The following is a 288,358-nucleotide window of genomic DNA, read 5'->3' on the forward strand; positions in this document are numbered from 1 at the left end:
TAATAATGATCATTTATCTGGCTGTCTGCTTGTCTGTATGCCTGTCTATCTTATCTGTGCATGCCGTAAAAATACACGTATAAAAGTGGTCCAACAAAACGTGGCATTGTGAATATTGTGCTATTTCGAGCAAGAAATGGAAAATGCACATACTCACACATGTACTACTACAGTTCGCAGGCCAAATTCAACGTCACTATTATAGAACAGCCTAATTTATGAAGAAAAAAGTAGCCTAAATTCATATTGCTACGACTTTATAGAGGAAAATAGAATGCACTCAGTTTGCTATTAAATGTGATTGTCCTCAAATGCCTTTGACAGGCCCATCTTAAATTCTGGAACTGCTCATGTGTGCCTTCCCACCGACCTCTACTTTCTTTCTTTCACGGCCTTGATTTCTACCAAATCCGCCCTCGCATTGCGTGTTTGTGGAGGAAAGCTGAGGAAGAGAACAGTCGTCATGCATTTTGAATGAGTATCCTGTGGGCGGCAAAAAAAGGATGCATAATGTAGGATTGGCTTCAATTATGCATGTCGAACAAGCTCTGGATTCCCCCTTCCTGCAGGTGGATGTTGAAGTGAGGAACAACCTATTTTGAAATTGGAATAGGTTGCTGTGAGCATTAAAGGGAAAGGAAATCGAAATGGGCTTTGAAGATACAGGCACTGGTGTCCACTCTACTTCTCTCCTTTCTTAAACACGCACCGCAGGCGGCATAAGAAGTCTCCGTATAATGATTTTTGGGGGAGCTACCAGAGGCTGAAAATTAATTGCATTGTAGCTGGTTGGTAAGCGCGCTGTGATAAACAGCATGGAGCCACCCCAAAACCTTTTTGAAGAAGTAAATTCTGCTTTCCTCTCCCCTTCAGCAGTGACACCCGAGGCCAATTTCATCTATGCATTTGCTTTGACAAGAATCCCACTGTTATTCGCTCTCACTTGGGCCTGGTGTGTGCTACTCAGAATGAATGCATGATTAAATGAATGAATTAACTTGCAGGCTGATTGAACGGGGACCAAGCAAGTCAATACTTTATTCCTGATGCCTTGTTTAAAAACACTTTTTAACCTACCCATCACCCTTCTGGCCTTTCACATTGCAATGAATGTGCAGAAACAGGGCACAATTGGTGCTTAATTGAGGGGGTGGTTTTAGGTGCTCAGCACCAGCACTTAATCATCGACACATGTGCTTTACATGAGCACCAGTTAAGGACAGATTCATTAAGAGGGGAGAAAGGGATTTGCCCAGAATCACAGGATGTTAAGCCTGACGCCGAAACTCGAACCTGGTTGCAAAGCTCCAAAGTCCCCTCCCCACTTTCATCGTTAGTAGTTGGTTCTGTTTTAGACGGCGCAAACAGGAGAAATGGGCTGGTGCAAGCTGCCTCCTGACGAGAGCCCCGGCACTGATCTCCTGACCATTTTTGGAAAATGGACTCTGTTCTCCTTTGTCCGAGGCTGAGAGGTGTTGTTAGAAATGGGGGTCTCTAGTTGGCAAGGGCTTGCACCTTTCTCCTAGTAGGGGCCCGTCTTCCTAGTCAGGATAAGGGAGTTACACTCCTAAAATAACCCCTGCTCACGCCCTTGGTAGCTTGGCATGAGCAGTCATGCTTATCTCAGAGGCAGCGTGTAAAGAATTTGCACATAACCAACAGTAATACAGTGTAAACACTACAAAAGGACACCACACCAGTTAAAAAAATATCCAATATTTTTATATACTTAAAACAAGAACAAATACGATAAAAATCCACCATACAGTACTTTAAAAATAGTTATTCACAAGATGTCTTTAAATTGCAAAAATACGCTGAAAACCCAGTTCGTACGAGTCAGTAGCACGGTTTGAGACTGCTGCGATGTTGAAAACAACAGAGTCTCGCAGTTCTAGCTGACCATGTTGGTACGGGCCAGCAACAGCGTGAACAGACTCGTTAACAGTACATTTCTTAGTGAGGCTCACACGGAGGCGCGAGTCTGTCTTGGCATCCGTCGCGGTTGCGATGGAAAGTGAAAGCGGTGCACTGTGAGGTGTCCCCTCAATGCAGTGCAAGCAGCAGCTCTGTGACGATTGTCCAGACGGCGTCGGTGAGACCAAGGCTCGGGGTGCAGGGCGAGACGGTGCTCAATGAGGTTCTGGCAGGTTGTGGTGCAGGTGACCGAGCCGGTTGTGACGTCCGTCGTGGTTACGGTGCAAAGTGGAAGCAGTGCAGGGTGCAGTGTCCTCTTGACGCAGTGCAGGCAGCGGCTCAGTGACGATCGTGCAGATGTCGGTGAGACCAAGGCGTGCAATGCAGGGCGAGACGTGCTCCATGAGGTGCTGGCAGGTTGCGATGCTAGCGACAGAGCCGGTTGGTGGGAATTGGAGCTGGAGGAGCCGGACAGTTGTGCCTGACAAGGCAGTCATGGGTGTCGAGAAATCAGCGATTGTGTTGGTGAGAGCAGGCCAGCGAAGTAAAGCAAGGCGGTGTGGGCTGCGGTGCCTCTTGATGCTGTGTAGGCAGTGGCTCGGTGACGATCATGCAGACAGCATCGGTGAGACTAAGGCGTGCGGTGCAGGGTGAGACAGTGCAGCCTGCGGTGCCTTCAGAACACAAGGCCAGTGACAGAGTCAGTGACAGAGTCGGTTGCGGCTCCCTCTTCTCTGTGGCAACTGAAACAGCGGTTCCAAGAGCAGTACCCAGAGGTTGAAGTCTTTACAGTGCCTGATACTTCTTAACAGGAGGCCAGCTAGGTTGCAGGCCATTGGAGGCACTCAGCACAAGTAAAGACAGTTCAGTTCAGTCCTTTCACAGCCCAAGGCAGAAGTAGCAGCTGCAGGCCATCCCAACAAAGCAACAATGCAGTACTCCTCCTGGCAGCTCGTCCAGTTCTCCTTCTTGGCAGATTCCTTGATTCCAGCGAGTTCTAAAGTATTGGGGTCTGGGCCCCAATAGTTATACCAGCAATTCCTTTGTCCTCTGGAGGCAGAGGGTCCTGTACCTAGTCCAAACTAGTTCTGGTCAGTCTTGGAGCACTTTGTTTAGAAGACTCCTGCTTTTCCTTTGACAGTTTAGGCCAGGGACATCAGACGCACCACAGGAGGTGCTGCCAGCATTGTGGGAGGCAGGCATAGCCCTATTCAGACCCAATTGCTACTCCTCCCACCCATCTATGTGCAGATAGGTCTATTCAGCCCTGTGCTGACTCACCCTGTCTCCTGGAGTCTCCCCCAGCCCCTGTCACTCACAAACCAGACAGACAATACACACCCTCGCAGAGGCCGGCTGGATGGTTAGGCAAGAAAATACCTACTTTCTAAACACAGAATGTTAAAACCAACTTCACTAAAAGATGCATTATATCATTCTGAGTTCAGGCATACTAAACTCGAATTTCTACCATGTTCCCTGAGTCAGTTAGGATTATATGATGTTATACTCAAACTGCCCACTCTAGTCAATGGGGAACAGGTAGCCTTGCAATAGTGAAAAATAAAGTAGGCTGCGATTCACTATCAGGACATGCCACACACACCAGGGCATGTCCTACCTTTCACATACATTGCACCCTGCCAATGGAGGGTAACTTGGGCCGACCTTAGGAGTGACTCACATGTAGAAAAGGGAAGGTTTCGCGACTTGCAAGTGTGTGCACTTGCCAAGTCGACATGGCAACCCTAGGTAGCACACAGGCTCTGCAATGGCAGGCCACCGTTACACTTTACGGGCTGTTTGCGTGGGTGGCACAATCCAGTGCTGCAGCCCACCAACAGCATCTGATTTATAGGCCCTGGCACTTGCAGTGCACTTTACTAGGGACTGACACATAAACCAAATAAGCCAATCATGGAAATGCCAATCCATAACACATTTTACAACAGGAGCACTTGCACTGTACCACTGATTAGCAGTGAGGAAAGTGCGCAGAATCATTACACCAGCAAAAACAGAGTCAAAACCGGGAGGTCAGAAAGCAAAAACTCAGGGGAAACACACCAAAAGATGCCAAATCTAACAGGTGTCATCTTTTGAACCGGTTCCAACCTGGTATGTAGAAAATATGCACATATCTGTATAAAGAGTAAAACCAAAAATGCTCTTTTCACATTCATTTATGATTATAATTTGTTGTTTTTGTAAACAGGTCCTTGATTTTTTAAGTGAGAATCATTATAAATGGCATCACTTCTTTTGCTGCCACATTCTGCAACGTCAATGTGATTTGCATATGATAATTAGCTGCCCCACTATTTTCCTTAGGCGTTGTATCCTGCGCAGAACATGTTATAATAGAAACGCAAATGCCACTTTCAGCATGCTGGGAAAAAATAGGCAATTATCTTTATCAATCAAAGCCATGTCCCTTTGATGGCCCTGCAAAATGGAGTGGTCCTTCATTCAACTCTTGTTTGTTATGTATATAAATAAGATGGTTCCAGATACTGTAGGGTCTGAAGCTGGGCATGAATATTCAACACCTTTCATGCTGAAAGAGGCACATTAAGACTTTGTTAGTGTCCTGCTACTGATTAACGTTATTGGGATACTCCCAGTAAAGTCTTTGCAAAATGCAGGCTACTCCCACCTCAGATTGCACTCTGACACCCCAGCTTAAACTCCACTCTTTCTGCTGTGGAGAGGAGAAGCTCATTATAATGAGAACAACCCTTGTCCAATAATGTAGCTACTCCAAACCATGTTTTCCTTTTTCTTGAGGTTCCCCTTATTTCCCCTTTTTTACATAGATTGACCCCAAGGACGGGATGTATGACGTTACAATGCATGCTTTTACCACGCATGCTGTTACAACGCCAGTTTTACAACGCAAACCTTTACAACGCATAGCGCTTTGGGGTGATGGATAGTGAATAGTTTAATTTACTATTCCAACTCCAGTCCCCGTGGACACTAGGGAAGGTGTTGGATAGTAAATTAAATCTATTCCCTATCCTAGAGCGCCCCCCAGCGCAATGCGTTGTAATGGTTTTCGTTGTAAAACCTGCGTTGTAATAGCCCTGCGTTGTAAAAGTTTCGTTGTAAAGGATGTTTCCCCAAGGACGCCAACCCCCCAACTGCAAGTCTAATGTTCCTTAAGGATCCCCTTGGTGTGCCCTAGCATGGGAAAGACTCACCATTTGAATCCTCACAATCTGGTTTAGAGGTGGTAATTTCTGGGCACTTTTATTGTGGTCCACAGTAATGACACATGTTATCGTTTTTGGGATGCGGTAGCCATTTTTCTTTATACACCTTAAGCAGGGTGGGAACGGACTTTGACACCAGCCTTTTTGCAAAGTCCACAGTGGCACCAGCTGCTCTTGCCAAGATGTTCTTTTTATGTCATCTTTACACAGCCCATGTCCCTTGGTCATCGAACAACACCCCCAGATAAGGGAAGGTTCACACTTTTGTTAATTCTGCCCCCCCCCTGCAAAAGAACTTGCACCTAGCAGTCTTCTGGGTACCTATCATCATGGTGTGAGATTCCAAAAAGTTAGTGGCTAGATCAAGTAAGTTCATACTATCTCTAAAAAGCATTTAAAGGTTTGTGGAGAACTACAGCAGTTCTGGCAAACAACACTGCATTGTCAGCGTACAGGAGTGCAGAATTCATTTTAGAACCGGAACTCAGAATGTCTTTACAACTAGATGAGAGGTGGTCCCCTAGCTTATTGATGTAAAGCGTGAACAGCAGGGGGGAAAAATGCTCCCCTGCTGGACCCCTCTCCTGACCTCCCAGGAGTCCATCATGCGCCATCCTTGTTAAATCTTTTTGCCGCAGAAGTGTTATTATGGGTGGCGTGTAGGAAGGTTACCAGGTCTGTGTCCAGACCCAGATCCCGGAGTCAATCAAAGTTTGAATCTATTTACACAGTCGAACGCCGACTTTAGGTCCATGAAATCCATGTGCAAGGTACCCTTCTTAGCAATTGTGTATTTCCCAACCACCAGGTGCAGGTTCATACATTGATCGAGCGTCCCTTTAGCTTGCCTAAAACCACACTGTAGGTCAGAAATGACATTAAAATTATCTAATCACAATGATAATCGATCCAAAATCACTTTCCCCATGATTTTGGCAGCCGAGTCTAAAAGTGAAATAGGTCGATAACATGCAGGATCATCCCTTGAGCCCTTTTTAAAAATAGGAATAATAATAGCCTTGGCCCAGGAAGAAGGAATACTACAGGTACAGGCTGCATTAAAAACCTGTGCCAATATCCTTGCCCAGACCAAAGAGTCGGCCTTATTCAGGTCTAAAGGGTCCCCATCCCGGCCCAGCGCTTACCCCCAGATGTGACCTGGATAGCTTTGTGAACCTCAGTTGTACAGAAGTGAAGTGGTGCGCTAGCAGAGCCGGGATCCCATTGTACATCGGCCGCTTCTAAGTCATCACCACTGTAGATTAGTTTAAAATGCTGAACCCAATGTTCTGCAGCTATGGTGCAAGCTGTACTAAAACTAGCTGTATCAGAACGAAGGGGGCTCCAAACTTTGTGCTATCTGACAGTATGGTTGCTTATCCAAGAGCCTCCCAGGCCTGTTCCCTAATAGGCTTTTTAAGCTTTTGGAAGGGTGCTTGGAGATTTAGCATATTTGTACATTGGTAACAGTGAAGCTACAAGTACCAGAATGCAAAGGGCCTGATTATGAATGTCATATTAAGTTATATTTCCTGTGTAAACACCTGCTTGTTTGTGCAGCGAATACAGTGATACTTGATACAATGTTTATCACACTCTGTAACTACCAGATAATACCGTCCCTACTGCTTTTAAAATTTGGCAGGGCAAATCTGACAGAATTTAACAGCTGGAAAATGCATGATAAATCCCACGACGTGTTGATTTTTGTAGAGCAGACACATACATCTGCATGTTATGCTTCATTTCTATGGCAGAACTCAGCTTAGGTGATAATTGTAATTCCAGATAAATTGTGAACACTTCGGCGTCTGATCCTATTGGGTGCGATAATTATCACATCCTACAGCAGGACATTCATGTACAGGCCCAAACTGTTTTAACCAGCAAGATAGAATGCCTAGACAGTAGTAGTTTCAAATATAGCAAATAAGGTGAACAAATGCTGAAACAATCAATGAAAATATGCTCTTATTGTGAAAAGCTTAAGAGATAATCAGAACAGCATCTGGATTATTGTTGAGGCACCGCCTATAAGAAAGCGGATCATTAGTTGAGAGTGGAGGAAGCCCCACTCAAATCCTTGTCCGGGTGAACCACAAAAGTCACGAAATTAACCTGTGCTTAACCCTCTGGCAGCTTGGCACAAAAGCAGTCAAGCACTGGCAGCTGACCCAAACAAAAAGTGGTTGAGCTGGTGGATGGGGTGCGGAAGGGGAGCGCGGGGGTTAATAATAATAAAGAAATAAGACTTACCTTAAGCTTCCGGCCACCTCATACCTCAGTGTTCCTCTGCCTCCAGGCCACAGCAGACACTGGGTTAGCCCCAGAGACTCCCTGTGCAATCTCCACTTTGCTCTAATGGAGAGCAGCACGGGGATTGGCCTGAGTGGGTTAATTTAACGCTCGGTGCTGTTTCTCCAACCCCGTTGTGCAATACATCTGTCTGTTTGGCCGGCCTAAGACGGCCAGGCAAACAGACATATGCACTTAGGAGTGCACATACCACTTTATTTCTCCTCCCTACCCTGGTTCAGCCCTACCCCTCCCCACACATGCGGCTCAGACAACAGTTGAAAAATAAACAGATGATAAAATATAGGTTTTTTTTTCAGATGCTGGGGAGACACTCCTCCATTATTATGGAGGAACCGCCTCTGCAGTCAAGCATAACTTAGAGCCAATGTGCAAAGAGTTTATGCAGCACTCAAAAAGTAAGGAGAAAAACACAACCCAAGAATACTCCCAAAACCAATTTATACACATAGAGTACATTTTAATAAATTCAATGAAACCATAATGAACAAATTCCAATCAGTAGTATTGCAGATATTAATTTATAAAGCTTTAGGTGAAAGTAGCTCAGAGAAGCACAAAACACCACTCGCGGTTATCTGGTCAAGGTAGATCAGGGGAGATTCACAAGTGTAGGCTGACCGCGTTGCAGTGCGGGTCAGACACAGGGACCCAGTTTGTTCTGCTGAAGAGTTACCCTTCTCAAGTCCAGTGCAAAGAGTTCCGTTCATGTTGGAGGTGGCCAGGTGGAGTTATTTGTCCACTATTCAAGCATGATGGTGCCCATCATGGAACCTCTCATTATTATCCAAATAAATGCCATTGTCATCGTATTGGGAGCATTTCTCTCATCCTTGTCTTTTTGTGCCTATTCTTGTCATACCCATCACCAGCACAGGCATCCTCCACTTGAAAATCCATTGTATCCGATGGACCTATCTAGGAAATTAAACAACTTTTAATGTAGGAGTACATAATTTAGATTTTGAAAAATTAGAAATTGCGTTCACAGATTTTGAAATGCCTTTAATACTAATAGCCTTTTAGCCAATTTTAGGGCAATTGGTGCTGAAAAAGAATCCATTTGATGACATGTTTTAAATGTTTTCTCGGTGGAAAGCAATTCCACAAAATCCACTGGGATCCCCCTTCACAATTAATAACGCTGAGATCAATTAGGATCAAACATCTTTTTCTTGTAACTTTTTAAACTGATCTTCCCGAATAAACTTTGCGACGGACAGAAGGAGCGACTCGGTCCCTAGCTGCACTGAGATGCCACTCAGCCAGCACTGGTCCCAACATCGCATCCCCGCCGTAGCACTCCTTACTCACTGCCTGTCACTGCACTGCTAGGAATGGTCAATGGCCGAGTCACACCAGGTTGTTTTTGGGTAATGTTATAGTATAACCCGAGGCGTACATAATAGCTTAAGCCTTAAGTGTCGGAAGAGCTTTGTTCATTGGCTTTAAGCTGTGAATCCAATTTGGAATGACATGAAGCATTATTGTTTTCTCAATTCACACAGGCGTGGAGAAGCTCTCTAGGCATTTAGTTAATGAAATGGTTCTTCCGGTTTGGGGCACTGCTCATGAGTGACCCAGTGAAGGGGCCCTAAACCGCTACCAATGTTACCCACACCGGTGATACCGTCCCAGTGCTAGTCGGGATCACGAGCTGAGATCCTGTAGACCGCATTGCATTGGGAAGAACATACGGAATCGATGTTGCTGCATTGATTTCTGTATGTAAACTCATAAGCCAGAGCATCTACCAGGGACAAAGTCCTCTGCTTATGAGAGGGGCAATTTGTCGCACATATGCAAAATGAAGACACCTGGTATTCTTGATTATAGATAGAGCTGTTACCGAGAGACAGGCCGGGAGGTTCACCACTAATAAGTCCCAGATTCTGCACTGCGGACCCCCTGGGGTGCAGGAAGGTTTTACTCCTCGAATAAGTAGAGTCGGGGTAAAATAACTTAACCCCCTACTCAAGATAGGTTATTATCCTCACAGATGTTTCAGATTGTATTTTGGAACCAGAGGTTTCTACTGCAAATCCAGGGACATCTTTGTAGTCCGAAGCCACTGAAAGAAGATAGGGCCCGGAGCAGGGCCAGTGGCCTACCAAGCTTACCCAAAACTTTCTCCCCCGATATCAGAACACACCTTATTTATTTATAATTTCACTGTGTACTGTGTAACCGTGAAACAAAGTAAGATGTAAGGCTAGTTAAGGACTTGCCGAGGAGTTCTAAAAACGAAATAACTAATATAACAACAATTAGTTGGCCGACCATTAATTTGTCATTTATTTATTTCAGAACACCAATCACATTTCAGCACTTCTCCTGATGATCCAAGCCTTTTTTTTGGAATTTTATTTTCCGAGTTACAAATGTGAATGCCTCAAAGCCTTTCACCATATGACATTAGTGATTTTTGAAAAGCTTGTGAATTAAAACCATTCTCATTTTCTTTAAAGTAGGATCAAATTGAAGCCATTCTTTGCATTATGTAGCCCTACACTTTAATTACCTTTCATTGCCACTGAGATGTGCATGGTCTAGTATATGCTGTTTTTTTTCTGAATGAGTTCAACAAATATTGGACCTATTGGAAAAACGACTCGAATTTTGTAATCACTAGGCTGTCAGATACATTTCAATCCCTGAAAGTTTTTTTTATTCTGTGATGTCATCTTCATGTATGTGCCTTACATTCTTTATGCAGATTACAGATAATTGGGTTTATAATATTGGGAAAATGTTTCACTTTGTTTTTGCAATCTGTTGGGGACGCTACAGGGGAACCTTCCTGACATTCTTGCTACTGGTGTGTTCTCTTGCTGGTAATTGGGCTGCTTTTCACGACATCGCGGCTCCCAACTTTGTGAACAGCACACCCCGGTGGGACTTGCTGTCCTAGGGTGCACCGGCCCCCTAATCAGCGCATTGGTCACAGCTGCCGCAGGGGGCAGCGTGGTGATCGCGCTATAAAACGCTGCCTCAACCCCCGCGGCGCGGGACACGCGCCGGCGAGCCGGGTGAATCCCGGGCCAAGGGCGGGCCCATCTGAGCCCGTCCGAGACTGTTCGAGGCTGGGCTGGGCCACTCCTCAGGGGGAGGTATTGTGGGCTTGTTTGAGGTATTGTGGGCTTCTTTGAGCAAACCACAGGGACCAAAACTATTGAACTCCTTTGGGAAGCACGAAGGCTTCTTTATTGACGAATTTTAAACATCACCTGTAACCTGGGAAAGGAGGCCCCAAAACCAATAGTATGGGGAAAGATACTCCCCCGTCCACAAGGCCAAACACTAGACATAGAGCACTTGTGCATACCTCAATTGTCAAACCCACAGCTATTGACAAAATGTTAAGGCAAGCAATAGGAGCCGTCTCCAGTGAAATTGAACGCATTGAGATACGTCTCTCCTTAACAAAAACACTACCAAGAACTCCTCCTCCTATGGAGTCAGTAGCTCCTTATTCTTCCCAAATAACTGACTCCCCATCCATTTTAGGTCTATCACTTGCACAAGTAAGTGCAGCGCAGGAGCCACCTAGTAAAACATTTAAGGGTGGGGGCAGGAAAAAGAAAGGTGTCTATAGGAAACATGCATTGGAAATGCAATAGGTCTCGCATTAGGAAAGTTTGAGCTATTGGTATTGTAAATGACACTTTTTTTATTTATGTGTTGGTTTTGAAAGTAGCAAAATTAATAGCTTTGTCAGTTACAATGTCAATAGTTTTAACTTTTGCAAATGTGACACCTATAGCATTTGTAATGCAATGTGTGTTGTATTTACGTGACTTAGATGTCTTGATATTACAAATAACAATGGCTTTTAATTTTGTAAATAATTAATACTTAAATAAAAGTAATTGTAATTTATAATGGCCATAGCTTAAACGTTTGTAAATAACTTTTGTGAAGATTATGTTCAGTGTATTTTATTGTGACAAAAATCCAAGAACATTGCATTTGCACCTACACACACACAGAGCCACACACATATAGATGTGGTGGTGGTGGTGGATGTGGTGGTGGTGGTGGTGATGGTGGATGTGGTGGTGATGGTGGTGGATGTGGGGGTGGATGTGGGGGTGGATGTGGGGGTGGATGTGGTGGTGGATGTGGTGGTGGATGTGGTGGTGGATGTGGTGGTGGATGTGGTGGTGGATGTGGTGGTGGTGGTGGATGTGGTGGTGGTGGATGTGGTGAAAGTGGTGGTGGATGCGGTGGTGGATGTGGTGGTGGAAGTGATGGTGGTGGATGCGGTGGTGGATGAGGTGGCGGATGAGGTGGTGGATGTGCTGGTGGATGTGGTGGTGGTGGATGCGGTGTTGGATGTGGTGGTGGTGGTGCTGGTGGATGTGGTGGTGGATGTGGTGGTGGTGGATGCGGTGGATGTGGTGGTGGAAGTGATGGTGGATGTGGTGGTGGATGTGGTGGTGGATGTGGTGGTGGATGTGGTGGTGGTGGATGTAGTGGTGGTGGTGGATGTGGTGGTGGATGTGGCGGATGTGGTGGTGGATGTGGTGGTGGTGAATGTGATGGTGGATGTGGTTGTGATGGTGGATGCGGTGGTGGTGGTGGATGCGGTGGTGGTGGTGGAAGTGATGGTGGTGGGTGTGGTGGATGTAGTGGTGGTGGATGCGGGGGTGGATGCGGTGGTGGATGCGGTGGTGGATGCGGTGGTGGATGCGGTGGTGGATGAGGTGGTGGTGGATGTGGTGGTGGATGTGGTGGTCGTAGATGCGGTGGTGGATGTGGTGGTGGTGGTGGATGTGGTGGTGGTGGATGCGGTGGAAGTGGTGGATGTGGTAGTGGATGTGGTGGTGGATGCGGTGGATGTGGTGGTGGATGTGGATGTGATGGTGGATGTGGTTGTGATGGTGGATGCGGTGGTGGTGGTGGAAGTGATGGTGGTGGGTGTGGTGGATGTAGTGGTGGATGTAGTGGTGGTGGATGCGGTGGTGGATGCGGTGGTGGATGAGGTGGTGGATGAGGTGGTGGTGGATGTGGTGGTGGATGTGGCGGTGGTGGATGTGGTGGTGGATGTGGTGGTGGTGGATGCGGTGGAAGTGGTGGATGTGGTGGTGGATGTGGTGGTGGATGCGGTGGATGTGGTGGTGGTGGTGGATGTGATGGTGGATGTGGTGGTGGATGTGGTGGTGGTGGTGGTGGATGTGGCGGTGGATGTGGCGGTGGATTTCATGGTGGATATGGAGGTGATGGTGGATGTGGTGGTGGATGTGGTGGTGGTGGTGGATGTGATGGTGGATGTGATGGTGGATGTGGTTGTGATGGTGGATGCGGTGGTGGTGGTGGAAGTGATGGTGGTGGGTGTGGTGGATGTAGTGGTGGTGGATGCGGTGGTGGTGGATGAGGTGGTGGTGGATGTGGTGGTGGATGTGGTGGTGGTGGTGGTGGATGCGGTGGTGGATGTGGTGGTGGTGGTGGATGTGATGGTGGTGGATGCGGTGGAAGTGGTGGATGTGGTGGTGGATGTGGTGGTGGATGCGGTGGATGTGGTGGTGGATGCGGTGGATGTGGTGGTGGTGGTGGATGTGATGGTGAATGTGATGGTGGATGTGGTGGTGATGGTGGATGTGGTGGTGGATGTGGTGGATGCAGTGGTGGTGGTTGTGGTGGATGTGGTGGTGGATGCAATGGTGGTGGGTGTGGTGGTGGTGCATGCAGTGGTGGTCGATGCGGTGGTGGTGGATGTGGTGGATGTGGTGGTGGATGTGGCGGTGGATGTCATGGTGGATGTGGAGGTGATGGTGGATGTGATGGTGGATGTGGTGGTGGTGGTGGATGTGATGGTGGATGTGGTGGTGATGGTGGATGTGGTGGTGATGTGGTGAAAGTGGTGGTGGATGTGGTGGTGGTGGATGTGGTGGTGGTGGATGCGGTGGTGGATGCGGTGGTGGATGAGGTGGTGGATGTGGTGGTGGATGTGGTGGTGGTGGATGTGGTGGTGGTGGATGCGGTGGTGGTGGATGTGGTGGTGGTGGATGTGGTGGTGGTGGATGTGGAGGTGGTGGATGTGGAGGAAGTGGTGGATGCGGTGGTGGTGGATGTGGTGGTGGTGGATGTGGAGGTGGTGGATGTGGAGGAAGTGGTGGGTGTGGATGTAGTGGTGGTGGTGGTGGATGCGGTGGATGTGGTGGTGGATGTGGCGGTGGTGGATGTGGTGGTGGTGGATGTGGTGGTGGATGCGGTGGTGGATGTGGCGGTGGATGTTATGGTGGATGTGGATGTGATGGTGGATGTGGTGGTGGTGGATACGGTGGTGAAGTGGTGGTGGATGTGGTGGTGGATGTGGTGGTGGATGTGGTGGTGGATGTGGTGGTGGATGTGGTGGTGATGGTGGATGTGTTGGTGATTGTCGTGGTGATGGTTGATGTGGTGGTGGATGTGATGGTTGATGTGGTGGTGGATGTGGTGGTGGATGCGGTGGATGTGGTGGTGGTGGATGCGGTGGATGTGGTGGATGCGGTGGTGGTGGTGGATGCGGTGGTGGTTGTAGTGGATGTGGTGGTGGGTGTGGTGGTGGATGCGGTGGTGGTGGATGTGGCGGTGGTGGATGTGGTGGTGGATGCAGTGGTGGATGTGGCGGTGGATGTGATGGTGGATGTGGTGGTGGTGGATGCGGTGGTGAAGTGGTGGTGGATGTGGTGGTGGTGGATGTGGTGGTGGATGTGGTGGTGATGGTTGATGTGGTGGTGGATATGGTGGTGGATGCGGTGGATGTGGTGGTGGTGGATGCGGTGGTGGTGGTGGATGCGGTGGTGGTGGTGGATGCGGTGGTGGTTGTAGTGGATGTGATGGTGGGTGTGGTGGTGGATGCGGTGGTGGTGGATGCGGTGGTGGTGGTGGATGTGGTGGATGTGGTGGTGGTGGATGTGGTGGTGGATGCAGTGGTGGATGTGGCGGTGGATGTGATGGTGGATGTGGTGGTGGTGGATGCGGTGGTGAATTGGTGGTGGATGTGGTGGTGGTGGATGTGGTGGTGGATGTGGTGGTGATGGTGGATGTGGTGGTGATTGTGGTGGTGATGGTTGATGTGGTGGTGGATATGGTGGTGGATGCAGTGGATCTGATGGTGGTGGATGCGGTGGTGGTGGTGGATGCAGTGGTGGTGGTGGATGCGGTGGTGGATGTGGTGGTGGATGTGGTGGTGGGTGTGGTGGTGGATGTGGTGGTGGTGGATGTGGTGGTGGTGGATGCGGTGGTGGATGAGGTGGTGGATGTGGTGGTGGTGGATGTGGTGGTGGTGGATGTGGTGGTGGTGGATGTGGTGGTGGTGGATGTGGTGGTGGTGGTGGATGTGTTGGTGGTGGATGCGGTGGATGTGGTGGTGGATGTGGTGGTGGTGGATGTGGCGGTGGTGGTGGATGTGGCGGTGGTGGTGGATGTGGCGGTAGTGGATGTGGTGGTGGTGGATGTGGTGGTGGATATCACTGCACTGGGCTGATATGATCTTTGACAAAAAGTATTTTTCATTTCTTCTCTCCTAAGCCTGGACTTTAAGTTGACCCTATGGTGGCATATAATGCTAAGCATATAATCAATTTAGCATACATTCCATAGCACAACATAGTAAAACATACCACAACACTTTAAATATGTATTTGTATGTGGTCGCTGCACATCCTGTTTTTTTTGTTTTATTATTTTAGAGTTTACTAATGTTATTGTATTTAATTATCAAACACAAATTATCTAGAAAAGAGGGCCTGATTTTCCTTTGTTTTAACTTTAAGATAGCTCAACGGGTTAAACACATTAGCTGAGACTGACGTTTTGCTATTAATTAACAGGTTCCCCGACATTATTAATGCAGCCTAAGCCATTCATCCTTCTGAGGTACGTAACTTTCATTGGCAGTGTTCTCTACATGAATACGCAGTTTGACAGAATGGGTCTATCATGTGAACTGTGGAACATTATGGAGAGGTGATTATTACTTGAAGCAAAAATACAGCCAATCACAGCAAAATGACTGCTACTGGCTAAACTGCTGTGACGTTTCTTTAGTTCCAAACAAGGAATCACGAGAGAGATTTGTTAACAAAACAAAATTTGAAAAGAAATATAACAGTGGAAGCAAACAAGGCATCCAATTTTTGAAATCCTGAACAGAGACAGTAACGTATTCATTGTGTAAGAGAAAAGACAGAGTCAGAAAACAAAACGAACTACAAACCTACAGACAGCACAGATAAGACAAGACGGAGGGCATTGCTGTGAGGAGGGGGGAGGAGAAATGCGACACGGCCGCAGCAGGGGGCGGAGCGGCGATGGGGGAGAGACACGGCCGTAGTGTGAAGCAGCAGGGGCACTGAGGTAGGTAACTTTCATTGGCAGTGTTCTCTACATGAATATGCAGTTTTACAGAATGGGTCTATCATGTGAACTGTGGAACATTATGGAGAGGTGATTATTACTTGAAGCAAAAATACAGCCAATCACAGCAAAATGACTGCTACTGGCTAAACTGCTGTGACGTTTCTTTAGTTCCAAACAAGGAATCACGAGAGAGATTTGTTAACAAAAAAAATGTTGAAAAGAAATAGAACAGTTGAAGCTAACAAGGCATCCAATTTTTTAAATCCTGAACAGAGACAGTAACGTATTCATTGTGTAATAACGTATTCATTGTGTAAGAGAAAAGACAGTCAGAAAACAAAACGAAATACAAACCTACAGACAGCACAGATAAGACAAGACGGAGGGCATTGCTGTGGGGAGGGGTGAGGAGAAATGCGACACGCGGCATGAGGGTGTGAAGCAGCAGGGGCCTGAGACGCGGCCGCCTTTGATGTGGTAATGCGAGGCAAGCGGCTGGTGGCATTGTGCACGCGCTTTCACATGCACTGGAAGAAATCGCCTGGGAATCGCCTGATCTCGGTAAGCTCTGGTTAAGTGCCTATATATCCAGCTCCCGCTCTCAATGCGCATGCGCATTGAGATAGGTCGCTCGACCTAACAAAAATGGCATGCGGGAGGGAAACCTGGGAACCACATTCCAGTGGCGGGCCCAACCATTTGCAGCTGGGCAATACGGTTGGTGACAGCAGTAATGAAGTAATGGAGCTACCTACTTGGGTTTCCCATTTGATAAAGGAATTAAAATCCCATTTTAAACATCTTATAAAATCTGAGCTCACAGCTGTATTCAGCTGTAGTGATAAATTATCTTCATTGATAGATTCCTGGGGAAGCAAGTTGGATACCACTCTGAATAACATTCATAGTAATAAACTTCTGGCTCATACCTCTGCACCCCAACAAATCCCTGTGACTCTACCCATCCTAACTGTCTCATCTTTCCCAGATGAACAAGATCTACCAGCCCGAACGTTTGCACTTAAGGGGGCGATTCATGTACTCCAAGAACACCAGGGTCCTTTCCCTGCCCATCAAAGAGCGATTCATGCTACACCTTATGCCCCAGGTTCAAGAGCTATGGTAGCAACCTCGGACTGCCCTCCAGAACATTGCCACTCTAGAAAGGGCAATGGAGATAATAGGATTCTACACTGACCCAACCCTATGGAAACTAATGCCACCTTGCCACATATTGACCTGCCTCCATCCTCCACTCCGTATGTGGTCATACTTGCTGGAGTACTGGTGTTGGAAACAGGTCGTTTGGAAACCTACCCAGATTTCAAAAATAAAACCATCCATTGCTTAAATAAAAACAGACCATTACCACACCAGATGCACAGCTGAATTGTATTCACGCGTAGGGTGAGTGGCTGGGGCCGAGGCAGAAAGAAATTATGGAAGATTGTGTCTTTGTAAATTTCAGGGACAGTCAGGCAGTCCAACACATTCTTGAGTGGGAACATCACAGGGTAATTAGTGGCATTCAGACACTTCCCTTAGGCTACTTTTATCCCCCCAGCCCTTTACCACCGAGAATGGGAAGTGTGTTTAAAAAGTCGGAGATGAGAGCTCGGCCAGGCAATCCATCTAACATGGGTAGGGGTTCTGAAATTAACCCACCTTTCAACATTCCTGTCAGCAACCGATATAGTTCTCTAGAAAAGGTGGACTGACTAAAACACTGTGTTGAATGCAATATATCAATAGATAACCAGCTAGTTGAGCCCAACAACTATGAATCAATTGAACCTCCCGATCAGTACACTAGGGGAAACAAAGACGCTCTATCGGTGGCTAATATCCTAGTAGCCAATGATGGACCATCTGAGGTCTCTCCTAGTTCTACACATGGATTGGTGGGGACTACACATGCAGTACCATATCAACAGGAGGAACTGTTTCGTTCAAAACGTTTGCCCTTGGAACTTGCTAAGATCTCAAATATACAGTATACCAAGCTCTTATCCTGGAACATAGCAGGTCTAATTTCAAAAATGGATCTCCCGGACTGGGGAGATTTCATAGATACCCATGAGCTAAGTCTCTTCCAGGAGACTTGGGCAATAACACCGTTGTATATAGTAGGTTATGTTGCCTATTGCATACCTGCGTCCCAGGGGCCCGGGGGAGGCCCTCAGGGGGTCTATGTATTTGGATTGGTATTCATCTGGGATGCACCATTAAGATGGTAGACACCTCCTCCCCAGACATTCTGTGTATTCTTCTTTCTTCAAATACCATCCCTAAGCTAGCCATTATTAATGTCTACTCGCGACCAGTGAGATATGGCCAAACCTCGCAGACCTTAGATTGTCTCGCTTCCTTTCTCTCTACACTACCTGAGCCAATACACATATTAATTGGAGGAGACTTCAATTGTCATTTGGAACCCCTCAATGGAATATCCTCCTTTATAACAAATGAGGAAGATTCGGTTCGGGGAATCCCAGAATGTAACCTCTATCCGACCAGGGGGTGGACCCCCGTTGTCCTTCAAATGAATATGCTCATACTCACCCACTCGCTCAGGGCGTGTAATGGTCGCTTCCCATCTGAAAGTTTGGGCAATCCCACCTTTGAAAAAATGGGGTCGGCATCTACAATCGATTATATTCTGGTAGATGTTGAGCTGCGGCATAGACCTAAGAATTTTTCAGTTTTTCCACGATATGAAAGCGACCACAATCCACTGCTTCTAGCTTTAGAGTGGTTTCAGCTCAAAGAAGCACAGGGAACTTCAGATCCATGTCCACGCAACCTTATAGCAATTGAAGGTGGCAGAAGAGTACGCTGGGGAACATTTGCATAATCAGGTGAAAAAATGTCCTCCATGTATGAATAAATCATCCCCCACTTAGAAACCACATTTGTGGTCGTCCAAAATAGTGGTGGCTATGCAACTTATTCAACGATAGCCAAGAATTACCAAGATATGGTTTTAAAGTTGTTAGAGTTCTTTTACACCAATAAAACTTTTTAAAAAACTTCCCCCAAATCCGAAAATCCCTGGTTTAACAAAGTGTGCAAGGAAGCTAAATCTGCTTTGACTTTAGAGTTAAGGCAAGGGGATAGCACACGTATCAGAGAGGCCAGGATGTACTACAAAAACACTCTTGTTGAAGCCAAAACCACATGGGACCTCAACAGATGGGAAGCAATTAAAAAAGCATTAGACGATAGAGACATGAGAGGCTTTTGGAACTTAGTTAAAACAGGAAAATCCAAAGGCAACTCAGCTATCAAACTCAATCTAGGAGAAGAAGCTTGGAGATCCCATTTTAAAGTCTTATATTCTGAACCCCATTACAGAGAAATTGATGATATGGCTATTAGTTTTAATCAGATTTTCGTTAATAATATTACTACACCACTCTGTACATTGGCAGAGATAACCTTGGCGGTGGCTAACCCTGGGCTAGATAGGATCCCTGGAGAATTGTTCAGAAACAACCAGGTTGTATGGGTACCCTACTTATGGACCCTATTCAACGCCAATCTCCAAGGTATGGAGCTACCTCCCACTTGGGCTGGCACAGAGATCATTCCAATTTATAAAAAAGGCTCTCCACACGACCCGGCAAACTACCGCCTATCAGCCTTATTGATGTGACGCAAAGGATTTTTGCTCGTATTCTCCTTGGTCGACTACAATCATGGATGGATGAGACAAATGTACTTACTCCTTTACAAGCTGGCTTTAGGTCCAAAGTCTGAACCATCGACCAATTATTTAGATTGCAAATGATCTTTTGGAAAACTGTAGTCTTGGAGGATGGTAGTATTTATTTAACCCTTGTGGACCTTAAATCTGCCTTTGACATGGTGCTGCGCGATCAGCTTTTGGGCTTACTCCATGACATGGGAGTACCATTATACCTATGCTATCAGCTAAAGCGCCTGCACGAAGGCACATATGCAAGGATTAGACATTTTAAGAATGGTGAATTAACAGCTCCGTTCCCTGTGGAAAAGGGGGTGAGGCAGGGATGTGTGCTAGCTCCGACCCTCTTCTCCCTCTTTTTAAACGGTTTAATTAACATCCTCCTTGCTGTTAAGGACATAGATTTCCCCCCGGTTGGCAAATCGTAAAATGCCAGCTTTGATGTTTGCTGACGATACCCTCATTTTATCTAAGTCACCCCTAGGCACATGCAGTGGGTATTGAATGAATTTAGTTAATTTTGTAAGAAAAGGAATCTGGAGATAAATCTCCAGAAAACTAAATACATGGTTATCCATGCCAATACCAGTGATTGTCCACATCCTCTATTGGAAGAAAGGCCCTTAGAGCGGGTGTCTACCTTTGATTACCTGGGTGTTACTCTAACTGATAAAATGGGCTGGGGGCCTCAAGTTAAGAAAGCTAATTTAAGATTAGTTCAGTCCACAGGGGGAATTATAAAAGTTTACAAGAGCTGCACCCAAAAAACGGTAGGCCCACCAGCAGAAATGTTTAAGGTACAAGCCAGGGGAGCTTCACTATACGGCGCTGAACTTTGGGACCACTCGCCGTCCACCGATCTTACATCGACTGAGAATAGTTTTATCAGGCAGTTGTTGGGACACCCAAAAAGTGCTCCTCTAACCCCACTTAAAATGGACTTGGGAATTGGCCCTATTGCTGACCTAATTGCTGCACGTCCCCTCCTCTACTGGCATCGCCTCTGGAGCACGCCGGAGTTAGCCCTCAATAGAGAGGAATTGAAGGATGTTATGTCCATTCAGTGTGCAGGGAAACTCCCTTGGTTGGCCTATATAAGGAACTTAAGTCGGGCATTGGGGAGGGAAAATCTGTGGCTAACACCAGAAGACACTTGCCCTTTGATCTCCAAAAAGGCCCTACCTACTGCTTTTAAGGAACATATACTGGCCCACAGTCTACAGAGCACTGACTCATCCTCCTTGATCTCCAGGTTTCTTGAGTTTAAAGATAAATATAAGCTAGAGTCGGCTTTAGATAGCATCCAACCTTTAATAGCCAAGAAAATATTCTTACAATTCAGACACAGGACGCTCCGTTGTGTGTATTTACGAATATCAGGAAAGGAGCCATTAAACAAGACTGTCCTGGGTGCTCTCTATCAGAAGAAACCAAACTCTACGTCATACTCTTTTGTCCTGTTAAAAGAATAAAAGGTCTAAGTGGGTTCTTCAGTTCTGTAGGATTATGGGGATTCGCAACTACATCGAGGTTTTCAGACTACTTAAGTATGACACTCACCCATTAATTGTAGCTGTAACATCCAAGTTTTTATTTGCAATGTGGTGCATTCACACCCCATACCTCCCACTTTTGATGCATTCACAGAGGCACCATAAGGGCAAATCAGCTGGCTAGTAATGCAACTCCGGCCTCAGATTAGATATACAATGGCCCAAGTCCACCACTTTCTCTAACATGGGGAATTTATATGAAATCTATGTATAGTTATTTGTTCTTAAATGTTTTTATTTTTACATTATTCTTTTATCTGTACAGATTTTAAATTCTACTATTGTCTTAAACGATTGTTTTGGCTCTAGATGACCTTTATAGAATTGTAGTATAATATCCTATTGGCATCAATTATATTGTGTACAAATCGCTTTAACACCTTAGCTGCGGCGCAAATATCCCTCCCCAGTGCTGCGCTGTCCATTGGAACTAGTGCTGAATGGACGTCCAATGGTCGTGCGCAGCACTGGGGAGGTAGCGCTCGTGACGACCGTTGGCCGGCGGCAGTGCTTAAGAGGTTAAGTTTATAACAGTTGTTAATTGTAAACTCTTGCAACATTGTGTATTGTTTTAACTATTTGTGCTTTTATGGCTGTAAAGCCGAAAGAACGTTTCCTGACTGACTGACAATCTGTCGGGACCTTCAGAAAGTATTTGCTATAATTTCAAATGACATTGTAGTGCTCTCATCTTCCACCGGATTTCTATGAGGACATTGTCAAGGGCCAGAGGCAAACATCTGTGGCAAGGCGTTTTCTTTTGCATCACTGGGTTACAGCTTGTATCTCTTTTTTTTGAGAAGTCTGATTCCAAATTTCAGACTTCCCATCATCCCTCCTCATAGCAGCCAAAACAAAAAATAACAAATTGATGGCTGAGCGAATGATTGTGTTGCAGTGTCTATTATAGGTCTTTGAATGCTGTTGATTAAGTTCTCTTTCTCTGTTTGTGCTGAATCCAGCGCCTATGGGGCAAGGGCCTCTGGTGCTAATGATTGTTGTAGGCATCTTTATTATCATACTCGGGGCAGAGGCAAAGAGGAAATATCGAGAAGTAAGAAAGAAATTGCTTCTTGCTTCTCTGTGATGAAATTGGCCAAATATATGTCTGGTGGGGAACGGGTTTGAAAGGGCCTGCGGCTCAAGGTGCTGAGCGAGGTCTTCTTTGAATGGAGGCACAAGCTTGGTCGGTGACATCATTTTAGAAGGTGTGAGTGGGTTCCAATGACATCCATAGGGCTTCATTTGGGCACTTATTGCTGTCGCCTAGGTCTGAATTAGCAGTGATTGCTTTATTGAAATGGCTAGGGCGGGATAGGCATGGGGACAATGTAGGTGTGGGTGGCAATAATTTGTTGCCCATCATGCGGTGGGGTAGGCAGGAGCAACAGTCCTGCTGCTCTCTTATGAATAAAGTCAGCACTAGGTCTGGTAGTAATTTAAATGTATGACCCGGGGAGGAGGTGGTCCGCGAGGCTGCAGGTGGGTGTATGGACCCCCTTTTTAATTGAAACGTTTGCCCTGGGGATGTGGTATTCGCCAGGGCTGCAGTGGTGCCGCACACCCCTTGCATTTTATAAAATTAAAGTTACAGGGATGTGGCGGCCCCGCAGATTTGGGGTGGGTCCATGCGGCCCACGCATCAAATTACAGAAAAGCCCCGGGGAGGTGGTGGTCCCTGGGACTATGAGAGGGTCAGACAGGCCTCTACCTACTAAAATGAAATAAGCCATCGGGGTAGCAGTCCCCAGGGAAGCAAGGAGGCCACGAGCCCCAGGAGGTGGGGCCCATGTGGCCCCTCCCTTATTAAAACAATGCCCCAGGACCTGGCTCACCCGGGGGTCAATAATAAAACATTTTATTTTCAATTTTCAGTCAGATCCATAGAAAAAAAATGCTTTTTTTACCCTCAGGGTTCCCACTGGGAAGCCCCCACCTCAAGAAGCCTAGGGGGTCAGGCTTTTTCTACCCTATTCCTTTTTCTTTTTTTCACATTTTTTGTGGGACTCAGTTCAACTGAGTCCCAAGATGGCCGCCAACACTTCCTGGTTGAAGTGTTGACAGCCAATAAAATTTCAGTAGGATTTAAGTAGTCTGTGGGGCTCCCAGTTCTCTATATATTTTTTAAGTTAAATATCTCTAAAACTACTGAACAGGTTTATACCAAATAACAAAATGCACACATTATGTACCAACATTTAGCTTTCTGCCAAAGTTGGTGCAATTACGTTCAGCGGTTCAGGCTGTAGTTGTGTTAAAAAAATGAAGACTCCCCATAGACATAACATGGGATCCTGCTTTTTTCTCACACCCCTGCTTAATGGATCACCCCGAAACTTTCAACACAGCAGCTAAACTAAAAAGGGAAAGCATTTTGAAAATGTTGTGAAGTTTCCTCAAGCAGCGCAAAAGTTATTGGCAAAACAAAAACAGCTTTGCCTACGGGAGTTTGGTCCTAACTATAACTACCTACATATATATATATATGTATATATATATATATATATATATATATATATATATATATATATATATATATATACAAACTCATACAAACTCATTGCTTTCTGGTGGTTGAGGTCAATCCGCCATGAAATTTGGGGGTTTCCAAACAAGTGTGAGTTATAGATCATAAACCATTAGTTAACTGGTAAAATTTGATGAAGTTTAATTGCCCACTTGGGCTGAATCTTGCATATAAATTGTGGCATTACTTCATTTATGTAAAAAATTGGGCCATATGAATGGGCGTGAATGCTTTGCGTTTTCTGGCTTTAATATGCATTTAAAAATGTTAACTGTTTTAGGGTTTATGTAAATGTGACCATGTATTTGTGTTTGGAAATTTACCCCGTAATGAATGTATTTTCTTTTACGGAAATGTGCACCACAAAAGCCCGTGCTAAATCTGTTTTTCAGTTCTATTCTTTCTCATGTCACGTGATGATTCACGTGACATCTATGCACTTTAAATGTTTGTATGTTTTTTTGTAAACTTTAATCGTGACCAAGCCTGCTGGGTCAGGCGAAACGCGCTGAGAAGCGACAAGGACTGAAATAAAAAAGAAGTTTTCCACCACGTTGTTGTCGTCTCCTCTACAGATTGATTGTCGAGGTTGAGTTTGTAATGTGATTCCTGCCCTGCTCGTGAGGCCGGAAGACGACTCGCCCTCTGTTCTGGTGACGGCAGAAGTTTGTGAGCAATCGGAGAAGTTTGTTTGCTGCCGTCCCCCTCACGCAGACCGAGTCGGAGAAATCGGATGAGAACTCCGCAGTGTTCCGATTCACACGCCGTGTAGAACCCGCGCTAAGATCTGGGTGAGTAAAAACAATTCACCGGACAATTGTGTGGCGGGAAACGGAGGCGTTTGTGATTACTCGAGTAGGAGGGTCTGCGACATTGAGGAAGAGGGAAAGCTTTGTGTGGGAGGGTCTGCGATTGAATCGGCCCCACACTAGCGGTTGGTGTAAAACGCAAGGATTTGAACTGATTGAAATGTCGCTTGAGGAAATGAATGAACGCGAGCAGGAAGCACTGCAAATATTTGATGAAGCAACTATAGGTGCTGCGGCAAAACAACAGCCTTCAAGGGTTCGAAATGAGAAAATGTCGGATGTAATGGTGCGATTGAAGCGCCTAGAAAAATTATCCAGGGGCGAACTTTCAAAATGGTGGGAATCAAGATCACTTCAGCGTTAACTTGAAGTAGGGAGAATTCCCAGGGGGCTGAGAATACTCGTGGCCCCAACCTATGAAGACCCCGACCCCTTAATGTTACAGGAGTGGGCGGATAATAATCAAGATTCATCTTGCCGCATGCTGAGAATTTTAATTAAGTATGCGGAAAAGGATCGAGCAAAGATGATGGAGGAAATTAATCAAATTAATGACATGCTGGCAAAAGAGGAAAATCAGGAACCAATAGTTCTCTACAAAAACGAGATGGGAGAACGGTTGAAAAAATTGGGAACATCTATCAAGGAACGAAAAGCACAGAAGTTCATAAGGGATAAAAAGGATTACGATCGTGGGCAGATTTATACATTTGCCAAAAAATTTGAGAATGTCAGAAGAATTAAAATGAGTGGCGCAGCACAGGGACAACAAACAGCCCAATCCGGCATAAGTAGCATACCAAGTTCTGATGTGGCGACCTCAGCAGAGGAAGGGCCTAGTGGGGGAGCAGAAGAACGAATCCCTACAGTTTTTGACGAATTTGTTTTTTTTCAAGAGGACCGACGGTTCAATCTTCGCCCAAGAACAAGGGTGAATTACGCCAAACCGCCAAGAGGAAAAGGCAAAGGAACAAAAGGCGCCAAGGTGCAAAACAAAGAGTAGCGATCAATGCACAAATATCTCCTGACACTATCCCTGATATAATCCAACCAGAAACATCGATGATTAACTTGACCAACATGGAATTGTCTATTGAGGAAGAAAGGATCCTCAATTTAGGATTATCATTTTGCCCGACTGCAGAATTTAATTACGTCCAAATCAGGATAGACATTTTCAAATTTGCGAGACTTTTGAAAGTAAAAAAACATTTCTCTTTGAACCAGGGTTCAGTGAGCGAGACTTCTAATCATGAAAATAGTGAGGCTTCACTGGATCAATTAAATGTACAGGACATGGACCTTATGCTCGATATCCACCCATCGGGTAGAATATACGAAGAGAATGGAAATGGTGTGAATTTTGAGAGACATATAGCTGATGAACCAATAGAATTGATGATTCAAGCAGATGAGGTAGCAAGATCTGAAGGATTGGTCATTAATGCAAGTGACCCAACTAACTTTAGACCCAGATCTCGATATATTCCTTACACTGCACGGGATACCATTGATATTTTCAATGATTTGGTGGTGAATGACCTAAAAAATTTGGAAAAATGTACTAGTGTGTGCAATAAAAAATTCAGCAAGCAAGAAAAAGACCAGACTGCCCTTATTAATAAAATCAAACAAGAAGACAAATGCATAGTACGTGATGCATATAAGGGCGGAAATGTAGTCCTCTGGGATTGACAGCAATACTTACATGAAGCTTACAAACAACTGAATAATAGAGCTTGCTATGTAAGGGTCAAACCAGAGGTTATGTTCTTTAGTCACGCACAGTACAATTCAGAACTGGATAACTGGTATGGCCAACAACTGATTACCCATGATGAGTATAAATATCTAAAAATAGCCAATCCAGTGACTCCAGTCTTTTATTTGCTCCCGAAGGTGCATAGGGACCCCTGTAATCCCCCCGGCAGGCCGATTATTTCGGCCATAGGTAGTGGGTTAGAAAATACCTCGAAATTCATTGACTCTTTTTTAAATCCATTAGCTGCTCAACTCCCTTCGTATATTTTGGACACAGGGGATTTTCTAAAATCCATCTATAATATTCCCTGGGAGGACGATTTGATTTTGGTGACTATTGATGTCACCACTCTATACACGAGCATTAAGCCCAGTGATGGGCTTAATGCTATTAGACATTTCCTTGGAACAAGACCAATCAAATTATGGGCTCATACCCAAATGCTTTTGTCAATGGTATCAACTTGTCTAAAAAACAATGACTTCATCTTTAATGATGAATTATTCCATCAAACCTGTGGCACTGCGATGGGCACCTGCTTCGCCCCCAGCTATGCTAATTTGCATATGGGCTGGTGGGAGGAGCAGGTGATCCGGAAGCAGTGCCAAGAAGAATGGGAAAACAACATCCTCCATTGGAGTCGTTTTATTGACGACCTATTTGTTGTTTGGAGGGCCCACTATCTGACCTAAACCTGTTCCTGGCTAAAATACAGAAAAATTGTTTAAACTTGAAATTTACCAGTACTGTCAGTACAGAGTCAGTGAATTTCTTAGACCTTACAGTCTATATTAAAAACAACAAATTACAGACTAAACTGTATAGGAAAGAGAATTCTGGAAATACTGTGCTACATGCCAGTAGTTTCTATCCTACTAACCTGGTTAATAGCATCCCCTATGGGGAAGGTCTGAGGGTTTTAAGAAACTGCAGCGACCCTAATGATAGAGATCGTGCATTAACTGACCTTCAAATGCGGTTTAAACATAGAGGGTACAGTGATAACTGTCTAAATACATCTTTCAGTAAAGTCAGGCAGAAAACCAGAGAAGAGGCCCTCTTCAAGAATAGAAATAAGATGAAGAATCAAGCTGAGAATGAGTGTAGGTTGGTCACTAACTACAACAAATTGCATGAATCGGTGAGGAAAATTTTGTCACGTCATTGGCACATCATCAAAAATGACCCAATTTTAGGCCCCTCACTTACCAACAGACCCCTTATAACTTTTCGTAAGGCAAAATCATTCAAGCAAATGTTAGTGAAAACCACATTGACAAAAACGAAGGATAAGAAAAAGTGTAAAAAGAGCAATTGGTTGTCCAGAAAGGATGGGTTTTTTAAAGTGTAATAAGTGTAAAGCTTGTGAGCACGGCAAGAATGTCAGTACATATCAACCAGGCCTCTCTAATAGAACAAAGAAGATCAGAGGACAATATGACTGCAAGACAGACTTTGCGATTTATGTCTTGAGATGTGAATGCAACCTACAGTATGTAGGGAGTACGATTAAGCCCGTTCATCAACGGGTGTTACAACATCTGAGGGCGATAAAAAATGCAGATAGATCTTATCCGGTCGCCCGACATTTAGAAAAGTTTCATGATAAAAATCCAAGCAGTCTGTCCTACTTTGTTATTGATTCCATACCCTTGAATGAGAGAGGGGGGATAGGATCAAGAGGCTTCGCAAGCTTGAATCATGGAACATAGTAGAACTAAATTCCAAAAGCCCATACGGATTGAATATCGAAGAGGATCTGTATACGCACCTATGAATTTTCACTAAATTGTGATAGAAATGAATCTTGTCAATTTTAGCTTCCGAGTTAGTGTTATTCATGTCTTTTAGTTTAGAGTTTTTTTGTAAGATTGTTTGAATAGATTTTGTTTTGACACTTCATGAATGAACTGATCTGATTTGCCCACTGGGGCTGGATTTGCAAACTCATTTGTTTCTGGTGGTTGAGGTCAATCCGCCATGAAATTTGGGGTTTCCAAACAAGTGTGAGTTATTGATCATAAACCATTAGTTAACTGTTAAAATTTGATGAAGTTTAATTGCCCACTTTGGCTGAATCTTGCATATAAATTGTGGCATTACTTCATTTATTTAAAAAATTGGCCATATGAATGGGCGCGAGTGCTTTGCGTTTTCTGGCTTTAATATGCATTTAAAAATGTTAACTGTTTTAGGGTTTATGTAAATGTGACCATGTATTTGTGTTTGGAAATTTACCCCGTAATGAATGTATTTTCTTTGACGGAAATGTGCACCACAGAAGCCCGTGCTAAATCTGTTTTTCAGTTCTATTCTTTCTCATGTCACGTGATGATTCACGTGACATCTATGCACTTTAAATGTTTGTATGTTTTTTTGTAAACTTTAATCGTGACCAAGCCTGCTGGGTCAGGCGAAACGCGTTGAGAAGCGACAAGGACTGAAATAAAAAAGAAGTTTTCCACCATGTTGTTGTCGTCTCCTCTACAGATTGATTGTTGAGGTTGAGTTTGTAATATATATATATATATATTCACAGAAAAAACCATAGGTTATAGTGGATATATAGTTAGGAATTTGCATTTACAAAACCTTGAAAATTCAATGAAAAAACCATTGGTTTTAGGCCATATATAGTTAGGGATTTGCATTTACAAAACCTTATTTTACTCGCATAAAACCATTGAAATTCCATATATAGTTATAAGCGCTAACTATATATCGCGCACCCGCAATCCACTGCTGATGATGTCACAAATAACATCATTCATGACATGGTTAGTGACATCACTGATGACATCACTGATGACATCTCAAATGACATCACTGATGACATCACTGATGACATCATCCAGTGACTGTATGTTTCTGTAAAGTTAAAATATCTCTTACATATTGAAGAATGAGTGGATATATAAGTGTCTGGATGAAGGATTTAGTAGGTGCATGACTGACTGTATGAGTGAGTGATTAAATGTGTCTCACTGAGTGCATGGGTTAATGACTAAACTGTCTTAATTTGTGCATCATTATGTCTGTTGTTCTGTAAACTGTTCCATGTGTTGATAAGTAGCTATATGAGTAACTATATGGGTTATTGATTGGTTGCCCAAGTATTTGTATGGGATACTGAGTGTGTGTGTGGGTAGCTGGGAGGTGTGTGACTCTGTGCATAGATGTGTGAGCAGTTGATTCACTAGATGTATGGTTTCAAAAGTGCATGTGGAAACAGCTGTATGGGCGGTTGACTGTGTGCATGAGTGTATTGGTGAGTGAATGGATATCTCAGTGCTACATGTCAAAGTAAGTACATATGTAAAACACAGTACATGTGAGAGTTGACATATATAAATAACTGTGCATAAGAGCCAGTGAATGTGTGAGTGGCTGTATGGATCATTGTGAACTTGTATCAGGGATTGTATAAGAGAGTAAATATGTGTTAGTATATGTTTGAATAAGTAAAGTTTGTATAACTGTATATTTGAGGAAATGGAGGTGTGATTGATTCTTTGCATGACTGACTAGGTGTGTTAGTAACTCCATGGATGAGTGACAGTCTGTGAGTGTCTGTTTACACTGATTGTATCTAAGGTTATATTAGAGTCTGAAGAGGTTCATCGTATTATCACATGAATGATATCATCAGTGATGTTATCAGTCATGTCAAATGAGATGTTTTCAGTGATGTCATCAGTGATGTCATTTGAGATGTCATCAGTGATGTCATCAGTGATGTCACTAACCATGTCATGAATGATGTAATATGTGACATCATCAGCAGTGGATTGCGGGTGCGCGATATATAGTTAGCGCTTATAACTATATATGGAATTTCAATGGTTTTATGCGAGTAAAATAAGGTTTTGTAAATGCAAATCCCTAACTATATATGGCCTAAAACCAATGGTTTTTTCATTGAATTTTCAAGGTTTTGTAAATGCAAATTCCTAACTATACATCCACTATAACCTATGGTTTTTTCTGTGAATTTCATTGGTTTTTTAATAGCAAATATGAAAAGCTTAAAAATGTCAAGTACGTGATAAATAAAAACATTTTCGTATTTATGCTCGCTGATGTGCTTTGAACGCTGCACCCCCCCCCCCCTCCCCTCTTTTGTCTTAGTAGTACTCTCTCTTTGCAGATACTGAAGGGTAGTTAACGCAGGCCTTTACCCCCGTTGTAATCCGTCGTGGCTGCTTGTCTCTCCATTTGATTGATTGTTGTCCAAGCATTTACTGTTTTAGAATTGGTTCTCTTTGGATCATTCTCTATTTACAAACAAGCACAAAGTCGCAATACTCTGTTTAGTCTTTGCAGATAGTGAAAAATCGTGTAAAAAAAATAAAAGTAATCGAGCAAAATCAGTAGGCCACTAATTGGATCTCTTTTTGATCTCGCTAAAATAGAAATATTAGGAACAACCCTTCATGAAAAATACGAAAATAGTGAGATGAACTGAGCTCCACACCATGAGGGCTGCAAGACAGCTCGGCTCCATCACCCATCCCGCACAAAATAACGACAAACCCTATGCAAATATTAAAAATATAGACAACACACCAGCAAAGAAACAGGGTAAAACATTTTATTAAAAAACTATTTACATAACGTTGGTTTATAAGATGATGTCAGTAGTGGACCGATGTGTGAATAGATCGAAAGCAGCACAAGGCTCCAAGATCCGGATGGCAAGCTCCTGGATGTTGGGTGCCATAGTTTAGAGTTCTGAATTTGAGCCTTTTTCAATGTCTGTGCTTTGTTGAATCAAATTTGCGGCTTGACACAAAGCTGACTCAAGCGTTGCTACTGATGCTATGCAGACCAAAACTGGTTTTCAGTTTGTACATTTTTCTAGATTTTTAATCCAAGTTTGGTTGACTTTGTAGAACGATGGCTTCAAATTTTCAACATACGGTGTGGTGGCGCTGACTGGGAGGGGGCGCTTCGCTCCTGCCCCCTCCCCAAGTAAGATTTTCATACGTGAAAGTACGTTAATGGTTTTGGTCCCTGAGATGCTTCGATGTCACTGCCATTCTCAAATAGCATAAGTTCTGGATGTTGGGTGCCATAGTTAAGAGTTCTGAGCAGCGCTTGTAACACTGTCTGAAGCTTATTTCCACCTACTGCAGCTTCACTATTCTCAAAGTAAGTGAGTGTCGTTTGTGGACCTGACTGCATTAGAAAACAATGTGATATGTTACCTTCCTAAACAGCTTGACGGAGGCCCCTGAGGGGCGGTGTGATGGCCATGGACTCGGAGAAGACGCTTGGCTCCGACACCCTCCCCAAGTCTTATAGCACTGGTGTAGCCTGAGATCGCCCCCGACATAGGCGGCCGGCTCCCGGGATCCGGCGGAACTTTTTGCCTTTTGATGACTCTTCAATTCTGAACCTTGTCCCATCTAGCTGAGTTGCGCCCACTCTTGCGGCTACAGCGTCTTGCCCACCATCCAGCTGAATTGCGCCCACTCTTGCGGTGCAGCGATAGGCGGCTGCCACAGGACTCTCAAAATGGCGGCCGGCTCTTCGGTTTTGGGCCTGGTCCACTAAAATGGCCCTGGGACACCTTTGAACTCGGACGCTTCCCTGATAGGGCTTGGGTCCCATTCTCGAAAAGCGTCCCCTCAGCCGTGAAGATTCTACAAAAGTCTTGGGGGCCTCCGACTCCCGTAGGCTTCTGGTGGGGAGCGGCTGCCATGATTGCTCGTGGAATGGCCACGACGGAGCTACGAGATGGTAGTGGTCTCATGCTGACGCCAGCTTTAGTCTGAAACATCCAGAAACACTGTAGACTACCAATTCGATCAGTTCCGGTAGCGCCCCAACATGACCCGTAAGAGAAGAACTTGCCCTCCCCTCTTTGACTGATGGTTCTTGTTGCCTGTCCCCTCTGTTGTCATTTAACAGAACTTTTTGGACTGCTGAAAGGAGTTGTGTTCCGAACGCTGGTTGGTGGAGACATTTTGACTATATTCTTGACCTACGTTGTCGCGTAATGCGTTATATGACACGCCGCGTTACCGCACCCGGAAGTGATCCGAGGCGCGGCGCGCAGCGCGTAACGTAAGCATAACAGGACATGTGGCTTGTTAATAAAACTTTTCATTGATTCATTTTACTTTTGTTAATTTAATGATGAAAAGCTTGGTCATATGACCTAAAAATTACTCTTTTTATTGTTTTCGAACAATATTTTTTTTTCAAACATATGTTATAATATTCCAGGCTAATGTACTTTCCCGGAAAATTTACAACTGTCTTGTAAGTAAAATATATTCCTTTTTCGAGAAAAAGGGCGTTTCTTCCTTCCATGACGGAGCCGTTGAGTAAAAGAGATTCGGCCTGCTATCTTAGTCGCGGATACGCCTGATTATCAGATTCTTATCGATCACTTTATATTGCAGACATGAAAAACACAACTGCTATTAAGCATTTATCTTTACTGCGTTCCTACATATTATACCTTTTATCCGTCATGTAATTGGACTGCTTTATTTCACTTGCCTTTACTGATTCGAAAACAGTGACTAAAAGTAAAAACTTTACCAATGTAAATACTACTACCGTGTTTTGTTTTAAAAACCTTTATTGTGAAAATGTCAGTATACAAATACGGGCCTATAACCACGTGGGCCGGCCACGGAGCAAACTGAAATCGTATATGATGAGGAGACATTTACACTGTAGAAGAACGTAACGAGCGGGCCATTAGGTTGCAAGAACAAAGGTGTCTAACAGTTGCGGAATCGGTGGACGTACATTTTGTAATTAAAATACGACACGGCCACTTACAATAACATTTTCTAGATATACATTTGCGGGCAAGGAGTTACGAGTCCCATTTATACCGGCGCCATTTTGGGCGAGGCCGGGCAGGTCCAAGATATAGTCAAAATGTCTCCACCAACCATCGGCCAGACCAGAACCCCTTTCGTCCCTTTATGCTACAAGATGGTGTCTTCCATTCAGAAAATATTGTTGGCAGCATTTTGAAAGGAAACAGAAACAGCCATTCTCCTAGAGAGTTTCACATTATTACATTTAGGAAGAATGTTGAAGAGTAGTATGTGGAAAATCTGAAGCCATTTTTCTACAAACTCTCAATCAGACTTGGATGGAAAAAAAAAACCTGAAGAATGTACAAACTGAAAACCAATTTTTGTCTGTATAGCATCAACAGTAACGCTTGAGTCAGCTTTGTGTCAAGCCGCCATTTTCATTCAATCAATAGCGTCCCGCTGCACACATTCAGGGACCTGGTCGTGTCTTCAGATGAAACGGATTGTAGGAAAAGAAGCAGAAAGGAAAAGGAAAAAAGTTCCGCCGGACCTCGGGAGCCGGCCGCCTATGTCATGTGCCACCTTTGGCCACACCAGGGCAATAGTGAAGCTGCAGCAGGTGCAAATAAGCTTCAGACAGTCTTACAAGCACTGCTCAGAACTCTCAACTGAGGCACTCAACATCCAGGACTTGCCATTCGGATCTTGGCGCCTTGTGCTGGTTCCGACCTATTCACACATCAGTCCACTACTGACATCACCTCATAAGCCAACGGGGCACCCCACGCCGACTTTCGGCGCAGCATTGTAGGATGGCCACACCAGTGCGGCAACTTGCTGGACACAACATCGGGGCCATCCAGATCTCGGCGCGTTCGACTCACTGTACCGCAAGAGTGACCGCAACTCAGCTGGACACGCCATCTTTCGGCGCAGCATTGTAGGATGGCCACACCAGTGCGGCAATTTGCTGGACACCACCTCGGTGCCATCCGGATCTCGGCGCGTTCGAGTCACTGTACCGCAACAGTGACCGCAACTCAGCTGGACACGCCGTCTTTCGGCGCAGCATTGTAGGATGGCCACACCAGTGCGGCAATTTGCTGGACACCACCTCGGTGCCATCCGAATCTCGGCGCGTTCGAGTCACTGTACCGCAACAGTGACCGCAACTCAGCTGGACACGCCGTCTTTCGGCGCAGCATTGTAGGATGGCCACACCAGTGCGGCAATTTGCTGGACACCACCTCGGTGCCATCCGAATCTCGGCGCGTTGTGCTGCCTTCGGCCTATTCGCACATCGGTCCGCTACTGACGCCGCCTCACGTGCCAACGGATTTTCTACGCTTTTTGTAGCCCTATGCCGCATAACAGGTCATGTGACTTGTTTATAAAACTTTTCATTGGTTCATTTTACTTTTGGTTTCCTAAAGATGGAAGGCTTGGTCATATGACCTAAAAATAACACTTTTCATTGGTTTAGAACATTTTTTTTCCCAAACGATGAAAGCCCCACCTTGTTTCTGGATCATTCAGACTGAAGCTGGCGTCAGCATGAGAGCACCACCATCTCGTGGCTCCGTCGTGGTCATTCCGCGAGCAATCATGGCAGCCGCTCCCCACCGGAAGCCTGCAGGAGTCGGGGGCCCCCAAGACTTTTGTAGAATCTTCACGGCTGAGGGGACGCTTTTCGAGAATGGAGCCCAAGCCCTAGCAGGCAAGCGTCCAAGTTCCAAGGTGTCCCAGGGCCATTTCAGTGGACCAGGCCCAAAACCGAGGAGCCGTCCGCCATTTTAAGAGCCATGTGGCAGCCGCCTATCGCTGCACTGCAAGAGTGGGAGCAACTCAACAACATGGTGAGCGAGACGCTGTAGCCGCAAGAGCGGGCGCAACTCAGCTAGATGGCCGCCACCTGGGGAGGCCCGTTCACGCCGCCTCCCCCACCCCCGGGCCGCCGCACGCCAATTTTCGGAGCAGCATTGTAGGATACCAAAACCAGTGCGGCAGTTTACTGGACATCACCTGGGTGCCTGTCGTACATGTTGTGTCAGCCATGTGACACTGGACACAGTCCCATCAACATCTCAACGCGTTCTGCTGCCTTGGGACTATTCGCACAACAGACCGCTACTGACGAGGCCTCCCCCCGCACCACCCGGGACGCCCCACGCTGTTTTTCTGTGCTGCATTGTAGGATCCCAAAACCAGTGCGGCACCCAGGCGACATCACCTGGGTGCCGTCCAGAACTCTGCACGTTGTGCTGCCTTGGGACTATTCGCACAAAAGACAGCTTCTAACCATTGTTGCTTTTTGTGTTGAAAAATGTTTAAATGTTTTTAGTTTTTGTTCCGTTCGTTATAGTTAATAGTTAATAAAGTTTTATAATCTTACTTTGTTGGAGTGTTATCTATTTTTTTAAAAACGGGTGAATGGGGCCTTGAATCGGGTTATTGTCATGTGTGGGCTTTGGAAGTGTGCTGCTGCAGGATCGGACATTTCAAACTCAAATGCACGTTCTTTTTCTTACCTTTCCGAAGCATGGAGCGCAATAGCAGGCAGAGAAAGGGTGATGCACGTGTTGAACACTACCTGACCTGGCAAGTTGCTGGCAGTGCCCCCCCGCCCGCTCCTAAAAGAGGGCACACACACACCGCCGCCCCGAGTACTTCACAAATCTTTAAAAGACCATGCGCTTGTTCATGAGGCTTAAATGGTTTATCACCTCTTCTAGAACCCCTGCATCGACCCTTTGACGTTTCCTGGAAAAATTACCATGTAACACAATACCAAGCCCTGTCAGCTGAAACCCCCAAGGAATCGTGGGGCATATTATCAAGGGGGTTTATCTCCGCTTTTTTGGCTTTAAAAGCCATGAAAGCGGAGATAAAATTATCTCCCTATTACCAAGCTGTCGCTAACACCAGTTAGTGACAGCTAAAAGGAGATAGCGACCATCTTGGGCCCCGCTTTGCATGTCAGTGATACTTATCACTAATGACATGCAAAGTGGCGTACCAAGATGTTAGCGACTGGAAACAGTCCCTAACATCGCTATCTTCTATTACCAACTTTTGGAGATATTCGCGCTAAGCGCGAATATCTCCAAAATCTAACACCTGCCCTGAGCAGTTCTTAGCCATGTTATCCAATGGGAGGTGGATAACATGGCTAAGAGCATTTGCTCGATAATACATGAATATCGCTGACTTTTCTGCGATAATAGCAAGGTTTATCTGCGATAAAAATCGCCGATGTGCGGCGATAATTTTTGTCTCTAAACAAGTTAGAGACAAAAATTATCGCTAGTTGTTCGTAATATGCCCCCGGGTTTTTGCTTGCAGAAATCGGGAGGCGGGAGACTAGCACTGAAATCAGTAGTCACACGCCTGAATCAGGAGGGTTTGCATGTCTGAATTCTCTACAGCTGGGGCCATAAACTACATCCGCAGGGGTAGGTGATAGCCTGGGACCAGCCTGGCATCTAAAATGGCTGCCGTGCACGACAAAATTGTGGCATTGGAAAAAAGGCAAGATGGCGCAGCCGCTGGAAGAGATGTATCAACATATATGAGCCTCCTCAGCCACCCTCAGGAAACATAGGGGATTAGGATACGTCTCCCGCACCCCCTTATACCTAGTAATTTAATTAACGAAGCACAAAATGGCGAATTCCCGTTTCGCTACCAGTTTGCGGCCCAGTTCGCGGCCCGTGAAGCGCTTCTACCGTGAAAAATCATTTTTTTTTTCTTTTCCCCACGGGACCCTTTAATAACCCCAACAACATTCCTAGGGGGTCAAGAGGGGGATACCTTGCCCCCTTTCATTAAATTCCCCCTTAGTTTTTCACCTCTTCTTCTCTCTCGATCCTACCGAGAGACAAGATGGCGGCCGCTCCGGACTGTCACGCAGCAAAATAAAAAAAAGCTCACGCACAGCCGCTGGAAGAGATGTATCAACATATATCAGCCTCCTCAGCCACCCTCAGGAAACATAGGGGATTAGGATACGTCTCCCGCACCCCCTTATACCTAGTAATTTAATTAACGAAGCACAAAATGGCGAATTCCCGTTTCGCTACCAGTTTGCGGCCCAGTTCGCGGCCCGTGAAGCGCTTCTACCGTGAAAAATCATTTTTTTTTCCTTTTCCCCACGGGACCCTTTAATAACCCCAACAACATTCCTAGGGGGTCAAGAGGGGGATACCTTGCCCCCTTTCATTAAATTCCCCTTTCGTTTTTCACCTCTTCTTCTCTCTCGATCCTACCGAGAGACAAGATGGCGGCCGCTCCGGACTGTTTAGAATGTTGACAGACACCGGAGAGCCAATCAGCTTTCTGCGCGCAAAGTTCCGAAACGCGAAAAGTAAGCGGACCGGATCGCTGCCCGGAGCGCTGTTATAGATATATATCTTGATTTAAACGTTAATTTCTCAAAATCCACTGAAGCACATATATTGAGACCTAGCAAAGGCACATCGGGCTACCAGTCCCTACAATTTTGCCAAGTTTCGTGCAAATCCATTCAGCCGTTCGAGCTAAAAGTGAGGCCAACCGCCCTATGGAAAACTCAATGTAAAAAACGCGTTTTGGGACCCCCCTTTTTTCTCAGCCCCCCCTTGACGAAACCCCACCAAATTTTCAGGGGCTGCTCAGAAACAAAATGTGCCATTTTCCTGAAAATTTCAGCCGATTCCGTCCACAAACGCCACAGTTATTAGACATAGAATTTTCAGAAATCCCATAGGGAATTAATCCTAACTATATATACCTACTGGCGATAGCCAGTAGGTAATATATATATATATATATTCACTGAAAAAGCCATAGGTTTCACACCAGTTATAGTTAGCTGGAAATTTTACTGATATAAAACCATTGAAATTCCCACGTTATAGTTAGTTGGACTCACTATAACTTGCGCGTGCAATGCACTGCTGATGACATCACATATTACATCACTCATGACATGGTCAGTGACATCACTCATGACATCACTGATGACACCATCCTTGTAACACAGTGACAGACCTCCTTTCACTGTAAAGTAACCTTTGAAACACATATTCAAAAATAGAAACTAACATTAACAAAAAAGTGGATATACCCATACCAGTTACAACAACCAATTCAGTAATTTCACCATCTATATACAAATTCGCACATTCACCAACAGTTTTATGTATGCACTCATACATATACTCACTCATCATATGTAGTGATACCCCTATTCATTCTGTTACACACTGACAGTCATCAAAAACTTACTCATACATATACTCACACATGCAAATAAACTAATAAACATCCATTTATTTGCATATACAACTATACACACATTAGCACATTACTTCTAAGGAAACTTACACATACTTACTCTCTTAAACAATCACTTATAGAAACACATACTTATTTAAACAGGAACTCTTTCAATCTCTCACTCTCACATATACTTACTTATATACATCAATTCTCATATATACAAGATTTAAACATATGTAGTTACTCATAAAGACACTAGTGAGAGAGGCATTCACTCTCTAACACACACATATACACACTCATCCACCCATACAATCCTACACAAATGCTGTCTTCAAAACACATACAAACAGTGAGTCAGTCATTGATGCATCTATGTGCTAAGTAACAGCCCCACCAAACCATACAGACACTCATACTGATACTAAAAAAACATGTCATGAGTGATGTAATATGTGATGTCATCAGCAGTGCATTGCACGCGCAAGTTATAGTGAGTCCAACTAACTATAACGTGGGAATTTCAATGGTTTTATATCAGTAAAATTTCCAGCTAACTATAACTGGTGTGAAACCTATGGTTTTTTCAGTGAATTTAATAGGTTTTTTAAATGCTAATTCCTAACTATAACCGGTCTGAAACCTATGGTGTTTTTTCAGTGAATTTCATAGGTTTTTTAAATGCTAATTCCTAACTATAACTGGTGTGAAACCTATGGTTTTTTCAGTGAATTTCATAGGTTTTTTTAATGCTAATTCCTAACTATAAGTCTCACTTTATAAATAAGACTGTTAGCACTCTAGTTGTTCTTTAGAACACTCTGGTACATTCTGTCATTGGGCTACAGTTGGGCTACATCTAGTTGAAATTTGGGCTACATTTACATTTTTTGTTCTCTGGTGGCCATCTTTGGGCTACATTGGGCTACATTGGACTACATTTGGGTTACATTTTGGCATTTTGGCATATATATATAGCCCAATGTAGCACAATATATATTTTATCAAAGTTAATTTTCGTAAAAACCACTTAAGAATAGGGCTACCAGTCCCTACAATTTTTCCCATTTTTATTTTTTTTTATTTTTTGCTTTGGAGCGCTCCCGGTGCGCTTCCCGGGGAGCGCCCCGAAAAGCGTACTTTTATAAAGCGCCCCCGGGCGCGCTCCGAGGAGCGTCCCGTAAGCGCCAATATCGCGAACGAAAACATGATCATGACGTATCGCGTAGCCGCGTCCGCGTGATACGCACGGCGTAAGCGCACCCGGAAGTACTCGAGCGAATACGATCGCGCAACGTAAACATCCGACGCGCTTACGCTACACGACCCGAAGCGCCCCCGGGCGCTCCCGGGGGCGCGTAGCGTAAGCGCGTCGGGTCATGTGACCTGAAAATAACACTTTTCATTGGTTCATAACAGTTTTAGTTTCATAATGATGAAGCCCCTGGTCTTGTGACCTGAAAATAACACTTCTCATTGGTTCAGGACAGTTTTTTTTCTAAATGATGAAAGACCCCACCTTTTTTCCTTATTCTGACTTTGTCCTTTGACTGAGGAAGACCTGTTTGTACATCTCTGTACCTTTTTGATATTAATAATGGCTTCAGTAGCAGCAGCAGCTGGTGCATCTGCCCCACCACCACCACCACAACCACCAAGAGGACCACCTCAAGATTATATTGGTGGTCAAGAACAGGAGGAGGAGGAAGAGGAAGAGGAGGAGGGGAGGAGAAGATGGCTGCCTGAAGAAAATACCCCATACAAACCCAAGCCACACATTGTATGGGAGTTTTTTTCAATCCCAGAGGGCAAGAAAAAAGTGAATGCGCCCAAGGTAACTTGCCTAATCTGCAATGAGGAACTTTCACGGGGCAACCCAAACAAAAAATATTCATTTGGTAACTATACCATGATTCGTCATATGACCAGAAAGCACCCAACTAACTACTCTCGTGCTGAGTTCAGGGAACTGGCCAGTAACCTCCCCCAGTCGTCAAGGACCACCTCCCAAACAAACCAACCCACTTCATCGGGACCAGAAACATCCGAGATGATGCCTTGCATTCAGCCAAGATTTGCTGATTTTAAAATCACTTGTTCTGCATGTGGCAAGCTTATCGCCTATGGTGAAAAAAGCGTTAAGCTCATCGTCCTTGCAGGTGATAATCACAAGTGCCCCAAAAAGAAGTAATTTTTGGGGTTTTTTATTTTTTTGCTCCAGTTGAGCCAGTTTCAATTCCCTTTTTTTGTTTCTCCCCCTAAAAAAATACAAAAAAAAAATAAAACTGTTTTGAAAAGCCAAAAAAAGTTCAAAAAACACAAAAAAAATATAAAACAACAAAAAGAAGAAAAAAAAAAGTTCTTTTTAGAACTACCTCCAATTTCTAAATAAAAACTTCATTTTTGAAAAACTCTGTCATCTTTTTCCCTCATTTTACGCTCCCCGGTGCGCTACTTGGTGCGCGTACCGGGCGCTTCCCCCGCGCAAAACGAAAAAAAATAAAATATTTTAAATGCCCCGCGGGGCCCTTTCATAGCCCCCTCATCAAACCTAGGGTGTCAAGGGGGGGTCTACCCTGCCCCCTTATGGTCATTTCCCTCTTTGTTTTGCCCACCTCTCGTGTCTCGATCCTACCGAGACACAAGATGGCGGCCGCTCCGGACTGTTTAGAATGTTTACAGACAACTGAGAGCCAATCAGCTTTCTGCGCGCAAGTCGCGTGGCGCGCCTGGAGCGCACTCCGGTGCACGCACCGGAGAGCGCCTATAGATATATATATTTTTTTGAACCTAAATTACTCAAAATCCACTGCAGCACATATCTTGAGACATAGCAAAGGCACATCGGGCTACCAGACCCTACAATTTTGCCAAGTTTAGTGGAAATCCATTCAGCCGTTCGGGCTAAAAGTGAAATCGACCGCCCTATGGAAATTACCATGGGGAAAACGCGTTTTGGGACCCCCCTTTTATCTCGGCCCCCGCTTGACGTATCCCCCCCAAACTTTCAAGGAAGAACCGGAGCTCGACGAGGCCATTTTCAGGAAATTTTCAGGCAGATTCGTCAACCGGTGCCAAAGTTATTCCAAATAGAATTTTGAGATTTAACATTGAAAAAAATCCTAACTATAACTACCTACTGGCGACCGCCAGTAGGTAATATATATATATATATATATATATATATATATATATATATATATATATATATATATATATATATATATATATATATATATATATATATATATATAAAGCCAAGATTGTGATGACAAGTGGCATGGCATTGCAAATGCTTGCAACAGTCCTCGGTTCCGTCAGAAATAGGTTCACACCAATCACTCTAATCAAAGTTAGTCACCCATTTAATCATGCTCCGTACCGACGACATGTTTCGGCCTCACAGAAACAATTCTCAAAATTATATGAATGAGCTCAATTATCTATAGAAACGCACAACTAAGTTCATAAAAAGTGACAACATACTTCAAATATCCAAACGGATTGAATCAACACAAAATCATCATAATGCAAACTGAAATAGTATTGCTCTGCAATTTCATAATAAACAATAGATAAATAATGAATGGATGGATCCTTCAATTTTTTAGTACATTATTGTTGCTGCTTTAAACATAGCATCCATATGTAAGACATCAACTATAGTTCAAGTGAGCAATGTCATGAAAAGAAACAACATGATGATAACTGAAATAGTATTTCACTGATTTTTTACAATGACCAATATATGAATGATTATAGATTAATTAGTATATGTTTAGTACATTATTGATGTTGCTTCAAAAATAAATAAAACATCCATATTAGAGACATCCAATACAGCTCAAATGAGCGGAAGAAATTCGAAGTCACACTTATTGAATCAAAAGAACATTACTAATGCCAAACTCATAAGTGCAGAGAGTAAAGGAAAACAGTGATGCATAATTAGTGAAAGAGTACCAAGTGCAATTATTTCCATTATGGTATAACCTGTTCCTCAGATTATTATCAATAATCCACAAGATAAAATTGTCCACTGTGGAACAAGGTCAAATATATGAGTGAATACTAGGACAAGTGTCCCTATTTCATCAAGTATATACTAATACAAAGACATATCTCTTTTTGATATCAGTTCATAACGATTGATCGTATGCCAAATAAATGCTTTGTCTATACATTAGTATACAGCTTCCAATACTGTGGATTCTCCTGTATTAGATGCACATTTAAGAATACAGGTAAACTTAAATTCTGCATTGTCACCTTCAACTGAACCTTATCCGTGTCAAGCACGGTCAAGCATTATTGATTCAAAGAATAAAAAAGTTATCAGTATGTCTAGGAACAAGAATTATAGCTGGCATAATAATGAACATTTTGAAAATGTGATTTTTTTTCCGTATCAGTGTATCCCAAAGCATTGTTGACACTAGAAATATAAAAATATTCAATGTGTCTGGGGAAAGACAATAAAGTTGCAAATTAGAAATAGCATAGTTTATATGTACATTTGTATGTGTGATCTTCTCGAAGAACAGTTGGAAGAGGGAGGGGGAGTGTTTTCCTCTATAAAGGGAATTGATCGAGTTAAGAAGATATGCAAGAAGATATGTTTCATATAAAGCAAAATAATAGATCTAACAATAATATCAAGGTACTGTGAAACCCAGACTGTACATAAAGGATATGCATCAAAGAAGTTAATATCCAATGTGAGTTGCCAACTCTTCATCACAGTTTAAGCCAGCCGGCCATTTGGTATTGAGTCCAATTATGTAGAGTGATTCCAGAACTCTTAGACGCCTTTCCTTGCCACCTCCACTGATGTGTTTGCTGAACCTGTCTATATTGAAGAATGTCAGTTATTCATTGTCATTGTGATGTTTCTTCGCAAAATGACGTGCCACTGGATAAGTTGAGTCATTATGTTTTATGGCCAGAAGATGTTCTAAAATACTCTTTTTGGCAGGTAACTTTGTACTGCCAATGTATATGAGATTGCATGGACATTCCAAGGTATTAATGTAAAGTATGATGTTCAGGTGACACATTTACTGATTGCTTTAGTGCTTTCCTGTGGGGAGTACAAATTGTTTTTAGTTTGTGCTGTATTTGCATGCCTTGCATGTGCCACATTTATAGAAGCCTTTTTCCTCATCTAACCAAGTGTTTGTTTGTTCTGGATTGCAGAAGTATGGACAAGCATATCTTTAATGGATCTGGGTTTTCTGTAAGTAATTTTGGGCCAAACCTCTACATTTGTGCCTATGATGCTGTTAGTTGTAATTAGATCCCAGTGTTTTTTTAAGGCAGTTTCTTATTTTGTAGGCGTCCCTATTGTAGGTAGTTATGAATCTGGGAGTGGAATTAGTGATGACCAATTTTCTTGGATTCTCCTTCCATAGAACTTTCTCATGCTTCTTTGCTTGAACTTTTTGTTTAGATTGGATGGCAACCTAGTGGGGATACTCACATTCTCTGAAGTGTTGTATCATATTCTGTTTTTCTTCCTTGTATGCTTTTTCAGGGATGCAATTCCAGCGTGCTCTCATGAGCTCGCCATAGGAGTTACTTCATTTGAGTGGGTTGGGATGACAGTTGGACGAAGTGAGAATGCTTTTGCCAGCAGTTTCTTTTCCGTGCAATGATGTTCTTAGTGTATTGTCTTCTGGCCAAACACATATGCGATTCTTACTGATCTTGTATGTAAAAAGATTGTTTGTAGTACATTGATGAACTCCTTTAGAAATGAGGAAGAGGTCATCGATATACCTCATCCACAAGAGGATGTGATTAGAATATTGTTCTTTTGGATTCGTCCAGACCACCAGCTCTCCCCACCAGCCAAGGAGCACGTTCTCTAAGCTGGGGGCAAAGCAGGTTTCCATTGCAGTCCTAGACATTGTGAGTATCAATAATTTTCAAACAAAAATATGTTCTGCTCCAGGCAGTAAAACATCATATGCTTCAGCATGTTAGAATGATCCAGCAAATAAATAGGTTTGTCGCTAAAGAATTACATACATGCATCTAGTCCCAGTCTCTGTGCAATGCATGTATATAGTCAACATATCTAAAGTGGTACTTGAATATGAATCCTCCCATTTGATGTCATGAATCCTGTGTCAGAAATCAGTACTGTCTTTACAGAATGATCTTAGACCCTGTACACAGGAATATAGAAAATGGTTGAAATAAATGCCATTATTCTCTAGTAGACTCCCATTTGATTATACTAATGTCCTCCCTGGTGGTTTAATGGCATATTTATGGAATTTGGGAAGCAAGTATAAGCATGGTGTAGCAGGGTTTTCAGTTTTAAGGAATCTGTATTTATCAATATCCAACAAATTGTTAGAATGCCATTTTCATAGGAGATCATGGTATGTGCGGATAGAATTTTTATATGTTGCCTAATCAATAATCTGATAGTAAATGGGATCTTTTAGTTATCTCTGGGGCTCTGCTCTATAATCAACTGCGTCCCAAAACCACCACGTTACAGCCCTTGTTGGATGATTTGATAACTATAGTCGAGTCTTTTTTAATATATTGTGGAACTACACTCTGTTGTTAGGTAAGGCTACAACATTTTGGAGTTTCAGTAGTGTGTCATAATTTGTCAAGTTCATGTACCATTACAGTATGGAATGCCTCTATGTTGTCATGTGCTATGTTTGGATTACGTTTGGATTCCCTACAACACCAGCAGTACTCTAAATCTGCTCACCTCAAACTCTGTTTTTCTAGCGCAGTTTTTTTTAAAGCATAGGATTAGTATATATGTATGTATAAGTGTGTGTGTGTGTGTGTGTGTATACCCACAACCCCTCTTATTTTTTAAACATTACTATGCATTTAAATATGTTCTTAAATGGGGGCAGAATCCTCAAACCTCCATTTGTTATTCATTGCTATTTTTTGTACCTTTGCCACATCATAGCCTAATCCCCATCCAAAACGTTAAAACCACCTTTACCCACCCCAAACCCTATAACGCCCTTACCACCCTTGACCCTTACCCACCCCTAAACACAGAATTACCACCCAATACCTTCACCTACCCCTAAACTCTAAAAACACACTTACCACCCAATATCCTCACCCACCCCTAAACCCTAAAAACACCCTTACCACCCTATGCCCCTTCCCACCCCTAAACTCTAGATTTACATTATATACACACACACTTAACTTAAATATAGTTAACATTTGTTGTAAAAGCATGTGTGGTAAAGAAACTACATTGAAAAAAGGTATTGCGTGGTAAAGAATGAGTGGTAAATGCATCCTTTTATAAAGATAGTGTTGTAAAGGCTTACTCTCGTGCATGCAGCTACATAAACTGGAGCAAAGAGGGCCAAGCCAATCTGACTAAGGTCTTTCCTTCCTGCCTTTGAACAGATAAGGACTCATTTTAGCTCAGATGATATCACCATCTGGAGCTACTGCTGCCTCCATACACTTTAGGGCTTATTACGATGCGGGCGGAAAGCTTCAGTGGACACCGTTTCGGACTTGGGACCAACCAACAAGCGGTCAGCGGTTTCGATCGCCAGATTACGATGAAACAGAACGATGTTCAGTCGGATTCCAATTGTTTCCTATGTGAGCTTGTGTTACCCCTGCGAACCGTCCGTAACATAGGCTCCTATCGGGAAATAGGGAGTGTGTGTAAAACCCTGCACCCCATGGTGCCTGCCACACAGTGCAGGGTTTTACAGGGGGTATCTTAGGTATCCCCTCGGCCACCAACTGTAGGCTGCGGGGGAAAGGGGGCCGTGCCAGGACCCCCCAAAGTAACTTTCTGACAGCTTTTCTGTGTCAGAAAGGTTGGCATGGAAAGGCTGTTGGAAACCAACATTGTAATCCCGACGGTGGAAACGCCGTCCAGGGGTTACGCTGTGGTTCCACCTGACAGAAATACTCTGCGAGTTGGTCTGAACTGAATCGGAGTGACCCCCCGGTTTACGTTCTCAATCAGGTGGTCGGACAGTAAACTGGCTGAGTTGGTCAAAGGGCTCTGAAGCCATTGGGAAGATTCCGACTGTCGGGTGGAGGCTTTCCGCCCAGCATTGTAATAAGCCCCTTAATGTAGCCTGTGCATGAGACTGATAAATCACCTACTCCCAGACCTGTATCCACCTGCCTGGACTCAGCACTGTGGCCTGTCCTCTCCACCTGTGCTCAGTACCATCCAGTCCATTTTCAAGTCCAGATTACACCATGTGTATAGCTAGGGGAGACTCCAGATAGATCCCTCATAGTTCCCAAGTGCCCACACTGTCCAGAGCTATATAAGATCTAGGAACCAGACTACCAAAGACACTGTACCTTAATCGTGTCTTTAAATGCTGAAGGGACACTGTGAGGCTTCATACATTTCCTAGAAAACCTTCTGGATTGATTCACCACAACAACTAATGTAAGTCCTAGAAGCACTCTACCTCCTCCCTAACTATGCGTGAATGCCAGACTTTGAAGCCTGAGGTAGACACAGTTGCCAAGCCACATCATGCTACAGCACATCGAGAACTGAGAAATTGGGTCCAGTCCTGGCAGACTGTGACAGCATCACCACCCTCTAGCACCAATAAGAACATCATTCATTAAGGATTGGTCTGAGTATGGCGAGGGAAGTTGCAATGTGCAGTACACAATTTGTCGTCAGTGTGTGTTTCTTTCCAAGAATATTTTGCTTGTTAAGCACATTTTTACTCCTTATTCATTATACAGAATAATGAACACTGTTGTGGAGAACAGACAAAACATTGCTCTTCAAGCACAATTTAAGATACCATTAACGATTTTTAAAAGGAACTGACACAAGAAGAAAACTGTTTAGGCTTCTCTGGGAATGTATTGTCCTAATATTTAAATAGCCCTTTCCATTTTCTTTGAGAGGCCTCAAGGACTTTGTAGTTGTTATAGTGATTCACATCACTCATGGGGGATTTTTATCTTCACATTCTACAAGCTTGGCACTTTATAGTGGGTCTCATAATCCATGTCAGTAAGACTGATGCTCTTGACTCTTTGGCACTGACGGCTTTTAGGTACATTTCAGTGTTTTTTTCTTCTTTTTCCGTGATGAAACGTTTGCCACTATTTTATCAGATAATCTATGATAAAGTACATAGGCAGGCTTGGAGATGATGTTAACCTCAAGAATACATAAGGCCATGTGTCCCAACTGATAACAGTTTAACAGCAAATGCATCAGCATAATCCATTAAATGAGCCTGGAGTCAGGAAGGCTAGAGACATGTAAAGTTTGGAATGTGTTATAATTCCTGTTCTTATCTGTGCATTACAATGGCTACTATATGCATATATTTAGAATTGTACCATGCTAGGCATCTTACTGGCGGTTATAGGGGTTTTTACATATACTTTTATGCAGCACTTGGTATCTTCCCTCACCCCTCCCTTTCCTTCCCTATTGGAACATTCCTTGTCCCTGGAGGCTGCTTTAGAATGTTAACAGTGAGGGCATTCTGAGTTGAAGAGAGCGATGTCATAAAGTGTCCTGATAAGCTGTTCTGGTGGCACTGTGGAGGTCGTGAATAAAGAAGAAGTTATCCAGCTACCTGTCTGGTATCTTTTTAACAGAAACCATGAAGGTTTATTTGGAAATAAGAAGCAATGAAGGAGGAAAAATAAGGTTATTCAAAATGCATGATAAATCATAATCAAGAATTAGCACAAAGCACAATCAGATGCAGCAAAGAGACCAGACTGGCTCATCTCCAAAAACTGCCCTTTTATAGAAAGATACACAGAGATACACAGGGGAAATGGGTTTGTCTGCAATAGATGATCATATATCATTACAGAAAAGGGCAAATCAGAACATAAAATGTAATACAGGATCATTTAGCTCTATAACAATTCCAAACGCATATAATATGAATATTAAAGCACTCCTCTTGACCTAATGATCATCAGATATGTCCAAACAAATCTTGTTCAGAGCGACAACAGTCTAATAAATGAAAAAACCCACCACAGTAACACAGCGAATAGGAGCCTTGAATGTTGCAAAGACTTCCTCTGGAGTTTTTTGAGAACAGCATCTCAACACAGAGCATTATATGGATGCACATTTTGTTAAGTGTAATGTGAAGAGAAGTGAAAATACACATTGTGCCTGAGTTAAAGCATTAGTGTTGGACCTGACCCTTTTTGCAGATGTTATCCCAAAACTTTCTGCCTTCCTCTGCCTGTTTTGTCTGAAATTCCTTTTATTGGCTTCCGGACTCAGGGCACTTTACCATTGCTAATCAGGACTAAAGTGCATGCGCTCTCTCTACCAAAACCTGATACGATTGGTTTACACCTGTTTGGTGTATTTAATTTACTTGTAAATCCCTTGTAAAGTGTGCTAGCGTGGATGGTTTACAGAAGGTTCTGTGGTGCTCTACAGAAGTACACGTGAAAGTTGTCGTGAACTTATTTATGTGCGTGCTTTGAGGTCGAAACATCACCCACTCCCGAATTGGACGTCCAAAATCACCCAATATATTAAAAAAATTTACCCATGGCTAGTGGCCGCAACTTCCTCAGGGCTGTTAACTTCAAAGCGTACTCTCTGGGATGACTGAAGGCTTCATGAGCAAACACTCGGAAGGCGGTAAAACTAATGACAACAAATATAAGGGATAATGCTGAAACGATTGGGAGGGAAAAACTAACGAAGACAAGGAACTATTTGGGGAAACTGTCAAGTTAAAAAATAACACTAACTATACTGACAAAACAGCCCTGAGGATGACGCGGCCGCTAGCCATGGGGCAAGAAACATGTGTTGGCTAAAAAGAGGCTAAAAAAAGAACTAACCAAGAACATATGAGAATAAACCTAACAAATACAAAAAAGACAAGAATTGTTGATATCAGTTATTTATGTAATACATGTTGACATTAGCGAGTGCTGGAGAAACCATTCCCTTGTAAAGTGGTATCCATACACCCAAGGCATGTAAATTAAATGCTACCTAGTGGGTTTGCAGCACTCCTTATGCCACCCACAGACATAGTCTCTCAAACCTGTCTCAGGTCTGCCACTGCAGAACCTGTGTGCGCATTTTACTGCCACTTTAGCTTGGCATGTAAAACTACTTGTCAAGCCTTAAACTCCCCTTTTATTACACATTGGTAACCCCTAAAGTAGGCCCTAGGTAGCCCTATGTGCAGGGTGCTGTGTAAGTAAAAGGTAGGACATGTGCCTCTATGTGTGGCATGTCCTGGTAGTGACAAACAGCCTATTTTGTTTCTCACTGCTGTAAGGACTACTCCTCTCAAAGGCTAGCATTATAACTCCCTTTATAAATACTTAAGTGATATTTGACATCTCACTTATCCTAATTGTTCTTGTTTTAAGTTTTACCAGTTTATTCCAATCAAGATGGCTTCAGGTTTGCCATAATTGTGTCCTAAGTAAGACTGTTAGCTCCCTAGTTGTTCTTTAGAACACTCTGGGAATCTGCAGTAGAAAACAAAGGCATCAACTGATAGTCTCTGCCCTTGTTGGATGTACATGTTTTACTGAGAATGTCAGACTTCATTCTCACTTGACTGAGAAAGATAATGTGAATTTACAGAAAATATGCTCTCATTTTAGCTTCTGAATTACCTTCCAACACTCTATGGGACAAGCATGTGAAAATTGTTTTCTCTCGAACATGAGTCATGATATCCAAGCAGAAAGTTTTTCACAGGGTAAAATCACCTTAGAACACACCACTTTTCCTGAAATTAGTATGGTACCATCAACAAATGAATCCTAATGTAACTAAAGTCTGTTATCACCCTTTATAGTGCTCCTTTTGGTAACCCTCAAAATCTTCGATTCAGTACAATGCATTTCAATGGGGTACTATCATGTATATTGGTCCCAAGATGGCTGCCAGCAATCCAGGATGAAGTGCTGACAGCCAATCAGATCTCACGATGACATGTGTGGTTAGGCTCCGCCCAGATATCGATATTTTTTCTTTTTCAAATTTCTCAGGAACCACTTAACAGATTTACACCATTTAACAAAAAGAGATCTTTCTAAACCAAGAGCTATCTTTTTTCCAAATGTGGTGTAATTTCGTTCAGCAGTTCCGGCTGTAGCCGCGGCTAAAGTTTCCTACGGGAAATTGCATGGGGAAAACACGTTTTGGGACCCCCCTTTTTTCTCGGCCCCCGCTTACTGAATCCCCGTGAAACTTACAAGATAGGAGCGGACCGGAGCGGGCGATAAGTTTTTAAAAATTTGCGAAGATTCGTCAATCGGTGCCAAAGTTATTGGGAATAGAATTTTGCGATATTCCTATGGCAACTAGGTCCTACCTACTGGCGACCGGCAGTAGGTGATATATATATTTATATATATCAAAATCCATTCCATTTCTTCTAAAAACAGAACGGCACTCCTTGTATTGCTGTAAATTGAATTTACTTGGAGTTCATAAGTCAGACATAATTTTATGTCTGTCTTATTAATCTAGCAGCCCTACACAGAGTACCATTGTGTTTTTACAAGAAACGGAAAGGATTTTGTTGTGTAAACGTCTGGGCGTTCTATGTGCCCATCCCCCCACTAGCACCCTCCCAGCGATTTCTCATCCTGCCGTATGGGGACACCAAAGGATATATATATATAAACCAAAGGATATATATATATATATATATATAGCAAAACACGGAGGTTCGGTGCACCGAACCTCCGTGTTTTGCTGTTTTACAAAGCGGTTCCACCTCCGCTTCTCGGTTGCACCCGCCGTGAGTTCGGCTGGCCCTAGGTGGAATGGTGTTTTTGAATATCTCTCTATATATATATATATATTTATATATGAGAGCACAAGTTTCCCTCTCTCCAGATCTGCGTACGCGGTCAAAGCCTCCACGCCAACCACAGGAAGGAAAAACGGACCACCAATTCAGCAAGCATATTCTGTTTTATTTCAGTTCACAAGCCAATTTTCAGCGACGCGTTTCGAGCACAAGTGCCCTTGTTCACGCTATATATTTATATATATATATATATATATATATATATATATATATATATATATATATCAAACACCAAAGAGTCGCCCTCTAGAGATCACCACACATGAAGGATCAGCGCTCACAGCACAGCAGTTAGTTTGCTCACAGCCGGTAGCAACCCTCTCAAAGCGCCATACGCGTTTCGAGCTTCACGCTCTTGATCACTGGCTGGTGGAAGAAAGGACGCGGATTTAGAAGAACTCATTTTATTCCAATTAACAGTCCCGCCTTAAATGTATATATATATATATATATATATATATATATATTATCCATCAATTTGTTCACTCGAAGGTGCTCGCTTTGCACAGCCGGTGCAGGACAGCAGGGATGAACGTTCCCCACTCGTAATTGTTCACCAAGAAGGAAATAATGTCCGCACTCGCTCAATACGATAAATTGGGTTTATTAACAAGAGACTTCAAAACAAACAATATATATATTCAAACTTCCACAGCGACGGCGAGGATAATCCAATCTCCCACCGCAGTAACGCAGACACGGACCAAGATAGTTCTGTGCTAAGTATTTTTATTTGTTGCAACCCGTCATAACGTTTCACCCCCGCAGAGGCTTGTTCACGTGACAATTTCCTTTATGCACGGATTGGGGGATTCATGAGAAGGTGTGACTTAGGATTTATATCACACCTTCTCATAAATCCCCCAATCCACGCACGCTTGAGGAACAGGCCACTAATTCTGCTACCAGCTCCAAAAATATGCTTAATATACTTATAAAATATGCCTGGGAAGACCGTGAAAAAATCATGATTGAAATAAAGAAAATTGAGGAGGAATTCAAGAAAAGTATTGAACAGGAAAACATTAATAAATTCAAAGAGGAGCTTAGAGGGCGGTTGAAAAAATATGAAGAGGACATAAAATTTCGCAAACAAAGAAAACTACATAGAGACTGTGGACTACGAGGGTGGTCGGATTTTAACGTACAGTCCAAAATATGACTATTTGTACAGACAAGGAAATATTCAGGCACAGAATGAAGAAGCCCAAAATGTCTCTGGAAACCACCAAGAAAACGTATGGACAAGCGACACAGATACTGATGCTTCAGTTCAAACCGCAAGCACATCCTCAAGTGTAGAAATATCAACCAAACCCGCAACTTTTTTAGACGAGTTTTGGGTCCTCAGAACACGGCGAACAAAGGAACAAATACAACAAGTACAAACAACACCCAGGAGGGCCCGAGGCCAACGCCGCGGGGAAAGAAGAACAAGAGGCAGGGTCGCTCAAAACGAAGACGAATCAGACTCAAATAAAGGAGAAGCAAACAAAAAGCCAATGGGAACCAGACATGGGGACTACAGACGAGCAAAGTAATCATGGATAGTGGAATGGTAAATAGAACTATTATCAACCTTTCATCACGCTCCCTGACTGAAACTGAGAAAACCACACTATGTCTGGGTTTGACTTTTTGCCCAACAGAACTATTCAACTATACGAATACAAGAATAGACATTTTTACATTCATACGAAAGTTGAAACTTAAAAAATGGCATTGTTTGTTCAACAACAGAAATCCTGATTTACTTGTTGTAGAGGGAGGGGATGATAATGTATCAATATTGACTGTGAGTAATGCAACAGCACTCAAACCCTTTAGGTGCTAGAAGATGAGAAACTAGCTAATGAGGGAGAAAGTCTACATAGAGATTTGGATGGGATGAGTACAGGCAGAGCAGCATGCACTCCCTTTAAACCTAAATCAATCTTTTGTCCAGTGCTTCCTCATGATTCAATAGACACCTTTCATGAGGTAGTTACAAATGAATTGATTAAACAGAAACGCAAAACATTGAGCAACAAGAAAATGAGGCTCAATTTAATAAAAAAGCAAAGAGACTTCATTGTTGATCTTGCTGATGACAAAAATGTAATTATAAGACCCTCAGATAAGGGGGATAACATTGTCCTGTGGGGAGAAGAAGGTACATTGAAGAAGCACAAAATCAGCTTAGCGATACTAGCTTCTATTGCAGGAGCAATACTACAGAATATAACTCAAGTACAACTGATACATGGGACAAACTGGCATTTTGGCAGAAAGAGGGCCGTATAACTTGGCCTGAATTCTGCCTCCTGAAAAAAGATTATCCCAAATTACCTATCCTTTACCCTACTACCCAAAATACATAAGAGCCCTACTAGACCACCAGGAAGACCGATGGTGTCGTCTTTGGGAAGCATGAATGAGAACATCTCAAAATATATAGATCATTTTGTGAGGGAATCTGTAGCACTCTTACCGTCTTATATCAAGGACACCAAAGACTTCCTTAATAAAATTGAGGAAGTGTGCTGGGAGGATGGGCTTATGTTGATTACTCTCGATGTAAGCTCATTGTATACTATCATTGATCACAACCAAGGTATAGAAGCGTGCTTTCATTTCCTTAAAGAAAGGGACATAGGCTACATGGAACACACGCACATGCTTATAGAGATGATAGAGATATGTTTAACAAACAATATCTTTATGTTCAACGGTGATCTCTATAAGCAGGTGCGTGGAACCGCGATGAGTTCGAGCTTCGCACCGAGTCTCGCGAACCTCTTTTGGGCAAATGGGAGGAGGAGATAAGACAGGACCAAACCCTCAAATCTGATTTTGATCTGGTCCGTGTCTGGATCAGATACATTGATGATTTGTTTATTGTGTGGGGCGGATCTGAAACTGTAGCAAGTAATTTCATTTCAAAACTTAACAAAAATCCCTATAACATAAAACTCAGATCGACCATGAGCCTTACCAACATTGAATTTCTTGATACCATGGTTATGGTCCAGGAGAAAGGTTTGACTACAAGTCTCCATAGAAAACAAACTGCAGGTAACAGCCTCCTCCATGCCCTCAGTGCTCATCCAGAGATGCTCAAATGGAGCATTCCTTATGGAGAGCTACTGAGGGCGAAGAGGAACTGTAGCACAGAGGCAGTGTACAACTTTGAGCTAAACAGGATGCTTATCAGGTTCAAGGATCGAGGCTATCCTGAATGGGTATTGGAAAAGGCCAAAAATAAGGTCAACAACACCACCAGAAGTACTACGTTAAAAGATAAGGAACAAGTACAGAAGGAAGATGTAGCATCCAGATTAATTACGACTTTCAATCAGGAATCAAATAGGGTACAAAAAGTACTATCGGATAATTGGAAGATTCTCAAGTCTGACAACATCATAGGCCCAACTCTGAGTGAAAGATCGCTCATAACACACCGCAGAGGAAGAAGCCTCAGGGATTTATTGGTGAAGAGGGACATCTCGGAAACCAATAACAGCCATGTACACAATCTCAGGGGATTCTACCCATGCGGTCACTGTAGAGCGTGCAAAACTAGCCAAATGGTCAAGGAGTTTGAACTACCTGGTTTTAAACAAAACAAAATCATAGGTCAGTTTCTAACATGCAGTGCCAGCAATGCCATATATATTCTTGAATGCCAGTGTAAATTACGATATGTGGGCAGCACAACGTGTATGGTAAAAAAACGCGTTCAAGAGCACTTACGTACAATCACTAATCATGACCCACATTACCCAATCGCCTGACATTTCCAAGAAAAACATCAATCCAACAACTCACCACTCAGATTTTTTGCAATTGAACAAGTTAATGCAAACAAAAGAGGAGGCAACAGAGAACTAGCTCGAAGGAAGAGAGAATCCAAATGGATCATTGAGCTTGAGACTAGATTCCCGGGTGGGCACAATTTGGATGAAGAGTTAGCCACTCACTTACATGAGGATTGAATGTTTGGAGTATGTGATTTCTATACAACTGTTATGACTGTAGTATTATAAAATTTTTTGACATTATTGTTTTTAGATAACCTGTTTTTAACCATGTGTCTTATCTTGATTCCTTTGCAGGAGGAAAGGAAGGGACCTTTCACTTTCACTTTTATGGACACTTCACAGGTTCCCTACCCTTTTCTTCAAGATGAGGAGACTGCACTTCTGTTAAGATAAGAGACTATTAGATAATAATTGAGCACTTTTGTAGTAATGTGTCTTTTTTAGTTGGTGACACTTTTTTCACAAGCATAGGAGGAGGTCTCCGCATATAGCCATTTGGCACGAATTTTCCTCCTCACGTTTAGTTTTTGCTCTTTAAAGCTTACATAAACAGGCACTAGTCCGAGTGTATAATAATTCAATTTAACTCTGCTTGCTATGTAGACAATGAGTTACCCAGCATGACGTAAGGCATAGAGACACACTCGCTAGCATAAATGTGTAAATATGCAGAGTGGGAACTGTGGCCATTTATGAAATTTGATTTGGAATGTGCACAGTCATATGGTACATATCTCGAATGAACTTACTAGGAGATTATAATTTACGCCATAACTATGTTTTGCTAAAGTTTTCCTTTGGATCTCGGGATCTCCCAGGCACTGCTGCCCCCCCCCCAGTCCTCAGGGTGACTTTTTCTGCCCTGCCTGACAGCATTCTCCCCCTTCTGAACACCTCCCTTAGCACGGGCATGGTCCCCAGTGCGTTCAAGGAAGCCATACTGGTTCCCCTTCTGAAAAAAGCAGAAGCTGACCCCGCCAACCCTGCCAACTACAGGCCCATTTATCTTTTGCCTTACACATCTAAACTCCCGAAGGCCTACGTTACCACCTGCCTTTCGGCATTCATCGAGAGCTCTGGGTTCTTGGAACCTAATCAAGCTGGCTTCAGACCAGCACACTCTACTGAAGCAGTTACCTTAAAAGTCCTCGACACCCTTCGGGAAAATGCCGACAAAGGGTCCCCACAGGCACTGGTCCTCCTGGATCTATCGGCCGCGTTCGACACGGTGGATCATGACATCCTTCTACACAGTGTCAGACAGGCTGGCATCCAGGGACCTGCCCGGGAATGGATCAAGTCCTTCCTCTCGGGCAGACTGCAAACAGTCCACCTAGGCCCCTTTTACTGCAACCCAGGTCCCTACTACCTGCGGAGTCCCTCAGGGATCCTCCCTCTCCCCATTATTGTTTAATGTATATCTTCGTCCACTTACCCATTCATTGAGTAACTGGAACTGCACTGTCCTCAACTATGCTGATGACATGCAGATTATTTTTCCTTTAGATACCCCTGACGCTGCATCAGACTTTCAGGCAGTGATGCTTCACATCCAACAATGGATGATTTCCAACCAGCTTAAATTAAACCCGGAGAAGACGGAACTCATCTTGCCCGGCACAAGCCCTTCATATTGGGGCCCCCATTTCTGGCCAAACGAGCTAGGCACACTCCCTAGTCCCTCAAACTCGGTAAAAAGCCTGGGCGGTACCATTGACACCGACCTCTCACTCAAAACCCATGTCGTTACCATCATCTCAGCCAGCATGTTCCAGTTACGAAAAATTTGTAAAATCTCCCATCTGCTCTCCTATGAATCCTTGGTGCAAATCTTTATTTCTCTTGTCCTCTCCCGCCTTGACTTTTCTAACTCTCTTTACTGGGGACTACCTAAGTCCCTCCTTCATCGTCTTCAGTTGGTGCAGAACCAGGCAGCTAGGCTTATTTGCAAAGCTCCCAAATGGCAATCCGCCAGACCCCTCTTGGCCAAGCTGCACTGGCTGCCCATCGAACAAAGGGCTGCTTTTAAAATAGGCTGCCTTGTATATAAGGCCCGGCAGACCAAGGGTCCGGCTTTCCTGAAATCTCTCATCGACTCTCATTGCCCGGCCCGTAACCTCCGTTCTGCCCATCTCCACCTCCTTACCACTCCGTTGGTTAAACTAAAGAAACTGGGTGGCCGTAGATTCAGCTATCTAGCACCCAAATTGTGGAACTCCCTCCCCCTTCAAATTAAAACCTCTGGCACCCTGCTAAGCTTCCGAAAGAGCCTAAAAACCTGGCTCTTCTCGAACCTCATTTAGGCTATGGTCCTCACCCTCAATCTCAATCACAGCGCCAGGAAACCTCCGGTGTCAGTGCGCTTTATAAATGCAGCATAAGATAAGATAAGATAAGATGTACTGTATTATATAAGTATAATATTTGGAAACATGAATTTTGGAGTATTAACGCTAATGAAATTGTATGCACCACTCTAAGATGGCGGCCAAAGCTGACGTCACTAAGAGGAGGACAGATTGAGTACCTCATCTATTTTGTTTATTTATTATGCACGTAAAAGTTTGCCTGTAAATATTTGTATGATCAAGACCCTTCGCGTGTCGAAACGCGTAGCGGCTTTACAGAAATAAATTTGTGTTAAAACAAACGGATTCCGAGTGTGCATCAAAAACTTGGATTGACTTTGGATATATATATATATATATATATATACATACACTCACATTTATTTATATTATATATAAACATTCATACACATATATACACATATATATGTGTATATATTACACACATATACACACACATATATATCATCTTTATTTTATATTTAATTAAATCCACTTAAATATAGGTAAATATGTACATTTCATAGGCAACAAAAAAAAACATCAATAACAAAGGGAGGGTTTTTTTAACCACATTTTGTGCTATGGCTAATGCCCTAATACTTTTTAAGAACTGCACCTATGTATATTTTAAATACCTCAATAGGAACAATGGAGTGTGGCTCAAATGCTCCTACTACACTTCTTTTGAAAATCATGTCAAACTGATTATAATTAGTGGTAGTAGGATGGTAGATCTAGAGCTAGCCAGGTATATATTATATATCTGGGTGGAAACTTTCCTCTCAGAATTATTTTTGGTGGGAGCAGTATCCTGTCTTCCAGGTAATGAAAAAAAAGTCTAACTGTATGTCCTAATACAGAAAAAGCTTTTGATGTGATGAATTGGAATTTCATCTAGACAGCTCTAAGTAGAAAGGGAATTCTGCCCCATTGCACCAATTCATTCACAATATTATATTTTAGGTCCTGGACTTGACCAATAATTGATAGATCTGGTTGGTTAAGATATTTGTTAGATAAGGTACCAGGTAGGAGGGGCCCCTTTCACCCTAGCATTTAATATCTAATAAAAGAGTCCTTTTCCATCAAGGTTTGAGAAGAAACCCAAGTACATAGCTGTTTAAGGGAGGGCAAAAAGATAAACCCTTCATGTGGATGGTATGACTTTATATCCAGAAGCTGAAGAGACAAACATAAAGAGAGCATTCTGCATAATTCAAAATTGTTCTATTGTTTCAGGGAATAAGATTAATGGTATCAAAACATAGGAACTTTTCTTTAAAGAGCGACTGGATGCCTTCCATCGTGAGATTCAGTCTTTAATAAGAATGGGCGAATTTTGCAAATTCGCGATCCACGAATTTGCGGATTTGCGAATTCGCAATCCGCAAAATTTGCGAATTCGTGCAAATTTGCGGATTTTTTATTTTTGCGTGTTCGCGGGTGTTCGCGGGAAACTTTGGTTCATCACTGCCCCCTTCTCGTTTTTTATGCCCTTCTGCCTTCTGTACCACTGGTTTTTGTGCCTTTCTGCCCTCTGCCCCACTCTTGTTTGTGCCCTTTTGCCTTCTGTCCCACTGGTTTCTGTGCCCTTCTGCCCTCTGCCTAACTCATGCCCTATGTCCCAATTTGTGCCCTTCTGCCCTCAGCCATAAGTCAGCTTCAACAGGAAGCACTAATAGATAAAGTAAAGCAGGTGCTTGAGTTGAAGGTCAAATTAAGTTACATAGTCATTAATCACCCCAAGTTTGGGGTGATTATTGATTGTGTAACTGAATTTGAGATGCACCTGCTTTACTTTATCTATTAGAGCTTCCTGTTGAAGCTGACTTTTGTAACTATTTTAGAGGCGCTGGCATCTTGCCGGCGCCATTCTAAAATAGTTACAAAAAGTCAGCTTGAACTTTTGACCCAATCCGTTTCGCTCGCGGATTTTGCGGGAAATTCGCGAATCTCGCGGATTGCGAATTTACCGAAAATCGCAAAATCCGCGAGCGGAACGGATTTTCCCCCCATGCTTAGTCTTTAACCTGCAATAGACCCTTTAGGCATTTACGAATGCAGGTCTATCTAAAAGTAAGTAAACTATATGAGCTGTACTATATCCAGCTAAATACACAAATTAGGAATCAGCTAGTATCCTGGAAAGGCTTACCTTTCACACATAAAAATGATTTACTAATTTGTATTCTACCATCTCTCACTTCATTTGGGCGAGGACTATTTTATGTTCCTCTCTATATTAAAAGATGATTCCCCTAAGCCAATCCTAATTACGAAAAAAAAATGCCAATATTCATAAAAATGTCCAAAGTTGAAAAGGTTTTGGCCCCAGATTAATTCTTGGATGAGTCACCATATTGCACAAAGGATTGTGCTAGCTACTAAGGCTACTCTGGATCCTTCCATGTATAAATCTTCTTGGTCCAGGACAGATTATGTAGTATTTCCCTGCACTTTAGCAGTCCTGAGAATTATCATCAAGAAATGTAAAGATGAAAAGATTCCCTATTGAGAAGTGGACAATGGAGATGGAAGTGACTTGGAAAATATGTTAAATATCAGGGCGGATACAAAAAAACATAATAAAAAAATATATTGCTTATGTCAATGAGATCACAGAATGGTTAAAGCTACATTGAAGGCACGCTTATGGGTATTTATATAATGTTGTTATAATGTAATATGTTTCTATCGATAATGAAATGCGTTTCTGCCTCCAGCCTAGAATGCAATTCATTCACCCATAACGTCGATATAACTAAATAGAATGATGGTGGGGGCTGGCTATTTGTACTAGTTTTTCCATGGGAGTTTAAGGGAGCTGTAAGGAAATTAATTAATATTTGAAATTTAAGGACTATGTGATCAACTGCTCAAGACGTGTAACCTGCCTCCTCTCTTATTGCTTTTTGGATCAGTAAAAAGTGTAGGAAAAAAAGGAAATTCGCCCTTATGAGATCACCTGCATAACTGAACTACCCCTTAGCTCACCTTTATCAAACTTGTCACTTGTATTCTGAGTGTGCCAAACACATTTTAGGAAGATATTGTGGAGACTGGTTAATAAGGACAAAGAAATGCGAATGTCAGTGTTTTTCTGTGACCAAGGGCTTGAAATTTGAACACAAATATTACATTTTGGTACCTAAATAAATGTACGTAAATGTTCCTACACGGTGTGAAATATAGTAAATGTGGAAGTGCATTGAGACATGATATTCCTTTCAGATAAATAGGATAAATAGTTCTAATGTTTGCTATGATACTTCTGTTTTGTAGGCAGAGTCAGAAAGCGCTTGTCGTAAATACTGCAAGCTTCTTTGCTGGTCTAATGGAAAAGTCAATATAGTCCATACAATTATGGCTGCTACAATTTAACCTTAAAGAAAGTTGCAGCGTCATTTTAAGTGTCGTGAAAAAGTCACTTGGTCACATGATTTGTGTTTTTCTATGTTACAATATTCTTCCCTAAAAATAAAATTATCACTATCATGTTCCACATATTATTTTTTGTTTGTTAAACAAATACCTGGAAAAGTAAAAAACAAATTCAGATTGCTAATGATAAAATGTCTTTTTACAATAGAAAGTCACCAATTGGAGAACAAATGAAATATAGACCTAAGTAATTCTCCTATCAATCATTTTGAATTCAATTGGAAGAGATCTTGGTATTTGAAACAAACAGTAATTGAATGAATAATGAAAGATCTTTATATTTAACGTGAGCCAAAAGTAATGTTATGCACTTATAAGAATACATAAGCTCTTTAGCGCCATACATTAGATATGTTCCTGTTATGTTCAGCGAAAGATAAACAGATCCAAAGAAAGACAGATTTAGAGGTTTCGAGAACAGTCGCCATGGACACCTTGCCCAAATACTGAATATGAACCTATTGAAAGGCAGTGGCATCTTGGCAATCAAACACGTCAACATTCTACCTAAAGAAGGAGCAGGAAGGGGAAAGGGGGGGGGGCAGGAGAATGGAATGTGCAGGGAGGAGGGTGGAAAAAGAACATGGACCATACCAAGTTAATAAATAGTAGACAAGGGTGCACCAGATCTAAATAGTCAAATGATATGAGTATAGCAGTCTGAATGGGCTGGGGCCCTTGGATCTTCAAGCATGTGCTATGACAGTGTTCTATTTCAGAGAGACACTACCCAATGGACATTTCATGTATTCACCTTGCGGAGTAATGGTATGGGAAATAACAACGCGGTCGTTGTAACAACCACATTGTGATTCCCTGCGTGTAAAAGTTTCGGGGTAATCGTTGTTTAGAATTCATAAAGCTACCAGGATTACATTAGAACACTTGCCAGAAAGGTTATCATTACAGGACCACACTATTGTGTAAATACTTCCTGATGCGCATCTATCGATCTTGGTAGGGTGACAACAGTGGCCCCTTCAAGTTACAAGAGTAAAAGGGGGTTTCATTAAGTTAGGAGGTTGTATTGTAATATTTGATTGTTAGTTAACTATGGTAGTGTTGGTTAACGGTGGCAGTTAAAGAAGTGTTAGTAAATGGTGATTTACTACGCTGTCTCCTCTGCCCTATGTATAATTTAAGTGTGTAGTGATTCTTGTATACGTCCCTTACTCGAACAAGTAACATTACAATGTCAGCCTAGTCAGAGAACGGGTATCTGGACAATATAGACGTACTGGAGTTTCTTTAAGTACTGCATGCACCTTATTTGTACAATGAACACTAATATATTGTTGTTGTTGAATTTATACATAAGCTAGGACATACCAATAAGATGTTTCTAACTGGACTGAATAATGGGGAACGAATAGCTGATCTAGATGTGTATACCACTGTTTGAATGTATATTTATAAAATAGCATGAAATATCACAAGGCAAACTTAAAAAATATATATTTCTCAATAGAATGATAAACCTTTAAATGTCACCTCCTCCCCCATTTTCAAATAACCACAGGCATACAAGTCATTTGTTTTCTACACCAACTAATGTGCATTAAGTCAATAAGGGGTAAACAGAGAGGCACAAATAGTCCAAGGGAGAAGTAAAAGTGACGGCTGGCAGCAGGTCTCTTGACAGCCACGTTTCATTGACAAAAGGCGCCTTGTTGACATTTGTAGCCCCCCACGCTCCTGAGGTGAGACTTGGTTCGTGGGAGCGCTGCGCAGTGATATTCCAGGAAGCGGTAAGCATTCACAGGAGAGGAGCCCAGGGCCCATCCCTAATCCCCTGCCTAGCCTTTTTTTATCTGATGGAATCAGCTGGGGCTGAGGCATCACTGTAGGCGGAAGGCAGCAAACAAGATGTGACCGTGTATCGTCGAGCACGCCGGAGGAGCCGGGACCACCAATCTGTCAGGGACACCCCCTCTTCTCATGGTCGGGCAACCATGTGGACTGCGGCGGGTCTGTTCTGCTGCCTGGCATTGGGGGGCCTGCCTTGGGCGACATGCTCCTGCCCGTCCCAGTGTGCCTGCACATTCCACAGCTTGGGCGACGGGACCAAATCCAGGTACGTCATTAATGCATAGACTCTAAGGAATAGGCATGTAATATGAATGTTAATATTCGTGTATTAGACAAAATTACGTTTAACGTTTTGTTTTCTCTACCAATGGTATTTGTTTTCGTTGACAATTATTTTCCAATCACTTTGCACTGCAGCCTTATTCTCCACAGGATTAACTTCTGAGCACCCGTAATCTGATTTCAGCAAAAGCAGCAGGCGGATGCTTGTGACAGGCAGGGGGCAGGCAATATAATTAACACTAGTGCAGCACTGCATTGACCAGTTTTATGTTTATATACAACAGCAGCTGAAGGAACTGCAGAAGTAGGACACATTCGAATCTGCCATATGGCTCTGGAGACATTATTGCACCGTGTCTCTGGGAATAATATTATGGCAGAGGTTCTGTACACTCCAAGGACCTGAAAGAGAATTCAGATCGGTGCATTGAAAGCTAGGCGAGAGCGAGGAGTAATTAAAAAAGTAATAAAAAGCAGACATCTTTGCTCTCAATGATTACTCTCATCGAGAGAAAGAAGATCATCAAATACTAGGCAATGTGGACTCTAGCACAGGGGTATCCAATATAGGTCACATCGATGCCAGATTTCCAGGATAAATGCTGATTGTGTACATTACTTATATTTTGATGAATATAGATATTCTAAAAATCTGGTTCCCTCCTGGGCATAGGTTGGCCCCTATCTCTAGCACAACGAGGAATAAATGGCTTTGATCCATGGCATACACACACCAGGCCTGGAGAAACTGACCAGGAGAGAGCCATTTCATAATTATTCAATGGTAAAATATCATCATGGTCGGTTCCACAAAGAAAAAACGATAGAAAGGCTCGTTTGGTGTATTTAGCTCATGAAAATAGTCATGCCCACAAACAGTATAGTGTTCTCTCGCTCTTCTTTATGAACTTTCTTTAACTCCTTTGGGGGTTTGTCCAAGAGCACACGAGCTATCCCAGTGTTGTGGCTGCTGGGATTCTTCAATTCGTATAATTTGAAGTCTACCCAAAATGGCTTCTGATTTTAAAGACCATATCATTTAAATTGCAGCAGTGCCCGGCAGTTTTGCACTTGTTCTGGACAATCATGCTCAACTATGTATGAAATGACATTTGCTCCTATGGAAAGGGTAACAAGCATTGGCAAGGCTGATATGTCTTGCTGTACCTCATATGTAAACAGAGGCATTCGCAATCCCTGCTTACATGCTCTGTATATGTAAATCATGTTTTATAACACGAAAGACTATCCTACTGCCTTTGCCAATACAGGTACAAAGTGACAAAAAAAAGATTGCCTTCTCTAGAAAAAGTACAAAGGAGATGAACAATTGAATGCCACAAACAGCGTGATGATTGAGTGTACTTTTCAGAAGTAAAATGATCCTCTAGCATTGCAATGGATGGTCTTCCGACCAAATAGCCTATAGCAATGGGTGAGAGAGTACTACTTCTCTGAGTATAGGTGAAGCCCACTTTCTGTATATTTTAAAGAATTGCTAACAATACATCTTACAGACAACCGTGCAGTCATGATAGACCTAAAAATCACATTTACACTGGCTGGCCAGTGTGAAACGATGTTTTGCAGCAGCCTGTGGATGCAAAAAGTGAGTTTAAGAATAGTGCATAGTTCATAGTTCCAGTTTAAAATTGCCCTGCATTATTGTAAAATGGCTGCCATTGATTCGATTCATATTATCAGGCACAAGCTCAAATGGGCCCTTTACAAGAGGACTGGTAATCCCTTCCTTCACGCATTATTGATATGGCATATATTAGTAATCCTGGGCGCTATAGGAACTACTCCTGGTTACTAGATAATTGGGAATGGCACAGAGGGAGTGTGGTTGTTTCATACCGAGTCCAGCGTGCTTTACCCCTTTTCAAATAGGATGTTCGCCATGACATTCTATCTGTTTTCAGAGTGTAGGAGGCGTCCAAGAGAAAATCTCCTGATCTGTTGCGCTTCCATGTGATTTGTAATCCAATGGGATCTGTGACGCCAGTCACTGTCCCCATCAGGATAAATGACCCACTCACGAGGAGATCCATAGAGAGACTAAGGATTAACACTTTTACAATATTACATCAATCCTCTCTGATACAGTAAAGTTTTATCCTGTGGATGTTGCATTCAGGACCACAAATTCTGGTCTGTGCACAGAATTCCAAGAATCAACATCACAGAACCAGCATCTGCAGACTTTTCCATGCACTGATTGCAGACACTCTTCCAGATGGGTGGACTATATGAGTAAACATAACCTCCAAACCCGGTCCCAGGATGCTTACTTCCGGTCATGGGAGGTCCTGTCCTGGAAGTTTGGGCTGGACTGTTCCCATGGGGAGCAGGGTCAAGATTGATTTGCATATGGCTGAGTTTAAACTGGAATGGCACGGGGAGCAGAAAAACGATTAATTGAGGCCCAGATCTCTCTAATGGGGTGCATTTTTGACATTGATCAGCAATGTGTCTATCAATTGTTCTTTTTCCATTGAACTATTAGGGTACCTTGATTCACAGGTGTGCTGAAATGGATGTGCCAATTTGAGTGTCTAGGTTACATGAGAATGGATGTTACTCAGGTTGGGAGGACAAAAAAAAGAAGTCTGAAGTATGCGGGTATTTTGAAATATGTGCCTTTTTGTGCCACCCTAAGTACACTTTTTAACCTCATACCAATAGGTAGATGCAAGTCATGCAGTTACATTTGGAGCATACCCATTAACTCTAACATAACATCCTGTTCCGTTTTGCTTGATGGCTAAGTGAGTTAAGCTTTGGACATTGAGAAGTGTTAGGTCATGATTTGAATACCAGGAAGGCTGACTCACTGCTTCCCTTAATAGGTTAGTCATTTAATTCCATTACATTGTGTAATAGCAATACTTGGTCATTAAAACTTTTAGAACTGGTACACGTGTGGTAGTATAATAAGCGCTACATTTTAGAGATATATGTTAGTGTGCAGAGAAAGTGTTTCTTCCCCCATGCAGAAATGGTTTCATTATGGATGAAAAAAGGGGGTAATGTACGGAGGTACATCTCCCCAAACCCAGTCCTCTGTAATCCCTGCCCTGCAATCCATTGCACCTTCCAGTGTCAGTAAATACAAAGCACTGCCATACCTTAATATTTTTGTAAACAATTTTTATTATGTCTTTCACAGTGCAAAACAAATAAAACATTATGGCAAAACTGTGTATCGCGCAGGATACTATATTAATCGTTACTGACATTTCGTGTATATACCCTCCCTCCCCCTCAAAGGAGCCCTCCCACACACTCCGTAATTCATAAACAACGCCATTATCACCAGCTTCACCTACTCCTGTCCTGGTCAGACATCTGGTAGGCCCCAATATGCCCATACTCATTACAAATATTTCCCCATGTACGTGGACAGCCCCTGCTTTCATAGACCTGGAGTTCTGCGGCCCTCCACCCATCCATGTCCGATCTCCACTCTTCCACACTCGATGGCTCAGCTGCACCCCATCGACAAACAATATTTCCTTTTGCCACTGCAAAGCCTATGATGGATAGTAATCTAGTGTACTTTCCAGGGCATTTTTAATATACTTCATTTTATGAAACATGCTCCCTTTTCACAATATTTGTACAAACATCTACAAAACAAAATCAAAAACCAAAAGACATATTCTGAATTTTTCAGAAAGATCCAGTTCTAGGTTCAGTTTGGTCCAGGTCTGGTTTTGTTAAATGTGTACACTTTTGCTATTACTTCTGACTAGCATTTTATTGAATCAGTGGATCTGAAAACCTGATCAGAAATAAAGGGTCTTTGAGCACGATTCACAAACGTTTCTAATTAAAGTTGGAAATTTGCTGCTGTGGGAATATTTCTATTTTTAAAGCAGTCAAAGCATATTTTTGATTTTTGAGGAATTCATAATGAATTCAATTAATAGTACTGGAGATTTGCCAATGTCATCGGAACATTTTTTACAAAGTTGTACCGTCCCGCATGTGGAAATCATCATTAAACTTTTTCTTTGTTTATTCAAGGCGAAAACATTGTTCCTGTTGAGAAGCCTTTTCCCTTCCCTCCATCAATTTAGGCGGTGATCATTTCCCATTTTTGTGTTTCTCAGGTTGGAAACTACCTGAAAATCATTGGCAAATATGCACATGCTTAAGGGTTAATGGGTTTTCACTTACTTTCAAAATGACCATACCCAGAAGCGCTCGCAATCCATCCTTGTCCTAATCCTGGATTTATGAAAATGGAAATTACACATACTGACCTAATCTCTGTATTTTGATATTCCATTTGTGGGAGTACAGTCTGCCATTGCTAATTCTAATACAGAGGAAAAGACTTTACCCATGTAATACTTTTTTCACAATTAGGTAGTACCTAGTGGTTAAAGCATTTAGGAGTCAGACCGAACATTGCTTGTTTCACATTTGCTGTGAGAACATACACATTTTCATGTCAACATAGCTCTTGGCGCACTATGCACGGACTTTATACCATGAACTTTGTTTTCAATAAGTATTTCAATACACACAAAGCTTTAGTTCAAATGTTGAGGGAGTTAGTGGAAATGAATAATTTGGAATTTCAAAATTGGGTAGTTTAGATACTTTTACAGTTCAAGAATGTCCTTAAGCCCCAAGCAGTCTATTTGCTTCACTGATAACTTTGTTTTAATTATATCTTACAAATCTTGTTTATGTGATTATGTAAGGAAAATCGTAAAAGAAATCGGCAGATTCTCTTCCCTAAAAGGAATATTTGTGTTACAAAATCTACAAAAGTTAAGAAGCTTTTTCCTTAAAAATTTGAATTCCAAACCTTTGGTCGATCACAGTAGTCAATTTAACAATGTGTTGTTCCGGTTTTAAGATATCACAACATTTTATTCAAATAATGTAGCAATATGAATGTATGACATTGCAGCTAATTTAAACAAAAATATATTTTACCATTCTCTGTTATCATAACCATTCAATTGGAAATATAGCAATTTCTTTCTACAACATCTAATGGAAGAATGCAGTGATCTTGGTCTATTATATCCCACACAGATGCTGGGCAATATAGCATCCCTACTCCATTACATCATACAAAATCAAAGGAAGATGGAAGGAATCTCCAACTTACAAACCACAAACAGTTTCTGGAACAATGTACCATGCTTAGCCCACGGTATCATATCAAATTAATGGAACATGGTAGCAATCTCCATCTAAGGAACAGCAAAATGTTTGTGGAATAGTGTACCATACCTCATCTATAATATTTAAAAAATCTATTGAAACAATGTAGAAATCACTGTCTATGAAAAACACTAATCGCTTGGGGAACAATGTAGCATATTTGCTCTATGATGTCACAAATAAAGATGTGACACAATCTAGCAATCTTGGTCTATGTACAAAAAGGTTGCAGAACAATGAAGCCATATTGGTCTGTGACTTCACAGTTTGTAGAACTATAGGGGATCAAAGTGTTAGGCACTGATAAAGAGAGACCACAATCTTGAAGTGAGATGTGACCAAGCTTCACTCTACAGGATTCATAGCTTTGCTGAGAGAACATACTTGTGGTGGGAGTGCAATAATTATCTAAACAAAGCTAAATTTAAGAAACACAGGCCTTTAAAACGAGTTATGGGGTTTCTTTGTTCCCTGACCTTTTTCTGTACAAATTCCTTTGAAAGATTGAAACCGAGTGGTCTAACTCTTTATTCATAGACTGATGCATCAACCGTTCTCTAATTAATATATGAGATGTCATAGTTTATAGGAATTCTGCGGGGATAGAATTTGCTCAGTTAGACTTAGCTAATTTTGAATTTGTCATTAACTTTCATACTTTAGAAGGCTTTCAGATGTGTTTCTGATGTCAAACTTCTTCAGGATTGGTGATGTTTCAATCTATTGAATAAACAGTTCAAACTTTAAAAAAAGATGGAATCAATTAAAAGGCCAAAACGAGGTATATTTAGAGAAACAAAAATTAATGTCAACAAAAATGGCTTATCAGATGCAGAAGTCAACATTTCTGAAGAAAAAAAAATCAACACACCCCGCCCCTCTTTTCCATTGGCCGGCATCACCGTTTATGCTAAACAGTGGGCAGCCATTGGAAAAGAGGTCTGTGTGACTTAGACTTTTCTCTTTTTCGGCGTCCCACTTGAACGGCCTCGCCTGCCTTCCTCCCGTCACAAAAGCTTTCTTACCTTTATGGGGCCATGTGTTTCAAACACATGGACTCATAAAGATAAGAGATGAGGCTTGTTACTCAAAGCTCCCAGATATATACATTAACAGAGGTTTTAAATACCATGCTGACCGCACAGTCGTCTACTGAGTTATACTGTCAGATCTTTTTGTATTTTTGCCCTATATTCTGAGCCCTCGGTTCTTTCAGCGAACAATTATATATCTCTGTGTCATTATCAAAGAATTCAGCTATCAATGTTCGGTAAATGTGTGGGGTGTAAAATATTGTACAAAGCCTCTAAACCACCGGCCCTACCGCCACGCGGTTTTAAGACTGGCTGAAAGTTTTCAGAAGCACCCAGTTGCTGAGTGGAAAGGCTTTGTATCGGGCACACATGGTCTGGGACTACCGACCACACCCTCCCTGTCTTGTGCACCGCCATCATCAACCCCTAAAGCAATTAGACATGCAAAGAGTTTTCTTAGAAGGCAGGGGGTCTCACGACCCCTCGGCTGTAATCATTAAAACATGAAAAAAAATTAAAAATGTTGAAATAAACAATGTTTACACACTCATTATTATGCAAAATTCTGACAGCAGATTTACAAGCAATGTAGACAGGTATCAAAGGGCTAACCTAAACAAATGTCTAATACAGCGTGTTTCCTAACCGAATCTAACATCCTATGTATGAATTTTGCATACCTAACATTTTATGGGCCTACAGCAAGTTCGCTAACCGGTGTCAGATCCTTATTACCTAGCTACGCCCTCACGTATGAGTGCGCATGCGCAGAGGGCCCTTTTACCAGGAGAGCATTTCCCCCCCCTCCCGGTTACCCCGTACGCTCCATGAACTCCATGAATCCCAAGGGGGGCCCTTTCACTCTGCGCCGTTTAATGACGTCATAGTGTACGTGCGGGGTGGCTAACCAGCCCAAAGAAAGCGTGACTCCCTCCCCCGCACCCATCCAACCAAGCGGATATCCCGCCCCTGGATTTCTAGGAGAGACCATTGGCCCCTTCCCCTGGCGACCCCATATAAGAATGGTGACGCCCCCTAAGGACCTTAAATTGACTGCTCGCCGATCATGACCTTACCGCCTGACCAAGGGCTATAATAAATACGACAATTATGGCACCTGTGAACGGGAAAAAGGCCTAAGGAAAAACAAGTACACAAAACTTTAATGTACACAAGATTGCTCACGTTCAATACTACAGCCTGTAAACGGAAAAAAGGCCTAGGGAAGAAATTCACACAAACAATATTTACTGTGAAAAAATTACACCTATAATCGGTAAGACCGACCACTACACAAACCAAGCTTCTGATTCAGGGGCTGGTGGGTAGGAAAATTATTCAGCCCCTTGGTGGGGGTAGGGAGCGGGCCTGGATAGCGAGGGGGCAAGAGGGCACCTCCTGCGCCTTTTAAACTTTACTGGGGGCATGGGGGTAGACCAGTTCCCACTGGTCCGCCCCCCGGGCTCCTCCCCTTTGACCCGGAAGCAATCCGGTTGCTTCCGGGTCAAATGCGGGAGCCGGCACCAATCTGTGGTGAGGCGCGCCCGCCACGTCATCAAGACGTGGCGAAGGGGCCCGCACCACGGCCGAGGATGCAGGGGAATGGGAGGCTGGTGCCCCGCCATACCTGCGAGGGGGCAGAGCAGCCCCCCCTTTCCTATCTCCGAGCCCCCGTGTCAGAGGTGGGGCCAATCAAGCTGTCGCCACGCTCCGTCTACCTGAAAAGTCGACTGTGCGCATATCCAAGTCACAAGGCGCTTTTGTCTCTGCGCTTGCTGCTAACGTAAGCTTGAAAGAGCCGTAACATTTCCTAGCCCTCCTCCGTTCTTCTGCTGAAAGGGCCGTAATAGTTGGGGTGCTGTATATTATTCTCATCTCCCTCCCATGAAGTCCCGGGCACACGTGACCTTTTCAAGACGTGTTTTTCGCTTGAATTCTCCAGGCACGGCTCTCCGCCTTTTCTGCTCTTGTGGCTTTTCTGGCTCTCACTCACTTTTGTTCACCTTCATTTGTTGCTGAGGTGTGAGTGGCTCAGCGGCCTTTTTGCAATTTAAAAACTTCTTTCTATGTTGACCACATCAAAGGAAGTTGAATTTGGTCATTTCCAAACGACTGCTTTGGCCAATGGACAATATTTGTAGGAGCGAAAGAAACTGACCACGTTACGCAGAGAATGACAGTAAAGGGGGCCGCAGTGTGTTGTGCTTTCCGAGGATCAGTATGTAACCCCATTCCTGTCCTAGGCTAAACCTCTTATAGGTCTAGTTCGGAGTGTGGGTCGGAGCACCCCTACCGTAGAGGTGGGCGAGCCAACACATTTAAAGAGAGAATAGTGCCAGAGCCGAGAATATGAATAAAAAATTTAAATAAACATGTTTTTAACACTTTGTTCTTCATTCATAATTAATATTACATGTAAAGTTACGTATTTCGCACGAGCGATTGTGCATTACAAATGAACATAAATCAAAATTACACAAGAATAATGAGTAATTTAAGCCAATAACATCTCATTTTCAGGTTATAGTAGTGGTAAAACTAAACTGATTTTTAAAATGTCAGATTAGCAAAGCAAATGGCTTTAACCTAATAAAAGGCGAGACCTATTGCATTTTTTATGCTTGTTATAAGCTTCCTCTTCCTGCAATTCCTCCAAAGAAATCTTTCATCAGTAAATGTGGATCAACCCAGACCTTTACTACTTGGGGGTTTTAACACCAGAAACATGGGACACTACAAACCAAGCTCCTCACCTCCAAAAACGAAGCACTGAACCCCTGTCGCCTCGTATCTGCCCCTCTTTACAGACACACACACCATGAGCACACTGTGAATTCTATTTTAGCTTCTCCCTAAACGACATACAATCTTGTAAAAAAAATGTTCTCCCTTCCCTCCTGATGTCTCCTCTAGAACACTTTTTCCAGCACCCTTTGGGCTTATTTAGAAGCTCCTTGCTCCGCTGGTGAGCCGCTTTTCATGATGCTCTGGCAGCGAGGTTGCTGATCCAGATCTATGAGGCCATGCAAAGCCACTTTGTGTAGCCTTTCTTGACCTCATAGATATGGTGTACGGCAATGCAGCGCAAGTCACTGCATTGCCGTACACTGCGTCAGGGGGTGTACCATGGGAGTTGTGGTTGATTTTACCATGCTTCATGCATGGTTTTGACACATTCCCAGATTAACAAGTATCTGTGAACCTCGAAATAAATCTAAACTGTGCGCCTCCCCAGGGAAGGCATAGTGATGAGAAATATCTTTGTTTCTCCTCGTTTCTTCTGCTTTCTATGTGTGCTGCATCCTGCAGCACAGATAGAAACAGGAAAAGGCATCCATGGATTGTTTTTCCGCAAGAAGGTGCACAGAAACTATGCTGACAACAACTCAGGCACCATTGCATCTTGGTGCTGAGCATCATATTGTGTGCCAGAAATGCACCTTATCTTGTAAATATGTTAATTCCTGCCTTTTCTAATAGGCGCAGGGCAGTGCAGCACAGCAAAAAGACTTGCAGCGCTGCCCTATGCCAATTCATTGTAAATGAGGGCTTGGTTTATTGGTGCTTGTTAAGTGACAGGTGAGGCCTTGGCTGTGGCTGTTAAAGGTAAAGGGGGCAAGGCCTCAGACTAGGACTCAGAGTAAGGAAGATTATTGGCAAGTAATTTAAACACTCACTGGTCCTTGGTTTATCCCCCCTGGCAGGGTATCCGCACCGTATAGATTTGTTATATTACTAAGGGGGGTATTTAGAAATTGGTGAATGTAGAACATCTTTCAAAATTTAGGGGATGTACCGTGGGTCATAGCATACAAATATGCACATGTCTACACTCTATATAGGACGGACAGGATATCCTCCATTGTTTGGCCAATGTCTAATATCCACCAAACCCTAAAGAACCCTTTCATTATACCATTTGCTGTAAGGTTGACTTTATTTATTTGCCTCCTGACTTTCTGATAATTTTAATGGAAAAATAATTCTGCTTCACTGTTTTCTCTGTTTCTCTACTAATCAAATTTGTTTGGCTGGTGCCACTTTCTTTCTTTTATATACACTTTCTCATAATAATATTTTTCGTATGTCCACATTGTTTTCAATTTACTGGTTGGAAAATCAACAGACCTGTGCTTTCCTTGTGAAGCCAGAGATGCGGTTCAAAGTGAACGAAAAGCAACCCCAGCAAAAGTATTTTATGACACTCAAACAAATAAATGTGCAGGCACCTACACAAACAGTGGATGGATAAATCAAAAAAGAAAAAACGTGGGATTAAAAGTAGTGTGAAAGTAATGAAGCTATAATTAATGCTGACGTATATTAAGGGTAAAAAACCCCAGAGGAAACGCGAATTCCTGAATCTTAAATAAATAAAAATTACTCATAAACACTCCCCCAGACTTCTTAATACATTTGAAGTGTTCCCTTATTGAGAATCAGCAATCTACTGTGAAAAACTGGAGGGAAGCCATTCAACCACATAGGTGGCCTTGAATCTGTTCCTCACAAACTGCAAGGGCATTTGCTGAAGGCACTGTATACGCATTACCTTGTTTGAACTCATCTTCCTCTCACTTGCCATCCCTTTTGTTGGACCTACATGCCTCTAATGCACCCATGTTGCTGTATTTGAATCTTGCATTTTGTTTGACCATAATCATAAAGTCTCCTGCCATACCTTGCTAATGGTTGCTCAGTGGCCTTGCATTCTTATAATTTGATCCTACAAAGTGCAGGGTTCCCCATGGGGTGCATCTGCTACATTGGTGCTTGGATTCATCTGTGATCCCTGCCAGAAAATGTGGTCAAGTGTTTTGTTTGTTGTTAGCATCCCTTTTAGGTCCGGCATGCCATGTGTTTAACTTGGCTTTTAAGTTATCTTTTCTCTGACCACTGCTATTGGCTACTAGAAGGTCACAGCCACGTGCAGCATATGTTACAAAGTAAAAGCTATGTCCAACATGGACTGAGTCACTGAAAAAGGCACCCATGTAGATGGATGAGGCCGCACTTATGAAACACTCTGAGGTGATGGAGAGCGATGGAGTCTGTGAGGTAAGCATTCTGAGGTAGGAATTTGTTCAATCAATCAGGCAGAAATGCTTGCAAAAATCTTAGGCATGCGAGCAAAGCTGAAATCTTGGTTCTAGCTCTTCAACCTCACATTCACCTATTCCGATTGAAAGAGTCATGATTCCTTTGAGGAGGAAGGAAATTGCTGTATTGTGCTACTGAGTTTTGGAACGTAGGGAATGAGCTACAGAGAATGATTCAAAAACTATTGGCCTCTGCTTTCTTACACTATTTGAGAAAGAGGCCTGGAAGTCGAGAGGCAATTGGATGAAGTAAACTTCTCTTCACCAGTCTTCTGAGAAGTCAGTGACCAAAAAGCAGCTTGGATTTCCAGGGGGAGGGAGGGTTTTGGTGGGGGTGGCAGTAGGGTGTTTTGGAGACACCGCTACACATACAAGAGATAACTTTCAATGAGATGTCACGGTTGAGACTGCAAGGGCCACTCTCTGCCTTGCCACCTCCTGACCAATTGAATTATATTCAAGTTTATAAATTGCAAATTAAAGATGAGGTAAACTATTTCTTTTCCAAGTCCTCAAGGGCACCACAGGGTCAGCAACCTAGACCTATTGGTGGGCCCAGGTAGCCAAAGAGAGGAAAAAACATGCTGCGTGAAGTGCTGCTCATAACTCCTCTTCAGGGCTTGGCAAGTCTCCAGGATTCCTCTGGACCTTAGTCTGACTCTGGACTGCCTCAGGAGTTCTAGTCGATCACCAGCCTCCCATGTTGCTCTCTTGTCTCCTGCTGTTCCATACTGGCTGCAAGTCTCCCCTCTTCCACCTCCCTCCTCACCCACTCGAACAGGTTCAATACACAAACTATATGGAAAACCCACTGACATCCTTACAGAAATTCACTGCACTGAGGGAGTGGGCAGATATGTGCACCAGCTACGATGACGAAATGTACCATAATGCCAGGTCAAATGCCTAATATGCCCTCATTGGGACTACTGGTATTCCTGTCGTTTGGGCAGGTGAGCACTGAGCTGGGCGGCAGCCTTGCTGGGTCAATATGGTTGTTTATCATTTGTTAAAAAAAGTGATAGCCCGTAATTGGAACGCCTCTGCTATGTCTGAAATGTGTCTTGTGGAAGAGGCAAAAACAGGACTTCCTTAAATGTTTTTGGTGGATTAAACATTGCCTACATTCCAAGGTAAAGTTGAGAAGAGCTTCGATGCTGTTTTAAAGAAGTTGTATACTGGCTTTAATCTGTTGCTGCCTTTTTTTCTACCATTATATGGGCCTCAATGGTGACCTGACTTCCTTGGTGTGGTATTCCATCAAACCTTTTACCCTCACCCCCTCACTTCGCTTAACTCTCTTTTGTTAGCAATATGACACTGTGCACATTACCCCTATTAACGAGAGCAGACATGCTTAAAACACTGTAAAATTGTCCGACACCTGATTGTCACATTTAATTTACTAGTAAGTTCCTAGTAAATGGTACAACCTGTACCCAGGGTCTGTAAATTACATGCTACTAGTGGGCAGCAGCACACTTTGTGGCACCAGCTTAAGTAGCACTGTAAAACATGTTTCAGGTCTGTAGCGCAGTTTTAATCTGCCATTTTAACCTGAGAAAATAAACCTTTTGCCAGGCTTAAACTTTCCGTTCTAGGGCAAAGTGCACGGTATTTAAAAAGTAGGACGTGTGTCTAAGTTTCACATATTCTGACAGTGAAAAACTCTTAAAGTCATTTTTCACTGTGGTAAGGCCTATTACCAAAATAACTCCCAAAGACTAACACTGTGTTACGATATAACATTTAATATGTGCTAACTTCAGACTAGGAATTGATAGAGATATGCTGTTTATATTAATTTGAGTGAGAAAGTTGCCATTTTCGTGTCCAAACCAACTGTTCCTTTCTGCCAGTGCCCTGAGTCACATACCAGTGAATGGGTTTGGTGTTTGTGTATTGCTTCGAGATAATGAGACAAAGGAAACCTAGGGCTGAGGTTCTTCCTGACAGGATAACAGGACAAAGCTGTCCCCTGCCCTGATTACATTTAAAAGGGCCCTGTTGGATAACACACAAAAGAACCTGACAAAAGCCTGTCCTGCCTATTGTCACCCTAAATAGTTTGGAGCCAGGACCCGAGGTAGGAGAATAACCAACCAGATCCCATTTTTGGGATAGTGCAGGGAATCCCCCCCCACACAAAGGCTGGCACCAGGTATAGAAATAGGACCTCCTTAACCACTCTTCAGAACACTCCTTGACTTGTGGAAGATTCAGAAGAAGGACTGCCCTGTTGCTGGAAGAACAGCCGTGCTGTATGAAGAAGGAAGATTTGCACTGCTTACCTCAATACCAGGCTACCTAGAGTGACTCCAAGGGTCAGTCGGCTCACCTCACATGTGAGCTACGGGGACAAGGTGCAACAAGCTTCCAGAGGCCTCCTGGTACCTGCCCAATTGACCAGCACCAACTGGACCTGAATGGATATGCCTGAATCCTGCTGCTGGCATTTTCTTGAGTGAGTCCTAATCCCTAAGAGGTGCCCCCCATGATGTGGACCCTTGATTGGAAATAATGTGATCTCCTCCTGAAGAAAAGGTGAAATCCTTCTGAAACAGCCTTCTTCACAGGTATTAAAAATGCATAATTATCTTTCATGAGGTGGGACCTCACCTTACATGCAAAAGGACTGGGACGAGGAAGACTGGGACTCAGAGTAAGGAAGATTATTGGCAAGTAATTGGGACACTCACTGTTCCTTGGTTTATCCCCACTGGCAGGGCATCCACACCGTATAGTTTTGTGTATAGTCCTCATGACTGTGAAGTGACTTCTTTGCGCCAATAATTGCTCACCCATAAAAACCGTCAATGAGTAGCTTCAGCGGGACTTGCTTTTTGTGCCAGCAGTGACCGTCCGTGATGGCCGGTAATGTAAGACCTGCTCTCTATGCCAACAGTGACTGCCCATGATTATCACTCACTGTGAATCTACAGAGACAACTGGGTCTTCATGCTACAACAATGACAGTCCATCATGGCACCTAACCTGCTTCCTTGCATTTGGCCTGCGCTCCTTTGTGGTCAACCTGAACTTATGACTTTCCCCAAGCTAACTGCGAGTGGTGCTTTGGGCTTCTTGCCACCTTTTTTACCTAGAACTTTGAAAATTAATGTCTACTGTTCTACTGATTGGATTTTTGTTTTTCTGTGATCATTTTATTTAACAAAATATACTCTATGTTTCCAAATGTGTTACTGTTTGTCTGCTGCATAAATATGTTTTACATTGCTTATGAGTTATGCCTGACTACTTTTCTGTCAAGCTACCAGAGGATTAAGCACAGGTTAATTTAGTAACTTTAGTGGTTTATCCTGACAAGGATTTGAGGTTGTTGCTTGAGTGGTCTTCCACCCCTCTCAACAAATTATTTAATTTCTTACACTTTAGTTTGGGATTTTCATTGAATGGTTGTGTTGGATTGTTTTCTTGTGTGTTTTTGCACGATTTGTATAGAAATGTTTGCTAAAAGCCTTGTGTACAATAGCTTTCTTTGGTTATTGTTAAAGCTAGATGAATTTGTACTAGAAAATATTTTTGTAGGGTGTCGTATCTGTTGACCTGTGAATCATGTGTGTAGATCCGTGTTCTAAAAGACATTTCCTTTTTTATTGAAGCAAGTGGTAGGTTGTATTGATTGTTTTCCAGAATGGCATGAATTGCAGCTGTGATGCCATCTTGGGTGCATAAACGCTGGTATGTTTATGCTTACTTTATCTGATGGTTAAAAGATTTGTTATTTTTGAGATTTTGGACAACTGGTGTTGAGATGGTAGTGCTTTGCTAAATATGGAACTTTCCCGAGTTTCGCAGTGCAAACTTTTTTTGATTCCCACACAATCCAGGGTGGTAAGTACGTACTCAATAGGAACTAATTTTGTGGAGTGCAGTATTTACTGTGTGGGCAGGTATAACTGGGTGAGGGTCAAATAACGCGATTCTCTCAATTTTAATCGGTTGGACTCAGAATACATGACTTCTGCCCACATTGATATCACATGGTTTTACATGACAGAAATTAAGCAGGTAAACACCAGCAAATGTAACTACAATATGGTACTGGAATTCATGGTTTCTTGTTCTCCAAACCGTGTGTCATAGTTCTCACACAGACAAGATAAAGTATATGTATGGTTAAACTGTCAAGCAGCAGAAGTAAAACACTCATTCAGAGGGCCCTCACGGTATTATTGCATATTTCTGCAAATTGAGTCTAACCAATGTTGCTGAACAGTCACTGTACTGTGATTACCCTAAGAGTTTAGAGTTTTCACCTGTTAATTTTTCACAAGTGGTTGGTGTTCACAATACACAATTACATTTCAATGGTTGGCCATAAAGGTTTTTCTTCCATGCCTGGCTGAAACAATTGAAGTCCTTAGAAGCTCAAGTAAGTCATCAGCTTAATTTTTCAGAATTTTCCTTGAGGTATGTCTTCCTTATTAGGATCTCACAATTGTGTTTTGTGCCTATGCACTACCCCTCCTTCACGAATATACCCTCTTTCATCTATTACCTTACACTATTAGTTTCCTGGTGGTGGTGATCAATCAATCAATCAATCAATTATTTTATTATGATTTAGAATTCCGCAGAATTCCACATAAAAATACATTTTAAAACACAATTCATTCCACAAAAAATTTCCAATATAAATTCAAGTTGTCAATTTCAATTAAAAGCACGAATGAACATAGCAGTAGTAATCGATCTTAGAATTTTCAAAGTCGAGAAGGGGTGAACTTTAAAAATTCGAATTGTCATACATGAATTCTTACTAATTTATACGAGTTTCCAAACTAATACTATCCTAAAACATTTGATAATACAACTTATTGTAAAATACCAAAATATAAAATGTACTATACAGTACTAGATCATGGACGTAATAAAAGATAATTTATCTATTCACTAAACTGTACTGTATAACCAGCAGCATAATAGCAGTGCAAAGTAGTTCAATAACATACACTCGCCTATTTCAATATACAGTACACAATGGTTTAGCAGCAAAACAAGGATTTAGTAAGATGCATCGGATCCTAAAGGACAGTAACTAGCAGACAAAGTTTATAATGATGCCCATGATTAATTCCAACCTAATAAATTGGGCATAAATCGTCTAATACCTGATAACTTAGCAGTGAAACAAATTTAGTCAAGTGGATGGAATCCTAAAAATAAATAACTAGCAGCAAAAAACGTTTGAAAAAGTGCACATGCTTAATAATAAACTTAAAACATCGGTCAAAAGGACCGGAAGGTCGAAAAAAGTGCAAGTGCTCTGTACATCCTTTCTAACAAGATCTCTACCAACCAGTAACTAGCAACAGGAACATTTTGTAAAAGTGCACATACACAATTGTAAACATAAGGGTCAAGCACTGGGGGCCCATCGGACTTCAGGTGCTAAACTATTATTTTCTCTATCACCCAGGTTTCTTCCTACTGTTATTTCTATATCTTTATAGTTTATGGGAATATTTACACCCCAATTGTTAGAGAAGCCATATCCTTGCATCTGATGAATCGTTCCAAAGTTTTCTGATGGAACTCAGCAAGGCGGTACGCTAGGGATCACATCTATACCTCTTTTCCTAAAGCAGTCTGCATTAGCTATAACCAGTGCTCACACTACCCCTGATGAAAATGTAGCTCTAGTGCTTGGGGGAGCGCTCCTCCAGTTTAAATATACCGATTCAATATCTTTACTAGTTATTAACTCCAAATCCTCTATTTCTGTTAATATCTGTAGGAGGGCACTTCTATTCAATAACATTGGTTCAGTTTGCTATAGGAAAAAAAAAAAAAAAAACATTGGTTCAGTTTCAAACAGTGAGAAAAAATGAAGGTCCTACTCACTTGCCCAACTCCTGGTCCAGTATTCCTTATTGGTTTAATACCAGGCTGCCCAAGACTGAATGTCTCGCTAACTTACCCCCTTTACTGTTAAGAACTGTAATTAGGTTCCCCACCCTAACTGTCCCCTGGCTGGACTCTAACTTCATTGGGAAAAAATCCTGCCCATAGGGGTGGAGTGTGGCACCTCCTGAATAGGCATGGGCGGAAAATCCGTTCCGCTCGCGGATTTTGCGGATTTTCGGGAAATCCGCAATCCGCGAGATTCGCGAATCTCCCGCAAAATCCGCAAATCCGCGAGCAGCGGATTTTGCTCGCACTGCTCGCACTGTTCGCGTGAGTTCGCGCCCCGCGAATAAGTGCAAAATTGCAGAAATACGATCTTAGCAAAACTGAAAGTAACTACTTACCAGGTTCAAAAGTTCAGGCTCATCATTAGTAGCCATTTCCTGTAGTGCTTCCTGAGGGGCCCCTCCAGAGTTCAGTTGCCAGTTGAAACTATTATGTGACCCTGCTCTGAACCTCAGAATAGTTACACATATGCCACAAAGGTCCTGAATTACAGCTAAGGGAGACAAGCAGGAGCCAGGCTGGAAGTTAAAATCCATTAATCAGCCCCTAATTCATTATTGTCAGTTGGGGCAGGGCAGGTGTTGTAACTAATTTTGCAACAATGAAAGCACTTAGCAAGTGCAAAAGATCACTAATCAGGGCGCACTAAGGAAGCAGGTGCCAGCTAAAAAAATATTCTGTGACACATTAATCAGCCCCAAATTAATTCAGGTCACTTGAGGCAGGGAAGGTGTGCTTTGCTTTGCCGAAAATAATGTACACTGGACAACCAGAGGGTGTGGTGATGAAACAGAGGGTGGCATGGGTGGGCCAGAGGGTGGCATGAGTAGTCAGAGAGTGGCAGTGGTGACAGAGAGTGGCAGTGATGAAGAAGAGTGTCCCAAACAGGCTGGACACGTAGAAACAACAAGTTCGCAAAACTTGCGACCCGACAGGTAAGTTCGCAAATTGCGAAATTGTAAAAACCCTCGCGAACTGGCAGAAACACGGGCGAACACAAAAAAAAAAAAAATCCGCAAATTCGCGGGAATTCGCGGATTTTGCGGATTGCGAATCCGCAAATCCGCAAAATTCGCGAACGCGAGATCCGCAAAATTCGCTCATGCTTACTCCTGAAGCTATGTATTGATCTGTTACAGGTACACCTAAATTATCCATTACACTTCTTAATATAGGGTCTCTGCTTGTATCATAGTTTGTCCAACTTTCATCCTGACCCTCTTGACATGGTGGGGCAATCAGCACCAAATTCAAACAGATCGACTGATTGTCATTTTCTTGCCCAGTCTTTTGACCCGTATTCAATGTGGATTGCCCCAAAGTCCATGTGTCCTTTCTACTAGTAGGAGATTTTGTACTATTTACTCCTTCGCTTACTGGAAGGAACCACAATTTCTTCTGTTTTCGTTTAGGAAAATGTCAATTCCTCATCTTCTTCTTACCCCTACAACCACTTCTAAAGTCACCTTCACTCACTACTGGGTCCTCCCCTAAGGGTGCACTATCTAACGTATTAGCTAATTCTTCAGTTAACTGTAGGCTTGGGTTTTTTTAATTACTTTTTTCAAAAATAGAGTAAACTCGTAATGGGTGAGGTTCTGGGGATACTTTTGAGTTCAATTTTAATATACCCCTCGGCTGGTAACCTGTGCACTCTCATGAAGTTTAACTGGGGGTGAGCTTATAATAGGACTACCTCTAAACGTGACACTTTCAGTTCCCACATTCATTTATTTTATTTCCTCGTCTCAAATTTAGTACCACTTTTTAGCATCCTATTGCATATTTGACATACATGGCTGTGTACTTCAGGGACCTTTTCCAAATTCTTTATAGCTTGCTTGATCTGATTAAGGTCTTGAACCCCTATCAGTATGGGTGAGAGAACTTCCAATATATGATCAGAATTTATTGTACTTTTTTCCTACAAAGATAAAATTGCGGAGAGGATTTTCTCTAATGCATAAAAAATATCCAGAATCCCCCCCATCCGCGCATTCTCGACAGAATTCATAATGTTCTCTACCCACTTATCCAATGATACTCCTGATATCCTTTCAACAGAAAGATCTAATAAATCAGAAGCATGGGATAAACTAGTAGGTGTACTACTGTACAGAGTAGGCATATGTGGTGGAGCAGCTGTTGGAACTGGTGACAGTTCTGGATCCATCTCCAAGGCACCAGTCTTTTTCAGCTGTGCCGTTAGTTCTTTATTCTTTCCATTTGCTTAGCGATGTCCGGTAAGGTATAATCCTCCATTTTCACCTGCCCAGAGCTAAAGCTATGTTCTATCCGGTGTTGTACTTTTAATGACAGTGCACTCAATTTGGTTGGCAAGAAACCAGGCTCAAATCTATGCATACTTCTTGAATTATCAAAGATGGATACCAATCCTGCCAATGGAGATAATGGGGTAAGTCCCTTTCCTGTCACATTATTCTCCTGGTGGCCTTCTACATTGCCCACCGACAGATTCCATTTCCAGATTGCTACACTCCCTTCCTATCTGTAAAGCATCAATTTCACCTGGAGGCTGTACAGATTTTCCACCAATATTATTCTGTTGAATAATTACAGCAGGGTAAAGAACTTCCAAATTAATGAACTGACTGTCCTCCCTATTCTCTGCTGTTACATGGGTGTCCATCACTTCATCTTCCAAGACCTCCTTTTTTTCTTCCTCCTTTAGCCCCTTCCCACGCTTGGAGCTCCTTACCCCTTTTGTGAACATTGACATCACCGATGGGTACGTTTTCAGATGAGAAAGGTGATCCCTGTTTCTCCTGGGACAAATGGTTTTCTGGAGCTTAAGGGGACTCCTCTGGTTCGGATAACAACTTTCTGAGTCTGTTGCTGTTTTCTCTTTTACTTTTGAGCGCAAACACCTAGATGGCATTACAGATAATTAAAGGACTCTTAATGCCTACTGGGCTGCTTTAAGAAATGGGACTGTTTGTAGGAATGGTGGTGGTGGGGGAGGCAGGAAGGCTGGAAGTCTAGCTAAGGAACCGCGGGACCAGCTGGAGGAAGCACTCTGCAGCCACTGTGCTTACCCTCTGCCCCTGCCTCTCTCCCAAGGTTTGTGTCCTTCAATTGTCCTGTGGCCCCTTGCCCCCTGCCGCAGACTGTAGTTACCTACAACTCTGTTCAACTCTGCGCAGTGTTTTCGGATTTTCTCACAAATCACGTGCTGGTCCCTCAAGCAGCTCACCCGCAACACACAGCCCACACCTCACCTCACCACTTCGCCTTGTTCGTTCTGACGGCGTCCCCAGTTTATACTTTTTTTTTTATAGTGAGGCTGTGGGCTCGACGACTCAATGGGTAGATGACTGACGGCTAAGGCGGAGGCAGGTAGCTGAGGCTCACACGCCGCCCGCCTGCCTGCCTGCGTTCTCCCCAGCGGCTATCAGCGGTTCTCTGCATGGCTCACACACTGCCTACAGGCCCCCCGAGCCCCGCCTTAGGCCTCGTTCTCTTTACTCCGCAGCTGCCCCGATCGCAATGAAGACGCGTTCGCAACACCGCACTGAAGGCACCGGAGAGCAACACCCACCGCCACGCTCAGCAATGCCCTGAGGCTCCTGTCCTGCTCCCGCTGCGCTGGAAGGCACTCGCGGCTCACGACACTCGTGGCTGGTGGCACTCGCACCGAGGAGCAACTCACGACTGCCACCGACGCTCTCAGCAACCTCCTGCCACTTCGCGGCTCCTGTGACTCCCGCCGTTCACGGGAGATAGCGCTCTGCTGCACGCGATCAGCAGCAGCTCCTGCGTCTGTCTGCTGAAGGTACTCGCACCTGGTGGTGGTGATAAAATCGATTAGGTATTTGAAGGAGCTGGGAGCAAAGTGTATAAGCTTCCATTTCGGCTAAATTTATCAGATACTGTGCTGGGGAGGGACGGAGTCGGGAGGAAAACACTGTCCCAATCAAGTGAATACTTGCACATTGGTAGCTGTATGGATCTTGTCAAACATGATACAAAGTATTTTTCTTTTTTACCTGCATATCTAATTTAGACATATTTAGGCCAGTGGTAAGTTGTGCAAAAGGCGTGGAAAAGTGAAACAGTTTTGAGTTTTCACATTGTTAGTGATTTAAACAGATGCTTGTAAAATCGCAGATCTTATTAAAGTAAAGCAGTTATTAAAAATGCCACAAATTTCCCACCCTATACCTGTGTAGTGGGCACACAGCTGACAGTGTGCTCTGGTAGATTCTAGAGAAAATGCATGAGTCATGATAGTCAGCAAATATCATGCGATTATGCATGTATTCTACAGAAAGGGTAATTAATGCACATGATACTCAGAAAAAAACATTAAATAAAAAAACACAACTTACATGTGTGCTATGTGCTATCACGTTGAATATTCCAATAACATTTCCTTGTACTTCTTCAAAAACAGAGTTGTGCTTTGTAATGACCATGAGATGACTTTAACGCCAGTGAATATTCCAGTGGACACTGTCAAGCTCCGGATCGAAAAAACAGCCATTCGGCGGGTGCCTGGTGAAGCGTTCCACCTTTTATCCAGCCTCAGATACCTCTGGTTGCCCTATAACTCTGTGGTCAGCCTCAGTCTCATCACCTTCCGAGGTCTACGGAGGTTGCAGGAACTTCGGCTGGATGGTAATGACCTTGCCACATTTCCATGGGAATCTTTGAGTGACATGCCTCAGCTCAGACTGCTGAACTTGCACAACAACCAGTTGACTTCTGTTCCCAAAGAGGCAGCTCAGTACATAAAGAACATCAGCTTTCTGGATCTGTCCAGCAATAAACTGATGACACTTCCTCAAGAGTTGATCAAAACTTGGATGAACCTTCAGTCGGCTCCCTACATCATGAATGATCGGTCAAAACTTATTTTAGGTAAGAGGAATATTGTTGATGTGCTACTAAATGGAAGAGTGCATGCCGTTCTTCATTTCGTTATTGTTTGTGTTCTGCAGAGCTGCTGACTTAGACAATCAGAAGCCCTGTGAAGGATAACATTGCTGCTCAGAATGTTTGTAATCTCTCTGTCGAACATTGGGGCATCTGTTCTAAACAGAAAAAAGTATGTCCAACAAACAGTAACTTTAACTGACCAAAAATAGACACGGCAAACACTTTCTATGCAGAGTTGAATTTGCATATGTGGGTAGCAGGCTGGCTTTGGTTTTTTCTACACGTTTGCTTTGTTATAGACTGCTTTTTGCATTGAGTGTAAGGAGGTTTAAGGCCAGTTCAATTAACAATGATCTGGAATGGAGAAATTGAGAGCTGCATATGTATGAATGAAGAATGGCAAGGAGGGCCTTCGTAAATCAGCTCCTATATATTTATATGGTAGATGGAAAGCAACAGCCAATGACAAAGCAGTAGTCGTAGACATATAATATCGGGGCATGCCATTGGTTTAAAGCGAGAGAGAAAAAATAATAGGGTAAACACTGCAACCTTAGGGACCTAGGTGATCTTCGATGTATCAATATTTAATCTCTGTGGGATCCCAATGATGTCTCACAAAAAGCTTTTTTGAGGTCATTAATGCCGATACGGAATCATACATGAGAAGAGACACAGGAAGGCCAAATATGAAGTAATTCACTCAAATATCAATCATGAAGAAATTCTCCTATATGTTAAAGAAAAGAGAATTGACAGTGCTCTGGTGGATGTTTGATCAATGTTGCATGCAGTGTAAAATAACAATAAAAAACAGACTGATGACTGCCTATATCTAATGTTCAGTCTGCATGAGACCAAGAGTATGTTTAGAGAGGTTTGTTCAATTAGGGCAATCTCAAGGCAGAAGACAGTATTGTATAAGCAGTCTAAAAGAGGCAAAGTTGATGTTTCGAGTCTAGGATGTGAGAAATGTGCTTATTTGGTTTCGTGTAATTATGCAAAATTATGCAAAAATGTAATAAATTATGTGAAATTATGAAAAAGACAAATCTGTCACATAGAACTATATTTTAGGGCAAAGTGCTCACCCGCATCCAATTAGGAAATGAGAAGGCCTTTCATTAACAAAAATGCTTAAAAACCAGGACAGGGACATTTTGCAAATTTACGTTGTTCTAATGAACCAGTGCTAACATTTTGCTGAGAACATGGTGCAATGGGGTAGTTTTAGAAATTTTGAGTAACAATTGTAATGTGAAATTTGTCAGATTACTCTGGCATAAAATTAATCTCAGCTGGACATAGTCTCAACCTTTTAGACAAAACTTGAATAGTGTCTTCTTCAGAGCAAACCGCCTATAATATTATGGTATCGCACCTTTACTATAGGGTGGTAGTTGATGAGAAAAAATTAAATTTTCAACAAATGATAATATTTATCCTAATAAGAAAGTCAGTATGGGCCACCAGTAGCCTAAACTTAAAGGCTGTGGGAAATAAATCCAAACATCCGCAAAACCAAAAATGCTCCAGAGCAATTATCAGTGTTAGCAGTCGCCAACTGGTAAGGTCAAATATATATGCAATGTGGTATGATGAATTTCATTATTCCTACAATACTGCTACAAAGGGTGACATATCCCCCACGTGAAGAGATATGTTTAATCCATGAGCTTGCAGAGGTTCACTGACTGATTTCTACTTCTAGCTTGTACAAAGCAGAGGACATTTGCTTTCGTAACACTAAGAACAATCACACCATGTTCGCTTCACTTGCTAATATTTAAAAAGGATCTGCTGAGGCAGCATTACTCAGTGATCAGTGGTAGAATTACTTACTAAGATAAACATAGAAAAGAAAACATAGATACATGGATCTACACCAAAACTGTAACAGACACAGTCTACTGCTTAATTTCTTATGTTAAACCTCTGCAAAATAGAGACCACGCTTGTCTATTAACCAGACTGGAGAAAGGTCCAATTTTCATCGAAGAAACAAATAAGTTGAAGAAGCCAGAAATCATGGGAATGAATCTTGCACAAATTAGTTCTTTAGGTTTCTTCTTATGTCGAACGAGTGGGCTCCTCCTTATGACAGCTATTGTAAACAACGTTTTACAATGAGACTGTCATTGGACCCCGTCCACAAAGGGCTCCATTCCTAATGGGGATAGGATATCAAGTGCTCCATAATGAACGACCTCCATTTTGTTCTCTTAGATTGCACCCCGTCCCTTCTTCCTTCATAGATAGGAGTTCATTTATTATTCTCAGGGAAAGGTTCAGATTTCTACTTAAATTATTACAAACTATGTTGTTAGGGATTGAGTGTACCGCCCTTACAATCATTCAGAGTAAAGAATTCAACACCTCTGTTAGCTCGGTCATCAGCATAATCAGTAATTATGGTTCAGGCAGTTGCGTCTCCTGGAGGGAGTGCTGCGGGGCGGGTTGGGGGAGGGGCAGGAGGGGGGTAGTAAACTCTGGCATATGGCAGAACAGAGGTAAGCACATAAATAAATAAATAAAACGAATTACAATTGGCACGCTGCATCGCCATTAGGTTCAGGAAGTCTCATTTGCAAAGGCTGGACCTAAAACAGCATGCAAGGCAAGTGGAATAAAATAAAATACACTTTGCAAACTGCAAGAATAAAATACATTGTGAAGGATTATGGGAACAAGATGTAACTAGGGCTCCTGGTTTAATGGTATTTTTTTGTACATTTCCCTCTGTATTTAGCATATTTATTTTATTCCTCACTTTATCTGCATTTAGCCATAATTATTTTGTGCTTAGAGTAAAAACAAAATTAGGCTGCAATGGGTATATTTCCGCATTTATCTAAACAACAAATGCTTACTTTTTTTTAATACCCAATGGGAGTTAGCCATTAACAGCACATTACAGTCCTATGAAAGGTTTTGCATTCTAGAACATCTTAAACATCTGTACCGCCGAAGTTATTTAAACTTCATTAGTAAATCCTTTTAATGTTTTTTCACTCCCCTTTCTGTCAATCTGCACAGCTCTTAATCTAAGCAGTCGTGACTGACAATAGGGATAGTTGCCCAAAACACAATTGCCCAGATGCATCAAGCATTTTTGGAGTCGCAAACGGTGCGATTCCTTAAAATCGGCCGATTGCGATTCCAAAAATGCTTTTTGAGATGCATCATTTGTTTTTGTAGAAAATCGCTAATTTTGCGATTTTCTAAAATGCGATTGCATTTAAGGATTCCTTAAATGCAATGCATCATTTTTAAAAAATTTGCGAATTTTCAAATTGCAAGTGCAAATTACCACGAGGTTGAACCTCGTGGTAATTTGCAAAATTGTTTAAAAATGCACAAAAATGCATTTTTTAAACTGTTAAGTTATAGACACACATGTCCTTAGGACATGTGTGTATGTAACTTATAGGTAAAAGTGCATTTCATGGGTGCAGGGGGGGGTCATTTGGACCCCCCTCTCCACCCTTGAAATGCTTTGTTGAATTGCGATTTCAAATTGCGAATTCGCAATTTCCCATTCATTCCTATGAGCATTTCAGCCCATAGGAATGAATGGGAATTGCGAATTCGCAATTTGAAAATCGCATTTTTTATGCGATTCGGTAAAAATTGCGATTTTTACCGAATCGCAAAAAAAATGCGAGAAAAATGATACATACCATTTTGCAATTCCTAATTTGCGATTCGGTAAATTTCGCAAATTAGGAATCGCAAAAAAAGTAGTTTGATGCATCTGGGCAAATATTTTCGGTATTTTTCCACATTTAAAATTAAAAGTAGACAGTATTTATCTGTAAAAATGGAAAACTGTGACCCTTAGGTGGAACTTAGAAAATATAACACCTTGCTAATATGCTTCCTTGACAAGTAACTCCATAACAAAATATTAGTGCCTCTTCTGGATAATTTACATGTGGCCCGGTAATCTCAATGGGATAAGTAACAGGAGTTTTTGTCCCGCTGAGATAACATGGTGAAGTTTCTGGGTTAAATACCATAAAAAGGAGGACTTACCTTACCTAAGGTTATTATTGCCATCGTGAATATTCATGGTTTTTAATGCCAATAGACTAGCATTTCAAAGTGCAGGCCACCGAAAAGAAAGAGTTCTTCTATCACTTCCCTTAAAACAATGTAAAATCATCTACTCAATTTTATGATGGCCTGCTCTTTGTTGGCATACTTTAGTATGGCTCGGAGAAGTTAATAGTTAGTTGTCCAGCAAGCAGGAATCATTACTGAGCACAATTTCAATATGTGCTATACAGAGAAACAGGAAACTGGCAGATAAAGTGACCAGATAAAGTGCAACTTTAAAAGTAAAATTCATTTTAAAGGCTCAAGTCCAAAATCTGGGCTATGGTCGCCATCCACATGTATATGGTTGAAACTGAAGACATCAAAAAGTCTTAAAAACCTCTAGGTTTTTCTTCATCACTAAGAAGTTGCAGAGGCAGATTTCCTATGACCCTACCCTTAGCTTTAGTAAATCACTATTGACTTTAAATCCAGGATACTGTGCACCTCTACAATCAAAAATAAGTATTAAGATATATACAACCAGGATGATTTAAAAAGTTCAAATGAAGTGAAAGAACGAAAAATTGGCAATCCACCCATTACAAAATCCATAGTTCTTCTGAAAATAACATACATTTTTTAACGTGTCAATGAAGGATGGCACCTTAAAAAGAGATAAGCAGATGAAGGACTGTGCAGCAATTCTATCTGAAATAGATGAAAAGTAAGGACCTTTATTTCTCACAGGCTATGCACATGTATAACGAAGAGAAGAAAGCATCTTCAGAATAGAGACATCTTGAGGGTTGTGGTGGTTAATAGGTAATGCAGGAACTGCCATTCGATAGCAATGGCAGGATCTAGGGGTGACACCAGCTGCAGTGGACTCCAAGAAAATATCCTGGCTCATGGCACAGTGTAAGTGCTGGTGAGATCAATTTCATAGGTCTGGAAAAGAGAAAGATGAGCCTCCTTTCCCTTACTTCCTTACTCACGTCACAAGAAGAAGCATCTGGGGGAGGTGCAAAGTGCTCATGTCATATAGTACCTCCTTAGATTCTTTCGACGAAAAAAGGGTGTTCTGCAATATACTGGTGAAGTATGCCCATGACTTTCAATCCCCCTCCTTCTAAAATTGGAAATCAATTTGGTTCTTCAGTGGAGGAGTTACTAAAGTAAGGAGAATGGTAGGCAATGTTTTAATTATATGAAGATGCGATAGAGACCCTTTGGTAAGAAGATAGTACGGATAATTTCTATACTCCGAAGACTACTAACAGGGAATGACTGACCGAAGCGGGCACCGGGCGTTTCCCCGATGGGGTGCCAGGGTGGGGCCGGTTTTGCCCGTGGGGGTCCATTTCTGTTACCGGGGGCCGGCAATAACAGGCCACCTGTAACAAAATCAGCCAAAATCGGCCCTTGCAAACAGCTCGCCTGCACCCCCACTCTCCCCCCAGGGTAGCCGGCCGAGCAGTTTGCCAGGGCCGGTTTCGGTTCCTAGTTTGGCGTTGACTTCTAATGCTGTTTCTGCCTACATGGAGCTGCATTTATTGAGCTATGGTGGTGCCTTCTTCAGTACATACCAATGAAAGAAATGAGTAGAAGCGAACTCACAAATTTGGCAAGACAGAAAAAATATAACCATGGCTGCTCTCTAACCACTGAACTCGACCATACACTTCTTCATATAAAATGAAATGTGATGAATGAAATACAGCTTGAAAATTTAGAGAAGTGATTTACTCACAACTCCTTGGGCCAGATTTACATAGAGTTCAGGTCAAGCAGCACAACAGATAAAGTTGCTGTCTTATGTTGCCTGAATGGGAGAGAGACCACAACTGTACTACAAAGCGGTGCTCTGCTCTATACCTGCGCTGGCTCATTTTTGGCAGCCATGTGCCAATGTGGGCACACTTGCGCTATAGTGCAAGGATGTCTGAATTATGGTCAGTATATTTTTTGTGCAGGTAGGGGTCCATTTCTCTACTAAAACTATGCTTTAAGGCATTTTATATCTTCATATGCGTGCTGTAGAATGAAGCACACATGCAAAGGGGAAAATGAGAAATTAAAACATTTCTCCTCATTATGACTTTGTCAGGGAGGCTCACCCCTATCGGAAATTCTTTATAGACTACGATTTGCATCAAAACCAAACTCATGGGTGGTTGCATGGGAACACCCAGGCACCACTCATGGAACTCACCCTTAATGCAAAGTAACACAGGAAAGCTCACTGAACTGTGTTGCATTACGTTAGGCTACAATCCAACGCAAGTCACCATTTGCATTGGATTGTAAATTTGAGTTTGTGTTGGTCTGCATTTAAAAAACAACACAAACCAGACACAAGTGTCTGTAAATCTGGGCCCATGCGTCCAAGCAGACAGACCCTGAATTTGATGGTGGACAGGTAGAACCGCTAAGAGGCTGGGTGAAGGCAAACAAAAACTTCAGGACCTACTTTCGGGATCAGCATGTAGGGTGCCACAGAAGAGACATTGACAGTGTAACTGACAATGGGACAGAGTTACTCATACTGCACTCAGTGTGCTTCTGAAAGTGTGGCCCTTGTTCTCTAGTTCTATGTTTAATGGTGCCAAGAACCCTTCTCTCGGAGAGGCCTGTAAATGTCCACTTGGCCATGCCTGCTACTCATAAGTGGTAGATACAGAAGTAATGGTCAGAGTCTATCGATTCATTATAACATCAAATGTGATACATACGTTCAATGTAGATCAAAAAAAATGTTACATCCGTAGTGTGCTTGTGTTTTTATTCATTATTTTAGCACATTTTAAGATAGGTACCCAATTCAAATCAATGAGTACCTAGTTTCATGAAAAATGGATTATTCAAACAGAAAATTGCATCGTTCAATTGCTTCATTGAATCATATAAATGCCTGAGGACACAGATCTAATGTAGATGCAATATTGTAGAACTTCATATAGAAAAAACACACAAATAATATCCATATAGTAACATTTCGACGCGCTCAAAGTGATGGAAAGAGGAAGCAGTTAGGTGGGATAGGTGTGATGGGAAGGGAGTGAGGACCGGGTAAAGGTTGTTGTGACCTTAAAGCAATCACAGTGATATAAAATACGCCCTTTACAGTCTATGTTATGATCTGTAGTTCCAATACACTCATTCACATAGGATCTGTACTACTCCATTGGTTAGTCGTATGTTTAGATACTAGGTATCTGCTGGTCTACGTTTCGACCCCCTGGTTAAAGGGTAGGTTTAGTCCTCATGGTGGGGTCTTCTTCAGGACAAAAGGAAACAGGAGCGCTTATTAAGTGGCCGGTTGGTGGCCATTATTGTAGGACCGTCGTAGGTTCCATTCACGGCTTGTCTAGCGAGGATGCAGTAATACGCCGAAGACCTTAACCCAACGCTTCTCGTGGGTTACGGGATCTCTACCCGCACCAACGCCGGACCCTCCGGGACCTTTGAATAACCTGAACCGCTAATGCTTGGATTGGAAAGCTCCATGTCCTAGTAAGTACCCCATGAGGATGTCCTGATAACTTAAACGTCTGCATGGTGCCAAAGGTACCTGACAGTAATATACACTCCTCTCTGATGAATGCAGGATCATCTCTTGAAAGAAAGGAACCTACGACGGTCCTACAATCACATACATATCTATGGCCGTGCAGGATCCGTGAACCCTCCCGACGACAAGCTGTATGCCAATTGGCTGTCAACACTCCAAACCAGGGAGTGTTGGCAGCCATCTTGTGCCTCGGTCCGAGGCACAAGAAGGGAGAGAAAAAAAACGCAAAAAACGCAAAAAGGGGGCAGGGTAGAAATACCCTGACCCCCTAGGCCTGCTTAGGGGGCCCCACAAAAATCGTCAAAATCCGGGTGGGCCAAATCCCGGGGCCAATGAAAGAATTGGGTGGGGGGTCCAAAGGGGCCCCCAGCACCGGGGACCACCACCCCCTAGGGCTCTATCAGAAAATATGCGGGGAGGCTCATAGCCCCCCAGCCCCGGGACCACCACCCCCAGGGGCTTTGAAAAGCAATGGGTGGGGGGGCTCAACGGTCCCCCCAAGAATAAAAAATAAAAAAATAACCTGTGTGGGGGGCTCGAGCCCCCCCCACATGCCCTGGGACAGCCACCTCCCTGGGGCTCGAATATTCAAAATAGGGGGCTCCATGACGGACCCCCAGCCCCGGGAACCACTACCTTCCCGGGGCTTTGGAAATGGTGGGAGGGGGGCCGCGCGGCCCCCCTCCTGGAGACCTTGATTGCCCTGGGTACCACCACCCCCCAGGGACGGCTCCTGCAGTGTCCCGGGGCGCCCTCCCCCGAGACACTGTAGTTTGCTATGGCAAGGCGGGAGACTCGGGGCTCGCGCCCTGCATAGCAAACTGCTTTGGTATTTGGAAGAGAGAGCAGGAAACCTGCTCTCTCTTCCAAATACCAAAGATGATTGCTTTTCACATGGGGAGCTGCATCTTTGCAGCTCCCCTTGTGGAAAAGCAATGCCGGCTCCCGCTGAACGCGGGGAGCCGGCGGGACCGTGGGGGGATTGGGGAGCGTCCGCGGTCCCCAAAGGAGAGGGCCAACCCCGGGGGATGGGATCCCCGGGGCTATTCGTGGCCTGGGAGGGGGGCCACGTGTCCCCCCTCCTCAAATATTCAAAATAAAATAAAATAATCAACAAAAAAAACACAAAAGGCCGGCCCAGGGGGATGGGGTCCCCGGGGACATAAATGGCATAAGGAGGGGAGCAAGGCAGCCCCCCTCCAAAAAGATAAACAATTAAAAAAATGGCCATGCCCCAGGGGTTGGGGTCCCCGGGGCAGATTATGGCCTTGGGAGGGGTTCCATGCGGCCCCCTTCCCAATTTTTTTATTTAAAAAAAAAATTGGGGGCAGGCCCTGGGGTCCCCAAGGCTAAGATTATTAGGAAAAGAAGGGGACCACACAGCCACCCTTCTTAAAAAAAAAAAGACTGTCATCGCGCCGAGGCCACGCCTCCTCCTGGGGAACAAATTCACCTTGAATACTGGGGGTCCTTGGGAGCCAACTAGCCCACCAGGAACCTCCAGTATGCGCCAGGGGGCTGCGTTGCAGAGAGGTGTTCTGAGGCGCTTAATGGAGGTAGCTGGTGGGTTAGTTGCACCCCAGGGACCCTCAGGATTCAAGGGGACTTAATCCCCTAACTTAAAACGCACCACGGGACGCGTTTGCACAGTGGTGAACGGAGGGGGAGGGGCATGAGGTGCCATGTGTGCAAACACGCCCTGTGGAGCGTTTTAAGTTGGGGAATTAATTCCTCTTCAATCCTGAAGTCCCCTGGGGGCCAATTAGCCCACCAGGTACCTCCAATAAGCGTAACAGAGCTGCGCTGCAGAGTGTTGTAAATGGGGTGTGACCTCGGAACACCTCTCCGCAATGTTGCTTTCTGGTGCATACTGGTGGGATAGTTGGCACCCAGAGACCCTCAGTATTGAGGAGGAATTAATTCACCAACTTAAAAATGGGCAACCTGGCGAGTTTGCAGACATGTCTCCTCAGGCCACGCCCCCTTCCTTTACCATTGTGCAAACACACCCTGTGGCGAGTTGTAAGTTGGTGAATTAATTCTCTTTCAATACTGAGAGTCCCTGATGGCCAACTAGACCAACAGGCATGTCCAATATGCCCCATGGAGCTGCGTTGCAGATAGGTGTTCAGAGGCCATGCCCCTTTTTATACCTCTCTGCAATGCAGCTCTGTGGCACTTACTGGAGGTACCTAGTGAGCTAGTTGGACCCTAGGGACCCTTAGTATTTAAGGGGACTTACTCTCTCAACTTAGAACGGCCACAGGGCATGTTTACACACTGGTGAAGGGAGGGGACGGCGCCTGAGGTGACGTGTGCAAACACACCCTTTGGCGTGTTTTAAGTTGGGAAAATAATTCCCTGTCAATCCAGAGGGACGCTGGGGGCCAACTAGCCCACCAGGTGCTTCTAGTAGGCGCCACTGCGCTACGTTGCAGAGAGGTGGTGCTGGCCGTGCCCCTCTGCAATGGCGCTTATTGGAGGTACATAGTGGGCCAATATGACCCTAGGGACCCTCAGGATTCAAGGGGACTTAATCTCCCAACTTAAATCAGCCACAGGGCGTGTTTACAAAGTGGGGAAGGGAGGAGACGGGGCCTGAGGTGACGTGTGCAAACACACCCTGTGGCACTTTTAAGTTAGGGAAATAATTCCCCTTCAACTTTGAGGGCCCCTGAGGGCCAACTAGCCCATCAGGTGCTTCCAGTAACTGCCACTGCGCTGCGTTGCAGAGAGGTGGTCCAGGCCCTGCCCCTTTTTACACCTCTGTGCAACACAGCTCTGTGGCGCTTACTGGAGGTACCTAGTGGGCTAGTTGGAATCCAGGGACCCTCAGCATTCAAGGGGACTTAATCCCCCAATTTAAAACGTGCCACAGGGCGTATTTGCACACATGTCACCTCAGGCCCTCCTCCCTACACCAGTGTGCAAACACGCCCGTGGCATGTTTTAAGAGGTAGTTTTCATCCCCCTGCCCTATTATATACTAGGGGCTTACAGAGGAGGTCATGCTAATCACAGGGGTAGCCCAACGCATAGTGTTCCCTAGTGTATGTACGTGTTTTAACTATTTTCTAAGTGTCTTTTAGCACAGCACTGGCTCTAGGAATAGTTGCCGCACCAATTTCTCGCTTGTCACTCAACTCAATGTATCTTTAATTTTTTCTTGGGAAAGTATTGTATGTGAGATTTAGCCTTTTAATAGTTTTTATTCTGTATGTCTATGTTGATTTTCAACATTTCTCGTTCACTTTGTTTTTCTTATTTGCTTGAAATTTACAGACATTGGCTGTCTTTGTCTTATCTGCTTTTAAAATGTGTTATAATGAACTTTGAATATACAATAAATAAACATTTTTACATTTGATTGATTGGCCAATACGTGAGGCTTCTGTTGGATGAGTGAGCAACGATAAGTTGATATATTGGTTTTGTGAGTTGAGTGACATGTGAGAAATTGGTGTGTGCAACTTAGAATTGCCAAAAGGATCTATTTTTTAGACATTGTGTCAAGTGGTGTCATGCCCCTTTGGCAGGGTAGGACTCCTATCGTTTATTTTGAAGTATAGGTCTAGTTAGTCAGAGTCCGTTACCATCAGTACCCATCTGAAAAAGTTGAGGGTACAAGATGATTTTGCAACAAGGCCTCTTTCTGCTCCTCTGTTTGTTCTTTCTGCATGTCTTCCTTCTTCCTGCACTTTTCTTCGTCTTTGAGGACTTCTGTTGCTTCTTTCTGCATTTGATTTTCTTCTTTCTGTGTGTTTTTTCTTCTTTCCTCACATAGCCTACTTCTGTAGGCATAGTTAGAAACTAGCTTTTAAAAAACCTTTGAAATTCACTTAGAAAACCATAGGTTTCAGGCATGTTATAGTTAGGAATTAGCATTTAAAAAACCTTAGAAATTCACTGATCAAACCATAGGTTAGTTGGACAATCTCACTCGTACAAAACCATTGAAATTCCCCCAAAATAGTTAGTTCAGCTAACTATAACTCGCGCGCCCATAATGCACGGCTGATGATGTCACATATTATATCACTCATGAGATGGTCAGTGACATCACTCATGACATCACTGATGACATCTCAAATAACATCACTAATGACATCACTGATGACATCATCCAGTGAATGTGTGTTTTTCTGAAAATTAAATATGCTTTATATATGTATATCTCAAGGTCGATGGAAGAATAAGTGGCTATATAGGTGTCTAAATGAATGATTTTTTTGTTGTAAAATTGATTGTATAACGAACTTATTAAGTATATCTTAATAAATACATGGGTTAGGGAGTATTGTTTAAATATGTAAATATCTGTATGAGTCTCTCATTTACGAGGGTGGGCATTTCTACAACTGCCTCTTGTTTTTTTATTTTTTGTTTGTAAAGGGTGTATTCTTTAACATCTTTGCTGCTTACATTATTCTCCTGCTGTGCTGGGGGAGGGAGGGGGGCGTGCACAGCGCTGGCATGCTCATGACGAGCTTGTCATGGCATACACCTCTCGGGTGCTCAAAACGAGCTGAGCTCGTCACAGGTGCATTGGCTCCCGTGGAACGCTCAGCACAGCCCGGGAATTCTCCCAGCACCTGAGCGTTCCACGGGCCATGACGATCCTCTACCAATGAAGCAATCTACTTAAGAGGCTACTCTGTACCATGCCGCGCCATACTTGCCACTATGAACCCGAGCAAAAGAACTGCAAATCACTGAAATGCCCTTTCTTGAAACGCACCTCCTCTAGATGTTCCCTCCTCCAGAACAAATATTTGAACTTCTCTAAAAGGGTCCAAAGCAATGCTTTATTTGTAAAAGAAGCGTGTGGGTGCCCAAACTTTGCTCAGATGAACACAGCCTGAGCAAATAAATATTGGTGAGCCACATACCCACGCTGGTAGCCTTAAACTGCCTCTTTATTCCACTACCAGAAACTCCCTGCCTTTTTGTCTCACTCGCGCAGGTTCCTGCTTTCGCTTTTTGTAATGGTTCTGCATCCTTTGGTTCTTACTTAGATCTGATCCGTATGTTTTCCCTCTTTTGCTCTTGGTAAATTTGTGATGCAGAAATTTTGTTCAGCACCTTTGTCCTGTGCATGGGAATGGTTATGGTGCAAAAGCACATACAATGGCTAAAAGCTCCAGGTCCAACCCAGCTTAAGTGAAAACATCCCCGGGTGGAGTCAGAAAGCCCACTGGGCACCAAGGAGCCATTTCTGCCCAAAGCAGAGTCAGCCAAAATAGTATTAAAAAACCTGCCCTTATGGACATGCTTTGATTCCCCCTCAGTTTTTCATTTTATAGTTTTTAGGCTGACGCTGCTTTGGGCAACCACACAAGTGAGGTATCATTTTTATCAGGAGATGAAGGGAAATGCTGAGTGGCACAACATGTGTGCCGATGCGGTGATCCTTCAACTTTCCCAGATAAACATGTAAGGAAAATGTGCCTTTTTAGCTAAATTTCAGGATTGCAGTAGATTCTGTGTAAGAAAACACAGGTGCCCCCATCTATCAAAAATCAACTTGCTTTGGCAAAGGAGGCTCCTGGTTTTAGTCCTAGGCTCGGCAGCCATCTAGGGAAACCTGTCAAACCCAGATATTTCTGAAAACCGGACATCTGTGTGAGTCCTTTGTGTTGTAGCTTGCATTGATCCCCTAACATTTTCTTACCCAGTGTCCCATGCAAACATCAAATTTAGCTAAAAACATTACATTTTCCTCACATTTCTATGTGGGAAAGTTGTGGGATTACCAGGCTGACACATGTTTCCTACCACCCAGCATTCCCCCAGGTCTCCTGATTAAAATGCTAACTCACTTGTGTGGATGGGCCACATATCTGCGTGAAACTTTTGTCACCCTGGTGATTTCACAACTTTCCCACACAGAAATGTAGGGAAAATTAGATTTTTTTAGCTATATTTGAGGTTTGCAGGGGATTCCATTGACTGGGGAAGAAGTGGAAAACTTATTACACACTGTAAAATCTGGCTCTCCACTCGATGTAATACCGGCCAAAATCTCCGCAAGTCTCGCTAAAGAACTGTCTGCTCCAATTTGCTCCATCTTGAACAGATCATTAAAGGAAGGTCTCCTACCATCAAAATGGAAAGTAGCACAAGTCATCCCATACCACAAAAATACCAAGACCTCTATGAAAGATCTCTCGAATTTGCGACCAGTATCCCTCTTACCACTGAGCAAAATCTTGGAAAAGCATATTAATAAACAACTGTCATCTCACGTTGAAGCGTCAGGTAGCTTGGATGTGTCATAATCAGGCTTTAGGCCCAAACATAGTATGGAGACAGCCCTGGTGGTTGTCACAGACAACATCAGGCTAACACTAGATAGAGGGCAATCCACTCTGTTGGTGCTGTTAGATCTCTCGGCGGCATTCAACACACTCAATCATAGGATTTTGCTGAGGAGACTAGAGGAATCTGAGATAAAAGGAGAGGCTCTGCTGTGGATGACTAGCTTCCTCTCGGATTGTTCCCAGACAGTCAACCTGGGACCTTATAGATCTAGGACTAAGAAGTTGACCAAGGGAGTAGAACAGGGCTCCTGTTTAAGCCCTACCCTATTTAATATCAATGTGGTTCCCCTGGCCGGTCTCCTGAGGACTTATGGGTTCACACCAATATCATATGCGGACGACACCCAGCTTACCTTTTACTTCGACTGATCCTCCAAGACGGCCCAGACTATCTTCTTTACCGGCATGCTAGAAATATCTCAGTGGATGTGTAACAACTATCTACAATTAAAATGCCAGGGAAGACAGAGATTCTGCTCTTCAGAGAGGCAGCACTTCTGTGGACACCGGTCTTGCCCGCCCCAAAGACATCAGTAAAAAATCTAGGGGTTCGAATCGAGCAGAGTCTGAACATGAAGGAGCAGGCTACCCATACACTGAGCACATGCTTTTATGTGCTGAGTCTGCTGAGACGAATATTCCCTTTTCTTCCATATCTTATTCAGACGCTAGTTTTGAGTCGACTCGACTACTGTAATGTTCTACTGGTTTCGGCTAACAAGGCCTCATTAGATCGCTTACAGGTTGTCCAAAATACAACAGCAAGGCTGGTACTGAATGCCCCCTACAGATCCCCGTAGATTCCGCTGCTGCAGCAACTGCATTGGATGCCGGTGTGCAAACGCATAAAATTCAAAGTTTGCTGCATCGTCCATAAGGCAGCGTTAAGCAATGGTCCAACATACCTCCCGGAGAAATTCTACCAATACACTCCCCTTAGGGATCTGCGATCCAGCTCCAAATCCCTCCTCAGAGTGCCCAGGATCAGTAAGTCTAGGACAGGCGGAAAGCTTTTTTGTATCTCACCCCCCCCCCCCGGCACTGGAATTCGCTCCCTATAACAGTGCAGTGCCTGGACCATCTTAAGTTTAGAAAATCACTGAAAACGCACTCATTTTAGTCGTTTCTCATGGTGCCAGCACTCCTACATAAGTCCACAAGCGCAGAGATATCCCGTTTGGGGTGATTCAGGTGCTATACAAACCAGATAACATTAATATTAACATTCTGGGTAGGAAAACATTGGGGTATCTGCGCAAGCCACACCTCACTAGACTCCCCCTGGTGTGCAGTTTTCAGAATTGTCTGGATTTGGTAGGTTCCCTTGATGGCCGCAGAACCTAGGACTAAAAACGCAGGTGTCCCCCTTGCAAAACCAGGTCGTATTGTGATAGATAATTTTGATGTCTCCACAATATGTTTTGGGGCCTTCCCTGCTGTGTGTACTTGGCCCACCCACACAAGTGACGTAGCATTTTTATTGGGAGACCTGGGGAAATGCCTGGGGTTAGGAACTTTGTGTCGGCCTGCTGATCCCACATCTTTCCTGCACAGAATGTGAGGAAAATCCGGGTTTTATTAGCTAAATTTGAGGTTAGCAGGGGACTCTGAGTAGGAAAACATTGGGAGATCCATGCAAACCACACCTCCCTGGACTCCCCAAGGTGTCTAGCTTTCAGAAATATCTGGGTTTTGTATGTTTTCCTAGATTCTCACTGGTGTAGGCGACTCCCTTGCAAAACCAAGTCTTTTTTGTATTGATAATTTTGAAGTCTCCACAGTACAGTTTGCGACATTTCCTGACGCAAGCACTAGGCCTACCCACACAAGTAAGTTACCATTTTTATTGGGAGACTACGGGGAATGCTGTGTGGGTCGAAGTTTGTGAATCCCCAAAGATGCCAGAACTTTCCATCACAGAAATTTTAAGAAAATGTGTGTTTTTGACAAAGTTTGAGATTGGCATGGGATTTTGGGTGACAGAATTTGGTGATATCACACAAGTCACCCCGTCATGGATTTTTATGGGTTTTTAGTTTTCAAAAATGTATAAGTTTGCTAGGTTTGGCTAGGTGCCAGATGAGCTAGGGTCCCAAATCTGCAGCTAGGCAAATTGCGAAAAAAGGGTCAGTTTTCACTTGAAAAATTAGATGTGTCCACGTTGCGTTTTGGGCAGTTTCCTGTCACGGGCTCTCGGCCTACCGACACAAGTGAGGCACCATTTTTATTGGGAGACTTGAGGGAGTGCTGTTTTTTTAAATGTCTTATGAGTTTTTATTACAGAACAGAAAGGTATAACAGATGAAAAACTGCTACACGACATGCCCAGTATAGCTTGTTATGACATTGTGCATTATGGTAACAGCATCAGCACGATACAGTTATATATAATCAAAAAATCCCATCCAGATGAATACTGTGAAATCTACATTTCAGACAAAGCAAGGTCTAATTAAAAAGGTAGCCCAGGGTCCCAGAGAATTTGTACTCACACATCAGGTGGCCTATCTATTCAGGTGTCAGTGGAGGAGGATTGCGCTAAAAGGTACAGCTGTAGAGGGGAGCAAATGTTGCATGGGCGGGAGGATGGCGGTAAGAGCTCAGCATAGGTGTGCAATTGGTCTTGACAGAATATGAGATCATTCAGCCATTCTTTGAATTTGGGCGTCCTCCCTCTCCCCCATTTGCAGGCTACTAGTCGCTTGGCTAGCAAGAGTGGCAAGGATATGTATTTCCTAACTGGAGCAGCAAGTGCCCCGGTGTTTCGTAGGATTGCGATAAGGGGGTCATCAGGGATGCGCGAGCCGGTCATCTGTTCAAGCGCCTCCAATATCTTCATCCATTAATGTCTAACGGGCACAGTCCCAGGCTAGATAATTAATGTCTGTGCCCTCTCCACCGCATTTTTTCGCAGCGATCCGTGTCTCATGAGTGAAATCGCATTAATCGTGCAGGTGTGTTGTAAAGACGGCGTGGGTACTTAAAGTGGATGATATGCTGTCTACTGTTACTGGAAATTTTGCCAGTCTGTTGACAGCATAAAGACCATTGCTCATCAGTGAGGGGGAGACCAAGTTCTTCCTCTCAGTGCGCTCTCGCAATTAGAGCGTCGAACAAACTCTCCGTTTTGGTGGTGCGATAAAGCAGGGACACTATATGTGTGGGAGTGTCTTTCTGGAGTAGGGCGGTTAGGGGGGCCATGGTGCAGGGTTCTTGTGGGAAATCTGGGGTCAGGGTTCTGACATCTCTTCTAAGCCTGATATATAGGAAGAGTTCCAGCGGGGTGGGCAGGGTATCCCCAAAGAACTCCTCTGAGGTGCAAAATTTCCCAATGGTGTATATAGCTCCCCAGGTCTGGACCAAGAGTTTCCAGAGGAGCTGCCGGCATCCTGCCTCTTGTGTGACTGGGAGGTTGAGTCTGCCTTGGAGAGATGACAAGGGGGAATACATTATGTCTAAGTGAAGGCGGTGGACTAAGTACCGCAAGGCGCTGTTGGTGCAATCGACTGCGGGCGAGGCGAGGTGTCTCAAAGTAATGGGCCAGCTTAAATAGGCCGAATAAGGGGTCGGGGTCTTGTAGCCGACCTCGACTGCCAAATGAGGCATATAGGGAGGGGGTCCTTCCAATACGCACTATAGTGGGCTTGCCCTAGCTAAAGTACAAGTCCAGATGTGGAATTTTTAATCTGCCAGCGCTAAATGGTCGGATAAGGGTTTCCAAGTTTAATCTAGGTTGTTTGTCACCCCAGGTTAGGGGAATAAGTTGGGTCTTCAGTGCTTTGAAAAAGTGTCTGCTGGGGGTGTAAGGGATGTTAATAAATAAGTATAAAAGTTTAGGAAGGATAACCATTTTTATTATCGAGGCTCTTCCAGCCATCAAGATTGGCATGGCTATCAATGCGGTGATCTTTTTGGTCAAGAGATCTAGTACGCGCCCATAGTTGGCCTTCATTATTTCTTCTCTGTCTCTCGTTATCATTATACTTAGGTAGGTGACTGTGTCATCACACTGGGTGAGGTGATAGTCAGGGGTGAATTTTGTCGTTGCAGCGGTGAGGGGGTAAATCTGAGATTTACCCTAGTTTATGTTGACCCCGGAAAGACACCCAAACAGGATGAGCACCCGCAATGTTGGATTGAGACTACCTCCGGGTTGCGGAGGTAGAGGGTAAGGTCGTCGGCATATAGTGCGGCCATCTTGCTTGGCACCCTCTAGCGTCCCCCGGAAAGCTGTTGTTTGACAAAGTTTGAGGTTTGCAGGTATTCTGGGTAACAGAACCTGGTGAGAGCCACACAAGTCACTCCATACTGGATTCCCCTGGGTGTCTAGTTTCCAACAATGTATAGGTTTGCTAGATTTCCCTTTGGTGCCGGCTGAGCTAGGGTCAAACATCCACAACTAGGTACATTACGAAAAAAAGGGTCAGTTTTCAGTGGAAAAATGTGATGTGTCCACAGCCATTTTCTGTTGCGGGCTCTAGGCCCACCCTCACAAGGGAGGTACCATTTGTATCGGGAGACATAGCGGGACACAGAATAGTAGAACAAGTACTATTAGCAATTGACTGTCCATGGATTTTTGCCTTCCAAATGTAAGACAATTCATAAAAAAGAAGTCATTCGGAAAAATGCCCTCTAATTCACATTTTAGTATCGATACCCACAAATTTGGAGATATGCAAATAACCACTGCTTCTAAACTCCATATTTTGGTCCCAATTCAGAAATGCATAGGTTTCCTTGATACCTATTTTTCACTCTATATATTTTACCAAATGAATTGTTGTATACACGGTATACATTGAAAAACTATTGCAAGGTGCAGCTCAGTTATTGGCTCAGGGAATCTCCGAATCTTGGTGAACCCACAGGTCCTTTATATCCCCGCAACCAGAAGGGTCTAGCAGGTCAAAATGTAGGCACAAATGTGTGTTTTTATCAACTAAATTTCAATATCTTTTTATTTCAACTTTTAATTTCTATATGAAAATCTTTTTGGGAAATTTATAACTTTCTGGAATCCATTATTGGTTTCACCACTAGCTGGATGGGGGTTGCAAGAACAACAAAATAGACAAAATAGGCTATGTCCCAGTAAAATGCCAAAACTGTTTAGAAGATGTTGGTTTTTCTGACAATGGTCTGCCTGTTCCTGGAAGCTAAAACCCTTTGTTGATACGGTTTGCAGGGAAAAAAAGAAGACACTTTTTTCTGCAGCACTTTTGTACCATTTTTTCCCAAAAAACTAAATTGTGCTGTATTGTGGCTTATTTCTCGACCCCCTCCATGGGAATCCACAAACTATATGTACCTCTAGAGTCCTCAGGATGTTGAAGAAAAGGACGCAAATTTGACATGTGGATACCTTTCGTGGACAAAATGTTACAGGGGCCTGAGCACAAACTACCCCTCATAGCTGAAAAAAGCTTTAAAGCACGGCAGCAAAGGGGTTAATAGATCATGAAAACTCCCCAAAGTTTGTAAACATTGGTGGTGAAATCAACAGCATTGGAGCCCTTATTTTGCTCATGAATAGGGTTATAATTTTGAATGGCACCCGCATCTTGCCCAAGAGAGAGGTGTTTGATTTACATTTTCACCTGACAAAAAAGTGTTGAGGCTTTTTTGGGGCAGTGTTGAGGTTTCCTGTTTCCCAAATGGCCTGCAGAAGATGGTGCTCCACAGAGAAGGGGGCAGCTTACAGCAACCCTGTGTTCTGTTTGATCAGAATGGAGGGGTAAGTGAGCTCTCCATGGTTCAATCATACATCCCTTTGTTATTGGGCAAGGCAAGAGGGAAGGGATCAAAATGTGCTCTATGCCCCTGGTCAATGCTTATAATTTAAAATTATATCCCTGCCTTTTGCAAGACAATAGGGAATATACTCCTAGAACTTTGGGAAAGATGTGGAGGAATTGCTAGATTCCCTTGTTGTTAAGGAAGGCAAGAATAAGACTCCTAATGCCCGAGTCCCAATTACAACGGTGAGGGCGAATGTACTATCATGGGCCACATACTTTGTCAAAGCAGCGGGTATTTCCAAATCAGTCTGTCCATATTTTAATGTAGTCAACATTTTTACAAATATTGCAAAAAATTAGTCAGACAAAAAGTACAGGTGGAGGGGCATCACATCACCTCCACATTAACAGATTAACAACAGAGGCCGAGGATACTTCCAGAAAAAGCTCTTATGGTATGCATAAATCTGCTTGAGGCATTGAAGCTTTTACTGAGGCATCATTGTTGGTTATAGAAGGGGCCCGCATCTGATTCTGATTCCTGAAGCATGGTCTCCGTCTCATCCCCTATCAAGAGATCCAGAGACTAAGGATCCAGAGACTAAGGATAGCATTACAGGGTTAGAGTAGGTCCCAGATTGGCACTTCAGAACTTTGTAGAAAGTTCAAAACTGTGCTCGTTTGACGGTCCTTAATGCCTTGCATGATGCTGGCATCTTGAGTGCAGAATGAAGTAGCAGATGTGAGCTGGTTATACTCACAGCACTAAAAACCTGGTTGGCACCGAGGATGAAGAGGAAGCATGTGGCCTCACCCGCTAGGACTTTTGCAGACCAGAGCTTACTTGCTGAACGCTCGAGTCTCTGTAGTCATCAAAAGCATGGCAGATTATTTAGGAGTGCAGATCATGACATGCCCCGATGTCGGTAGGACCAGTTTGAGTTAATAAAATAAAATGTCCTTGAGGAAAGATAATGCACTTCTAGTATCTGGCACCATATAGTAGTTTCTGGTGTGTTTTGACATCTATAAATAGATTTTGGAGCATAAGCGTGGTGCCCTAAAAATATGTGGGAACTCTATCTGAATCCCCCCCTTCTCAATGCCCTGAGTGACTGTACCACTGAAGATCATTAACATACAGGGTGCAGATATCCAAGAAACTGCTGCTCAAGAATAAACAAACAAGGCTGGCTGATGCTACACAAATCTGTTTAGCAAGCCCATCTACTACTGCCTCAGCGACCAGGGTTACATGAGCCATCCAACCTGTAGTTGTGCAGTACAGATCTTGTGGCCCATTGCCCAAGTGACTGTCAACTTGCCATAAGTGCAGGACTGGAAGCATCTCTAATAACAGACAACAGATCTCATTTTCAACTGAAAAGGGATAGACAAAACCCAACACTCATTAGAGGTTTCAGGGTAGAGGGAAGATCCCTCTCTGCATTTTAAGGAGGGAGAGGAGTGTTGGGAGACTAAGTCAATGTCAGACTGGGGCAGATAATAGGCCACACATAAACTGGGTAGTAAATAAAAGTGGCTCATATTAGTAAATCTATCAACTCTTGAATTTTTAAGACATGCTGTCTGGGTGGTCTTACGTTTTACTTGGGATATGAATTCATGCCTGGCAGTAAAGTAGGACAGTTTAGATATATTAGGCTGCTTTACTTTGTTTCTCAATGTGGTTGGTAAAGGAGTCAATTATGACTGGGCTGAGACCATTTAATTTACCAAGCTGGTGGATGCAGTTTCGTGCACATCACTATCAAATTAAAAGAGGAGCTGGATCAGATCTTGTGTGTAATATGCAAATAATTAACAAAATGTTCCCTATGGAATCCGCTGCATTTCCTACAACTACCACTATATAGTTCAATTGGAAGATGGACTGGCTTCTTTTTCATAATTGTCTCTATTATATGCAGAACGATTTACATTTATTTATGTATTCCACAAATGGTGCTGTATGTACATAAAAGACCTGTGTTTGCTAAATTGGTTTCAGTTGAAAAATTATTGGTGTCCTACTTCTTCCAGTAACCTACAATGTGGAACTCGATGACGTCACTTCTCGGGTACATCCCAGCCAATCCCACTGCAATAGAGGGTGTAAGTGGTGTAATTTCCAAAAGGAGAATTAAAGGTAGTGTTGACTAACTACTAGGGTCAAAGATACTTTTAGTGAACCCTTCTGTGAAGGAACAGTGTCTAGTGAGTCTGCCACTCCCTCTTTCTACGCCCTTCCTGTAGGCCGTCTGGTGGCTGCCCTCAGTGTGAAATCGTACATTTAGAAGAGGCAGTGAGACAGGGGTGATCAGGCAGGCACCTCTTATTCTTGATTTTATTTTGCCTGTGAGTATGATACAAAAATGCAGGAGATGTAGGGAGCGCTTAATTTGTGCCGCTTCATGCAGGTGCTTGGCACTTAAATTCAGGACTTATTTTTCTTCATTAAAATCTGACTTAACATGGGACAGAAACGCAGAAGACATAGTAAACCGGTGTCAAAGAGAGAAAGCAGGGATGAAAAAGAACGTGCAAGAGTCAGAGAAAGAGACAGAAGGAAAAAGTAGTGAAAAGAAGAGGCGGAAGTTGGAATCAAGCACAAGCCGCCTTGGTGTTCGGCTACCCGGATGTTGAGTAGTGCTGCTAGCAGGCTTCTAAGAAAAATATGGGGCCTCTACTCTTATTTATGTACCTTTTTACAAATGAAGTGCTTGAAATAGAACTGGAAACAGCACTATAAGAAGAGCAAAAGAAAGAGATTTGGAGAGTCAAGCAGACACCTACAGTTCTTGGTTTTATGTGGTTTGCGTGCATGGTACAGCAATAATGGGAGACTCAATGTTGAGTTGGAGAAAAGTACTCCTGCATGACTGTGGAAGTGTACAAAAAAGTAATGGATGGAATGCTTTTGGACCAAGCTATATGCAAATTAATCCTGTATCTACTCCAATCAGACCAGTCCAGCACAAACTGCCAAACTAGATCCTCCCTGAACCAGAACACATTCAACCCAGGACCTGTTTTGCCCTAATTATGGGCTCATCAGCTGGGTACAGCTTAGTTCCAGAAACACAGTGTGCAGCGGACCCAAATCCGGTTATACCCTTCCCACTTTGAGTGACACAATAAGAATACAAAACTGTGATGGATGGAAAGCTTGAAATAATCTCAGCCACTGATAATCACTTGTTCTGCATCCCAATCCATCGTTATTGGCAGTTCGGTGAGCCCATAACTAGGGTGAAAACGGACCTGGGTTGCTTGTGTTCTTGTCCTGTGAAGACATGGTTTGGCAGGTGGGTCTAAACTCAGGCGATATGGTGTGCAAAATAACAATTGTTTGGATACAGTATGGCCCCAAGTAATTACCAGTGGCTTAGATAAATTCAAGCATTCCATCCATCACTTTGTTGTATACTTTAGTGAGTCTGGAAAGTGAACACACCTTCCTCACAATCACCACAGACAGCAGCTCTAGTTTTTTGGCCCTTACCTCAGCACACTCACCAATCATGCATTAGCAGTGGATACATTTATTAAAAATAATTTGTTTATTGGATTTATTCAACAAAAAGAGAGCATTCACGCCACCAGAGAGCATCAGTAAGAAATCATAGCCAATAGTAAGCAGTACACAAGATAATTAGTCTCAGATCATCATCAAATGTCAGAGTGCATCCAACCGGCCTCTCAAGTAATGTTACTGGTGTTTGTAATCACAGTCATACTCCTAGCCGGTTAGCCTGACTGAAAAATGAAGAGATCCATTCACTGGTGAAACAACACTTGAGGAGGCCCCCCTGTAAGGTACATGGAGGGGCCCCCTCCGGACTCAATCAGGAGCTCTCCGGCCAAAGTACTGGGCTGAGGGGGCCCCCCTGGAGCTTATAGGTCTCACTCACCGCTGAGGCTGTGGGGGCTGCGCGGGCTGCGGGGGCCTGTTTTTCGCCACAGGATACACTGTGTACAACTCAAGGCACTCTATGACCTGGGAGCCACATCGGCATTAGCTTTAGTTTCGGCAGAGTAGAAGGGACGGCCAAAATATCATTAGGCCTAGACAAAGCAGGCATCATCGGTCAGTAGCAATTTAATTGTTCTTGGCAATGTGTAATATCTTCTAACCAGTCCTCAAATCTGGGGGTAGATATCCACACATCTCTTCTCCAATAATAGAGCCAAGGGATTGTACCTTCTTGCAGGAACTGGAATGTAGAGCGAGTAAGGGGTTATTTGGTTCGGGGACCACAGCCATTACATTAAGAGCTCTAATTATCTCATCTCAATAATCAGCAAGCTTCGGGCACCTCCACCCTACACGAAGGAAACCAACATTACAAGCTTTGTATCTATTACAGTCAGTATCGGCCATGATGCTCAGTCTACACAGCATTGCAAGTTGCAGGAGTATAATACAATCTACGCAAAAATGTAACATGTATCAATCTCAATCTATAGTTGGGGGAGAGTGCCTCAGCCAATGAACAACAGCCTTTTCATTGCTCATTAGTGAGAGGCTCCTTGAGGTCCACAGACCATTTTGTGTTAGTGTAGGGCTATAGACTAGAGCCTCCCTATGTGAGAAACTGTACTGCTAGGCTACCAATCTACGAGGGGACAAGCTATCAGCATCACCAGGGATAGTACTAGGTGTGAAGTCAAAGGGACTATTCAGTTGGAAGTACTGCAGAATTTACAGAGTCAAAAGTGTTATAACACTTTGAGTGGATTGCATTGCGGTTTTGCCAGGACAGCAGTCAGTGGGAGGAAGTCATCAGCTAGGTAAGAGTCCCATAGCCAGAGCAACGTTAGAAGCACCAGCTGCTTACTTGCTTTGGGCTCACAAGGCACAGGAAAACAAGGGCTGTCAATATGAGGCATTTCAGGGCCATACACCTGAGGAATGGAAGCCTGGTGCCTGAGCCTATCCAAGCCCAAACTGTACATCTATCAGTGTTCAGCTCAGTGGCAGTTCTGGTTACGGGTAAGAAAAGGGCTGTATTGAGAGGGCTGAGATGGACCACATCACCCTCAATGGAATTATGCAGTTGAAAGGGTGTGGAATGATACCAAAAGTGCTTGAAAATAGACCAAGTGCATAGATCATATAGCTCAAAGTCCGGAGCGTGAGGCCCCCCTGCTCAAATGGGAGTGTCAGTGCTTCTTACCAAAATACATTTGCTTGCCAGCCCTGGTTAATTTGGTCATGCTGGACCTCAGTCTTTTGAAAAATGCTGAGGAAAGGATTTAGGGATATTCTTGTATTGTTATAAGATCTGTGTTAAGAAAACCATCTTATGGCCACTCTGTTTGCCAGGTTTGTGGCAGCTTCATCCATCCAGCAACCTGGTCTTCCAGCTTTGTAGCGGCTGCACCACCGTTCTTCTGTATGACCGTCTCAATATCTCAGCTGATCTGTATCCCTAGATATGTAACTGATGCCTCACATGACTTTAGAGAAGAGGTGAGCTGACACACATACATGGACAGAGTGAGAGGAAATACAATGGTTTTAGACCAGTTCATGGTAACTCCCAATGAGCAATCATTAGCGCTTGGACGCCCCTGGGCAGCAATCGCGCTTAACAAATTTATTTTCATTCATTCATTCATTCAATTCTTTGGAATTCGCAAATTATTAGTGAACCTTTAGTAGCGGAGTCTCTGATGAACAGTGTAACATATTGGCATGTGGAGATACACTTATGTGCTGGGCCTTAACACTGAGGCCCTTGTGCAATGGTGCTGTCTTTATCTGCTGGCTAATGGTTCCATTGTGATTGCACATAATAAAGGGGTGAGTGGGCAACCCTACCTGGGAATTTTAGATTAACCGCTTCTGCCTGATACAGGCTTATTATACAATCGTTTTGCCTCTGTTAATTCACAACTCTCTGCTCCTCAATCCACTATTCCTGAACGTCTTAATTTAAGACTCCCCACAATCAACACAGGAAAACTTTCTAACAACTCCCAGCTGGGGTGGAGAAGGTTACTATGTAATGTTAGATCTCTTCTCAAGCATTCTGCCAAGGTTTTGGATCTTCTCTCCTCTGTGCAGCCCAAATTTGGGTTCTTGACTGAAACTTGGCTGAAGCCCCACTCTGTCCCCTCCATCACCCTGGCTTTGCCTGAGGGATATAGGCTTGTTTGGATGGATAGACAATTAAAGGTGGGGGGTGGAATTGCCATACTACTTAGAGACAGCACCAAGGTCACCATACTAGAAATACGAAGTGACACCACCATGGAAGTGATGGTTTTTCAAATAGATTTCTCGTCCCAAATGAGTTAGAAGGGGGCCCTAGTTTATTGACCTCCTGGCCCTCTCACTGAATTTATTTTCTCTACAACTCACTGAACTAATCGCTCCTCATGTGATCGCGAGCAGTAATTTTTTACTGCTGGGTGACGTCAACATCCATAGTGAGTGTACTTCTGATGCGGATGCAGGGACACTCCTGGCAGATCTAGCCCTATTGGGATTAACCAAGCTTCACGAGGTCTCTACGCACATAGCTGGTCACACACTGGATATTATTTTTTCCAACTCTTCCAATGTTTTTTGTGAACCCCCACAGCCATTGCCATGGTCCGACCATGCATCAATTGAAAACTCTATTCAGGCCCCAAGGAAGACAAATAGCTCTAACCCTGCTATCCACCATCTTTGCAGACAATGGAAGAGTCACCAAGAGGGCTTCCAAGCCTCTTTTGTAGAGCCACGCACCTCAGTATCAGACAACATAGAGGATGCTCTTGCCAAATACAATCTGTCTGTTTTTAGTGCGATTGATCAGTTAGCACCTCTGAAATCCCTCCCCATCATTTCCACGCGCCCTCAGACTGCTTGGTACTCCTCCCAACTCCGAGCTCAGAAACGACTTTGTAGGAAGCATGGAAAATGATGGTGTCTTACCCATGACGAGAAAGACATAGATCACTTTTTTGCCACTCTGGCCGATTACCATGGGAAAATGAGGGCGGCACGCAAAGCTCATATACCACAGCAATTGGATCACGCTCATAATGACCCCAAAGTGTTATACCGTATTCTCCAGTCTTTTACTAACCCCACATCTTTTGAGAACTCAGTAGCTCCTATACAAAAACTGTCCAATGACATCAAGACTTTTTTCACACAGAAAATAGAGTTCATTTATGATAAAATAGTTCTGTCGGGGAGTCAATCCACATTTATCACGCCTTCTGCTGTGCCTGCACAGATAACTACTCAGTTACTGGGAAGTTTCCCCCCGGTTACGCAGGTACAGGTAGAGTCATTAATTTGCATTGTAAAATCAGGGTCCCCTCTGGACATCATTCCAGCCAAGATCACCACTTCTCTTGCCTGTCAACTGTCTCCTCCTATAGAGTATCTTCTCAATCTTTCCCTGAGAGAGGGACTGGTCCCTGTAGAATGTAAAGCAGCACAGATCATGCCTATCCCCAAGAACACCAAGGCCCCGCTGACTGAGCTCTCTAATCTCCACCCCATCTCTCCCCTCCCTTTCCTGAGCAAGTTATTGGAGAAGCATATAAATAAACATCTCTCCAACCATGTCGAACGGACGGGTAGGCTTGACCCTTCTCAGTCAGGCTTTCGGCCTAAATATAGCACAGAATCAGTCCTACTAGCGGTCACGGGCAAACATCAGGATGACCCTAGATAGGGGCCATTCCACGATTCTGGTACTGTTGGACCTATCCGCCGTGCTCAACATGCTTTCCCATCAGATACTGCTCAGGAGACTGGAGGAGATTGGACTTAGAGACTCTGCTCTTCAGTGGTTGACAAGTTTTTTATCTTCTCATTCGCAGGCTGTTAACCTTGGCCCATATCGTTCAGCACCAATAGAACTGACCAAGGGAGTACCTCAGGGCTCCTGCTTGAGCCTGACCCTGTTTAATATCTATGTGGCTCCCTTGGCCAACCTGTTAAGGATGTGTGGGTTTACTCCCATCTCCTATGCTGACGATACTCAGCTGCTCTTTCTGTTCGAAAAGTTCACTCCATCAGTGCAGGCGACCTTCTCCTCAGGTATGAAAACTATCTCACAATGGATGAGGAGCAATTTCCTTCAGTGCAATGTGAGAAAGACTGAGAATATGCTGTTCAGCAAGGCCCAACTATTATGGACCCCTAATTGGTGGCCAACGGACCTGGGTACCCCTCCGGCTCCGATAACCTGTGCCAAAAACCTAGGTGTTCGCCTCGAACAGGTCGTTACTTTGAAGGAGAACACTGTTGAGACAGCTGGTTCCTGTTTTCATATGCTGGGTTAACTCTGCTGTATCCTCCCTATGCTCCCTGACTCGACCCAGAAGACACTGACCCAGGCACTTATTTTAAGTCACAAAGACACACTACTTAGGGGAGGGTCTAAGGGCTGTTTTATGACTCTACACTGGATACATGCCCCACTCGTACAGTTACAACAACAGAAGGTATCCAGGAGTCCCGACTCAGTGTTTTAACTCGAGACTTACCACTATGTGACTTAGACTGTGTGTTTATTCAAGTGTAAACCAACATTCAGTATGCAACTTGGGCAGGAATTTTTCCCATCAGTTGCCGCTCTATACCACCATTATCACATCATTTGGGTCCTCCATACCCAGGAGTTTGTACACAGAACCGGTCACACTATGAATGGTGTGAGGACTATGTGAGTAAGGAGACCGATGTCATATGTGTTTGTTAGGTGGTGTCTTGAAAGTGATGTCGACAAGGTTTACACCTGAGGGAAGCAGTGCAGTGAGGAAAAAGTGAAGGTGAGTAAAATTAGGTGGACCTGAGTAGAAAAAGTGGTTTATTGGCTTCTCTCAGACCCCTAAGACTAAAAACAGGTGAAAAAAGTAGATTTAACAAAATATCTACAGGCAAGTGGTCAACATGTTTCTGCATTTAACAGGAGTGTTTCCTATGCATTCTTCAGGACCAAGATATTGCTACTGCTTGCTTACATAAGTGAGAATAAAATTAAAAAGGGAAAATTTCACCTGAATATCAGGTGTAGAATCTCCGCCACAGTCTAAAACAAGTCACATAAGAAGAAAAGAAAAGAGAAAAACAACATGAAATTATGGAATGCACTACATACATTGCGCTATTCCTGTGTTCACGTATATTCATTTAGCACGAACATGGTAACACTCACCCAATGCTTGTGGGGAAGGCGCCTCACCTCACCTGGCAGGAGCTCAGGTAAAATAGGAGCACCGCTCTGTTAGCAAAAGAACAATAACAGGGACACTCAACCGATTCGATAGGACAAAGCAAGAAAAAAAAAAAAAAAACTAGGTTTGTTAAAAGTATACTCGGTATCAGACCGAGATTAAGGATTTTACGTATAACAATAGGGGCCGTAGCGGGATATTACAATGTACGCTGCCCGTATTACTACTCGAGGAGGACTACCACACGCACTCACCTCTCCGTCAGTGTCTCCAAACGTCCCTCTGGGCTCTTCTGGGGAGGCACCGAACAAGGGAAATGGGCGGGTATATCAGTGGAGATTATCGGGCGAGTGTGATGTATGATGGGAATTGTAGTTCCTCGATAGACGTTAAACAGTGGTATTGGTTTTTTTGAGGAAGACTATGTAGTGTTTATAATGACATCCATGGTATAGGTTCGTTAAGACCATCCTTGTCACTATTCAATTTGTACACCCATTTTTGCTCGATTCTGAACAGGAATTTACCGACATCTGGACAGTGATCAGGTATCGTGGGCTGTTCTAAAATAGTCCATTGGAATTCGCTCGGCCCATGTCCTTTTTCCAAGAAGTGTGCTGTTAAGCGAGTCGCTTGTTTTCGACAGATCATTCGTCAGTCCAAGAAAAGGGCCTCTAACAATAATAGATAATAGAGAAGCCCTTCTGGAGGTCGCCATTCAAAAAGAAAAGACTCAGAGAATGACTTTTGTTAATACTTTCCATACAAGATCAAATGAAGTTCGAAAGATTATAACAAAACATTGGTCTATTCTAAACACCAGCGGAGATACTTTACCGCCGCCCCTTTTTGCCTTCAAAAGAGGACCAAACATAAGAGACCACTTGGTCCATACTAGACCGAGAAAAAGACACCAAGACAGATCGGTACCTTATGGGACATGCCACCTGTACAAGGACACCACCCCTGTGGCAACTGCTCGGCATGCCCTCAAACCACGAGATCCACCAGTGTTGACATCGGAACCATGCGCCCATGGCAACAGCGCAAGTTCACCAATTGTAACAGCGAAAATACGATCTATATGATCACGTGCCCATGCTCAAAGAGGTACGTTGGCATGACAACCCGCAAAACCAAAATAAGAATTGTTGAACACAAAAGCACAGTCCGCTGTCGAAAACAAGCGACTCGCTTAACAGCACACTTCTTGGAAAAAGGACATGGGCCGAGCGAATTCCAATGGACTATTTTAGAACAGCCCACGATACCTGATCACTGTCCAGATGTCGGTAAATTCCTGTTCAGAATCGAGCAAAAATGGGTGTACAAATTGAATAGTGACAAGGATGGTCTTAACGAACCTATACCATGGATGTCATTATAAACACTACATAGTCTTCCTCAAAAAAACCAATACCACTGTTTAACGTCTATCGAGGAACTACAATTCCCATCATACATCACACTCGCCCGATAATCTCCACTGATATACCCGCCCATTTCCCTTGTTCGGTGCCTCCCCAGAAGAGCCCAGAGGGACGTTTGGAGACACTGACGGAGAGGTGAGTGCGTGTGGTAGTCCTCCTCGAGTAGTAATACGGGCAGCGTACATTGTAATATCCCGCTACAGCCCCTATTGTTACACGTAAAATCCTTAATCTCGGTCTGATACCGAGTATACTTTTAACAAACCTAGTTTTTTTTTTTTTTTTCTTGCTTTGTCCTATCGAATCGGTTGAGTGTCCCTGTTATTGTTCTTTTGCTAACAGAGCGGTGCTCCTATTTTACCTGAGCTCCTGCCAGGTGAGGTGAGGCGCCTTCCCCACAAGCATTGGGTGAGTGTTACCATGTTCGTGCTAAATGAATATACGTGAACACAGGAATAGCGCAATGTATGTAGTGCATTCCATAATTCCATGTTGTTTTTCTCTTTTCTTTTCTTCTTATGTGACTTGTTTTAGACTGTGGCGGAGATTCTACACCTGATATTCAGGTGAAATTTTCCCTTTTTAATTTTATTCTCACTTATGTAAGCAAGCAGTAGCAATATCTTGGTCCTGAAGAATGCATAGGAAACACTCCTGTTAAATGCAGAAACATGTTGACCACTTGCCTGTAGATATTTTGTTAAATCTACTTTTTTCACCTGTTTTTAGTCTTAGGGGTCTGAGAGAAGCCAATAAACCACTTTTTCTACTCAGGTCCACCTAATTTTACTCACCTTCACTTTTTCCTCACTGCACTGCTTTCCTCAGGTGTAAACCTTGTCGACATCACTTTCAAGACACCACCTAACAAACACATATGACATCGGTCTCCTTACTCACATAGTCCTCACACCATTCATAGTGTGACCGGTTCTGTGTACAAACTCCTGGGTATGGAGGACCCAAATGATGTGATAATGGTGGTATAGAGCGGCAACTGATGGGAAAAATTCCTGCCCAAGTTGCATACTGAATGTTGGTTTACACTTGAATAAACACACAGTCTAAGTCACATAGTGGTAAGTCTCGAGTTAAAACACTGAGTCGGGACTCCTGGATACCTTCTGTTGTTGTAACTTATTTTAAGTCGTCTGGACTATTGCAATGGTGCTGGTCTCTGCCAACTACGCTGCTCTCGACAGATTGCAGGTTTCCCAGAATACGGCGGCCCATCTCATCCTCAATGCCCCTTCCAGGACTGTTTCCTGCCCCCTGCTTTATCAGCTCCACTGGCTCCCTATACAGGAGCGAGTGACGTTTAAGGTCTGCTGTATCATACATAAGGCTCTGTCTAACTCTGGTTCTACCCATCTTGCCGACAAATTTACTACCTATACAACTCGGAGGTCTCTTCGTTCGGGATCCAAATCCCTACTCGAGGTACCCAGAATCAAAAGGGCCAGATTGGGCAGGAAGTCTCTGTCTTATCCGGGCCCCCGTTATTGGAACAAGCTTCCTTTGCAACTGAGACAGTGTACGGATCATCTCCATTTCAGGAAACAGCTCAAGACTTCCCTCTTTTGGTTTTGATTTTCAGCAGACAGTCTACCATACGCCGCCCATCCAAGTTCAGAGATACCCCTTCGGGGGTCGGTTCTGGCACTTTATAAATAAATAAATAATTGAATAAATTAAAGAAAGATAACACAAAGGTTATTAGATCTGTAATGCATGGCTACTGGTCTGCTTGGTAATGCTTGCCTACTGGTCTGATAGAATCAACTTAGGGAGAACAGGCAGCGTTAGACCTGTCATCCTTAGGGTGGTCTTTCCCCAGACGTTTTTCATCTCTTTTGCTGATTCTTTTTTTTGGCCTTAGGACTCTGAGCACTTTACCGCTGCTAACCAGTGCTATAGAGAACATGCACTTCTCTCCTAAACATGGTGACAATGCTGTATACCTGATTAGCATATTTGATTTACTAGTAAGTCTCTTGTATAGTGGTATAACATATACCAAAGGCCTGTAAGTCAAATGCTACTAGTCGGCCTGCATAACCGATAAGACTACCAACATAAGTAGTCTTTCAGACCTGTCTCAGGCCTGCCATTGCAGTGCATGTTTGTGCAGTTTACTGCCACTTTGACTTGGCAATTAAAACTACTTGCCAAGCCTCAAACTCCCCTTTAATTACATATAACTCCCTACGGTAGGCCCTAAGTAACTATAAGGGCCAGGTGCCATGTAAGTAAAAGGTAGGACATGTGTGTTTAATCCTTACGTATCCTGGTAATGACAAACACCCAAATTAGTTTTTTACTACCGTGAAGCTTATGTCTCTCATAGGCTAGAACTGGTAAATCCTTAATACACTGTTAAGCTGTAATTCCTGATCAGAAAGGAGTAGCTTTTTCAGGTTTCATATCTTTGGAATGGTAATTGTTAGACCTGGCTTTTCCTGAGTGTTTACCCCCAGATTTATTGCTTTTTAGCCTCCTGTTTTGGACTCTGTTTTTGTTGGTGTTATGACTCTAGGCACTTTACCACTTCTGATCAGTGCTAAAGTGCATATACTATCCCTGTATATTGTGTTTATTGATTGGTGATTCCATGATTGGCATATTTGATATACTGGTAAGTCCCTAGTACAGTGCACTGTGGGTGCCAGGGCCTGTAACTCAAATGCTGCTAGTAGCCTGCAGCACTGATTGTGCCACCCAAATGAACAGCCTGTAAATATAACTCAGACCTGCCACTGCAGTGTCTGTGCACAGTTTGGTACTGCCATGTCGACCAGGCAAATGCACCCACTTGCCAGGCCCTAATCTTCCCTTTTCTTGCATGTGAGTCACCCCTAAGGTAGGCCCAAGGAACCCCTGTGGACAGGGTGCAGTGTATGTGAAAGGTAAGACATGCCCTGATGTGTGTGGCATGTTCTGATAGTGAAATACTGCAAATTTAGTTTTTCACTACTGAAAGGCTATCTGTCTCATAGGATAGAATGGGAGTTAATTTATAACATCTTAGATATATAAATTCCCATTGGGACAAAATAGAAAGATGGAATTTAGTATGCCTGAACTCAGAATATAAAAATGCATCTTCTACTAAAGATGATTTTTATATTGTGTGTTGGAAAATACCACTTTTAGAGAGTGGGTATTTTCTTGCTTGGCCATCCTGTGTGCCTCTGCTGATTTGTGGATTGATGGCTGGCTTTTGAATGACAGGCGCTGGGGATGTGCATTCTCTCAGACGGCCATGAAGGGGGGGGGGGTGATGTGTGTCCTACCTTTCCTGGATGAGTCAGTGCTGGACTGACTAGACCTGGGCTCCATTTAGAGTAGGGGAGGAGATTCCTTTCACACCTGAATAGGTCGCGTCTGCCTGAGATAATGCTGTCTCCACCTCCTGCCAGCCAACTGCATCAGAGAGGACAGAACTGGTTTTGGCTGGGCAAAGAGCTTGTCTGCCACCAGAGAACAAAGGAATTTGTGCTATAAAAAGTGGTGGCCAGACCCCTGAACTTTAGATTACAGCCAAACTAAGGAACCTGCCAGGAAGAAGAACTGGGAAAGCTGGAGGATGAGTACTGCCCCTGTGCTGTGTGCTTTTGGGGTTGGACTGCAGTGGTTGCTTCTGTCTTGGGCAGGGAAAGAACTGGACTGTGCTTTCATTATCCTGCGATTTTCTCCAAGGGCTTGAAGTAGAGCTTGCTTCCTGTTGGAAGTCTCAGGAATAGAAAAGACTCCAAAGATCACTTCTGAGAATCAAGGGGAAGCTTTGCCAAGGAGAAGAGCTTGAGAAACTGAGGAGCAATACTGCCCCTGTACTGTTTGTTGTCTGGGGTTGGCCTGCAGTGGCTACTTTCTTCCAAGGAAAGGAGAAGGAATTTGCTCTTTGCTGTGTCCCCTGCTTGAGGAAGATCTCCAAGGGCTTGAAATAGAGCTTGCCTCCTGTTCTGAAGTCTCAGGGACATAAATATGTCACCCCTTGTCCGCCCTGAACTACTTTGCTGGGAGTTCTGACCTGCTGAGCGGTGCCTGCCAGTGTTCTGGACTTTATAGGTTGTTTAGGTACTGGAAACTGAAAGAACTGTGAAAATCGACGTATAACCTGTTTCCGACACTACCCAGTGGTGCGAGAGAATATTTCATACACATTGCTGCAGCTGAAGACTCGACAGAGTGCCTGCTCCCGGCTGAAGTGTCTGCTGTGCGATGAATCCTGTGCAACGATCCGAGATCACCGCACCGACGCAGACCTGGGTGGAGAAGAACCGACTCATGGCACCGGATCGTCACGCAACGCATTGAAACGTCAAGTCTGTCACCTTGTTGGGGGATGCAGCAAGAAACTGATGCATCACCTCCCCATGCAGTAAGAATCCAATGCAACACCTCCTCTCCGGTAAAGAAACCAACGCATCACCTTCCCTATGACCCTTTTTGCTTGCATTTTTCGACATATCAAAGGTACTTTGTGTAAAAGTGTTGCATCCCACATTTATCTTCTAGTGTGTATGTAGCTTACCCTGACTAGAGTGGTAGTTCCTGCCTGGTCAAGGTGCATAGCTCAGCCAGCCAGGAATACGATTTCTAATAGGTAGCATTCAGTTTGCCCCGTTTGAGCATGGTGATAATTGAAGACTTTTGGAGTCTGGACTCCTCATACATTATGAGTAGATGAGGGAAACGTATATGGATATACTCTGCACATTCTCTTTGTGGAACTGGGCAGGTACATCGTATGCCACTGGAACTTCACTACTTGGCAGGCTCAGATAACTTGAGTGATTTCCTCAAGGGAAATGGGCATACCAAAGAACTGATACTGTACATTGATTAACAAGGAGAGCTCAATGGTGTCAAGAGAGGAATAAATGTCCTCACTGGAAGGAGATGTTTTAGATTGATACATGTCGGAATACAAATCAGTAAATTCTTGTAGCATTGATTTGGCCATATTATGAACTTATTAGCATGGTTAATTTGTGTAATATCTGAGCTAGTCGTAGGGAACTTAAGGAGACGAGCGAGCATGAGGCTCAGCCTCACACCCTCTCTCTTTATGTTCTGGCCTTGTCCTCTTGCCCAAGTAAGTAAGTTCCCTCTCAGTACTCTCTCTACATTCTGCAAACTTGCTCTGCATGCTAACCAGTAACTTCATCTCAGGTGAAACAGTATCGTATTGCACGGTCACAAAGATTGGTTTCTAAATACTGATTAAGACAGACACCTACCCCCAAGTTACACACTTTAAAGCCTTCTAAAGTGTACCTGGACTAGTCACAGATTTTTCATTAAGACAAAAGTGTTATTGCTGAGCCAATTTCAGCTTTGACTGTGTAGTCTAAAAGGGCAGTGGGGGCAGCCTTAAGGAGAATGCTTTATGCTGTATGTAAGGAAAGGAAAATTTGAGATACACCGGAGCATGGCCGAAAAGTGTGCAGGTCTTATGCACTAATTGAGTAGTGCAGGGCCTGACATCTTTAGTCACCACTTCTTGACTAGGAACTGTGTTCAGTCGATATGCAAGTGCATTCCTGACATTCTAGATGTCCACCAAATATCAAATAAAGCATACATAGTCATAATGTCAGTTAAGTATGAAGTGGCTTTTGGATGGGTGTTGTGCCTAAAGGGGGGCGGAGCTGGCGTAGTGCCTCTATGCGTAGCTTCACAGATATTGAAAAAAACCTCAGTGGAGCTCCGCTCTGCTCCGCTCCCTCCCCCCTCCCAAATCCTTTAAAAATTATAAAAGAAGGCACCTACCTGCATATCTGCCACCACCCCTGCCTGGCCGCTCTTCTTCCTGCTCCTCGTGTCCTTCTTCATTGAAAAAAACACTGCGTTGTATGTCTTGCCTGTGTTCATGCGCACTTGCAGGACATACAACATAGTGTTTTTTTCAATGAAAAAGGACACAATAGGAGCAGGAAGGAGAGCAGCCAGGCAGGGGAGGCAACAGACACGCAGGTATGTGCCTTCTTTATTCCTTTTTAAAGAATTTGGGAGGGGACTCTGCTCTGCCACAGAGGTGGAGTTTTGCCTACCTCCGCGTCGCAACAGAGCGCAGAGTAGGCAAATCTCCGCAAACTCTGCTGGCGGAGCAGAGTTATCCACCCAGGGTTAGTTGTGCCCCGAATCTGTCAAGGGCATGATCCCACACGTTCGAATCTCCTCCCCAAATAGTCATCCCAGTATTGAATTGCAACACAATCACCCAAAGATGTTGGTAGAAGTCTGGCCAATCAACAGTAGGACTGTAGACATAGACAATCATAAGTCACCATGCACTGTAGTCAACCTAACTTCAATCAATCAATCCGGATTTATAACGCATAGCTAATCACCCAGTAGGTTATCCAGGCACTTGCAGGCCCAGGAGGCTTATTCAAACAGCCAGGTCTTGAGGGCCATTCGAAATTACAGAAGTAAGATGATGGTAGGGGTGTGTGGGGAGGCTGTTCCTAGTCTTTGTTGCAATGTGGAATAAGAGCGTCCTCCAGTTCTGGTTTGGTAAATGAGAGGAGTACGGGTAAGTGAAAGGGGTGCGGAAATAAGTTCTCTTGATTGTTGGTGGAAGTTCAGGCGGTGGTTAATGTAGGCGGGTCCTTGGTTGTGAGAGCCTTGTGTGTGTGGGTCAGCAGCTTGAATTGTCATCTCTTCTGTATGGGGAGCCAGTGGAGTTTTCAGAGGTGGGTTGTGATGTGGGTTTGTCAGGAAGGTCGAAGATGAGACTGGCTGAAGCTTTCTGTATGGTCTGAAGTCTCCATAGAAGGTGAGCAGCGATTCCTAGGTAGAGGGCATTGTAGTAGTCCAGTCGGCTGGTGGTACAGGCTTTTGTCATGGTGAGTCACGTGTGTAGGGGTAGACACTTGAAGGTCTTACGTAGTATGCAGAGAGTGAGAAAATAGCCAAGGGAGATGGCATTGATCTGTGATTTCATGGTGAGCTTGTTGTCAATGATGATTCAGAGGTTTCATGCGTGGTTGGATTGAGTGGATGAGGGTCCCAGGTCTGGTGGCTACCAGGAGTCATTCCCTGTGTTGCTGCTGTTGCCAAAGATCAGTACTTCTGTCTTGTCTGTGTTCAGCTTCAGGCAGTTGTTCTTCATCCAGTCGGCAATGTTTGTCATGCATTTGTGAAAGCTAGTTTTGGTGGTGGTGGGGTTGTCGGAAAGTGAGAGGATGAGTTGGGTGTCGTCTGCATAGGAAATTATGTTGACACCGTGGGATCTGATGATGCTGGCCAACGGGGTCATATTTGTGTTGAACAGCATGAAGCTGAGGGATGACACCTAAATTATGGAACTCCCTCCCTCTCCACATTAAAACTTCTGGCACCCTACTAAGCTTCCGAAAGAGCCTAAAAACATGGCTCTTCTCAAAACTCATGTAAACTACGACTCCCACCCTCAATCTCAATCACAGCGCCAGGAAACCTTCGGTGTCAGCGCGCTTTATAAATACAGCATAAGATAAGATAAGATAAGATGACCACTGAGGGACACCGCAGGTGATCTACTTGGGTTCAGAGGTGAAAGGTGGATCCTCTGGGTTCTTCCTGTGAGGATGGAGGTGATTCATCTGAGCATGTTCCTTTGGATGCCAATGTGGTGGAGTATGTTGATCAGTGTGTGGTGGTATACGGAGTTGAAGGCTGCTGAGAGGTCAAGGAGGATCAAAGCTACTGTTTCTCCTTGGTCGAGAAGGTTTCAGATGTTGTCAGTGGCTGTGATCAGGGCGGTTTTGGTGCTGTGATTACTGCAGAAGCTGGATTGGGAGGTGCTGAGTAGCTGGTTCTGCTCCAGCTGTGTCATGAGTTGATTGTTTTGATCTTTTCCAGTACTTTCACTGGAAATGGGAGTAGGAAGATTGGTCGGTAGTTTTTGAGTTAGCTAGGGGTTAGCAGAGGATTTTTTGAGTAGTGGCCTGACTTTGGCGTGTTTCCAGGTGTTGGGAAATGTTGCAGTGGTGATAAAGGTGTTGAGTATGGTGGTTAGTTCCTGGCTGATCCTTTGGTTTCTGAAGTTGAAAATGTGGTGTGGGCATAGGTCTGTGGGAGCTTCCAAGTGGATGAATTTCATGGTGAAGGTGGTGTCCTGGGTGGAAAGGATGTTCCAGGTGGTCAGTGTGTGGTTCATGTCACTTACGGTGGTGGTGTATGTGTCAAGGAAGTCCATAGGTGTGGTTTGGGTCAAAGTTTCTGTATATGGTTGCGATCATGTCATGGAAGAAGTGGGCGAGGTTGTCGCACGGCTTCTGTAAGGGTGTGATGTTGTTTTTGCCGGTACACAGTCAAAATATGGAGTTTTACATTTTGACCTACCAAAATATCGTGTTTGAAATTTTTAAGGTGCAGAATATCGATGTCAAGAATATCGTTGGACAGAATATCGACCCTAAGGTAAGTAATATCGAAATTCTTTATATCGATATAAGTAATATCGAAGTTAGTAATATCGATAGCATATATATCGATGTAACTAATTTTGATGACACTAATATTGATATTTATTTTTTATTTTTTAATATGTATGTGTTATATGTTTTAGTTAAGTATTTAAAATAAATGATATTATATGTCTATTAATTTTATATATTAATAAAATAAATTATAAGTAAATTGTACATTTTAGTACCGGAGCGGGTAGTGCGTTTATAGGGGAATAGGGTGGGAAGTAATTTAATTGTAATTAATAAAATATTTATGTATAATTTATTTTGTAATTATTTATACATTAAATATTTTAATTGATAAATTAATTATATAATTGGTAATTAATGTTAATTTTAATTAAATGTTATGTTTTAGTACTGGAGCGGGTTGTGGGTTTATAGGGGAATAGGGTGGGAAGTAGTTTAATAGTAATTAATAAAAAAATTGTATGTATAATTTATTTTGTAATTAATTATTATTTGGCAATTAAATATTTTATTTGATAAATTAAATATATAATTGGTAATTAATGTTAATTTTAATTAAATGTTATGTTTGAGTACTGGAGCGGGTTGTGGGTTTATAGGGGAATAGGGTGGGAAGTAATTTTATTGTAATTATTAAAAAATGTATTTATGTATAATTTATTTTGTAATTAATTATTAATTGGCAATTAATTATTTTAATTGATAGATTAATTATTTATTCAGTAATTAATGGTAATTTTAATTAAATGTTATGTTTTAGTACCTGAGCGTGTTGTGGGTTTATAGGGGTATTGGGTGGAAATCAATTTTATTGTAAAAATTTAATTATTTATACATTTTTAGTTATGGATAATTAATGTATTAAAAAATTATAATTTGGTAATTATTTATTTTAATAGATAATTATTTTTTAATTGTCAATTAATATATGTAATTTGTAAATATTTTTCAATAACTAGAAGAAATAAATAAATAATTGTTAAACATTCTTTTTTCTAAAAATATTAATTTGTATAATGTATTTACATTTTTAATATTGATTTAAATGTAAAAAATATTTTATTGTTATGATAAATCAATTATTCTTTAATATGTATTATTTGGTGATTAATATTGAATAATTATTATTTATTGGTGTTTGTTGTTAATTTATAGTCAATAAATTATTCAAATGTAATTGGTTTTATTAAACATTAATTGTTTTTTATTGATGTTGATGTAGTTGAAAAATTAATTGTACATTATTTCAAATATAAACATTATTTAGAAGTATGTGACAATAAAAACCTATGTTATTAAATGCTTTCCCTACTGTTGCACCCTTTGGAGTTGGAATAGTAATTTTCCCCCTACACTATCCAAAGCTTTCCCTACTGTTGCACTCTCTGGAGTGGGAATAGTAATTTTACCCCCTACACTATCCAACGCATTCCCTACTGTTGCACTCATTGGAGTGGGAATAGTCATTTGTACCTATCCGCTATCCAACGCTTTCCCTACTGTTGCACCCACTGGAGTGGGAATAGTAATTTTTACCCGTATGCTATCCAACGCTTTCTCTACTGTTGCACTCACTGGAGTGGGAATAGTAATTTTTACCCACTCGCTATCCAACGCTTTCCCTACTGTTGCACTCTCTGGAGTGGGAATAGTAATTTTAACTCCTACACTATCCAACACTTTTCCTACTGTTGCACCCACTGGAGTGGGAATAGTAATTTTTACCGACCCGCTATCCAACGCTTTTCCTACTGTTGCACCCACTGGATTGGGAATAGTAATTTTTACCCGTACACTATCCAACGCTTTCCTTACTGTTGCACTCACTGGAGTGGGAATAGTAATTTTTACCCACCCGCTATCCAATGCTTTCCCTACTGTTGCACTCTCTGGAGTGGGAATAGTAATTTTACTCCTTACACTATCCAACGCTTTCCCTACTTTTGCACCCTTTGGAGTTGGAATAGTATCTTTCACTTTTACGCTATCCAACGCTTTCCCTACTGTTGCTCTCACTTGAGTTGGAATAGTAATTTTTACCCGTACGCTATCCAACGCTTTCCCTACTGTTGCACTCACTGGAGTGGGAATAGTAATTTTTACCCACCCGCTATCCAACGCTTTCCCTACTTTTGCACCCTTTGGAGTTGGAATAGTAATTTTTACCCTTACGCTATCCAATGCTTTCCCTACTGTTGCACTCACTGGATTTGGAATAGTAATTTTTACCCGTACGCTATCCAACGCTTTACCTACTGTTGCACCCACTGGAGTGGGAATAGTAATTTTTACCTATTTGCTATCTAACACTTGCCCTACTGTTGCACCCTATGGAGTTTGAATAGTAATTTTTAGCCTTATGCTATCCAATATAATTTATAATTATTTATGTATTTTATAATATTTTTATTATGTTACATAATGTTGTGTTTAAATAATTTTTTAAATAATGAGAGTATATTTTCATTGTTTTTATGTATTAAATATAAATATTTATTACTATTTATGTTATTATTTTATGAGTGTTGATGTATTTGTAATTTATAGTATTTGTTAATATTTTTATATTAATTAAAAAAATAATAAATATTATAATTAATTAAATATATATTACATATTTTACGTTTAATTTTAATTACATGTTTAACATTAAATATGTATTATTTAATTATTTTAAACATTCTAAAATATTTTTACATAAGTTTAAATTATATAAAAGTATTATTTACTTTATATTTCTTTTTTTAATAATAAAAAAACGATATATTTACTTACGATATTTTTAACATCGATATTTTATTTTTGGTATTTTTGTACTTACCATGTTGTAGATAGGGTGTCGATATACTTGCCTTCGATATTCCAACGTCGATATTTTGAGTGTCGATATCCTGTCTGTCGATATTCTGTCAGTGATTCGTTTTTGCCGTCAGCCGGGATAATGAATTCTTTAACAAGTTATACATTTCTTGGTGTTGTTGCTACTGGTTTCAATGTGCGTGTCAACGGGATACCTTCTTTGTTGCCCGAAGCAGGCAGTGGCAGAGGTTGAGGGAGCTCTTCAAGGGTGCCCTGTCAGAGGTGTCCTTGCCAGTGCGCCATCTTCTCTCCAACTGTTTATTGTATCATTACACTGTTCTGAGTTCTTGGGTGTACCAGCTTACCTTTTTAATGATTTTCTCTACATGCTACTGGTGATGGGGATGAGGCTGTCTGCACAATTGGTGGTCCAGGTATTGAAGTCTTCCACTCAATGTTCGAGGTTGGTGGTGGTAGCAGTGTTGGAGGTGTGAAGGGCATTCACCCACCTGATTTCTGAGAATTTGTTCCACATCCAATGGGGGTCATTGATCATTTTGCGGGTGGCAGTAGGGGGCTATAGATGCTGAAGTGGACGATGGAGGGGTCGATCCATGTGAGTTCCATGACGTGCCTGTATTTGATATGGCTGCTGGAGGTGAAAATAGGGTCCAGCATGTGTCCTGCAGTGTCTGCATGGTCGTGGACGATCTGTGTCCACTCAAGGCTTCTCATACTGTCAAGGGGGTGTGGGGTGTTTTTGTTGTTGGGGTCGTTGATGTGGAAATTTAGGTCGCAAAGGAAGATGCAGACCTTGGAGTCTTATACTAGAGGCTCAATGAAGTCTGCGAAGGTGTTGCAGTAGCTGGAGCGCAGACCTGGGTTATCCATATGCAAGAGTGCCTCTGATGGTTGTCTTGCCATCTGTGAGGAGCTTGAAGTTGAGATGTTCTATGGGGGTGGTGGTATTTTCGGTGGTGGTGGTACACTGTATGGTCTCTTTGTGGATGATGGCTGTTCCTCCACCCGGCTTGTTGGTGTGGTCCTGGTGAGTGATTTTATATCTGTCAGGGATCGATGTACCAATGTCTGTGGTGGATGTGGGTTTGAGACAGGTCTCAGTGAGAAAGACAATGTCAGGTGCCAGGGTGATGATGAGGTCCCATAATTCACTGGAGTGCTTGCATAGTGAACATGTGTTGAGAAGGGCACATGCCAGTTTTTTTTTTTGTTTAGTTGGTGTCTGTGGTGTGTTCAGGGGAGTGCTGGTCAGTGGGCTAGGGTGTGTGCAGTGGCAGGTGAAGTGGCAGTGGTTGCAGGTGAAAGGTCCTACTGTGGAGCGTGGGTAGGTGAGGTGGCAGTGTTTGTTGCAGCATCCGGCGGCGGCGGTGAGGGTGTAGAGCTCAGCAATGGCCTATCTTCAGGGGGTGGGAGGTCCAGGGTTCGTGGCACTGAGTGTGGTCCAGGCACAGATGGGTGCAGATGTGCTTGTCTTTGGCATGTCAGCGGTTCGCCCATTGAGCACGGTCATGCTGCAGCCTCCATTAATTAGCTCTGGGGTGGGTGGAGCCTCTGTTGGCGGGAACAACGATGAGTGGGAAAACCCAGTTGGGAAAACCCCAGCGGAAAACTCAGTGTCACTGGATCCATCTGGAACAAGCAGGAACTGGAGGCCACAGGCTAGTAGCAAGCTAGGTGTTCAGTTACCTACTGATGTGGTCGCATTGCGGCCTGCATTTAAGTAGGTCCTGGGGTGGGTGCGGCTTCTGTTAGTGGGAAGAAAGGTGAGTGGGAAAATCCAATTCGGAAAACTTCAGAGGGAAAATCCAGGCAGCTATAGTGTCACTGCTTGGAACAGTCTGAAACAAGCAGGAACTGGAGGCCACAGGCAAGCTAGGTGACCAGCGTCCCATACAACTTTATATGGCTGCAATGGTATGTCTTTTTTATTACCAATAATGACCCCATTGGCATACGAGAAGTAAGTGCCATTAGCTACATAGTTGCTCCATCTAGCTCGTGAGACAGTGATCTTTCAGGTGGGTCTCTTACAAGAGGTCATTGTCAATATTATTCCTGTTCAAATAAGCTAACACCTGGCTGGTTTTAAGAGGCTCATTCATATCATGTACATTCCAGCATACCAACCATAAAGGATGCATATCTAACTTGAGTCCATTAAGATGGTATCAGTAACTGGTGCAACCGTATGTGTGACCTGCATATATGCTGTTGATGCTCTAGGATCAGTCCTAAGGTGCTAAGCACCAGAGATGCTCTTTGGTGTCTTAGTCTTGTTAATTTCTCCTTAAAATTAAGCCGAACTCACTTCACAATCACACAAGTACCAGAGAGATTCTTTGGATGGTGGGTTTGTGCCTGGGCATGTTAATTGTGTTAATTGCTTGAAGGTTAATACTGACACCCATTATGCTGTGTTGCTTCTGAACCATTTATGTACAGTAGCAATGTGTGTTATTTTCAGTGAAGTACTTTTTTTTTCAAAATACTAAGCACTGGCTGGACATTCAGTTATTAACTTATGTATGTGGTTTGCTGAGTTTTGACTTTCTAGCCCTGATGTTCTATTTGGTGTACTTCATGCTGAGTTTTGGGTCCTACAGTAAGGTTAGGAGCAAGGACTGCAGTGGAGAACTGATCTGATTGACACAGTGTGAGCCCAGTAACCTCTGATGTTCCTTGGACTCCTGAAAACGTTTCCATACCAATAGAAAATGAGCCTCCTGGAAAGATCAAACTATTCAGAAACCCAGGGGCATATTATCAAGGGATTTATCTCTGCTTTTTTGGCTTTAATAGCCAATAAAGTGGAGATAAAATTATCTCCCTATCAGCAACAGGGTGCTAACACGCAAATTCGCATGTTAGCACCCTTTTTCTCTTCGCTTCCCCTTGCATCTCTAATGAGATGCAAAGGGGGCGTTCCAGAGAAAAATAATAGGAGAAATGTTGTCAAGCAACATTTCTCCTATTATCAAGGATATCGCTAACCCTGTTAGAGACAAAAAAGCAGCGCTAACCGCGGTTAGCGCTGCTTTTTTTACACCTGGTATTTTTCTGACTTAGCCATGATATCCTATGGAAGGTGGATATCATGGCTAAGTTTGTGAGCCCCTATCATCAACCTAACGCTACACTTCGAGAGATTATCGTTGGTTTTCCAGTGATAATCTCTCATTTGGCAGTTAGCGTAAGGATTTTTATCACTTCTGAGATAAACGTTGCTAATAGCAAGTTATCTCAGCGATAATTTCCGCCGATGCTTAGCGATACAAAATTTGTTGCAAAGCCTAGTTAGCGATAAATATCGCTACTCGTTGGTAATATGCCCCCCAGTTTGCTCGATTTATGTTGCGAGTTTTTTTAATCACTGTGCAGAATTACCCTGAGATGATATAAGATCCAGCTTTTCTAGAACTGCAAACCAACCCAAAATCAGCATTCTATATTTTTAATAACATACTTTTACAATAATCACAGTCTAGTTGAATAATAAATGTAGTTATTTACCAACACTCAGGATACTTGTTTCAATGGAGAGAAAACATATTATTCATGAAAAAAATTTGCACAGAAATGTAAAGGACTTCAATTAATTTGGCTCCATTTTTTAAAAGGATGCATTAGTATGGAAACTGCTCTCAAAATTTAGAACTGTGATAAAGACAGTGGGCTGCTTGCTTCTGTCAGCATGGCTGTGTAGCTTTTAGTTCCAATTTAAATGAGTATTGAGATACTTTTTGCAAACTATTTCATGCCACAGAGATAATCTACAGAAATTAAGAGAAATAGGACAATGATAACAAAAGGATAATATATGTTTACCTTTCTATGCTGGGTCTATACAGGTATTGGTGCTATTATAGTGAACTATTTAATATTAATGTGTTATGGTAAAGTGCAAGCTTTCAAAGTGCCAAGGTTTTTCTAAGTCTGCAGACATTTGTAAACTACAGTTCAAATGTAGTAATGAGAGGCAGAGCTTGCTCATGGCCAAGATGGCTGAAACTATGAGTTTCCACAGAGATCCCTTGATCAACTGCATTGATTCCAGATACGGTCACAGCTTCAGACCTCAGCATGCCATGAAACTATGAGGGGGCTATTTTTGCACACTGGGGCAGCAATGGGCTGGATTCTGTTTATCCTTGTGGACATCGGTGTTGACCCACCTTGCACACAAGTATCGATGGGAAATATGCTGAAAGCTTTGCCAGAGGGCTTAAAGATTAGTCAGTCTCTGAACTGGGCTACTGTGATGCTAACTAATCCCACACTACACTGATGCTGAGGTGACATCACCGGTTCATTTTTCCACCAAGCCTGACAGTGGTCTTTATAGTGTGGACCTCAATCTCAGGATCAGATGCATATAATTTGTAGAAGATTAGGTAGTTTGACAGACCACCACACCTGTTCTCTGGAGAATCCTGCACCTAAGAAAACCACGGTCTTCAAACTCCGGGATTATTGACAGTAACCTACTGTTTTGCCTGTGTGTACAGAACTTACCTACTTGGGGGATATTTCATTTAGGGAAATTATTTTCTTCTTCTGTTTATATGATGTTGGTCATAATGACAGGCACAATGAGGAACTTTGGCCAATCAAGATCTCTCTTTCTTTCTACATATACAACTCTGCTTGCCTCCACAAGCCTTGCCATTGTCTACTAGAGCAATAGTGAAATGTCACATACATCCCTGAGGCCTACTATATCACCTTTTGCATAATCTCTCTTCTCAAACCCCATGGAGTGATAGCTTTGTCCTCAGAAGTCACTGAGTCAGCAATCATAAAGCTTTACCAATACAAGTTGACATATCATATGTATACCCAGGAGGCCCATCACTTTTTCGTGGAGTTCCAATATGTGGAACTCCGCAAAATGACCATAACACTTCTCCACGCGAAGTTCCCCAAGTGTTGGAGTGCGCTTGGTAATGACTGTTTGCGTTGATTTTCAGCACCTGGTGTTTGTCCTTCACTAGAAAATCAACGCAAACAGCATCATAGCATCATGCGCAACAAGAGGGTGCTACTTCTTTTCTGCAACTCAAGTACATTTTCTAACAGAGCTGCAACTTTCTCAACGCAAACAGATTTCTTTCTCAACACGAGCGGTGCGAACACCCATGACCACCTGCATTGCGAAATACGACCGTCCGCATTGAGAAATCTTGCTGTGAGGTGGATTTTTCTGTCTTGCGATCACCAACTGGGCATTGGGGAGCACAAGCTAGCAAGAATCTCACCGGGAGGTGGATTTTCCTTGCTCGTGTTCCCCAACTTGATGTTGGGGAGCGTGAGCAAGGAAAAAAACTCTGCTACGCGGATGGAGTTTTTTGGAACTCCATGTGCAAACTCTGCAAGTGGAGTTCACCATCTGGGCTTAGTTGTAAGCTGAGAAACCACTGGTTTTAAGTGCCTTTTGTTTGTGTTGCACATTGCATTTGTAAATATATTCTCTTCTTTGATGAACAGGCTAATGACTGTGTGGGTACAGCCCACATGTCTAATCACTATTGAAGACAATACATAGGATTCCCTTACTTCCTTATTTGTTAATACATGCCCTTCCTTCTCCTTTAAGTGTTCTATATCTGCCCTTCCTTCTGTACTGCTTATCCACTTCAGCAATACATGAAGTTTCCTTGCACTTCCTCCCCACCTGCCTTCTTTGACATCAACACACCTAACAGTTGCATTCTTGGCTACTAAGAATATGCTAGGTGACACAGAATACTTTCATTTGGTACACTGCACAACGTTTCCTCTCTGACCAACTTTTATTTACCCTTATCACTCCTGCCTCAGCTCGTACACTGCTGGTCAGCATACCTCTTCCTACCCAATGCCATGCCAACTCAGACATCTTGCACCAGGGATCTCTTGATATGTTCTTTAAATATAAATGGTCTATTCCACTACAACCAGCTGACAAATAATTATGCCTTTCTAGTTACAACATCCGTGAGCATTCTGTTAGTGCAGAAAACCCATCCCTCTCCAACAAAATTGAAAGATTAAAGAGGAACTGGGTGGACAAAGTGCTGTTTGTCTGAAAATCACTTTTGTTGACCTCAATATCATCTGGATCCATTAGCTTCAAGGAAGGCGGGACGTTGCCATCTTGTTCCGGAAGTCACTTCCTTTTCAAATAGGCGAACCAACCATACTGGTCCCTACATATTAGCTAAGTTCAAATCTCATTTCTCAGTGTTGTTATGGGCTCTGTATAAGTCAACAATTGCAGCAAGAATGTTGACTTCTCCATCCTTGCTAAATTTGGTACATAAAAAGCTGTGATAGGTGGTGATTAAAATCTAACGATTGATTTGTGTGTGAACAGATCAGGCATGCCGGATGTTGCTAATAGTGTAAAGAGAAGGATGCTCAAAAAAGCTCATATCTGAGCAGGCACTTGGAGATCCTTGGAGAGTTGCCCACCATATACAACCAATACATTCTTCTCATGTGTAAACAGTATGAGCAGTTTTATTGACTACTTTCTTCCTCTAATTTCTGATCATTCACCAATGCAGCTTATTCTAGATTTAGGGTATCTTCACCTCTGTCAGATAGGTGCTACATGAGCAGTTTGAAATGTAATCATACTGTAGAAAAATGTAACCTGTAAATAAACTTCAGCTCCTACCTTGATGACAATAAAGGGTCTCTGTCCTCAGTATGGGTCCTGTCTGTAGGATACCATGATGAAAGACACTGCTCGATAAGAAAAAGTAAGGCTACTATTAAGACCCCCCCCCAGGGGTTTACAAAAGAAATCCCTCCTTAGTCACCCTATGAGAACTGGAAAATACAATGTTTGACTTGAATCCCAGGTGATGTAAAGTCTCTTCCTTATGAACAATGGTAAAAGGGTAAGCAGAGTACTATTTGTTAGACCTGACATCCTTGGTGTGGTATTCCCTCAAATATTTTCCCTTCAACCCCTCCTGTTTTTCTGCATTTGTTTTTCCTGCCTTTAGGACTCTGCGCACTTTACCATTTCTAACCAGTGCTAAAGTGCGTGTCTTCTCAATCTAAATTGCCCTACATCTAATTGGCACATTTCATTTACTTGTAAGACCCTAATAAATGGTATTACATGTACGCAGAGCTTTCAAAACATGTCTCAGGCCTGCCACTATAGTGCAATTTTTAAATGCTACTGCGACTTGACAAAATCAACCTTTTGTCAGGCCTAAACTTGACTTTTTGATACATATGTTACCCTAAGGTAGGCCCTAAATGCTCCCAGGATAGGGTGCATTGTATCTACAAAGCAGGATATGTGTATTTAAGTTTTACAAGTCCAGGGAGTAAAAAACTGCTAAAGTTGGTTTCACTGGTGTAACTTGCATTGACTAATACTAAGTTACCTTATTATACTAAATACATGATAGCTTTGGATTGGGAGCAGCTTAAGATTTGCTGTTTACACTCAAATTAACTGTAATGTAAACTCATATTTAATTTTAAAGTCAGATTTTAACTCACAATTCTATAAATGCAATTTTTACAAAAAAATTATTTTCTTGTCCTATCTGTGCTTTCTGTCAGAGTCCTTTGTCACATGACTGTGAATGGCTCTGCTATTGGTGTTTCTATACTGCTTCTAGACAGTAAAACAATAGGGGCTTTATGTGTGAACAAGACAGGCAATCTTGGAAGGATGACTAAGAGGGGCTGAACCCAGTCCCACTTACATTTCAAAGGGCTTTGCCTCCTGCACACACAAAGGAATCTGACACCAGGATTGCCCTGTCTTTTGTCACCCTTGAGAGTTTTTAGCCTTGACAGAGGAAGAAGAACAATTTTCCAGAACCAGATGTAGGGGAAGGAGAGGGCAACCCCACCCCATAGAAAAGCCTGCACCAGGTGTTAATGTTGGACCTTCAGGGGCACTGTTAAGAACAGCCCGGACCTGTGGAAGTTGCAGAAGATGGACTATCCTGCTGCTAGAGGACTGCCCTGGACTCAAAGGATCAGTTGGCTGGCCTCCAGCGTGAGCCAAAGGGACAAATCAAGGTTCAGAGGCCTCCCTGCAACTGCCCAGCTGACCTGCTGCAACTGGACCTGCCTCGACCTGCAACTGACCCTTCCTGGTGTCCTCCCTGCTGGCCTCTACTGGAGTGAGTCCCTGATACCCAAAAGGTGCCACCCCTTGACTTAGACACTTGACTGGCATCAGAAATTACTCCTCCTAAAAGAAAAGAAACAAATCCTCAAGTTAAGGCTCTTTGCGACCATGACCATTACTGGCCCTGTTCGCGCCATGACTCTGCTGCCATGATGACTTCCACTGTGAAACTACAGTGGGACCTGGCTACAGCAACCGGCAATGACGACAACAACAGGGAGCCGCACTTTATGCTACAGCAATTACAACCCATGGTGCCCCCCAATGTGAAGCTACACCAATGGCTGCCTGTAACGCCTGATCTTCTCTTTTCTCTACAGCGATGACCATCCGCAACGTTCTACCTGCTCGACTCGGACTCCTCTAACACGAACAGAATTGTTCACGCTGAACTTAGAAGGTAACTCTTTGACAAGACTTACCTTGTCCCTGTATTTGACCCACACTCCAACACGGTCGACCTGAACTTGTGATATTCCCCTGGTTTAGTGTGACCAGATGGTTCCGAGTGGCGCATTGAGCTTTTAGGCACTATTTTCACTTAATACTTTGCAACTGAATATATCCAGTTCTAGTGCTTGGATTTATGTCATTCTGGTATCATTTTATTTATATGAAAATGTGCTACATTTGTCTACATTAGCTTGGGATTTTCTTGTGCTGTGTTTTCACTTTATTACTGTTAGTGTGCTACATAAATTCTTTAAACATTGCCTCTAAAGTAAGCCTGGCTGCTTTGTGCCAAGCTACCAAAGGGTAAGCACAGGGTAATTAAGTGACGTTTGTGGTACATCCTGACAAGGATTTTGGTTTTTGCCCGAGTGGGGTTCACAATAACCCAATTTCTTACACTGTTCTAAATAGAAAGAATGGCAGTGATTCCCACCATATAAATACCCTGAAACATCACTGGTTGAATCAGACACTTCATTAAAAACTGACTTAGTTACTTGAAATCAATGCAAAATTTGGAAACACTGGACTAATTATTCCCCACATAATGCAATACGGGAGAAAAAAAATAAAATATTTGGAATCAGATACAATATTAACTTCTCAGTGCCTGACAGTCAAATCACATGAAGAAAGACTGCTGCATTCTCATGTAACTGAACAATTTTATTTTCTGTATGCAATATTTAGGCTGGGGGCTTTACCGCTGACAATATTTGTATGCAGTTGGAGGGTTGTTAAAGCAATTTCAGATGAGTACCTATTCATCAGGAATAAAAAGGAGATGACAGAACATTTCCTGTTCCTAACTCCCCTGTAACTATCCATGAGGAGTTCCTGGCCTAAGCCTTCTCTCATGACAATGTAGGTCAGATCACTGGTAAGCTGAAAGACAATATACAGAATGACAGAAAGCGAACCATTAGCAGTGGTAGTCTTTAAGCTCATTGGCACAGCATGACATAAAGGTACAAAGCCTCTTTAAATATCATGATAAATAATGTATTTTTTCATTTGCACTGTGGGATGAGCTAAGATGATGAAAAACGTTGAGCAAGGTTATTGGTTCCTTTCTAGTTAAGGAGTAAAATTAAGATTAATTCTGAAGATTGCATTATCATTGACAAAGTGAGATTGAAATTTTCTGTGCAATTGTCGTTTGCTAGCTGAGCCTCTGCTGTGTATATTTGAGTATTTTTTGCTGTTAACAAATATGTTTTTATGGATTTGTGTAAAATTTGAATTATTCCCGAATTCAACATTATTTGAAACTTCAAATTACGCATTTTCACCTCCTTTTTGCCTTCAGGAGACTACTTTGCACAGAAAATGTCTTACCGAGAGACATTTCCTCCTTGAACCAGTCTCCTTTCAGAATCATTCTGTAACATTCCGTCCATCAATTGTTGTTTTTGCATTGGTCACCCCGAGTGGGACAGATAAGCTCAGACGTGAGTCCAGTGCTCTCCATGCCACTGGAATCAAGCTATCCTGGCTGATGAAGGCTGATAGCCAGAAACCGGCCCTAGGATGCTTGATTCCAGTGCAGGGAAGAAATGGCTTGGCAGTTCGGGCTGGACTGTTCCCATGAAGCACAGGGTCAAAACTGATTTGCATATGGCCATGTCTTAACTGGGGTGGTGTGGTGAGCAAAATAACGATGGACTAAACCCAGATCTGTGACTGGGGGTGAATGTTTTGCCATTGTGCAAGATTCCGCCCATCAATTGTTGTTTTTGCATTGGTCACCCTTAGTGGGACCGGTATGCTCAGACGTGAGCCCCATGCCACTGGAATGCTTGATTCCGGTCCAGGGAAGCATGGCTTGCAGTTCGGGCTGGACTGTTCCCATGAGGCACAGGGTGAAGACTGATTTGCATATGGCCATGTCTGAACTGGGGCGGTGTGGTAAGCAAAATAACGATGAATTAAACCCAGATCTGTGACTGGGGGTGAATGTTTTGCCATTGTGCAACATTCCGTCCATCATTTTGTGTGTTTTGCTGTTCACCCTATGTGGGAAGGATATGCCCAGAGGTGGGTCCCATGCTCCCATGCTCACTACGCCACTGGAGTCAAGCTATCCTGGCTGAAGACAGCTGATAGCCAGAAACCAGTCCTAGGTTGCTTGATTCTGGTCCAGGGTAGACATGGCTTGGCAGTTCGGGCTGGACTTTTCCTGTGAGGCACAGGGTCAAGACTGATTTGCATATGGCCATGTCTGAACTGGGGTGGTGTGGTGAGAAAAATAACTATGGATTAAACCCAGATCTGTGACTGGGGGTGAATGTTTTGCCATTGTGTAACATTCCATCCATCAATTGTTGTTTTTGCATTGGTCACCCCGAGTGGGACGGGTATGCTTAGAAGTGAGTCCCGTGCTCTCCATGCCACTGGAATCAAGCTATCCTGGCTGATGAAGGCTGATAGCCAGAAACTGGTCCTATGTTGCTTGAAACCGGTCCAGGGAAGACATGACTTGGCAGTTCAGGCTGGACTGTTCCCATGAGGCACAGGGTCAAGACTGATTTGCATATGGCCATGTCTGAACTGGGGCGGTGTGGTAAGCAAAATAACGATGGATTAAACCCAGATCTGTGACTGGGGTGAATGTTTTCCATTGTGCAACGTTCCGTCCATCAATTGTTGTATTTGCATTGGTCACCCCGAGTGGGACGGGTATGCTCAGACGTGAGTCCTGTGCTCTCCATGCCACTGGAATCAAGCTATCTTGGCTGATGAAGGCTGATAGCCAGAAACTGATCCTAGGATGCTTGATTCCGGTCCAGGGAAGAAATTCTTGGCAGTTCGGTCAGGACTGTTCCCAAGAGGCATAGGGTCAAGACTGATTTGCATATGGCCATGTCTGAACTGGGGTGGCTTGGTGAGTATAATGACGATAGGTTAAACCCAGATCTGTGACTAGGGGTTCATGTTTTGCCATTGTGCAACATTCCGTCCATCATCTTGTGTGTTTTGCTGTTCTCCCTATGTGGGAAGGGTATGCCCAGACGTGGGTCCCATGCTCACTATGCCACTGGAGTCAAGCTATCCTGGCTGAACACAGCTGATAGCCAGAAACTGGTCCTAGGATGGTTGATTCCGGTCCAGGGAATACATGACTTGGCAGTTCGGGCTGGACTGTTCCCATGAGGCACAGGGTGAAGACTGATTTGCATATGGCCATGTCTGAACTGGGGCGGTGTGGTAAGCAAAATAACGATGAATTAAACCCAGATCTGTGACTGGGGGTGAATGTTTTCCTATTGTGCAACATTCCGTCCATCAATTTTTGTTTTTGCATTGGTCACCCTGAGTGGGAAGGGTATGCTCAGACGTGAGTCCCGTGCTCTCCATGCCACTGGAATCAAGCTATCCTGGCTGATGAAGACTGGTAGCCAGAAACCAGTCCTAGGATGCTTGATTCCGGTCCAGGGAAGACATGGCTTGGCAGTGCGGTCTGGACTGTTATTATGAGGCACAGGGTCAAGACTGATTTGCATATGGCCATGTCTGAACTGGGGTTCCTTGGTGAGCAAAATAACTATGGATTAAACCCAGATCTGTGACTGGGAGTGAATGTTTTGCCATTGTGCAACATTCCGTCCATCATCTTGTGTGTTTTGCTGTTCACCCTATGTGGGAAGGATATGCCCAGAGGTGGGTCCCATGCTCCCATGCTCACTACGCCACTGGAGTCAAGCTATCCTGGCTGAAGACAGCTGATAGCCAGAAACCAGTCCTAGGTTACTTGATTCTGGTCCAGGGTAGACATGGCTTGGCAGTTCGGGCTGGACTTTTCCTGTGAGGCACAGGGTCAAGACTGATTTGCATATGGCCATGTCTGAACTGGGGTGGTGTGGTGAGCAAAATAACTATGGATTAAACCCAGATCTGTGACTGGGGGTGAAAGTTTTGCCATTGTGTAACATTCCATCCATCAATTGTTGTTTTTGCATTGGTCACCCCGAGTGGGGCGGGTATGCTTAGAAGTGAGTCCTGTGCTCTCCATGCCACTGGAATCAAGCTATCCTGGCTGATGAAGGCTGATAGCCCGAAACTGGTCCTATGTTGCTTGATTCCGGTCCAGGGAAGACATGACTTGGCAGTTCAGGCTGGGCTGTTCCCATGAGGCACAGGGTCAAGACTGATTTGCATATGGCCATGTCTGAACTGGGGCGGTGTGGTACGCAAAATAACGATGGATTAAACCCAGATCTGTGACTGGGGTGAATGTTTTCCATTGTGCAACATTCCGTCCATCAATTGTTGTTTTTGCATTGGTCACCCCGAGTGGGACGGGTATGCTCAGACGTGAGTCCTGTGCTCTCCATGCCACTGGAATCAAGCTATCCTGGCTGATGAAGGCTGATAGCCAGAAACTGGTCCTAGGATGCTTTATTCCTGTCCAGGGAAGAAATGGCTTGGCAGTTCGGTCTGGACTGTTCCCATGAGGCACAGGGTCAAGACTGATTTTCATACGGCCATGTCTGAACTGGGGTGGCTTGGTGAGTAAAATGACGATAGGTTAAACCCAGATCTGTGACTAGGGGTTAATGTTTTGCCATTGTGCAACATTCCGTCCATCATCTTGTGAGTTTTGCTGTTCACCCTATGTGGGAAGGGTATGCCCAGACGTGGGTCCCATGCTCACTACGCCACTGGAGTCAAGCTATCCTGGCTGAAGACAGCTGATAGCCAGAAACTGGTCCTAGGATGGTTGATTCCGGTCCAGGGAATACATGACTTGGCAGTTCGGGCTGGACTGTTCCCATGAGGCACAGGGTGAAGACTGTTTTGCATATTGCCATGTCTGAACTGGGGCGGTGTGGTAAGCAAAATAACGATGAATTAAACCCAGATCTGTGACTGGGGCTGAATGTTTTCCTATTGTGCAACATTCCGTCCATCAATTTTTGTTTTTGCATTGGTCACCCTGAGTGGGAAGGGTATGCTCAGACGTGAGTCCCGTGCTCCCATGCTCACTACGCCACTGGAGTCAAGCTATCCTGGCTGAAGACAGCTGATAGCCAGAAACCAGTCCTAGGTTGCTTGATTCTGGTCCAGGGTAGACATGGCTTGGCAGTTCGGGCTGGACTTTTCCTGTGAGGCACAGGGTCAAGACTGATTTGCATATGGCCATGTCTGAACTGGGGTGGTGTGGTGAGCAAAATAACTATGGATTAAACCCAGATCTGTGACTGGGGGTGAATGTTTTGCCATTGTGTAACATTCCATCCATCAATTGTTGTTTTTGCATTGGTCACCCCGAGTGGGACGGGTATGCTTAGAAGTGAGTCCCGTGCTCTCCATGCCACTGGAATCAAGCTATCCTGGCTGATGAAGGCTGATAGCCAGAAACTGGTCCTATGTTGCTTGAGACCGGTCCAGGGAAGACATGACTTGGCAGTTCAGGCTGGACTGTTCCCATGAGGCACAGGGTCAAGACTGATTTGCATATGGCCATGTCTGAACTGGGGCGGTGTGGTAAGCAAAATAACGATGGATTAAACCCAGATCTGTGACTGGGGTGAATGTTTTCCATTGTGCAACGTTCCGTCCATCAATTGTTGTATTTGCATTGGTCACCCCGAGTGGGACGGGTATGCTCAGACGTGAGTCCTGTGCTCTCCATGCCACTGGAATCAAGCTATCTTGGCTGATGAAGGCTGATAGCCAGAAACTGGTCCTAGGATGCTTGATTCCGGTCCAGGGAAGAAATTCTTGGCAGTTCGGTCAGGACTGTTCCCAAGAGGCATAGGGTCAAGACTGATTTGCATATGGCCATGTCTGAACTGGGGTGGCTTGGTGAGTAAAATGACGATAGGTTAAACCCAGATCTGTGACTAGGGGTTCATGTTTTGCCATTGTGCAACATTCCGTCCATCATCTTGTGTGTTTTGCTGTTCACCCTATGTGGGAAGGGTATGCCCAGACGTGGGTCCCATGCTCACTATGCCACTGGAGTCAAGCTATCCTGGCTGAACACAGCAGATAGCCAGAAACTGGTCCTAGGATGGTTGATTCCGGTCCAGGGAATACATGACTTGGCAGTTCGGGCTGGACTGTTCCCATGAGGCACAGGGTGAAGACTGATTTGCATATGGCCATGTCTGAACTGGGGCGGTGTGGTAAGCAAAATAACGATGAATTAAACCCAGATCTGTGACTGGGGGTGAATGTTTTCCTATTGTGCAACATTCCGTCCATCAATTTTTGTTTTTGCATTGGTCACCCTGAGTGGGAAGGGTATGCTCAGACGTGGGTCCCATGCTCACTATGCCACTGGAGTCAAGCTATCCTGGCTGAACACAGCAGATAGCCAGAAACTGGTCCTAGGATGCTTGATTCCGGTCCAGGGAAGACATGGCTTGGCAGTGCGGTCTGGACTGTTATCATGAGGCACAGGGTCAAGACTGATTTGCATATGGCCATGTCTGAACTGGGGTGGCTTGGTGAGCAAAATAACTATGGATTAAACCCAGATCTGTGACTGGGAGTGAATGTTTTGCCATTGTGCAACATTCCGTCCATCATCTTGTGTGTTTTGCTGTTCACTCTATGTGGGAAGGATATGCCCAGAGGTGGGTCCCATGCTCCCATGCTCACTACGCCACTGGAGTCAAGCTATCCTGGCTGAAGACAGCTGATAGCCAGAAACCAGTCCTAGGTTGCTTGATTCTGGTCCAGGGTAGACATGGCTTGGCAGTTCGGGCTGGACTTTTCCTGTGAGGCACAGGGTCAAGACTGATTTGCATATGGCCATGTCTGAACTGGGGTGGTGTGGTGAGCAAAATAACTATGGATTAAACCCAGATCTGTGACTGGGGGTGAAAGTTTTGCCATTGTGTAACATTCCATCCATCAATTGTTGTTTTTGCATTGGTCACCCCGAGTGGGGCGGGTATGCTTAGAAGTGAGTCCTGTGCTCTCCATGCCACTGAAATCAAGCTATCCTGGCTGATGAAGGCTGATAGCCCGAAACTGGTCCTATGTTGCTTGATTCCGGTCCAGGGAAGACATGACTTGGCAGTTCAGGCTGGACTGTTCCCATGAGGCACAGGGTCAAGACTGATTTGCATATGGCCATGTCTGAACTGGGGCGGTGTGGTACGCAAAATAACGATGGATTAAACCCAGATCTGTGACTGGGGTGAATGTTTTCCATTGTGCAACATTCCGTCCATCAATTGTTGTTTTTGCATTGGTCACCCCGAGTGGGACGGGTATGCTCAGACGTGAGTCCTGTGCTCTCCATGCCACTGGAATCAAACTATCCTGGCTGATGAAGGCTGATAGCCAGAAACTGGTCCTAGGATGCTTTATTCCTGTCCAGGGAAGAAATGGCTTGGCAGTTCGGTCTGGACTGTTCCCATGAGGCACAGGGTCAAGACTGATTTTCATACGGCCATGTCTGAACTGGGGTGGCTTGGTGAGTAAAATGACGATAGGTTAAACCCAGATCTGTGACTAGGGGTTAATGTTTTGCCATTGTGCAACATTCCGTCCATCATCTTGTGAGTTTTGCTGTTCACCCTATGTGGGAAGGGTATGCCCAGACGTGGGTCCCATGCTCACTACGCCACTGGAGTCAAGCTATCCTGGCTGAAGACAGCTGATAGCCAGAAACTGGTCCTAGGATGCTTGTTTCCGGTCCAGGAAAGACATGACTTGGCAGTTCGGGCTGGAATGTTCCGATGGGGCCCTGGGTCAAGACTGATTTGTGTATGGCCTTGTCTGAGCTGGGGTGGTGTGGTGAGCAAAATAACGATGGAATAAACCCAGATCTGTGACTGGGGGTGTATGTTTTGCCATTGTGCAACATTCCGTCCATCAATTGTTGTTTTTGCATCCTTTCAGAATCTCACAGGACCTTTTTGCACAAGGCGCACACGTGCGTAAAAAAAAGAAAGTCAAGGGAGGAGCTACGCGGGCATCCAAGATGGTCGCGTGAGCAGAGAGCTCCCGAGACCCGCACCGCCCTTCTTGATCTATCCTTCAGTTATCCTGGTCACTTCGACGGGTTTTTGAAGTGCTACTCTTACTGATGCTGTCGATCTTTTTTGGGCCGGGATCGGACTTCGGGGACCATTTTTACATCGTCTCTAACTTCCTGGCCTAGCCCCGGATGGGACCGGGGTCTCTGTTGCCTTGGATGGCCGAGCAGTAATGCAACAACAACGGCTGCTTGGCATTTGCTTCACCGGTGGTGTGCCACTTTCACTTTCGGTTTCTGGTCCTCTCGTGTCCTGCCTCCCTGTGACCTGCTCTTTAATCCTGGTTTGCTACTCTCACTGGCAACATGCTTTTTCGCAGTGCCGGCTCAGTGGCCCGCGACAATCTCCTGCAAAAACCAGACTTTTGGGGTCGAGAATCGCCGACATTCCTTTGCACCCGGGTTGTCCCCGTGGGGTGCTGAATTCAACATGGCGACGAAACCCGAGATGGAGAAGCGCAGGAAGGCTAATACTCGTGGGGGGTCGGACCAGTCCAACGTGATCGACCGCTATACGCAACCGAGAGGTTCCCCCAGTGCTGCCAGCCGTGGCTTGGAAGACCTGAAGACGGACATGGCGACCTCCTCGGAGGTGTCCCTTCAGGACCTGCTGGCCGCCATTGCGGGACTCAAGGCCGATATGAGTCAGCAGTATGAGGCCATCGTGTCGAAGATAGACACGGTGGCGGTTGATGTTACTCTTATTCGTGCCGACCTGGCCAAGACAAATGAGAGGGTCAAGTCGCTGGACCTAAAGGCATCAAGTTTGGTGACAGACATGGCGGAAGCGCAGTCGGAGATTGGGAATTTGCGTTCATTGCAAGACCTGTTGGCCAAACGCATGGAGGACTACGACAATAGGGCCCGGCGGAACAACATTCGCCTAGTCGGAGTGCCGGAGGATAATGGTGTTGCCTCGATCGATCTACTGGTTGAGGAGCTAATTGTCGCTAAACTCGCTCCCGCAGGCCTCAGCAAGTTTTTTGCGGTCGAGCGTGCTTATCGCTTCCCGGGTGGACAGGTGAAGCCGGGGGGACCCCCGAGGCCTATCATTGCTAGACTGTTTCACTTTCGGGACAGAGACGCCATTCTTCAGGCCGCCCGCAAGCACGGCCCGTTGAAGTTCGATAATAACTCTGTCTCGATCTATCCTGACTTCACTCCTCAAGTGCAACGGCAACGTTCTGGATTCCTTGGAGTGAAGCGTCGCTTGAGGGATTTGGGACTAAAATATGCTATGTTGTTTCCCGCTCGCCTGCGGATTGAATACAGGGAACCTGCCTATTTCTTCGATCAACCAGACAGTGCCAGTGACTGGTTGGACTCGCTGCCAAAGGATGACACCGAGAGCGGAGGCCCCGGAGGCGCGGACGGCGGTGCAACGGCCCAGGACTGAATTGGAGCCCCTGAGGTCCGGTTCTGGATCATGAACTCTACAGAGTACCTTTTATCGTATGCTCTATGTTTATGCCCGTGGTGGGGCGGGTTGGGGTAGTTACTCCCTTCCTCCTCGGGGGTTCTTTGTGTAGATCAGATGGGGCGACAGGCACACTGCAGTTTGGGGTGGCTCTTTAGTCAGCAGGGGTGCAGGGTGGGAGGCGTTGTACCGGGTTCACGGTTGGGGGGTGGTTGGTGGGGACTTGGTTGTGTTGTGTGTTTCTTGTTCTTCTTTTCACATGGTATATTATTGATTGCATACATCCTTGACCTGAGGTTCCGGGAGGGGGTTGGGTCGGGTCGATCTTCTTGGGATGGGGGGGGGTGAGATAAAGGTTCTTTCTTGGAACGTCAATGGTTTGGGTGACAGAATCAAACGGGGCATTGTGTTGCAATTTATAAGGCGTCATGCCCCTGATGTTGTATTACTTCAAGAAACCCATTTGATTGGTAATGCCTGTAAAGCTCTTGACCGTCAAGGCTACCGGTTGGTCGCCCATGCTGGTTTTACGTCCGGCTCCCGGGGAGTGGGTATAATGGTTAAATCCTCCTTGGCCCTTGAGATTGATGATGTCACCCTTGATGATCGGGGACGCTATGCTGCTGTCTCGGGGAGATGGGAGGGGAAGCTAATTGTGATAGTGGCTGTATATATTCCCCCGGGGCTGCAGGCAACTACATATGCCGATCTTGGCAAGACTCTTCTTGGTCTCCCTGATGGTCTACTGATTATGGGTGGGGATTTTAACTCGGTGATGTCTGGTGATTGTGATCGACTGCCACCTAGAGTTCTGCCGCAGTCCCAGATGTGGCTCACTGACATGGCCGAAACTTTTGGTCTGGTGGACGTTTGGCGTTTGCTGCACCCCACCCAGACGCAGTATACTTTCCACTCTGGTGCACATGGCAGCCTCTCGAGGATAGACTACTTTTTCATGCTGACCTCTACCCTATCCTTGGTGCGGGAAGTTCGTCATCTCCCCCGGGGCATTTCGGACCATTCCCCTTTGCTGCTTGAGGTCTCTGTGGGTGGTCTTCCTGGTAACAGAGTTCCCCCTGTCCCGCCCTGGCACTTTCGGAACCCCCGGCTCCGCTCAGATTTGGTGAAGGCTATCGATTGCTATTTCGATGAGAATGTGGGTTCGGTGACTTCCCCTACGATTCTCTGGGAGGCCTTTAAAACTGTCATACGGGGATCCGCACTGTCTCTTATTGCAGCTGAACGGAAAGCTAGGAGGGAGGTTGTGCTTGCCCTTGAGACCGAAATCACTGCACTCGAAAGTGAACTGGGTGGGGATGACACGCCTGCGCTCCTACACACTCTGGAACTGAAGCAGGCGGATTATAAAGCTTGTGTGACTGATGCTGCTAAGGTGATGCGCGCGAACCAGCTGGGCCGTTTGTATGATGTGGGTGACAAGGCTAGCAAACTCCTTGCGTGGCTGGATAAGGCTGAAAGAATGAATCGTGTGGTACCCGTTATTACCCGTGAGTCTGGTGAATGTGTGTCTGACCCCGGTGGGATTGTTGACTGTTTTGTGGACCATTTCCAAAAGGTCTATACCCCAGTGAGTGATCGTGATGAGGCCGACTCCTGTTTACTGTTGCGTGATATTGCTCTTCCTTGTGTCTCGGAAGAGGAGGGACTGGCTTTGGAAGCTCCCTTTACGGTGGACGAGATCGCCCTCGCCATCAGATCCTTGCGTTCGGGTAAGGCGATGGGGCCTAATGGTTTGCCTATCGAGCTCTACAAACTTCGTCCAGACAAAATGGCCGCCCACTTGCGGACTATGTTTTTGGACGCATTTGAGGCTGGAGTCCTCCCGCCTGAACAGCGCCTGGCCACCAAAGTGGTCATTCATAAGGACGGCAAGCCTCGTGACCGCTGCACCTCCTACCGCCCCATTTCCTTACTGAACGCGGAACCCAAAATCCTTGCCAAGGTCCTGGCCAATCGGTTGTTGACTGTGATCTGTGACCTGATTCATCCGGATCAATCCGGCTTCATACCACATCGGAACACGGCCCTTAATCTACGTAGACTCCACGGCGTTCTCGCGAGAGCTGCAACTCTCGCTGAGCCAGCGGTGGTGGCCTCCCTGGACGCTACAATGGCTTTCGACACCATTGAATGGCCATATCTGTGGGCGGCCCTTTCCAAATTTGGCTTTGGCCCTACCTTTATTGCGTGGGTGAGGCTCCTGTACGAGCAACCACTGGCTCAAGTTGTGGTGAATGGTAGAAGCTCCGACCCATTTCCATTGGGACGCGGCACCCGTCAGGGGTGTCCGCTTTCCCCACTTCTGTTTGCACTGGCGCTCGAGCCCCTTGCAGCATGGCTCCGGTGGGAACCCTCGATTAAAGGGATCCGGTGGGCGCCGGATTTGGAAGATCGCGTCTCGCTCTACGCCGACGATATCCTTCTTTATTTCACTTTCCCCCAGAAGTCTTTGAACGTGCTCTTTGACGTTCTCACATCATTTGGTAAGAACTCTCGATTGGTTATCAATTGGACCAAGTCCTGTGTTTATGTCATAGCGGGGGTGTTGCCACCGCTGCCCCGTAGGTTTCCAATTCAGGTGGCAGACGATGGTTTCAAATATTTGGGGGTCTATGTCTCCATGGTTTCCGCGGTGCGATATGATCGGAATCTCTATGCTCCCCTCCGTCGCCTCAAGCAGGATGTGAGGCGGTGGCGCGAATTGCCCTTGCCCCGCTGGGGCGAGCGGCACTTTTTAAAATGATGTCGCTCCCTAGATTTCTTTATGCATTGCAGAATTTCTTCGACCCGGTCCCCGCTCGCTATTTCCGTGAGATCGGAAGCCTACAGCGGCAATTGATTTGGGACGGACGTGCCCGTATCGCATTGTCTAAACTCACACTCCCCTGGTACGATGGCGGTATCGCTTTACCGGATATCAAACGATATTACTGGGCCTCGCATTTAAGCGCAATTAACCACGTAACATATTCATCGGAACCCGCTCCTGCTTTTGTCCTGGACAAATTCTTACTGCCCGGTGGCAACTTTAATAGAGCTTTGTACTCAAAGTCACCAATCCGTCTCCTGACTGGTCCTACGAAGTGTGCGGTGCGTGCCTGGAAGGATGCTACTGTGGCTACGGTTTGGAGTGGCAAATTGACGCGTATGACTCCACTGTATGATTCTGAGCGGCTGGGCAACTTGTGGCAGACGAAAGGGTTCGATAGGTGGGATATGATTGGGATTAGTAAGGTGGAGGATCTCTGGGCCAGGGGCACTGTAAAGTCCTTCGAAGCCCTGAAACTGGAATATCAGCTTGATGATAAGGAGTATTTTCGGTATATGCAGGTTCGGCATGCCTTATCTTCCGCCTTTCCCCCTGGGACTGATATTCCCCAGTCGTCCCCACTGGAGGACCGTATCCTTGATGGCCTCGTCCCCGATAGCACAATTTCGTTAATATATAAGAAACTTATTAACAACAGGGCTGACCTGCTGGGGAAGCTTCGTGCCTCCTGGACGGCAGATGGGCTCGAATTAGACGACGAGGATTGGCAGTCGGCTGTTTCTTCCCCAAAAGAGGTGGCTATCCCGGCCCGGCTTCGTTTTGTCCAACTAAAGATCCTCCACCGTGTGTATGTGACCGGTATGCGTCTGGTGCGAATGGGGCTTGCGACGGATGGACTGTGTAGACGTGGTTGTGGTATGGATGGTACTTTTCTTCATGTCTTGTGGGAATGCCCGGTTGTCTCAACTTTCTGGTCCAGGGTGCATGATGTGATGGGATGTGTTACTGGAGTCCCCCTCCTTCCCGAGGCACGGCGCTGTCTACTTAATGTGTGGGAGCCTACAGATTGTACGGCTGCCCAGACATTCTGGGTCACTCTGGGCAACATGGTTGCCAAAAGGGACATAGCTCCGCTCTGGGGCTCCAATAGACCACCGAGGCTCAGTGCCTGGAAAGACAACATGGACTGGTGCATGTTTCGAGAGAAGACGGTTTACGAGGCACGGGGTCGTCCTAAAAAGTGGGCCAGGGTCTGGGCACAATGGAATGCTTACCGTGGCGATATCTGTTCCCCTCCACTTGACTATGACGATACTATCCCCTCCTCCCCATGAAAGGCGTTCCTTTCTCTACTCACATCCTATATTCCCTCCATGACCCCCCTCCCACATTAGACTTGCTCCTGTTTATGTATACTCCTTCCCTTCCCCCCCCTCCTGTGAGCCTTGCCAGTATAATACCATGTGTTTGTTTTTGTTCATTTTCTACCTCGACAAAACTATAAAATTAAACCTTTGCTATCCTGTCGATTATTGTATTGTGCACCACACCATAACGGACGCTAAGTGGCCACCTCTATTGCATATTGTCTTTCTTTATTCTTTTAATGTTTGTCATAGCGGCCGGCCCGTTGGGGTTGTAGGCAGACACTGTGTATTGTGCATTTGATAAATAAAGGTTTAAAAAAAAAAAAAAGAAAGTCTCCTGCGATACCAGCAACTAGCTTTTTGTGCTCAAAGCATGACTTCAAAAACTTTTAACTCAATTTCACGAAAACATATACACAAATTTCACATGCATACTTTTTAATGAGATTAATATGGCTACCATTGGTTGTTGTTTCCCTAGTCCTAGAAATGACCCTCTACTTTGCTTCAGTTTTGGACCCAGGTCCTTAGGCTTTGTGGGTCACTCCATTATTATGCAATGGCTTGCTTCAGTTACAAGCTAATCTTTTTTATTGACCCTAATATAAAGATGGTTTCCAATGTCCTGATAATGAGGCTGACGTTTTTAGAGAGGTTGCTGCTTTTGGGCTGAACTCCATCACCCACAAGCCCCTTGCAGGAGGGACACCAGTGCTCTAAAGCAAGCTTTCTTCTCCGGGAGTGTGGAATGCTCCTGGACTGTGCCTGGGAGAACACCAGGCTAAGACGGGCACGTCTGAGCACATCAGACCCCTTAGGAAGCTATGCTGGCCCCCTCTCTGGCGCTGGATTTTAATGAGACTTCTTCCTTCAAACAAGCATTTGCAATGCAATAGGTCTTGCATTAAAGAGAGTTGAAGCTATTGGCAATACAAAAGCTTAACCTCTCGCAAATGCGAGACCTTTTGTATTGCAAATATTTGTTTTTTTACTGGCACCCATGCAGCGCTTTCACATTCATGAAAGCTGCGCCCCTTTCTTTAGACAAGCCGCTTCTAAAGAAAGAGGCATGTCTGACATTAAAGTGAACCCATGGCATGGGTACTATGACAAAAAAAAGTTTTTGTTTGTCAATTTGACAAACAGATGGTTTTTTCGGGGAAAGCGGCCATGCGTGCTTTCGCTTTAATGTCGGTCCTGTACTTTTCTTTCGACTCAGTTTGTGTGTAAAGAAAGGGGCGCAGCCTCTATAAATGTGAAAGCGCCGCATGGGTTCTAGTAAACAAAATAAATAAGTAAGCGCGGCCGCTAAATTTGGACCGCGCTGCTAAAATAAATAAATATATAAACGCGGCCGCTATAGTTAAAGCGGACTGCCATTAGTAAAAATGTAAATAAAAGTGGGCGGTGGGCGGCATGCTGCGAGGTAATGGATGGAATGGGGGAAGAGCATTAAATGAAATATTTCTCACCGGCTTATAAAGCAGACCATGTAACAACATCAGTAAAAGGTCCAGTCACTATGGGAGGTAACAAATGCAGAAAAGGCTGTGGCAGGAAGGAACAAACAAGCTTAATAGGACTCAGAAGCCAGTGTTTATGAAGGACAATGACACAAGCCAATTAAAAATATGGGCTGAGAGTGGGCAGGACTCCAAAGCCATACTCCACTACTGCATGCCTTGCAGCAGCGCATGCGCCATCCATGCTTGACCTAAGAATGTGCCATTAGATGGGTAAGAGAAAATCAAGTCATACTGTTAGACCTGGCATATCTTGGTGTGATTACCCTTGACGTTATGCCTCTACCTCCTTTGTTTTTAGATGCTTTAGGTACTTTGTCACTGCGTATCAGTGTCAAAGTACAAGGGTTCCCTATGGGCGCGCAGGGTGCATGTCGTTGTGCACAGGAGTCATTGGTGAGGAACGCCTGATCAACATGTGCATCAGAAGGGGAGTGAGTCTTGGATGCGCAGGGTACATGTCGGGGTGCACCGGAGGCATTGGTGAAGAGCGCCTGGTCCTCGAGTGCACCGGAGGAGAAGTGAGGCTCGGCCATGGTGAGCGTGTCGTGGTGCAGCCGTAGGCGTCGGTGAAGAGCCCCTGGATATCCTGGCACCGGAGTTGGAGTAAGTCTCAGTGAAGCAGTGATCATGCTTTGGTGTAACCTGGGACTGTGGAGGTGATCGGCTGATCATTGTGTGCACCGGAAGAAAGTGAGTCTATACAGCGCGGTGTGCATGTCTTGGTGCCAACTGAGACTGCAGGAAGGAGTGCCTGGTGAGTGTGCACTCGGGGTCGACATGTAGTCCCATCAGTGTTGTGTGTGTGGCTTCGTGCCAGAGGAGACCCAGAGGGTGCGGTGGTGAATGTTCACCAGTAGTAAAGTAATCTCAGGGGCGTGGGGTACGTGTGCCCTGTGACCGCCTGAGACCTTCCTAACAGTCACCGCCTGGACCGACAACCTCAGCAGAGCTGCTGAGGCCCATTGAGAAAGTTTTGTAGGGAAGGCTCAGTTCACTGAAGGAGGAGAGGAGAGTGGGGTTGCGCCCCCAGATAACGTGGATCTCTACCTGGGTGGGGTGCAGGCGCGGAGGGACACTCTCTCAGCCTCACAGTCTTCTGACAATGTGATCCTTTGCTTCGGCTCAGATTGGGGCCTGTACTGACGAAAGGAATGGCAGTACTGGGGCCAGAGTAAAAAGCTGTACTTTATGTCATCTTTGAAACATGTGGGGGACAACTGTTATCGAAGAGGCTGATTGTCATAAAACACATTGCCAATATTGCTGCTAACGAACTGCCGGACTGTCTTATGACGCATGACATTATTTATGCCTACAGCCCGCATTGCATTATTTCTTCATTGCAAAGTACGTGATTGGAGTGTGAAGCTTTGCTAGTCCTTCATTGCACAGTACATGATTGTAGTGGTACGCATTGCATTATTTCTCCCTTTGCAAGGTACTGGGGTGTATTGTTATGCATTGTATTATTTCTCCATTGCCCAGCACAGGATTGTATCGTTATGCAGTGCACTATTGTTTGTCCATTGCAACTTGTGTGATTCTAATATTGTGACCAGCATAGCATTTTGGAAGCGGTGGTTGGGATTTGAACCTACCAACCAGCCGGAACGAATATTATATGTTGGCTTTTGTATTGTGTGGTCTGATCGTATATCTTTTTATATAAAGTTCATACTTGTTTTTATCAAACCCGTGTGGAGTCCATTTGTGGTGTCACCAGTGGGTTGCTGTGGGCGTGGTTGCACATACTGTACACTTGTGCCTTGGAGATAGGCATAGCTGCTTGTGACAAGCTACTAAGGGGGTGAGCAGGGCTATCTCAAATGGTGTCCTTACTTGGCCTAACGTTGAGTAAGGAGTCCTGGGTACCGCATTTGGTGACAGTGGTGCGGGACGGGGACTCCGGCTTCCAACACATACTATTGTGCGGAGGAAGGGCATAGCAGCACCAGCATCAAGCACCAGCTTTTTGACGGGCGCAATGGGAACAATAAACAAATAAATTGGGCTAATTGAATGGAAACTTATTCCCGCTCATCACTCAAATCCACAAGTGAGTGTGGAAGTAAATAAGCAGCTTCCTACGGCTACTTTGAGGTTACCTTCTAAAGATATGACATTTAGCACTGGAAGGTTTAGATAAATGAACTAACCCTGTATTGGCCAGATGATTCCTAGTTGTTATCGAACCATATCGTTACTGGAATCAGTTATTAAAATTGTGGGAAGAGTGCTGCTGCCATGATTGGAAACTTGGGCTTAAAAAAAATTCTGTTTTGGCTTTCGGCATGGTGTTGGGACAGTGGAACAATGTTTAAATCTGAATCTGTTAATGACAAAATGCATACAACAGGGCAAATAAGGGACCTTTGCACCTAGCATTTAAGGACCTGGCCTCTGCTTTTGAAAGTGTCAATTGCTCTCAACTCTGGTCCAGCATGCTGGAATTGGGTGTGGAGGAACATCTAGCCTGTGGATTGACGTCGATACATCTAAAAGTATAATCTAAGGTATGTTTGGGCCCAAAGGGGAACATACAGGTTGGATTAACCTCAATAGAGGCATCCGCCAAGTATGTTTATGGGCTCAGTTTTAATTACAATATATATAAATGGTGTGGAGAGCTTTTTATTACTCACTATAAAGGATTTGCCTTACCTGGGAAGGTGCCCTATACCATGCTGCTTTATACGGATGATGCAGCCCTGTTAGCGATAATTGGTAACGGCCTACAGATTTTATTGGACCATTTTACTGTTTTTATTAAGGAAATTGATCTAGAGACAAATATGCCATGATTTGTGCGCTGAAATCTACTAAAAGTCATTGTTATAACATGACAGAACAATGGAGGGGATCTAGAATGTGGGGAACCGGTTCTGAGTCTTGGCAGGAATGCTCAACATCCTGTGATTCAGGGCAAATCACTTAATCTCCAGGTGCCCAACAAAAAATGAATGTGTCTGTCTGTAACGCAAATGGTGCTCATATAAAGCGCTCTGATTCTTTCCAGTCAAATACCTGCTATGTAAAAAAAACCTCAAAAAACTCCAATCATACCAATGGAAAGAGCTTTTAATTTGGGGGCAGTGATACAGAGTTAGGTAACAACAGCTCTCTAGAGCAACATATTCGGTTTGTAGGTTCGCTGCCAAATTAGGACAGTGGCCAATTCGGGAAATGTTCACAATTTACAAGCGCAAATGTTTATTCGTGGCAATATAAGGGGGCAGGTTTGAAGGTGTAGTCTAACTCCAGCTGTTTACAAAATGTGGAAAATACATTTTTGAGCAGGCTTCTGACAGTCCCACAGTATTGCCGCTCTTGTTTGCCATTAAGAGCTGGAGCGATCTTTATGAAGGATATGATAAAGTTATATTCGTTGTTATTGTGGTTTTCCGTGTGGATTAAACCTGAGGAAAATTGGACAAGATTTAGATTGCAAGATTGACTACTTTTAGGCAAGTGTAGAGTAATTATTCACAGCAGTTGATGAGAAAAAGTAAGTTTATTCGTACAAGAGAAGCACTCCCTGCATACAGCTTCAGTCTTCAGGAGTTCAGCAGTAACTGACTTTACAATACAGTTGTGGTACAGCAGGCGTTAATAACAAACTGTACATGGTCTCGAGTGATGCACAATCAAACCACAATAACACTCGAGACATGTACTTGAATAACAACACTGGCACGAGTCGGCACGAGTGCAAGTAGAAGAATGCGAGGAAATACTCGCGCCGGGCATGTACTCGCGCTGACTCGTGCACGGAGTACACAACACACCTTCCCTCCTTATAAAAGAGAAAAAAAAACAAAAAAAAACAACAACAAAAAAATAAAATTACATTTTTCCTGTCATATAAGCAACAAAATCAGACAACCATTTGGGTTTCTTAGACACTCTTTTGGATAAAGATACATCGCTTAGAACAGCCACGTCCTGACTGGAGGTATTATTACTAGAGCAGGAAGGTACAGTATATGTAGAATTCTGATTGGTATAACCAGTGCTTGAACAACAAGGCAAAGCATCTGAGTTATCACGAACTACACCCTCACTGGAATCCTCATCCAAAAAAGAAAGATCAGGATGTTCAGGAACAGGTTCTTTGCAATAAACATCCTTGTCAGCTTTTAGAATAGCAATCCTGCTCAGGTTCCAAACTTTATTGTTAGACAATCTCACAGAGTTTTTTAATACTTCTAAAACCTCAAAAGGGCCCATAAATGAACTTTCACCCTTCTTGACCTTCCATGGTTTTTTAACTTTCACCAACATACCCACTTCCACTTTCGGATCCTTCTTTGAACCACACTTCTCATCAAAGTACTTTTTGTTAGAGCAATGAGTGCGAATGAGGTTTTCCTTAACTATACACAGATCTACGCTTGTAGAAGTAGACTTGACTAACCACGAAGGATTCACCTTAGTTCTAGGAATTCTTCCCCTCATCACCTCAAAAGGAGAATATCCAGTCATAGAATTCTTGGTTGTCCTGTACATCCATACTTTTTTAAAAATCTCAATTTCCCATTTCTTGTCATCATTACCATTAAACAGTATAGCACTCTTCAAAACCCTATTGAACCTTTCTATTACTCCATTGCCACTAGGATTATATAAGGAAGTAGTGGAATGGACAATGCCAAGCCTTAAAAATAATCATGAGCCTTCTTTGAATTGAACTGCACCCCATTGTCTGAAATGATTCTCACTGGAAGACCTTCTTCAATAAAAACTTTATCTAAAAAACAAAGGACCGAATCTGTATCTATTTTCTGAACAATTTTGATAATAGGCCATTTAGAAAAAATGTCAATGGCTGCAATGACATACTTAGATTCATAACCAATAGGACCCATGATGTCTATGGCAATGGTTTCCCAAGGATTGTCCGGAATGGTATGCGACCCATATTGGGTTTTAAGGTAACCAGAGACTTATCTGAATTAGCACACACTACACAGTTCCTAACTAACCGTTCAATAAACATATCCACCCCTGGCCACCAAAATAGATGTTTAACTTGTTGCTTAGTCCTAACCATGCCACTATGACCTTCATGACCCTGTAACACAATACCTTTCCTCACACCCACGGGTGGAACAATACGCTCACCTCTTTTGATGATGTTCTCACAACATGAAAGTTCAGACCTTACTTCCCAGAAACTTTTCAATTCAGAGTTCAAACACTTCTTGTCGGGCCAAGTACCAGTAATGTAACTAGCAACACTCTTCAAATTTTCATCAACTTCAAATTTCTCTCTCCACAGAGTTTGATCAATAGAAATAGGACCCTCATCATGAATCATGGCGATCTGAAAATCGTCCCATTCATTATGTAAATCTTCCTGAATAGGTAAGGGCATCCTAGATAAAAAATCAGCAGAAACATTCTCTTTGCCAGGTAAGTATTGTATATTATAAATAAAGTCTTGTAAACGCATGGACATGCGAGCAATGCGGGCTGAAGCTCTCAACATGCCTTCCGTGGTGAGAAGACATACCAGCGGTTTGTGATCACTCCTCAGAGTACATTCCTTTCCCCATACAAATACTCTAAAATGTTCTAAAGCCCAAATGCACGCTAATGTTTCTCTTTCTATTGTGGAGTACTTTTCCTCAGCAGGGGTAAGAGCTCTGGACGCATGTGCAATAATTACTTCTTTACCCTCCTTGGTTTTCTGGGTAAACACAGCACCTAAACCTTTTGCGCTAGCATCAGTAGTCAGAATATTCTGCAGAGAAGGATCAAAACAAGAAAGTGCACTAGCAGAACAAATAGCACCTTTCACATCACAAAATTCCTTCTCACATTCACTTGTCCACTCGAAGACAACTCTATTCTTGATCAACTGCCTAATATTATATGTTCTGCATGAGAAATCAGGCACATATCTCGCATAGAATTCAACTAAGCCTAAAAAGGATCTTACATCATCTTTAGATTGAGGATGAGGAGCAGACTTAATAGCTTCTAAAAGTGAAGGTTTTGGTTTGACACCATCTGCACACAGCTCATGACCTAAGTAATTTACAGAATGAACACCAAATTTACACTTCTCATGCTTAATGGTAAGGCCATGTGTATTAAGAGCATTCAAAACTTCCTCTAAAGCAGCAATGTGTTTGTCTTTGTCATCATTGAATACCAAAATGTCATCTTGAAAACAGATTGCACTTTTACAATCTTTTAAAATGTCTTGCATAACTCTCTGAAAAATTGCTGCCGCAGACGCCAAACCAAAAGGCATCCTGTTGAATCTGAAACACCCAAAAGGTGTAATAAATGCAGTTAGGTCTTTACTCTTTTCATTCAACTCTATCTGATGGTAAGCAGCAGATAGGTCGATAGTTGAAAAAATATTTGACCCCCCAACAACAGACAACATTTCAGAAATACGAGGAAGAGGGAATTGGTCTACAACAATATTGTTGTTAAGATGGCGAAGGTCAATGCATAGTCTCACCTTGCCATTTGCCCATCTGGCAACCACTATGGGCGAAACCCATTCAGATGATTCAATTCTATCTATTATGCCACCTTCCACCAAACCATCTAGTTCATTTTTTACTTCCTCTCTGACAGCAAAAGGAATATTCCTTGCTTTGTGTATTTTAGGACAAGCATTATCCTTTAAGCGAATCTCATGTTTAAAGTTAGTTAACTTCCCAATATCTTTAGAAAAAACATTAGGGAATTTTTTTAACATTAATGAGGAAATGCCATTCTGCTCATCAATTAACATCACTGGATTAGGACTATTCGGGTCCAGAACTATGTCAAGTTTGCCAAAGTCAAACCAGCTAAGCACTGACAGACCCTTTTTTGAAACATATAATTTTGCTATGCATTTTCTGTTTTTAAACCTGAAAACTAAGGTTCTGAACCCTAAAATATCTATCCTTCCCCCTGAGTATCCCTCGGGATTGATATCACTGTCCTCTAAATGACTGCCTAGTCTAGGTACAAATAATTTTTTCCAAACAGATTCACACACTATAGAGTAGGGTGAACCTGAATCAGCGTACATGTTGATTTTTACCCCTCCAATAACCATATCACATAATGGTTTCTTCTTAATGGTGTTGTCATTCACATTCAAAATTACAGAATCTCTTATGTTCAAAACAAAAGAACAGTTATTAGAGTCACTAGAGAAATCCTCATCATCACTGTTTTCACTAAGTTCAATACACTTTACCTTTTGATTAACTTTACCTTTTCTGCAAGCAGATGTAAAGTGACCCTTTAAGCCACAATTGGAACATTTCTGTTTTAAACCTGGGCAAGATTTGTTATTTGCCAAATGTGACTTGCTGTTACATCTAAAACACTTTAGATTACTTCTTGAATCTTCAAGATTTTCTTTATGAGAAAATACTTGTTTCTTTTTAAAAGAGTCCTTATTTTTACCATCATATTTATGATTAATTTTAGCAACCACATCTTTACTAATAGAAGTCTCTTTACCTTTAACTTGCAAGGCGCTCCTACAAGAAAGTTCGGCTTTTCTTACAATAGCTACCACAAAGTCTAAGTTTTCATCACCATTTATCCAAAGTCTTTCCTGTATAGTTTCATTACTGGAATGCATAACTACTTGATCTCTGATGAGATCTTCTTGTAAATTACCAAATTTGCAATCAAGTGCTAAAGTTTTAAGACAAGAAACAAAATTATCAACAGATTCTTCACTTAACTGTTTTCTCTGGAAAACTTGAATCTAGAAATTCCTATGCATACTTTAGGAGAACAGTATTTATCAAAATCATAAATTGCTTTATCAAAAACATTTATGTCACCACTAGCTTGTGAAGCGGGAAGTTGATTGAAGGCTTTTAATCCTTCAGGTCCCAAGCAGTGTAAAAAAATACCTTTCTTTTCTGGTGCTTTCATTTTACCATTGGCATCTAATGTCTCAATATAGTTTAAGAAATAAGCTTTCCATTCGATCCAAGGCATACAAGGAGAACTACCAGCTGACCAATAACTTTGAGGAGGAGCAAGAGTATAACCTTGAGCACACATAATGAAAAGAATTAGCAAATTAATTTACACTTTAAGGAAATAACTAGAATAAAGTACTTGGAGATAATGGCCAGAGAAAAAAAAATAAAGTACTTGATAATCGAAGAAAAATAAGATTTTCAATCAAGTTTTGAAGAATCTAGGCGTTTCCTGTGTTCAAAGGAGATAATATCCGTCTTTTCCTGTATTTTGTGTCATAATCTGCCTTTCCGATTTCCACTCGGTTTTTCCAATTCTCCCCGTTTATTTAAATTGTAAAAAGAAACAGATCCGGGGAAAAGAAACGAAGTCACCTCTTCGGTTTCACCTAAAAACAGAGTAACCAATCAAAAGCGGTGTCTCTGCGTCTCACAGGTGCAGAAATAGCTTCGTCTTTAACCGGGGCTTGTAGGAAGAAATCAGTATCGCACTGCAACGTGAAGAAAAGAAAATAAATGAATTCTTCTTTCCAGATGGTTGTGCAGCGCTTAATTCCTCCTTCGGATGGCAGTACGTAACTTGCAAACAGGTAGGTGAAGTGAATTATTAACTTCCACTAGTTCCAACGGAAAATCGAAAAAAATTTGTAAAACTGCATAAAATGAAACAGGAAATGCTTCTCCGAAAGGGTTCAGTACTCAGACTCTCGTCGCCAAATTGTAGAGTAATTATCCACAGCAGTTGATGAGAAAAAGTAAGTTTATTCGTACAAGAGAAGCACTCCCTGCATACAGCTTCAGTCTCCAGGAGTTCAGCAGTAACTGACTTTACAATACAGTTGTGGTACAGCAGGCGTTAATAACAAACTGTACATGGTCTCGAGTGATGCACAATCAAACCACAATAACACTCGAGACATGTACTTGAATAACAACACTGGCACGAGTCGGCACGAGTGCAAGTAGAAGAATGCGAGGAAATACTCGCGCCGGGCATGTACTCGCGCTGACTCGTGCACGGAGTACACAACAGCAAGGGGTTAAAAATCCTGTCGCTTATATTTATAAAAACACGGTTTTGCATTGAATGTCCTTGAAATTTTCACTAGCCCAGACTCTATTGACAGTTCTACTAAAAATACAGTTAATCAGTTGTTCTCGAAGGACTGTCATAATACAAGAACTTTGCACAAATTGAATAATCCCTCAGTAAGAGTCCATATTTTAATTTTGTTCCCAGCTCTAATGAAATCCTACCTTTCCTTTGTTACTAATCCTCATCATAGTTTTTATTGACCTTGATTTTGATTGAGTGTATTCCCTGTGTTGTTTTTATCTTACAGATCTCCCATGTTGAGTAGTCGAAGCAGCACACATTTGACTTTAAATTGTCTAATACATTTTTATCTGGTGCCTAGGAAATGTTTTTTATTATCAATCTTGCGTGTCTTAAACCTGACTCAATGTAGGCCAGCACTTCTTATATTGCAGAAACTTACCTCTGTTGTTATATGCAGGGTTGTAATGAATTTTATTTTGAGTGCACTTTTCAGAAATGTTTATATTAATTGGCCGTGCTTTTACAGGAAATAGCATGTAATTGAGCACTTATTAATTCAGTATTTCATTTAGTGATTGTTTTAGTATAATGAAATGTATTTTATTTTGCTTAATGTTTTTATTATTTTTATGGCTTAATGGCAGCTGAACAAATACATGATTGGGTGGTTAATTTCAGAAGGTGATACCCATTCTAGTACATCCTTTGCAAGTTGGTTTTGTTCCTAGATGTTCATTAAGGAATAACCTAAGACCCCCTACTACACCTTATCCAGCTTTAGTGATTGTAATGATAAATTGTATCTTTCCCTTGACTCTCAGAAGGATTTTGTTTGTGTTTTGTGGAGTTACTGTTTCTATAGATTACACCAATCAGGTTTTGGCCTTGACTTTTCCTGGAAAGTTAAATGGCTATATGCTAATACTTCTGTGTAGGCAAACTGTAGTGAGTTTCGATCTGTAGCCTTGCAGGTCAAGAGATGATCCTTTCCAGACTGCCCAATCTTACTTTTGTTTCTGCTAAAAACAGGGCCACTTGTGGTCACCATCTGGCAATCTTAACCCCTTCGCTGCTAGACCTTTCCCCCTGTGCTAAGCCTTTTTTTGGCTATTTAGGGTAGTTCACGTTCGAGCCCCTGTTTCTTTTTATCCACATAAAGTTTCCACGTCAAAATGGTGTCATTTATTTCCAAAATCCTGAGGATTCTAAAGGTACCCAGGATTTGTGGATTTCCCTGGAGGAGAATGTGAAATTAGACAAAATACAACTAAATGTTGTTTTTTATGGGAAAAATTTGAAAAAAGTGCTGCAGATAAAAGAGTCTGTTTTTCTCCCTGCAAATAGTATCAACAAAGGGGTTGTTGTGCTAAAATCACCATCTTCACAGCTTTCAAAAACAGGCAGACTTATGTCAGAAAATCAACATTTTCTACACTGTTTGGTATTTTACTGGGACATAGCCTATTTTCCATATTTTCTGTGATTTCAGCAATCTTCCACTAAGAGGCCAGTTCCGATCCGGGTCAGAAGGGCACCCAACGCTACGAGCCGTTCGTGTGTTTTCCGCCTGACTCGTACAGCTATACGAGCGAGCTAGTATGATGCGAGCTACGTGAAAATCACCCACCGAGTCGTTTCTGGGTCCGAACCGCTCCGTACGTCTCGGCCCAAAGCTAACCATGGCGTGCAATGGATGCGATTTACGACCGAGCCAGTATGATGCATGAGTCGGACAGCCGGTGCGAGCCCAAGTATCCAGCTTGCAAAACGTCCAGGAAGTTGCCTTTGGGGGTCCGCGTCGGACCCCCTGTCACCCGCAGCCCTACGACTTGGACACAGGGGGAGACCCAACACAGGCATGTACGGTGCAGGAAGTCACCAATGCTTACCCACTGTAGGGGGTGCCCTTGTACGAGACGTACCCATTCAGTCAATGGGAGCCCATGTACACGACCGGCTCCCATTGACTTCTATGGGAGTCCGACCGAACCGAGTTCCGCAGCATACGGCCGCATTGTACTCGCTCGGTCGGACTGCAGGACTCTGACTCGGTCGGAGAACAATCCGGATCCGGCTCGGTCAGACAGCTTTCCGACCCAGACCTGAATCGGCCCCTTAGTGGTATAAATGTGTGTGAAAGCAATAATGCATCCTACAAAGCTATTCAATTTCAAAATATTTAACAAATTCTGAATTCAGCAAGGGGTCATTTGTGTAGATCCTCCAAGGGTTTCCTATAGAAACTAGCAGTTAAAATAGAAATATATTGAAATTGAGTTAAAAAAAGCCATTTTTGCCAACATTTTCACTTGTAACTTCTTCTAAGTATGGCAGATTTTTAAAAGCAATATGCCACTATGTTTGCTGTACCATTCTGGTTGCAGGGATATAAAAAAAATGTAGAACCCAAGGAATCCTTAGCCAATAACTGAACTGTGCCTTGCAATGGTGTAGTGTGTCTGTCATAGGAGGACACCTTTATAGCTTGAAATCATATGCTGTCATGCGTTCTTACTTAGTAGGTTATGCTCATGTCATGGTGGAATGTTATGCATGCCATATTCAAACTTTTTGTTACTTGAGTTGAGCATCAGTTGATGCTGGTATCTGTAAGCTTTTGGATGGGATCTTCTTATGGAAATAAATCTACATTAAACAGCCTTCCTGTGTCCAGACTTTTACATCAGGAAAGCTTCACTGGCGTAGTTGGCAGGATAACAAAGAAGATCTCAACACAAGAATTTGGTGAGAGAGAATTTTTTAGAATGATGAACATCTTCGCACACTAGGAATAGTGTGGACTTCAATAACAAAGTCAGAGGACCATCTTTAAATATCTGTTAGACTTCAAGTCTGTCCTTATTTATATGATGTAAGGCGGTGAAATCCTTTATAATTTTGGTCTTATTTTCTAACTATCAGGGATTGGGAGTTTCGCCACATACTCGCCCCTTATTGATAGCAGTTGGGGTTGGGAGAAACTAATGTCAATGCAGGCTCATCCTTTGTGGCTTTGAGTATATACCAGCGTGTAAGAAAAAATGTTTTGGGATACAAATGTCGATGCAGGCTCATCCCTATTGTGCTGATGCAAGCTCGTCCTTTGTTGTTTAGAAGAGAGGAAGAGAATTACATGTATCAGCGTGTGTTTGAAATAGACTCTATATTTTGAAGGCGCAGTGTGCTTTCTTTTACAACGAATCTCTGACAGCGAATTTCAAAAGTAAACTTGTTGTTCATTCTGTGCCGAGCGCCAGCCTTGCCTTGCATGAGAGTTCTCGAATCTTCAATCCTCTCAATGCGTCATCCTTGTTCTATGCGTTCCACAGCTTCCAACGTCATTCTCCTTACATCAGACGCTTTTCAGCACGTTGCATAAACATGCGTTGCGGCCATCTTAGGAGGATTGTGGTGTGTATTTTGTCGCTGCCTGGTAGCGAAGGATTTTTGCCGAGTAACAAAGGAAGACACTCTTTGGATTATAAATGTGTCACGCAGAGTGTATTATGGCGCTGTCCAATACCAGTAGAAGATCTTCTGCGTGTTATTTCAGTGACATGCACACTGCCCCTAGAACTTATATTTATTTTCACAGTAATTGTTTATATTTTCTAGTGCATGACTGAAGTACTCACTCAAATTAAAGTGTTCGAGCATTGGTAATTTTGCGTGTTACACTCACTGTGATACACACACACTTTGATCCTTTGAATTGTTTATCCTTTGAATTTTTGCATCATTTATTGTGTCATAGTAATATGGAATACGTGCACTATGTTTTATAGTCACAATACATGTACATAAGCAGCGCATATTTAAGCATTGTTATTGCTTGCACTTATGATAGTTTATTGAGGTGTTCCATGAATTGCAGAGTATATATTAATTAATTAATATTTATCTAACAACTGCAGGGAGTGATAACTAAAGTATTTATAATATAGCAATATGCAAAACGTTACGGCAGCACCTTTCTCTCTCACCTTCCTCCTATACAATGTAAAAAATGGAAGGTGGTGTTTGAGAGGTATTCCAGGGTTTGTGGGCCTTCTCTTAGTGCTGAGAGGAAGTCCTCTTTACTTCTTCACTGTTTAGGCTCAGAGGGCCAAAACGTGTTTGATCATCTTCCTGATCTTGCACCTGAAGAAGCAAGGGACTTAAATGATTATGAGATCTGTATTACGAACCTGGATAAACATTATTTGCCTAAGGTTAGTACCATCTTGGAGAGATATCAATTTGCAAAAAGAACGCATAGATAAGAAGAAACTATAGAAGGGTATGTTACTGTTTTATGAAAACTTGGCTCTTCATGCAAGTTTGAAAATGGAACTGATATACGTGTTCGTGATCAGTTCATGTTTGGATGCAACATGGAAAAGGTCAGTGAAGAACATTGGTTGTGTGATGAACCTACTTTAGATGAAGTTCTCACTGTTGCTAAGAGAATTGAACACTCTTTGAAATGCGTTGCAGTTATAAAAAAGGACAATGAAAAAGAAGTCAAGGTACAAGTGGTTAAAGATAAAAACCAAAAGGTGGTTGAAAAGGGTATATACAATTCTCTTCTTGATAAAGAGGACTTTAAAGGAAAAGTGGCAGAGCGAAGATGTTACAGATGTGGTAGAGTAGGTCATCTCACAAATGATAAAAAATGTCCAGCATTGGGTCAAATCTGCACAAAGTGTAAAAGAAAAGGTCATTCTTCTTTGATGTGAAAAAGTTAATCAGTCAGGGAGTTAAAAACGTGGAGATTTACGAGGCTGAAAATACTGAAATAAGTGCTGATGATTTTGAATGTGGGCAAATTGTGATACAGGTTAAGAATAAAATCAATAAGAATTCTTGTCCTTTTGACAGCATTACTGTTGAAGGGGAAATCACTTGTGTCTTATTTGATTCGGGTGATAAGATCACATTTGTATCTAAATAATTTTATATTACAAAATTGAAAAACAAGATTTCACTCATAAAGCCTGACATCATACATTTGGCGTATGGGGGTGAGCCTATTAAGTTGCATAGGTATTTTATTGGCTTGAGTGAATATAAAAACAGACTTGTTTCAGGGAAAATGTATGTATCCAAGAAGGGAGATAGTATTATCAGTTGGCTACACCAGGGTGACTTAGGTGTGTTTCTTGATCCTAATGCTGATCCTCCCATTCAAATTAAGGATAAGGTATACTCCGTAGTGAAATCCGGTGACAATGAGATTTTAAATGATTTTATGAAGGTATTTCCTGGTGTTTATAAACATGAGTTGGGACATTTAAAAGGATACCAACACAAAATCAAATTGAAAAATGATGCTGTACCTGTGTGTTGCAAGGTAAGAAATGTGCCTCTTTCAGTGAGGGATGATATGCAAAAAGAAATTTCTAAACTCAAAAGTTGAGGGATCATTGAAGAAGTGGAAGGTACAGAATGGTTGGCTCCAGTGGTGGCTGCCCGAAAACCCAATGGAGACTTACGTCTCTGCATTGACTTGAGGCAACTAAACTAATGTGTGATTGTGGATCGTTATCCTTTGCCAAACATTACAGAACTGCTGGTTCTACTTGTTGGGGGCGAAGGTGTTTAGCACGATTGACCTCACCTACCATCAAATTGAGTTAGAAGAAACGTGTAGGGACTTTATATCTTTCATAACACCTTTTGGAACGTTTAGGTTTATTACAATGCCATTTGGCTTAGTTTCAGCTTCATCTGTTTTCCAATGTGCCATGGAGAATGTGCTTAGAGATTTAGCAGGGGCATGCATATACCAGGATGACATACTCATTTTTGGTGATGATGTGAAGGAACATGATTCTTGGTTAAGGATGGTGTTAAAAAAGTTGTGTGAATACAATCTTACAATTAAAATGGAAAAATGTAGATTCAGATCTGATTCCATAAATTCCCTAGGGCACAACATAACTGGTGATTGGTCAAGCCTAAGAGTGATCTGATTAATACTATTTAAAAATGAGTTATCCCGCTAATAAAAGTGAATTGATGAAATTCTTAGGTATGGTGGAATATTACGCTAAATTTGTGAAGAGTTTTGCTGATTCTTTTTTTTTTTTTTTTTAAATATATTTTTATTTTTCCTTTCAAAGAAAAAGCACACATTAAAGTAACAAAAAATAAACAAGTTTTTCTCATTTTACAAAAAAAACAAAAAAAAAAACCATATACATTTCATTGAAGGGAGCCAATACATGGACATATCATATTTTGACATTTTAACAATTTACACCCTATCATCCTATTCCTGCCCTCCATTTCTCCAGTGGTCCCCAAATCTTGAGGCCCAGAGTCCTCCCGACCCTGCCTTTTCTAGCATAAATATGTTTCTCAAGATTATATATAGCAATAAGATTTGATAACCATATTTGTATAGATGGAGGACTCTTATCTAGCCATACTCTAGCTAACATTAATCTGAACACAGCCGCTGCCATAAACAAAAACATTACGTCGCCCGAGTCCGTTTGTGGATTTCCCTCATCAACCCCCAACATAATTAAGCTTACTGAAAAGGTTATCTGTATCCTTAATGTATTAACTAAAAAGTGTTCAATGTCCTTAATTAGTGTATGTAGCTGCGGACATGTAGCAAACATGTGGACAATATCAGCCTCAATGGAGTTACATCTGGGACATGTGGTGCCCTCTGAACCCCCCCACTTCGCAATCCTAGCTGGAGTATAATACAATGAAAATAAGGTTTTATAATGTTGGGCTTGCAAGGGGGCAGAACAAAGCATGGTCCGACCTAGTTCCAGGGATTCGTTAAAAACTTCCGGGGTAGCCTCTATCCTCTCCTCCCATTTAGCCCTATGCTTATCTAGATCATCTGGTCTATTTTTTGCCAAGGCAGCATATATTAACCTAATGGAGTATTCCTCTCCCGCAATTATCCCTTCCATCAGCTCATAAGGTTGAAAACCCAATGGACCCCCTTGCTTGTTTCTTAAAAAGCTCCTTATCTGAAGATATTTAAAAAAATCTCTTCTATTTATATTGTATATATTCACCAAATCCTCGAATTGTACCATAATCTCAGAGTTCATTAAGTCCCCAATTTGATGTATCCCTTTATCTTCCCAACCAGCCATTACATAATCAGAAAAAATATCTTCAGGGAAGGATTTATTTTTATAAACTTTGGTATATCTATTAAATCTGCCCATACCTGTTTTCTTCAAAAAAGAACTCCATATTTTAAGTGCCGCCCTAAGATTTTTATACGCCTGTCTTCTAAGCTGACCCAAGTCAGTAAAATAGAGAAAGCAATTCTCCGCATTCTCTCCTAGTACCGCTGTGTAGGCTTCAACTGACATATTAATAGCCTTTGATGACCCTCCACCTCCCCCTATCAGTCCCTGGATATACTGGAGAGCAGCAGCCAAATAATACATCCTAAAGTCTGGTGCACCCCAGCCCCCTCTATCCCTTGGCAGCGTAATAAATTTATAAGCCCTACGGGTTTTTCCTTGGGCCCATATAAATCTATTAACTACATTCTCCAACATACTAAACCATTTATTCTCGAAAATTAAAGGTATTGACCTAAATAAATACAAAAATTTGGGTAAGACCATCATTTTTAACACATTCGGGTAGCCAACCAGTGAAAGGTGCAAGTTGTTTATCCTTTCCAAATCACTTTTTACCTTCACAATCAATGGCTTGATGTTACGCTCAACTACCTCCTCCAGATTTGCGGAAATATCAATCCCTAAATATATTGCACTGCTGACCACCCTAGTATCCTGACTAATTGCAAACCTATTCAAGATTATTTGGGTCTTTGTTTTGTTTAGACTATAACCTGATACCAGTCCAAATTCCTGTGCCTCTACTTCTATACCTATCATAGCCCTATCTGGGTTGGGAGTCAGTATAGCAACATCATCCGCATAAGCGAGGGTTTTCACGGTACTGTCATTTATTGTCATAGTCTGAATCTCAGGGTTTCCCTCTAGTTTGCAAAGTAGTGGCTCTATGTATAAGGCAAAAAGTAATGGAGAAGACGGGCAACCCTGTCTGGTCCCTCTTTGTATATGTACTGGATCTGAGTGCCCTCCATTTACTCTTATTTTTGCGACCGGGTTTCTATATAGAGCTTGTATAGCCTGTATGTAACCTGGCCCAATACCACACCACTTCATGACCTCCCATAGATAGTCCCAGGCGACCCTATCAAATGCCTTCTCGGCGTCTAAGAAGAGAGCCGAAATAGGATCGCCTGTCACCTCTGCCGCATCAAACATAGTGATGACTGTCCTAATATGCTGTGTAGTACCCCTCCCGGGTATGAAACCATGCTGTGATGGGCTCACCAGATGTTCTATACAGCCTGCAAGTCTTTTTGCCAGCATCTTTGAGTATACCTTAACATCTGAATTCATCAGAGTAATTGGCCTGTAGGATCCAGGGAGAGTTAAGGGCTTCCCTTTTTTAGCGATAACAATTATATCTGCCCCTCCCCATGAATCCGGTGGCTGCCCCCCTTGTTGTACATACAGCATAACCTCAAACATATAGATCAATAAACACTCCCTAAATACCTTATAAAACTCAATCGGGATTTGATCAGGTCCAGATGCTTTTCCTGACGGTAAACTACTTAATGCATCGTTGAACTCCTCTAGACCCAGGGTAGATTCTAAGATTTCTCTTTCTTCTCCTGTAAGAAGTGATGGGACTAGATATTTAAGGTAATTATTAATTTCCACTGCTCCCCCTGTGCCTTCCCGTGTATAGAGTTTTTCATAGAATATTCTGAAAACATCTCTTATCTTATCCGGTTCTGTAACAATGTTATCCAATGGATCCAGTATTTCCTTTATCTCTGCAGCTGCCCTCTGTTGTCTAACCTTGACTGCTAGTATATGCCCTACTTTTTCGCTTCACTCATATGCCTCCTCTTTTTTAGTCAAGTATTTTTCAGCCAGCTTTCTGGACATACTTTCTACAGCTTCTGCTTTCAATACAACCAGGTTTAATAATACATGCTCCAGACTAGCTTTAGATTCTATGGCAGCTGCTAACTTCCCTTCCTCTATATACAACTTCTGTCGAATAGCCTCGTTCTTCAATCTCTCCTTCTTCCGTCTAGTCACTACATAAGACAAAGTTTCTCCTCTCACACCTGCTTTGAAGCAATCCCAGGTCTGTCCTATAGAAGCGGTGCCATGATTGATCTCCCAAAAAACCCTAATCCTTCCCTCCATATGCTTCCTGTATTCTGCATCCTGAAGGAGGCTCCTCTCAAAAGTCCATGTTGATCTTTTTGGCGTCACTTGCGGAACCTTAATTGTTAATATAAGTGGGCTATGATCAGAGATAATCCTTGGTTGTTTTTCAATCAGTGTTTCCCTAACCAAAGATTTTGAGACTAAGAAATAATCTAATCTTACCAAGACCTGATGGGGTGCTGAATAAAAGGTACTACTATCTGTCATTGGATGTTGCATCAGCCATGGATCCACCTAAAGGTTATTATACACCATATTAGTGATGGCCCTATTTACCTTCTTCTTTCTGCCACTATATATCCCTCCTATACTCATAAATGAGCTTGTAGGGTCGTGTAAATTAAAATCACCACAACAAACAACAGGTTCGGGCCATTGTGCTAGTTCTGTATCTATAAATTGCCATATCTCCGGTTCATCCTCAGTGGAGCCATATACAGTCACTAATGTTAGCCTGCAACTTTTGAAACATAATTCAGCTATGACCCATCTCCCCCATTGGTCCTCTTTCTTTCTTTTGACTATCACCTCCCTTCTTTTCCCAAGAATTGCAACTCCTCTTGTCCTAGACCCTTGCCTGCTAGCTGCAAGAACATCAAAGCCCAATTGATTCATCAAATATATCTGTTTTTCCTCAATATGCGTTTCTTGTAAGCATATCAGATCTACTTGTAAAGTTCTAATATAGGCTGCTACATTTGCCCTTTTCCTTGGATCGTTTAATCCACAAACATTTATAGAGACTACTTTACATGACATTGCACTTTTGTAGTGAAAGCCCTTCTTCGTATCCCAGCTGTTTCTTTAGTCGCTTCTCCCTCCATTCCCACCATTCTCCTCCCTTCTCTTCTTGTAAAAAATACATAGAACAAACTATAAATGCAATCAATGTGTGCTAAAGAACATGTCCAAACTATACATCTCGGTTGGTTTTTTGCCCCCCCCACCCCTCCCCTCCCCCTCCCTTCCTTTTCCCTCCCCGCCCCCCTCCCTACAGGCAAATAGGTCAGCAATGACCTATGTGTGGTCGCTTCCTGGGTGTGTTAGTCGCACCCCTCTCCCATCTTTTTCCATGCCTCTCCTATATTGTTATTTAAGCATTTTCAGACAGGACCCTGCTTTTTCATCTCCTTTCCCAACTCCTGAATAAACTCTTGAGCCTTGATTTCCGACATGAACATCCTAGTTCTGCCCCTTGTGATCACTTTCAATCTAGCTGGGAACAGTAGATATGCCTCAGACCCCAGGCCTGAAACTGTGGAATCATTTTCCTAAGCCTCCACCTCCTCTCCACCGTCACGTGACAAAAATCTGGTCTTGTGAAGAAGGTGATACCCTCTACAGTTATTTTACTATCTGGCCTGACTTTCTGGATAATTTCTTCCCGGAGCAAAAAGTTCCCAACATAAACCAATAATGCTCTGGGGAGTGGTGCTTTAGAGCCTCCTTCAGCTCCATATGTTTTACGCTGAACAAAGGGGAACCTGTGTGCCCTCTGGATCTCTGCCTCCCACTGCCACTGGGATTCAGGAAATGCACCTTTTAATAGTTTGATCACAAACCCCCTAGGGTCCTGTCCTTCAAGTCCTTCTGCCACCCCCAAAATGCGAATGTTATTGCGTCTTTGACGATTTTCAAAATCCTCCATTTTCCAAAGGAAATCATCCGCCTTCTTTTCCTGCTGTGTTTTAAAGTCACTGAAGCTACGGAAGTCATCCTCTATCTTGCCTGTTCTTTCCTCTACTTCAGCTACTCTCCCTGCCAATCCTTCATACAGCTTGTTTGTTTTCCGGAGCGTATTTTGAATCTTCTTAGAGTCTTGTCTTGTTTTACGACTTGTAGATCTTGCTTCAGTCTGTATTTGTTTCAACATATCAAAGACCATTCCTAGTGCCTCATCTCGCCTTGAGCCTGTCTCTTGCTCTTCCTGATATGTCTGTGAGGTTGCCGAATAATCCCAGTCTAATTTTCTGTCTGCACCTCTTGTGGGCGTTCTTTCATGCCTATAATGTCTCAGCTGCCTCTTCTTTTGTGTAGACTCTTTGCCTATGTCTGTTCCTGAGGAAGTAGAGGCAGACCATGAATCCTCTTCCTCCTCAACTTCATCATCATCTTCATCATCCTCCTTTTCTCCCTCATCTTCTGTAATCTCCCCTTCTTGTCGCCCAGAATCAGAGTCTTCATTAACTGAGTAAAAATGATCCCCCTCCAATGAGCATACATCTTCCTTTTCCCTGGGGTAAGCAGCATCTGCTTTCTCAGCCACCAAGTTAACCGAGCTTCCCCATGAAGAATTAGGGGTTTTAGCCCGTATTTCAGCCTCCACCTGCATAATTGCCCGTAGCATATCTGAATTTTCATTTTCATTTTCTTTTCCTTTTCCGTTTTCCTTTACATGCCCCCTTGACTCCCCCTTACCAGTTTCTGTTCCTCCATTCACAGTGTCTCCTTCTGCCAACACCGTCATTGCAGTATCCCCTTCTTTTGTTTCTTGTTTCTTATCGTCCTTTTGTGCAGCCCTCTGTCCCACATTCTCCACTGCTTTCTCCACCAAGCCATTACCAGCGTTCTGCTCGAGAATGCAGTTTGCCGCGAGGGGTTGCCTAGCAACTACCGTCGCAGCGTCTGCCACGCTTCCAGCTCCAGTCTTCGCAGCTACCGCTGCGTCCTCGAGGACGTTCCGAAGGCTGACAGACTCCGCTTCTGCATTGTCCCCTGATGAGATCGCCAGGCCCGCTGTCCCTAGGCTGGCTGGCCGAGTAAAAGTTTCTGGTAAGGTGGGCTGTCTGAGGGGGGTTCCTTTGTTCTTTCCGCTCGGCTGCTTTTCGACTGGATTAGCGCGACCTTTCACCGTAGCGCTCTCCTCGCCACTCGGTTTCCCTTTAGGTTCCAGCTTCTTCTTTACCGGAGGGATCACCACTTTCCTTATGGCGCCTGGGTTCTTCGCTGCCATCTGCGTCCTCTGTACTGTGGGTGTCTCAGGTTCCATGGGAGTTGATTTACCGCTCTCACTCCCCTCTTTGACTTTTAATTTATCAGCCTTCGCAGATCTTGGGGGCATTGTTGATCTCTGCATGCAGCTCACCTCTTGGGCTCTGAATAGTGGACGGCTTTTTACTTGCCACAGCAGTCTGGTTGTAAGCCTTCTCAAACTAATAAAAAATCTTCTGAAATCGGCGAGCAAATTAGTAGTTGGCTGTATGGCACTATAGCTTACGCAATTCCCGGTAGTAACAAGTTCGATGTCGGTAGCCATCCGCAGGACCTGACACCATCACTATAGGTCCAGCTCTATCATAGTTTAGCCATCAGATAGGAGAGAGGTTTGGTGCGACTGCTCACAGCACCCCACCCGCGGCCATCTGAGTTTTGCTGATTCTACTGTAAACATGAGGTGCATGTTACACAAGGGTGTTGATTTTGAGTGGTCAGAGCTAGGTAAAAGTGAATTTACCAGTGTTAAAGAAAAATTAAATACTGCTCCTTCTCTTAAGAGCTTTGACCCCACAATTAAGCCCATTCGTGTTACTGATGCTCGTGAGAAAGGCTTGGGGGCAGTTTTTCAACAGCATGTTCCATCTGGTATGCAAACCATTATGTTTCTTTCCCGTAGTTTAAGAAACACGGTATTCTGTTGTGGAAAGGGAATCTCTTACGGTTTTTTGGACTATAAATACATTCAAGAAATTGATTTTGAGGTCTGCATTGACCACAAAACCTTAGTGGAAATATTTAATAAAAAAGGCCTTGATTTGATTTCAAGTAGGATCACTAGATGGGTCATTGGTTTGCAAGAGTATAGTTTCTCACTGAAATATATTCCAAGTATTGACAATGGAGTTGCTGATGTATTATCACATCTCATCCCTAGAGAATCTACTGAGAGTGAGGAGTCTGATGAATCTAAAGAATGGGTGTGTGTGGTGGATCATGATATGTTTTCAGAAAAAAAGGTGGAGTGAGGAGTTAGCCCTTGACTCTACGTTAACAGAGGTAATATCATTTGTTCAAAAAGGTTAGACAAACCATAAGGCGGGATCTGAGCTTACAAGACCATTTTGTAATATACGAAGTGAGTTGTCTGTTGAGAATGATTTGTTGTTTTGGGGTACAAGATTAATTCCCCCCTGTAGTCTCAGGAATGAATTTGTGGATTTGGTGCATTCAGCTCAAGCGGGTCTTACGAAAAGCAAGGAAAGATTGCGTATGCCATATTGTTGGTCCGGCATGGACAAGCTTATGGAGCGTGTGGTGCGGGATTGTGTTCCTTGTACTTTGAGTGAAAAATCCAAATGTCCCTTTGTATAACCCATGATTTTAAGGAGGCATCCTTCAAGTCCTTGGCAGGATATTGCTCGGGATATTCTTGAACCGGTTCATAATGGTGGTTTACAAATTTTTCTTTTGGTCATAATTGACACGTACTCTCGTTGGCCAGAAGTGTTTTTTTTGTCAGTTTCAGCTCAAGTAATTGAGTGCTTGAAAGAATTATTTTCAAAGGAAGGTATGCCTGAATCTATTTTAACTGACAATGGGGTTCAACTTACTTCAAGAGAAATGGAAGACTTTTTATCCTCAAGAGGTATCGTACATAAAATGTGTGCTCTTTATCATCCTGAATCAAATGGAATGGTTGAGAGATTCAATAGGATGCTTCAGGAAACAATTACCTTAGCAAAGTCATTATCCTTGGATTGGAAAAGTGAGGTTCTAAAGAAAGTGGAGGAGTGCAGAATGTCTCTTCATGGCACCACTGGGAAAACTCCTTTTATATTATTTCATGGTAGAGTACCTAATACATATTTAGAACCTTCTTGGGTTAACAAGTATGAATTTGCCAAAGGAAAGGAATGTGTGTGTGATGGTAATGATGTACAAAAGAGGGAAGAGAAGAAAGCCACTGAAAGGAAAACTTATTTTGATTCTAGGAAAGCTGTAACAAAATTGAGGTGAATGTAGGTGATATGGTCGTGATTAAATGCCCTGGTTTGGGTGGTAATTCTCTTTCTAAATTCATGAAGCCACATATGGTCATCAAAGTTTTCAAGAATGCTATCAAATCTCAAGATCATCTAAACAGACTTGTGGTGGTTAAGGGAAAACTCAATGAGAGGTTTAATGCAAATTCAGGTGACATAACCTCTTCTCCTGTTAGTCCCTTCGTAAAAATGGATACAAAAAACTAATGGAATGAGAAGTACTCATTGCTCTTTTAGGACAATAAAATGTCCTGGTTACCTCAGTGATTATGTTTGATTTCATTTTATTGTAATATATGTTGTCTGTCTTAGGAGGACACCTTTATAGCTTGGAATCATATGCTGTCATGCTTTCTTCCTTAGTAGGCTAAACTCATGTCATTGTGGAATGTTATGCATGTCATATTAGAACTAAGCTGTTAGATGTGATCTTCTTATTGGAATAAATCTACATTAAGCAGCCTTCCTGTGTCCATACTTTTACATCATGAATGCTTCAAATGGTTTTTCATTTTATAATGGGTATATTGCAAGTCATTTGGTCAAATATAATGAGGAGTTAAAAATAGGTATCAAGGAAAACTATGTATTTCCAAAATGGGAAAGAAATATAGAGTTTAGAAGCAGTGGCTATTTTCACATACCCGAAATTGTGGGTACCCATACTAGCATGTGAATTAAAACTAGCATATGAATTAAACAAAACTTTTCAAAATCACTTCTTTTTTGCACATTGTTGACATTTGGAAGGCAGAAATGCATAGAAACTCAATTGGTAATAAAACTTGTTCTGCTATTCTATGTTCCACTAAGACTTCCGATAACAATGGAACCTCACTGGGTAGACCTAGTGCCTGTGACTGGAAACATCCTAAAAAGCAACACATCACATTTTCCAGTGAAAATTGACATTTTACTCGCAATGTGCCTAGCTGTGGATTTTGGACCCTAGCTCAGCTGTCATTTAGGGAAAGATAGCAAACCTGTACATTTTTTAAAACTAGACACCCAGGGGAAATCAGGATGTGAGGCAATCACCAGATCCTGTTACCCAGAACTCCTTACAAACCTCAAACATTGTCAAAAAACATATTTTCCTCACATTTCTGTGATGGAAAGTTCTGCAATCTGTGGGGAGTCACAAACTTCCATCCACCCAGCATTCTTCCAAGTCTCCCAATAAAAATGATAGTTGAAAAGTCTTTTCTGAGACTCACAAAATGGTTTTCATATATACCTAAAAGCTATTTTGCAATCTCAACCCTGTGATTTTTGTGAATTCCAAAATTTGCAATATCAAAATACCTTTGTACATCAGACCCTATGCTTTTTCCTCTTTCCATGCATTCATAAAGAGTTTTCTGGCAGGCATCAAATCTTTCAAGTATGTGAATTTCTCTACACGCACTTGTAAATCCATCTCAGAGGATGGGAATTGGTCAATGCAAATTGTAGTTTGCCTTTGAAGTTCAGGAATTGACAGACACATGTATATTTGTGGGCATTCCAAAATGTCCCTCTTACTTCTTCTAATGCTGGGAATGATTGGAAAATTACTCCAGCCATGTGCCGGAATAACTCCCATTCCAGGGTGGCAAGGGGGTGATACTCGTCCAGAATTTATGGGGTTCTAAGGAAAGGTTTTATCCATGGGGAAAATGTTCTTCCTGTGGAATCAAAGTGGATTTGCACAAGAAGCTCCTGTTCCCTTTGTGCAACAATCTTTGCAAAGTGGACCAACAAAAAATCCTTAAGCACACACAATTGCATTGAGTTATATGAAAATGATATTACAAATTTCAAAGTTATTGATGTCATGTGTGCAATCTTTATTGCTCCACTGCCAACATGTGTTTTGGCAATCAGGCGTCTTGCCCCACAACATCATCAGGGCTAGAAAAAACAAAGCCTCCATTTTACAAAGACCAAATAAATGTTGTTAATGTGAATACTATCACCCAGTGGCATGATACATATGTCCACATCATACCCGATGCATGTAATTTTGTGGAAACCCATGCATAGACAGAATTTACACAAAATGAATGCACAAATTCTAGTCTAAGGTTGAAGGCCGCTGCAGTTATGGTTGGCACTACAAAGTACATACAAGAACATATCATGCCTGGTGTGAGTCACAATTATGCTCCACCATATTCCACTCTATAGTAAAATTAGGCCATACCTCATAAATGAAATCGGCGTCATGAGTCCAGTTCAACAAAATATCTGGTAGCTTGAGAATTAGTCAAGCAAATAGCTGTAAGGAAACAGAATTAGTACTGACTGACACTCATGTCATTCTCCTATCGGCTGATCGTATCCACTGAATAATTGGTGAAAAATGATACATCACCATTAGTATTCATAGAAGAAATATCAACACTCGGTCAGTGTCTCGTCTGCTGACTATCGAATCTCAAGACTATCACTTACATCCTCATTAGTTAATGGAATTATTTTCTTAAATTTGACACTTAGTCAGTGTCTCGTCTGCTGACCATCCAATCTCACGACCATCACTAAGAGCCTCATTACGATATCGGGCGGAAGGCCATCTGACAGCTTGTGGTATCAGTCCACACAGCATCTTTCGGAATGAAATATTAGGAAACATGCGCTCCAACCGATGCCCGCAGGGGGAATACACTCTGCCTCTGACAGGCTCAAGGAGCCCATTGGGCGGATCATAATCTTCAAAATAGAGGCAGTGCCTGCTCAGGCACCGCTGTGGGGATTACAAAACACCTTTCTGACATAATTTTCATGTTGGTTCATCCACCAAGAAAAGGCTGGTGGAAGGGGTCTTTTGGGAGCCTTAGTAGCGCCCCTGTGCACTCCGCTATGGGCACTTGGGTGCACCTGGGGTGCCTTCTAAACATCCATGCATCGTGTGGTAGGTACCACATGGTGCCTACCACACTGTGCATGGATGTTTCAAAAGTGTCTTTTTCCTATTGTGGCTGAACTGCTATAGGTTATTTTATATCATCTGATTTCAATGCCCTGATGTGTTCACCAACTCTAGCCCTCAGATCTCTAGTCATGCTACCAACATGTATGCAATTGCACTTGCATATAAGTATGTACACAAGAAACTTAGTGCCACATTTTTTGTTTGTGTGGATCACAAATTCATCAGCATCTCCATTTCTAAAACAATGGGCTTGTCCGGATGCCATCTGCACATCCCACAGTGGTAACATTCATAGAATCCCAGAGTATGTTGTGCCAGCCAACTCATGTGTTGCATTTGTTTAGAGTAATAGGGCTCAAGATGGTTTTTAGGTACCTGCCACTATGGAAGGTAATGTTGGGTTTATCTGAAATGTATTCTGTCAGTGTTCTATTAGACTGGAGGAAAAGCAAATGTCTCCGTAGACATGCGCGAAATCTATGTTACTGTAGTTAGTAATTAGCAGTACTTTCTTTGATTTAGCCATATCCTGTTTGTTACTAGCAAGTGTACTTTTCCAATCCACTATCAAAATCCTACTTCTGGCTGAGCGAACAGTATGTATATCGTAGCCTCTCTGGCAAATCTGGCTTCCGTATCTTGAAGACATTCTGAAATTTCTGGTCATCACTACAATTGTGTCTGACCCGCAAGATTTCCCCAAAAGAGATATCATTTATCTGGCATGTGGGATGTGAACTAGTCACATGTCGAGTTGAGCTGCACAAGTTGCAGGAGGCTGGCTTGTGAAATAACCTACTGTTAATCTTGTTGTTTATAATATATAGCTCAACATCAAGAAAGAGATTTTCTGGCTCCACACACATAACCAGGCATACGCCGGATTTACTGCTTGCTAATGTTGACAGTATAAAAATATTGATATCTCACCTCTAGTTTGGTTGGATCATTCCATCATAGTCTCTCGCTTTCACTTACTTAAATTCAAAAACCTACCTCAAAATTCCCAATGCTCCTAAAAAGACATGGAGAAACATTAGCATGGAATCCCTTTCAGATCACTTCACTACCCCAGAGCTAGATAATGATACTCCTCTCAATAGCTACTTGGTGAAATTTAATGCAGCTATATCTAAATCTCTAGACATCTACACCCCTCGGCAAATTAATGTATCCCTTAGGCATATTCTTTCTGAAAAATGGTGCTCTCCTGAACTGAGACTCAAAAAGAGGGAATCCAAATCTTTTGAGTAAACTTGGAGACTTTCTAAAAGTCTATCTGATCACCTACCAAATAAACAATTGAATGAGTATCTTAGACTGCTCAAGTGAGCCAAGAAAAATTAATTAATCTGAAGATTAGATGAAACCAGCAGTTCCTCCGGTGAACTTTTTAAATCGTAAAGAAACTGTGCTAGCCCTACATCAGTTTATCACAAGTCATTGCCCTTTAAGTACCCCGCTGTGAAGCAATAGCAAATTACTTTGCAGATAAGATTGATAAAATGTATTCTACTTTCAATGCTCAACCCTCCTTAACAGAGTACCCTTGGACCCAGAGATGACCAGACCCGGAAGCCAGAGCACACTTATGAAGTCTTGCTAGCGTATCTATGGAGCAGGTGGAGATAACAATGTTATAAGTTAAGTTGGGGTCTCTGCTCGAACCCGGTCCTCATTTCATTTTCTCTTGCCTAATCCCCATCTTGAGCTGGAATTTTATACTAATTTTTAATTTTTCATTTATGAATGATGTGTAATTCTCCCCTTGGCCAAAAAAGGTAGGACTTGAGATATCCATCCTATCTATCTATCCTCCTAGTTCCTTGCTTCTGTGCATGTCCAAAGTCTTTAAAAGACTTGTTAACAGCCAACTGACAGCTCCCCTGGGGCAACAATATACTAGACCATTTCCAGATTGGGATTCAGTGCTAAGAACAGCACAGAATGTAGCCTCCTTGCTGTTCATGACAACATTAGATTAGGAGCATATCACTGTAAAGCTGTTGTCCTGATTCTACTTGATCTTTCCGTGGCATTTGATACCATCTTGCACAGCCAAATTATCAAAAAACTTAATGAGATAGAGCTTAATTTTACAGCCCTACAATGGTTTAGATCTTTCTTGTGTTACAACAGTCATGATTTTGTTTATACTTAACTTCATCAAATTGGCGATTGTCCCAATTCCTAAATGGTATAGATATAAATACTTAGGGGTCGATTATGATTGCGGTGATTCCGCATCCTCCGGGCCGGTGGAAGCCACCGCCGGCCCGGAGGATGCGGAATCAACGCTGCGGACCTTTAAAACACCCACTGCCAGATTATGATGGCGGTGGGATCAGCGGCGGACGGCAGGTCCGTCCGCCGCTGATCCGCGGGGTGTTGGCCGCAATTGCAGACACCGCCAGCCAAATTACAATGGGTTTGGAAACATGCTTTTCCGCGGCGGATTTACCGCTGGGGAAAAGCATGTGGACAATAGCTTCTGGGGGGCCCTTGCGGGTCCCCAGGGTGTCGGGGGGGTGGGGGGTGCCCATGGCGGATACCTATGGGAACCCCCAGCATTTGCATGTACAAGGTGGCAAGCACCGCACGGTGCCTGCCTTTTTGTGCATGTAAATGGAAAGCATGCATATTTAACCTTGCGGCGGGTGCTGCTTAGAGCAGCACCCGTTGCAATGTTAAATATACAGGATGTGACCGCCAGGGTGGCGGTCACATCCTAATTCGCACGAGGCAACCGCCGCTGCCCCTGCGGACCATCCCTCCACCTCGGGGGTGGCGGAAGGACACTGGTCCGTCCGCAATCCTAATAGGCCCCTTAATTTGTTGTGTTTTATGACGTGGAGAATAGATTAACCCATTGAACAGGAGAAAACAATTTCATTAAGCTATATTGTTGGTGAGTTACTTGAGCAATTACAATTTTGTAACCATTTCCTATTGTCTTGTCATTCTTTTCAAATGTTTTACCCAGGCTTACTGATGTTGTTATTTTTCTTTGCAGGTTTGCAAGATAATCCTTGGGCCTGTGACTGCAGTTTATATGAAATGGTGCATTTCTTAACTTTCCAGTCTCCTTTGGTAGCACTTATAGAGTCGCGCCTAAAATGCTTCACCCCGCGAAGTCTCTCTGGAGTTCTCTTCAGCCAAGTGGAATTGAGAAGATGTCAGAGTCCTGTGGTGCACACAGCGGTTGACAAGCTGAAGACTATGCTAGGGAGCACTGTACTGCTGCGATGCGGAACCACCGGTGTTCCCATTCCAGAGCTCAGCTGGCGAAGGGCAGATGGATACCAACTCAATGGGACAGGTGAGCCCAGATTTCAGTGAAATATCAACAGCATAAAAAAATATTGCAAATTAAATTAAATGGGTTGGTACCCAAATGTTGCAGTTAGAATATAGCCCAACATAAAATCATGTCCTAAATAACATTTGAAAAAATAGCACCCATTGGAATTAATAATAGAAAATCTATGGGATTTTTTTAAAACAATATTTAGGATACGATCTTTATGTGCCCCTATACTTGTATGCGATGTTCTAAAACACCACCTAATTAAGCACAAGTAGCTATTTGAGAGGTAAATAAATGTTCTCCAACTTACATTGACTGTTGTGTACACAATTTACTATTTAATCTCAAAAGGCATTTGGTTGCAGAATTACTAACATTGCATGCAATGCAGTGCAGCAACCAAATTTGCCGCATGGAGTTGTTTGCCACTGAGCAGACTAATGCCATATTTACTATGATAGTGCGCTGTGCCTCTCTTTGCAATTAGTGGCACACTTCCAGGCTGCCTAGTGCCTAGGATACACCACTGCACCACAGTGCCAATGTGTGTTTTTGACGTCTAGCACTTTGGTTTTGTCTAACTGTGTATGGTTGCTGTTCAGTGCAGCATACATGCAAATTCTGAAACATTTTGGGGAAAATATGCTTCTCCTTTGTTGTGCTTGCCTAAGGGAGGCATTTTTTTACACTTACCCCTTCCTACAAATGGGAGTAGATTGTATTTTCTTTCAAAAACATTAATGGTAGCATATGAACGCCTATGTATCATTTATGGAATGCTCCATTGACACAATATAATGTAAAGCAGCGCAAAAAAGTGCATCAAGAGTTTGCTCTAGTTTGCATCAATGTTTGTGATTTGCACTGATGCAAAATTTTGATAAATCTCCCTCTTAGTAGCATGCATTGTCTAGCCATAGGCAAGGAGCAGTTCTTACATTTATGGAAATACATTTAGTAAACCTTAATAACACAAATAATCCTTAGGCTTTTTCCTAACGGACAAGAAATTCAAAATTTCTCGATGAAGGAGAAGGAGAAGGAGTTCGGAAATGCTGAGGAAATTCTGAAAACTTGTGGCCTGATTACAAATTTAGTTGTTATTTATCATACGTGATAAGGATTCTAAGGGGTACGTTATGTATCGTGTGCTAAAATTAGCATCTATCACAAGTTTGTGGGGAATAACGAAGATTTTGGTGTTTTATGCATCAAAATCCACATGATACAGTAAATACTGTAAAATTTCCCCTGAAATGTAATTGCGGCTGAGGTACTTAACTCTCTGATAGGTATTGGATGCATTAAATACAGCCAAACTCATAATTTCAACCCATGCGTAAACAGGGCTTTACATGCTGGTTGAAATTTACCGGCCTACTCGTAATAAGGCCCTTTAAGCCCATATTTGCATTGTGAGTTACAGCAAACTATAAAGAATAATGTCCTCATATTAAATATTGATAAGTATGTTTATTCACAATTAATTTCGCAAGTGAAATATGCAAAGACAACGTTTTTTTTTTTAAAAAAAGAGTGTCTTGGAAAGGTTTGTGTAGCATAAACGTACAAACCAGATTGGAGGGAGTATGGCCTTCTTATTCTTGTTAATGTTAATGTTATGGGGTATTTATACAAGTGCACGGCTACTCCATGGAGTGTTCCGGCACTAAAGAAAAAGAAGAAGAAAGAATACCCTGAAGGAGAGGACCCAGATTACTCTCAGTCAAACACAACTCACACTATTGATGGAACAGCCAGGTCTTAAGTTGGCGTTTAAAGCTCAGGAGCTCAGATTCTTGTCTCAAGGATAAAGGCAGCGAGTTCCAAAGACTACTCACTACCACCTGAAAGGAGCGCCCACCCTTCCTGATCCGGCAAAATTCTGGTACCAACATCAGATGTTGGGATGATGACCTCAAGGTCCTGGCTGGGCTATAGGGCATAATTATTTTTCTGATATACTGTGCCCGACGTTATGGAGAGCCTTAAAGGCCAACACGAGAGACTTGAAATCAACTCTATTTTATATTGGTAACCAATGTTGTGATTTTAAAAGGCTAGTCATACGTGTTCTCGGCCCAACCATGGAGATTGCTCTGGCGGCTGAATTTTGGACAACCTGAAGACGGCTCAGTAGATACTTGGGAATACCTAAATAGAGCACATTAGCGTAGTCCAGTCTTGACATTATTAAGGCTTGAACCACTGTCTTTCTGTGAGACAGTGGCAGCAGTGAGAGGAAATTCCTCATCATTTTTAAAAGCCTGAAGCACATGTCAGCCACTGACTGAACCTGCGTCTTCATAGAAAGATCAGAGTCCATCATAACTCTAAGATTTCTAACAGCAGTAACAGGACTGGAAGGGGCCGGTTGATCCTGGGGCCACCACTTTCACCATAAATCTCCCGGAGTATGCCCGAAGAAAATAATTTCGGTCTTGGCTGAGTTACATGAAAGTTGATTTCGTTGGAACCAGTTAAATACAGTATTTAAACACAGATGTATTTCGCTTTCGTTAAATGGCTCATCTTTTTCGTAAGTAAACAAAAGTTGAGAATCATAGGCGTAGGTGAGATCCTTGGCCCCTAGGTTCTCTACTAAGGGGGCAAGAGGTGCCATATAAATATTAAAAAGAGTGGGGCTCAAAACTGAGTCCTGAGGCACTCCAACACTCAGCGTAGGGATATCGGCTGAGAAAGGTGGTGACCAGACCGATTGCTGACGGTCTTCCAGAAAGATGAGAACCATCTTAGAACCGTACCCCCGAAACCACACTCCTTTACCCTCTGGAGGAGGCGTCCATGGGGCAAGGTATCAAAGGCCGCCGAGAGGTCTAGCAGTATTAAAACTGCCTTACCTCCTCTGTCGAGGGTGGCTTTGATACTTCCGGAAACCTCAAGTAAGGCAGGTTCAGTGCTGTAGTTGGCCCTAAAACCCGACTGGCTAGGATGAAGGGCATTAGTGGCCTCAATAAAGTTTGTGGTAACCTTGTTTACATACTTCTCCAAAGCCTTGACAAAAAAAGGGAGTAATGTAATAGGCCTATAATTGCTAGCTACAGTAGGATCCGCTGAAGGTTTCTTCAGGAGGGGGAGGATTTTTTCCTGTTTCCATCTGGTCGGCACTTGTCCGCTGGACAAGCAGAGATTAAGAACTTTATTTACAGCAGGGTTTAGAACTTCTGCAACAGCTGCTATTATTTTTGTTGGACAAGGATCCATAGGGGACCCAGATTTTAGTGTCTTCATAATAGTAAGTGAAGTATCTAAAGACACAGGAGGAAACTCCAGCAATAGTTCCTTCCTGGAGTCTTTCATCAGGAGGAGCCCCTCATTCTGAATCAGGAGAGCAGGCCTATCAAAGGTATCTTGAATGGCCTTAATCTTATCGTAGAAACACTTAGCGATCTGGTTGGTCCATTCACAAGTAGGAACAAAGCCACTATGAGTGACTGTAGGAGAGACAAAGTCCTTTACAATCTTAAAAAGTTCCCTACTGCTATTTCTAGCCAGATCAATTTTGGTGGCCAGATATCTTTTTTTCTCATCACGAACCTTTACATAGTGTGCTTTAAGTGCCTGTTTATACACGTTTTTACTCTCCGGGTCAAAAATGTTCCTCCATAAACGTTCCAGAGATTTACAAGCACCCTTACTTTTTTCAATGCTTCAGTAAACCAAGGAGCAGAGATGTTTTCCCTGTAGGCCCTATGTATCTTTGGAGGAGCAAGATGCAAAGCTCAATTCTGTAACCAATCTTCAAGAGCAAGTGTTACATCTTCAAGAGACCCTTCTCCAGGGATAGGGAAAAGGTCTAATATATCAGCCAAGGATTCTGGTGTGATGAGCTTAAAAGATCTGAATTCCTTTATTTTCTTTACGCCATTAGACTGGGTCCTAATTGGCTCTTTTTTCATCATAAATGTAAGCATAAAATGGTCAGACCATATACTAGGAGAGGGGTTGTCCAGAGCAATCTGGCACGTGGCGAAAATCTGATCCAGAATGTGTCCTTTTTCATGAGTGGGGGATGTTACATTCCGTGTCAGACTAAAGATGTCCAGACATTCACAAAGCTTCTTAGGCTCAGGGTCTTCCTTCTGGTCGAAGTGGAGGTTAAAATCTTCAAGTACCAGACATTGGCTAAATCTAGTCACAATAGGTTCTATGGCATAACTGATAGACTCCAGAAAACGGCTCAGCGGCCCTGGTGGTCTATAAATAATTGCCCCAGCGACTGACTGGTGGGCGGAAACTGAAAATAAAAAGCCTAAACCTTCTGCTCCTTCAAGGCCCGTGATAGGTATAACTAATATATCTTTCCTGATTATCCTGTATTCTGTAGGTATAGTGTTAGCCAGGGTGGGGTTAGATCCCTCGTGAAGCCAGGTCTCAGTAATAAACAAAATGTCCGGCTTGGATTCAGAGAGTAGATCATAAATTTGCGCTTCGTGTTTTTTCATAGATCTAGCATTGATAAGAATTGCTTTCAGATTTTGCCTGGTCATGTCCATCAATGAAGCTTGTAAAGTGAGACTGTGCACCAGACAATCCCCTTATCACATCGATAATAGTAACAAGGCTAGATTGGAAGGATTCCACGATTTTCTAGACGGCAAGTATTTTCCATTTACACTCTGGTTCAAAATCAAATTGAATGAGTGATGAGTAATCTTATATCTTAAGTGCCCTAATACCCATGGGCGTCTTGGGGATAAACCACTGCACTAAACAGAGGGTAAATGAAAACAACACACTCCATAAAGAACTTTAAGAAGTGCAATCAATCAATCAAAGATATGTTTATTTAGACCAATGGCCTTTAAACAGTACAGCATTCAAATATAATAACAAATACATATATAATGATACATTTAATCTAATAAAATCATAAAAATGTACCATGTAAAATATATATTCCAATAAAATCTACAAGGAATCCTATAAATATATCAGCACTCCTACTAATTCTTAACATACACTGCACTAGCTACCCTCATGAATCTGAATCTTCCAATAGCAGAAGTGAACAACTAGGTTTTCAGAGTCTTCCTAAATTTGATATATGAGGAGATGAATTGGACAAAGAGGCAAAAATTTCCACATTTTGCATCCATCAGAGAGAAACTTTTCCTATCCCATCTTTGACTATTTACCCTGGGAACAATGACATTTTTGCTCTATGAAGAACATAGGTTTTGTTTATGTTGGCACCTATGGAATTTTGCTTTTAAGTGATCTAGACCAGAATCGTTCAACGTTTTTAAGTAATATACAGTATCTTAAAAGTAATTTGCTTCCTAACTGGAAACCAGTGTACCTTAGGTTGTTCCTGCCACACTAATTGAAATGTGTGTAGAATAAGGCGTGCTGCTTCATTTTAGACTGTCTGAAGCTTGTTTAGTGACTACCCGATAAATATTTAGATAGAATGTATAGCAATAACCAATGTGAGAAGCGATGAGTGCAAGTACCACCTATTTCCTCATTAAAATAGGAATAAAGACAAAAAAAAATTCAAGCATACGAATGATATGGAAACATGCTTAGACAATTTTGATTGATTTGTACGGAAAAGGTCATTTTGGGATCAAAGATCACCCCTTGGTTTCTTACTGCCTTGGTAGGGGATGGCAGTGCTCCCAAGTCTCTTTGCCACCAACTGGGCATCCAGAAAATTGTCATATTGCCAAACAAGAATACTTCATTTTTTTCAGCATCTTGTTTAAGGCAATCTTTTGTCATCCAGAGTTTGAGTTCACACATAAAATTCTGAAAGTTGGTAGCAACTTCCTCAGTATTGCTGGAAATGGATACTATATTTAAGTATCATCTGTTAAAATATGACAGAGAATCCAAAGGAAATAATTAAATGAACAAAGGGAAGGATGTGAAGATTATACAGGGTGGGACTCAAAGATGAGTCTTGAGAAACTCTACAAGAGAGTGAAAAAGTTTTTAAAGTTAAGTTATTGATATTGACTGTTTGAGACCTGTCTGATACAAATTGAGCTAAGAAGTTTTAAAACCTTGTCCCTAATCCCTAACTCCTCTAGACGGCTAAAGAGTACATAGTGGTTACCCGTGTTGAATGCCGCTGAAAGGGCTGGCCTTCCACCTCCATCCATGTCATGCTCCGCTGCAAGATTCTGTACCATGGTCGTCTCTAAAGTAGGCCTGGGTGGTGAACTCCACTCCGTTCATGGAGTTTGCAGAGTTTTTTCCACTCAACGCAGCTTGCGGAGTTCTGAAAAACTCCACAGAGTTTTTTACTCGCTCGCTCTCACTAATGGTAAGTTGGCCAGTGCGAGCTAGGAAAATCCAACACTAGACTACTTCCCTGCGAGATTTCTCAACATGGGCAATCATGGAGGGTCGCTACTGCTCACATTGAGAAACCAAACCAAACTGTGAGGCATCCAAAAGTGAATGATCATCTATATGTCTCATTAATTCTTGATTACGTGGATTTTCCAACACTTTTGTTGCCAGAGTTAACAGGGAAATAGGGCAATAGTTTTTATTTTTTTATTTTATTTTTGTAAATTGATTCATCAAAATACAACAAATATTTAACGTATGTATTGCAAAGAAAGAAAAAATGATTATTCAAATATTTATCAATTAAATTTCGTATTCTTAAATTGTTTAGTGCCTTTTTTAATTAGATCAAAAGTTCTACAAATTAAAATTCCAACTTTTTATCCTCAATAGGCATTTTTGTTTGCTATACCCACATTGTAATAAAAATAGTTTACAGAAATAAATTGGAAATCTAGTGTCTGAAACAATTTCTACAATAATGGTGTTAAAAATATATCAGCCATGTCAATCAATCTATCTTATTCATAAATATGGCAAAACATACAACTGTGTATTAGGAACAACTTACTACACTGTGCAATTTACAGTGATTTGAGAAGTGCAATAGGGGTTCTGCGGATCACTATCTAGAGACCACCAGAAATTGGGGGAAGTTTACCGCAATAATATTAGAGAAAAAAAGCTTGTAGAACACCTATTCAATGTAACGTAACAGGGCATGAAACAAATGTTGGGATCAAGCTGTGCTTGCTTTTCTATCTTTATTATGGCAATATTATTAGAAATATGGAGGAGACTAAACTATTTACAAAGATCAGGTTTACAAATGTGATACTATAATTCAATGTGATTATTCATACAGCATCAATAAGGATAAAACTAGAAGAATATAATAATGATGAATAAAGCTAAATAAAACCTTCTTAGGATGAGATTTTTTATTAGTTTGTTAACATTCTATTTCTCCATATGTTATGGTTACATTCACTAATACCTACAAATATGTTTTTTTTTCTTTTCAGTTCACCAGGAGATTTCAACTGATGGCATGAGTTGGTCAATCCTTGGTTTACCGGTGGTTACGTACAAGGATTCTGGAGAGTATATCTGCAAAGCAAAGAATTTTTTGGGCGCAACAGAGGCCTTCATATCCCTCATTGTCACAGATTCTGCCACCACAGATGATCCAGACTCTGCCATGAGTGGTGTTCGGAAGGTGTGGACAGGCAATGGAAATCCCATGGAGGCAGCAGCATACAATGAGAGACTGGTAGCTAGATATTTGGTCACCCCTACCGTGGCGAGCCAGCCTCTTCGCAGTTACACTGAAGGGGCACGAGGTCCCCAACGGTACAGAATCAATGAGATTGGGGAACCAATGAAGAAAGAAGGTAAAGGATCTGAGACCAATGAGGGTCTTTCAATAACCACGGACAGTAAAGTTCAAGGAAATATTCTGTTGAGTCCTCCCACTGGACAGGTGGAGTCAGAGCGCATAGTCAGAGCCGTGAAAGTCATTGGAGACACAGATCACAGTGTCTCTCTAGCATGGAAAGTCCCCTTGGCAAAAGAGACCGCCGTTTTCAGTGTACTATATGCAGTCTTTGGTGAACGAGACATGCGGCGAATTAATGTGGAGCCAGGTAAAATGAAGATCACCATAGATGGACTTATGCCAAAGACAAAGTACATTGCTTGCATCTGTGTGAAAGGGCTGATTCCCAGGAAGGAGCAATGTGTTATCTTTTCCACAGATGAGGCAGTCAGTGCAGGTGGAACGCAGAAGCTCATCAACGTGGTGGTCGTTAGTGTAGCTTGTGTCATAGCCGTCCCTCTAACGCTGGTGGTCTGTTGCGGAGCATTGAAGAGACGCTGCAAAAAAGGACTAGGCCGTAAGTCCAAGGATATCCAGGAGTCCTATGTTACATTTGAAAGCCTCTCAGCAGGTCCCAAGGGTGTGGAAGGGGAGTACTTGACAAGGCACACCACACCAGATGAGTCCAACAGATTGCTATCTTCACGGTCAAGCGTGGATTCTGAAGCAGTACCAAAGACTGAGGGTCAGCCCAATGAGTTCTTTTGTTGACGACTCCGGAATAACCCTCTAGACTGTTTCATTTGCCGATCTGCATGGTTATTGACAATGCAGGTCATGTCAATATGATGGATCCTGAGATCACGGTGCACTGCTGGGCTGGTCTATAGTGTTCCACAGGTTGAACGTTTTCTCCAGCAAAAGGTGATTTCTCTCTGCTGCTCGGTTATAAGTTGAAGTATTACTTGAGAAAGGATTTTTTTCTGGGTAGAAGTGCTGTCAACAGAGGGCAACAACTGCCAATGTCACTCAGTCGCTATTATCAATTTCTCTTCTCCCACATGATTGCAGCACTTGAACTGCTTTTGCCCTCTAAAAAGCCACTGTGTTCAAAATACTCTATCAACAAATGAGGCCTGATTTAGAGTTTTCATGGCAAATGAAAATCTTATACATTTTTAAGGAAACTCTAAATGCAAAGTAGAATCCCCTGGCTGGATTTCCACCATCTTAAAGACTTGTGTTCCTGATGATAACAAAGCATTTGCCATAGTCCATTACACACAAAACATTTGCTTTGAAAAGCAACTTTGAAAATTTAGACCTGATTACAATAAAAATGAAGAGTAAAAATATGTATCACACATCAAGGAGCTGATGGCCACTGAAAAGGGGCACAGCACAAAATGAGGTGGTAGTTGCCAAGGATGCCAGATGATCAGAGACAGTATCAACGTATCGCATAACCCCCTACATGTTTTTGATAGATCCTTTTTGGGATTTAAGTAGCAGAACATGTCACGATTGCAGCTGTGGAAGAGAGAGAACAATCCTCCAGAAATAAATAGGAAGAGAAGCGCGAATGATAGGATATGACAAAACAGTGTACAGATATCTCAGAATGGTCAACTAATGTGTTTTTGTGGCGAAGGACCAAATAGTCTTCATCAAAGAAGACTGAGGGAGGTGCCATAGCACTGGCTGAGTCCTGTTTTAATCATCACAACATGTGCAGATCAAAATGTCCTAGTCATTGGCAATGTATAACAAGTGCAGTAATATATTAATCACGTCGGCTTTGAGAGCCAGGTCCAGTGATGATTTTGCCTTTGGTCAGTTGATCACACTTTCTAAGGGTGATTAGAAATGTTCTTCCAGGGTGTCAACACAAGTTGATAATCAGTAGGAGAGGCATGCTATCCTTTTCTACTTTGACACTGACACAATGAATGGTTAAAATGAAGCTGGGATCTCCCTGACCGTGGTACTAATAATACTAGAAATCTTATCAGGGCTTGTTCGTATTATCAACATGGTCTGCAGGGCATGTCTTGGATTCCCATGTTGCAGAACAGCTCAACCAGAAGTTCTTTTTTTATGTTTGTGTATACAACCCATAACAGATGTCCTGGCTCGTCATGTCCCATTGGTGGCAATAGAAAAAGAGAATCTCCCCCTAACTAAGTGCATGACCTTGTATTGTCTTCCCAACCCTAGCATATGTAGAGCAGTCTGTTACAGCTCGTCTAGGTTTACTTTATATAAGTTTAAAAAAACATACATACATCAAAGGAATGTCTGCAACACAATTCTCATGTACTCATCCTCTGATGCACTGCATACAGCCAGCAACCTACCTGCAAGTTAAACTTTCTCTAATTGCATTTTAGGCTGTTGCCATATTTTTACTCGTGTCCTGTTTTATCCAGACCTTTCACATGTGGCAAGACTGCTCCATGTCTCTAACCAGTATCGAATGCCAGAACCAATCTATATGTAATTTCGCCTTGTGTCACTGGTAAAACAGGGTTACCTCATGATTGCATGGCTGTGGAGAAGGGTTTATGGTTAAGAAGAGCTGGCCACCTTTTCATAGGTCTTTATAAGTAGCTGTGGTTTTTCTCTCCTTTCTGCTGACTCTGTAAATATGGCTCGGTGCCAAATCGAGCAACTATGTTGTTGCTAATGTTAATGTTAATGTTAACAAAAGCTTATAAAGCGCACGGTCACCAAAGGTTTCATGGCTCTGATCCTGTGTAATAACTTTGCGTATGGACTATTGGTAGGCTTGCTTAAACAACCATGTTTTCAAGGCCCTTCTGAAGCCCAAGAGGTTGTCACAGCTCCTGGTTGTCAGTGGGAGAGAATTCCAAAGTTTGTGGGGCAAGGTATGAGAACCTACAGCCTCCCTGCTGCTTGAGTTTGATGGCTGGGATGGTCAGTAGGTGAAAGTGGGCTGATCGTAAGTTGCGCCTAGGGTCATGCTTTGTGACCATGTCTTTGATTAACTTTGGGCTCTTACAATACAGCGCCTTGAAGGCAAGACAACCCTTCTTAAATGCCGCCCGTTGTGCCACAGGCAGCCAATGACGTTTTTGCAGACAAGGCCTGGCCGATTGCCATCTCGGCTGTTTGTAGATTAGTCTTGCCGCCTGATTCTGAACTATTTGAAGACGATTGAGCAGAAACAGCGGCAAACCAATATAGAGAGAGTTTGAAAAATCAAGGCGTGAAAGAACCAGCACTAAAACCACCTGTACAAGGGCTGGGTGGGTCAGATCAGATTTTGTATATTTGTTTATAGTGCAAGTATTATGGAAGAGATCCTGAAACACAACTGTGATCGGAAAGACAAGGAGGGCAAAAATCAGAGTTAGTCTTTGATTGTTACCGAGTTGGTGCGACGAGGTAAAAGCAGTGGTTTAGACTCAAAGTTTCCCACTCAATAGTTTTGTCCCCTTTGACCGCGAAGAAAGATGTCAGAAATGTAGATGGAAATCGTGAACATCGCATAATATGTAAAAACAGGCAGTTTTATTGAACACATCCTGTTCAAAGAGTTTTTTTGTAACTTGCACGTCATGGGTGCCATTTCCAACTGGGATCGGTCAAATATTCAGACAAAGAAAGGAAAAACACTATGGCCACATATATTGACATTGATACAACCATGCATAGTTATTATTTGTCTGTGAAGTATAAAATGTATTCAAGTTTCATTCTGCTGAGATCAATCAAATACGTACTACGTTATAACATTTAGAACAGATGAGGGACGGAATGCTGAACAGATCAAACATTCACCCCCGTCACAGATCTAGGTTTAATCCATAATTTTCTTGCTCACCATGCCACCCCAGTTTTGAACTAGCCATATGCAAATCAGTATTAACCCTGCTCCCCATGGGAAAAGTCTAGCAATAACTGCCAGGCCAGGTACTTCCTGGACCGGAAACAAGCATCCTGGGACTGGTTTCAGGGAATCACCCCATTTCAGCCAGGCTAGCTTGAATCCAGGGGCACAGTGAGGATGTGACCCATGTCTGGGCATACCCTTCCCACTTGGGACAACAAAAGCAAAAAGAACAGATGATGGACTCTGTGGCTGGGGGCGGATATTTGATTTGTTCAGCATTCTGTTCATCATCTGTTCTTTTTGCAAAGGTATAACATTAAGGCGAATCTTTGAGGGCCAAGAGACAATTCTCTAGAGGTGTACTATTGATTGATGACTTTCATGTTTGAGGTCATACACACTTTGGGACAGAGCAAAGTAGCCTTTTTTGAAAATCATCCACCAGCCTTGCAGTGGTGATCTACCACAATATCGAGTTTCTACTATTGACCTACAAACATATCTACTGCAGTATATCCACTAACATGAGGGCTTTTGGTTATGAATGGGCGAGCGTTTTCCCACAGCTGCAAAAACTCTGCACTCTTCGTTAGAGTTTGGCAGGTTAAACATGCTGGGAGAACTGCATTTACTTTGACCTGCAGTAGGAACCAAAGTCTAGCTGTGATTGCCCAAAATATTGAAATAGGTGCATTTTATCATTACAGCTGCATTATGAATCTGGGAAGTCAGATTATATCAGGTGCGCTAAGCAGCCCCTACCCCTCAGTGGCAAAAATAATCAAGGCCTATATATTGTCGAGGTAAACCTATTGAGGTATGGGTTTCCTATCCTTAGCTCGGCAACTGCTGACCTTGGTGATATACATCTCCAAGACACTCAGAAATGGAGTTAAGAATAGTAAATCTATCCTTACCGCTATGTGCTTACCTTGAGAATATAGTGGTAGTAGTGATACTACACAGTTAATATTTTTGTTTGTTGATGTTTATGACCTTGATAGTTGCGGCATATAACAAAGGATCACTCATTCTGCCAAATGCAGCAAAGCCTAGTGATTACTGAATATGGGCAATTGTCAGATTCATTCAACTTTACACTTATAATTTTGGTGTGTTTCATAAAGATCTGTAAGTGTATTTGTAAATGGAAATGTGCATTGATCCTATGTGAACTTAAACAATGAATAAAAATATTTATTAAAGTACCTTTCAGGCTTTGACAGTTTCTGCTTTCTTCAACCATGTAATCTTTGAGTTATGTTATACACAACATTTAGGTCTTTTAATTTCTGAAAACAAAATTTTAACGGAACATACATCAATTAGGTACTAAAAAGCACAAGAATCTTCCAATGCTGAATTTGTAAACAAATAAGTATAGGAGCTCTCTTGTTTAGAAGCACTCACATATATTTCTCTTGCTTCTTCTTTCTCTCTTTTACTTTATCTCTCTTGCTTTTCGTTAAAGACAGCTGAAGTAAAATAAGTCAATGTACCTATTCACATATAGTGAGCACTGAGAGAGGTAAGTTAAGACACAGACTATGAAACAGTTTTAGTCTGACTGTTGCCTTAAATAGTTTAACAGCTTCTGCAGCAATATATTGACTCCTCAGACAATGTTAAATGGCTGCTTGCCATGGGAATTTCTTAAGCCATGTGTTGCGTCTTGTCAGAAATGTAGCAGCAATTGTTGACATATCCAAAACTTACAAAAGAACCTAACACAATCAAGTACATAAAGCAGCTTAAAAATGCAATTAAAACATAAGAGCGAACAACTTAACATAACTGTAAAACCAGAATGCAACGTTAAACCACAATGCAACACAGTTATATCACATTGCAAAAATACAGCGCTAAAACACAGTAGTACAAGCAATAAAAGAACATGTCATGATGGAGGAATAGCGATGTTATCATATTATAGGGCCACCCATCTCACAATTCTCAATGAATGGCGGCATGACACAGAGAATGACTCGGCCTTTGCCACTGCCAAATGGTGGGGATACAGGGTGTGTCGCTATTACACCTACTCTTCAGGGGCACACATGCTTTAGATTTCCCTCTGACCATAAGATGCTGTTATGCACCTGGCAGGCAACAAAGAGGTCCCTGGGGTGGAAGGGTAAACTCTTGGAGGGGATTCCTTTGTGGGACGGGCACCAACTCCCCTAAGGGACTCACCTGAAGGGTTTTCACTCATGGGATATCATTGGAATTTCCACATTGGGAGATGTGATGCAGAGTCCCACTATGACATCGTTTGTGACATTGCAAGCAGAATTTGACCTCCACCAGTCAGTTCTTTCGAGATCTCCAACTGCACCATTCATTGACACTTTATCTTGAAGATCTGGTAGAACCTTTGCCAACAAGCTCCTTAGAGACCATAGTATTTGGGGGAAGATCTAGGTCCCCATAAAATTTCACAGATATATAAAACCCTAGTACTCAACATCCCTGACACATTCCCAAAGCTGTGGAAGGCCTGGAAGGTGGATCTGGGGCATTTAGCATTGGAGGATTGGAGGGAGGCCCTTGTCTCTCCATGAGAGGTAGCGATTTCAGCACACTCAGGTGTATTATATCCATCGCGTATACTGGATGAGATATAGACTGTGGAGGCGTGAGGCTGGTGTCCTCCCTGAGATGCTTGCGGTGCCAGGAGGAGGGGAGGAGACTGTTATGTTCTTAGTTTCCATGATGTAGTAGGTTAGAATTTGAATGGTTGTGAGGTTCTGGGTTGGGGAGACAGGTTCGGGAGTTTGGCAGTTAAGCTGAAGCTCCGGACCTGAAAGCTGTTTTTTCTTATGCTGCATGCTTTCACCATTAAAGCAGACGACAAGTCTACTCTCAACTTACCTACGTGTGGAGTATCATTTTGAAGACATAACAAGATTTGGCAACGATCGGGATGGTTTTTGAGCACCTTGGCAGCATCGATTTTTATTCGATTTGAAGACGAAGTGCTGTGCTTTCAGGAGACGCTTAATTTAATTGCAAAGCTTGCTGGCAGGTTATATGGATATTCTTATATTTGGGAGGCTATCTGCTAAAAACTTTTTATCCCCGCTTTTCAAATTACCAACTGCTATTGCCTTAAAGCGTCAGCGCGAGCTCCCGTGTGGAGCTTTCACTCACCTCGCTCTCTTTTGCGAACTCCTCTCTCCGGCATTTCTCAGCGATTTGAAAGCCTCGTCACTACGCAACCTCCTTGACGTTCAGGGTCACACATAATTGACCTGACGTGCGGCCATCTTGAAAAAAGCTTTATTTTGCTTCAACTTTAGCGTAGTGATGCGCACACCTTCAAATTGATTATTTGATTGATTCTACACTTTTAATTTAGCACGGTGACTCGCACACCATTTACTTTCACTTGTAATATATTTTTCTGCATTTTTAACATCTTTGTGCATTTCTCGGTGATGTGCACACTACACCAAGGTATCTAAAGTCTTCAATTCTTACTCATACTATTCTGGTAAAGACTATTTTTATACCCAGTGATACTTCAACATGCTAAACATTACGTGCCCACCGCATTTTTTACCTGAACCTGGTATTGCTAAAACAAAATGTAACCAATGGTTTAAAGGTTTTGCAAGCTATATTATAGCTTTAGATGGAGCTAAATTTGAACCGGTTAGGAAATTAGCCTTATTGTATAACAGTTTAGGTGCAGAAGGTCTACGTATTTTTGACCATTTACCTGTTTTATCTGCCCGAGTGATTCTGAATGGGATGTATATAAAGAAGCAGTCTCAAGACTCTCAAATTATTTTAAAGATGACACCAGTGTTGTGGTGGAAAGACACAAATTTTACACTAGGCGTCAATTTGAATTTGAGTTAATTGATACATTTTTAACAGAATTGAGAGTTTTGATCGCTACCTGTGAATTTGATGGTAACATTGATTCTTATTTAAGGGATCAATTGGTTGTAAATTGCTATACCAAAAAGGTACAAGAAAGGCTCCTTTGTTGCAGAAACCCTTCTTTGGAAGAAACTTTAGAGTTAGCTAGAGGAATTGAAAGATCAGCTGAACAAGAATAGAGTTGAAACTCCAGTTGAACATGTAAATGCTATGTATACTAAACCTAAATTTCAAGCACATAAACCTCAGGAGATTAAGAAGCAATATGCTTCCTTCAGGTGTGGTTCCTTAACACATTTTGCAAACGCTAAAAATTGTCCAGCCTTGGGGAAATTATGCACTAACTGCATATGAGTTGGACATTTTTCACGTATGTGTAAGGTTCCTCGTAATTTGTCTACTATTGAACATGTTGAAAATGTTCCTGAGGTTAATGTGGGTATTGTTAAAGGTGAAAAAAAATTGTACTTGCTATTGATTCGGATTTTGGTGATGGTGGACCTTTGTGTGATGCCACCATTGGTGAGATTAAGTTACAGCTGACTGTAGACTCAGGTTCACCTGTGACTTTCATCACTGATGAATTATATTACTAGTATTGACAACATGTTCCTCTTGAGCAGATAATTTAACAACTTGACAAGAGGGGCTTTTTGCGCTTATAGTGTTCCTATTAAATGAAAGATCTATCTGGCTTAGTACTGCTCAAAGGTTGAGATACAGTCCCTTGTCATAAACTGTAGAAATAGGCAGCAGAATTCTGTCTATATAATGAATTTTTAAACAATTCTCCTCCTGAGCAATTACTCTAGCAATATCTTAGGATCAATTCGCAAAAGGCATCCAACAAATATCAAAACAAGTCAGAAGAAATCAATCCAGTGTATTTCAAAAACTTCTTCTTTATTTTTCTTCTTTTCCAGACATTCAGTACTTTTTCTTTTCTTTTCCTTTGCCAACACGTGTTTCGTCCTAACTAAATATAGTTAACGGACTTCGTCAGGGCTATAGAAAAATTAAACAATTATAAAAATTACTAAAATTCATAAAAGTTTATATGATAAAGTATCATCAATATAATACTTAACATTTTCTAAAATTCTTTCTGCTGTGCATTAAGAGGTCTATTATGGTGGAACTCACTCTTAATAATTGCAAAACAGTACAGTTAATATTTCATACATCTGGAATGCTCCCATCCAGAGACATTATTAATAGTTTCCATCCTAAAAAAGCATAATCTCATATTTACAGATTTATCAAATCATACCATAAATTTCCAACAAGTTCTTGATAAAGAGAGGAATCAGTATCAGCAGCATAAAAGCTGTCTATACTTCTCATGATATAAATGGCTACAAGTCAAACAATCTCAGAGTCTTTTTAACACAGAAATATATATATGTTTTGATGCTAGACTCACCAATGAATATCTTTAATCTATGGTATTGGCGAGACCTCAGATGATCATAACTTGAAAGTTCCTAGAGAGTACATATAGTTCCATTATTAAGTGCATGTCAACAGTCAACAGTATTACATATAATGCAGACCCAATAATATAATAGAAGATGTTTATGGACCATACTGTCATAGTCTACTTATTAAAGCCCTCATGTATACAGACATACTCGTGTGGGTGGTGGATATTTCAACAGGTTTCTATACATTGGTATTTAATATTCCATTGAGAAAGGTTCACATACCTCAAAAGGAACATATAACTATTAATGAGGTGGGGGGGCCCGTATGAGGCTGTCCAGATCCGATTATGTTTAACCCACTAACATTATAAGTGGAGTCTAACATACATCAGTCTATATTAGACAAAAAACAGGTATTTAATACACTTGACCTGAGGTCACACCCCTCTATTAAACAAGCCCAAAATTGTTCTTATTCACTCTACCTATCCTGAGCTGGTCAGTTATCTAGTCATTATGCAAAGGTATAACCATATTCAGATGAAACCCCATGTCCCCAATATCCAATATTGAGATAAACCCATTAAGCATTAAGTCAGAGCAACAAAGGGGCCAATAGTACCTTCGTAAGACGATGTCCACTAGGTACCATCTATTCTCATAATCTTCAATATCAAGGTAAAGTCACTTAGAATCTATAAAAAGAAAGGTCATATCAGAGCCTAAATATTATTAACTGCCTGGTATTATATTATTAACATTATCCTCGTCATTCTTACCGGATAAATAATACATGTGCCTCGATTCATGGGGGTCCTGGTGTAATCGGCGTCTAGCATCGGCGCCATATTTGTTAGGGGTTTTTATACTATCCCTCACTTCAAAAAGGAGGGAGAAGGACTTAACTAATAATAAACCACTAAATCATGGAGTGCAGATTGCACTGTACTTGACGCTGTATTATTAAATGTATATTTGTTGCAGCGCGCTATGATAGTCAATTATTGAGTAATTTCAGACGCCCTTTACAATACGCGTTTTTTTAGTACTAGTATCTATCCTATCATAAATTAGATTCCGATTTAATTCTAAAGTGTATATATATTATAAATATTATAGAAAACAACTTTAAACAGAAATCATTGCAAGGCGGTATCCTGACAAGTCATTAGAATTTATTATCCAAAGCGGGCGCCATCTTAGAGTGACTAATTAAATCCTCGAGTTAATAGTAATTTAAGGCTTATTCTTCACTAATAATAAATCACTACAACGTAAAGAATAAATTGCACTGTTCCTAACGCTGCAATTATTATTATATATATTACAACGCGCTATGATGGTCAATTATTCAGTAATTACAGACGCCCTTTACACTACGCGTTCATAAGTAATAGTATCTATCCTATCATGAATTAAATTCCAATTTAGTTCTAGTGTATATATATATCATTACTATTGTAGCAAATAACTATAAAGGCAGTCATTGCAAGACGGTATCATAACAAGTCATTAGAATTTATTATCCAAAGCGGGCGCCATCTTAGAGTGGCTAATTGAAACCCCGAGGTAATATTAATTTAAGGCTTATTCTGCCTAATGTAGCTAGCGAATCGAATTCTAATTCTAAACAATGTTATTAACTCGTCTAATAATCAAAATAGATTAATAATATTAAAATACCCTATTAACTTATAACACTCGTGTACCTTATTCGGTCATCATATTGCAGGATAAAAGTGTGTTTCCTTATTCATATAACTCGATATCCAATAATATGGAGCATATTATCATCATTTCTTAATTAATGTACCTCAGTATCCAATATTAGAGAACTGAATATCATCATTTCCAAGTACCCTCCAATAATATACAGCTTTTCTACTTCCTATCTTTCCCCAAACAGTATTTGTGAAAGTATACATATATGTAAGCCCTCTAGTTAAGACTAGTTACAGTCTAATTCAAAATTAATTCTGAGATTGCTAATAATGTATCCAAGGGTAATACCAGTATATTGATTCTCAATATTACATATTCACCTCTTCATAGGCATATCCAGGGGTAATACCAATCAACTGATTCTCCAATGTAATATATTAGACTCCTCATTGACAGAATATATTATATCTAACAGTATCAAATCAGCCCAGGAAATATTGCATCTCATCATCAATATTGATCCCGTGGGTAACCGCCTTTAGCCTAATGATCCAACGTACTTCAGCCTGTCTCACTCTGAGTTCTCTGTTCCCTCCTCTTATGTTGGGTGGGATACATTCTATACCATGGAATGAAAAACTTTTATTGGAACAGTTCAATGCATGTAAGCCTATAGGGTATTTTGGGTCCATATTTTTAAAAGCCCTATAGTGTTCCGCTATGCGTTCTTTCATACTTCTTATGGTACTCCCAACATAGATCTGCTGGCATTTGCATATTATTATATATACCACATACTTTGTTGTACAGTCAAGGTGTTGTCTTATATAATATTTATTGGATCCATTATAGGTAAATTCCTTTATATCCGTGCAGGCCATTCTGCATAGACTGCAGTTGTTACATTTATATGAACCAATATTATGTTTATGTAACCAAGATGATTTTAATACCTTGTCTCTTAGGTAGCTAGGACTAGTTATGTTACCCAAGGTTCTCCCTTTTCTATATGTTATTCCAGGATTTTTTGGTATATATTTCTGTAATAGCATGTTAGACGTGAGAAGGTGCCAGTGCCTTTTTAGAATTCCGTATATTTTGTTGGACCATGGATGATATGCTGTGATGAGTTTAACAGGAATTGCTTTATTCTGATCCTTACTCCTTGTTTGTAAAGTATCTGGTCTCCTCAATTTTTTCACTCGATTTTTCGCTTTTCCGAGAACTTCTGGATCATAACCCCTGAATAAAAATCTTTTTTCCATGTCATTCAATGTAGCCATAAAGTCTGTGTCTTTAGCACAATTCCTCCTAGCTCTATAAAATTCACCGTAGGGGATTGCATTTATTTGGGTTCTGGGGTGAGCACTTTCTGCATGTAGCAGGGAGTTGCATGAGGTCTCCTTTCTATGCATTTTACTTAGTAGCTTATCACCCTCAACAAATAGTTCCACATCCAAAAACACCAACATTTTTGCATTGTAATTCATGGTGAATTTGATATTAAAAGTGTTATTATTAAGGAAGTCAAAGAACTCTTTTAGTTTATCCACTCCTCCTGTCCATATCAATAGACAATCGTCTATGTATCTGCCATAGTACATGATGTATTCTTGCCAGATTGCTCCCTGTTGGCCCCAGATATGCAAAGCCTCAAACCGTCCCATAAAGAGACATGCTAGGGACGGCGCAAACCTGGAGCCCATTGCTGAGCCACATATTTGTTGATACCAATCTTTTTTAAACATGAACACATTTTGTTCAAGGATAATCCTAGCCAGATCTACCAGCATATTAGAATGATCTAATAGTTCTACCGGTCTTTTATAGAGATAATATCTCAAGGCTTCTAGTCCCAATTCATGCGGTATATTTGTGTATAAAGCGACCACATCCATTGTCACTAATAGCATATTATCTTCCCAGATAGAATTGTTTAAAAATTCATTATGTTCCTCTTGAGCAACCTGACATAAGAACTATTGCGTTTGGAGGACACACTATTGAGATGATTGGTGTTCTCACTAGTGATGTTAAATTTGAGGATAGGCAGATCTATACCAAAATATATGTAGCAAAGAAAGGTTACAATATTTTAGGATGGAGAGACTAAGGGAAATTTGGCATGGTCTTAAGACCTGGCACTGCTTGTCCTATTTCTTTAGTTGACATCCCCAGCTTTAACCCTGATCTCCAACAACTTTTATTGGATCATCACAAGCTCTTCGAAGGAAGACTTGGCTTGGTATATAATTTTGAACATAAAATCATCCTGAAAAAGGATGCTACACCAGTAATTCATAAAGTAAGGAATGTTCCTTTATCTATAAGAGATCATTTGAAGCAACATTTGGAGAATGTGTGTAAAGAGAAGGTGATTGAACCTATAAATTCATCTGAATGGATTTCACCAATTGTCGTAGCCAAAAAAAAAGATACAGGTGACATTAGGCTTTGCATTGACCTGAGATCCCTCAACAAGAACATTTTGATTGACTGTTTTCCCCTTCCTAAAATTCAAGAGATTCAAGCTTGTTTAGGTGGTGCTAAATGTTTTTCGTGTATAGGCTTGAGATCAGCTTACCATCAAGTGGAACTCAACAGAGATTCTCGCCCACTTACAGCCTTCAATACACCTTTTGGTGCTTTTCAATTTTTAAGGATGCCTTTTGGCTTGGCTTCGGCCGCTTCAGTCTTCCAAAAGTTAATGTATGAACTGTTTGGCAGCTTTAAAATGTGTTTGCATATCAAGATGATATCTTGGTATTTTCTAACAGTACCGAAGAACATTAGAAAATTATGGGTGATATGTTAAATGTCCTTGAAGTTCAAGGTTTCACTGTTAAAAAAGAAAAATGTAAATTCTTTCTCAACTGTATTGATTATTTAGGGCATCAAATTTCAGGGTCTGGTATAAAACCTAAGTCTGACCTAGTCAAAGCAATTATTGATAGTCCTGCACCTGCTAATAAAGACCAGCTCAGGTCTTTTCTAGGGTTGTGCGAATATTATTCACGGTTTATTGATAGCTTCTCTTTACAAACTTAACCATTGAGAAAATTACTTAGAAAATGTGAAGCTTTCACATGGAAGGAAGTTCAATCAGTTGCTTTTTCAATTTTAAAAGATCTCATTTTAAAAGCTCCAGCTTTACATTCCTTTAGGGAGGATGTTCAATCTATAGTCACTGTTGATGCCAGTGGAGTTGGTTTGGGGGCTGTCCTTACACAATTGGTGGAAGGCACTGAACATACCATAGCTTTTGCTTCTAGATCACTTTCTAAAACTGAAAGAAACTATAGTACAATAGAAAGAGAGTCTTTAGCCTGTGTCTGGGCTAGCAAACATTTTGAGACCTTTCTGTGGGGAAGAAAGTTTATTTTTATCACTGATCACAAACCACTTGGATTTTTGTTATCCAAGAGTGATCATGATAAAGTAAGCCCAAGATTTGTGAGGTTCTTATCCAAAAAGGTTGAGTTCAATTTTACCATCAGACACATTCCTGGAGGCAAAAATGCACCAGCTGAATATTTGTCTAGATGTCCTTTAACTACTGAGAACAGTGAATCTATAATTGATGATACTGAGTGTATGGTAGGTTTGGTTGATGATTTAGTGGTTTTGGAAGGAGTCATTACTTGTTCTGAATGGATCAAATTTTCTCTGGAAGATAAGCTACAATGCACCTTTAAGGAACACATAGCTAAAGGTTGGCACGAGGAAAGGAATTTGAATGATGTTTTAAAAGTTTATTGTAAAATTAAAGACGAACTTACCATGGAAGGCGACATTGTTCCTAGGGGCAAATTATTAGTTCCTCCTAGTAAACTTAGATTGAGGCTCATTAATTTTGCTCACCAGGCAATTCTTGGTATGACTGGTAAAAAAAAAAACATCTTAGATTATTTTACTTGTGGCCTGGAATGGATGTGGAGGTTGAGAATTTTGTTGCTCGTTGTATGAGCTGTTCCATGTCTGACAAATCCTTGAAGGTGTGCAATACACCTCTTAACCTGTTAGTTTTCCAAATGGTCCTTGGGAGAAATTAGGTATAGATTTCATTGGTCCTATGTATAATCTTCATTATAATTTCAGGTATGCATTGGTAGTAGTTGATTACTTCTCCAAGTGGGTTGAGTGCAAATTTATTTCAGAACCTGCCACAGCTATTGTAGTGCAAATGCTTCGTGATCTTTTCAGGTATGAAGGTATGCCCAAAACTCTAGTCTCCGACAACGGAGTTCAATTTAAATCTCATTGTATTCAAACATTCTTACAAAACATGGGTGTCAAACATTTAACTGTTGCACTTTATAGTCCTCAGGGAAATGGTATGGTAGAAAGGGTTAACAAAATGATTAAAAAGACTATTCAACAAGCTTCTTTACAGGGTGAAATAATTCAAGAAGCAGTTCAAGAAAAATTATGGAGTTATCATAATACTCCTCATTCTGTTACAGGTGTTCCACCTTTTATGTTACTTAAAGGACGTCATGGTTCATCAAAGCTTAGTCCTATTTGGGTTCTTGAACATACTGATGCTGTCAATAACATTCCTGATTTAAATCAGGTACGGTTTTCTGTTGAAAATGCACAAAGGAAGATTAAATTATATTATGACTCTATTCAAGGGGCTTGTTGGATATAATTAGAAGTGACACCTCTCATGAAATCAAGTGGCTAGGGCATATCTTCATAATCTTGATCGATTTGGGTTTACGGGATCTGTGGGAGGATCCCACAAATGCTAGGTTCCCCCCTAAGAAGGTCCTTAAAGAATTGTATTGGCAGCTTGTGGTCTCCAGGACCTTTAGGTCTATTGATCCTGGGTCATTGACTGGATTTTTTATGGACATTAAAGAAGTGCCAAAACTGGAAGCCTTTTGGGACGTTATCCTAAAACCCCTAGATCGTAAACTCTACTTTCAACTGTGAATCGGGAACTTACCGGTTGTGGCATTCACTAGCAGGTGGTCCACGGGAGCTAAGGCCGCTTGTCCATCGTGCTCAGGGCTCTCGAAAACCATTGGCCACCTGCTATTTGAATTACCTGAGTACGTGGCGCCCCGTAGAATATGGTTTCGGCCAATGTGCAGGTTAATGGGCATTGACAGGGGGTCAGTGGCAGTCAGAATAATTCGTTCCTGTACAGATATGACAGTTTATATAGCTGTGGCTAAATTCCTGGGCTGGGCCTGGACCATTAGAAGTAGAATGCTAACAGATTAATATGTATTCATGGTGCCAAATTTAAATCCGCTATCTAATATACAATAATTTGATTTTAAATGTGTAATGGACTCGTGATTTTTAAATGTAAATATGTACAATTTTATCAAATTTCGTATTTATATGTACAGTTCGCTTTTATGACAATCGTCGAATAAAGCTTGTTTGACTTGACTTGACTTGATTATGACTCTAAAAAAAAGTAAAGGACATTTCATTTTCTGTGGGAGATTTAGTCAAAATTAAGAGACCAGTTGGCAAAAAAGGGGTAAAATCTAAATTTTTTCCACAAACACGCATTGTCAAGGTTTCTAAATATTCTGTGTTAGTAGAGAATGGAAAGCGGTGGAACAAAAGAAATGTGGTTTTAATAAAAAATAAGGACTTTACTAATGCCATTCATGAAAATTCAGGAAATGAAGGGTTTTCAACTAATTTAAACTTGTCCTTCCCTGATCAATCTCTTTCAACTACTCACAATAGTTGTGATTTTTCCAGTACACATGATGTTATTAACAATGAATCTTTTGATATTTCTATCCCTTTGGAAGGAGGAGAAGGTTCTGATCTTTGTGATAATGTTGGGTCCAGAACAAGTGATAATTCTTTTATAATACCCAGAGCAAGCACTAGAATTTCTCGTACTCCACATTATCTCAAAGATTATATTTTACAGTAATGACACCATTTCTTTTATTTTGTCTCTCACATTGTAGTTTTTCTATCTATTGTTTTATATTTATTTCTGTTTGTTTTAAGAGGGAAGATGTGTTATGTTCTTAGTTTCCATGATGTAGTAGGTTAGAATTAGAATGGTTGTGGGGTTCTGAATTCCGGAAACAGGTTCGGGAGTACGGCAGTTAAGCTGAAGCTCCAGACCTGAAAGCTGTTATTTCTTATGCTGCGTGCTTTTACCATTAAAGCAGACCACAAGTCTACTCTCAACTTACCTACGTGTGGAGTATCATTTTGAAGACATAACAGAGACCTTCTATCGCAGGGATTCTGTGCTCAGACAGAACTGCGCATAGAGGCTTGGAACCTCAGTGAATTACGGTGTGCCAAAACTCACCTTAGTACCCAGAAATCCCCTACCAGACTAGCAATCAGTGTCTCATTGGTCATCATAAACTCCCAATGCTTAGACAAACCAGAACATGAACGTAGTACACCTCAGGTAACGTGGAACACACGAACACTCTTTCGTTATACAATCATTTCAATCCAGAACAGGGAGTAAAAAAGGACACATGCATATTGGAAATGTTTATTCCCTAATGCAGTGTTCTCAAACGCAGTATCTTAGCTAATACAAGCAAACATATTATAAGAAACAAAGTAATGAGCATAATCACTAGTCCATAGAACACAAACGGTGAAAGCATAGTATTATGCTAAAATGAATAGGGTTTAACAATATTATATTATATCTAAGAAGGTCTCGTTTGGGTTTTAGCAGAGCGGCCCCATACCTCAAGATCCTAGTGGTAAGGGATCACATCATCAACAACCAGCTCTTCTGCATGCGAAGCACCATCAAGTGTGTTTGTATGCTCTCGTACAAAGCAATATAAAACGCGCCTAAAGCCAGAACTTGGCTGCAGCTGCATGTATGTTATGTCTAGGAACGTGCGAAGATCAGTGCTCACAACAACCACTGAGTTGAGATATCCTTAACCCCTTCCATGCTCATGACGGAACGGTTCCGTCATGAGCGTTAGTTGGCCTGTGCTTATGACGGAACCGTTCCGTCATGGTTCTATTGGTTCTTTAGAACCTTCAGCACCGCAGCGGAATTCGCGCAGCGCTGAAGGGGTTAAAGGTCACTGTACAGATATCAGTGTAACAACATATTATTCTCGTATGAATCAAAAACATTCTACTAGCCTCAAACCTAAACCAACAACTATGTGTCGTGTGCAAAAGCAGCAGAAAGGTAAAATTGCGTTTAAACTCCTAAAAAGCTCATGCTAACTTAACACAGCATAACGGCTAAATATATCTATATATCACCCTCCCTTGATCCGAGCACGTATCAGATAAGGTAAGATAAGATAAGATAAGAAAAGGGACTCAATTGTTGAAAGCAGAGTTCAATAAAACGTTCAGTTCAAAATCGAGTATGTGAGGAAAAATAATTTATTCCGCCCAAAAATCCAAAATCTCACCAGCATGACATGGTAATGTCCACTGTTAGTAAAGCCAATAGGTCTGATCAAAAAAATAATATCCCTCATAATTCGGAAAAAAATACGTTGAAAGGGGAAACAATTATGACATCAAAGGCCTCAATAGGAGTCAGCCTAAAACTGAGTATGTGAAATAAGCAGCAACAGCTTCCAAAAGGAAGTCACTGTTATCATCCGAAAATAACTCAGCCATCCAACTTAATAGTGAGAAAGAACATACATGCTCTTCAATTACCGGAGCCTCTAGTACCATCAGAGGACAACTCGGTGGATTCTCAATGAAGCTGTGTGCCAAAAAATCTTGCGCTGCTGTGAATATATTCCAACGACCCAGAACTCCATGCATCGCTGCAAAGGCCATAATCCCTCCGTCAGAACAAATCAATTCATGAGTAACTAAGGGACTTATGAGATGATCATAATCCACTTCAGGAGACACCAAATTGCAGAGACACAAATCCAGGGCCCAATCGAAATCACAGCTCAGGCAATGAAACACAGGCTGGACACAGGTGAAATAGGAAGATCAAAACGATAATCCATACTATGCACTTAAGGTGGCAAGTGGCAGCACACCATAGTATTCAAGGATCCTGTTGCGAAACAGTGCTAGCTGCTCCCGCTCGTTTACGAACACATGACGGGCATCCATTTTGAATTAAACAAAATAGCAACAAAAAGCCAGCAGCCAGCGCCAGTAAAACAGGAAATCCACCAAATTGGCTGGAAAAGGTCGAATGGAAGAAAGCAGGAATGACTCCAAATATATTTTGGAAAGAAGTCACTAGACCACTGCTCACTACTTTAAAAAAATGACCCAGCCCCGAAGTGGAGGAAACGTTAAAGATTGTATGAATCAGCTCACCAAAATGTAAACGAAGGTCAGTATTTAAAAAAGCATGCACTTCTGTGCGGGTGTTAGCTACGTGAAGGACAAATGTTTCGCGAGCAGATGTCAGGGCAACTTCTTTTTGTGACAAGGCTCTTAGTCTGCTCATCTTATTGAACTCTGACTTCAAGGTCGGAATTCTCGGCCAGATGGAAACATCCAGGTTCCCATGCGGGGGTGGATACAGCACATTTTTACAGCAAACCACACGCTCACTAACTGTTACAACATAAGCTATGCCTTTCAATAACCCACAACAATCCTCATTATTTAAAAGTAAATAACTCCTGCTTGCTAACAAAGTGAAAGTCGGGACAATTGCAGGCACCGGTGTACCTTTCAAAACAAATTAGGGCGGTCTTGGTTACAGGAACCATGCAATTGGATGTGTCTACACATCAATGAGTGATCTGGTGTTTCTGTACACTCTCCCCCTATCAGATAAACCTCTTTCCCGTCCCTAAGGCATTATAAGTGAAAGGGAGAGACCAGGCTTCATGTAAATAGGAGGTACCGAGTGGCTCGTACCTGCCACTGGCAAAATACTTCATGCAATTTGTAAACTGGAAAAGCGAAAAGGTAAAGTTATTAACCCGTGGATAAGCCACGTTGCAGCTGTGGCCTCTGCCACCGAAAAGGGTAAAGATTCTAAGCGTTCAATGTGTAACATGGAAAAGGAAGCTTCTCTCATTGAAAGCAAACGTTGTTTTTAAGTTAAATTAAAAGGTGCAAAAAGAGACGTGACATTAATGTAATTCCAAGGCACTTTTCCATTTTTTAGTGTCTGCAGGGTCCACGCAAACTGCATAATAGAATGCAATTGATTTTGACCATGGTACAAAACAGACACTTCATCCTGTACAATTTCAACAACAGATGACACAATATTATCTAATGTGTAAATGCGGGAGGAAAGGGTGTTAATGCTGTTATCCTCTACTGCAAGCACTTTTTCCAAATTAGCTTGATCAATAGCCCTAAGGCGGGTAGCCGCTTCAATCTATGATGTTTTCCAGAGGTCATTATAAACGGCATAGATCCATCTTTTAGATCTACCTTTAGCCGGGACCTTTATGAAATCAATCAAGTCAACCTTGTCAGTCAGTTTAGACAAATGCAATTTTACTGACGTCAACGTAGAGTGTTTGAGCCAATTCTGACACAACCTACCTACTGAATAAGTGGTCACAGAATGGTCACTCTCAAAACGGGGATCTACTCTGACCTGTGTTAAACCCTCAGCCAGGCCCAAAAAACGATGCTGGCACGAATCTGCACTTCTGTGCGACATCAACCAACCCTTGGAATCCAAACTGGATATGTTAAAGGATGAATTTAGCAAAAGGGTCTGCAACTCTCTAATTGAAAATTTTGTTGAGTTTTCCCAACACGAATATTCTTCCAAATCTGGGAAGGAAGGAGAATTTAATTTTTTAGCAGTAGCCAATCCAAAGCATGCTATCTGTGAGATAGTAAAATTCAAAAACAACATATGATTTGGGATGAGACATGCACAGTGCAAAGCCTCAGTGCCTTGTACCTGCCAACTTTTAGAACCCCAAACTGATTTAAGGTCAATAGTTTCCTTCCACAACTCGTAGCCACCAACAGCTTACTGGTAGGCCTGGGCGTAGCACAGTGCGAACACGCGTAGTGCAGCGTAGCGTAGTGCAGAGCTCATTTTTTGCTTGTTCGCGGTCCTGAACGTCATGTTCGCGACCGCGAGCAAGCAAAATGATATCCCGGCAAGATTCTCAACGCTGGGAGGTAAGGTTTCTCATTGTGAGTGGTTGCGCATGCTCGCGACCGCTCTCAAACTACCAGTTCGCGTTGAGAAAGCTGCAGCTCGAGTAATAATCTACTCGAGCAGCAGAAAACCACAGCTCGCACTGTGCAAGATGCCGTTTTCAATGATTGCACAGTGCCGGATGCTTTTCCACACTGTGCAATCATTGAAAACACTTCTTGCACAGTATGAACCTGCTACTACGCAGCTCGCGTAGTGCTACGTGAAGTTCGCATAGCTTCGCGTAGCGCTACTTCGCGAACTACGCCCACCCTTACTAACTGGTCTAGAAAGGACTTCGAATACAGTAACTTAGTATCGGTAAGTCTAACTTTGGACATGGATGTATCTGGTATTTTAAAATGAAAGGAGGTGGGATTGGACTGATTAAAGTCAGTAACATAAGTGTACTTTTTTGAAAATGTGTTTGAGCTGCCTCTTAAAGGAGCTGGGCAATGTTCCCACTGGATATAATTCACAGTACTTCTCCTAGAATTAGTTTTGTGTAAGTAATGATTGCCAAAATGTTGGAAGCAAAACAAATCACCATAATTAGCAGATTCTAAATATAAATCTTCAGCATCAAAGGCAGCATAATACTTTAAATCAGCAAAAAAAGCCTCTACGGCCTGAACATCCCAATCATCAGAACGTATGTTTTGTTGAACCACATCCCCCATGTTCACTCTAAGTACATTAGGAACATTAATAACTTCATTCAGTCGGAACATGGATTTGAAATTTAACTGCATCCCAGACTATTCCATCCAGGACAGGCCACGCGGTGATGTTAACAAAGGCCAAGTCTCTTTTCAATCTGTGGGCTGAATGTAATGAGGAGTGGGGAGACAATGTTCCATTCAGATGTCTAATGCATGTTCTCTCCTCGACATAATGTCCATTTATAAATCGAAAAAAATAAAACACAAAACCAATTGACATAAACAGATAGAGAGCAAAAAGCCCCATCCAAATGTAAGTCCAAGGGGGAATTAAAAAATGTTTTTTAAACAATGTCGCTTAGGCTCTCAGCCTTGTGGGTTTCCCCAACATATGTGAAACAGTGTCAAATGGAAATCTGGATTCTGTGGCTAAACGAGTTTGCAAATCAGGCATCGATAAGTCTGTTGGGTAGGTGTAGTCGGTATCATCAAGGCGAGTACCAGGCAAAGCACTCAATAAAGGACTTGAAACTGCAGGCATCTCGAGGGCCACCTCCGGTGCATGATCCGAAGCAGTGGCCTATACAGAATTTCTCACTATCGAAGGACATGAGACTGCCGGTGTCATACTAAGAAGAATCGGCCACTCTGTGTATTTTGACATTGTCAATGGAGATATACCTGTTCTCTTTACGACCTGGAAGTGGTGGTAAAATGACTGTTCTTGTGCCCTTCACTCCAAGCACGGGAACCGGAGCACGGTATGAGGGACCAAACTCCTTTTTGTTATCGATCTTCTCCCGAACCAGTTCTCCAACTTGGGGTAGCCAGCCAACTACCGGGATCTGCAATGCATCATCCGAGGTGGAGGGCAAATGTTCCTTTGCAAAACTGTCTCTTGTAGAGTCTGTAAAACATGCAATGTTCATCTACGTCAAAAGAGGCAGCCGAACCGACTGTGTCTAGACGGTCAAGGTCCGGGACATACATCTTGATACCAAAGAGCATTTCGTATGGGGTCCGCCCACACAGAGACCTTCTAGGGAGATTATTAGGAGCACGCTGCACGTCATTAAGATGGGCCAGCCAGTGCCTATAACTCGAGCTGTCAGTGATTGCTTTAAGTCACGGTTCATTCGTTCCACAACACTATTACCCTCAGGTCGGTATGGAGACGAAAACTTGACTTGGACCCCCATCGAAGCCATGGCATCCTTATACACCTTAGAGGCGAAAGTAGGACCCTGATCCGAATGGAAGGTACCACAGGCAAAAATCCCTACAAAGACACGCAAATCCCTGATGACAGTCCGTGAATCAGCGCTGCGATGAGGCCAGAACCAAACAAAGCGTGTGCATGAATCAACTGCTACTAAGATGTAATTATACGCAGTATCAGAAGAAAAAGGACCGCAGTGATCTAAATAAACACAACCAAATGGCTTTTTAGAAATGAACAACTGTGTTTGCGGCGGACACGTAGCAGTTGAAGGCTTAATCTGCTGGCAAATGTCACATTGAAGGACATAGTCACACGTCTGATTGTACAGTCCCCGCCACCAAAAACGTTGTTGCAACTGAGACACAGTAGCTGACACGTCCGCATGCGCAGACGCAACCCCTTCATGGGCCGCTGTGATCAGTGAATGTCTGCGATCTGAGTTGGCAATCAACCTCTTCCCAACTTCAGGTAATTTCACATAAGGAACCATATCGGGACTTAAGTGGTATGTGTACTTCGAAGGGAACCCCGTAGGATATTTATCTCCCTTCTCAGTGGCAGCAACAGCCGCCAAGATATCATCATCAATCTTACTTTTGCACCGTGTGACTGCTGCAACTAAATAAGTCGATACCGCTGATTTCGCTGCTTCATCAGCAAGCGAGTTGCCGACAGCGTGGACTCCAACGCGCTGGTGACCGAGAGTATGAATTACAAACACGAGTGGCAACTGCTCTTTAAGCTCAGCCACTCGGACCCAGATCATTTTATGTTTTATTGTGCTACCCTTGGAATCACAAAAATCATTCTGAATCCAAAAGAACAAGTTCTCATTGTAAGACTGGACACAGTAGTAAGAATCACTTACGATAAGTGTTGTCACACTAGGATCAGCGTACTCCAATGCAAGCATCAGAGCACGAAGCTCTGCCAATTGTGCGGAGCAGTCCCCTCGAGTCTGCGTGTGCACAACTCTGTTCTTGAACTCATCGTTCACCATGGCACCTACCACAATGGCGCAAGCGGAAACGTAGGCGTGTTTACAACCATGCGCAACCTGCGCCGAACCATCAGTGTATATGATGGAATGGAAATCCTCCAAAGGCCGCATAGCCAAAGGAGCAGGATGAACAAATTCATATTGCAAAAACTCCTGCGACCGTAAGGAAGCATCAAAAATGAACGTGACATCCGAAGACGACAATGATGCAGCCCATTGTATCCACAGAGGGTGCAAAGCTTTAGAATTTAGTACACTTGCTTTCGTAACTGCCTCCAAAGCCGGACACGGGGGGTAACAACCAACATGCATTTTCCCTGTGACAGAGCGTGTTCCTTTAGAATCGCCATCTGCACAGCCGTCAAAACTTTCTCTACAGTGGAAAATTGCCTTTCAGCCGAAGTGTACAAGTGTGACTTATAAGCAATAGGTACTGTATCTCCTTCGTTAAAACTAAGGTATGTGAAACCCACCGTCCCAGGGATGATTCTTATCACCAGGTTGGTGTGATTATCACGAGTCAATAAGTATTTAGAAGCGAGCAGATCAGCCTGCAAAGATTGCAGTATAGCCAAGTGCTCAGACAGCCAGTTCGATTTTATAAAATGTAGTTGTATCACAGCATACAAAGGCTTGATACGCTGGGCATATTCAGGAATGTATGTCCTCCCGAAATTTAAAAAACTCAGCAAAAATTGTAATTTTTTCAGAGTTGTTGGAGCGCGCAATTATGCGCACTTTCTCCAAGAAGTGAGGAGCCAAGCCTCGACCTTCATTGTTGAGCTCATAGCCCAGGAACAACACAGTGCACTCTGCAATGTGCGATTTTGCAAAGTTGAATTTGTAACCGAAGTCCGCAAAGCTACAAATTAAGCGGTCCACTCGACACAGATGCTCCCACAGTTCGTCATCCGTGAGATAAATGTCATCCACATATGAACAAGCATGTGGGTCAACCCTCTCTAAGAGAGAGACTATGCGGGCAGCAAACACTCCAGGACTATTCTTGTAGCCCATCAGTAAACGTTTGAAATGTTTTTGGACACCGCCACAAGTGAAGGAGGTCCATTGGGAACTAAGACCATCCAAATGGTGGGCATAAAAACCGTTGGAAATGTCAAGCGTGGTTTTTAACCGTTTACGCATGAGACTATCCACTAAAGCAGAGCTGTGAGTATTCTGTACTGTGCAGGTACGGCAATGCAAGTTTAAATGCCGGTAATCCAAAACGATATGAACCATCAGGCTTGGGCACAGTAAAAAGAGGGTTATTCATTGGTGACACACAAGTTTCAATAACACCCTGACATTCCAATTGTTCAAGGATTCCGCAACGGAAGCCTTTGTTTCGCACTTCAAGGGATATTGAGGTTGAGGCTGAGGCGTAGACCGCAAAGGAATCTCGTGGTGAGGTGAAAATTTATCCCATCCACAATGAGTACTGTATAGAGCCGGCGCAAGGGCCTTAGCCGACTCTTCTGCAAAATTCCACAACAACATAACTGTCAGTCGCTGTCACCTTCAGTAGTGGACGCAGGGCCCATGTCTGATTCCGAAGCTGGGTTCTCACTATCTGTGGCATATCTGTCTGCTGTTAAAGCAGCGACTTTCTGTTTCTGAAACTGAGGTCTCTTCGGTGTAGAATCGTTCTGCTTGCCTTTACCGTCTTTCGGGCGGGGCTGGTCGCGTCCTTGCTGGCCACCCCGACCCCTGCCGCCTCCTCCACCACCAGATGAAAAAGCCGATGACTCCTGAAAAGAACGAGGAGGGGGTTGATCAGAAACCTGAAAACGATCAGGTGATTTTATCATTGTGCGATCGCGCAAGTCATAAACACGTTCTGTGGGCGCAGGCAATGGAGACGCAGGACGAGACTCCTGTTTCTGTTGCTGCTTTCCCTGTTTTTGTTTTTTAGGCCAATTTTGTTTTTTGGTCTTGGGCTGTTCGTCGGTTTCCGACTTCTGCCCTTGGGGTTGTTTTTTCTCTTTAGTAGAAAAAGGCTTGAGACCCCTACTATTGCGGCCCACGGTTTCATAAGCCGTCGCAATACTCCTCGCCAACTGCCGGGGTTTTTCGGGCTCGGGAATCGCCTGCAAAGCATTGGCAACCTGAAAGTTCACCGCATCTCCCTTGACATTAGCAAGTATGAGATCAGAAACCACATCAAAGGTGCCACAGAGACGCATACCCAACTTAACCGTAGCCTCAGATCCGTGTTCATCCTGAACACGTTTAAGGACCGTCGGCAGGACAGTCATAGACGTAATGCCGTAACACCTCGCGTAGACCGCCGCAAACCTTTTTCCCCAGGTCTCACAGTCACCGATTTCGGGGGTCAGGTCCTTCAGTAAGCTAATTGTCAGAATCCTGTGTTTTTCACCAGGAGACGTGTTAGGAAATACTGCTTCTAATTGGTCAAACTTTTCAGCAAGCCAAAAAGGAAATTCATCCTGTTCCTGGGGACGCTTGCCCATTACAGCGTTGACCATAACGGGACTGAGCTTCATTCCGCCCCGCCCGGCAGGAAGCGCCGCACCACCCGGGGCCCCACCAGGGAGATTGCGGGTAATGTATTGCACTAACGACCTAATTACGCTAATTGCGACTACATGTAGTCGTCTTAACTCATCTACGTTACATGCTTCGTGCAGAGGATGAGGTGTAAAACCAGCCAAAACAGGCCAAGTTGCCCCTGGAATGGACAAAGGACCGAACCTCGGAGCTGCTATAGTATGGGGTAGGGCGCCATTAAACCAAACTCGATGCTGCCAAGTATCAATAGGAATCTCCTGTGCCCTATATGGTGCATATTCTGCTGGCACAGCTGTGGGAGTGTACGTGTTGAACACACGAGTATTTGCATTCATAGCTGGGAAGGTCATCCATGAGTAGAAAATCTCATACGGGTAAGCCACCTATGCACTCACTACCATGATCACGGCCATACCATCTTCGGGGACATTATAAATCTTCAAATGATTGCGCACCGCTATGCGGCTTTGTTGCGCAATGTCCACCGCAGCCATAGTGACACAGAAAGAAAAAGGGTACAAAGGAAACTTTGTAGCACAACTGGGTAGTAACTCAATGAAACCGTTTTAGAAAGATTCAAGCTTGAAAGGACCTATACGCATACAGGTAGGTTTGTCTGACACCACTGTTAACCGGAAACAATAGTGAAGGTGTTAAGGAGGACTGAATGAAGTACTACTCAAGTATCATGCAATAAGACCACCAACGATTGGGCGCCATGTCGCAGGGATTCCGTGCTCAGACAGAACTGTGCATAGAGGCTTGGAACCTCGGTGAATTAGGATGTGCCAAAACTCACCTTAGTACCCAAAAATCCCCTACCAGACTAGCAATCAGTGTCTCATTGGTCATCATAAACTCCCAATGCTTAGACAAACCAGAACATGGACTTAGTACACCTCAGGTAACGTGGAACACATGAACACTCTTTCGTTATACAATCATTTCAATCCAGAACAAGGAGTAAAAAAGGACATGTGCATATTTGAAATGTTTATTCACTAATGCAGTGTTGTCAAACGCAGAAACAAAGTAATGAGCATAGTCACTAGTCCATAGAACACAAACGGTGAAAGCATAGTATTATGCTAAAATGAATAGGGTTTAACAAAACCTAATTCTCACCCTCCCTAGCTAGTATATTATATTAGATCTAAGAAGGTCTCTTTTGGGTTTTAGCAGAGCGGCCCCATACCTCAAGATCCTAGTGGTAAGGGACCACATCATCAGCAACCAGCTCTTCTGCATGCGAAGCACCATCATGTGTGTTTGTATGCTCTCGTGCAAAGCAATATAAAAATCGCCTAAAGCCAGAACTTGGCTGCAGCTGCATGTATGTTATGTCTAGGAACGTGCGAAGATCAGTGCTCACAACAACCACTGTGTTGAGATATCCTTGAAGGTTTCAGCGCTCACTGTACAGACACAGCTCGCCAAGTAAGGCTGATATCAGTGTAACAACATATTATTCTCGTATGAATCAAAAACATTCTACTAGGCTCAAAGCTAAAGCAACAACTATGTGTCGTGTGCAAAAGCACCAGAAAGGTAAAATGGCGTTTAAACTCCTAAAAAGCTCATGCTAACTTAACACAGCATACAGGCTAAATATATCTATATATCACTTCTACATACAGTGCGGTCCTGTGGAGCATTAACTTCCTTCTGTGAGGGTGTGATATCTGTAACAGGTGAAGTGTTAGGCTGACAAGGGACAGAAAGTTAGTGCTGATCAGGATAGTAATGTATACAAGAAGGATCTGCTCTGGATTGCTTCAATAGTTGCTAAAACTGATAATGAAAAACATTGGAAATAAAACACAACTTGGATGGGTGGAAAATGGACTAGATACTTGCAGGAGTTTAGAGAGCCCGATCTATGTGGCCAGAGGATGCCTGCACCTGAAGATTTGGGGAGACTGGACTCAATGCAGGGGAATTTTCCTAGAAACCACTAGGACTCAGCCGGGACTCGGAGATGAGGAAATCATACAATAAAACTTTATTTCATTTTTTCCAAAGAAAATCTTGAAAGTGAGAATACAAATTTGCACAATATCTAAACAATATCAGCAAACACATGATAATTTAAAAAAAACAGTTGCTAAAACCATACAAGGTATAAGAACATCATAGTTGACTCAATTTCAAAACACCAGAGTGATATCAAGATAAAAAGAAACACACCTTAGGAGTAAATGAATAAAAATTGTAAAAACAGTAGGGCTGGTCTCACTTGCTTAAAATGTATGGGTAACAAACGGGGAGCATATATTTGTGGGTAGTTTGCTTAACCTGGGGCAAATCATAACAATATGCAAAGTGTCAGAAATAGAGACATTGTCACAAATGCACACAGGTAAATCAGAATCTTTGAGCCAGCAATCGTTAGACAACATGCACTGAGGAATCAAATGAAGCCCAAAAAATTTAAGGAGGGTTCCATGCCGCTCACAGATTTAACCCATGTAAAATGGTGCAGGGAATGCTCTTTCAAAGCAAGGGCCTTGTGCTTCACTGTCACCAAGGCGATGAAGGCCCGCTTAACCCACTTGATGTCCGCTTTAACAATGCAGCCCAGATCAAAGAAAAGATCCAGTCTCCTGAAATCTCTCAGGTTACACAGAATGTAATGCAACCATGGAATGTGTAGTATGTTATCCAGGGCCATGCAATCACATGCAATAAGCCTATTAACCTACAACCTCATCCTTCAGCCACACTGAAAACCAAGAAACAATGGGCAGAGGTGAATAATGTCAGATATATTTCCCATTCCCAGTTCTTCATGGGCAATCTTTGAGAGTGTACTTTGAGGAATCTTTAAAAGCCTTCTAAAAAATGTATTTTCTGCCATTTGAATGGGGACAATGGGCCCATAGCCCCATATCTCACAACCAAAACTAACTATGGGGATGCATTTAGCTTTAAAAACATCTAAAATAGCCTTAATATATGTGCACCCTAGTCGACGAAATACCAATACTGTGAGTGGCTCCTTTAAAGGACATTATATTATGATTGATCAACGGTTGCCAACTAAGGCGAGAGTCCAGCAAAATTTCAAAGTAACACAAATTATCTACCTTGCTGATGACCCTTTACCACAAATATATGAGTTTTTGTGTTATTAGGACCAACCATCATGATGTGAGATTTCAAAACATTGGTGGAGGATCAAGACTATCCATAAAACAAGTAAACATCTAAAAGGCACTGTAACCCCCTAGCAGTTGCCTTTAGGACTGTGTCAACTCAACTGCCTATTGCAGAGGAGGCATCATGCGACCACCTGCCTTAGAGACATCCAAGGACTGTTCTGGTAAAACTGTTTCAAGATGGTTTATATATAGGACAAAAAGGAAAGATGCTAGGATGCAACCCTGACAAACCCCTCTCTTCTGGCTAAAGTGCGGTGTGCATTCCCCATTTGAGCCATATCTCACAGAAGTCTAGAGACCATTGTGCAGATCACACAAAAAAGTGACAAGTGCAAGAACAACCTAATGGGCTTCATCATGGCTCATAGCTTGGCTCTGTTTAATCTGTCAAAAGCCGAGCAAAGGTTCATGAAAGCCAGGGGGATTGCACCCTTCTTGGCTTAAGTGTTTTTACAAATAAGCAAGTAAAGGTTAAGCCTTATTTCAATGGTAACTCGACCACGTCTCAACACATATTGTAAGTTAGACAAGATGTTGTGCTCATTTGCCCAGACTGTTAACCGATCCAACAGCACCCGACCTATTATGTTCACCTCTGAATCTACCAGAGATATGGGTCTATAACATGCTGGGTCTGCTTTGATCCCTTTTACACAGCTTATGATTTCCCTCAATGGTGCTCAGGCGGATTCATTAGAGAGTTTCCATGCCTGCATGCATGAAATGGCGGCATGGTTAAAGGGAAACTCGCTCCAGTTCAACAGCGGAAAAACAGAGATCATGCAGTGCAAAGTGGGGAGAATTGCCAGAAGCCTGCCTGCAGATTTCTGGCCTTTAGACTCGGCTGGACCGCTGACACCAGTAAAGAGGGTGCAGAATTTGGGGGTCAGCTTCAATGAAAATCTAAATCAGGAGACCAACATCAATAAACTGGTGAGCAGTTGGTTCACTTTAAAGCAAGGTCTCCGAAAGCTGCTGCCTCTTCTACCAGTGCAGGCAAGAACAACTGTAGTCAGGAGCACCATCCTCAGCCGCCTGGACTACTGCAACGCCTTATTACTGGAATCACCTGGATATCTGATTTCCAGACTCCAGAGCATCCAGGGGGCAGCAGCTAAGCTGGCACTCTCACAAGCCCGTCGATCCTCCACAACTCTAGCGTTGGCCGACCTGCACTGGCTCCCAGTGCCTCAGAGGATCCACTTCAAGTCTCTATGTACCGTCTTCAAAGCAGTACATGGTCAGGGTCCTAAACCACTCCAAGACAAGTTTCAGTGGTACGAGCCCTCACGGGCTCTCCGTTCCGCGTCCACTAACGTGGTCAGAGTACCTAGGGTTAGGAAAGCGACCCAGGGTGGCAGAGCTTTTAGCGTAGCAGCAGTCTGCCTCTGGAATAGCCTTCCAATTGAGATCAGAAAAATCTGCGAATTACTGCTGTCCCGCAAAAAAATCAAGACCTGGCTCTTCCCAAAGGTATAACCCCCCCTCAGGGGTAGCAGTAATAGACCCTCCTCTTGCTGCCAATACTGATTGCTCTTAGTGGCACCTTTCTCAAGCGCCAGGATGCCCGCATGGTTACAGCGCGCTCTATAAATGGTATAAATAAATGAATACATTTTAAAAACTGGCACAATTATTGAGTGTTACCACAAGGATGGTAACGGACTACGACCAGCTGCATTAAATTGGAAGGTCAATAAAGGGGTCCACCAAACAACAAGCGACTTGTACAAGTCACCAGAAATCCCATAAGGACTGGGGGCCTTTCCTGAGAGGAAGGTAAAAATGGATGTTCTCACCTCTTCCCACTGAAACATAATCCTCTGATCCACGCGGGTACAAGGTGAGGAGAGATCTGGGTCCTCATGGTCATAGATGGCCTAAAAATTATTTTAAACATTTTTGAAATCTCTTAAGGCCCTCACTGGTACGGCCTGAGGGCGGGAGCTGTGAAACGTGAAATATTCACAGAAGTGCAGGGGAATGCAAATAAGGCTATCCCCTGAGTCTCTGCTGGAGTACCTACACTAATGGCACCGCAGTCACGAGCATAACCCAGCCCTAGGCTATCACCATTATGTTATTTTGTGTGATTGCAAAACCCCATAAAAAATGGCAGCGGTCAGCCTATGAGTATAGAGACTGCATCACTGCACTACAGTCATGAGCAGACCTTAGCATGCTCCACCCATAGACTAACACCATGATGTGATTGTGAGTGATTACTAAGTCAAAACAGCAGCGGGGAGCTTATGGGTATAGAGACGGCAATCAGGAGCACAACCCAGCCCATATATCCCTGCAGTGGAGGTGTGAGCATGACTGAGAAAGTGCGATACGGCAGCAGGCAGTGACTTGGTATTGATTCTATCTATCCTCCTGTTAACCACAAGATCCCAGTCATGTCAGAGAGGTGAAGCCAAAGCATGATGCAACAACCATGTGCATTATGCTGGCTGATACTTGTGGAACACATTGAATGCCAACAGGAAGTAACATGAGTATGTGGCTAACTTTCTATAAAGGTGGTACATTGACAGGTTATGCTTCGTACTTTGACACATACTTACTGATTGTTGAGTATGAAGGGAGCGTGAGAGAGAATATGTATTTCTATGAGCTAATTTTTCCCACCGCAACAAAATACTTGAACATCCAGGCAAAACAGCATAGAGTAGACAAACCTAAGGGAATGAACAGATTGCAATGCACAAGTTGTTCATAGATTGAATCTTAATTTTTTTCATCAATAAAATGGAGACCACCATGAACAACCCTGTGTGGCAAGATATATATATATAGAAATTATATGTGAACACCGCAATTATAATGTGCAAGGAAGTACTGAGGATGAGGGCTCTTTTGTACCCATAGGAAACACTTAGGGCATGATTTACCCCCCTCTGGATAGGACTAATGACTTTTATTTTAAAATCAGTGTGTGACTACATAAGACAGCACCCCCTCTGTGACCAGGAAGCTGGTATCCCCTAAAGTCTAGGTTAAAGAATAGGCCTGTTACTAGTAATATTACCTGTTTGGTGACACTGATAATGTTATATGTCACAGCTGCATGTGCCCCAAGAGGGTTTTCAAGCTCTTTCACTCGTCAAGTTTTTCATGTTTACAGTAGTGTGCCATGACAATGCACTTCCATACTCACCCCCTGGGTTTATTATAATATAACTAAACGCTGATGTAGAAAAGTCTAAAAATATTTACCTGTTTTTTGAACGTTTTGTCAATTAATTTTTCATGTGGTGTAAAATAAAGAAAATCACCAAGGGCCCGATGTAGGTAAATCTAATTTACCACTTCTAAAATACCGAATCATACCGATTCGGTATTTAAGAAGTGGTAAATTAGAGGGGAGGAAATGTAGGTAATTCTGATTCGATAAATATTCGGTATTTACCGATTCTGTAATTACCGAATCGGTATCCCGCATTGATTCCTATGGGCCTTGAAGCCCATAGGAATCAATGTGGAATACCGAATCGGTATTTACCGATTCGGTAATTACCTATTCTTGCAAGGGTGCAGGGGGTGATACTTTGACACCCTCTGGCACCCCAATTACAGGCTTGTGTGCCATGTGGCACACATACATGCCCTATGGGCATGTCTGTGTGTCACATGGCACAGATGTGCATGCACAGATGTGCATGCACACCTGGAATCGGTATTTTACCACCCAATTGGATTGGGTGGTAAAATACCAATTCTTAAAGCCCTGTGGCACTCTGACATGTGCTAGCTACATCTGCATTCGCAGAATCTGTATTTTACTGAGTCTGTATTTACCAATTCGGTAATTTTACCGAATCGGTAAATACAGATTCGGTAAAATACCGGTTCTGTAAATGCATGCCCTACATCTGAAAACCCTAATGCCGGTCGGACACGGCCAAAATCGGCCATTTCCGACCGGTATTAGGGCTCCTACATCTGGCCCCAAATGTCTTACTTTGGAGGCCCTTATCCAAACAGTCATTGCCCTTGTCATCTCAAGGATTGACAATGCCAACTCCCTCTATGCTGGGCTACGTAAATGCCTTATCAGTAGGCTTCAATTTGTTCAGAATCAGGCGGCATGTCTTATCCATAAAAATTGTCACATCACTCCTCTCAGCTGCCTGCAGAATAATTTTCAAAGTAGGATGAATCACCTTCAAAGCCTTTCAGAATAAAAGCCCTTCTTTTATCACGTCCTGAGACATGCTCTTTACGCTCTGCCTATCAGAACTATATGTTTATTCCTAAATTCAGGAGGAATGGACAGGGAGGAATCAGTTTCTCGGTCATCACCCTCAGTCTTTGGAACGCCTTCTCCACTGAAATAAGATCAGCAAACTGCTTCTCAGAATTCAGAAAAGCATTGAAAACCTGGCTTGCCAGGCAAGCATACTCTTACCTGACGTGCTCCTTTCTTCTTCTGGTTAATTGTATTGTTCCCTTGTATCTCCTTTGTTCCCCCTTAGCACCATGAGACCATTCTGGTGACCGTGCGCTTTACAAGTCTCATTAACGTAACATAACAATTAGTATATTCTGTGTCTATCTGGAAAAGGAATTTGTAGAACACTAGATCCAGTTCCAGGTAGGATTCAACTGGGTTAAGAGGTAGTTTACACCTTTAAAGGGTTTATAGTAAGTGACTATGAGTGATATTAACCATTTGTAGGAATCCTCAAAGCCCCACACCTTTTAGGCAACCATTATTGGGCAGAAACATATTGGCAGAAGAGAGATGCGTTTGAGCCATTGTCCTCAATACACCTTCCCGTGCTTGTTTTTAGATCTACCTGGTATCCTTATTAATAAAGGTGACATCTGAGGAACACCGAGGTATTTTTAGTGAGTCTGGATCCCGCCTTATCAATTAGTTTTTATCTAAGAACTCCCTCCTTCAAGGAGGTTGTGTCCGCCCTGGCGATAGTGACCTACTTAGGTTGGGAGAGGATAACGAGGATGAACCATGACCCTATTAGGTGTGTGAGGTTTCTTCCTCCACTAAGGATGCCTTTCCTCAGAGGCGGGGCAGAAGTCCTGTGACATCCAATATCTGGATTACTATTGTTCCCTAATGTTAGGAAATATATCTTCTATGTTTCCCCTTACTGTTATTTTTCTGGTGCTGCGTACCTGTTTTCGTGATTTAATGGTCAATCTATGCGTGTGCCGTGATAGTTAAGGCCTGATTAGACAACAGCTCACAGCTGATCAGAAGGTTGTTTACCACTCTCCAAAGGGCTTCACTGTCTAGTAACGAGCTAGCCGCAAGTACTTTCTCCCATCTCTTTGCAAACCCAGCTATATATTGCCCTGGCTTTCTCCCCTTTTCCTGGCTAAGGACCTGATTACAAATTTGGCGTGCAACACTGGGTCTACCCCGCCACCACATTGCCAACGCCGTGTTCGAAAAGCCCGACAGATTAGGATTTTCCTCCTGTCTGGCGTTGTTCTTGACCTTCCCACGGAAGTGCCCCAAAAATGGGCACTGCAATGGAATACCAAAAATAGTTCCTGCATGGCATGGACAGTAAAGTCCATGCTGTGTAGGAACTGGTGTGCATGCACGGAGAATATGTTGTGCCCCGTGTATGCATCCACAGAGAGTAAGGCACCAGGCTTTGTTTCCTCTCTTCCATAGTTTAGACAGTGGTGGAAATGCCATGAAAACAAAAGGCAGAGAGAAAACTTGTAATATGCTTGACGGGCAGTCCCACCAAGCATATTACTGCCTCCTGACTGCTACAACACCGCCAGGAACCGTGGTCCCACCGTCCATATAGTAATAGGGAGGTTGGCCGGCCACCACTGCCGCACAATCTGCAACCGCCAGACTCAATCAGGGCAAATCGTTTTTTGTGCAGGGCCACTGACAATCCTTATGGGTCCGCGACCACCTCTTATCAAACCATTTACTGTGAGGTGGAAAAGATAGAATCCTGGGCATGGAGATAGCAGATTTAATAGGTCTAAAAATGTTGGAAAAAGACAACAGAATATTTTACATCAGGGACACCCTCGTATAGTCAGCTTAAAAGTTCAAATTGATAGGTAGTGATCAAATTGGAAATAAACTCTGCTTGTTGGATCAAGCTCATCTAAATCTATAGTCCTAATCAGTAGTTAAACCGGCTCCTTAAATCAGCATGCCACATCCACAGACTTCTCTTCCCATGAAAATGTGACCATCAGAGGGTTATGATATTGTGAATGTCTCAATCTACCGTGAGGGAGCAAGATAAACAAGCAGAAACAAAAATAAAATCAATAATGATCATGGGAATCCAATTTTCAGGACTGTGTTCCTCCCATTTTAAAAGGTTAACTAAGTTTTAGTCTGTGATCAGATTGTTTTCATGTCCCCTTACAGGATCTGTTTCAGGTCGACCTGGTTGGTGAGTGGTGACAGATTGCCAAAATCCCCATTAGCGTGACAAGCTATGTAGGTAGGTTGAAATCCCCCAAGATTATTGTGAACTTAGACAAAGAATAGAAAAAATAATCTAAAAGAAACCCAGTGAGACTTATGACTTCATCAAGTTCATCTCTGACTGACACAGAATTATAAATATTCACAATTAACATCCTGTTCATAATTGGAAAGATCAAAAGAATGACAAGAATGGCCGGTGAGTTAGAGGTGACCAACTCTACTTTACAATTCAAACAAAGTTCAATGAGTGTCACTAGGCCCCCTCTGGCATACCTACTAGAGGAAGGAATAGTAGTGGCAGCCAGCGTAACGTATCCGTCCAAGTGCAAATAACCCTTAGCATCCTAGGTTCTCTTGGAGACAGACTACATAATATGTAGACTGCATTTTAGTCGGTCCCTCATCAGATACTTTGCCACAAACTTCAGCTACATTCCAGCTTATCACTTTTGGTTCACTGGGTAGGTTAGATACCACGGGCAGATGAAGGAATCCTGTCTCAGTTTGGGTCTGGGTGGGAACCAGACTTGGGAGCTTGGAGGGGTGCAGGGAGATGCAATATGAATGGATTTTTGTACAGTAGATTACTGTATTGCAGAATGCTGTACGCCTGTGACCATGACTATGGGGGAGAAAATTCAATAAAATGTGTTACAAAATGAATAAATAAAAGAACATATTGCCACCCAACCAAATGCAACACAACAAATTGACACGCTCAACATCTACATGGCCCCCTCGCCACCATTGTCAGACAGCATGTAATCAGCATAGTATCTTAAGCAGACAACACTTGTCTTATCCTCTCTCTCACAAAAAACCCCGAAGACACCAGACTCAGCTTCCAAGAAGATGAAAGACGTCACAGCCTGGATGAGCGACAGCTGCCTAAAACTGAACTCATAGAAGACAGAGGTCCTCGTCCTTGGACCCTCCCCCACTGCATGGGACAGCTCCTGGTGAACCCCTGTCCTCGGAATCACACCCACCCTGACCAACCACGCCCGGAACCTTGGCATCATTCTAGACTCCTCTCTCACCTTGACCTGCCAGATCAACGCGGTCGCCTCCACCTGCTTCAACACACTCCGCATCGTCCGCAAGACTTTCAAGTGGATTTTTAGGGGCTCTATGATTTGGTGGCATGAGAGCACTTGTCTGATAGTTGTTTTCTAGAGCTATGCCACCATTTGATTGACAGTAGGCTGACTGACGCCAGGAAGCTTGAAGGCAGAATACTGGGTCCACAAAGGCCATGTGGGAGACTACACCAAGGGTGGGCAGGGGATGTACATGGGGAAACAGAAGGAGTTCCAAAAAGGGCCCCAAAGTAATTCCCAAGGGAATAAAGGGAAATTTTCCCAGACCCACTGTGGTAAGAAACCATGGGTCCCTTCAGGTAAGCCTGCAGACAAGGGTCAACGCACGTGTTATGCGTGTCATCAGGTGGGTCACTTCATTGGGGATCCTAAGAGTCCTAAGTATACACCTGCACCCACTGGTGCACAGCCCCGTGGGTTGACTAGTGTAGCCTTGGGGGAGTAGTTGGGTTCCCAGGAGGGTTGGGAGCCAGCAGAATTGACAGTTCTCACTAGGAGATAATGAGATGGTCCCAAGGACCCACCTGTCTGCCAACACTAAGAAAGACAGGCAGTAGATGACCATCAATGGCGATAGGTTGCAGGCTCTGAGAGACACTGGAGGCAGTGTGACAGCCGTCAGAATTTTACTAGTGTCTGACGAGCAGGTGGTCCCCAATGTACATTACCATAGTAGTTGCAGCTGACAACTCAGAGTACCTCTACAAAGTGGCACAGGTACCCTTTGAGTGGAGGAGTCTCATGCACCTCGATAGTAGTTGTGAGGCCTGCCATGCCGGTTGCCTGTCTGCTTGTTAACGATCTGGAGAGTTCCCCTTGGGAGAAGGTATAACATAGATCTCATTTGGAGATGTTGGATCTGTCTGAGTGGGCGTGTGTGACCACTCGGTCTACAGCAGCCAGTAAAGGCAATCAAGAGGACCTAGAGACTGCAAGAATGGCCTAGGTGCCTGCCAAAAAGAGAGGAGGCAGGGGTACAGGAGAACAGCTCCTGACGTTCCCACGGTCCAGAAGGTGGCAGACCTTGAGGGAGATGCCCAGGAGCCTACAGAGGAATACGTGGCCGAACTGGGGGACCTGCCTGAGCTTACTCATTGACAGCAGGAAGGGGGCTTCTCCAGGGAGGAATTCTGCAAGGAGCAGCAGGAATATATCCCTCTATTGTTGCCTTGTGGCAGCAGACTGAAAGCCAGGCAGTCTGGGGCTCATTTGATTTACTGGGAGAATTGTCTCCTGTATAGTGAGCCTAAGGTTGCTGATCTTGGCTCAGCCTATGTGCTGGTGGTACCCCAGTACTTCAGAGCCATCCTACTGGGTCTGGCTCATAATGTGCCTCTAGCAGGCCTTTTAAGGCAGGACAAGACCTTTGAAAGGCTTGTCACCCACTTTCACTGGCCCCAAATGTGCAAGGATTCTGGCAGGACTTGCCAGGCAAGTGACAAGATTGTGAGGAAGTGCAAGGCTCCTCTCCAACCTTTCCCTGTTGTCAGCATCCCCTTTGAGAGGCTGGGTTTTGATATTGTGGAGCCTCTGGACGAAAAGACAGCCATGGGCAACATTTCATCCTGTTCTTGGTGGACCATGCCACCCGGTACCCCAAGGCCATCCCTCGTAGGACTGTGATGGCCCCTGTGATGGGTCGAGCATTCATGGGGATTTTCTCCTATGTGGACTTCCCCAGAAAGGTGGTGTCTGACCAGGGGACCAACTTCATATCTAGGTATATGAAGTCCCTGTGGTGGAGTGCGGTGTTATCTATAAGTGCACCGCTCCTTACCACCCCAAGTAAATAGCCTAGTTGATAGATTCAACCGGACCCTGAAGGGCATGATTATGGCTCCTGGTGAACCTAGAGGCGTAAGTGGGACGTCCTCTTATCATGCCCGTTTGCTTACAAGGAGGTACCGCAGAAGTCCTTAGGGTTCAGTCCCTTTGAGCTCCTCGATGATCATCATAAAAGAGGACCTTAGAGTCTGGTCAAAGAAGGCTGGGAGAAGCTCCCAGTAAACCTCCCCAGGATGTATATAGCTACATTCTGGCCTTCAGAAACCAGGCTAATCGCTTCGGGTAACTCACTCAGGCGAATCTGGATAGCACCCAGGAAGAGATGAATCGGTGGTATGATCAGAATAACACTCTGATCAAGTTCAGCCTGGCCAAAACGTGTGGGTAATGGCCCCAGTGGAGCCTTGTTCACTCCAAGACAAGTGGACCTGGCCATTTGAGGTGGTGGAGTGCAAGAGGAAGTTACCTATCTGGTGGACTTGCCATCTCTCACGATCTTTTGCAGGTCTTACATGTGAACCGGGCATGCTCCTAGCAACAGATGATGGAATGGAAGAGGATACTGAGCCTCTCCCTGATCTCCTGTCCGTTAAGGAGCACGATGGGTCAGTGGACGATATGAACCTCTCTCTCACCTTGAACAGCAGAGTGACTGCCACCAACTGTTGGGACAGGTTGCTGCTTTGTTCTTCCTGACCCCTAGTGTCACTTAGTGGTCTATCTATGATGTTGACACTGTGGACAGTTCCCCTGTAAAACACAAAATGTACAGGTTGACTGACAGGGTCAAAGCTAGCATCAAGGAGGAAGTCTCAAAAATGTTGGCTCTAGGGGTGATTGAACCCTCCAACACCCCTTGGTCCAGTCCAGCGGTTCCAAAGACAGTGCCCAGAAGGATTGTTTAGTTTTCCTGAGACTTCCTGAACAGGGGGCAAGCTCTTCCTCAAAACTTTGGAGATGCTTTTCATGCAGGATACACACACAGTTCCTCTCCTACGCAGACACAGCTACAGCTACTGCAGGCCAACCCCTGATAGCACACAGGGGCAGTATTTCTCCTTCAGCTTTTCCCAGCTCTTCTTCTCAAAAGCAAAAACAGAATGATGTGTGGGGATCGATCAACAACAATTTTGTCAAGGCAGGAAAAAATGTATTAATCCTCCGGGTGGGAGCCTAGTCCCCAAGTACTTGCTTAGAACGATTCAACCGCTCACAGGGCTTTCCTTAATTCTTTCACATCACTTTAAAAAATAAATAAATATGTATATATATATTCACTGAAAAAACCATAGGTTTCACACCAGTTATAGTTAGCTGAACATTTTACTCATACAAAACCATTGAAATTCCCACGTTATAGTTAGTTGGGCTCACTATAACTCGCGTGCCCGCAATCCACTGCTGATGATGTCACATATTACATCATTCATGACATGGTCAGTGACATCACTGATGACATCACTGATGACATCTCAAATGACATGCCACAGGCCAGCATAGTTGACCGACTATCTGGACCCCCCTCCCACACCAGAAATGTCTTGTACTATGCTTCAAACCCTCAAGCCAAGATATGATATCGTCCATAAAGGCATGGTTCCCTTTATGTGAGAAGTGCACCCCGTCCCGCAGAAAAAACTGATCACCCCTGATGTACCTGTGCTTTATGGTCATTAATCTAGGGGTCCTAAACAACTTATCGAATTTATTGCTGAGCCTCTTTACCGCGTGTTTCAACGCCCTGACTGATTCGCCCCCCCCTCCACTAGAACCTGGGTATCATGTGAGACCAAGCTATTATGGACTGAGGACACGGTTTTGCTAGCCACCCTACTTCTGTAAGCAATTCTTCAGCTAGTACTCTCCTACCTAAACTGGCCAGGTCATTGCCCCCTAAGTGCAGGATCGAGATTGCTGGTGGTCCCAAGCTTGTGCACTAAGCATGGCTCACCAGCTCCCTGAATTGCCCCACGCACAAACCTCCCTGCCCAAAAAATGACATTTTTACCCCTAAGCTCGTCACCCTATCTTTCACCGATCCTGCAAAGAAAGTCTTCAGACGGCGAACATATGAGTGTACTACCACCCAAATCTCTTGGTTCTTCTGGTGCGCAGAGTAAACTTGCGTCACCGTGTGGGTTTCTTCGCTGTTAACAGCCACCTTTTGATTGGACGCATGCTTCTGCCCTGAGTCACAGGATGAAGAAACTGCAACTAATTTGAAAAGAAAAGAAGGGTCAGTGCAACGCCACGCCGGCATGCTATGCAATGACTACCACAACACCAAATGTGAATTAACTCTGGTACAAAACCTTCCCTCATTTTTGAGTCACGAGAATAATGGATAAACGCAAATGGGCCTGACTTTTAGAGCATGTGCAGCCGCACATATCTTTTATAGCAGTCGGAGGACCACCTGCCAATCTTTTTAACCCGTTCCCCCCCCAGGTCCCTTGCCGCTGCTTCAGTGGCTGCACCTATTCTGAATAAGTGAGTTCCAAAATCAACGGAGTGTAACCCGGCCTCTTCCAGTGCCTTGAGCATGACTCTTTTGAACTGAAATATCGTGAGTGGCGTCCCATCCTCATGTGTGAAAAATGGCCCCCCTGAACTTCGCGCCCTTTGGGCCATGAAGGCCTCTAACCTGGTGACCGGGCAGCATGCTGTGTTCCCTGCCCTGTGCAAGACTACGCTATCCCCCCTACCTTCCTGATCGGTTTTTGATTTAGCTATGGAGATCATCACCGAGCCCTCGGCTAGCTTCACGTGTCCTGCTTGGAGTTCCCCCAGCTAATCCCGCTTATTCCTCGCGACTAGCTCACCCACCCTGAAAGCACCGTAAAACGCCAAGCAAAATTCCGCCTGGAGAAGGACTGCCTCACCAGGTGATGTACAGACCTGTGGTAAGGCCAACACTAGCTTCCCTAGGGTTTCTAAGCCAACAGGTCTCCTACAGTCAGGCTGGGTCCCTTGTAAGCGCTGCCACCCCTTCAGAGCCTGACGTATCACAAAATGCTTAGTAATTTAGCAAAACAGGATATGGCTGTGACATGTCTCCTTGATGCCGCTACTGTGCGGCCCTGTTCCCACATGAAGGCCTTCCATATTAGCATGTCCTGCCTAACCTCCCTGGTCAATCTGGTGTGATGATGTTCCCTGAGGCGGACATGGCGTGAGCTATGGTGCGGGAGAAGGGGCGCGCCTTGGAATGATGTGTAGCGCAAAGTTCAACTGGCCCACCACTAGCTGTAACTGGTGTAGTGTAACCTTATCTCTGTTAAGGCAGCATTCCAGGGTGCGCCCAAATTCCCTGACCTTGTCACATGGTAATCTGTACACCCCTTGGACGGAATCTAATTCATTCCATAGAAATTCAATAGTGGTAGCTGGGCCCACTGTTTTATCAGGAGCCAACTGTATCCCTAAATCCTGCATTAGGGTGCAAAATTCCTGTAATGCTGTCCTGCATTCCCCCGATCCTGGTGTCCCTAGAAAGAGGAAGTCATCCAGGTAATGGAGGACCCCCTGGTGCCCTGACTTCTTCCTGAATGCCCATTCTAGGAAGGAACAACATTTTTCAAAGTAAGCGCAGGACACAGAGCAGCCCATTGGCATACACTTGTCAACGTAGCACTTGCCCTCAAACTGAAAACCTAGGAGGTGACAATCATCGGGGTAAACAGGCAGCAAACAGAAAGATGATTCAATATCAGATTTCGCAAGCCGTGCCCTATGTCCTAAAGTTCTCAGCATGCCCACAGCCTGGTCGAAAGACGCGTACTTCACACTACACAGATTGTCTGCGATGGCATCATTCACTGAACTGCCCCTAGGTGCGGACAGATTGTGGATTAATCTGAATTCCCCCAACGGGACATCCTCAAATGGTCCTGCCACCCTTCCTTGGTTCAATTCCTTCTGAATCTTGCCCTTGCTATGTCCATATTGGATCTAACAGACACCTGGTTCCTACAGTGTTTCACCCCGCTGTGCCCTTGTGCTGGTATCCTGAAACCTTCCACAAAACCCTCCCTGATAACCCTTGCTGAATCAGCACAACTGTACCGCTCCAGCCAAGGTATCATGGCGCCGACGTTCACAGGAGATCTAGCCTTTTCTAACTGTCTGTCACTAATCCTGTTTTCTACCCCCTTTGTCCCTAGCTTTTTTATTGCACTTGGACTCAGGAAGAGACACATTACCACAATACCCACAGGAATGCTTGAATTTACACGTGCTGGGGGCCCTGGCACAGGACCGTTTGTTATAATCAAAGCAGACCCCTTTCTATCCACTGCTCCCTGATCTGGGTTTACTCCCCCCTGCGTTCCTGGCGGGGCTTGCCTCAAAGGGCTGAAAACGCACAGTGTCCGTGACCGGTCCCTTCATGCCCTCCGCCAAGGCTACCACCAGATGTTTCAGGTGGATGAGCATGTCGGTCTGATCCCACCTCAGAGATGGATCTTGGGCCTTTGCCCTCCTAAAATCTTTATCATAGTCCTTCCACCCATTGTCAGCCTTGGCTGCATGGGTGAGAGTGATCCTATTTTGATGAATTGCCATTTCTGACCCTACCTCTGGGAAACGTTCTAGCATGACGGACATGTATGTGGAGAACCCCTGAATCCAATTAGCCATGCTTTCCTCTACCCTGTATTTTAATAAAATGTTAGACCATTCGCTGGGATGCGTCCATTCCTTATTTTTCCTAGCTTCTTCCCTGTCAGCCTCATCAATCAGGAGAAAAAACATATTAACGTATTCCCCTTTCCATATTTTCTCTTTCATCTCTTTGGATAGATGCCGCCCCAATCCCTCCCTCCCCAAGCGCATTTCGCCCACACTGAGTGGCGTCAAATGCTGATTCGTACCTGCCGGTGCTGCTACATCAGCCTTCTTGTGCGCTTCCGAATCCTTCATGTCGGTGCTTGGTCCCGGCACCTTTTCGCTACTCTGTCGGCTGGCACTGCGTCCCATGTCTCTATGGGGGTAGCAGGCGCCTGCGCCATGCTCCCCGCCGATATTGCCGGCACCTCCTTTGTCTTTCCGGCCCCTTGCTCGGCCAACAACTTTCTTACCCTTTCCATTGCATCACCCCCTCCGATGATGCCCCCGCGGCATGTTACCAATTACCTATCGTATCTAGCCATGGCAGGACCGCCGCCAAGCTAGCTGCAATGTCTGGCTGACCCGGTGCGTCCTATGCCGCCTCTCCGTTCTGATGGGGCACCGGTGCAGTCGCTTGCCCTCGGGCAACTCAACCCCACCATCCCCCTGTGGGTGCGCTGCAGGCGTCGCTCTGCCCTCTAATGAGTTGGCTGGTACCGCCTCACTTGTGGTTGCCACTGGGATAGCCAGTTCCTGTGGGGCCCAGTGCCCTTTATTACCATGCTTGCGTCGGTTCCGCTTCGGCCGAGGGGGGGAATAATTCCTTGGGGGCACAATAGGCCGCCTCGGTCTCCCCCCTACTGCGTCTGGGCCCTCAACCTTGTCCTGCAGTCTATTGAGTGTCCGACCCATGGCACTTGCTGCATTAAGGACTCTAGCATGACTTCACTGTGGGAACGCTTCTCGGTCCGCCGCGCCATAGGGGCCATGGCGATAGCGAGCTCCTGCTACGTGCCCCGAACGATGGCAACCTAGCCCTGCGTGTGTTCCCAACAGGAGACTGTATCCCCTCTTACCTTGTGCTGTAGCGGCTTCAGCTACCCGTGCAGTCACGCAACCAGAGCCAAGACCTTCTGGCTAGTCCAGTAGGCTCAGGTGAGCCGCCGCTGAAACCTTCTATGGCTCCCAGAAGCGAAGTACAGCTGGCTAACTGATGCCGCCTGTCCGTCCTCCTGTGATCACCAACAACCTTTTGTGGGGAAGAAGAGTGACGTTCTAACCAGGCTGCGTGCTGGCAACTGTGAAAAAGAAAGGAAGAAAACTGGTCTCGCAGAGCGGTGCTTGCTCTTTCTCTTTATGCAAACCACTCCTGCTGCGTATGCCCCACCAGTACTTTGGCTTCTACCCCACTTACCCTACTAGTCCTAGCTGTTGCTTGGGCAGACAAAATTAAAACCCCCCTTCCTGGTTTGCAATCAGCCCCCAGCAATCACGAATGCCCTTTTGTTATGCACCTTTGCAGGGATCGGGCCTCTCTCCCCTGGCTCTAGCAACCTGAGTCAATTTGTGCTTAATATCGCAATCCCTTGTATGGCGCCTAGCCTAGCCTGCGAGATAGCAGCCTAATGCCTGCACACCAAATCACCCGATGCTTCTTGAGCGTGACAAAGTTAGCCCTACTGTAATTCAGTGCCAAAAGCGATGTGAAACCAGGCAAATACTCTGTTTATGTTCCCTGCACGCCAGTACCTGCCCCCCTGGATCGTGCCGCAAGAAAACTGCCGATCCTGTCGCGTTCTCCGGGCCGCTCTGCTGCCCTGATCTCCCACTCCTGCCGTGTGACTCCTAAAGGCAAAATTAAAAGACACTCGGTTTACGGGGGCCCGCTGCCAGGCCCCGGGTGTCGTGACGCTACAGCAGCCCAGAAAACCGCTGATCCCGTCGCGTTCTCTGAGCCGCTCAGCTTCCCATAGTCCTGCCGCAGGGAATTCCTGAAAGTAAAATAAAAGACAATCGAATTAACGGGGGCCCACCGCCGGGTCCCGGGTGTCCTGATGATACTGCAGTACTCCTCGTGACGATAGAAGCGGCAACTCTTTGTTCTCCGCGCTACTCTGCCCCTCTCCTTACGTTCCGGAGCTCTTCTTCTCCTGGAAGACTGCTACCTAAAATGACCCTAACGGGCCTGGAGTCGGAACTTGGACTATGCGCGAGGGCCAGGAGCAGGAGCAGGAGCAAAGAGGCTGCTTCCCTCGCCAGCTCCTCCTTTTAAAGGACGAGCCCCCAGACCTGAGCCTGTACTTGCCCGATTGGGCGGAAGTGATACTGGAGCTAAACCGGAAGCACTAAAGTGCTTCCGGTTCACCTAGCGAAAAAAGGGGGGGCGCCTATTAGCTGCCGTCTTGGGGTGAGAGCCGTGTCATTGCTGACGTGACCTCCCTTTCCCATGCGGGTCCCGGGGACCAGGGCGACCGCCATAATGGCGGCCCGTCCCATGCTGTTCCGGGCTTTCCCCAATACCATTTTCCTATGTGACTCTGGAAAGGTTTCTCCTGGCTACAAATCCACTTTTTTTTCCGAAGCAATCCATCGCTAGATTCGCTATCTCAGGTTGCGAAACAACACCTCATTGCCACCCTCTTTATTTGTAAGAAGAGGTTATCCTTAAAAAGTAAAGAAATTGTTATTTAAACAAAGTGGCTAATGCTGTAACAAAATCAGTTAGTACTGAATTTGGAGGTTGTCACTGACTTAAGGTGTCTCCCAACAAATATAGCGCTTCTATGTCGAAAGAGTCTTAGTTTAGTTTATTAAATTAGCACAGTTAATTAAAACCTTTGCAGTAAAATGTCATCATAGCGCTGTTACCTCGTTAAAAGCAGAAACAAAGAAAACCATAAAATTTAAGTTCATATACATATTACTGGCGAGGCAGTTTTGTAGTTACTATTATAATCACGTGACTGGTTTCGAGAGCCACGGATAAAATATTTTGGTAAAGGGATACTAGGACAGGGGGCGAAAAAAGTCTGTGATAAGTTTTTGGGGAGGAGGAACTGGAAGGGTGGGGATAGGAGGGGGTAAAAACAGATTGTCCAAGAGTCTCACATATTTTCCAGCCCTTGCCTGCACTTGAATCTCTAGGGAAGTAAAGCAGAGCGCCGATGCCTCCCAACATGTACTGGTGCCCCTTTTTAAAAATAAAGGTTTTGAAAGAAGTCTTCTGGGAGCGCCAAGGGCGGGACAACAGCACAAAAGATGCAACCATGATTCAGACCTGTAGTTGCACAGTCTGCAGGCCCCCTCCTCACTTGATGGACCCATCTGTTGAAGGCAGTGGAGCGCAAACCTAAGAGATGCATGAACATTATATTCCCTCGGGCCACCGCGTTCAGACTTTCCAGGAGGCAAAATTGAGGTACCCCAGGATGGTATGAGTTATTCAAGGGAAGTAGGATAGTTGCTGTTTTTAGGACCTGGATGTCCATCTGGCAGGAAATTTGTCTAACCTGCTTGTTGATAGCCCTTTTCCAGACTGTGTATGTAATAGTGTTTGTTGTTAGTAATAATTTGTTGATGTGTAGCGTTCTTATGGCCTTTACAATTTGACGGTTCCACGGATTCCCAGAGCTGGCGAGAGTTTCTCTTAACTGGGCTTTAAGGGTGTTGTCTGCGACGATTAATGTTCTTATAAAATATTTCAGGGTATCAACCTCACAGAAAATAGATTGCCTTTGGAGGCCAAACTCCAGTCGTAGTCTTGCCCTGTGGATGTAATTCGGGAGATGAAAGATTCTTTAATAAATGGAAACCTGGGCGTGGTCGAGACTGTCCGAGCATGCGCCAGGAATGGTCTGATGCCCATAACTTAAGGTGGGGAGAAGAGTGACTTTAATCACCTTCAGAATAGGTTTGGAAGAAGGACTTCTCAGGGACTCATTGAGTCGGGTCAGGTTGTACGTTATTGCTCCAGCTCGCTTTTTTAAGGCGGCCAAGTGGACTGATGATCTAGAAGACTCGCTAAACCAGACCCCCAAGTAATTGTATTTTGATGTTGTTTTGATCTTTGAGGGCCCAATGTTCCTCGTTAAACTTTTCTTTTACTTACAACAGCCGAAGATCAATACCTCGGTCTTATCCTGATTAATATTTATAGCATTAGCAGTATTATATTTGTGGAGCATGCTCAAGGCTCTTTGGAGGCCAGATTTTACCTGGTCCATTATAACAATATAATCAGCATATTGCATAATATGCAGGTTCCTTGTCGCAAAGCCCAGTTTTGGCGGAAAGAGACTACATTTCTCCAGGAATCTCCCCAGATCAGTGGTGTAAAGATTGAACAAGAGGGGAGCAAGAACGCATCCTTGCTTTAGGCCATCTGAGGTTGGAATTTTTGCAGACACTGTCGTTGGGCCAGTTCTGACTCGTATTAATGTGTTCTTATGCAAGGAGATAAGGGCTCCTAGCAGACTCTGAGGGATCCCCCACTTGTCCAGTTTCCTCCAGAGGGTGTTGTGAGACAGTTTGTCAAAGGCAGAGCTGTAGCCTATAAAGCAGCAATAGAGGGGGAGATGATTTTTGTTGCATTGCTTGATGACTCAGGATAGCTAAGGTAGTAATATTGTCTATTGTGGAGGCCGAGGATCGAAACCCAGTTTGAAAGTATGGTAGAATGTTGTTTTCCGCTACTCATTTTTCTAGCGACCTTTAAAGACACCGAACATATACCTTTGCCTCAAGATCTAATAGGGCATGAGTCAGTAATTAGCTGGAAGAGAGGTGTCTCCTTTCTTAAAAATTGGGCATAAGAACGAGCCTTTCCATGAGTCTGTTAACCCATAGGTAGTAAACACGTAGTTGTATAAGGGGACTAATAACTTAGCCCAATCTTCCAGCGCACATTTGAATTCTGTAGATGGAAGGCTATTTGGGCATGGGAGCGCCGTTGTTTTTCATGTTTTTCAAATACTTGCAGACATTGGTCGAGTTGTCAGCTCGTGGGTTTCTATCTGCGTTGTATTGGCAGGATCTCTAATTTCACCCTCCTCAGAATCCAGAATATCACTGCAGTATTGTTGAATCACACACTGGGACCAAACTTCTTCATGGACCGCGTTTCCCCTGCTCCTATTGGAGGAACACAGCTTGTTTATGTGGTACCACAAGTGGGTCAGGTGTTTTTCCTTTAACAGAGCAAATATTTTTTGCCAGTCATTCTGTTCTTTTTGTTTCTTGGCTTCCCTTGTTGATTTTTTATAAGCTATAAGCCATATTTTTAGCAGAAAGCTCTGTGCCTTTCGATTTGTGCAGGCGCACTGCCCTACTTAGGGCTCTTCTTTGGATAGCTAACACTGGGTCAAAAATCCACTGGGCGGTCTGTGGTGAGCTTCAGGGCCTGTTAAAAAGTCTCGTAATTTGGCAATGGCGTTATCCCACCAGTAATGGTAGTCTGTGGGAGGATTGTGAGTAAAATTTGGAGTAACTTGCAGGTCCATTGTTGCAGTCAAAGGGTTATGGTCGCTCTCGGTACGAGTTGGGATTTCCAACATGATTAATTTGCTTGCCAGAGATAGAGATACAAAAAATGTAGTCAATGGTCAAGAGATTCTTAAATGTTGGAGACAGATGGGCACCAGGATCCTTTTCCAATGTGATTTCCTTCTCAGAACATGAATTGTAATTGGTTAAAAAAGTGGTCATGACTTCTTGCTCTTTATTTTTGGTAGCTGAATGTGCGTTGGATCCCAGGTTTCTAATGTTAAAATCGCTTAATAAGAGTACTTCTGCAGAAGTGAATTCCAATCAAAGTTCTTCCAGGTGTTTGACCAAGGACTGTTGCCAATGATTTTGATGTTTTAGCTATGTTGTGGTAACAGTTGATTATAAGCAGAGTAAGGGCCCTGATTGAAGTTGAAAGACTGGTTATTAGGACAATTTGCCCGGCCGTTAAGTTCCAATAAAGGAAGGTAGCTGTGATCTTGACCTGTGTTTAATAAAAATGGAAAGGCCCCCAGAAGGTCTTCCATAGGAATTAGGCTGGAAGGCTGATTGACAGAGTTCATAATAACTGTGGAGAGCTGATGGAAATAGAGACCAAGTCTCTTGAAAACAAAAGATATCACTTTTTCTCAGATATTCCACTGCTAATTTGGATGAAAGAGTTGACTTTAACACAGCCTCGTTCCAAGAAGAAATGGTCAGTTTGGAATCTGACCTTTTGACTGGGCCGTTAGGAAGGATTCTGCTGGGAGCATGCCGTTGGATGTTCTCAATGGGAGTGCCCATGGCGGCTGTAAATATTATGGGAGGCAGAGAGACTTAGTTTACAGCTCACCAAGCGTTAATTGTTATTACATGAAATGTTTATGAGGTTATCCGCTTTTGAAGTGTCTGGCAGCCAAACGTGGGTTGCATCCCGAGTCCCCTTCAGTACGCTGGTGTACGGCCTCACTGGGACATCCTGAAGAAGAACGTGGGTATATTTTTGTTGTTGCGGGACCCACAGTTGCCCCAGTCTTCAAAGAGGCTGGCTTTCCCAAAAATTGAATCCCCTAGGGATTCTCGTGACCACTTTGTAACAGTTCCTTCCGAAGCCCTTTACCTGGTATTGAGGCAAACTTGACTGATGTAAGATCAGAAGAAGTAACCTCGGAGAGCGCCCGGACATGCTTGAATAGGCGGATGAGGTTGTTTCTATTAAGGATGTTGTGCGGGCCCTTGTGTACAAAGTGAGAAAAAAAACAAGTTCTGCATTCTTTTCCGGACTTTGGTATTTCTGTCTCCCAGCTATTTCATGCGGGGGCAAAGGGACCTTAAGATGTTGGGGTGTAACGTCAGATAGACGATGATTTCCCACCAGTTGACTTTGCCCTCCCGAGGCATGCATTGATTGAGAATGAAAAGGCCTCTGCATTTGTATAGGGTAGTCCCTAAGAGTTTTGGTCGGGTCAATTGACGAGTAACATGAAGAGGGACCCGTCAGTACACTGTCTGTTGGAATTTGGAAAACGACGTTGGTTTGTTTTGCATTTTCTGAGCACTTGTTTAGGCCATTCCATGTATTTGGAACTTCTCTTAGGGGCTGAGCTATGCTGTCTTGCCTGCCCCGGCTTTGGCATTGAGAGGCTGTCCCCTTATTTTTTGTTGACAAAGATCCATGCTTCTTGATTGTAGAGTATAGTTCAGTGAATCCGGAGGCCTGACTGGAGGTTTTCGGTGGAGTCATTATTGTCAGCGAGAGTCATTCTAGTCTCAGGGGTTTTCAATTTGAGCTTTGAGGCCTGGTTAAAAATGGGGTAGTGGGAGAGCCCCCTCGCTTCAGTGGCTGGCATACTAGTGGCCCCTGTCCCGTCAAGCTCCGATCTCTGTTTTGCAAGACTTTGTTTTTTGGTTTGTTTTTTAAGTTTCTTTCTCTCCCTCCTAGACAGTGGTGGTTTCATGGGGAGATTAAAGGGCAAGTGGGAGACTTTTAAAGGGGCTGGGTCAATGTGATCAGACTGCAAAATCGCTAATTGGATGGTCATTGGACTGCTGATGATAGTGGTATCCAAGCCAGCTTTGGGATCACTTGAGCAGGTAGCCAATGACAGGCACGGCGGAAAAGTTGAATTTTTGAGGTCTGATTCCAGGGGGTGGGAGAAATAGTTCTTCTTTCTGATGATAAAGAATCCAATGTTGCTAAGCACAGGGAGTCTTCAGATGGAGAACCAGTTTGAGCAGCTTGAGTAGATGTCGGTTTCCCGTTGCTGTTGGTATAAAGCTTCACGCTGTCGAAAAGTGAGCCCAGAATTTGTGGAAGAGATGAAAGTTTGTTAATTAAAGGACAGCAGGAACAAGAGTTTGAACTATCGGAGGACCCTACGGACCTTTTGAGAGAATTTATCCTGGAGCCCAGGTCAGACAATGTTGAAGTTAAAGTTGGAATTAAGTCGATCTGTAGTTCAATTTTCTGGGATTGCCATAACAGAGTGGTTGCAATTTAGTCTTGTTTCACCTGAAGGGACGTCAATAAGATGGAGAAAGGACTTGTGGGCCCAGAGGGTGTGGGCATAGGTGGGTCCTTGTCTTCTTGCACAGTACTGAAAGAATTGTAATGAGGGCTGAAGCCTGGTGTGCGCGCTAGGGAAGCCTCAATTCAGGCTTCTAGGGAGGCCAAAAATAGATCGGCTAGGTTTTTAGATGACAAGGGGCTTTCATACATTGGGCTCTTCCTTAGAGATGAAGGATCACTGGGCTCAATTTGAAATGCACCCGAGCTGCAGCACGGTGCGGGCTTAGATGATGAGTGAGCTGCAGCCGGGTCTCCGCTGCTTTCTTCAAGGTTTAAAGGGGCGGACAAAGTACTGTCATGGACTTCAACTTGTAATTTGGCTGCAGTAGTTGAAGTGGTTTTTGTAAAGTCTGAGCAAGAGTTTGGTGCAGAAAGGTTTCCAACACGGATGGGCTGAACTCTTAGTGAGTCAATAGAAGAGTCCTGGATCATGATGGCATCCTCCTGGAAAGGCCTGTGCTGCCAGTGATTCTCAGGTGTGACCTGAGCCTCAGGCGAGCTCAAGCAAGGACTTTCAGAAAGTGATCTTTTGATATGACTGGGAATGTGGGAGGAAAGCTGGTCATGCACTTGGGCTTCCGCATCATACTGCAATGTTGTGGTAGGGGCAGGGCCAGTTTGAGAGCTCACCTTACTGAAAAACTCACTGATCCGTGCTTATGACAGTTGGCCACCTTGGTATGATACTTTATCTTGCAGCGACGGCGACTGTTGTGGAGCCCCCCCAGGGGAGACAGCTCCAAGGGTAGTACCCTTTCTCCGGGGAAGTTTCCTTAGTGGCATTGTGACTTGCCCTTCCATAAAGCACCGGGAGGTACTGCTTGCAGATTAGCAGATTGGAGCTTGTGCTTTCTCTGTCAACAACACCTCTGCACTCTGTCCAGTGATTGCTTACACCAGTGAAGATGGCAGACTAGCTGTAGTTCTAAGCAGTCCATATGACGTGCTGGTGGAAGGCACAAGCAGGCAGGTCAGGAGCTCTCACTTAGAGCCCCCGAAGGCACTTGTGGCGATTGTAGTGTTTTGCAAGGCCTTCCTTTCCTCACTTTGCTAATGGGTAGCCAAAACTGGGTAAGCTGGGCCAAGCACTCTCTTATGTTCTCTTGTGTTCACTGGCCACTCCGGCCTCCTTGCTGTCAAACGGTCTTCACATGGACACAGGCTGGAGCTAATAACTGTGGCTTGTGCCAATTACAGTACTTTTGCGGGGCGTAACAGTCCAGTGGTAGGGTGTATAGATCAGCCGTGGAGGAGGTTCAAAGGGGTTTGAATGCACTGAAGGGCAGCCTTTTCCCTTGCAGCCTGAGACCCAACTGGGCGTCTCTCATGTGCTGGGGGCAGGTGGCTATGTGGCAGCACCCTCTCACCTAACTCCGCAAAGCTCTGCTATAGCACCACTCACCACCTTGCTACTTGTTCAAGTCAGCTTTGCATATGTCTGAAGCCATAAGTTACCCAGAGTGTCAGTCTAGGCAGGAACCATTGCAGGTGAATCACTCGTAAATCACTCCACGTGAGTCCTCGAAGATCCTGCTTGCAGCGGCCATACAGGATAAATTCAGTAAATGTAGTGAAAATATAATGAAAACCCTTGGCTGGCTGGCTGGCTGGTTATCCCCCCTCTGATTGTGCCCAGTCCAGTCCGGGTCTACTTCCAATCGACCGTGGGGGCGGGGCTCTGATCCCCTGCTCTGCACCACTAACCCCTACACGCTACGTGATGGAGGAAGAGGGGATGGTGAGCGAGCCTGAAGATCTGGGGAGCGGGGGAGCAGGAAAGAACTACCGTCGCCGCACCAACCTTGGCGGCTTGAGCCTACTCAAACCCCCCAGCTCAAACCCAGCACCTCAATCCTTCCTCAGAACGCCGGCTCCAACCGTAGCTCTGCTCTGCACCGCTCGGTCTGCACAGGCGGCTGAATGTGCGGGGACTCCTCCTTACTCACCGGTGAGCGCAATCAAACTCTCTGAGTCAAACTATAGCTTTTCTATTTTCGTGATAAGATCCATTGAATCTCCCACAACTGACCTAGGGGAAATATTACAATAACAGGCGCATCCGTGCAGATCAGCAGGAATGTGCCAGTTATGTTACGTGACGTTAGGAACCCCTTGCGCCACCATGGATGTGCCGCATTTAAAATGCGGCGCACCGTGGAGCAAGGAAAGACAGATGCGTGACTCATCTGTCACCGTATAGGTGACGCAGTGCTGGAGTCGTGAGAGAAGCGCGGCTCAGTGGTTAGAGGCGGCAGACCCGGAAGCTGAAATCAGCCTTGGACCAGGGTTCGATTCCCCGCCTAGGCGGGTCTCGGGCTCAAAATTCCACGGAGTCGACAATTCTCGCTCCGGTGCCTACTCGACTCACGGGGTCACACTCTGCGACTCTGGGCAATAGCTTGCTTAATCTCCACTACGGCCCCTCGCGGCGGGATGCCTGGCTTTCACCTTGTGGATACCAGGCCGGGGTATCTCACAGGGGAATACCAGGACGGGTTCCCTAAGCAAGTGCCTTGAGACCCCTGGGTTAAAGCGCGCTATATAAATCGAAGCACATTTACATTTACATTTACATTTACATCTCCAGCATTGCTCAGAGCCAGCCTATACTTGCTGTGCTGCGTCACCCCTTATGCCTGCTGCAAGGTAAGGTTTTGACACAGCAGGGGCGTAAAAGTGACTCAGCGAAAGCTTGTAGATTTCACTGCATCACTTTCCTGGGTTTCCTTGCTATATAACGCCCACCCTGAATACATTATACCTGACGCACATATAATGTAGCGCAGGGCTTTAGAACGTGACGCATCCCACTAGATGCGTCACATTGTAAATCTGTTGCATAGTGGCGCATGGTTTACAACACCAAAAATGTTGCATGAAGCTTCTAAATCCCCCCTGAAAAGGCAGGACACACCTCACCCACCAAGTGGCTGTCTGAACATAATGCACATCCCCAGTCCCAAGCACAGGTGTAGGTGGAGAGAGTACATTTCATATATAAAAAAGTAAATTGGCTTTTTTCTTTGCCACTATCTGTCTTTTCATTGCTAGTTAGCATTACATTGGGGTTTAGTGGCGAAAGCCAGACGAGAGTCCGTCTTCTGAAATTGTCACACATTGTACTATAAATTGACTTTCCCCCTATACTTTCCCTACCTGAAGTACCTTGACATGCATTTATCCTTCAGGAGGCTACTTACCCCTCTCTATAGTCCTGTATACCCTGCTACCAGAGTGAGAACAGAAATCTGACTAATTGTGTTTGATTTTATTGCTTGATGAGGTATTGCAGCATCCAGCCTCTTATCTATGAAACTGTATACTAGTTAGTTGCTGCTCTTGTCCTACCCTATCTAACTACTGACCACTAATGGGGTTTGCCAACAACATACACAAAAACCTCTATCGTTTTTATCTTATTCTCGAAAACAGCATCAGTACAAATTTTTCAACTAGTTCTCACCTGAATAGATTAAGCAATGTTTGCTACCTCTCTCGATCTTTCCAAACCTTATTTCAGGGTTTACCACAGGGCCTTCTTAATGCTGTTGGTAGTAGTGGCCTTGCACTAATAGGGAAGATATCACAAAGCGAGTTCCAACTCCCACCTATTCCAAGTGATGCTTGCAAGGTAAACTGCAACTGTAGGATTATTCAGAAGGAGTATCCATCACAAGCAACTAGACTAAAAGAAAATACAGAGTTAATGGGTGATAATGTCCTTTTCATGCCTGGGTGGGTAGTAGGGCAGGCTTGGGCTATTGTATTTTTTAAAAAGATCCTGTTACAGTGAATTGGTATCACTTTCACAACATCCATCCCGCCAAGTGTGTGATCCATTTATGGTGAAAATTATTACGTCACACCTCATTAACCCATTTAATTTAATTAGCAAGTCACACCTCACTAGATCACTTAACCCGGGAAGAGGGTTAGGGGTTTTATGAATAGATGTTGAATTAGGAGTTTGTAAAAGGTTAATAAAAGCCTTACATTACAATATTCAAGTTGATGTACAGCACATCATCCTCATATATGTTGTGGAAGGAATGGCACAGTCCAGTTACCAAATGCAAATAGTCATTCAGCCTGAGAGTCCCACATTAACCCACACAATTCTACAAGTTATTATTGTTAAGAATAGAAAAGAAAACTGTATATAAAGGTGAAAATGGACTATGCATCTGCATTCTTCTTCTCAGACAGTCCATCTTGGGTGCAGGGCTGAACCGGTTCGGTAAGCAAGAGTGTTGGAGTGTTATGGAGATTTCATGCAGAAGAAGAGAAGCCCTGTGGAATGCAAAAAAGTAAATATCAATATTAGAGACAAAGAGAAGATAAGCTTCATGGTGAGTGAGGATCAAGAGGGCAGAGCATAAGCTGGTGCAGTCATGTGTGATTAACTGAAAAGTGAAAAAAATATTTTGCCACCAAACCTAGACAAGTAGCTGCATGTACCTGCCTGATCAATCTCACAAATGTCAATTGTCAGAAATATTTAGCCGTGTGTGTCCATCATGTGACATAGGTTCAGCAACAGCACCCCCCAGACTTTAACCCTTTATTTAGAGCTTTGCATTTGACCCAGCACACTACTCTGCATTTTCCAAATCACCAGACCTGTCTCTAGTCCACAGGAATAGGCCTCTTTGAGTCATGTGGTTTCTCATTAAAATAGTACCACCTCTGTCCATAGCCCCAGTAAAACGATGGACCCAGGCGGCGATCCAACTGTATGCATTCACCCTGGAATACGGTTTAAGCGCAGTGAATGGATTGACTAGATCCGATGCTCAAGGGGCATTTAGCTATAATAGAATAAATAGCCCATCCCGAATTGATTACATATTAGTGGATGTCAGGCTACGGGACTTTGTCCTAGATATGGAGGTGGGTAACACAACTGACAGCGATCACAATCCCCTTTGCATGTCATTAAGGTCCCCCTGGACACTAACTTGCTCCACACTAGAAAATCACATTTACTCCGTGACTAAAGAGGTGACACCCTCAAACTCCAGAAGAGCCCTGAAGTGGCAAAAGATCACCCTAGTTGAAGCAACAATGGAGGCCATCAAGCAAGTTCTTTGTGAAAGTACAAATGAGCTAAGAGAAGGAATAGCAGCAGGCCCAACCCACGCTCTTAGTATACACTCACGTACCATTGAACAAATTTGTATTCATTTTCAAGCCCTGAACAGGCCTACTAAATCTGTCTCTCAATCTGGAAAAGGCAAAAAAATAGTACACTAAGGAGTGAAGACTCAAGCGGAAGGCTCTGATAATTGAGATCAGAGACAAGATCCCAGCTATTAGAGTTGCAAGGCAGGAACATAGAAAGGCGCAGCACCAAGCGAAGCTATATTGGGACGAAAGTCGTTGGGCTGACCTTAAAAATGCAAGCCTAGCAAGGGATACTAATCACTTTTGGTCATTGGTCAGACAGGCAAATATGGGTGAGTTAGAACAAATCCCCAATCACATAACATCCCAGGCTTGGTATGACCATTTTCGTAACCTATATTCTGAGCCCAATAGCCCAAACGCAGAAGCCCAACCCGCTCAACCCATATTAACTTTTGAAGATGGCGACTGTGACTTATTTACACTAAAGTAATTCGAGTCAGCCATAAGTAAGATAGTACCCGCAAAAGCCCCAGGACCTGACAATTTACAAGGGGACCTGTTCCTCGCTGACCGGGATAATTGGGCTGTGTACGTTCTCCTCCTTATTAATTCCATTTCTGGAGGATGCCCGGTCCCAGATTCATGGGAGGGAGCGGAGGTTGTCCCTATTTACAAATAGGGGGCCAGGGAGGACCCTTCCAACTATAGGCCAATTAGCCTTATAGATGCAATGCAGAAGCTAACTGGCAGGGTCATATTACAGAGAATTCAACTGTGGGCTGAGGAAGAGGACATTCTTTCACAATACCAGGCGGGCTTTCTGACCAATATAGGAACGGTGGACCAGGTCTTTAGGCTTCTCATGATCCATTGGAAAGTGGTGGCACTTGGTAGGGGCAGCCTCTATGTCGCCTTCATAGACCTGAAGACTGCCTTTGACCTGGTCCCTAGAGATAAGCTATGGCTTGTACTGAAAGGTTTGGGCATCCCGCTATTGATTCTTAATCTTCTCAAAAGGCTACATGAGGGTAACTACGCCCAGATCAGGTGGGGGTCCCAGGGACAGCTTACTGGCAGGATCCAAGTAAACAGGGGAGTACGCCAGGGTTGTATGATGGCACCCACCCTGATCTCATCATATGTGAACGGGGTGGTTAAATTTCTGCAAGAAACACCAGCAGATGCCCCGACCCTGTCAGGCAACAAGTTGCCAACTCTCCTCTTTGCTGATGACACACTACTGATCTCGAAGACCCCGGCAGGCCTCCAAAGCTCTTGAATAGGTTCCAGCTTTTTTGCAGTACCTGGGGTTTAGTCATAAACACATCCAAAACAAAGTTTATGACTCTCAATCCCCACAAATCTTTTCAGAATAATATTACTCTAGATGGAACCTGTCTCAAGAAAGTTAAGACCTTTGACTACCTTGGGATATGCCTTTCTGACAAAGTCCAATGGAAATTTCATTTGGACAAAATGTTTCTGAACCAGAAGCGTGCGGCTGGAGCGATAAGTAAAGAACATCGTTTGTCAAATACCAGACCTATTGCCCCAGCACTCATTGTGTACAAAGCTAAGGCAGTTAGCTCGGCCCTTTTCTGTGCCGAATTATGGGGCTATAATAATCTCGAAGATCTTGGCAGATCAGAAAATAATTCTTCAGGGACCTCCTTATGGTGCCACAGGGAACACTTTTAACCCCCCTGCTACATGACCTGGGCAGACGTCATATTAAAGATCTGGCCAAACTTTGCCCTCTGTTGTATAGGGTACGCCTTACGAGCACCCCTGAACTTACTAACTATGCCATTGCTCTCACCGAGGTAATAGGATTGGCCACTGGCAAACCTATAAAATGGATTTCAAATGTCAAGGCATTGCTGATAACTTTGGGACTCAAAGAGTCGTGGGACTCCCAAAACCCGCCGAGCAAGGCTGAGCTGAAGCGTATTTACTGGGATTGGATAGATGCCAGAGATCTCAGCAACCCAAATTTAGGAAGGCTTACAGAGGAGTTTTTTCAACACAAATCATCTAGAGCCTTCGAACCTTATCTAGATGTGATTCAGACCCCAAGAGACAGGACCCTATATACTCAATTCGAATTAGGCACAATCCCAGCTGCCGATTTTACTATGAAGTGGCACCCCTTCAACCAGACCGCCATAGAATGTCCGTCTTGTGGGAATCCCAAAGAGAGCATTGCACACTTTATGTTTGTCTGTCCTGCTTATGCCAGTGCTAGGTCTTGTTGGCTTGTGCCAATTTGTAAGCAACTAGGCACTACAAACCATCAAGATGCCCTTCGTATACTCAGAAGAGATCCAAGAACCTTATATGTTTGTGCGGTTGCCAAGTTTTTGGGACAAGCCTGGTTAATCAGGCTTAGAGCTACACAAAATCATCAACCACTCAATATATCACTCATTGGTGCAATGGTTACCTGTTCCAAGTGTGCTGCACAATTTTCTATTGCATCTTTTCTTTTCCCATGGAAGCTACAAACCTGTGTCCTTCTTGTATAATTAATTATCTTTACGGGCTGTCCAACTTTGGAATTAAAAAAAGAAGGATAAGGATGTGAGAAATTGTCTTCAAGTCCTTTGAGTGAATGAAGAGTCGTATTCTGTGCACAATGGTCCACTCCATATATATGAATGAATGGGGCTGCATACATCAGAAATTAAATATATAAATGATCTGCTATAGCCCTTTTTTCTTTTTTTAAAAAAGCAGTTCTACAATGATATATAAAAGTTCTGTCATGGCCTTCTTAGCCAGAGAAGTAGAGTTCATCCTCAAACAAGGGGGGGTTCATTCAGAAGTTGATCAGTTAACATACTTGAGTCTGACCAATCACCCTCATCCTGCTCCTGAGCCATTTCTGGAACTGTGTAATCTTGTGGTATGAAGTGTTTGTTCATTTTAATCATGGTCAATCTCTCCATGTTTTGAGGTAAGAGACTGGTCCTTCTGACTGTGACAACTGGGTCAACTACACTGAATACATGTTCAGAAGAAACACAGGCTACTGGACACACCAAATAGTTTATTGCCAGTCTGCTGAGCTCTGGCCATTGCCACATCTTCCTATACTAATAGACCCGTGTGTTTTAATCCCGGTAGACCTCTTTGGGATCTTCCAGATGGTCTGTACCATCCTTTGAATGGGCGTTGGTGCTGCCTCTTCCTTGACCTCTGTTGCCATAATCTCTGGGCTTGACCTAAGCTCTGCCCTTTGAAACCAAGCCATTGAGGAGGTAGTCTGATTTTTCCTTTGCAGTTGTTGCTGCTGCTGCTGATGGTGTTAGATGTGAGACAGCAGCACTGCCCTCTCTGGAGGTTGAAGGCTACACACCATAACCCCTGCCCGGGCCACTAACTTATAGTCTTTCTTCTACCAGGTCTCTTGCTTGATCAACAATCTAAGTCTTGTCAACTAAAGCATCCCCTTCTGAAAAAGGATTGGAAAATGGGCAGTATTAGGGCACATATGTACTCTTTTAAGGACATGATCTCCCTTTGCAGCCTTGGGTTAACAGAATAGCAAAGGATATGCAGCTAGATTCATGAAGCATTTTTGCGGGCGCAAACGGTGCGAATCGCAGTATTCGGCCGTTTGCGCCCACAAAAATGGCATATGAAATTCATCATTGGGTCATGTACTCTCAATTTGAGAAATCGCAAAAAAATGCGATTTTTCAAATTGCGATCGCATTTAAGGAATCTCAATTTGAGATTCCTTAAATGCTATTCATGACCCAATAACATATTGCAAATTCGCTATTTTTTACCGCTATTTACCGCGAAGTCAGACTTCGTGGTAAATAGCGAAAACTGAGAAAAATGCACTTTTGTGCATTTTTCTCAGTTGTATGTTACACACACACATGTGTGTGTGCAACATAACTCTACATTTTCATTTCAAGGGTGCTACAGGGTGTCCTTTGGACACCCCTGGCACCCTTGAAATCGCATCCTTATTTGCGATTAGCAAATAGCTAATCGCAAATAAGGAATAACTCCCCATTCATTCCTTTGGGCCTATAGGCCCATAGGAATGAATGGGGAGTTATTCCTTATTTGCGATTAGCTAATCGCAAATAAGGATTGTGTAGGAATCGGAATTTATTTAGCGATACCTACATGAATCCCGTTTTGCAAGTCCTTAATAGCGATTCCTTAATAATCGCTATTAAGGTCTCGCAAAACGGCTCCTTGATGAATCTAAGTTATGAACCAACTCATATGCTTCTTCACTCACACCTGTGAACCTTTGTGACTCCTTTTTCAACTTGTCCTGTAGCAGATGCTTCAATGGGATTGCTAGGCCCATCGTACTGTCCTCCTTGCTGACTCCCCATGGGAAAACCTCAAAAGGAAGTATCATTTGTATCAGGCATTTGACTAGCCATTATTTGTCCATCTCCATTTTCAATCCTTTCATACTTGCATCCCTCCTCCTTGAAGGACATGGTTGATCAGTCTGTACTGCTCAAACAGATGTTACAACATGTGGTAGTAGGAGTTCTAACATGTTGATACCTCCTGTATGAGAGCTTTAACCGGTACACTATTAGCACGCCAAATGTTTCTCAACTGCTTTGGGGCTTTAAAAGAATAACTGAAATTAGTGCAGAATCTTTGGCAGGTGGCCAGTATGTTGTTAACTATGTCTTCTTTTTTCAGAAAGTCCTGCACAATAAGGCTGATGTTAAGCACCACACAGAGGACCCTGAAATATCCACCATCTGCTATGATCTTGATTATACTACTGCTCTGTGGTAACAAAACCAAATCTGATACCTCTGGGTTGAAGCCCTGCAAGCAACGTGCTGTTAAACTCTTCCAAGATGTTAACAGCAGTATGGGAATTCTCCATGGTGAACATTACTACAATTGCATACCGCCAAACACCCTTAAAACATTCTTCAGTGTTGAGACCTGCGGATAGCTGGTGTCTAACCCCTACAAAAGAGACCCATTGTACACTGATAATCCTGTATTCATTTGCATACATGTGTATCACTGGTTCACATGTCTGTTTTCAGGTGGATAGTGTGAGCAGTACTCTGCTGCATAGCTTGGCCAACCAATTGCAGCACATCTTGAAGGAGCGCTGGACAGCAACTTTGGCAAAATAGGTCCGGCTTGGTACCTTCCATTTTCGGAGACAGACACAACAAATTAAAAAACTCCACCCCTTCTACAAAAGAAAAAGGAAGGAGGTCCAGTGATAACATTTTAGCCAGCTTCCCAGTATACACACATGCCATTGGGTGCTTGCATTCGAAAGGTCTCTTCTACCTAAACATGCCCATATTAGTAGTTTGGATTGATTTCTTTTGTGGTTCTACTGACACAGGCCATTCTAAAGAGAACCAGGCGGTTGTACACTTGATGTGTGTCTTGTGGGAATCACTATATGCAGTGGTGTCTGCATCTGATTCTTGTGCCATTTGGCGGTTGCTGATGCAAGTGATGCTGGCATTCTACATGAGAGAGGGCTGCTTTGTGTAATGCTGTCATCCCTTTCTTCCTAATCATGACCATCTTCTTTGTGTATCACTTTGAACTGAGCTGCTTCCCCTCTCTCATCACCACCGTGAGTAGATATCTTTTTATGGTGCTTCTCCAAGCAAATTTGATGATATTTTTTCAGATAGGACGCATGGTCTCCAGTAAAGTAGTGTGAACCAGGCTTGCCTTGATGAATACTTGCATAGCAAATGGAGCATATTGCAATGTTATCCTTCTGCTTGCTAATCGTAAGAAGTCCCAAACTGGGGAGGAGAAAGCTTTTTAGTGTGCCACTGCCAATTCTGCCATTGCCTGAGAACTGGAAGTAGGTGGGTGTGTTGTATAGTGCATACTTCGACTGAGGTAGTGGTGGATGCACGTCTCAGCAGAGGCCTTACAAATATGGAAGCTGGCGGTGGTGGTGATGGAACCAATGCATTTAAATCAAAGGTGGGGGTAGGTAGAAAAAGCTATGATCCATTCAGCTTCCTTACAATCAGTCAAAATCAATGGGGAATGGATCACGTGTACCTGCAACCAGGGTCTTTGTGTTCTAACCGTCAGTGGTTAAAAACCCTCATTCACATAGACAGGTCGTTTGGCCGTTGATCTCGATTCTCCGCCTGTATCAGATATGTGAAAGCATTATCATTGGGTCTCTTTTTGTATGCTTCCTCCACCTGGAGGGAACCTCTGGGTATTTTAGTTGTGATCAGTAACGAGTGATGGGTGAAAGTGCTTAAGTGGGGTGAGTTGGTTAAAAAGTGATCCTCATACTACCTAAACTGCAACTTTATTCAGTTCGGTGTATGGGGAGAGTTTAAAAATGGTGTTATGCAAAAGGGACCTATTTATGAGTCCACTGCACTCGATAGTCCAATTAGATGGTCAACATGTTTCAGCCCCTTTGGGTGCCCCTGAGGGGTCGGGGGCTTTCTTCAGGACCTAGAAATATAGGAAATGGGTGATGTCCTATTCCTAAGGCAAATATTCAGAATAATATTTATCTAAATGTAAGGTCAATAGTACCTGGAGTGGGGAAAAAGAGAAACAAATGGAGACAAAAACAGGGGGTGATACTGAATGTGAGTTTTAAAAAGTTAAAAACAGTTTAAAAGTGGTTTCATGATGATGGTCATATTGTTCAACATGGACATGTCATTGAGAATATAAGCAAACAAGATAAATAGCAATTCTTTATACACTGTACATACTCCAAACAGAAATACCACAACAGACAAGTGGTGAGATAAGCTGTCCTATGGCTGAGTCATTTTAACTTATGTGAGTGTGCACTGTAATCAGTAGTATGTATAACATGCACTTGGTAATGTGAGCGTGGTTCGAAGGGGTATTCTTACGAAATGCTCACGAACAGTTGAAGACTTAAGGTTGAATATCAGTATTGTATTGTGGGGCTCCTTGTTGGCAATACCAATATATATATACACACATAGGTGTTGGGCGAAGTTAGAGGGCATCGCGTAGTGTTTCTTAGCCATTGGATGAGCCTATCTGATCGGTACTAGAGCGGCGCTAGAAGACTCAATGGTACATGAGCGGTCAACATGCGAGTTTCAAAAGCCCTGCATATCAATGAGGCTGGTAAGCATAACGTGGCGCACACTGTTAACGTGTGAGTTCTGTGTTGGGGGCATATAACATGCAAGTTTCAAGTACAGCGCATTTGCTGAAGAAACAGGCAGGACCACTTGCATTTGTACAGTGTGGCACATGTACTCAAAGTGCGAGTTCTGTGGTGTGCAAGTTTTCAATGCAGCGTATTTATTATCGAGACAAGTAAGAGTTTGCTCAGTGTGGCAGTCGCATTTTGAATCTACAGACAATATATATTCACAAATAATTAACAACAGTGTATCCATTACAAACCATGCATGAAAATATTCATAACAAACACAATAAAAAGTATACTTTATATGGCTGTAATGCCTACTAGGCACCTGTTGCAGACAGGTGGATGGCCAGGGAAAAAAAGGTAAATTGTAAAAAATATAATTGATGGTGTGCACGTAAGGCCTATAAGACAACTGTGGCAGGAAGGGTGTTCTGAGGAAAATGGAATTACAGTAAAAAAATGAATGCTGGTGTGCTCCAATGAGACACCTATGGTAGGCAAGGGGAGAACGAGAAAATGGAATAAATCTTAATAAAAATACTGCTGGTGTGCGCCTATGGGACACCTATGGCAGGCAGGGTGTGCAGGGAAAAATCAAATATTGTAAAAAAATAAATGCTGGTGTTCTTCTTTGGCCTATGAGATACCTATAGCAGGAGGGGTCACAGGGAAAAATATAATAATTGTAATAAAAAAATTACTGGTGCGCGCCTTTGGCCTATGAGACACCTACAGCTGGAAGGGGGTGCACGCAAAAATCAAATAATTATTAAAAATAATTATCACAGGTGTTTGCCTATGAGACAGTGGACATCTGTGGCATACAGAGGTGCATGAAAAATGCAATAATTGAAAAATAAATAATTACAGGTGTCTCCCTAGGGACTTTGAAAAATCCTATCAGAGGCAAGGAGGCGCAGGGGAAAATAGAAAAATGCATGAAAAAAATACCGCTTTACAATCATCCTCAAGCACATTAAACGCATATCTGGGAAAAAAAGAACAAATAACAAAAAGGTATATGCCTCCTTCTATCATTGTTCGTAGGAAATGGCTTTATAAGTGGAAGAAAAGGATTTCACTGTTTCACACTGCCTACACAAAATGGTTGCCAGCCACATGTTCACTACAGTAAGCAAGAAAGCATGGACTACGGAGAACATGGCGGCCGCCACTGATGTCCGTCGCTAGACGCTGCCGAGCACACCACCACCGAAGGAGCGATTACCCCCCCAGTCCCCCAATCAAATATGCCTTACCGAGTGACTCTCGGTCCCTTCGGAGGTCCCTGCGGTCCCGGCTTTAGATGTAGAGTCGCCTCGAGTAGTCGGTGGGGGATCCTGCTGGATCAGGGCCACCCTGGAGCTCCGGAAGAGCCGCAGAGCAGCAGACTGAGGTCTCCTCTGGGGCAGCGGATCAGTGTCAGCACAAGGGCTGCTCCCACATCAGCAGAAGGAGTGGAGTTCTCCCCAGCTCCAAGGGGGAAAAAAGAAGAATTTTTCCCTGACAGAGGCAATAGGAGAGGAAAAGTGGAGAGGAGGACTGCTGGCAAAGCTGAAATATTTCAGATAGGTATGGTGGCTAGCCCAGAAACACAAGGGTCGACTATACCCTGGGCTGGGAGGCAGAGGAAAAGAATTAGTGATCTGGTTGAAGGGGGGATCATGAACTGAGTCCCGAGCAGGTTGGGTAAGCCCTCCTTTATGGACCGACTCCTACCCCTGAGACCAGTATAGAAGGGTTGGTCTCACAAAGTCATAGACTGAAAGGTAGGGGAGAGTAAAGAAAGGTCAAAACTAAATCTTAAACCGGAATAATAAAAATCACCGCCTGCTTGAGGACCTTTTTCAAAGTTCTCCCACCTGTGGTAATTCTTTAAAATAAGGAAAAAAGTGTGGAAAAGAGCCTGGGTGGGTTTGAGATGGCTGCAGAGGGGGCTATACCCTGTCCAGGAGAGCCCCATCAAGAAATAGCAGTAGAAGAAGTTGGAGGTGAGATGGTTGAGGCCCAGATGGCAGATAATACACTGGACAAAATGGGGAAATTCTTCTTTGGGTAGATTCCCAAATGATCTCCTCACTCTCTGGGGATATCAGTAAAGGTTTTGGGGTATCGGAGGCGAATCGGTGTGAGATACGTAATTTCTGTGAGGCTCTAGAGAAAAAAATAGACTCTCTGACAGCAAGTACATAGATACTCGAGACTAATGTTGGGGAGGTGAAAAAGGACTTGAATGCTAGCAAAAAAGAGATTCAAGCATTACAATGGTGAGAACAAGAATTGCATGAGAAGGTGGAACAGCTTGAAAATAGTTAGAGGAAGAACAATCTGAGAACATTGAATGTCAAGGCGGGTGGGTAAGGGGATAATGTGAAATTATTTGTGGTCTTGCTAATTAAAAATGTTCTCTAGATTGAAGAGAGCAAGGTGGTTCTCGAAAAAGATATCTAACGGGTACACAGTTATCACTTTAGAGAGAACCCAAATACGGTGAAGCCAAGGAAGAGCCTGTTTAATTTCAAGACATACACTCTGAAAGACAAAATAGTTTTAGGTGCACTAAAGTTGAAAACATTTAAGAGGGAAGGATTTCTCGTTTGAGATCAGATCAGACCTGGACCGGGTTACCCTGGATAGAGAGTGGGAACTGGCAAAGCGCTTAGAGGAGTTTAGAAAAGGAGGGGCAACAGTGGAGCTCAAATTACCAGCCTCTCTGAGGGTTATGTATAATGACAAGATGCGTTTTTTGCAAAGTGTCAGAGAGGCTGATGATCTTTTGGAAGTTATTAAAGAGGGGAGGAAGGAACTCAGAGATTGATGTACGATAAAAGAGATGGGGTAGGAGAGGACATGGGGGGCAATAGGAGTGTGTGACGGTGGGCTTGGAAGAAAATGGGATCAACATCAGGTCCAATAAGAAGTATGGGTGGGTTCACCTAGGGGAGGTGGTGGGGGGGCCAAAGGGGGGTACTGTGTGGGGAGCATGTGGGAAAAATTCTATAAAAAATACCTCAAACACCTCAAAGACACAGAAGGCAGATATTACTTGCTGTGATGCTGTGACGCTCAATTCAGGAACTGGGATACTAACATGGAATGTCAACGGGTTACTTACGAGGGGAAAGAAGAGATAGGATATTAGGATATTACAGTATAATAGAGATTCTCCAGCACAAATTCTGATTTTACAAGAAACACACCAAATATAGGAGGAGTGTATGAAATTGTTTAGAAAACAAATATGGTGCAGCAAATGATGTGCATAGAGCAGACCACCAACATAAGAGGGGTGGCAATAGTGGTGAAAAAACAAAGGGGGAGCATATGGTTACTGAATACGAGGGTTGATAAGGCTAGTAGATGGATTATAGCGAATATAAAAATAGGGGTTAGGCCACTAAATTTAATAGGGTACTATGGTCCACATCATGATGACTGTGAACCATTTGATGGCATTGTTTACCAACCTGTTGGACTTCCCTGGCCCCGTTATAGTGGCAGGATATTTTAATATCATTATGGATTTACATCTGGATAAATCCAGTAAAATTTGGGCTATTCCAATCCTGAAATCCCGTGCTTTTCTAAGATCTATGATGAGGCAACAGGTTCTTTGTGATTTATGGAGAAAGAGAGGGTTGGAGCTTTGCAGGGTGCCTCGTTTTAGAATAGAAAATATGGATATAGATCAAGGATTGATTACTTCCTGGTAGAGGGGAGAGATATTTCAGATATAGAATATATGACAGCACATCTTTCAGACCATTCAGCTGCAGTAAAACAATTAGGAATACAAGGTGGCCTATGGAAAGGAGGTGGACTCTAGACCGTACTAATTTGGCAGAGACAGTTTTAATGGATGCCCTAAAAATAGAAGTAAATGAATTCTTTTAAATTAATTTCAGCCGCCCCTTTGGGGGTAATATGGGATGCACTGAAGCCTTTATTAGGGGCAAGATCCCTAGCATACTCAGCCATGGAAATAACCAATATAGGCTTAAGATAGGAAGGCCAGAGAAGATATGAAAAATCTAGAGATAAAAAGGAGTAGACATATGGCCAATGATAGTAGTATTTTGATAGAAGAGAGTTTGTTGTTCCTGAATAATGAAATGGAAGAAATCCTACAAAACCGAATTAAAACAGATGGGATGCAAGTAAATTGGCTCACTTTGAGTATGGAGAGGGAGCAGGAAAGCTTTTAGCATGGAAGATTAAGACAGATCAAAATAGAAACCGTATTAATGGGATCAATGTAGGACAGTCCGATGCCATGCTAACTAGTGAGTCAGAGTTGGAGGGGGCATTCACAGAGTATTCTCAGGATCTCTATTACGAAGAACATAGGGTTTCAGAAGATACCCGTGGAGCTATATAAGATCTTAGGGGAAGCTTTAACTCTTTTTCTGTCAGCAATGATTTGATAGATCCTGGAGAAAGAGATGCAATTACCATTCAATGCAAAATTGTGTTTGGTCTAAGTGCTGTGACATGGAGCGCAGTCAGGAGCTGGAGTGGTGGGCATGTTCTCTATGCAGGCTGTAATGCAGCCTGCAGTGAGAACAGGGAAGTGCGCATGACAGTTTTGGGCGGCAGAGAGGGCTGACCTAACAGTCATTGAGCACTTAGGAGTGGGCAAACCACTCCTCCCCTGCTTTGCAGCCCTGCCCTGCCTCCTCATTCAAGCTGCCGCAACACGAGGACAAGATAAAATGATAAATAATAACATTACATTACTATCATTTATTTTTTCCCTTCCTTTTCCTGCTTGAAGGCAGTGAGGCGATGCTCCTCCAATGGTAGTGCTGACTTTAATGGGCTGACAAGGGCAACAAATCCCCTAATAGAAGAAAAAAGTGTGAACTGGATGACCTACTCACACCATACGGGGGCCACGCAAGCCAGGATGTTACCAACCTAGCAAGTATTTGAAAGCCAAGACAGGTAAAGAAATTCAAGAAAATCAAAAACATCCAGCATCCTCCCTTCCTGAAATCTAAAATTACAACACGAAGTACAATATGCAACACATCAAACGTAGTCTAGGATTGTGTAAAATATGCCTACAATATTGTTAAAGTATAAAGACAGAGGATCCCGGAGTTAAAAAAAGAAGGCAGCAAAGTTTATTTAGGCAGAAGCCCATCACGAGTAAGTAGGCAGACTCCATGGTGATCTTGTGTGCTGTGCAGCCATGCATGCAGGGAGTCTATCAGGGTAAGGACAGATTTTTTAAGTTTTTAATATGTGCACCTCCACCTATTGAGCAAATCAAATAAACATTAAGGGGCCCATTAGAATCATGGGCAGATCGTCACCGCCCACATGGCGGTGACGATCCGCCCGTGATCCGACCCGGCCCGCCACCCATTTCCCCCGCCATATTACTATTGCGGGGGGGCCGCGGTGGACAGAAAGACCGTCCGCCGCTTTTCCGCCTGGTCAACGAGTTGACCGGGCTGAAATGGGTTTAATATGGTGGCGGTGTCTGTTAGACACCAGCAGCCATATTAACATGGGTCCGGAAAGATGCCTTTCCGTGGCGGCATTGCCGCCACAGAAAGGCATGTGGAAATACACTGCGGGCCCCGTTGCAGGCCCCCAGGTGCTCCGGGGGGTGGGGGTGCACATGGGGGACACCTATTTTACCCCCTGCAGTTCCATGCACAACATGGCAGGCACCGTGCGGTGTCTGCCATGTTGTGCATGGAAGTGCACAACATGCCTTCCTGGTATTGTGGCGGGCGGTGCTGAGTGCACCACCCACCACAATGACAGGAATGCAGGATGCGCCCGCTACTGTGGCAGGTGCATCCTAATTGCCCCCAAGGGACCCCTGCCCTTATGGCGGGCGGTCCCGTTTCCCGGTAGGGTGGCGGGCGGACAAAGTCCGCCCACCATCCTAATGACCCCCTAAGTATTACATTTAAGTTCTTGGAAAATATTGTGATTTTATATTTCTTTACAATTAAAAGGTGAGTCTCTAGAGTTGGTCATATTGGAGTATTTGTTGTTGATTTTCTTTGTCTAAAAAGCTTTAATAGTTTGCTTAGTAATAGAAACATAGTGACTCAGAAGAACAAATTCTCATCTCAGAATGTACAGGGTATCCGGGGTAATATAGTACTTCTGGGAGTAGAAAAGGAAAACATGATTTTAATCCATTTTCTATTATTTTCCTCTATATTTTACCACTAAATAGTAGCAAGTTAGATCTCAATATGTAGCTAAAACAATGCAATATTTTCTCTTATGATAATGAGAACCAGATGGAAACTAAATTCAGCTCTGGAATTTTGTTTTCGCATGAGCCCCACATGGCAGGATGCTGTGGCAAGTATTTGGCATGGAGAGAATGTTTGGATCATGGCGGCACCTCATGCTTTGGAAGCAGCTTACCAGCCAGCAACCTCCCTTCCCAGCATGGCCTGTCTGGCCCCGGGTGATAATGGGTACTTCTCAAACAAGCATTTGCAATGCAATAGGTCTCACATTAGGAAAGTTTGAGCTATTGGTATTGTAAATGACAATTTTTTTATTTATGTGTTCGTTTTAAAAATTGCGAAATTAATAGCTTTGTCATTTACAATGCCATTAGTTATAACTTTCACAAATGTGACACCTATAGCATTTGTAATGCAATATGTGTTGTATTTACGTGACTTACATGTATTGCTATTACAAATAACAATTAATTTTAATTTCTTTTAATAATTAAGATTCAAATAAAAGTAATTGTACGTTATAATGGTAATAGCTTAAACTTTTGTGAATAACTTTTGTGAAGATTATGTTCAGTGTATTTTATTGTGACGAAAATCCAAGAACAGAAGAGAAATATTAACATCTTTTTGTGACATTTGTAATGAAGCTTGAAACATTGAGAGAACATATTTGAACCAGTGATGCTGTGGTGATGTTGAGTGATGCTGTGGTTGCGCTGAGTGATGCTGTGGCTGCGCCGAGTGATGCTGTGGTTGCCCTGAGTGATCCTGTGGTTGCGCTGGGTGATCCTGTGGTTGCGCTGGGTGATCCTGTGGTTGCGCTGGGTGACACTGTGGTGGTGCTGAGGGATGCATTCTTGGCCCTGAGTGATGATGTGGTGTTTCTGAGTGATGCTGTGGTGGTGCTGAGTGGTGCTGTGGTGGTGCTGAGTAATGATGTGGTGGTGCTGAGTGGTGCTGTGGTGGTGCTGAGTGGTGCTGAGTGATGCTATGGTGGTGCTGAGTGGTGCTGTGGTGGTGCTGAGTGATAATGTGGTGGTGCTGAGTGATAATGTGGTGGTGCTGAGTGGTGCTGTGGTGGTGCTGAGTGGTGCTGGTGGTGCTGAGTGATGCTGTGGTGGTGCTGTGTGGTGCTGTGGTGGTGCTGAGTGGTGCTGTGGTGATGCTGAGTGATAATGTGGTGGTGCTGAGTGATGCTGTGGTGGTGCTGCATGGTGCTGCTGAGTGGTGCTGTGGTGGTGCTGAGTGGTGCTGCGGTGGTGCTGAGTGATGCTGTTGTGGTGCTGAGTGGTGCTGTGGTGGTTCTGAGTGATAATGTGGTGGTGCTGAGTGATAATGTGGGGGTGCTGAGTGATAATGTGGTGGTGCTTAGTGGTGCTGTGGTGGTGCTGAGTGGTGCTGTGTTGGTGCTGAGTGATGCTGTGGTGGTGCTGAGTGATAATGTGGTGGTGCTGAGTGATGCTGTGGTGGTGCAGAGTGATGCTGTGGTGGTCCTGAGTGATAATGTGGTGCGGCTAAATGATAATGTGGTGGTGCTGAGTGATGCTGTGGTGGTGCTGAGTGATACTGTGGTGGGGGTGAGAGATAATGTGGTGGTGCTGAGTGATGCTGTGGTGGTTCTGAGTGATAATGTGGTGGGGCTGAGTGATAATGTGGTGATGCTGAGTGATGCTCTGGTGGTGCTGAGTGATGCTGTGGTGGTGCTGAGTGGTGCTGTGGAGGTGCTGAGTGATGCCGGAGTAGCCCTGAGTGATGCTGGGGTAGCGCCAAGTGGTGCTGGGGTAGCGCTAAGTGATGCTGGGGTAGCGCCGAGTGATACTGGGGTAGCGCCGAGTGATGCTGGGGTGGCACCGAGTGATGCTGGGGTAGCGCCGAGTGATAGCGCCGAGTGATACTGGGGTAGCGCTGAGTGATGCTGGGGTAGCGCTGAGTGGTGCTAGGGTAGCAATGAGTGATGCTGGAGTAACGCTGAGTGATTCTGGGGTAGCGCTGAGTGATGCTGGGGTAGCGCTGAGTGATGCTGGGGTAGCGCTGAGTGATGATGTGGTGGCGCTGAGTGATGCTGGAGTGGCACTGAGTGATGCTGGGGTGGTGCTGAGTGGTGCTGTGGTGGTGCTGAGTGGTGCTGTGGTGGTGCTGAGTGGTGCTGTGGTGGTGCTGAGTGATAACGTGGAAGGGGAGAAAGAAAGAAAGAACAAAGAAGGGAGGAAGGAAAGAAAGAAAGGAATGAAAGGGAGGGAGGGAAGGAAGGAAGGAATGGAAGAAAGAAAAGAAAGGCAAGAAAGGATAGAAAGGAAGGAAGGAAAGGAAGGAAAGAAAAGAAGGAAAGAAAGGATGAAAGGAAAGAAAGAAAGGATTCTAATTGCAAGTGTCAACATGTACAGGCTTGTTTTGAAGATGTAGTCCCCAAATTTGAGATTCCACGACAGAGAGGGGCTGTGAAGGACGGAGAGGCGACAGGCAGAGGCCACGCGCGGACATCAAAGGAAGGGTGGGAGGGGAAAAAAACACATTAGCGAGCAAGAAAAGCCAGAAACACCAGGGGGGCGGGGAAGCAGATTGCCTTCAAGCTTTCAAGCCTTTGAAGACAAATGCCAGACAAATGCCAGCGGGTCACGCACCTCATGCACTGTCGGAAGCAATCCCCTTTTACAAAAGCTCTCGCGTTTGACGTGGCCAGCGAGTGGGAGGGAGGAAGGGGAGTGAGGGGAAGCAGAAGCCTTTGATAGTGGTGTGCGAGGCCAAGCGCGTGCCTGGATTTAGCTTCATGCTGTGGCAGTAGTGTCTGAGGCTGGGAAATGTGCCTCACTTCCTGTAGCTGCCCCCTCTGCAAAGGCTTCTTTCTGGGTGCTATGAATATCCTTATTGTGAGAGGCTTTGGATTCCACATGCACTGCCCTCTCAGAAAAGATCTCAAGGTGCAGTCACTATCCTCAGACAGCGACAGATTGGTTTACAGTATAAAATCGTGTTAGAAAGGGAAATTAGGTTAGTGCCCTTCCATTTCAGAAACGTTGCAGAAGTTTCAAGGTCATTTCTAGATCTTCCCATTGACCAACAGGAGGTAATTTGTGATATTTATCAGTTTACATAGACTTCCTCATACTTTGGCTTACTAGTCTTAACATGTCACTCGAAACGTCACTCTTTTGGCTATGGAATGCCATCATAAGCACACTGAAATCATGAAAATGTCACACATAAGCAATCTGAAAACTTAGGAGCTATGCACAAAAAGAAATCAATCCATGTATATAAAGAGAACTTAAGTTATTCCGTGCCGTTTGTTAGCAAATCACAATGCATTGTTTCAAGTTTGTAATTTCGTACTTTTAGCTCCTTGGAATACCAAAATAAATAGAAGCATGTAAGGAGCAAAAAGAGAGTTGACGAGTTTCTCACACCTGGTACAGAGCAAGTTCAGGTGTATTATACGTTTCTTGAAAAAGTACCAGGATATGTATTTGCTTGAAATAGAATTTTCACTACTCAGAGAAATGAATGTCGAACCTTCAAAGAAAATAGTGAATAACTCTTGAAATCCAAATTGACTTTTGCAGTTGTCCCATCTCAGGTGTGAGTAGATCGTTCACTGTATATTTCATTACAAACATTTAACTGCATGTCCGCGAACACAAACAAGACTGCAGCTCTAAGCACTGCACCGTTTTGCTGCCTGTAATATAGTTTAATAAAAAGCGGCACAAAATGGGCATACAACTTTCAAAACATACCGAAACCTCTTGTTGTACACTGTAAGCAACTATTAAATTAATAAGTTTACTGAAACAAACTCAAGGATGAAGAGGAAAACCGAAACCCCACTCCTTAGTGTCACGTGCCGAGCACGGCGCTCTTCCGCACGTAAACACTTGGGCCTGCCCAGCCGCCAAAGGACTTACACAGAGTAGGTCCTGCCCCGCGCCATTTTAATGGAGACTCCATCGCAAGTCTGTGGCATCGACAAAGAAAAGGGACTTGGGTAAATTCGTAAGCAGTGCGCACACATACAACAAGTCTGTGGCATCGACAAAGAAAAGGGACTTGGGCAAATTCGTAAGCAGTGCGCACACATACAAAAAAAGGATGCCTCAGAGCTTCGGGCTCAGTCAGTGAAGAGAGAATCCATCGGACCTGTCTCCATAGAGGAAGAGAACATTGGCGTTGACGAAATAACTTTTCAGAATTAGACTTGAAGTACTAATTGTACATTTCGATGACCAAACACCGTTAGGCAGCCATGGATTCCATTATCTCGAATTTGTTGGAGAGGTCACAGCTTTTCCTATGGAGCTAGCAAAATATGGGTTTTATTGTACTGATTTTTTTATTTTGCCAGTGCGTTGCTTGTTAAAGGAGAAGGAGAAAGAAGTGGAGGCAGTGAGACTAGAGAGAAAACTAGGGAGGCGGGGGAGCGGGGAGCCGATCCATTTGAAGCACGGCCTTGCGGAAGTGAAAGTGAGTGAAACAGCAGGGATGTCATTAGGGGGGAAGAGAAGTGAGGCCGAGTGCGTGCTGGGGTGAATGCCTGAGGCCGCTGGGGAAGCTTCAGATGCCTGTGGGACGGAGGCTGATGGGTTTGATGTGGACGCGCTTTCCGCACGAGTGCACCACACTAACTGTAGGAAATCTGCGATGGTTTAAGACCTTGATTTGCCCACTATACTCTCGTCTATTATCCCTTGCGGGATTAATAGGCGAGACCGAAAAATGGGTGCAAAATGCCTCAGCCCTTTCTAAACACTGCATCCAAATCAAAATAAGGAAGGTGTGCACAAGAAGCTGAGAGGCCATCATCAACCAATGGAGACACCTTATATTCTGTATACTAGGTGCAGGAGGAAGTAGTTCACAGAGCCATGAGAGGTGATAAAAAAAAAAAACATTGGCAAAGCCAATTGATCGAACATTAGCTACCAGCCTTTGCCCATGCCGGTTGTGCTTTGTCGTGGCTTTGAAAAGCATTGTTTAGGGTAAGCTCTCAGTCTTTGGCAGTATTAGAAAAAAAACAGTGCCTAAAGGAAAAATCTTTATTTTGGTCTCAAAAGGCACACATTTCACATTGGCACTGTAGGGAATTACTTAGTGCTCCAATGTGCTCATTGTGAAAGAGCAGAATGCCATGTCTCTCATGGAAATTAGTCAATGGCTGAAGTTGGCTAAGTGCAACATGCTGTATGCTGTAGTGGAAGGAGGACAATTTGAAGGATACAACAACAGACCAATGGATGAAGAGGGCTGGGTGCATTCCCATATATGTAAGTAGACTGTATCTAGCATTTTTTTCAAATCAAAAGGTATTGGCTAACACCAGACCTAACTATGATGTAAATCAAAATAATTATGGATGGAATATATGTTCATCTTATCCACTGGTGGTATACCTGCCATCCTTTGTGTGGTCTTTCCCCAGACCTTTTGGGCCAGATGTACGATGCAAATTAGCGCCCGGCATATTGCGAGTCCTTTACGACTCGTAATTGGCGAGGCACTATTTTACATGTACATTGTGTTTTGATCACTGTTTGCGATTCCCAATGGGGTCGCAAATTGCGAGGCTCATTATTATTAATGAGCCTCTTGCAATTTGCGAGCCAATTGGGAATGACAGACCCTTTCAGGTGTGGTGGCCTGCTGGGCTCAGCAGACCACCATGTCTGGGACTTCTTTTAAATAAAGCAGTTATTTTTGTTAAACGCAGCCCGTTTTCAATAAAGGAAAACAGGATGCATTTTTTTTTAAAAATGAAACGTTTTCGTTAAATTCTTTTAAGGGCAGGCAGTGGTCTCCGGGCCACTGCCTGCTCTTAAAAAATATTTTCCCACATACTCACGAAGGGGGAGGGGTCCCCAAGGGGCTCCTTCACCTTTACGAGTGGTTTACCAACTAGTGGAAGTAGGTGGTAAACTGCGATTGTTTTGTGGCCACAAAACATCAGTACATAGCATGTTGACTCGCTATTAGGAAGGGATGCCTCTTCCTAATAGTGAGAGTCACAAATGCTATTAACCTTTTTTGCGGCAGCAAACAAGAGAATCTCCTGTTTTCAGCTGCAAAAAAGGGTTGTACTTCTGGCCCTTTGTCTTTTACCTCCTGTTTTTGCTTATTCGTTTTGTTTGCCTTGGGACTTTGAGCACTTTACCCCTGCTAACCAGTTCTAAAGTTCATGTGCTTCTCTCCCTCACTTTGATGACATTGATGTATATCGGATTTCCATATTTGATTTACTAGTAAGTCCCTTGTAACGTGGTATAACATACACCGAGTGCCTTTAAGTCACATGCTACTAGTCGGCCTGCTGCACTGATTGCCACCCACATAAGTAGCCTTTCAACCTGTGCCAGGCCTGCTATTACAGTGCCTGTTTATGCAGTTTACTGCCACTTTGACTTGACATTTACAACTACTTGCCATGTCTCAAACTCCCCTTTTATTACACATAAGTCACCCCTAATGTAAGGCCTAAGTAACCCAAAGGGCATGGTGCCATGTGAGTAAAAGGTAGGACATGTGTTTTTAATCTTTACATGTCCTGGTAGTGACAACCACATTTGTTTTCACTACTGTGAGGCCTACCCCTCGCTTACGCTTATGCAGGAAGATTTCTCTTTCTGCACATAAACAAACACCCCTGCAGAGCAGGCACCCTTGCAACATGTAAGAGATTAATAGTGCCAGCAAGGGAATTTATTTTAGTTCATTGCTTTCCAGTTTCGGATTCAATATAACAATTCTTTTATGATCCTATCTGATTAATCAGAAACTGTAACGATTTCTTATCAAGGTCAATGTAGTCAGAAACAATCAACTATCTTAGACGTATGAATATTCAGAAGAACAAATGAAAACAGGGTCATCCTTGATGCTGACTGCTGTGAAATCCTGATCTTGACTATGGGTTACAACACTTTTGAAAATTAGAAGATTCAAAAATTGCACGACGATCGAAAAAAGCTCTATCATCCTATAGCCAGGATATTTATAAAACAGAAACACCAAAAACTTACCTCTATACAGGGGAAGACCAACAAATGCAGTTTTGGACTTCTCTTTGAAGGGTCACAACTGTTGATTTACTGTACTGTCCTGAGGAAGGTCTTACAGATGTATTCTCCAGGAGACCGAAACGTCAACCATTGAGTCCCTCTCCTTTTGTTTTCATTTGATTGATTAATTCACATTGATGATTTTTCTATTATGATGTAATAGTGGTCATCTCTTTTGAATATTATGGACTGGACTCTTTCTACAAATGAAGTATAGGCAGATTATACAATTCTTTATTTCATTTATTTAATACTGTGTCTTCACCAGTAATTGTTTATTTTTACCCTGTTTTGACTTTGAAAAGCAACTTATAAACGGATGAGGAAAACCTGTTGCTCACCAGCTTACCTGCCACACGGAGCCATCTCAGACCATCTCGCCGCCGGACGCCATCTCGCACCTGGGGCCCTGACGCTGTGGTCTCGCCGCTGCACGACATCGAGGCGGCTGGAGACTACATCTCCCAGAGGGCAGTGCGACGACTTCCGGCAGGCCACTTCCTGACGCTGCGCGCCCGGAGGCGCTACTTAAACAGGGGGTCCCCTCGGTGGAGCGGGAGGAAAACCTGTTGCTCACCAGCTTAGCTGCCACACGGAGCCATCTCAGACCATCTCGCCGCCGGACGCCATCTCGCACCTGGGGCCCTGACGCTGTGGTCTCGCCGCTCCACGACATCGAGGCGGCTGGAGACTACAGCTCCCAGAGGGCAGTGCGACGACTTCCGGCAGGCCACTTCCTGACGCTGCGCGCCCGGAGGCGCTACTTAAACAGGGAGTCCCCTCGGTGGAGCGGGGAGGAAAACCTGTTGCTCACCAGCTTACCTGCCACACGGAGCCATCTCAGACCATCTCGCCGCCGGACGCCATCTCGCACCTGGGGCCCTGACGCTGTGGTCTCGCCGCTCCACGACATCGAGGCGGCTGGAGACTACAGCTCCCAGAGGGCAGTGCGACGACTTCCGGCAGGCCACTTCCTGACGCTGCGCGCCCGGAGGCGCTACTTAAACAGGGAGTACCCTCGGTGGAGCGGGGAGGAAAACCTGTTGCTCACCAGCTTACCTGCCACACGGAGCCATCTCAGACCATCTCGCCGCCGGACGCCATCTCGCACCTGGGGCCCTGACGCTGTGGTCTCGCCGCTCCACGACATCGAGGCGGCTGGAGACTACAGCTCCCAGAGGGCAGTGCGATGACTTCCGGCAGGCCACTTCCTGACGCTGCGCGCCCGGAGGCGCTACTTAAACAGGGAGTCCCCTCGGTGGAGCGGGGAGGAAAACCTGTTGCTCACCAGCTTATCTGCCACACGGAGCCATCTCAGACCATCTCGCCGCCGGACGCCATCTCGCACCTGGGGCCCTGACGCTGTGGTCTCGCCGCTCCACGACATCGAGGCGGCTGGAGACTACAGCTCCCAGAGGGCAGTGCGACGACTTCCGGCAGGCCACTTCCTGACGCTGGGCGCCCGGAGGCGCTACTTAAACAGGGAGTCCCCTCGGTGGAGCGGGGAGGAAAACCTGTTGCTCACCAGCTTACCTGCCACACGGAGCCATCTCAGACCATCTCGCCGCCGGACGCCATCTCGCACCTGGGGCCCTGACGCTGTGGTCTCGCCGCTCCACGACATCGAGGCGGCTGGAAACTACAGCTCCCAGAGGGCAGTGCGACGACTTCCGGCAGGCCACTTCCTGACGCTGCGCGCCCGGAGGCGCTACTTAAACAGGGAGTACCCTCGGTGGAGCGGGGAGGAAAACCTGTTGCTCACCAGCTTACCTGCCACATGGAGCCATCTCAGACCATCTCGCCGCCGGACGCCATCTCGCACCTGGGGCCCTGACGCTGTGGTCTCGCCGCTCCACGACATCGAGGCGGCTGGAGACTACAGCTCCCAGAGGGCAGAGCGACGACTTCCGACAGGCCACTTCCTGACGCTGCGCGCCCGGAGGCGCTACTTAAACAGGGAGTCCCCTGGGTGGAGCGGGGAGGAAAACCTGTTGCTCACCAGCTTACCTGCCACACGGAGCCATCTCAGACCATCTCGCCGCCGGACGCCATCTCGCACCTGGGGCCCTGACGCTGTGGTCTCGCCGCTCCACGACATCGAGGCGGCTGGAGACTACAGCTCCCAGAGGGCAGTGCGACGACTTCCGGCAGGCCACTTCCTGACGCTGCGCGCCCGGAGGCGCTACTTAAACAGGGAGTCCCCTCCGCATCGCGGACGCTCGCGGACGGCGCCGGGCGAAGCCCGGGCAAAGGGCGGGCCCTCTGAGGCCCTCAGAGGTCAACAGTGGTCGGGCGGGCCACCCCTCCAACATCCCCTTTGAAAGGTCAGCATCCTATTTGGATATTAAAATGGGCGACTGTACTATCATTAGTAATACTGCCAATGCACCTACTCAGGACACAGAGAGCTCTGTATCTTTGATATCATCATTTGAGACATTGATAGATACCGCGTTCAATGAAATAGTTGAAACTGAAAGGAGGTTCTCTATGGGTTCATTGAATATCAACCAACTAAATGCAACAGGCTGTTCAAACGGTAACACTCACATAATCCCCAAAGTTATCGTGGTTAAACCATCGCATCCGGATGTTAGTGTGCCCATTGTCCTAGATGATGAAAATACTGTTACATACATAGCCCCAGACGTAGCCCCTGACCCCTCCTCATTATCAACAACTACAACAGAGGCTACTAGTAAGGTCTCTGAGAACGCAGGAGCGAAGAGAAAGAGGGGCCCTGTAAAACTAACTTACAATAAAAGGAAGCAGCCACTTAGAAGTGCAAACCAACCAACACCACAAAGCATGTGGAATAGGGGAAAGAAACAGAAGTTGAATCAACACACCGTATCTGTGCAGGAACAACCTCATCTGGGTGATGTCGTAGTCATAAATAATGATGATTCAAACTCTATGTCTATTTCCACCCAGACTGAGCTCCCCAATGTAAATAGCTGCCACTCCAAATCAGAGGGGGATCTCATTGAGACCATTGCAGATACCATTTTTAAACAACTTGAAGGTCAAATGATCAAACAATTTAATAATATTTTTAAAAGACTGGACAGACTGGAAAATGTAATCAAAAATGATGACGCCAAGAGAAAAGGCATAGCGAACTTGGATAAATTAAGAGTTGAACGTCTACTAAAAGACCTGGAATCCACCACTCGTGTTCTTACTAGTGGCGATCAGAGTACCAGTACCAATAGGGCTAAGGAACCACTGGCCACTATCAATTTACCGCCGTCTACCACATCTGTGGTGACCAAAAGCTCAAGAGGTAGTAACTCGCCTGACTCTCTAACTAAATCTCCTCCGCTGCCAAGTAATGTTACCAGCGCTTCTGATCCCTCGACTAAATCTTTTGCTTCTCCCAGCGCTGTAAATGGAGCTTTAATGAAAAATAACAAGAGCAATTCATCGATAGTGCAGAAGGCCCCTACGAATTCCAGCCAGCGCCACAATAAGACCTCACATGAAGACACCAGGCCTGTTAAACATCAAGGCCCTGCCTTACATCTTCCACCTGAGGCCTGTCCTTATGTCCTAGTTCTGGCTGGTATTCCACCTCTTAGGGAAGGTCAAGGAGAATCGTGGGTTCAACTGCATAATAAATGTATAGACTGGTTAACGAAGCACAAGGGAGTGGGTTATGATATTTCTAAAGAGATCATATCCACTCGGCGAGTAACCTGGGTAGGTCCTCTTTTCAAAAACATTAACGGGGACTGTATCGTAATTAACTTTAGAAACCCGGGTTCTGCAAAATTCTTGTTGAATAAAAACTTTGCTCGACATGGCCCATCTACTGTGGTAACTCCTTTACCGTTAAATTACTTTTACCGTCCCCCACATAAAATGATGCAGCCCCCTCCCGTTTTCCCATTACACAATAGGTTTGCAATATTTCAAGACTTGGAAACATTGGATTGACTGTCCTCCACTACCGGTGACTCTGTATGCTCTGCCATTGACCAGTCAGTGGAAATATTTCCTGAGGTACTTCCGTCAACACCCAAGACTTTTTCACTTGAGGTACTTCCGTCAATACCCAAGACTTCTTCAGTTGAAACATCATGTGAACAACAGGGGTATACTACGGCTAAAATTGTTTCAGGATTTGATCAGGGCCCTTGTTTGAGGCCAGATAATAATTTAAAAATCCTTAGCTGGAACATTGCCGGCCTGAAGGCCAAGATGGAAATTACTTCTTGGAAGGACTGGGTCAACTGTCATGATATATTAATGTTCCAAGAAACCTGGTGTACTGATGAACTGTTATTTGAGGGTTACAGCTGCCATAACAGGACTGTTTCAGCCCCCCCGTTTGGTCGTCCGAGCGGTGGACTATCTATCTGTGTCAAAATTACTGCAGAAGTTAAAGTTGATACACTCTTAACCAATTGCCCAAGCTTTATGGCATTATCATATACCCAGAAGACAAGGCTATGCCTGATCAATTTCTACAATAATGACTTCTTGTCCCAACCTAACCGTAATTTTATTCTTTTATTTGATTTTATTGATGGAATTTTGGATGGTCAGAAATACGGGAAATTTGATGGTATCTGTCTAGGTGGGGACTTTAATGCTCATATACACACAAGAAATCCCCCATGCAAAAGAGGTACAGAACTGTCAAATTTTCTCGCAAATAGAGACCTTGTAAATTGTATGGAATATGTTGGTATGGAAAATAGTGCCGCTCCATTTCCGACTTTTATCGGTCATGGAGGCGGCACTACAATTGATTATGTGTTTGTTTCACCTCCAGTCGCTAACGCTTTAACAATGGCTGAAATTGTATGTAAAATTTACAGCGACCACTACCCAATTGTCATTCACCTATCACTCTCGAGGGGCAAGTGTTTACGAAATGAAATTGGAGCTAGAAATTTGGAGGTCTCAACTGATAAATTGAGGGTAATATGGAAGGGTGGGGATAATAGGGGAATCCTAGCTAAAACCATCAAAAAACACCCAGACTTGATCGAAAATTGTCTCAACATTGATGACCATGGGGTTAATATAATTACATCATTTTCTGAACTCTGCTCTGTAATAAAAGGTGAGATTTCCAGACCTGCTTCTAGTAAAGCTGAGGAAACACCTAGATGGTTTGATACCCTCTGTTCAAAAGCAAATAGGAAGTTGAGAGCTGCCCTAAAAGCTGAACCTAGGGATATACCACAAATTAGGCTGCTCAGAGCTGAGTTTAAACTTACCCTATGCACTAGATCAAATGAACTGCTCAAAACTCACTGGGGTTTATTGGCACGCTCGGCTGAATTGAAAGATACTACTGGGTTCTGGAGGGAGGTAAAGAAGATAAGATCTATAGGCTCTAATCTAACGGAAATTAACTGTAACATCACTGGTCCTATCTGGGTTGAACATTTTGCTAAAATTTATGCTACACCAGACAACCCCTCTTTAACTCTACCCCCCTTAAACCCACTTAACATCTCTGTATCTGAGGTAGAGGATGCCATATTGGAAAGCGCTGGAAACAAAGCGCCCGGCCCTGATGGGCTCTCAATTGATCAGTTGAAGTGTGAGCCCGATTTCTGGGCTCCACTGTTATGTAATGTTTTTCATAATTTAACGAGCGGCCAAATTCCAGAAACATGGTCTTGTAGCACAATCGTCCCCATTTTTAAGAAGGGTGATAGGCTGGATCCTGGATGTTACCGCCCCATTTCGCTAATTGATAACACCCTGAAAGTTCTGGGGCGGATCATCTTTAAAAGGATTAGAACCTGGGCAGACGAGTGTAAGATCCTACATCCCAGCCAGCTTGGGTTTCGTAGTAACGTTGGAACGGTTGAACAATGCTTGAACCTGAGTCTGATTATGGCGAAATATAATACTGCTAAGAAATCCCCTCTATATTTTGGCTTTATGGATTTAAGTTCTGCTTTTGATTTTGTTAATCGTTCCCGTCTATGGTCCACCCTTCTCGACTATGGTTTAGATGATTATTTGGTCCACTTTTTAGCTTTCTTACATAGTGATTTAAAAGCACGTGTACGTGTAAACCAATCCGGTGAAGTCTCTGACGACATTAGTATCGGTAGGGGGGTCAGACAAGGGTGCGTACTGGCCCCCCTCCTGTTCATTCTGTATATTAATAATCTGAGCGGCTCACTGAGTATTTTAACAAAAGATGTACCCCACGTAAATGGAGTCCCCATACCTACCCTCCTCTACGCTGATGATGCGGTCCTGATGGGTCGCACTCCTAAGGCACTTCGCACTTTAATTTCAGGATTTGTCCTTTTTATGGCCGACTTAGGCTTGACAACTAATTTTAAAAAATCCCTAATCATGAGCTGTAGTCCTAAAAATTATAAAATCGCCGAGATTAAATCAGGGTCAAACGTTTTGAAAAGCACTTGTACTTTTCCCTATTTGGGGTTGCTATTTTCAAACACTGGTTCGTGGCATGCACATGTATCTTATGCTAGGAATAAGTTGGGTAAAGCCATAAATAGTGTCACCTCTTTGAGGCAACCCAACTATGCTGATGTAATTACACCACTAGTTAAGATCTATCAAACCCAATGTATACCAACCGGCACTTATGGCGCCGAGGTTTGGGGTTATACAAACTGTTCCCATATCCAAACGGAAGAAAATAGGTTTTGCCGGAAGGTGCTGGGTGGGGTCATTTGCTCCCCCTACTATGTATGCCATAATGAACTTAACATCTCATACATAGAAGACTTTGTAAGATCTAGACCAGCACTTTTCTGGCTAAAGATATGGATTAACCCGGCTGCCACTCTGACCCGTGATATAATTCTGGACTGCTTGCGATGCGATAGGGCACACTGCATACCATGGTTAAAAGCGGTAAAAGATTGCCTTGAAAGCGTAGGGCAGGTTTCTTTGTTTACTACACCCAGTTTAATAAATCGTTCTCATAAGACCATCATTCTTAGGGCACTATATGATTTGTATAGAGTAGAGCGGGAAAGGAAGAACTTGTCTAAATGCACTGTTATAAAATACATGGGCTATTCTGAACCCCATATTAAACATCCAGGCCCACCATACAGGTATTTATGTTTGCATCTTGGCAGATGGAATAGGAGTCTACTGTTTCGCTTCCGAGATGGGAGCATAGTAAACTTACTAAATTTCCCTTTGGGTTACAACAAACATCTAGAATCTCTGAACTGTCCATGTAACCCTAACATGAAACAGAGCCTTATGCACTTTTTGTTCGTCTGTGGTTTTTATAAAAAGCTTTCTGCTCATTATTTAATGCCCTATTGTAGAAAACATGAACTGACTAACTTTAAAATAGCATTAAGGTCTTTCTTATTACTGGGATCGGATGAAATAATATTCAGGGTGAGCTGCTTTCTTAAAGCTGCCGTTAGATCACGAGTCACTTTATACACTGAGGTACAATAATTGCACATTGCACTCTTTTATGCACTTTAAAAAATCGCATATTTGCACATCCTTTTCCTTTGTAAACTTCTTATTGTGGACATTTTAACGATGCTGTCATTACAAATCCATTTTTAAACTTTGTTGTTAGAATGTATTTTTAAATTGTGTACATAGCTGTTTTTATAGTAAGTAGGGACAATTTGTATGAAGATGTGAAATTGAAATTGACTATGTCTGATCGTTTTTAGATTTGCTTTCCAGATGTCATTATTGTACTGTATTGTTTAATTATATTATGTCTGTACTTTTATGGATGTTTTTATTCCGAATAAAGATCTTTGACTTGACTTGACTATAAACGGATGAACTTTTTATCAAAAGATTTACTACTCTGTGTCTTTTTCAAATTTCCTTTTTTCATTTGCTCTTCTGAATATTCATTCGTCTAAGACTGTTGATTGTTTCTGACTACATTGACCTTGATAAGAAATCGTTACAGTTTCTGATTAATCAGATAGGATCCTAAAAGAATTGTTACATTGAATCCGAAACTGGAAAGCAATGTTCTGAAATAAATTCCCTGCTGGCACCATTAATCTCTTACAATTTGCACAAGCCCGAGCCCGCAAGGGTATATTGGGTCTTCCCACCTTCTGTTCTTCTAATACCCTTGCAACATGGCACAAGAGTGCCTGCTCTGGCGCTGAACAGCTTTATTAGCGCCAGCGGAAGCACAGGCGCACCGTATTTTTATAAATATGGCGCATTCCTGCATTTTAAAAATGACGGAGCGTGGTGTTACCAATTTTGGCCTAATACCGTGCTCCAACATTTTATTGTAAATATTCCCCAAAGAGACAGACGTGTATAGCTAAACATAGAGAGTGAGATGTAGAGGCAGCAAGACAGAGACAGAGACAAGTAGAGACAAAGACTGAGAGACATAGAGAGGCATATAGAGAAACTGGCAAACAGAGCAACAGCAAGAGCAGAGCTAAAGATATAGATAGTGATGGAGGCAGAGAAAGATTGGGGTAGATAGAGATGGTTAGAGAGAAAGAAAGAAGGAGATTGGGGAGAGGATGTAGCCTAACAGTTAGGGCAGTAGACTTAAAATCTGGGGAGCCGGGTTCGAGTCTCGGCAACAACTCAACCTCCTGTGATTCTGGGTAAATCCCTCAATCTCCCTGTGACTTACAAAAATGAATGTATCCTCATGTAACACAACTGGTGCTCATGTAAAGCGATCTGAAACCTGATTTCGGGTAAAGTTAGCCCTATATAAAACTTCGGGGAAAAGAAGAAATTAAAAAAAAGATTGATGGAGATGGCAAAAGATAGATCACAACAGGTATGTAGAGAAAGAGAGAGTGAGAGAGATGGGAATGTAGCCATGTACAGAAATAGATGGAGTTTACCACATTGGATAGAGATAGAGACTGAGAAAGTTATAGACAGAAGAACGGAAACAGACAGGCTGCCAAAGATAGATATAGAGATACAGATAGAGAAAATCCCAGACAAATGGATAAAGATTTTAATACGGAGATGGTGGCAGAGGCCTATTGACAGATAGAGGGAGTTATATAGAAACTGATAGTGAAAGATACAGGGAAACAGAGACAAACAGATAAAAAGAACAATCGAGACGTGGAGACGAACAACAACAGATGGACAGAGCGAGAGATGGCAAGAGAAACAGGTAGAGGAAAATACAAATAGAGAGGCAGAGATAAACAGAATCATCTAGCTAGACAGATAGATAGGGACAGCTATACAGAGACAGATAGATCCAGGTAGGTACAGACAGAGACATATTGAGACATGTTTAGATCCTTAGAGACAGAGAGCAATAGCTACATATAGACAAATATATTGGTATAGCGACAGGGACAGCTTAGAGATGGACTGAGATAGAGACAACTAAATACAGAGATAAAAAGCAAGATAGAGATAGAACCCGATTTATAGCGACTGAGACAGAGATAGATAGAGACTAGTAAGTAGAGAAAAACAGAAACAGATAGAAACACTTAGATGAAAGCACAAACAAATAGACACAAGCGGATTCCGACGTATATTGACAGAAATATCAGCAGGTAAAAAGAGAGAGAGATGCAGATACAAATAGAGAAAGGTAGCAGAAGAGACAAAAAGAGAAATAGAAACAGGTGTAGGGTGAGAGAGACAGGCAGCAACAGATTGATAGAAACCTATAGCAGCGAATAGAGATTGAGACATCGAGGGACAGATCGAGAGAGAGTCAGGCAGCTAACGTAAGTTGAGGCCAGGTGCACTGTAAAACACGTTTTTAAATTACTAAAAATGTATAGGGGATTATATCACCAAAGAAACACAGAAAAAAAATATAATAGTACCAGAGTCCACACGCCAGAACATGCACTCACCAGTCATTGGAATACAACCGTCATGTGAAGAACTAAATAAAATACCGTCTCTCAATTTAACACACAAGGAAATTATCTAACAGCTGGCAGACGAATTAGCAAAAGAGAAATAAATCCGACACTACTATGAAAGCCGGTGGCTTAGGATGACTGACCCACATTCTGGAGTTTGACCCAACGTTTCATTGATAGTAAAACTGACCCACAACCTATTTTCTCAATGTACGATTATATCATACGATTTTTTTTTTAGAAAACATAAAGTTGCCTAAAAATGATGGAGGAATTCAAATACAGATGAAAGTGATATAAGGTACGTTAATGTTTCATAATTGATTGAAAGAAAAAAGAATGCAAAACTATGCAACATGTAAAAATTAAGTGTGGGTCATGTGTGTTCCAGACAGTATGTTAGAGGCTACCTGAGCATGTGGACTTTCACACCTTTTGTTGAGGCATCATTGTAGCTGCGCCTTTAAAGGACTGGACACAGAGGTTCACATGTATAAAATCTGTAGCTCAGGGCAGCACAGTAAGTCAGCTTCGTGCGCTGCTCTGTGTCACAGGGAAAGGGAAGGAATGCTCTTTATTTAGCCAATACTGTGCATTCCTGTCCTTTCCCCTTGCTCTGGTGCCATTTTCAGGGCAGTTTCTAGATGTTTTGCCACCCTAGGCGAGTATTGAAAAATGCGGCCCCCTCCCTTTTACTACCATCACTCCGCATCTCTCTCCGCATTTCTCTCTTCTGAAGTTCTTGGACTTCTCTCTCGTGTTTCGAGCCCTCCCTTTAGAGCTCCCTACTCTGCACCTCTCACCCCTCCTCGGGTTCATTAACTCTCCCAGAGTCTATCACCTATTGTCCCAGTGTTCCATGTTCCCTTGTATTTCTCCTCTGCCTCTCCCCCCTACTCTCTCTGCAGTTCTCAATTGTTCCTCTCCCTCCAGCACTCTTGTGTTGTTCTAACCCTCCCCCACCCGTGCCCTGCCCTGGCCCTATTCAAAAAGGTCCTGTCCTTCCTGTTTCACCAGCTCGCATCTGTTCACAGGCCCTGCACTCCTCATACTTCCTATCGTACCAACTTGTCCCTTAATGATTCCCCCATCGCCGTTTTCATCTCTGCTCTTGGTGTCTTTTATCTCCACTGACCTTATAGTACTCAATATTCCCCCTTTTTTAACCCATGCCTCCCCGTCACCTTTCATCGCTTCCTGGTATGTGGTCCTCACCTTTCGCCTTAATTCAACACTTACCCCTCCCCATGCTTCTCTAACATACACTCCTTTCTGCACAGCTCACTGTTTCTCTCAGCTGTGCCCCCGGCGGCATGGGGAACCCCCACTCCAGCAGCTTAAGCAGAGGCAGCACTGACCCCATGGAATGGTGAACTGTTTCCCACATAAAAGTGAATGCGATGTTTGTGGGCCTCTTATACCTGCAAGTCGAAATACCGGCGTTAGGGAATATCAGGAAAGAGGGCGGATGTGTGAAAGGGCGGATGCACACATGCAATGACAGATGGATGGATGGAAACAGTATGGCTGAATGGGGCAAGAGGTTAGTGTATGGAAAGGTGAAGGGGTGGATGGATGAGTAGAAGGGAGGGGGAATGGATTGACCCTCCAAAGGAAGATGAAAAGCTGAAAGAAACTCTTTTAAGCAGGGTTGGATTTGCATGCTTTGAGAGCTCGGTCTGATTAGAGGTAAGTAACAAGTGAGGGGTCTTTTAATTTTCTGGCTACTCACTTGTGTCTCTTCCTTCAGCACCCCTGTCCTCCATTCACCAGGTCCTGCTCACCCTTTCTTTCTTGCCTGCCACCCCCCACTAGCTTCTCTTCTCCCTGCTTCTGTGCGTGCCTTCCCTCTCTTCAGTGGTTCCTGCTCACACCCTGCTTCTTTCGTGTTGCATTGCCCTCCCTTGCTTCCCCAATACACAAGATGTGTCCCTGGTTCTTGCGTAGTCTGCTCTCTTCCACTAACCCCTCTTTAGCAGTTCCTGATTTCTCGTCTTTCTCCTCAGCTCACTCACCCCCTTTCTCGTCTGCCACCACCTCGAGCCCCACTGCCTCTCTCACATGCACCTGCAAACCATTCTCCAATTGCTGCTGCCCTAGTCCGCTCATTTAGACCCCCCCCTCCGGCCTACTAGTACCTTACAAGGGTGCCAAGGGCCCTACTGTGAGCATGGAAAACAACCCCAGTGTAGTAAAAAAAGGAGCTATATTTGGACCCTTTCGTGTCTCGGTGCCATTGCACAATTAACAGCTAGGCCTCTGAAACCCATTTCAGCACCCCTTCTCGCTCCCTCTGTCACTGCTTTCTCTGCCGAGCTCCGTAGCTGGAAGGGCTGGGGCTGTGGCCTCGTGGACTGCCGGGGCAGAGAAAGGCAGGGCGGGTTCGGCGGGTCACAGGAACTGCAGGTCATGGGGGAGCCGTGTTCCGTGTGGGCGCAGCGGAATAGCGGATGCAGTCGCTTCTGGTGGAGGTGGAGGGGGGCGGGGCTGCGAGTGTGTGAAAGTGTGAGGAGAAGTGAGAGAAGAGTGAGCAGCAAATTCTGCGTGAACATTGGGATGAAGTTGTGACTAGCAGGGAGCGGAGTGAGAAGGTGTGTATACACTGGTACCGCCGGCCCGCTCCACACACCACTATGCTAGGGTGCGCTGCGCATCATGTGCAAGCAGGTGCGCTAGCACTCACTGCCTTCAAATTAAACAATTATTCCCCCCTTCTGACGCCCTAGCCCTTTTGCCGCCCTAGGCAGCTGCCTAGTCTTGCCTAATGGCAGAAACGGCCCTGGCCATTTTGCAGCCTAGCGCCAACGTAAGTACACTTGCACAATGGTGCAAGGGTGGCTGTGTTGTAGACAGCCGCGTAGCTGCCGCCATTTGAAGGGGAGCTGGGAGGGAAGAGCAGTGGGGAGGTGGGAGGCAGGGGATGGCGAATGGGCGGGGGGGGCGGGGCCACAGTGGCAGCAGTGGCTATTGCCAATAACAGAAGTTTGTGTTTGAATGTATTCTGTAGTACCATTTCCCCTGAAGAATGCAAAATCCAAATACTCAGAGACCTGGAATAAATACCGGCTATGGGGAGGAGATTTTCTTTAAATCTACAGGGCCAGATCTATTTTAGACAGTGGCGAAATTGACAGACAAGGGAGATATCTGCACAAGTAAGACAGAGATTCACCATTCAGGATTTTATTAGGTTGTCTGAAATGAGCTTTGGCCTTCACTGATGATATAATGTATGGCCAGTGAACTATCCATGCTGTGCTGCACCGTAGTGTCAATAGTCGCTCCCCCCCTACTGCAGCTCCACCTGCGCCTGTGCCCTGCATTTTGGTTTTGTTTTCTGCCCATTCCTGGGCGCTGTTCCTCCCTCGCCCCTCTGTGCCCACTGCTCACTTCCGCCGCTGCTGCCCCTGTGGCCCCACCCCCACGCCCATTCTCCATCCCCTGTCTCCGCCTCCCAGCTGCTCCTCCCTCCTAGCTCCCCTTCAAATGGCGGCAGCTGCGCGGTGAGGAGAGCGACCCTTGACCTTCCAGGTAGGTCGCTCCCCCCCTGCTGCAGCTCCAACTGCGCCTGTGCCCTGCATTTTGCTTTTGTTTTCTGCCCATTCCTGGGTGATGTTCTTCCCTCGACCCCCCATGCCCACTGCTCACTCCCGCCGCTGCTGCCCCTGCGGCCCCACCCCGCGCCCATTCGCCATCCCCTGCCTTCCATCTCCCACCTCCCAGCTGCTCCTCCCTCCCAGAGCCTCTTCAAATGGTGGCAGCTGCGCCGAGGGCATTGTAATGTGGCAAGCTAGTGACCCTATTGTGCAATGCAGTATTTATCTTCCATATCCTTAAAATGGTATACACTCTGATTGTGGTGCAGTGCGCCATGGAGGGTTAGTTTATGCAGATAAGAGAATTGCACTGGGATAGTGTCCTGAGGATGTTCAGTGCTTAATCTGAGCCTGTGGTTTCCGGAGCTAGACACTTAGGGCCGCATTTATGAAGGCCTTGCGCCACTAGTACGTCACTTTTTTCCATTTTAAAAGTGACGAACCGGCAGCGCAAGACCTTCATAAATAAGGCCCCTTATTGTCAACACTGGCGCTTGTGACAGTCTACCACAAGGTAGAGCTGTCTGGCTAATTTAGAGATGACCACAGCAGCAGTTAATTATTAATTCAATATACATTAAAAATTACTATCACCTGCCTCCCAAGCCATTCCTATAGCTTTGGGCCCTACAATTGTCTGAATTGTCACACTTGTAGTAGTAGGTGGTTAGTAGTTATGTTGTTACTATCATTGGCAGAATGGCAGGGGCAATGTGTGGTGCAGGCAGCAGCAGCCTCCTGAGGAGAGCCCTGGCACTTATTTTTTTACAAATTAGGCACTGGATGTCCAGCATTATTTTATATTATCAATCAATCAATCATTCAATCAAAGTACTTGTAGAGCGTGCTACTTACCCGTTGTAGTGCTGCACTCTACAACACGCATTGGAAGAGGAAATCACCTAAATTGATAGACGCAGGTATCCTTGCACCATGTTGCAAGGGTGTCTGTGCCAGCGCATAGAAGCAGTTTGTGCGCCAGCACAGGTAAAAGCACAGGGATAAAAACATATTGCTAGAAATATGTTGCATCCCTTTGCTTTCAAACTAAAGCATCACGGTGCAGCAAAATGACTTGCAGCACCGTAAATAGGGCCCTAAGTAACCAGGTCACTGGTATGCATAATATTCATAGGATGGTAAATGGGAGCTCGATGCATCCTGCCATTGATATGATGAAGTAGCAGCTCTTTAGCATCCTTTTTGGGGTTGAATAACTGATTAGTATACTTTAGCAATAGAACAGTGATTTTATGATCTGCATGAACTAGAACTGGCTGTGATGGCATTTTAGCCAGGCCTTTCGTCCAACCTATTGCGGGAATACAGCCTACACTGTGCATGGCTCTCAGCCACATGCAATGGGAATGGGCCAAAAGGTGGTCAGGCACTGCACTCAACTTGCTGTGGGTGGCCGCTGCTCCCCTTGATAGATCTGCACGAAAAATCTAAACCAAATTGAATGAGCATTGTTTAGGACATTTTTACATGTGCATGCAGAAAGTAAACAGATATATGGGGTTGTCTGTGAAGGCCATCTGATGGAATGTTATGGTTGGCAGATATAATGTAAGTGTAAGCACAGATCTTCTCAGGGCTAGGTAATGGTATCCTGGGGCTGACTAAAGGTTTCTAAAGCCCTATGAGGAGCTAATGGAGTGACAGTTGTTTAAGCATATCTACTGAAAGACAGAGACCAAGTTGGGTATGGAGGATGGGGGTTTTGCAGAATTTGAGCATGGGCAAAGCAAGTCTCATTGCCAGAAAAGTGAATCAGAAGAACTCCCTGATGGCCACCTGAGAGTATCTTAATGTTGGCAGAGAGTCCTTAAGCTTATCTGTTGGCTAGTATATGTTTGGTTGTGGTCTTGCTTGGCATATCTTAGATTTTGATAAAGGTCGTTATGGACTTTTAGGTATTAATGAGGGGCAGATGAAGGTCCATGAGATGTGACTGAGATAATACTAGGATCAGTTACCTCAGGTGTGCTGACAGAAGATATGCGAGTTAAAGGCCCTCTTAATATCTTGCTAAGTGGACTGGGTGCTGGCTCAGTGACTCTCCAAGGGACAATAGCAGTGTAAGAGGCACAAAAGCATGGGAAGGAGATCACAAGGGAGTGCCAGGACATGGTAGAGGCTCCAGCAGTGGATGAGGGCTGAACCTGCCCTCACCCTCCTTTCTGCTTACAGTCTTGGGATAAGAAAGCTTCAACATTAGGCCTCTGTTGTCAAAGCTAGTGTTTTTCTTCCCATGGGATGTCTGTTCTGTCCGTCAAGTAAGTTTATATTGCTGTTGCCTCTAATGTATCAGATTTGTATGTGAAAGACCCTTGCAATGCTGTTGTTCTGTGGTACCTATTTTTTTTTGGTGGGGGAGTACATTTATTCTTACACTTTGTAGTTAATTTCCAAATTTCAGCTAATTACAACTCACAAGTGTATGTTTAGTACAAAGTGCACACTTTCATGTCGCCACCCCATGAATTTGGGACACTGAGCCTAATTTACAAATGTAGAGGTACTACTAGCAACTGTTGACAACTAGGGGAAGGACACTGCCAACGGAGAGCATATCTTCATAGGTCATGAATGATATCATCAGTGACATCACTGACTATGTCATCAGTAATGTAATATGTGAGGTCATAAGCAGTGCATTGCAGGGGCAAGAGTTATATTTAGCTCAGCTAACTAAAACTGCTGAATTTCTCTGGTTTTGTACAGGTGAAATGTCAGCATTACTATAACGTGCCTGTAACCTTTGTTTTTTGTTAGTGAATATCTTAAGTTTTTTAAAAATAATATTTCCTAACTATAACCTCCCTGTACCTTTGTTTTTTTAAGTGAATTTCTAACATTTTCTAGATCTAATCCCTGACGTAAATCCCTAACTATGACATCCCTGTAACCTTTGGTTTCGTTTTTCAGTGAATTTCTATGGTTTTTAAAGTAGTAGTCATGTTTGCAGAGTGGTGGAGAAAGGGGGTGGGTCCTCCAACCATTTTTCAGGAATTCCGCTTTTCTCAGGAATAAAATATCATCTGAGCCCTGGGGGATGAGAAATTAGCTAGGGGAGGGGGCAGTGCAGTCCCCTTCCCCCATTTAGTCATGGCCATGCATCAGGGGATGGGGTCCCTTGCCTGTCCTGGCCCGAATGCTCATTTCACAGACATTAAACTTCAACGGGTGCCCACATTGAAGCTCCACTTCTGTAAAGGGCAAATTATGCTAACTTATGAGCTTGGCAAATCGAAAGCAAGTGTGTTTTCTGAGAAATTCCATACTGAAAAACGAACTGATATCCTTTGTGGAGTTTACTGTATCAATGATCTATTGGAGTGCAATCTGTTTGTGACTGTGCAAGTGTGTCCTTTGTTGTCCTTCCCTCGTGAGAGTGTAGTACACGGTTCTTCCTTTATATTATAATAAGTATTCAAATGTAAACATCACTTGGAGGCTCCTCTGTTTGGCCCTGCGTCATCCATATTAGTAGTATGCAAATGTCTTCCTGGATTTTGCCAGGATGATGAACAGCTGAACATGCAGCCCTCCAACATGTTTCTCACCATTTTAGTTTTGCGTTCTTGATGCTGAGAAAGATTAGGATATCTCACCCAAAGAAGGAATCAGTTACTTCATATAGTTAAGAAGAAGGACCCTTGTTTGGTGGAGATTTGCCTCTTTGCAGTCTCATTGTCTTCTCTGTAGAAGGATTCGTGTTATCACAGATGTTTGGACAAAGATGAAAGAAAGAATGGTTTTTAGATGTCAGAGAAAGGGCGCACTGCCAGTATGGAAGCACTGTAGGACCAAGTAGGATGTGGTGCAACTGGGTGAGTGGACAACCATATAAACACTCAAAGGAGAAGTCAGCAAGCTGTACTAATCCAACGTGACAAATAGAGACATACCCTATGCACACACTTGAAAGGTACAAAAATTAGGCACAATGTCCAAATGCAAATGTTTGGACAAAGATGCACCAGAAACAATCACAATACCAAAATGCACATATGGTCACATGCACCAGAAACAATCACAATACCAAAATGCACATATGGTCACTTGTAGCCTTTCCTCTTGCTCCATTATGCAGCTGTAGTGCAGAATATGTACTGGACATTCACCCAAGGAGTTAGCATGTAGTAACTAACAAGTAGAAAGAACTCCACTTGGGTAGACATGTTTTTGCGAAACTATGGACTTGTATTTAGATAGAAGGACATGTGTGGTTTCTTTGTGGCCGAGTCACTGACATGCCCACACAGACACTTAGACATCCACTCACACACTCAGGCACTCACATACCCAATTAAAGATGCACTCAGGCACTTACTCAAACACTCATGAACCCATTCACGGACCCATTTAGCCACTCACACAGCAACTTACAGACCCATTCAGATACTCATGTACCCACTCACAGATCCACTCATACACATACACCCACTCACAGACCCATACAGCCACCCACACCTCCACTTACAGACCCACTCAGAGACTAACGCACCCACTCAAAGACCCACTCAGACACTATGCACCCACTCAGACACTTATCCAGATATTCATGTATCCACTCACAGACTCACTGAGACACTCACTTACCAACTAACACCCCCAGTGAGACACTTATGCAGCCCCTCCCAGACCCACACAGACACTCACACACACACTGAGACACTTACGCAAGCACTTATATGCCCACTGAGATATTCATGCACCGGCTCTTACATACTCGTTCTCAAACTTTACAGGTTACAGAAAGGAAAAAAAATCAAAAATGTTGGAAATTCACTTATCCTCTTACATACTCATTCAAACATCCATATAAGCACTCCCACATCCACTCACTCACCCATACAGCCATTGACACAGACACCCACTCTCTCTGATACAGCCACTCACACACCAACTCACTCAACCAAATACCAACCCATAGAGCCACTTACACATACAGTAATTTACTCATACAGCCATACTGTCACTCACACATCCACTTACCCACCCATATAGCCACTCACACAGCCATTCACTTGTAGATAGAGCCACTGAAACACCCACTCACTCACCAATACAGCTACTCGCTTATCAACTCACTCACCTATACAGCTACTTACCCATCTGCTTATTCACCCATACACCACTCACAGACTAGCTAACACACCCAAACAGTCACTCAAAGACCCACTCACACACAGGTACAGAAAGTCACACTGGCACTCACATTATATATACAATAGGTGTTATAAGTGATGTCATCAGTAATGTCACTGACCAAGTCATTAGTGATGTAATATGTAATGTCATAAGCAGTGTATTGCGGGGGCATAAGTTATAGTTAGCTCAGGTAACAAAAACTGCTGAATTTCTATGATTTTGATTAAGAGAAATTTGAGCCTAACTATAATGTTCCTGTAACCTTTGTTTTTTTCAGTGAATTTCTAAGATTTTTTACAATTCTATTTCTTAACTGAAATTTTCCTGTACCCTTTGGTTTTTAAGTGAATTTCTCTTGTTTTTAAATTTATTTCCTAAGTGTAACTTGTAACACTTGAGAGTGATTTTGTGAGTGAGTGCATGAGCATCTCAGTGGGTATGTGAGTGATTGTGTCCCCTTGGCTGCTGCGGGCCCTTAGGAGCCAAGAACCCCTATTGTTGCTACCAGTAAGTCCCCCGCTGCAGGAGTTCTAAGACTGTGTTGGCAGTCCCGCCCTCTTTCTCAACCACTCTGCAAAGGGGCCTCTTGGCCCACTACTGGTTGGAGGATGAGGTCCCCTTGGCTTCTGAGGGTCGTTGGAGGCCAAGACCCCCTATTGTTGAAACAATTGAGTCCCCCACAGTTGGACTGTTCAGACCTCATCGGAGGCCCGCACCCTTTCTCAACAACTCTCCAAAGGGTCCTCCTGGTGCATTACTGGTTGGGGGATGTAGTCCCCTTGGCTGCTGAGGGTAGTTGAGGGCCAAGAACCCCTATTTTTGTCATAAGTAAGTCTCCCCCAGCAGGATTGCTGAGACCTCATCAGAGGCCAAGCCCCTTTCTCAACAACTCTGCAAAGGGGCCTCCTGGTGTACTACTGGTTGGGGAATGAAAATTCCCCTTGGCTGCTGAGGGCCGTTGGGACCCAAAAACCCCTATTGTTGCCGCAAGTTATTCCCCAAAAGAAGGATCGCTGAGAACTTTTCAGAGGCCCTTTCCCCTTTCTTAACCACTCTGCAAAGGGGCCTCCTGGCACACTAATGGTTGGGGGATGAAGTCTAGGGGGAAGCCCTCCTTTTTATAATTCCTCATGCCCCTGGGACCTGCCCTACCTGGGTGATAATTTGAAAACAAGCACAGAAAAATACACTTGCGTTTTTTTTTTCTCCAGTTTTGCCAGGGACTCACTTGTGAATTCATGTAAAATTGGAAAAAATGATTTTAATCCCACGGGGATCCCTCTGGGACTCCACTGCAACATCTAGGGGCGTCGGGCGATTCCTACCTTGCCCCCTTTTCTTTATTATTTGAAATGGTTATTCTGGGACTCGGCTCAAGCCTATTCCCAATATGGCTGCCAACAATTCCAGGTTGAAGTGTTGGCAGCCACTCAGATTACAGCAAGGTGACTGTGTGATCCATGGAGGAGCCGCATCTCTACATATACAAATCTGGGTTTCAGTTAATATCTCTAAAACTACTGAACAGATTTACACCAAATCACAAAAAGTGTGATCTACGTAACAACATCTACTGTTCTGCCAAATTTAGTGTACAGCAGTTTGGGCTGTAGTCGTGCTCAACACTCCTATGGGAATTAATATGGAGAACATTTGTTTTGGGACCCCCGTTTTTTCTTGTCCCGCCCGTCATGGGCCACCTGAAACTTTCCAGACAAAAGCTGGGGAACATTTTGTGACAATTTGGCTACTGGCCCCAAAGATGGAGACAACTGAAAAACTGCCTTTTAATTAAAATTAGGTCCCAACTATAACTACCTGTGGGGGGTATATACATATATTTATTACCACACTTGAAAAGACAGATGTCCGTGCTCTCAGGAGAAGTGTGGCTCAGGGGTTAGAGGCGGCAGACTTCGGCTAAAAATTCCACGGACTCGATAATTCTCGCTCCGGTGCCTTCTCGACTCACGGGTTCACACTCTGCGACTCTGGGCAATAGCTTGCTTAATCTCCACAACGGCCCCTCACGGCGGGATGCCTGGCTTTCACCTTGTGGATACCCTGCCGGGGTAATGTCACAGGGGAATACCAGGACGGGTTCCCTAAGCAAGTGCCGGGAAACCCACTGCAGGTAGCTGTGCGCTATATAAGCTCAAATACATTTACACATTTACAGGAAGAGACCAAGACAGCTTACCTGTCGAAACGCGTTACCTGGTGCATTACACTTCACTTTGACACTTACTGAGAGCACAGACATCAGTCTTTTCAAGTTGGGTATTTCAAACTAAACCACATTCACTGGATGATGTCATCAGTGATGTAATCAGTGATGCCATTTGAGATGTTATCAGTGATGTCATCAGTGATGTCACCTGTCCATGTCATGAATGATGTAATATGTGACATAATCAGCAGTGCAATGCGGGCGCGCGATTTATAGTTAGCAGAACTAACTATAACGGAGGAAATGTCCAGCTAACTATAACACCCCTGAAACCTATAGTTTTTTCAGTGAATTTACAAGGTTTTTTAAATGCTTACAAAAATACATATATATATACGTGTGCGTGTGTGTGCGTGCATGTTTGTGTGTGGGTGTGTGTTTGGGTGTTTCCGACAGGGTTCTATTGCAAGTTTCCACTTCTATTCTTTATATGGGATAGTCTTGCAATACCAGTGGTTAGTCACATGTGGTGCCTGACTGATTCCAGCATGACTGTTTTGGTTCATTTTTTGGCTGTAGTTAACATAAAAGTGCAGTTTGTGAATAGTATGGTCTTACTCTTTTGTGGCTGATTTTTCCACTCTATACTTCAACATACTCCTATTTTAACCCCTCCCATTTTGTAGTAAGTATTCCTGTTTCTCCAGTGACTCATACGTATACCTTTCATATCTATTACTAAAATTTAGGCATACATGTGTGGAGATCTCCGCAGTCGTGAGGGGATCTCCACACATAAAGGATAGGCGAGGCAGAGGTGGAGACCTTTGCTCTCAGTTTAGTGAATAGCAAATTGTAGTACATGAGTAGTACTACTGTACTACTTCGAAACGTTATACAAACTACAGTTTGTGAGTAACCCCCTTAGAGTTTAGCTAGCAACAAGGACCACTTTCCTAACATGCTGTCTGTTGTAAATAAAAGATGGCAAATAGTCAGGTCACTTAGATTATAAGATGTAGATTTATTGAAGATGGTCTCTTAGTTACAGGTTAAGTATAAATAGCCCCACGAGGAGCAGCATTCTAACTGTTCAGCCCATTCTCTCCAACTGACTTCCCTACCAATCGGACGCTCATCAACATTCCACAAGATCACACACACACTGGCTGAGCAGTAGGGAACGTGGATACAGTAGAGAGGATGCATTGTAACAACACAGGTTACAACACATCTCTTTCCTTTAGAAAAATACTTGAAAATACAAACAGGAGTAAGATGGAACTAAAACAATCAATCAGTCCTATAAATATTAGAACTCATAAATGACCAAATACAAAAGAAAGTAAGATGGAAATAAAAAAACAATCAGTCCTATAAATATTCCAACTACATATTAGTCAAAACAGGTAAATACAATTTGAACAAATGCAGGACCAGCTAAATGCACTGCAGGATCAGTGACTATGACAGCCCTCTACTGCACACACCTTTGCAAACGTACTATATAAATGGTAGGACCAGGGAGCGACTCACCCCCTTTTCTGCACACTCCAAATCCTTAACCCATTAGGAAGGACTCAACAAGTTTAGGCTAGTACACACATGCCCCCAACTCCATCACCTCAACCCCTGAGGAAGGATAATCTCAAAATATATAATGCACAACGCTATTTGTGCATAAATCTGCAGACTTAGGTTAGGCCCCCTAGTGTATACAACAACAGGACCAGGGGTGTGTACTCAAAGCATGGACTCAATCACAGCCACATCCCCCCTTCTGCATAGCCATACCTGAACCAGGGGTAAGTACTAAAACACAAACCCAATGCTCACCACTTCACCTCCCTTCTGCATACAAGAGCACGTCAGTGAAACTCCGTTGCTCAAGCTGAAGCGCACACCAGTGGGGTGGATATCTTTCAATAGGCAACTCTCAGACTTTAGATGCTCACGCTGCACTCTGCTATATAAGAACTGAAGTTGCTGATAGAGGTATCAGACTCAATATTATTGTAGTTCCAAAAATACACTCACCACCCGTTTACATCCAACTAAATGCCACAGTTTGTCCGCTTGCTACCAACCGTTAGTCCTCTACTAAAATTGTTAAGGTCTTCCAACATCATTGTGAGCCAGACACAGTGCACACAGGGTTCTGCAGTGGATGCTTCAACTCATAGTGTTGCCCACGCTGACTCCAGTTGCCGGGCCAACTCGATTTTATTAAGAATTTCAGCTTGCTCCTTTCCATATGTTTCCCAACTCTGTCAACATGGAGGTCAGCAATCCATTAAATCAGTATTCAGAATCCATTTAATCAGGAACGTCAATTGTAGTTCTGTGTACAGTTAGTTAGACCACCCTCACAGTCTTTAGCAGGCAGCCTCATCAATCGGGAACACTGGGGCAAATAAAGCAAACGTGACTCAACTCAGTTCATCATTGAAAATTAAACTGATGAAATGACCAACTCTACCATTCACTGCAGGCTGTCTGGTGGAAAGACACTGGTGGGGCCTTCAGGGCAATTTCTTTTACTTCTTAAGCTTACATAACTGTTCCTCTTTGTTTCTTGTAAACTTTATCTTCCTCCTCAATCTCCTTTAATATATAGATCCATTTTCCAGTCATCGCCAATGTTGTAAATGAAAGATGTCATGGAGCAAGGTCACCTATATTATAAAAAGTAAGTTGTACTGAAGATGTTCTTCTCTTAGTTACAAGTTAAGTATAAATAGACCGACAATGAACAGCATCCTCCCTCCAACTGACAGCATACTCTCCAACTGACATTCCTACCAACCAAGCACTCAGCAACATTCCATTATGCCACTCACACACACACTGGCGGAGCAGCTGGGAACTGGGAAACATTGGAGAGGATGCATTGTGACATAGGTCGCAACACTGTCATTTCAAAATTTACAGGTCAACATTTTATTGCGGTATGTCACTTAGCAGGCTCTAAAAAACTTTATTAAAATAAGAGAGACTCAGACTAAAAATATTGAAGATCACCACTGCCTTATCTAAGGTACGCAATTGATTAATCATTGTGATTCAGGGCCTGTGGTTGAAATAGGGTAATAGGTTCTCGTCGTGATTATTATTAAAAATATTTAAACTTGTATTGCTCAGCGAATCATCCCCGAGGGGCTCTCTCGGCGCCTGTGTAGCAGACAACATATAAAAAGTACTCATTAAAACATCCAGGTCTTAAGCAATTTCTTAAACTGTGCCAGATTGGAGCAGGCTTGAATATCATCTGGTAGTCTGTTCCAGTGGGCTGGGGCTAGATGAGAAAAAGCACAAC

The 288,358-nt window shown here is 43.5% G+C and overlaps 1 protein-coding gene across 1 annotated transcript; it reads left to right on the forward strand.

Annotated features, from left to right (window-relative positions):
* The first annotated feature begins 62,533 nt into the window (after positions 1-62,533).
* LRIT1 (leucine rich repeat, Ig-like and transmembrane domains 1) lies at positions 62,534-191,706 on the forward strand. Its single transcript, XM_086922076.1, has 4 exons — positions 62,534-62,709; positions 84,401-84,867; positions 179,304-179,609; positions 186,947-191,706. Exons 1-4 carry the CDS (start codon positions 62,588-62,590, stop codon positions 188,008-188,010), a joined length of 1,959 nt encoding a protein of 652 aa, XP_086778202.1. The 5' UTR covers positions 62,534-62,587; the 3' UTR covers positions 188,011-191,706.
* The last annotated feature ends 96,652 nt before the right edge of the window (positions 191,707-288,358 follow it).

Source organism: Lissotriton vulgaris, chromosome 5 (genome assembly GCF_964263255.1).
Source record: "Lissotriton vulgaris chromosome 5, aLisVul1.2, whole genome shotgun sequence".
In the NCBI taxonomy this organism is placed as follows: domain Eukaryota; kingdom Metazoa; phylum Chordata; class Amphibia; order Caudata; family Salamandridae; genus Lissotriton; species Lissotriton vulgaris.

What these genes read in the sequence shown, in the direction of transcription:
- LRIT1 (XM_086922076.1), top strand. Translation starts at nt 62,588, where the DNA reads ATGTGGACTGCGGCGGGTCTGTTCTGCTGCCTGGCATTGGGGGGCCTG. An exon ending in GGCGACGGGACCAAATCCAG is followed by an intron (nt 62,710 to 84,400) that starts GTACGTCATTAA and finishes CTTCAAAAACAG; the next exon opens with AGTTGTGCTTTGTAATGACC. An exon ending in ATACCAACTCAATGGGACAG is followed by an intron (nt 179,610 to 186,946) that starts GTGAGCCCAGAT and finishes TTTTCTTTTCAG; the next exon opens with TTCACCAGGAGATTTCAACT.